At 45.7% G+C, this 258,426-nt stretch overlaps 3 protein-coding genes across 12 annotated transcripts in view; all 3 read right to left on the minus strand.

Moving 5' to 3' along the window:
* TMEM245 (transmembrane protein 245) overlaps positions 1-55,701 on the minus strand; it is a gene marked incomplete at its 3' end in the record, with an annotated part of 97,494 nt that extends 41,793 nt beyond the window's left edge. For 2 of the 3 annotated variants that reach the window (XM_082696872.1, XM_082696873.1), the window contains exons 1-9: positions 55,078-55,701; positions 43,280-43,397; positions 41,611-41,712; positions 27,632-27,748; positions 25,956-26,174; positions 22,714-22,883; positions 14,133-14,237; positions 7,430-7,512; positions 4,393-4,483 (exon numbers count right to left, since the gene is read on the minus strand). In XM_082696872.1, the coding sequence (XP_082552998.1) occupies positions 4,393-4,483; positions 7,430-7,512; positions 14,133-14,237; positions 22,714-22,883; positions 25,956-26,174; positions 27,632-27,748; positions 41,611-41,712; positions 43,280-43,397; positions 55,078-55,665 (1,593 nt within the window). In that variant the 5' untranslated portion in view covers positions 55,666-55,701. Of the gene's footprint in view, positions 1-4,392; positions 4,484-7,429; positions 7,513-14,132; positions 14,238-19,185; positions 19,210-22,713; positions 22,884-25,955; positions 26,175-27,631; positions 27,749-41,610; positions 41,713-43,279; positions 43,398-55,077 lie in introns of all 3 variants that reach the window. The other variant, XM_082696871.1, reaches the window with a different exon arrangement.
* A 10,168-nt stretch (positions 55,702-65,869) lies between these two features.
* Positions 65,870-89,723, minus strand: FRRS1L (ferric chelate reductase 1 like). Of its 2 annotated transcripts, XM_082697281.1 has the most exons (5): positions 89,226-89,560; positions 77,847-77,931; positions 75,221-75,359; positions 71,743-71,989; positions 65,870-68,369 (listed from the first exon to the last, which is right to left on the minus strand). In XM_082697281.1, the coding sequence occupies exons 1-5, from the start codon at positions 89,461-89,463 to the stop codon at positions 68,197-68,199; spliced, it is 882 nt and encodes a 293-aa protein (XP_082553407.1). In that variant the 5' UTR covers positions 89,464-89,560; the 3' UTR covers positions 65,870-68,196. The 2 variants fall into 2 exon arrangements, with proteins under 2 accessions (XP_082553407.1, XP_082553406.1); XM_082697280.1 differs by lacking the exon at positions 77,847-77,931 and having other exon boundaries at positions 89,226-89,723.
* A 4,092-nt stretch (positions 89,724-93,815) lies between these two features.
* On the minus strand, positions 93,816-220,117 carry EPB41L4B (erythrocyte membrane protein band 4.1 like 4B; the record flags this gene model as incomplete). Of its 7 annotated transcripts, none has more annotated exons than XM_082696866.1 (26): positions 93,816-96,489; positions 97,740-97,885; positions 101,136-101,204; positions 103,614-103,730; positions 109,957-110,034; positions 112,013-112,199; positions 117,867-117,965; positions 120,674-120,741; positions 121,580-121,693; positions 126,757-126,875; positions 129,203-129,414; positions 151,308-151,372; positions 154,918-154,951; positions 158,417-158,447; positions 160,541-160,650; positions 162,518-162,687; positions 162,786-162,855; positions 163,150-163,238; positions 163,405-163,492; positions 164,526-164,646; positions 169,664-169,716; positions 171,553-171,597; positions 173,541-173,619; positions 174,469-174,511; positions 184,401-184,505; positions 219,812-220,117. In XM_082696866.1, 26 exons carry the CDS (start codon positions 220,115-220,117, stop codon positions 96,420-96,422), a joined length of 2,688 nt encoding a protein of 895 aa, XP_082552992.1. In that variant the 3' UTR covers positions 93,816-96,419. The 7 variants fall into 7 exon arrangements, with proteins under 7 accessions (XP_082552992.1, XP_082552991.1, XP_082552990.1 ...); XM_082696865.1 differs by having other exon boundaries at positions 112,013-112,190; positions 121,568-121,693; XM_082696864.1 differs by having other exon boundaries at positions 121,568-121,693.
* Positions 220,118-258,426: the final 38,309 nt, after the last annotated feature.

Here is a 258,426-nt window from a genome sequence, read left to right on the forward strand (position 1 = left end):
CCAGAAATCTATCTTTGGTCCTCTTCTGTCTGTCTCCTTTGGCCATGTTATAGTATCAACTGTGTCCCTCCTAAATTCTTACATTGAGATCCTGACCCCCCAGTGCCTCAGAATGTAACTGTACTTGGAGACAAGGTCTTTAAAGAAGTAACTAAGTTAAAAGGAGGCCATCAGGGTGGGCCATAATCCAGTATGACTGGTGTCCTTATAAAAAGAGATTAGGAGACAGACACACACAGACAGAAGACCATGTGAAAAAGACACAGTCATTAGCTGAGGAGAGATGCCTCAAAAGAAATCAATCCCACAACACCTTGCTTGATCTTGGACTTCCAGCCTGTAGAAGCATAAGACAGTAAATGTCTGTTGTCTGAGCACCCAGCCTCTGGTACTTTGTTATGGCAGCCCTACCAAACGAACACAGCTCATCTCTCCTGCTGGGCAGAGTGACAGATACTATCTGACAACATTCGAACTTCCACCTACAGCCCAGACCATCTCCCCAGAGCCCCATCTATGTACATTCAGTGGCCTTTTCTGATGCTTTGACTTAGATATCTGCTAGGGTTCTCTAACTTAACACACCCCAAACAGAACTACAGCTCCATTTCTCTGTAATCCCGCCTCTCCCCGGTCCCACCCCCACCACCTCGGGAAGTGGCACAGTGGCACAGTGGTTACCCTTCCAGGTGGGCTAACCAAAAACTTCCTTCCTTTTCACTCCGTATCCAATCCATGAATAATTTCTGTCAGATCCACCTCAAAAGTATATACCAAATGTGACCACTTCTCTCATTTCCCACCTCTACCATCCTAGTCCAAGTCATCAACATCTCCCCTGGACTACTGGAATAATATTCTTTTAGCCAGACCCCTGCCTTCTCCATTCCTGCCCATCACTCCCAATAAAGAGGCCAGAATGAGCTTTCAATATCCTAAATCAGGTCATGTCCCTTTCTGCTTTAAATCCATATATATCTTTGTAGCTAAAATAAAATCCCAACTTCTTATCATCACCCTATGGCCCATCCTGTCACTACAACCCCCATTCCAGCCATGTTGGCCTTCTTTCTTTCCTTCAACCAAGACTGATGCTACCTCAGAGCCTTGGAATTTTCTATGCCCTCAACTTGAAACATTCCTTTCCCAGTCTTGGTGAAAGCATTACCTTCTCAGAGACATTCTCTGGCATTCTAGCTAAGGCATTGCTCTGAGTCACTTTACATTACCTGGTCACAACACTTCTAGAACAAATATGGTTACTTCTTGACATGTTTCATGTCTGTCTCCTCCTCCTCTCAGAATAAGTTCCAGGAGGGTGGCAACTCTTTCTGGTCTACTGCTTTTCCCCAGAATTTAGAACAGTGCCTGGCACATTTGTGGATTGGCTGTCACTTCCTTCATTCTAGGCATGGGAGAAGGGGCAGTGAAAACCCATTCAGGACTAATTTTCCTACTGTCTCAGGGCAGCACCTCTAGGTATAAATTTTGGAAAGAACATTATTAAGCAGAAAGGTTAGCTCAAACAAGGATGTCCAATGAAGAAAGTAAACTAGATTTGAGTAAGAGCAAAGTAGCAAATCTGGGTACTATAAGGCATGGAGGATATAAGAGATAAGGCTGAAAAGGCAGACTGGGGCAGGTAGACAGAAACCTTCTCTGTTCATACCTACACATACCCTAAAAAACTCTACCTTTTCTGAGTATGACCTCTTATTCTAGCTTTATCCCTTTTTATACTTTAGCTCTTGGGACCCAATTCTCTCATGATTGTTAGTTGGTTGAGATCTGAGCTTATTAGAAAATCAAGCCCTACAGAGGTACCTGGGTGGCTCAGTAGGTTAAGCATCCAATTCTTGATCTTGGCTCCAGTAATGATCTCAGGGTTGTGGGCTCAAGCCCCACACTGGGCTCCCCACTCCAGCAAGAAGCCTGGGTGGGATTCTCTCTCTCCCCCTCGCCTTTTCCCTCTGTCACTCTCCCTCCCTTTTCCCTTCCCCCTCCCCACTCTGAGCTTGCTCTCTCTAAAATTCTAAAATAAATAAAGGAATCTTAGTATTTCTACATTTCAACTTCTACAATTTCAATGGTTTTTAGGGTTTTTTCTTTTTTAAGATTTTATTTATTTATTTGACAGAGAGGGAGAAGGAGAGGGTGCGAGCACAAGCAGGAGGAGCAGCATGTAGAGGGAGAAGCAGGCTCCCAGCTGAGCAGGGAGCCCATTGTGGGACTTGATCCTACGACCCTGGGATCATGACCTGAGCCGAAGGCAGACCCTTAACCAACTGAGCCACCCAGGAGCCTCAATGGTTCTTTTTAAAAAACAACTTTATTGAGGTCATTCACACACCTTATAATTCACCCACTTCTGTGTACAATTCAATTGTTTCTTGTAGTATATTCAGAGCTATGTGACCATCACCAATACCTATTTTGGAACATTTTCATTACCCCAAAAAGAACCTCCATACTCCTTAGCAATCACTCCCTAAATTCACTAAATCTCCCCTACCCTTGGAAAACATTACTCTATTCTCTTTTTCTGTAGATATACCTCTTCTGGACATTTCATATAAATGGAATCATACGTATCTACTTTGACTGCTTCTTTTGCTCAGCATAACGTTTTCAAGGTTCATCCACATGGTAGAATGTATCAGTGCTTCCTTCCCTTTTATGGCCAAATAATACTACACCATTTAGATATACCTCATTTTGCTTATCCATTCATCAGTCAATGGATAGTCAATGATTGGTTTTAGATACTATCCCCCTGCCTTCCAAATCAGGATGATGAATATGTCACAACCTTTGTTAGCAAGACCCATCTCTCTTCAACTGTCTTTCCTTTCGAGGCTTGGGTAAAAGGTTTCAAACATAACTTCTAAGTTAATCTGAAAGTTATTTCTATAAAATCTTAGGCACATTTCTCCAGCTCTTCCCAAATAGGTTAAGAATTCCAGAACTCAAATAGAAAAACCAAAAAAACTAAATGTTCTGCTTTCAACAGAGTAAGTCAGCCAATACGGTTCTAGAAGTCTAAAATGCTTTTGCAATGGCTGGCTGGATCTTCTATGATAGTTAGGAGAGCTATACCCATAAACTTATCTTTTAAAGACTTCCATGTGGCATTCGATTAGGTCACCTGCCATGGACTCAAGAAAATCAGTTACACAGATCTTTCTTTTAACTTTTTACTCAACCACAATTCCATTCTTAGGTTAGATTACTATACACATGTATACACTGTAATTTTTAAGATAACTTTCTTTTTGAGACTTTTGTTATTAAATTTTATTTGTCACAGAGAGGGAGATCACAAGTAGGCAGAGAGAGGGAGGGAAGCAGCCTCCTCTCTGAGCAGAGAGCCCAATGCGGGTCTTGATCCCAGGACCCTGAGATGATGACCTGAGCCGAAGGCAGAAGCTTAACCCACTGAGCCACCCAGGCACCCCTGTTATTGAATTTTAAACAAGGAATCATATACCAATACTTTTTTCCTGAACATACATCTCACTGCAACAAATGTTGTTAATCCGTAGATGTTCCTAACTACTTCAATATACTAAAATTCCAAATTACCTTCTTTCCCATAGGTAATATTGTGGGGGGAGGGTAATCCCACATTTGTATCACAGAAACGGACCCTTACCTGCAGTAATTGTGCCTTATCCTCTATCCTTCATTTCCTTCCACAAAGCTTCAGACAAGCTAATCTCCTCAAGCACACTTCCACCTCCATATCTTGGTTCACATGAACACTCCTATTGAAAACCTATCATTCAGTCCTTTATGGTTTATCTCAAGTGCCACAGCAAAGCACCTAGCCCAGTTTCAGTCGTGCTCTTCCAGCGGCTACAGCAGAAACAACCAAGGGATTTACAAGCAGTCTTCAGTTTGAAACCAAGCTCTGCCATTCACTACATGACCACTGGAAATTTACTTAGCCTTGCTAAGCCTGTTTCTTCCTCTGCAAAATGGGCCAAACAATTTAGACTACTGCAAATTTCTTAGAAAGATTAAATGAAACAAACTGGAAACTGCCAACGACAGTCACCAGCAGCTAGTAATATTTAATATTTGCTAACAACCATTTCTTTCTCCACAAAGTCTTATTTGACCACCCAATCTTAATGATCATTCTGTCTTAGAGCACAAATAATGAGTATCTACCTTGAGCAAGAAGCAAAGGACCAACCTCTCTGTTCAGGCTACTAGCACCGTTAAATACAATCTTCCAGAAAGTTTACTTTCATTGTATGTTTCTTGTTGACCTGTAGATTTAAGCATATTTCAAAAACAGAAATTGTTCTAAAGAGAATCTCCATTTACACTTCATCAAAGGGAGGCCCCTACCAATGAAGACCTTGCAGAGAGAGGCTCTTCTCTTACCTTGTGTGTTATCCATTCTCTTCCATACTGGTACACGTTGTTAGCTGCAGAATTGAGGGCTCTTTGGACTACTTGTGCCTCAGGAAGCCAACTAATTTAAAATAAAAGAAAGAAAAAATTAAAACTAATACATTTTTAGTGGACTATGTCAATAGTCCATGTATTTAAACAATCAGTAACTGACAAATTACTAATCAGTCATCACACAAGGATACAAATGAATCCCATGCAGGAATCCTTGACTAACACTTAATTCTACCAATTGAGAGACTGTTCAAGCTCTCCTTAGCTTTTAGACCCACTTTCCCCACAACCTCCCTTTCATTCTGCTCTGCCTGGTTTCTCTGCCCATACACATCCTGGATCATCTGCCTTATTCAGCACCAGCCTTATTCCAGCATCAGAACTGCTCGGAAACGTGTTAGACATGCAAACTCTTGGGCCCAGGTCCAGACCTACTGAAAAAGAAACAGGGCTGGGGCCCAGCAACCAGGACCCTAATGAGCTCTGAAAGTGATTCTCATACACGTTGATCTAAGAACTGAGTAAAAAACTGAGAAAGAAAAAACTTCTCTTCATGCCATGAGAGACGGCCTTCCCACTATCCTGTTAAGCAGGCTGTATCATCTGCCTTAATCAATAACACGTTTCATATGCCTAGTGCTTTCCGAAGGAGAAATATCTTCATGTATTCTTTATTAAGATCTTATTTATTTATTTGAGATAAAGAGAGAAAGCACTCACACAAGAAGGGGGAAGGGCAGAGGGAGAGGGAGAAGCAGACTCCACGCTGAGTAGGGAGTCCTGACACAGGACTTGATCCCAGGATCCCGAGATCATGACCTGAGCCAAAGGCAGACCCTTAGCCAACTGAGCCATCCAAGCACCCCTCATACATTCTTTAAATTGTACCTCAGAGGGTTGTACACTACAGATGTTGACATTCACAAACTGAATAGTCCTGATTTCAACTATCCACGAGTGATGCCCAAAGGCCAAGGCAAGCAGTAACTAAAAACCTTCCTGAGGCCTAACTATGACACACACTACAAAGCTGGCTTATGGGAAAGAGTCAAGTCAAATACACAACGTTCTCGACTTACAGCGGTTTTATATCCTTGTAGTACTTTATATAGTAAATTGGAAGTGATAGCTAGCTTGCGTGTGTATTTGTGTAAGAGAGAGAGAAAGATGGTCCTAAAGAGAAAGCCAACTGTCACTAACAAAATGTAATGATACCTAGGAAAGTACTTGTTTTCAACCAAAGAAAAAGACATTTTTTTAAGAATTTTAAAGTACATCTGTTTAATTATAACCATTAATGCAATATCTACCTCAATAATTTCATTTCAATAATAAAAAATGATGGTATAATGATGGTTTAAAGCTGGTTCAATCGTAGTTTTAGAGGCTTACTTATCAAGAGTGAAAATAGAAGACTATTTAAAAATAGCTAAAAAGGTAACGTGTCATGGTGCTTAATGTTTCTGTAACTGTTGGTAAGGCTTACATCTAAGTTTGATGCCGAATTCTTAATGGCACTGAAATAGCTCTGATTTCAAGCTTAACAACTTGGTATATACTGGTTCTAGGAGTCTGGAAGAGACTGATTATGGGTACCACTCCTTGTCTTCAGTTGTGACTGCGCAATATCAGCAAGTGTGCTTTGTATCTTTTCCAGAAGCATGTCCCCTCGATAAACAACATCCTCCAGACATTCTGGATACATTAGAAAGTGCAACTTCAAATTGGTAAGGTTTCAATCTTTAATATTAACCAGTTCTTCCTATACTCCAAATAAAGTATTTCTGAAACATTTGGCAAATTCTCAAATATTTCTCAGCAAGTTAAGACAAAACTTTAGAGATGATTACAAATGTAATAATCTAAGTATGAAGATATGAACAGGAAATTGAGATCTTTAAATAGAGGTGGGATTTGGGAAAAAATTAAGTAGCTTTTAAATTATTCTAGTTCATCAGTGCTTTGAAGGAACTGCTGAATATTTTCAATTATCTGGTATGACATTTTATGGGGAAAATTATAACCTCGAGTGTTAAAGTATGAGAATTCACATTAGTATTTGAATAGATCTTTAATGACTAACAAGTGCCTACTAGGCCTGATAAATTACAGAGACGCCTGGGTAGCTCAGCCAGTGAAGTGTCTGTCTTCAGCTCAGGTCATGATCCTGGGGTCCTGGGATGGAGTCCTGTATTGGTTCCTTGCTCAGTGGGAAGCCTGCTTCTCCCTCTGCCTGCCATTACCCCTGCTTGTGCTCTCCCTCTCTCTAACCAATAAATAAGTAAAATCTTTAAAAAACAACAACAACAACAAAAATATAACAAAACAAAACAAAAAAAACTTTACAGAAACAGGTGGCTGGATTTCACCCTGAGCCATAGATTGCCAACCTTGCCTCCAAAATGATACAATGTGAGAGCCCTCGGATGACTCAGGCCGTTAAGCATTTGACTCAGTTTCAGCTCAGGTCATGATTTCACAGTAGTGAAATCAAGCCCCGCATTGGGCTCCACACTCAGCTGCTAATCTGCTTGGGATTCTCTCCCTCCCTATCTCCCTCTACCCCTCTTCTAGCGCAGCTCTTTCTCTAAAATAAAAAAAAAAAAAAGATACAAGGTGGAAGCACTGCTAACTCTGCCACTGGGGGATTATCTCAATTTGCTTAACTTTTGATCCTGATTTCCTATGTATGAAATGGGGACAGTCTCTCCAATTACCTCAGTCACTGTGAGGAACACAGGACACACGGTAGGTAAAAGTGCTTTGCAAATCATAAACATATTATAAACTGTAAATCTCATTTCAAATATAAAGGCATTGACCATAAACTGTTCCCAAAATCTTATGTACATCTCTCTCCCACCATCCCCCAAAACATGACATTCTTATGCAAAAATGTCAACATTCATCAAATCTCTCTTCCCAATTAGCTGCATCAATGAAGATCATTTTGTGAAAACAGATACTAAACCTAGGGCATCCATTTCTATTTTTGCCAAAATAACATTCTTACTTTGCCCACTCAGGGTGATTTGCTAGAGTCTCATTAATTAAATTGCTTGTGACTTCAATCATGTGTACACTCTCTTGATGCACCTGTGTTACGGATAGGAGAGAAAAGAATCTCAATAAAAAATAAGCCCAATTTAACATTTATTTTTCTACACTGTTATTGGAACAATGATTTTGAGTCAAATAATTATACACTTAGTTCCAATTAATTTAGAAACTTGTACGGAACAGCTGTTATACATAATGTCCTATGACCCTCATTATGGAAAATAAAAAGTACACACTAGCTCTCTGATTTCAAGCTTAACAACTTCAGGAAAAATTGCATAAAAAGATACATTCAAATATTTATACCCATACACAAGACAAATAGGTAAATATATTCAGTTCACACACATTATGTGTCTACAGTATACATAAGCTTTATCAACACTGCATGAGCTTATACAATTATGACGCAGTGTGAGACATCAAACAAAGAATTTAGTAAAGTTTTAGAGTAAAACAAAACAAAAAACCAGCTGAAACTGCATCTCAGAATTTACCTTGCTAAATAACAAACAAAATAAGGAGGACAGAGGTACCTGGGTGGCTCAGTCAGTTAAGTGACAGACTCTTGATTTTGGCTCAGGTCATGATCTTAGGGTTGGGAGGTCAAGCCCTGTGTCGGGATCCCCACTCAGCATGGAGTCTGCTTGAGATTCTTTCTCACCCTCTGCCCTTCCCACTCTCCCCCTTTCTAAATTAAAAACAGAGACAGAGAGAAGGATAAAAAGAAACAAGCTAGTGCCAGAAAACATGCTCTATATTTTACTATTTTTTAAAAGAATTATTGGAGGGGCACCTGGATGGCTCAGTGGGTTAAAACCTCTGCTTTTGGCTTGGGTCATGACCTCAGGGTCCTGGGAACAAGCCCCGCATCAGACTCTCTCCTCGGCAGGAAGCCTGCTTCCTCCTCTCTCTGCCTGCCTCTCTGCCTACTCTGTCTGTCAAATAAATAAATAAAATCTTTAAAAAAAAAAAAAAAAGTTTATTGGAGAAAGAGAGAATGAGCAGGGGAAGGGACAGACGGAGCAGGCAACTTCCCACAGAGCAGGGAGCCGATTTGGGCCTTACTTCCCGAGATCATGACCTGGGCTGAAGGCAGCCACTTAATGGACTGAGCCACCCAGGTGGCCCTATATTTACTATTTTTAAATGAGGCATATTGAGCATATGGTTTGTCTAGCTATTCCATGTTTACTCGAAAGAACATGATTCTGCTGTTGTCACTTCACATTGGCTGATATTTCCAGATTTTTATACTTACTAATTTGCATCTACTTATTCTCTCAATTACTGCAAGAGGAGTATTACTGAATCCCTAACTAAAATCGCTGATTTGTCTATTTCTCCTTTTAATTCTGAATATTTTGCTTCATGGATTTTAGAGCTCTATTGTTAAGAACATACACACTTAAAATCGGTATATCCAGGGCGCCTGGGTGGCTCAGTGGGTTAAAGCCTCTGCCTTCGGCTCAGGTCATGATTCCAGGGTTCTGGGATCGAGCCCCGCGTCGGGCTCTCTGCTCAGCAGGGAGCCTGCTTCCTCCTCTCTCTCTCTCTCGCTGCCTGCCTCTCTGCCTACTTGTGATCTCTGTCTGTCAAATAAATAAATAAAATCTTTAAAAAAAAAAATCGGTATATCCTACTGCAGTATTACCCCATCATTACGGAAAGACCTCATTTCTTATTGGTCTTTAGTAATATTTAAGTACATTATCTGATATTAATATAATTTATAACTCTTATGTTTGCAGTTTGTGTGGTATATCTTTTTTTTCATCCTTTCATTATCGGTCTTTTTATGGCTTGAATTTCAAGGGTAAACCCCTTATAGATACCATAGAACTTGCTACTTTATATCCAGACTGAAAATCTCTGCCATTTGATTATTTAATTACCTCATATTTAATATATCCACTGACATGACTGGATTTAGGTCTGCCATTTTCCTATCCGCTTTCTGTTTCATCCCTATTCTTATTCTTTCACTGCCTTCTGTGTAAAGCAATTCTATTTTTAGTATAGCATTTTAGTTTCTCTAAAATTTAATGGTTGCTATTCATCTCAAGCCAACCACATCTTTATCATAAACCACCTCAAGTTATACTGACTTACTTCCAATTAAATATAAGAACTTCATACCAGTATAATTCTGTTTCCAAGTCGTCTTTTTGTGCTATGGTTACACATATAGTTCATGTATGTGTATTATGAACTCTGCAATACAGTGTTTTTTACTTTTTTACTCTTCTTTAAATAGTCCTGTTGTTTAAATAAACTGACAAGGGGGGAGGAATGTAATTTTTATATATATCCACATGTTTACCAAGTGCTTTTCATTCTTTCCTTTGGATATAAGTTATTTCTGGAGTCATTTCTGTTCAGTCTGAAGGAATTCCTTTAGCATTCCTTATACTCTGGGTCTGCTATTAACTAATTCTCAGTTTTGGTTATCTAGAAATACTTTTATTTTGCTTTTACTTTCAAAAAATAGTTTCAGAGGAACGCCTGGGTGGCTCAGTCAGTTAAGTGTCTGCCTTCCGCTCAGGTCATGAACCCAGTGTCTTGGGATCAAGTCCCACCTCAGGCTCCCTGTTCTCTCACTCTCATGTGTGCATGCTCTAATAAATAAATAAAATCTTTTAAAAAAAATAGTTTCAGTAAATATAAAATTCTTGGCTGACTAGTTGTTTTCTTCCCAAGGCTAAATATGTCATTCCAATGTCATGTGGTGTTCACTGTTTATTATGAGCAGTCAGTTATTACTTGTTTTATTATTCTCCTGCGTATGATGTGTAATTTTTCTCTTGCTTCCTTCAAGATTTTTTTTAATCTTTTTGGCCTCCAGTAGTTGGACTATGATGGGTGTCTAGGTTTTGTTTTATATGTATTTATTCCACTCAGCATTTGTTGAGCTTCTTGGCTATTTTATTGCTCTTCACGAAACTTGACAAGTTTTTGACCATTATTTCTTCAAATATTTTTTTCCACTCTTCTCTTTCTCCTTTCACTTTCTGGGAGGCCAATTACATATCTGTTAGAATCTTTGCTATCATCTTACAAATCTTTGAGTCTTTCCTCATCCACTATCTTAAAAATATTTTGTTCGTAAGATTGGAAACCTTCTATTGATCTTTCTTCAAATTCATTCTTTTCCCCTCCCCGGATACCAAATCTGCTGTTGAGCCTATCTAGTAAATTTTTCCTGTTATTGCTCTTTTCAGCTCTAGGATTTCTGTTTTATAGTCTCCATTTCTCTGTTGAGCATCTGCATTTATTTATACATTATTAGCATACTTTCCTTTAGTTTTTGAACATATTTATAATAGCTGCTAAATCCAACATCTGCACTACTTAAGTATCCCTTTCTTTGACTGCTTTTTCTCCCCTCCAAGTCACACTTACCTGTTTCTTTTATGTCTAGTAATTTCTGGTTAAAAAAATTTTTTTTAAAAATGTGTTGTAGCAACTCTGGATTTTGTTTTGTTCTTCTGAGAACTGTTGCTTGTTTCAGTAAGCGATTAACTTTCTGTAGTGAAGCTGCAAATCTGCCTTCCCTGTCACTCATGTTTCTGCTCAGTGTTTTTTATTTTATTATTATTTTTTAAAGCCTAAAGCCTTCCCCTGAGCCTGCATAGTTTAGCAGTCAGCAAATGATTTTGGCAAAAATCATGCTCACAATAGGAATCTTCATGATCTGTAGCCTAAGATGTGTGAGTTGAGAAATGCAATCAAAGGCACAACCAATCTGCAAATTCTCCAAGCTTTCAAAGTGCACAGAGCTCCATGGAGTCTCCCAGATACCAGTTTAGGATGTATGGTTTATTAATCTTCTTATAATTAAGCCCTTCATGGTTCTCTTGCTTCCAGAATCTCTCCCTTTAATTTATAGCTGCTCTCTTGCCAGCCCCAAACCAAGTCTCCTACCTCCCACAGGAAAAGCTGCAGGTTTCTGTTGCCCAAGCTAGGCAGAATGAGTAAAACTCCAAACACGAAAGCCACAAACTACCTGTTTTACCAGCTTCAGTAACAGGTTTTCCTGAGGAAATACTCCTCAGACTGTTGCCTAACCAGCTTCATTAACAGTTTTTCCTGTTGATGGTTTTCCAACAGTTTCCTGCTGATGGTTTTCCAATGCCCTCATACAGTGCTTTTAATCATTTTTTAAGATTGTATTTATTTGAGAGAAAGACAGAAAGCGCATGAGCAGGGGGAGGGGCAGGGAGAAAGGAAGAAGCAGACTCCCTGCTCAGCAGGGAGCCCAACACAGGGCTCAATCCCAGAACTCTAGGATCATGAACTGAGTTGTCAGACATTTAATTGACTGAGCCACCCAGGCTTCCCAGTATTTTTAATAATTTTATGCTGTTTTGCTCTTGCTTTCTGTGGGAAGGAATTATCTGACATCCTTGCCCTGTTATTACCCAAAGATGAAGCCTAAAAGGAATTCTGACAGACTGGATGTGGATAACAAAAAGGAAAGAACGTAGTCAAGGATGACTCAGAAGCTTTTCACCTAAGCAAGTAGAATGGAGTGGTCATTTACGCCAAAATACTTACTTTCAGGAGGAGAACACACAAGCAAGGGAAGAGCTGAAATTCAGTTTTTGATATGTTATATTTGAGATGGCTATTAGACATTCAAGTGGAGATACTTTCATGGTGTTAGAGAATCCCATTATTGGCTGGGAGAATAAACTAGATAACCAATAAGTTTCCTTCAAAAGCTCAGTTTGTGTAAGTCCTAGACCACAAAAAAGTAGTTCAGTAATACATGTTATCCAAGTTCAGGAAAGCAAAAGCTCATTGAAGCATGGGTTGAGGAAAAAAAAAAAAAAAAGGATATGAAAAATGAATAGAATTGACATAAGCAGGGGAGACTGGGTGGCTCAGTCAGTTAAGTGTCTGCTTTGGGCTCAGGTTATGATCCTGGGGTCCTGGGATCGAGCCGCATGTTGGGCTCCCTACTCTTCAGGGAGTCTGCTTCTTCCTCCCCCTGTTCTTGTGTTCTTGCTTGCTCTTTCTTTCTCTCCTTCTCAAATAAATAAATAAAATCTTAAAAAAAAAAAAAAAGAATTGACAAGAGCAGTCAAGAAGACCCTCTGCCAAGAAGCACAGAAAGGAAAGTGAAATGGAAGAGCAGGAGAGAAGAAAAAGAAAAATGGAAGCTCATAGTGTTATAAGGTTTCTCTAAGAACTACAATAGAAGGTAAGAATGTATAATGGCAGGTTTAGGCAAAATGTAGCAAAAACAAAACAAGGTCTCTAAACAAGTCTATACAGTTTATATAAGTGACTATACATGATCAGTATCCCGAGAACAGATAAGAATTACATAGAAACTGAAACAGAGATATGGAGAGAGCAAGTTATTACGAGCTGAGACTGAGGACATAGTGAGCCTAAAAATAACTAAGAACAGGACTTCCAAGTGGAGATTCATATAGCAAGAAACAATGCAATCCCTCAGTAAATTCTGCATATCAGATTATCTACTGATAACATATCTCTACAGCACTATATGAAAATTTTTCATATCCATGATTTCACATAAACTTCACATTTCCTGGAAAGTAACATATCAAAACCTAGGATGACAAATTCAGGGGACTTCAGATAAAGATTAAGATAAATAAGAATTTATTTTAAAAGTCAAGAAGATACATCACTATAGAGAAAATTCTAGCTGCACTTTAGAGAATTTTTTTTTTTAAACAAAGAAGGGTGTTAAAACCTGAATGTTTGTATCCTCTCAAAATTCTTATGTTCAAATCCAAATCTCCAACATGATGGTTAAGAGACAGGGCCTTAGGAAGTAATTAGTTCACTAGGATGGAAGCCCTCATTACGGTATCAGTGTTGTTATAAGAAGAGACACAAGAGAGGTGACCTTTCTCTCCCCCATGTGAGGGTACAAGAAGAAAACGGTCACTTCTAAACCAGACAGAGTACCTTTTACCAAGAACTTGACTGTGATGGCACCTTGATCTGAGACTCCCCAACTTCAGAACTGTGACAAATAAATGTTTGTTGTTTAAGCTTCCCAGTGTATAGTATTCTATTACAGCAGTCCAAACTAAGAAGAGAAAAAACTGGAAGTGTATGCTAGAAGGACCTAGAAATTGAGATATAAAGGTTCTATGGTATATTAGAGAAAGGCCAATGGGACAAGAAGGGAAGGAGCTAATCAAGAAATTCTGAGCTAGTAAACAAGGAACTAACTAGATTAGGACTCATGAGACCAGATCACAGTTCTCCCATTTAAAAGAAGCCATTTATTCTTCACTATCTGTGATCATTTCTTCTGTGATCACTTTTGAGGAGTTTGCTAAAAACAAAATAAAAATGCACATAAAAAAAAAAAGTAGACAAATTCATGGAAAACTAATAATGCAAAAATCTAAATAATTTGTTATATATATTTATAAGCAAAGAAAGCTTTCCAGCTTCTGCCAGCTTCTTGTACATACTACAGTTTTTTAAGTAGGCTCCACTCCCAGTATGGAGCCCAGTTTTGGGCTTGAACTCATAACCCTGAGATCAAGACCTGAGGTTATACCAAGAGTCAGATTTCTAACCAACTAAGCCACCCATGCACCCCTGCATATTAAAATTCCAACAAGAGTTTATTAATAGCAATAGTAACTGTCATACTCTACCTTTGCAGTCAGGAGTAGAGCTAATAGAAGAGTTCCTATCACTAACAAAAAAATGATGAAAATGCTTATTATTTTGTCTAACATCTTCTCCAACCAGATGATCATCTGCATAGAAAGGAAAAAGAGAATTACTCATCTTCTGAGCATAACTTAATAAAAATGCATATATATCCAAATATTATTAAGACAAAATAGAATATTCAGCATTGCAAATCAAACTACGGCATAATGATTAAAGCAGCGAAAGCTGTAAGCAAGTTCAGAAAATTAACTAATAGCATTAATTACTATTGTTATATAAAAAGTTTATTATTGTCCTATCTAAGAAAGGCAGTCAATTTGAACATATTTATGTTTGAATTCTCACACAATGGTATATTTACATTTCAAGTTGTAATTTATAATCTGGTAAATATTCAAAACGAAATAAAATATTTAAACGAAGTAATGATAGTATATTAGCTGACCTCTATCTCCTGGAATTTTACTATCAATTAGCAAATACATAGCTTTAGAAAAAGTATGCCTTACAAAATAGGTATTCCCTAAATTATACAAATAAAATAGGAGCAAATTAAAATAGGAATTACATTCAAAATATTTTTTCCCTTTGATGCCACTAAGGTTACAAAAACAGTAATAATAAGAATCTAAGGTTAAGGTAACGATAATATCAATTTCAGAATACAACCCTGCGGGGGCAGGGGGGAGATCAGCAGGTAGATGCACAATTAGAAGGGATACAAAATGGGCTTTAATTATACAGGGAATGTTTTATCAAGCTGGAGGCCAAACTCACTGATGTTCTTTAAATCTTTTTATATATGAAATATTTCATAACAAAATACTTTTTAAAATCTGACATTCTACTTGAAATATCCATTCTTTTTAAAACATAAGCTCTAGGACAAATTGACTGTAAATAAAGAATAATCATTACTATAATGGTTATTCCTTAATCAATAAATTCCTTAATCAATTCCTTAATCAATAAAATTACAGCTCTCCCTAAATGCTATATTTTGAGTATAACTTCTCTCATCTTTCACAATCACACATAACCTTACATTTTTAAAAAATTTTGTTTTCAGAATATATAATAATTATGACAGATTTCTACAATTCCTCCCACGCAAAGCTACCATGTAACATTTCAAAAATAAAATCAATTAGACTGATGACTACTGAAACACCACATTGCACTCCTCAACCCCTGCATAAGCTACAGCATTGCTGAATAAGTTAGTCTTAATTTAAATCTGAATTATACCTCCAGTGAGTTAAACACACAAGAGCAAAGAATGGTGGTTAAAAACAAAACAGGACTTCTAAAATATTTTCCATTCCATGCTGTAAGCTTGCACTCCCTTATCTTTCATGAAAGATACTATCACTAAGAGATCAATGCTGCAGTGAACTCAAAGATAAAAAGTTCATCTTTTATCTGGACAATTATAGCTTCAAACAGAAGAGTTAATTTTCAGTGCATGCCACTAAAGCATCAAAGACAATACAGAGATTTTAAAAAGTAGTATCAAGTTTCTAAGATATGGAAGGTCAGATGTCATATTTTGAATGTACGTTCTAAAATCAATTGAAACTTTCCAGTTGCACAATCAGAAACCAACTCTTAAATAGTTCTTAAGACAGTTTCCTGAGGAAAGAGCTACTATTCTTCTTCTTTGTAGTTCCCAAGCCTGACAGTGCGTGGCACATGGTAAAAGCTCAAATATATATTTGAACAGGCAAACATAAATAACTTCAGAATTAAGACCAGATTTGTATTCACAAATTATAATTGCTAAAAATAACTTGGGAGCCCCAATTTTCTAAAAAATGTCTATTCTGAAATATGTTTTTAAAATGTAAATAATGATTTAGAAAATGTATCTAAATTTAAGTGGGGGTATTTCTAACATATAAAACATGGAATTCACAAACACATTATGTATATCAATATTACAAAATCAAACTTTATGTTTCTAAACCAGGGTAGAATTTTCCTATCAGAAGCCATATACCTAAGGGTTAGAAAAAATCCACACTAAGAGATAAGGAGATAAGATAAAAACCTGTATTCAGGGCTAACAGTAAGGGTTAGAGGTTTCATTCAAAATTTAAAACAAATAGAACTATTTAAGATGCTCAATATATAAACTAAAAAGATGGGGAGGGGGATCCAGTGCCATTATCTCTGGTTAAGTTACAGTGAAAAAACAGGACAAAAACGGAGACAGATAAAGAGAGAAGAGTGGGAAAGAGAGATGGAGGAGGAGTTACCAAAGAATAAAGGGAGGTTTTCTTGTTGCTGTTGTTGTTTTAAAGGTCAAAACAAGAGAAAAAAGTGTGTGGCTGGGGAAACTGGTACACAGAACAAAGGACAAATCAATAAAGAGGAAATAACAAAAGTGGACAGAAAACTTAGATGGAGGAAAAGACCCCCCAGAAAAAGGTGAATGGAAGAAGACTCTCGAGGAAACAGAAACTCAGACATAGAAAGAGAAACACAGGGGCACCTGGGTGGCTCAGTCAGTGAAGCATCTGCCTTTAGCTCGGGTCATGATCCTGGGGTGTTAGGATTGAGCTCCACATCAGGCTCCTTGCTCAGCAGGAGAGAGTCCGCTTCTCCCTCTGCCCCTGCTCATGCTCTCTCTGTCGCTCACTCTCTCTCTAATGAATGAAATCTTTAAGAAAAAAAAAGGAAAGAGAGAGAGACACGTGGACAGAAGAAGCAATAGAGATGCAGAAGGGAATGGAGGAGAGAATTCCTAAAGATATGCCAAAGGCACTGTCCCAGGATACAGAGCTGTGTTCAAAGCTGTGTTCAGCTTTGGGCAGCAGACTCCACACCACCTACCATCACTGCCATCAGCTGTCATTACCACCTGCCCAGAGAAGTCACACTGTCCCTGGGGATCTCCCCAGCCTTCCTTGCTCTGAGAAATTATTTTAGTTATTAAACTCTATTTTCTTAAAGGGGAAGGGGAGTAATTTTAAAATGACATTCTGAATGTTTCCAGCGTGAAGGAAGGGCATGCATTTTTTCAAAATTTAGAGAGGTCAGTAAATGTATGGTTATACTGCAAGACGTTGAAACTTCTAAATTGGCTTTGTGTATAGGAAGCTACTAAGAAAGTTATCATTCCACTACTAGTTTTCTATTCATTATTCTGGGTCTGTAGGCTTTCTTTTGTTTTATTTTTTTAAGGCAAATTCTAGTTGAGTCTTAGTGCAAATAAACAACACTTAAAAATAAAACAAGCCTTGAGAAATAGGTTGTCTCAATTAACCACAAATATGTTTTCTCTCACCCTCCCTTCCCTTGAATTAGTTTCCTAGTTCACTCCACTTGAAGCTGAAACACCAAATACCCAATGCTGCAAATTTTCTAACCTTGGATGTAATGTAATAAAATAGACCTCAACTTATTTATGTGCTTTCCTGGAATGGACAGTCCCAGAACTTACAGCAGTCACTCCCGCTCTCCACCGATGCTTTACCTATACTATACGGAATCATCAAAGAAAGGAAACCTTCACTTGATCTCTTAGGAATCTTTTAAACCTGAGTCACAACTGGTTAGCTAAGAAATAGCTCTTAAATTAGGTGTTCTAACTCAGGCAGTCACCGAAGGTTAAATCAAATTGCACCTAATGACTTTAGCTCTCCTTTCTCTCATCCCTTGAGGACAATTTCATGTCAACATACACAAGTTGGAGAAGTGTATAAAACCACCTACTTTGATCAAAATAAGAAAATGTGACTTTTGTTTGCAGCACTATTATTTGCCAAGGATTGAACTCATTTACTCATGTTAGTTTTGCAGGGAATGGAGGTATAGACAACAGCATGTACGTTGGTAGGAGCAACGTGTATTTTACACGCTGTTTATTTTCAATCCAAAGTTCAGAGTTTAAGGCAAGTCAAGTCACCCCTTTCTACTTCTTCAAAAGAAAGAAAAAAACCTTAAACTCTATACTAAAAGTCACCTTGGTCTATTTCTATGAAGTACCACATTCATCTTAAGGTCTTCTATGATATCTCCACTGAAAATTTAAGGTTTTGTTGTATCTAAACATGATACACATAAATGTCATCTCTTGCTATCTGTCTCAAGGATTTGATGAATCTACGTCTACAGTTACTATATATAGGCTACATGTCACAAGTACAATACCCCTAATTTATCTGGATTAGCCTTTATTGAAATTATTAAAAATGTACCTATTTCATGCAAATCATGCGAAGCATTCACTATACATACAACGTCATACCTTGGGAAATACATGAAATTAAAGGTCACAGGACATGACCACAATCTTTTTTAAGTTAAAAATGAAATTCTAGAAGAGTAGCTATTAAAAAAAAAAAAAAAAGACACTATATAAAATTACCAGCCAAGTGAATCAAGTATTTCACAGATCTTTTTCAAAAATTCCTGTGTCATTTATAAAATAAGTAGCAATAAAAAGTTATATTTCTGGGGTGCCTGGGTGGTTCAGTTGGTTAAGCATCTGCCTTTGGCTCAGGTCTTGTTCTCTGGGTCCTGGGATCCAGCCCTGCATCTGGTTTCCTGCTCAAAAGGGAGACTGCTTCTCCCTCTCTCTCTCTCTCTCTCTGCCCTTTCCCCCCACTCATTCTCTCTCTCTTTCTCTCAAATGAATAAATAAATAAAATCTATTACAAAAAAGTTCTTGTTCCTTTTCGATAAGTATGTGCTCTCACACATCAAAGAAGACTAGAGTAGGGCCACATTACAGAGCTGAAAAAAAATGGCAATCACTCACTGTAGACAAAAGGACTGTAAGACAGAACTTCTGACACACACCTGGGCAAGGACATAGTAACCATTTATCCTAAATAAATAGATTTGGGTGTTTAGAAAATTGTACTGTGATAGTACCAATGATTCACGACCTTCCATAGCTTATTAATTTGAACTTTAAAAGCCAAAACTAATTTTGACATATGGACAGAAACAGAAAGAAAATGGAGAGACAGGGGGAAGTTACAGAATTCAGTAATAAAACCCAACATCCATGTGTTCATTTACCTTCTTATTTAGCCAGTGCCAGAGCTTGAGGGTAGGGGGTAAGGTAAGAAAGAGAAGATAAGAACAGTGGAATATCATTAGAGAATGCAATAATAGTATGGAAAGAAAAGAAAGTCACTGAGAGTATGAGGAGGAGATAATCCCAGACCAAAAAAACAAAACAAAACAAAAACTGGGAAAATAACTGTAATGCATTAACAAAGTTTTAAAATCAACTGTATATAGTATTCATTTAAGATATACAATGACTGAAATAACCACAAACTTTTTTGGCAATTCCACAATTAAAAATACATGCTTGTCTGCTTAAGTAGTCACACCAAATTCCAAAGATCAGAATAATAATTAAAATTCTTTCTCATTTCAGGTACCAAAAGGATTTTGTGTCCCTTTATAAATTAATTCATGTTCAAATACTATGTGTTCATTGAACTTTGTGGCTGTAGCTTTATAGTACAGGTCATTTCACATTTTTTAAACAGTAAAACACTTCCATGCTCATCTGGAACAGTGAACACTTGGCCAAAGAGCAGACGGAACCAAAATTCTGTTAATATTTGGTGTATCTCCTTCCATCTCAATTTTTGAAGCACTTATCTTTCTACTTTATGTAACATCCTTTCTTTCATACAAACGTTACCTCATCAAAACACCTCACAATATTTAACACTATATAACTAACACTAGTTAGTGGACACATGATGTAAAAATCGCTAAACACAGGATTGAAGGCATTATTAGTGATATAAAAAATATAAAAACTAAAAAGCTTAATTTTATCTTTGCAGAGTTTTTACTAAAAGTATACCCAGTGCACATTTAAAACTATACTTCAATCAATCTCCTGTAGAGGTATAGTTTCAAAAACACTAGTCTCATCAATTGAAATTTAAAAGAAACATGAAAAATAGATTTACTCCCCAAAGCAGCAACCCATATGTATTATTATACTAGATAAAACATAATTATGGCATCGATTATTACTAGACAAATATTCAGTTTGCAGTAGTCACTTATTCTGATATGTTTTATTATTATAGCCAAAAATGATAGTTTTATTTATTTTACTGTCCCTCTTAAGAACAAGTTGGCATACAAATTTGAATAAAAAATGACAATTTTACAAGGCTACTCCATCACAAACACTTTTGATACCTGCAGAACTTCAACTGACACAATTCTAGAGTTGTCCTAAGTGAAGGGTTCCAAATACAAATATGTGGGACTCTGAAAACAAGAGTTAGTGTCCATCCCTTCTGATAGTGGTAAGGCTGTCAGAAGTTAACTGAAATAAGAGTCATCCTCTTTAAACAATCTGCAGGATTAATCTGCTCTAGTAAAACAAAACTTCACCCCAATACCAGGAAGATGTGATAAATATGTTAAAATCTGTAGGAAATCTTAGACTTTTTCATATTTAAAAAATTGAAAAAAGAATACAAATAGGCAAATCACAAAATAAAAATATAAATACCCAATAAGCAAACTCATTTTTTTTATTTCAAGCTAAAACACCACTCATACTTCTTTTTATGAAACTGAAAAATACTTTTTTGTTATAATATCTAGTATTGGCAAGAGCTCAGAAAATGGGCACTGCCCTATGTTAAACTGATGGAAACTAAAACTGGCAAACTTTCTGGAGACAGAAAGGCAATACGTAAGAAAACATATCCCCGTGGGGAGCCTGGGTGGCTCAGTCAGTTAAACTTTCGACTCTTGGGGCACCTGGGTGGCTCAGTGGCTCAGTCATTAAGCGTCTGCCTTTGGCTCAGGTCATGATCTCAGAGTCCTGGGATAGAGCTCCACAATAGGCTCCCTGCTCAGAGGGGAATCTGCTTCTCCTTCTGTCCCTGGCCCTCCCCCCTCTCCTCTGCTCATGCTCGCACACACACACACTCTCTCTCTCTCTCCCTCTCTCAAAATCAAACAAACTTCTGACTCCCGGTTTTGGCTCCGGTTAAGATCTTGTGGTTATGGAATCAAAACCCACATTGGGCTCTGTGCTCAGTGTGGAGTTTGCTTCAAATTCTCTCTCCCTCTCCATTTCCCTCTCCCTAACTCTCTCTCTCAAATAAATAAAATCCTAAAAAAAAAAAAATGTATCCCCCTGCATCTCTGCTCCCCAAGGAGATATTACCATGGCTTTAAAAGATTTCTTTCCTGGGGCACCTGGGTGGCTCAGTGGGTTAAGCTGCTGCCTTCAGCTCAAGTCATGATCCCTGATCGAGCCCCACACTGGGCTTTCTGCTCAGCAGGGAGCCTGCTTTCCTTCCTCTCTCTGCCTGCCTCTCTGCCTGCTTGTGATCTTTGTCTGTCAAATAAATAAATAAAATCTTTTTAAAAATAAATAAATAAATAAAAATAAAAGATTTCTTTCCTTCCATCTTACGTGAACTCCAGTTGTTCGTCCCACTCCCATCTATGCTGGTTTCACCTGACAGTATTTCTCAACCTGAAGTCATGGATGGACCTGCTCAGGGAAACAGTCCGTAGGCTCCGTGAGGAAGTCCGGCTCACACAGCACAGCACCCACAAAGACCTTGATTCAGTCTCGCCTGTCTCTCCTGCCTCGAGTCTGCATATATCCCACTGTGACTGCTTCCTTGGTGCTCCCTAAGAAGTCACGCTGTGGCAGTCGTTCCCTTTGCACTGCTCCATCCGCCTATTCCTCCTGCCCTGTCACCTAAGAAACTCCTACTTGTGCCTTGAAATTTCCTCTGGCATCACCTCTTCTGCAAAACCTCCCCTCTCCCACTGCCTTGCCAACAGCCAGTCCCCTCTTGCTCAGTATTGCCACTGTATTCTGTACATCCTGTCCTCCACAAATTAAAACCACTGCTAACACACAGAGCCACTATGAATCGGGCTCTGATCTAGGAACTGTATGTCTATTAACTCATTTAACCCCCACAGCCGTTCTCCGAGGTGCATGCTATTATGTTTATTGTATTGATAAGGAAAACAAGGCATAGAAAAGTTAAGAAATTCATCCAAGATCACAGAGCTAGTAGGTAGCAGAAGTGGGATCTGAAACCAGTTTGAAATTGGGGTTCATGTTCTTAACCACTGTGTCTAAATTTTAATGGACTGCTGTCTCTCCATTAAACAGAGCTCCTGCATCTACTTTTCTGTGAGTCAGTGGATTTTCCTGAGGACTTAGCCCATTATCTGACATGTGAGAATTACTCCAAAAATACTGCACTGAGGTGGCATTACCTGACAATGTAATTTTAGGCAAGTCACTTAGCCCCTTTAGATTTCAATGAGGGAGCTGAGCACATGTTCCATAACATCCTTATCTACCATTTTTAAGAGGGAAAACTACTTATACAATACTGATTTAAACTAAGTCTATCCTATCCTTACAGAAGCCATAGTTCTAAACTTTAAATATCATCACAGATACAGACATTAAATGTGTTATTGACAATCATAGTATGAACACCAAATACCATGACATGGAATGAATATATACATATATATATAAACTCCATTAAAACAGACCAAGTGCTTATAATATAATACCTTGCTATCAACTTTTAACAAGAATTTTCCAAGCCCAACAACTGGCCACGGGGCGAGAGCCTCTTGCCGCTCCCTGAGGAAGCGCTCCACAGCCTGCCACCACACCAGGCAGCGTTTCTCCAGGAAGTCCACAACTCCAAAGTGAATAACGAGCTTTTTGAGGATCCAGACTAGAAGGAAGGAAGACATAGAAAACCAAAACATAGATTACAAAGTCAGAACTTGAAAGGGCCCTTTAATTTCATGTGACCTTTCTAAAACAGCAAAGCTAATATTTTAAAAAAATCAATTAAGGGGCCACCTGGGTGGCTCAGTCAGTTAAGCATCTCCCTTCAGTTCAGGTCATGATCTTGGGGTCCTGGGATCGAGCCCCCACATTGGGTTCCCTGCTCAGCAGGGAGTCTGCTTCTCCCTCTCACTCTCCCTCTTGTGCTCTCTCTCTCAAATCAATAAATAAAAGATTTTTTAAAAATCCATTTAAAAAAAAAGGCAAGGGGAAAGATGAAAAGTTCATGGCATTCCAGACTGTCAGAATTAGGACAAATAACTTTCCACACAACCCCACCTGCCCATATATTGCCTCTGCTGTCAAGTCCAGAATCCCCGCAGGAGCCAGGGATTATTTCACAGCATGTATAAACGTAAGACACTCTGATCATAAAGATATCAGGGACTACAATCCTGGCCCCTCACACCTTACCCTTCCGGGCTGAAGAATCTTAACCCCTGACATGTCCCAATTTCCCTGGCTATTATAGATGCTATTGCCAAATGTTATTCTTCTCCTTGGATGTTTAACAACGTTAGTGCCCAGAAAAATATCAGGAATTCCATCTGTATCGTGATTTTATACCTCTGGTATTCCTATTTCTCTACTTGATGCTGCTCTGTACGTATGAATCTGCTAGCAGGCTTCAGTAGAGAAGCAGAGTAGAGACAAGCAGGGTTGTTACAAATAGTCCCTGAGGCTACGCAGGGTATAGCTTCCGCAGAGACCACTCATGGAGAACATGATGTACCCTCCGCACTGGGTAGCAAGGTCGTCCTGCAAGCAGGGGGTGAGCTTCCTATTAAAAGCCAACTATGAAGGTAGTGGGGCCAGATGGAAGTGCTACTTAACTGTGGGGCTGCCTTGAAGTCTGGACTCTGGATAACTGATCCCAACTACTATAATTTACCAAATTCCAGGAATTTCTGTGTCCTTAGCCCTAGCCATGCAATCTAAGGGTTCACAGTTTACTCTTTTGAACCATGAGTTCAGTATTACATACCAGTTCAACAATTCCATCATTAACTTTTCTAAATCTCTGGGGAGGTCCCAGGAAAGCTCTTATGGTCTCTAGAACAACCCCAGGGAAATTACAGGCTGTAGAAAATGTTCTCGGGGCCACCTGTTCAAAGCCCACTCTCCCAAAGCCATGTCAAATTGTTATGATGGCCTGAAAGTTAAGAAATGACTAGGATGAATGTTAACTCCTGCTAACAATTTTTTTTTAATTTAAAGATTTTTATTTATTTATTCAACAGACAGAGATCACAAGTAGGCAGAGAGGGCCGAAGGCAGAGGCTTAACCCACTGAGCCACCCAGGTGTCCCAACTTCTGCTAACAAATTTTAAGGGGATTCCAATAGTACCCGACACAATTTGGCAGCATAAAATAAATCATTTGGCAAAATCAAAAACATATGGAACAATCCAGAAAGAGCAATTTAAACTATTTCACTAAGCAGTTCTATGAATTCCTTAACAGAAAGCATGGATCTGGTATATACTCTGGTATACACTTCATTACAATTGTATCTTGCTCCAACTGCCAAAGAGAAGTTCTGTTTGAGGATGCAAGATGCAGATACAAACTTCGAACTCATATTCTATGCTCCCTAACGACAGGCACTATACAGTGTTCTGGGCCTAACAAATCTATTTAAAAAAAAATTTTTTTTTACAAAGGTTAACTATTTCATTAACTGTCCAAGTTAATACAAATAATAAGTTTTAAAATTAAGGATCTAGAAGGTAAATGGTCCAATGAATTAAGATTTTTAAACAGGCTTCCAAAAAGGAACTTATGTTTATTTTTTTATATTTATTTATTTGTCAGAGATAGCGTGCAAGCAGGGGGAGTGCAAGCAGAGGAAGAGGTTGAAATAGACTCCTTGTTGAGCAGAGTCCAACATGGGACTCGATCCCAGAACCCTGGGATCATGACCTGAGTCAAAGGCAGACATTTAACAAACTGAGCCACCCAGGCACCCCAAAAGAAATTATGTTTAAATCAATAGTGAAAAGCTTTGATAAACAGTGAAAAGCTTTAAATCAACAGCTAAAAGCTTTGACTGGGGCACCTGGGTGGCTCAGTGAGTTAAGCCTCTGCCTTTGGCTTGGGTCATGATCTCAGGGTTCTGGGATCGAGCCCTGAATCGGGCTCTCTGCTCAGCAGGGAGCCTGCTTCCCTTCCTCTCTCTCTCTCTGCCTACTTGTGATCTCTGTCTGTCAAATAAATAAATAAATAATTTTTTTTTTTTTTAAAGGACTAATCAAATTTAGGAGGTATCTGGATGGCAGGTCTGGAGCATCAACTGGGGACTTAATAAACTTGGCAAAGAGGGGGAACCCGGGTGGCTCAAGTCCTGACCTCAAGGTCCTGGAATGAAGCCCCACATCAGGGTCCCTGCTCAGCAGGGTGTCTGCTTCTCCCTGTCCCTCCCCTCTGCTCCTGCTCGCACACATGTGTGCTCTCTCTCAAATAAATAAAATCTTTTTTAAAAAGTACATAAATAGGGGCGCCTGGGTGGCTCAGTGGGTTAGGCCGCTGCCTTCGGCTCAGGTCATGATCTCGGGGTCCTGGGATCGAGTCCCGCATCGGGCTCTCTGCTCAGCAGGGAGCCTGCTTCCCTCTCTCTCTCTCTCTGCCTGCCTCTCCCATCTACTTGTGATTTCTCTCTGTCAAATAAATAAATAAAATCTTAAAAAAAAAAAAAAGTACATAAATAAATAAATTTCGCAAAGGTTCTGACTGCAGTAAGAGGTTAAGCCCAAACAATCAGGAAAGTATGACATAAAAAACTCTTCTAAATTCACCTGAATTACTTACTTTTCCAGTCTTAGAAGACAGCTTTAAATATACAATTTAAATATACATTGTTTTATCTTAAAAGAGAGTAATATTACCTCAAATATTAAAATCCAAAGTCGAAAGAAAAAAAAGTCTTCCAAGACCAGACCGTAAGGGGCCAATTACCTGCAATCGGCACCGGCAGCAGCTGTACGATCCACAGGTTCAGCCAGAGCTGGACTCCAATAATGGCCCACAAGAGGGACACGAAGTAGATGTCGCTGGTTTTCTTCTTCCTGACAAATGTTCCCATTTCAGGCCTCTGTCTGCCCAGAGTGGGTGAAGGGGTGGAAGGTGCAGGAGAGGAGGATAATGCTGGAGGGGGCTCTCCTCCGTCCATGGTTTCTGAAAGGGGGTTGGGGGAGCACCACCATATTAGCCCACAAGAGTCAGGAGTTCTACGGAGCAATTCGCTAGGCTGCTCTACTGTGAGCCTTCAAAATGGACTCTGATGGTATGATCACAAAAAGAGACAAAGGTCTGATGTATGTTTGCAGAGGCACTGAAAAATGTATGGAGAATTATATAACTGTATTTAAATCTGCAGAAATAAAGTTTGTTGGTGGGTAGGGTTGGGTATGGTGATTTTTTTTACTTTTTACCATATGCATTTCACACTGTTCAAAGTTTTATGACAAATAAACAAAAAACTATGACAAAATAGCTGAGAATTATAATTTGCCCATGAAAACTCCTCAAACTGTATAAAGCAACCAATATTAAGTTACAGAATTCCTAGACCTAAAAATGTCTCCTCTTTTAATATGATTTTATATGTATACATATATATATATGATAAAGCCAAGACAAAACACGGCTTTTCAATGTCATTGCACCTAAAATGGAGCCAACTGCTCTTAAAAAAAAAAAAAAGAATCTAATTTGAAAACTTCATGCTGGTAGGAGTGGCAGATTCCTAGAAGAATAATCATCCCCTCTTCGTTCTGAAAACATGATTCAATGTGAAATAAAAACGTGTTTTCCTACCACCCTAAATGACTTTTTCTTAGCTGATCCCTCCTTTCAAGTCTTTTCTCAAGTAAGTTCTTTAGGAAGAGCTCACCAAAAATATTCCTTAACTGCAAATCCCCTGGAACTAAGAGACCGCTTGGCACAGAGATGGCCATTCCGTTCTTGAACTCTGTGTGAGTACAGTGTGACTTTAAAGCTGATGTAACTCTGCCAGCTGGATCTTGCAGAAGCACGGTATCCAGAACAACCAAACAGGCCCATTTTAGGGCAAACAGTTAATATATTAACAGCATGAGGCATGCAAAGCAAACTTTGAGAAGAAAACCAAGAAATGCCAGAGAAATGGAGGACTGTAAGAGAGAAAAGGAAGACCAAAAGAAAAAGTTGGGTCAACAACAAAAGCAATGTAAAGAGTTAGAGCAAAACAGAGCAGTGGAGAAGAACTGACAGCTATAGAAGTAGAAAACAAGGAAAGGATGAAGTGGAAAAAAATATGGAAAAGGTATATGGGGCACCAAGAAAAAGAAAATAAAATGAAAGGAAAGTGAGAATAACAGAAGAAAAATGAGAAAAGCATTTTTTTTAAAGAAAGGGAAAAGATAAAGATTCAAGGTAAGAAACATAAAAAGGTAAATAATTAAAAGTATGAAAAAAGTGATTATGGGAGAACAAAGATGAGAGGAGGAAAAGTGTAAAAATAGAAATCAGAGGAAACTGAAGGACCAGTAAATCACATTCTGTGATGCTCATATCCTTTAAGCTTATCCTTTATAAAACGTATTTCATTTTCCCAAATGATTCTGAAAATATTCCTTCAAAGGGTCAGTCACCTGCAGGCTGGGCGGAGGGCGGGTCGTCAGGGCTGGATTCGTACCCTGTAATGGAGATGGCCAAGGTCGCTAGAGTAGAAGCTGCCATGGAAATAACCTGCCCTGGTAACTCTGCTCCTGGAAAACAAGCAAGTATTCTTACAACTTTTTAAAGCAAAGTGGGAAACAACTTTTGCAAACTGAAACACAGTACCAAGATTTCAAAAGCAATGAAACAGAACAGTTATTAACTGATCCAGGGACAGGGGTTCCTCACCGAGGGAGAATGCTTAACAATCAACAGGGAAGTCTACTAAAAATCTGGTCCCCGGACACTGCATGTCAGTCTCCCTTGGGAACTCACACTGGTGCACACAGCTGAGGGTGGACACCTAAATGTGGAGTCCTCCTTTTTTACTTTTTAACTTCACGAGTTAATGTGAACGCATGTCTCTGTTAAAACACATTGCCACACCAAGTCTGGGAGCTTCCCGAATGCAGACTGTCTTACTCTCTTTTGCGTTACTAGCTCTCAGTACCGTATGGAACAGCTAACGCTCGGTGCCCTCAATAAGAACATTCCATGAATAAATAGGCAAACATATGGGTACTATGCAAAACCATAAAGCTCGATAAAGTAATTATTCAGCACAGGCAAAATCCACCACTGAGAGTCTAAAATATATTACTCTGTTTCATGTTATATGTCCCCATGTTAAGTTCCTAAAAGGTAGTACACCAAGCTTAATCATTTGCACTAAACTCAAAAAAAAACATTTACTGGGGCGCCTGGGTGGCTTAGCCATTAAAAGCCTGTCTTCAGCTCAGGTCATGATCCCGCGGTCCTGGAATCAAGGCCCGCATCAGGTCCCCTGCTCAGTGGGGAGCCTGCTTCTCCCTCTCCCTCCAGTGCTCCCCCTGCTTGTGCTCTCTTGCTTTCTCTATCAAATAAATAAATAAAATCCTTAAAAAAAACATTTAGTGGCCAGTGAGGTCTGTCTGTAATGGTCTAATCTGCTATGGCAGACAACACAGACTAGCACACACAATACCAGGTTCTAGCACGCTTTCCTCCTCCAAGAGACTGGAAAACTAGACTATATTCCTTAAACTCAGTTGCAGCTGAGGTCGCATGTATAAGGCAGTTTCTACACACCAGTCCAAGACATAGAAGACCATAGTGGGACTCACAGTAATTTGGATACTCGGGTGTCAAACAGTCATGGAGATATATGGTATTTCTGCAGGAAGTTACTTAGCAGAAGTTCTAAAAGTTCTGCTGGCTGATCTCTAACTTTGTGGCAGCTGTGGCTTCTCTGCTCAAATAGTCCTTTGGTGTCATGGAGTACTTTTCCCAGTTGCACTGCTTCTGCCTGTGTCAGACCTAAGCTTAATTGTCTGGACTTCCCAAAAAGTCTATATGCTAACCAATATCTCTTTCTACACAGACTAGCTAGTGTGGATTCTACTGTCCACAACTAAGAACATTAACACTCATAGAGATGGGACCTCACTTTTGGTAGACCAATATACAATGCAACAACATAGAATGCTGCCAATGAAAATAGCCCTGACCACTCAGAAAGCCAATGAATTTCAGCTCCAATGAATTCCACCTACTCAGCAAATCCAAGGCTGGCCATCTCCCAGAGACAAGCAGGCCGGGTCCTGAAATGGCTCACCAGTAGACTGAAACATCAGGATCAAGGGCATTTATCTTGCTCAACCATATCCTATTCTTCTTCTACTAAATGCCTAACAGAGGTTTACTTTTAGGCAATCCAAGAGAACGTCAAACTCATGATCTGGGAAGAGAAGAGTTGGGACCTATTCTTCTAGCCTAAGTATGAAAGGTGTTTCTTTCACGCCACTAAGGAAACAGGATGAGAGGAAAAGACATTGCCTCTCATGTCTCACATGTTATTATTCACTGTACTAAATGCTATGGATAAAGACATAGACCCTGCCCCCATGGAGTCTAGTGGAAGAGATGGATACAAATTAAAGAACCACATGGGAAAAAAATTCTTACCATACTTAGGGAATAATTTGTTAATTCACCTTTAAAAGGGGGGGGGGGCACCTGGCTGGCTCACTTGATAGTACATGTGTGCTACTCTTGGTCTCAGGGTTTTAAGTTTGAGCCCCACACTGGGTGCACAGATTACTTAAAAATAAAAAACTTAAAAAAAAAAAAAAAAAAAAGAACCACACAAATGTGAATGTATACAAACTATGGTGACTGCTGTAAAGGAAACATACTAGCTATTTCATGAACTCCTAACACAAAAAAAATCTGACTTAGTCTGAAGAATCAGGAACAGCTTCTCTTTAAGAAATGAAAAAGAAGGGCGCCTCGGTGGCTCAGTGGGTTAAGCCGCTGCCTTCAGCTCAGATCATGATCTCAGGGTCCTGGGATCGAGTGCCGCATGGGGGCTCTCTGCTCAGCAGGGAGCCTGCTTCCCTCTCTCTCTCTCTGCCTGCCTCTCCATCTACTGTCAAATAAATAAATAAAATCTTTAAAAAAAAAAAAAAGAAATGAAAAAAAAGCTGAGAATCAGACAACAAAAAGAAATAAAAGGCAACCAAATTGGCAAAGAAGTCAACTCTTCACAGATGACATGATTCTCTATGTAGAAAACCCAAAAGACTCCACCAAAAAACTGCTAGAACTGATACAGGAATTTAGCAAAGTCGCAGGATATAAAATCAATGCACAGAAGTTAGTCGCATTTCTATACACTAACAATGAGGCAGAAGAAAGAGAATTCAAGGAACTGATCCCATTTACAATCGCACCAAAAACCATTAGATACTTGGGAATACACCTAACTAAAGATGAAAAGGATCTGTACTCTGTATAGAATACTCATGAAAGAAACTGAGGAAGATACAAGAATGGAAAAATATTCCATGCCCATGGATTGGAAGAACAAATACTGTTAAAATGTCTATGCTACCCAGAGCAATCTACACATTCAATGCAATCCCTATCAAAATACCATAAACTTTTTCACAGAGCTAGAATGAATAATCCTAAAATTTGTATGGAACCGGAAAAGACCCTGGATAGCCAAAGGAATGTTGAAAAAGAAAACCAAGGGGTGCCTGGGTGGCTCAGTGGGTTAACGCCTCTGCCTTTGGCTCAGGTCATGATCCCAAGGTCCTGGGATCGAGCCCCACATCAGGCTCTCTGCTTGCCAGGGAGCCTGTTTCCTCCTCTCTCTCTCTGCCTGCCTCTCTGCCTACTTGTGATCTCTGTCTGTCAGATAAATAAATAAAAATCTTAAAAAAAAAAAAAAAAAAAACCAAAGCTGGTGGCATCACAATTCCAGACTTCAAGCTATATTACAAAGCTATAATCATCAAGAAGGTATTGTACTGGCAAAAAACAGACACAGAGATCAACAGAACAGAATATAGAACCCAGAAATGGACCCTCAACTCTGTGGTCAACTGATCTTTGACAAAGCAAGAAAGAATATTCAATGGAAAAAAGTCTCTTCAACAAATGGTGTGGGACGGGACGCCTGGGTGGCTCAGTTGGTTGGACGACTGCCTTCGGCTCAGGTCATGATCCTGGAGTCCCGGGATCGAGTCCCGCATCGGACTCCCAGCTCCATGGGGAGTCTGCTTCTCTCTCTGACCTTCTCCTCATTCATGCTCTCTCTCACTGTCTCTCTCTCAAGTAAATAAATAAAATCTTAAAAAAAAAAAAAAATGGTGTGGGAGAACTGGACAGCCACATGCAGAAAAATGTAAATGGACCATTCTCTTGTACCATATGCAAAAATATACTCAAAATGGATGAAAGACCTCAATGTGAGATAGGAATCCATCAAAATCCTAGAGGAGAACATGAGCAGCACCCTCTTTAACATCTGCTATAGCAACTTCTTACTAGATTCATCTCCAGAAGCAAGGGGAACAAAAGCAAAAATGAACTATTGGGACTTGACATCAAGACAAAAAGCTTTTGCACAGCAAAGGAAAGAGTCCACAAGACTTAAAGGCAACCTATGGAATGGGAGAAGATGTTTGCAAATGTCTTATCAGATAAAGAGCTAGTATCCAAAATCTATGAAGAACTTATACCCCAAAGAAAATAATCCAGTCAAGAAATGGGCAGAAGACATGGACATTTCTCCAAAGAAGACATAAAAATAGCCAACAGACACATGAAAAAATGCTCCATATCACTCGGCATCAGAAAAATACAAATCAAAACCACAAACCACCTGTCAGAATGGCTAAAATTAACAACTCAGGAAAGGACAGATATTGGAGAGGATGCAGAGAAAGGGGAACCCTCCTACACTTTTGGTGGGAATGCAAACTGATGCAGTCACCCTGGAAGGCATTATAGAGGTTCCTCAAAAGTTAAAAATCAAACTACCCCACGAAGCCGCAACGGCACTATTAGGTATTTACCCAAAGGATACAAACATAGTGATCCAAAGGGGCACATGCACCCCAATGTTTACAGCAGCAATGTCCACAATAGCCAAACTATGGAAAGAACCTAGATGTCCATCGACAGATGAATGGATAAAGAGGTGGTACACACACACACACACTCAGCCATCAAAAAGAATGAAATCTTACCATCTGCAATGACGTGGATAGAACTAGAGGGTATTATGCTAAGCAAAATGAGTCAGAAAAAGACAAATATATGATTTCACTTATATATGGAATTTAAGAAACAAAACAGATGAACATAGGGGGAAGGGAAGGAAAAATAAGATGAAAACAGCAAGGGAGACAAACCATAAGAGACTCTTCACTATAGGAAACACACTGAGGCTTGCTGGAGGGAGATGGGTGGGTGGGGAGGAATACGGGTGATGGGCATTAAGGAGAGCACTCAATGGAATGAGCATTGGATGTTAGAAACAACTGATGAATCACTAAAACCTATCACTGAAACTATAATACCCTATGTTAATTAAATTGAATTTAAATTAAAATAACATAAAATGCCAAAAAGAGAAAAGAAAATGAAGCTGCTATACCAAGGAAGAGAAGGCATTCATCAAAAGAATGTAAAGAGTAACATTTGGGACAGCAGGAAGTGAGTAGGAAGGCTGTTAAGTGAAGACACTAGCATGATAAAGATAGTGTAAGAAGGTCAGTGTGTCTGGAACACAGCTAGCAGGAATCTGGTATCGAATAAACCAGGCTGGACATCGAGAGCCAGATGATGCAAGTCACGGAAGACCATGGTAAGTACTTCAGGCTTTATTCTAAAAGGAACAGGGAAGGAGTGAAGAATTTTAAACAGGATAGTATTTCTACTGAAACGTCACTAAGATCATTGTAGCTTTACTTGCAATTGTAAGAAATGACACAGAGAGATCCTATCTACGCTTTTCGCAGTTTCCCCCAGTGTTCCCCTGCAACACTGAGGCACAGTTCTGTGCTCGGGATTATCAGCATGGACACAAGATAAGCATGGCAAGGATCTCTCATGTTGCCCTTCAGAAGCACACCCAGCCTCCCAGTTTGCAAATAAATGAACAGTTTTGAGATACAGAAAGATCGTGCTTGCTGCCTGGTCAAGAGCAGATTGGAGGGGACCAAGAATGGGTACAGGGAGAGAAGTGACGGCAGAACTGCAGGCAAGACAAGAGGACAGCATGGGCTGCAGCAGCTGGCAGGGGAGATGTCAGCAAAGTGGCTGCATTTATGCGGCACCTGGGTGGCTCAGTGGATTAAGGCTTCTGCCTTCAGCTTGGGTCCTGGTCCCAGGGTCCTGGGATCGAGCCCCGCATGGGGCTCTCTGCTCAGTGGGGAACCTGCTTTCCCCTTTGTCTCTCTCTGCCTGCCTCTCTGCCTACTTATGATCTCCGTCTGTCAAATAAATAAATAAAAATCTTAAAAGAAAAAAAAAAAGTGGCTGCATTTAAGAGGCAGGGAGTAGTCAAAGTGGACCAGACCCGATGATGAACCCATAAATGAAATGAAAGATGAAGGATCAAAGGTGAGCCCCCAAGTTTCCAGATTAAGGTTGTAAAGAGAACCACGAGGGAATACCATGACAACAACGACAGAGGGGAAACAGAGGAAGATTTGGACAGATTAACGTGCTTCTTTAGACTTCCAGACAGAATTTTCAAAAACAAACTGATTACACCAGAGACAAGACAGGACTTGGCTTTCTGCGCACCCAAGAGAGGTTTCTCAGGCTCCACTAGAGAGCAGAGGATGGAAATGCCTGATGACTGATGGCCTGGGACAGCAGAGCAGAAGCAGAAAAAGACTTCCGGTCAGAATTCAAACGAAGCGTTCTCCCTGATGTAAGATTAAAGACTAGTCGAGTGTCCTAAATTACTAAGCCCACCTCTTCACAAGCAATTTAATCAAGTAGTGACTCATCTTTGAGAGATTCTGAAAAATGAGTCCCTTGTAGTAAGTCGTTCTGCAGTAACAATGTTACAGCTCCTCAACAATGGATTTTCGGTTTGGCTGCAGTTTGACGTATTTCTCAACTCCCACTAAGTCCTCATTCACCAAACAGGTGACTATGCTGCACGCTGACATAAGAGCCTGAGACCCAAGTCCCAAACTCGGTTTGATATTTAGATTATTAGTTATGAGTCAGTAAGTGAGGAGCTAATGTAAAAACAGGCATAGCATATTTGAGGAGCACAGAAGATGGAAACCTAATCCATGCTTGGGAGGTCAGGGAGGGGCCTCCAAGGGCCTGACATGAATGGTAAAAGATACCACCCTTATAACCCATTTCAATATGTTATCCAGATTTTAAAAAGACACAGGAAGTCAATCTTGGAGGGGATGAGAGAGGCTGGTGTCTCAGAGGTAGGTGGAGAAAAGATTTTTTAAAAGACTAATAAAAAAGCAGATGTAGCAGAATGTCCTTTTCAAAGGACTCTAAGAAGCCCAAGAAGGCCAGGACAAAGGCTGCAATGAGAAGAGGGAAGCGATGCAAGGACGCAGAGGGAGATCGGAGCATCTCACATTTACTAGGCCCCCAGGCAGTACCACCTGTGCAACCTAGTGGCTGCAGAGCACAGGTGAGGAAACCAGACTGTCCAGTTCAAATCCCTGGTCTATTCCTTACTAGCTTGATGACCATGGGTAAGTCACTCAAAATCCTCATGTATGAAATGGGGCTTATATAAATTCCTATTTCATGTGACAGTTAAGTGAAACAATACATATGAAGTAATCAGAACAATGCCTGGTGTGAAGGGCTTGCTCAAAAAAATGTTAGCTATTGCAAAACTACTGGTTTTGGTAGTATTGTAAGGGCCTACTTAGCCAGAGGGAGCCATTTTGTGTTTATGCAGTGAACTTAGATTGACCCTGATCCTCCCAGAGGAACTTAATTGCAAAGCCCAGATACTAGGGTGGGTCAGGCCAGCTAGAGACATCCAATCAGTGGGGCGCACATATATCTAATAGGGTAAATTGAAATTCAATTGGCCACCCGTGTGTGACCTAGCATGACTGTGCAGTTTTCTCTGTGTGTTGCAATCTCATTGACCACCTGTGTAGAGCCAGGCTCAACCACCTCTATAAAAGTTAGTCTGTGCGGCTGGGAGGGGTCGCCTCTTTGTAAGAGAAGGCCCTGACTGGTCAGTTTGATTCTCGATGCTTGGCGCGAAATAAAGCTTTGCTTAACCTTTACTTTGTATCAGTCTCGTTCCTTTGATCATAGACCCAACAGTATAAACTATGAGAAAAGCCACTAGTACTCCTACAGTATTTGTCATGCCTATCATCCCCTTTCTATTTCGTTTTTCAGCCATTTTCCTAGATCTTAGGCCCTTAGCATACATTTCAAGATCTCCCCACAGAGTTATGTGAAATATCTTGCATCCAGTAGGCACTGACAGACTTGAGGAAAAGTTAAGACCAATTAATTAAACCTTCACAATTATCACTTAAAGACTCTCCAATTTGCTGACGTCACTAAAATAATGCAGTCAATACTCAATGAATCATAGCTATATCAATGAAAACTATGCAATATCATCCTCGCTGATGCACAAGTAATTACATAAATTTTTAGAGTGCCTGAAACTTCGCGAAGGAATGAAGAGTAGCACACGGGGGAAATGCAGAGTGTCTGAAGATTATGGATGTAAGATTGGACAACTGTTCTTATTCATCAAACTGGCACTTCAATCATTTCTGCCTTAGTGATATCCTCCCGCACTTCAAAAACCCCAAAGGTTCTGGCAGAAGCGATGAATAAACACACAAGAATGCCAGGACAGAGAACCTAGGCAAAGTCATGGTACTAGAAAAGAAGCCCCAGCTAAAAACAGACACACAGACAAGGGCACATAATCTTGGGACCTAAGAACCATAAACAAAAAAAGGAAGAGCATCCAAGGGTTCAAGTATCCGTCTACCCAGGGCAGGGCCAGGATCAGGCAGAGGCCCAAATAACAGCGATCTACACAAGGCCAAACAAGCAGGCCACTAACATTAGCAGCCTAGCACTAGGGGACAGAAACACATGGTCTGGACGTAAGACACTGATCACATGTTCACACAGTATCTGTTAATACGGCCAGCGCAACAACGGGCACAATAATGTTTCTAATACCCGGAGGATGATATATTTCGAGAACAGTCTAAATGAGGAGATACTCGATCTCCTTAGTGATAGTGGCAGATAGTGATAGTGGCAGATACCAGAAATACATCCAAGGATACTTACTGGAAGGGGCTCTACCACATACCAAGTAAAATCTCCCCAGCATGCAAAGCTCCCTTTGAAGAAGGCTTCTGTTTCCATCACTAATGTGGAAAATATGCCTCTTCAAGGACTTCTAGTATCACTTCACTCTACTACGGTCAGTAGCGAGGGCTTGGATATGGATCAGTAGCAGTTTCTCTAGGCCTATTTAACTGACTGTGTCAGACGGGGCAGTAACAGATGAGCAATAAGAAACTCAGTTTGTTCCTTTTCTTTTTCCAATTTGGGTTCAACTGGACCAAACCTGTTCACTCATGTTACATGTTATCCCAAATGATTAAGGCAACTACTAAGCCTTCCCTGCCAAGGAATTTCTGATCATTTATAAACAATCCCCAGCATCTGGAGGAACGGACCCAGTCGTACTTGCCCATACTTGTCAGACTGGGTGACCAGGTAGTACAAGTACATAGGGTGCTTGTTTGCATAGCTTTTGAAAAAGCACTTCTAAGTGTAAATTAACTCAGAGTAAATGGCTTTCTGAGTCTCCATTTCTTCATCTGTAAAATAAGTACCAATCCCATGGGATTATTAAAAAAATTATGTAAGATAACATGTGTAAAGAGCCCAGCGGGGCTTCACTTATGGTGCAATTATTAACAATGCGAGTGTTCTTTCCTCACAAGCCAAAGGCATACCCTGAAGTTGGACTCCAGGTTTCTACCAATTGAGAAATGATCCAGGAGGCAGAGAAGCTAGTTCCTGAACTTGTGGTAGGCTAACAGGGCCCTCAGGTAAGACTGAGGAGCTCATGACTATAACTGAGTACAAGAGAGATCAGCAGTCACTCCCTTTTCAGAATGACTGACACTTGTTCAAAGAGCCTGGTGAAAGGGAAGAACACCAGGCTTAGGGTCAAGGACCCTCAGTTTTAAATATTAGTTCTAGGAGAGCCGAGGTGGCTCAGTCGTTAAGTGTCTGCCTTCGGCTCAGGTCATGATCTCAGGGTCCTGGGATAGAGTCCCGTGTTGGGCTCTCTGCTCAGCAGGGAGCCTGCTTCCCTCTCTCTCTCTCTCTGCCTGCCTCTCTGCCTACTTGTGATCTCTGTCAAATAAATAAATAAAATCTTTAAAAAAAGAATAATTGGGGCAGCTGGACAACTCAGTCATTAAGCATCTGCCTTTGGCTCAGGTCATGATCTCAGGGTCCTGGGATCGAGACCTGGATTGGTCTCCCTGCTCGGCGGGGAGCCTGCTTCTCCTTCTCCCAATCCCCCTGCTTGTGTTCCCTCCCTTGCTGTCTCTCTCTCTCTATCAAATCAATCAATCAATCAATCTAAAAAAAAAAAAAAAAGAATAATCTATTCTGGGGGCACCTGGGTGGCTCAGTCAGTTCAGCGCCCAAGTCTTGGTTTCGGCTCAGGGGATTTGATCTCGTGGTTTTGGGATCTGGCCCCAGGTCGGGCTCCAAAGCTCAGTGAGGAGTCTGCTTGAGAGTCTCTCTCCCTCTCCCTCTATCTACCCCTCCCTGCACTCACTCTATCTCTCACGCTAATAAATAAATCTTGAAAAAAAATTCTGAAATAGACTGGAATCAGAGTAAACAAAACAAAACCAACATTTTCAAATCTGTTCTCAACATGTGTTCTGTGTCTCTGTGATTTCCTTCCCTGTAATAGTCTAGAATACAAATACCAGAAATCTGGCTGGCGTGCCAGCACAGCACTATGCTGGGTTTATCACTGAAAATAATAATCAAACATGAAAAATAATAATGGTAAGAATCAAACATGGCCTTTTTTCTCCCACAGCTCAAAAACTTGGTCTTAGAATCCCGCTGCACAGCTCCCTAAGCTGCCATCACCAGCTGACTAGAATTTTTTTTTAAAGACTTATTTGAGAGAGAGAGAGAAAGAGAAAACAAGCAAGGCAGGGAGGGGCAAAGGGAAAGGGTGAGAAAAACTATCAGACTCTGCGCTCAGCAAAAAGCCAACACAGAATTCAATCTCACAACCATGAGATCATGACCTGAGCCAAACCAAGAGTCAGAGGCTTAACCGACTGTGCCATCCAGGAGCCCCATAGCAGACTATAATTTACACCCAAGAAATCCATTTTAACCTACACCATTCATATTCTTGTAGCAACATATTCACTAAGTTCTGGACAAAAGTAGTCAAGATGAGAACACTGTCCTTTAGAAATTAAACACTGAACTACCATAAGATCCAGCAATTCCACTTCAGTGTATTTATACAAAGAAAACAAAAACAGTAACTGGAAAAGATTTCTTAGCCCCATGTACATTATAGCATTATTTAACAATCGCCAAGATATGGAGACAACCTAAGTGTCCATCAATGGATGAATGGATAAAGAAAATGTGGTATGTGTACACAATGGAATAAGAAGAAGAAGAAGAAATCTTGCCATTTGTAACAGGATGGATGGACCTTCAGGGCATTATGCTAAGTGAAATAACTCAGAGAAAAACAAATACCATATGCTCTCACTTGTATGTGGAAACTTACACACACACACACACACACAAATCCACACCAAGCTCACAGATACGGAGAACAGATGGGTGACTGCCAGTGCTGGTGGTAAGAGACAGAAAAAAATGGGTGAAGGGGATTAAAAGGTACAAACTCATTATAAAATAAGTCATAGAGATGTCACGTACAGCATGGTGTCTAGAGCAAGCAAATAATACTGTATTGCATATTTGACAGTTGCCAAGAGAGTAGATCTTAAAAGTTCTCATCGCAAGAAAAAAAATACTTTTTTATAACTACATAAGGTGAGGGATGTTAACTAGGTTTCTTACAATCACTTTTCAATGTGCTATTCAAACATCAAACCCTTGTTGACACCTGAAACCGATTTAGTAATATATGTCAAATATATCTCCGAAGTAAGGAAGGAAGGGACTTTCCAGATAAAGAAAATAAGAAAACCATCCTGGGATGAAGGGTGAGGGATACGCTGAGGTATCTGAATCATCACTATTAGCAGAAAAGGGATGGCGGGGAGAGGAGATAAAGGTACCAAGAGGAACCAGTGGTGACCACTAAGCTTTCGACAACAGCTGTGAAAACAGGAAGTTCACATCTACTGGTCTGATACAGAACCACAGAGTCTAACAGATTGTGACCCAGAAGATAGGCCAAGCGAAGAAAACCGAGAGAGAGAGCAAAATAAAATCTTCCCAATTTTCCATTGTCAGAGAGATAAGGTTTCCAAACAAAATAAAAACCAAAGAGCAACTTAATTAAAAAACAAAAACAAAAACTATGAGGTAGCTGTACCAAACACCTTGCGACTAACACACAATGAAGAGGCTAAGAGTACTGCTGTAGAAGAATGCTGGTCACAGAAAGATGGTCGTGACACAGAGTTTAATGAAACGTCGTTCACAGTGGGATGCCTGGGTGGCTCAGTTGGTTAAGTGGCTGTCCTCGGCTCAGGTCATGATCCCAGCGTCCTGGGATCGAGTCCCACATCGGGCTCCTTGCTCAGCAGGGAATCTGCTTCTCTCTCTGTCTCTGCCTGCCATTCTGTCTGTGTGTGCTTGCTCTTCGCTCTCTCTCTCTCTGACAAATAAATAAGTTATAAATAAATAAATAATAAAATGTCGATCACAAAGGAGAACCTTCACCATAAGCCAGTTTTCCTGGGTTTTAAAGTCTGAAGGCATAGGAGTTAAGGCATTAGTTAACATTGAGGAGGAGAGTGAGATTTTGAATGATTTTTATTTTTTTTGTTTGTTTCTCCAAGTTAATGACAACAAAATACCAGGGAAATTAATTTTTTTGAAAAATGTGCTGCAAGTAGTAATTTGCTTTTACTTTATGTATAACCCTCAGAAAGAAGGAACATATGTCGGTTGCTGTGGAAACCATGTGCTGGTCAGATCGACCCTCCAGTCACAACTACTTCCACAGGGATGGATAAGGAGAGGTCCAGTCTGATGATCTGAGGACCATTAATATCTGGCCACCCCATACCCCACCTTACAACTCATTAGAAACCTGTATTTTTAATAAACTGTTTCTGGATATAAATCACTTGCAACCAGGATATTTAAAAATACTCCTTAAGAGAAAATAGTGTATTCAGCTTTTACTGAAAGTTCCAGCCAGAGCAGCCAGGCCAAAAAAGAAAACATCTGAATAAGAAAGAAGTAAAACTATCTTTTTTCACAGATGACATGATCTTATATATGCATGATCCTACAGAAGCCATAAAAAAATATTAAAGCTTATGAATAAATTCAGCAAAGCTGCAGGACCCAAGATCTACCTTGAATTTGGCAATGGTGTTTTTAGATAGGACACCAAAAGCACAAGCAACAAAAAAACTGGAAAACTCATAAAGATGTGGAAATTAAACAATGCAATTCTTATTAACCAATGTGTCAAAGAAGAAATCAAAAAGGAAATCAAAGAGTATCTTGACCCCAAGAAAATGGAAACACAACAAATGAAATTTATGGGATGGAAAAGCAGTTCTAAGAGGACAATTTAGAGTGGTAAGTGCCTACATTAAGAAAAAAGATCTTGGGTACCTGGGTGGCTCAGAAGGTTAAGCACCTGCCTTTGGCTCAGGTCATGGTCCTAGGGTTGTGGGATCAAGTCCTGAATCAGCGGGGAGACTGCTTCTCCCTCTCTTCCTGCCCCTCCCCCTGCTCGTGTTCTCTCTGTCTCTGTCTGTCTCTCTCTCTCAAATAAATAAAATCTTTAAAAACAAAGAAAGAGAAAAGATTTCAAATAGATAACCTAACTTCATGGCGAGCTGCTTAATGGATACAGGTTTTCCTATTAAAATGTCCTAAAACTAGACAGAAGTAGTGGTTGCACAACAATGTAAATGTACTAAATCCACATTTAGAAAGCTAATCGTTAATTTTATATGAATTAACCTTTTTTTTTTTTTAAGATTTTATGCATTTGACAGAGAAAGAGAAATCACAAGTAGGTTGAGAGGCAGGTGGGGCAGGGGGAGCAGGCTCCCTGCTGAGCAGAGAGCCCTATGTGGGGCTCGATCCCAGGACCCTGAGATCATGACCTGAGCTGAAGGCAGAGGCTTAACCCACTGAACCACCCAGGCGCCCCTGAATTATACCTTTCAAAAATGAAAGAAAGGGGGGAGGAGTCAGATACAGTCTTAAAACCTAAAATATTTTATATGTTTATTTTCTCTTCAGAAAATACCACAAATTTTAAAACAGATTTAAAGCACTTTCATCACTGCATGTTTTTTCAATAAAGCTACTTTTTCAAATACTTCTTAAAGTAATATTAATAGAATGCCCCATTTCTTACCAGAAGACTCTTTTCCATTCTGTCTCTCATAGAGGGTGCCCACAGACATCAGGAAAACAATAACCAGGAACACTGGAATTCTCCATGAGCCAGCCAGGGATGCTGAAAATTTATTAAGAGTTAACATTTTTAGTTAAATAAAAATCTAGCACTTGTCTTTAGAAGACTCAATCTATTCTAAGCAATAGTATCTGAAGGTAGAAGTTAGACTAGGAAAAAAAAAAATAAAGACCAGTAGCCTGACAGAACAATTTGGCATAGATGTCATTAACAAAATTATTTCACAGGGAATAAAAATTTTTTAAAGGTCATAAGACAGATGAAACCTCCGTTCAGGACTCCTCTCAGTTAAATCCAGCCCTGCTCTGAGGCCCCTGGTCTAAAGGATTGGGTATGTGCCAGCCTACCCTGAATGGGCTTCTATTGCCTGAGGAATCAGGTCTGTTCTAAGGCACACCAGTGTTGAGGACAAACCTGAACTCAAGCTTTTTGTTTAACCCCAAAATGACCTGCATCAGGCACAGAACCTAAAGTCATGGGGCCTGACTTCATTTCCTAAAAATACCACTGGGGGTGAACTCCCATCTCTCAAGAAAGGATGAAATGGCCCAGAAGACCACTACAAAAAGCTTCAGTGTATCCTCAATGTAGAGGGCAAAAATGCTAACCTTTTTGGCCCCTACGTATAGGCATTTGTGTTTCCCTGAGTTGATCTAGAACCTCCTGGACTGCTGGTCTCCCTCCGTTGCCTTTCCCAAATTCAAAATGAATCACGTCGGACTCATCAGGGGATCTTGCTAAAATACAACATCCTCCTTTAGGGTTCCAAATCAGCAAAGCTTGTCAGAAAGTAATGTTTTGTTCCACATCAGACTCTAAGCAAAGAACTACCTTCAATCAACCCCGATTTTTAACCAGCAGCTCTAAAAACTACTTTAGATAGGCTAATTACTGCTCTAGATAACTGAATTTTGTTTTTATTTATGAGAACCTAATGCTTCCATAAGCTTAAGACCTGGAGACAAAAGAGTCCCTGAAAAAACTCTACAATATCCTAGCAGGTACCCTGCTAACAATAAAGAGTCCCAAGTAACAGGGAACTCATCATTTTGAGCAGCTAACACTGATCATCGTGACGCTGAACAGATTTGTCTCCCTGAAGCTACTCATTGCTCTGACACCTCCCCCTCATGGTTACAGAGCTCTGTTTAAACCGCTCTTTCACAGGACAGTCCTTCAAATACCTGCAACAGGCTTCCATATTTTATCTCCTCCTTCCCTCCACCCATAGAGCCCAGTCCCCTTCTCTCATCCTGAGTAAATACCTCTGGTTCCCATAACTGCTGCTCACACACTTGACTGCTTAGCCATATCCTCCTTAAGTTTGACTCTCAGAAGTGGCCATCATGGTGCAAGGGTGCCCTATTTTTTAAGATACATTTATTTTTAAAGGACCTTTTGAAAATGAAGATTCTATATAATTAAAAGACAGACATGTTAAAGCATAACATTTGTATTAAAGATGAAAGATGGATTAAAGCACATTTTCTAAAGATCATTTTAAAGAATGTTAAATGCAACAAGTAACACTACACAAAAAATTCACGTCAGTTCACAGGATCAGCCTCTGCTGATCTTACGCTAGACTTTCTTAGAAAAAGGGACCCACCTAAATGAAAAAGCAATATAATCCAGACAGGAATTGAAACTGCTCTCAAGTAGCGTTCAGTGCTTGCATTCCACTTGAATGAAACAGTCAACACATAGCCAACTACCAACGTCCAGATCTTAAATGAAATATAGACACAGTTGTAAATATATATACATGAAAATAAACATATAATCATACAAAAATCTGCAAACATCTATACATCTATGAGAGCTGTGGATACAGCACAGATAAGATGAAGGTGGTCGTGCTAAATACATATATAGACTTTCTTCTTTGTGTAGATAAATCAAGATTTGAAATAAACAAGCATTTGAAATCCAGCATATGTAGCAATGTTGTTGTTGTTATTGTTGTTATTATTTGACAGAGAGAGACACAGAGAGAGGGGGAACACAAGCAGGGGGAGAGGGAGAAAAAGGCTTCCGGCCAAGCAGGGAGCCTGATGTGGGCCTCGATCCCAGGACTCTGGGATCACGACCTGAGCCGAAGGCAGATGCTTAATGACTGAGCTACCTAGGTATCCATGTAGCAATATTATTTAAAGAGTCTCACAGTGCCTGGTTGGCTCAGTCAGTGGAGCGTGTGACTCTTGATCCCAGGGTTGTGAGTTTGAGCCCCACATTGGGTGCACAGATGACTTAAAAATAAAAATCTTAAAAAGAGGGGCGCCTGGGTGGCTCAGTGGGTTAAAGCCTCTGCCTTCGGTTCAGGTCATGATCCCAGGGTCCTGGGATCAAGCCCCACATCCGGCTCTCTGCTCAGCAGGAAGCCTGCTTCCCTTCCTCTCTCTCTGCCTGCCTCTCTGCCTACTTGTGATCTCTGTCAAATAAATAAACAAAACTCTTAAAAAAAATAAAAAGACAGTCTTAACAACAAAAAAATACGATATAGTTTTAAGATATGTTGAAGTTCAAAAGCTATTGTATACATAAAGATGCTTAAGATAAAAATATTCGTTTTTAAGCTATGGACTTAAAGGAGAGCTTAACATGATGGAATTCCTCAAGTTTCTCTATACATTAACATTTAAAAAGAACAACAAAAAAGAAACCTTCCCTAGGGCGCCCGGATGGCGCAATCTGTCAAAGACTCTTGGTTTTGGCTCAGGTCATGATCTCAGGGTCCGGGGATGGCGCTCCATGCTCAGCATTCAGTCTGCTTGACATTCTCTCTCTCCTACTCCCCCTCCCACTCATGCTCACTCTGTTTTTCTCTCAAATAAATAAATTAATCTTAAAAAAAGGGAGAAAGAAAGAAAGTTTCCCAAAAGAATCAGGTTAAAAGATTCCATCACATCCTATGAACTATGCTTATTAACTGTGAAAATAATTTTCTTAAAAAGCTAGGAAGAGGGACGCCTGGGTGGCTCAGTTGGTTAAGCAGCTGCCTTCGGCTCAGGTCATGATCCCAGCGTCCTGGGATTGAGTCCCACATCGGGCTCCTTGCTCGGCAGGAAGCCTGCTTCTCCCTCTGCCTCTGCCTGCCTCTTTGTCTGCCTGTGCTCACTAACTCTCTCTCCCTCTGTCTCTGGCAAATAAATAAAATCTTTAAAAAAAAAAAAAAAAGCTAGGAAGAAGGGAGCCTGGGTGGCTCAGTGGGTTAAGCCGCTGCCTTCGGCTCAGGTCATGATCTCAGGGTGCTGAGATCAAGTCCCGCATCGGGTTCTCTGCTCAGCGGGGAGCCTGCTTCCCTCTCTCTCTCTCTGTCTGCCTCTCTGCCTACTTGTGATCTCTACCTGTCAAATAAATAAATAAATAAAATCTTTAAAAAAAAAAAAAGGCTAGGAAGAAGACAGCCATGTGAAGTGTGACCCCTGAAATAATCTAGGTAACAGATGGTTAACCGTAGTTGAACTGCATGCACAGTTCAAGAGGTGTAGATAAAAGAAAAAAATTACCAGAGGAAGAAACTGCAAGAGCTGAGGACAAAGGAACCACCAGGGTCCCCTCCTCAGTTTTCCCTCCACTAAACCAAGGGATCTAGCTCTAAAGAAATACCTACAAGAGCCTACACAGAAACTCTCTACTAACATTTACGAAAGATGGAAGGAATACATAACCCACAACGATGTGAGCACCAAGAACCTACTAAAAGAACCTGAGGGTACCTGGGTGGTGCAGTTCATTAAACATTTAATTCTTGGTTTCCGATCAGGACCTAATCTCAGGGCCTGAAGATCAAGCCCCACGTCTGGCACCACACTCAGTGTGGAATCTACTTGAGATTCTCTCTCCCTCTCCCTCTGCCCCTCCCACTCATGCACACACTTTCTCTCAAAATAATTAAGTCTTTAAAAAAAAATAAGATAAAATAACCTGAATCTTGGCGGGGGGAGGCAAATTAAAAACAAACAAACAAAAAACACCCCACAACTTTAAATCAGAGAATGAAGAAAAAGAACTAATTACTACAAAAGAGGGGGAAAACCAAAACTATCTCCTACTTTATTTGGGTCATATCAATCAATAAAATAGTCTTTTGGTCTTAAAACGTTCACAGCTTCTGACCTGAGACTTCAGCTTTGGAACTTTACTAAATAAGAATAAATTCTGCAAAAGCCTTTATAACATAAAGAAGTCCATCACAGTGTCGTTTAGAATAGTGAAAAGTGGATAATCTAGTAAGTTCCACAGCTGGGAAGTGAGTAAGGAGGATTTACTCAATGAAATGTATGCAACCATTAAAACTGGGTTTTGTAAACAAAACTATATAGTTAGAAACACTCCTAAGATATTCTTAAAGAAAAAGCAAAATACAAAAATCGCATACATATGACGTGATTGTATCTACTGTGTGGTGGGAAGTAAAGGAAATGTACTAAGAAGTTAGTAGTTATATTTTCTTTTCTTTTTTTTTAAATATTTTATTTATTTATTTGACAGACAGAGATCACAAGTAGGCAGAGAGGCAGGCAGAAAGAGAGGGAAGCAGGCACCCCACTGAGCAGAGAGCCAGACACAGGGCTCAATCCCAGGACCCTGGGATCATGACCTGAGCCGAAGGCACAGGCTTTAACCCACTGAGCCACCCAGGCACCCCAGTAGTTATATTTTCATGGTGGTTTTACTTTTTTGTGTATTTTCCTAAGAGCCTTTAATGAGCACTAATTATCTTATCATGGAAAGGATATTAAAATATTCTTCAAGCAACTCCAGTAGATGAAGTATCAAGAGATCTTAAGCCCCAGTTAATATGAGCACCTGGGAAATGAGACCACAGCTGCTTCAAAATAGTTCAAGCCTGCAGAACCACACAAATTTAATCTGGTAATTCAGAGAATCTGAGGTAGGGCTGTAGAGCTCAGACCAAAATCTGAGTATAATAATAATACATTTATATAATACTTACTACGGACCAGACTCTGTCCTAATGCTTTATATATATATATGAACTCATTAAATCCTCATAACCCCTCAAAATCAGTATTATTACCATCCTCATTTTACAGATGAAAGAAACTGAGACTTTGGGGGCATGACATCCTCAAGGTAACACAGCTAAAAAGTGACAGAGCCAGGATTAGAACCCAGGAATCTGGATCCAGAGTCTGCTTTCTTAACAGTGAGGAGAAAGAAGGATATGTGCTAAAAAATTAAAGATGAACAGCTGCTCCAGTATTCACAAGCAAAAATAAAAAATAAAAAAGTCTGTTTTGGTGACTACAAATTGCTGAAATAAAAAATGATCCTCAGTAAATTTTTTCGTTTTCAATGTTATATCACACACTGATTATCAGCCCACCCCATGAAACATTTAGTCAGTAATTCAGGTTAGAGACTAGAAGGCTTATTAAGTGAACTGCCAGGTTACACAAAACTGGGAACACTCAATAAAAACTGAGGTGACTGCAATGATTCAAAATGATATTCTGAAGCTAGAAAAGGGCTAATTAAAATAAGATTAAATTTAATAGAAAGATCCAAAAGTTTGCTCTTAGGTTCAAAACTCAACTACACAAGTATTGAACAGAAAAAGGACAGCTAAGCTACTTTCCAGTTCAGTGAGTCAGCAGTATAAATGGTGCGAGTGCCTCTTAATAACTCTCATATCAGGAGAAATGACTGTTTCAATGACTTTTGCACTACTGAACCACAGCAATAAAATTCAGAATGGGAAAGGAAAGAGAAATCACAACATAGTAGATACATATATACATGGGGGAGAAAAAATTGCTTAGCTTAGAAAAGAGAAGGAAATACCAAGATTTGATAACTATCTTCAAATAGCTAGGAGACTGTCTTCTGGGAGACACATTCGCCTTAATCGCCCATGGTCCTGAGCAGGAGAAATATGTGGGAATTAGGAAGCAGCGCATTTCAGCTCAATATGAGGATAAATTTTTCTAACAAACTATAGCTGTCTAAAAATGGAGTATTTTATTTAAGCAAAAGCTGTCAGGGATGACAAAGCAGGAGAGTCTGCTCTCCGTGAGACGCTGACCTAAAGGATCACAAAAGGCATATCTTTTCAAACTTTAAGCCTATGATGTTTTAAAACTGATCTCCAATAAGTTTCTGATTCTTACCTTGACTCATAAGGAATCAGTATCACCTACAGGGAGAGAAAAGACTTCATATTTCAGATTTTTTAAGGAAAAAGCATGGTCTAAAGAGAAGCACATATTTTCCCCTAGTAAACCTAAAATTCATGGATAACCTCATTTCAGTTTAAAATAACCACTTCCTAAGGGCGCCTGGGTGGCTCAGTCGGTTACATGCCCGACTCTTGATTTCGACTCAGTTGTGACCTCAGGGTCATCGGGCTCTGCAGTAGGTGTAGAGACTGCTTAAGATTTCCTCCCTCTGCCCCTCCCCCACTGCTGCTCACATTCTTTCAAAAAAATAAATAAAAATAAAAAATAAAATAACAACTTATTAAATACACTCCCCAATTCCACTTCCAAACTTGGTTTACAGAAGCACTACAGACTGTGCACAGAGATATGAAAATGTTCACTATGGCAGCATAAAATATTAAAAAATTAATAACAACCTAAATGTCATTTTATAAGGGACTCTTTAAATAATGGTACCTCAAAAAACTGGAATAATTATTCAGACTTTCAGAGGCGTGATGAATATCTACACTCAATGACACAGCATAAATGCATGCATGTGTAAATTTACAATAGTGAAAATACACTTGCCAAAATATTTAAAAATATTATCTCTGGATGGTTGGATTTCTGGAGATAATTTGCTTATTTCTGTTTTTCCTCAAGTACGGAATTTTCTAAGATTATTATATATTTTTTTTTTAAGATTTTATTTATTTATTTGACAGAGAGAGAGATCACAAATAGGCAGAGAGACAGAGAGAGAGAGAGAGGAGGAGAAGCAGGCTCCCTGCTGAGCAGAGAGCCCTATGCGGGACTCGATCCCAGGCCCCTGGGATCATGACCTGAGCCGAAGGTAGAGGCTTAACCCACTGAGCCACCCAGGCGCCCCAAGATTATTATCTTTATAAATAGCAAATTTTTTTAACTTAAAAAAAACTCTCTTGGCCTATGGATTTTTTCTTTCAATATTCTAAAGTGTCTCCTCAAAAAAGATGCACAGAATATTATTAATTCAAAAAGCATGACCATTTGTAAGCACCAGAGATTTTTCACTAAGCCATATTAAACATTATCAATGTTTAAAAAATTTTTATCAGATTATCCTAATACAAATTCTGAGCTATAATAATCTGATAGGGACACTTCCTAAAACACCTGGAAAAAATTTTTTTATACTATAGTACTATTAAAAAGAAAGAATTTTATCTAGAAGTACTAACAAGGAAAGAGGTTCTCTAATACAATGATAAAGAGCAAGATGCAAACATATAAATATGTTACCAATTTCTGTTTGGTAAAACAAAACCCTACACTTTGTATGTTCACATAAGCATACAAATAAATTTAGAAGGCTATTCATCAAACAGTAACAGTAACATCTACACAGTGGGAATGGTGGCAGAGAAAAGAAATTATTCACTTTACCATATAGACTTCTATGCTGCTTAAATTGATTCTTATGTAACAAACATGTTTTACTTGAACCAATTTTTGAAACTGCTAAATATTCTTTAAAACAACTTTACCAAAAATAAAAATTTGTACTTTCAAATTTCATACATAATTTCTAGGATGGATTCCTACAAGTGTGTCTTTAAGAGTTTTTTTAGCCTCTGAGCAAACCTGTTCAAGTATAAATTTATGTTTAGCCTCTGAGCAAACCTGTTCAAGTAGAAATTTTCCTCCAGCCATAAATCAATGAACCACAAATTATAAATAAGAGGTCATACTTCCTCAAATTTATGTTCTTTAAAACAATGTATCCTTCTCAAATACACATTCAATACTCATTTTAAAGCACCCATGTGCGCTAGATACCATATAAGATGCCCCCTAAAAACTGGAGGCATTTATTTAGCACTACAAGCAAGCTAATAAACAATCCAATTTCCTTTCATCTGGCTAATTAACCACATACGCTTTTCTGATTAATTAAAATATTAAATGCATTAGTAGACTTTGCCTTTGAGATTGCTGTATTTATCATCATGTGGGAATTAACCAGAAAAGCAACTCGGCTTGTTGCTGTTGCAGGTTTTTGTGAAACAGCTTCCCAAGTCTTACCAAGAGAAGAAAAGCACAGAGAACGATCCAAACTGCACAAACGTACAAGTCTCAAACCCTGGTAGCTTCAGGTACTTCGGCCTCCTTTAAATCAGCTTTATTCTAATTTGAAAACTGTACTCTTTTATGGTGTGGCAACTTCGAGTCAAGAACCTTTTCTAATCAGGGGCGCCTGGGTGGCTCAGTTGGTTGAGCTTCTGCCTGCAGCTCCGGTCATGATCCCAGGGTCCTGGGATCGAGCCCTGCATCAGGCTCCCTGCTCAGCGGGAAGCCTGCTTCTCCCTCTCCCACTCCCCCTGCTTGTGTTCCTCTCTCGCTATGTCTATCTCTGTCAAATAAATAAATAAAATCTTTAAAAAAAAAAAAAAAGAGGAAGAACCTTATAATCAAAGTCTTTGAAAGAGAACCTAAGCACTGGAAACTTTCCTCCTCACGGATACCAGGCGAGCGAAAACACACCTAGAAGAGGTTCAGAAGTGGGATGGAGGGGGCCTGGCTGGCTGACAGATGTGCACTTGCTAAGAGCCTTTTGAGCAACAATGACAAACACTTCGGAACCACACAAGGAACCTTAGAAATCACCCGAGCCAAACCCACACTTCACCAACTAGAGTTTAGTAGCTCAGAGAAGAGCCCTGGTCAATCCAAGGTCACAAAACAAGTTACTGACAGAGCTCGGTTTAGAATTTATAGTCTCAGGGCGCCTGGCTGGCTTAGTCAGAAGGGCAAGCGACTCTTTGATCTCAGTTCAAGCCCTATGTTGAGCAGAGAGATTACTTACAAAATAAATTAAATAAATAGAATTTACAGTCTTCTCGCCTTTCTTCATACTTCTATATAAAGTAACATGGAAACAGTGGCATCGGGAACCATGGAGAAATCAAATCCATCACTACTGCAAAAACTGTACATGGTCTCCAAATATTCTAACATGTATGCACTAAGGAGAGGAACATCAAAACACTCCCAGCAAAGGGGTGGGGGAGGGGTGGGTATTAGCTTTTTTTCAGTTTTATCTTGACAACTCCACATCATGGGAAGGTGCCAAGGGCCCCAAGGACTGTGTCACATGTCAGCATGGTGCAACAGGTGATTTTTTTTTTAAGTGTTTAGAAACCACTTACTAAGTCCATGCAAAATTCTAACATCTGAAACCCTTTAAAAGAGCTACTCATACCATAAATGACTAGTCTGTACTCGTAAGCAGGACAGAGTGTTAGGAGATTGAAGAAACCACAAGAGTGAGGTGAAAAGGAACTGAATTAGAAGAATAAGCAAAAAAGGAAAATACAGCTACTGAAGCCACTACAAAGGAAAACTATTTCCAAACCTCTTGGAAATAGCTGAACAGATACAAGGATAAAAGAATAGATGACCAAGGTCACTAGATGACTAGAATCCAAGGGCCTTTGGGGAAACATCCGTGGTTAGTCCGGTCCTGATATTCTTTTATGTTTCTTTCCCCAAATAATTAAAATCAATTTTTATTTTAGAAAGTTAAATTAAAACATTTAAACACAATGTAGCAGGGGAAACCTTTTAAAAATTCTTACCAAAGGTTACTCAGAGAATTCCGATCACAAAAGGACTTACTAATAGGTCTGCTGAAGAGCTTTTACTGACAGAATAAACAGATCAATCTCTAAGTCAATTGCTGAACCAACAGAATTCCTCCCTCCTCCATAGGACAATTGTGAGAATAAAGCAACACCCATGAAAGCACCTAATCCGGCACCTGGCATATGACAGATTCTCAAAAGTTGGACCTTAAACGTATGAACTGTGGCTCTACAAAACGTAGATTTGCTTATATGTGACTTTTCTCCCTGCCCTTCTCATCTACGTCCCTCTTCGGCAGCAGGCTCAAATTTACAAGTTGTCTAGAAAACATGGACTCTTTTTCAATGCCAGCCTGCTCTGCTTGGGCTCAGAGAACCACAGCCACGGTGAACTATGAGATAGAAAAGTTACAGAGTGGGCCCCTTGCCCAGTCACCCGACATTCCTCCACTTTGTGTCAAGCTTTAATCAGCCTTTTTGGCTAAGAGCTGAGGACTTCCTGTCTCTGTTTCCCAAGTACACCTCACCCCATCCAACCACTCATGCCTAAGTGCTGGTTCAAGAAACCACAACTGCGGGGCACCTGCGTGGCTCAGTGGGTTAAAGCCTCTGCCTTTGGCTCAGGTCATGATCCCAAGGTCCTGGGATTGAGCCCCGCATCGGGCTCTCTGCTCAGCAAGGAGCCTGCTTCCTCCTCTCTCTCTGCTCTCTGCCTGCCTCTCAGCCTACTTGTAATCTCTGCCTGTCAAATAAATAAATAAAATCTTAAAAAAAAAAAAAAAGAAAGAAAGAAACCACAACTGCAAGCCTCATTTCTCTCAAACTCAGATCAACCTAAGGGACCTTCTCATTCAATTTAACCCCCTCTACCACTCCCACTCACTTCTAGTTAACCCATACAGTTTCTGTTATAATGGTTCTGTTTTCCCCACCCCACTTCTCCCATGCCCCATCACTGCAGTCAAACTGCTGTTTCAAGCCTTTTAAAAATCTTAATTAACTTGACTACCCTAACCCCCATTCCCTGCCACAAAATCAATATTGGCCCTTACTTCTCTTCCACTCATCCTCAACACAGATTAGAGTAGTTAAGTAAAATACAAAAATGAGGGTTTCTCCTCTGTAAAGAGATACACAAAATGACATACACGCAGCTACAGGCACTTCCCCACTGGTACTTAACTTCCTCATCTCTTTTCACTGAGGGTAACTAGAAGAAATGCCCCCACTTTCCACTGATCCTGAAGTATGAAATTACACTATTCACACATTAGACCTTTTATTTTCCAATTTGCTACAGTTTGGTGGATACCCTGTTTGGCCTTGCCTAAAATAATTTGCACTAAATTGCAGTATCAACAGTAAAAATGTCAGCAGAAACCTTACATGTGTCTGCCTCTGACAAGACTGAATTTCTTGGATAGAAATCAAGTCACTGTATTTATATTTCTTTCTTTTTTTTTTAAAGATCGTACTTATTTGACAGAGAGAGATCAGAAGTAGGCAGAGAAGCAGGCAGAGAGACAGAGAGGCAAGCAGAGAGACAGAGAGAGGGGGAAGCAGGCTCCCTGTTGAGCAGAGAGCCCGATGCAGGGCTCAATCCCAGGACCTTGAGATCATGACCCGAGCCAAAGGCAGAGGCTTAACCCACTGAGCCACCCAGGTGCCCCTGTATTTATATTTCTTAACAGCATTCAGTATTCTGCTTTATATGAGCCATTCAATCAACTGAACCGTGCAACAAGGTAAAGGAGAAATAGCACTGAAGGTATAACAGGGCAAAGGAGACATGGCGTACTCCACAAAAGCAAAGCATGACTTTCTTCACACTGTGTGACCTCGGGAACAACCACATTCTCTGTGCCTTAGAAGCCTCTCCTGAAAAGTGGCAGGCATCTGGCAGTAAAAAGTGTATAAACTCCGGGATCTCTCCCATCTGACAATCCAGCAAGCCCTGTGAGTTCAAGTTCATTCCACATCCCTCCTTCCTACTACAATTGAAATAGCCCAGGCCACTTAGAGGCCAAATCTTGTCTATCTGATGACAGGCTGCATCCCAAAAGTATGGACGAGGGGTTCCCCACTACCTTGCTGGCCCATGACGTGTGTGTGTGTGTGTGTGTGTGTGTCTTCTCCAGGAGAACATGTTCACATACAATTATATGCACCTTGAAGACAAGGCCTGCATCTTATTCCTTTAAAACCTCTACACAGGAGCGCCTGAATGGCTTAGTCCTTAAGTGTCTGCCTTTGGCTCAGGTCATAGTCCCAGGGTCCTGGGATCGAGCCCTGCATCAGGCTCCCTGCTCAACGGGAAGCCTGCTTCTCCCTCTCCCACTTGCTCTGCTTATGTTCCCTCTCTCACTGTGTCTGTCTGTCAAATAAATAAAATCTTTAAAAAAAAAAAAAAAACCTACACAAAGCCTAGTATCCATCAACATGTTCAATCACCTTTTGATGGAAACTGAGAGGTGGCCCTGATAGAGCAAGGGAATACAGGAGTTCTGGGATCAAGCATCATTCTACAAATAACCTTGGTAAGTCAAAACCCTGTTAGACACAAGGGGAATTATTTTGCAACTCGATGTCAAGGCACACTGAACACTGACAAAAGCGAATAAAATTATTCTTAAAGGGTATTGTTTATTGACAAATTAGCCTTATTGACAAAATAGCCAAATTAGTTTGACAAATGTGCATTAAACAGCCACCTGTTTTTAACAGCCCTCAGTTAAACAGCTGGGTATTAATTGGTCTACAATCTAGTCTGAGTTAGGAAGTATGCCCCTAGATTATCTTCAAAATCCCTTCCAATTCTAAAGCTCCCTAATTTTCTAAGAAAATAAGCTCAGAGTGATCCAAGAATCACAAATGTGCCACTCCTTCACCCAGCCTGCGTAAGTAATCCAGACGGGAGGCGAGGTACTGTGGTACAGCTTTCCCTCCGCAGGTGGTTCCCAAGAAGTAGACTGTGGCGTGAAGCAGGCCTGGGGCCTCTCATCTGAACTCAGAAACTGCACAGGCCTTTGAAGAATGCTTTGTTTTAGGACTTGAGCGACTGGAGTCCAGCGCTCCCTTCCTTGTCCCTAACTAGCCCTGGCCTGCCTGGGGGGAAAAAAAAAAAAAAAAAAAAAAAAGGTCACCTGTCCCATCTGCAGAATGTCAAGCTGGACTAGGATCCGTTAGGTCCCTTCCCGATGCCATCCAGAAAAGTCCCCTGTGAGAACTGAAGATGGCCGGGGCCACCACCACCCTGCCCCTTCTCTGGCCAGAGGTAAATTCAAGTCCACCTGCCCATGCTCAAAACTCAAACCTGCAGAGCCGCACTGCGATTCCCCCCACCTGGGGACACGTCCCCAGGAGTCCCCAGGAGAGGGTCTATTAAGATGGGGCCGGGGGACAGGGAGGCTGCTGCGAGCCACACCCGCTCTCTCTTTGGAAGGAAGCGGGCCGAGGTCTTCAGCAGCACGGGAAGGAGGGCGGAGGCTCTGCAGGGTCCCCGCGCTGGTGAGGAGGTGCTGCAGGACGGCACCGCCGGGACTCAGGGGTGTGTAGTGCGGGCCGCCGCGCGCCCGCCGGGCCCACGGACGGAGGCCGGGCCGCCGCTCACTCACCCACAGGCTGCTGAAGTAGTCCAGCCCGCGGCAGATGAGCGCGCCGACGTGCGCCAGCAGCACCTGCACGCCCAGGTAGCTGCCGAGGCTGTAGAGGCCGTAGAGCAGCGGGCCGCCCGCGCCCAGCAGCAGCAGCAGGCGGCGGCGGCGCAGCGCCTGCTCGCCCAGGGCCTCGACGCCGTAGTCGGCGAAGCAGAGCGGCAGCAGCAGCGCGGCCAGCACGATGGGCGTGTGCGCGCGGTGCAGGCGCTGCAGCCAGTGGCGGCCCAGGCGCGTCAGCGAGCTCTTGAAGGGGTGCAAGAAGGTGCCGCACAGCACGGCCCACAGCAGCGGCCGCAGGAAGGCCTCCAGGATGAAGTAGACGAGCACGGCGGCGCCGCAACACAGGCACACGAACAGCACGGCCCCCGTGTTGTAGAAGGCCTGCTTGATGGGCTTGTCGAAGCGCAGCGCCAGCGCCGGCGTCCTCGGCGTCTCCCCGCAGCAGCCGCCGCCGCCTCCCGGGCTCACCGCGCGCGGGACCCGCAGCACCCGACCCGGGGAGCCCCGGGGACTGGGCGCTTCGGCAGGGCCGCTGCCGTCAGCCATGGTGGCTCCGCTGCCGCCGCCAAGAGGCGGTACTGGGAAGCCGAGCGGGAGGCACCGGGGAGAGGCAAGGCGCGCCGCGCGCAGCATTATGGACGTTGTAGTTTCTAGCTGGGCACTCAGCGCCTACAAGACCCTTAAAGAACTACAACTTCCAGAAAGTCTGGAAAGAGTTCTTTCGCCCCCGGGTGCCTTCGCCTATTGGTCCCTGCAGATGCAGGTAACAGGTTTCTAGGCTCAACATCTTCCAGGAATGTGGTGCAAAAATGTCGCTTCACCCATTGGTTAAAGTCAACTTTTCAGGAGGCGGAATTTCCAAAGAGGCACTATATTCGCAGATCGAAATTCTAGGCTGTACTTTAGAATCCCCGGGGTGGCGACTCTAAACTCCTAAAAGAGCTCGAGATCAGATTCTCAAACTGCTGTTTCTTTTTGAGACCAGTCAGAGGTCAGATCAGTTAAGCCCCCAATCCTGATTTCCCATCAGTCACGTTAATACGATAATAATAGAAGCTCTTGTCTCAGGAGAGAAAAAGAGAAATCTCTAGGGCAATGCAAGGTTCTTTTTTATGTTCGAAAGATCCTGGGATCCAGCCCTACTACTCACACCCCAAACAACATTTTTATTAAAAGAGAAAGAAAGAAAGAGCGGGAGGGAGGGAGGGAGAAGGGAAGGGAGGAAAGAAGGAAAGAAGGAAGGAGAGAGAGAAACAAGAAAAGAAAATGAAAGGAAAAGAAAGGAGTGGAGTACGTCTGAGATTCTCTCCCTCTCTGTCTGCCCCTCCCCCGGCTCCTGCAGTGCTCTCTCAACCTCTTTCACTCTCTCTCTCTCTCTCTCAAACAAATAAATCTTTAAAAAGAGAAGAAAAAAGCAAGCAGGCAAGCTTTACTGAGTACTCAATATGTGACTGATTTGAAACCCTGCAGTTTACACATTTTCTGTTTTCAGTAAGTTTTCCTATAAATTTAAACATAATTTGTTTCTTTTCAAGTAGACAGACAATACCATTATTCACCGTTTTCAGATGAAGAAACTGTTGCTTACTAAGACTTGGAGACAAGGGGAGTCAGGAGATAAAGTAAAAGAAAAAACAATTCCTTTCTATCTCATTTTTTTTAGGTTTCAGGTCCCAGCTCTTGTTCTTCTAGTGATCTTTGCACTTTGACTCTGTAAATATATTGCTTCAGTTGTCTTACATTTTTGCTTTGCTTCTTTACTTTGTCCAGGGCTGCTGAGATTATATTACAATCGTGGTCATGTTTGTTTTTAGTGCCCATTTTACATTGGCCCCAAGCTCCTATTTATATCACAACAAGGTCTCAGCCTCTTCCCCAAAAAGTCCTCAGTAATGAGTAGAGAATCCCAAAGATGGTGCCTGACATATATCCAGCGACAGGAGTCAACCACCAACCACCCTGTGTCCTCCCTGCTGCCCAAACAGCTCACTGCTTCCTGTATCTGTCATAGGATTGCCAGTGTGTGTGTCACTATTCCCAGATCCTGGATACTCCCAAACTTCTAATCCTCAGCGTGCCAAAGAGTTGGGCTCCACTCAGAGAGGAGGAAGAATTCCTCCTCCCTGACTTGCCTACCCTGTGTCCCTTTGTGACCCAAGCCCTTCACCAGGCCACTTGTGTTCAATTTATTATGACTCTCCTCATGAGAGTTCCTTCCGTGTCTGGTCTTCTGTCCGCTAGTCACAGGGTCTCAGAACCTATCAAGACCCAGTATCCCAGGTCTTCCTCCAACCAAAGACTTAACTCTCTCCCTCTAGTTACAAATAAAGAAAAACAAAATGAAACCAAAAGAAAAAGTCCCAACAGCTCCATTTTACATAACAAAAGGCTTTACAAACAGAAACTGACTTAGGTATGCATTGGGCACTGGGGGTGAGGGGGAAGTTAGGGGTGGTTGGCACAGCAGTAAGGTTGCCTAAACTCTGTTAGGGTCCCAGCTCAGCAAACCAAAAACTCCCTGTCATGGTGTTCTGCTTCCAAGCCTCAGCAAAAGGCAAAATTGCTGAACATTTCAAAACTGTTCTAATGGCCAAAGCAATCGAATTGACAGGTCTCCAATAGAATTTCTAGTCAAGAATGGAATTCTAACAGAAATGATGACAGATGCACTGGAAACAAACTAGACTAATGTTGATATGGCCTATCTTAAGGTTCCCACAGAATTTTGTTCCCCACGCTATGATTGTACTTACCACACTGTGGTCAAGGTCAGTGGTTTACATGGGTTTGCTTCATCTCTGTTTCCCCAGCACCAGACATAGCATATGAGTTTTGTAGTATAGAGTAGAAGCTCAGTGTTTGCTGAGCAAGTGGATGAATGAGTGGTAGCCTTTCAAAAAGCCTGTTTGTGCTTCCTGCACGAAATGTTACTGAAACACTGAATGCCTGGTAGAGGCATTCTTGAGGTTGAGAGCAGAGCAAATTAAAATACTAGCTGTAGGTCCCACAAACTACATTTGAGAAGAGTAAACACAGTCCATTCAATTCTCTAGCTGACAGGACATGGGCCTCTAGGCTTCTCCTCCAAAACATGAGACTACTTGAGCTTTCTTTGTTTACCTCACATAGCAGCTCACTCCAGCCACCTCAGGCAAGAAGGGCCTCCATGGACAGCCAGGACACAGTACAGGTGAAATGGGCTCAGGAGGGGACCAAGCTGACCCTGGGACCACAGTGCCATTGGCCTTCCTGGTGTGTGAACCCATCAATTCTCTAATCATTGAAGCTAATTTCACTCGGGTTTTACATTTCTGGCAACAGAAAGCTTTCTGGCAGATAAAATGATAACACCTACATCATTGGTTGCTGTGAGGATTTTCTAAGAGTATCTAAAGCAGCAGCATGTGCCTGGGATATGGCGAGAACCTGATAGGGGCTCTCGGGGTGACACAGTGGCTGTCCTGAAGCCACAGAGGCAGTTCTAAACAACAGTTAACGTTCACAGACCACCTCCCCCACCCACCCCGGCCCACTTCCTGAAGGTATGAAGATAAAGGCCCAGGGATAAAGCAAATACAGGCAGAAGAGGATTCTCCCAGGCATTGTATCTTGGAGTTCTCCAAGTGTCTTTACACACAGTTATTGAGCTGTGCTAAGCCCCTGCTTTGTACAAAATCTGGTGCTGACAATAGAGTGTATATGAACCAACAAAGGAAAGAAAAGAGAAAAACCAAAAAGCAGGCTTTTAACCATAGGGAACAGATGGTTACCAAGTGGGGGAATGAGGAAAGTGGTAAAGGAGATTAAGAGGAGACTCCTTGATGAGCACTGAGTAATGTACAGAATTGTTGACTCACTATATTGTACACCTGAAAGTAATTTTTTTTTAAAGATTTTATTTATTTGTCAGAGAGAGCGAGCGAGAGCGAGCACAGGCAGACAGAGTGGAAGGCAGAGTCAGAGGGAGAAGCAGGCTCCCTGCGGAGCAAGGAGCCCGATGTGGGACTCTGGGATCATGACCTGAGCCGAAGGCAGCTGCTTAACCAACTGAGCCATCCAGGCGTCCCACACCTGAAAGTAATTTAACACTGTATGGTAACTATGGTGGTATTAAAATTTAAAAAAATAATAAAACAAAACAAAAACCATGGAGTGTGTATGTCAGGTATAAAGTGATACATATGTACAGTGAAGGAGGAGAGATCATGGGAAAAGTAATCAAACAGGTATTGCAATTCCAAAGAGGAGTTACCTTTTCGCTAAGTTCAAGGCAGACATTGCTAATCAACCACTGATCTCTTTCTCCCTCTGCCTAGACATAGCATCAAAATCCTCAGCAGAACTTTCTAGGGAACCACTATCAACTGAACAAAGTAGGCACACAAGATGAAACTTATTTGCCTTTCCTACTATAACTAATCATGGGGTGTCTGATACTAGATAAAAATGGCAGACTAAAAAGGTAGGTGCCTGGTGTAGAAGAAGAATTTAGGAAGTTAATTAGTGTGTGTGTCAGAAAATAGAGATTTAAAAAAAAAAATCTCAATGGCTAAAGGACAAATATTGCAAATAAGTCTGCTACCACCAGGCCTTGCCTGACTCCCTAACTTATCCCCTTCCCTCTTCTTTTCCCATGCTGGGACACAGGACATCACTGACAGTGTGGGTCCTGCCAATTCACTGAGTGGAGTGTAGCCTTTCCTGCCTCTAGGTTCCTTACCTTCTGGTCTGTGACATCCAGCTTCCGCGAACCTACATGCCATGTCAACAGACAATTTTACTAGTTAATGAAATGATTAGTGAAGAGATTATCAAATTTGGTTCAGTCGACTTAACTGAGACCCATGTACCCAGGAGAGAGCCAGTGAATAAGCAGCAGCTTGGGTAGTCCTTTTGGGAAAACAAACACACACACACACTTTTTTTTTTTTTTTTTTAAAGTCTGCAACCAGTGGGTCACCTGGGTGGCTCAAGTTGGCTAAGCATCTGCATTCAGCTCAGGTCATGATCTCGAGGTCCTAGGATTGAGCTGAGCCCTGCATCAGGCTCTCTGCTCAGTGGGGAGTCTGTTTCTCCCTCTCCCTCTGCTCTTCCCCCACCCCTGCTTGTGCTTACTCTCTCGAATAAAAATATCTATTTATTTATTTATTTGACAGACAGAGATCACAAGTAGGCAGAGAGGCAGGCAGAGAGGGGGAAGCAGGCTCCCCGCAGAACAGAGAGCCCGATGCGGGGCTCTATTCTAGGACCCTGGGATCATGACCTGAGCCGAAGACAGAGGCTTTAACCCACTGAGCCACCCGGGTGCCCCAAAAAATAAATAAAATCTTAAAAAAAAAAAAAAAAAAAAAGTCTGGGACACCTGGGTGGCTCAGTCAGTTTGGTGTTTGCCTTCTGCTCAGGTTGTGATCTCAGGGTTCTGGGATCGAGTCCCACACCAGGCTCCCTGGCCGGTGGAGAGTCTGCTCATGCTCTCTCTCTCAAATAAATAAATAAAATCTTAAAAAAAAAAAAGTCTGTAACCAAGATAGCTCCAGTCAGGAAAATGGGTGAATTTTGTGATTAACAAATCTGTGCTGAAAGCCAGAGTGCCTATCCAGAAAGTAGGTGGTCTTCAGTGTCCTTTGTTGATAGCTGTTGATAGCTATCTTCCCAGGAGATATTTACATTTTATCTGGAATGGCTGAGTTTGAGAATTACAGATCAGAATTTAGAATTCTTTCCTTGGCTCTACTCCCAACAATATACTCGAAAAAAGACTGAGGCCACCCAATGTATAAACACCCACACTTCTGGGTAAGTCAGAGTAAACCACGCTTCTGAAAACCAGAAGATGCTGAATGCATTTCACATTGGCCGGACTAATCCTTCTTTATTTAGAAATAAACTATTTGTGTTTGAGAATCAAGTCTTGCTGGGTTTGAATCCCAAGTATCACCTGTTTGTATGTTCTTGGTCACACGGTGAGGTCACTGGCACCTCTGTGTGGTCTCTGCTACCATCTCTGCCCTCCTGCTCCATTCAGTTCTCTCTCTTGCAGGCAGTGTGACCTTTATCAAATACAATGGAATCCCTTCAAAACCTCTTTACCCCATGGAGGAGTCCAAGCTCTTTACTCTGGCTTCCTGTGTGATGGGCCCACACTCACCCCCAGCTCTCCGCATCCCTGCCTTGTCCTTTATCCTCCGATACTGTGGTGGAAAGAAAACTGGTCCTGTCCCAACCTATCAGGTGTGTTACCTTAGGCAGTAAAAGGCACTTGGCACTTGAAAGATTTTGAGATAAGATATTATTCTGGGTTAAATGGGTGGGGCCTAAATGTAATCTTAAATATTTTCATCAGAGGGAGGGGAGAGATTAGGCTACAGAAAAGCAGCAGCAATCTGACCAAGGATGCAGAGAAATTGGAGTGGTGGGGCCAGAGGCCAAGGAATGCCCAGAAGTACCAGGCAAGAAAGGGTCCTCTCGCCTGGAATTCCCAGAAGAAATCAGCCCCGCCATCATCTTGATTTTAGCGCCCTAAAATTCAGTTCGAACTTCTGGCCTCCATAATAGAAACAGAACCCAGTTCTGTCGTTTTAAGCCACTACATGTATGATAATTTGTTATATTTGTTATATTTGGTAATAAAACCTTGTCAAATGGCGGTGGTCCCGGACACATCCTACTGGCTTTTCTTCTGGGGCTGCTCTCCTCTTTCGTGTAGATGCATCTCCTTGCCTTTTGCCTGCTTTACTCCTACCCCTTCTTTAAGATTCAGCTTCAGGACCACTGTCTGCTCTCCTGGCTGCCCCAGGTGGGTGGGAAGGTCCCTCCTCCAGGCTGGCACCACCGCTGGGGTAATTCCTTACCACCGCAGTCACCAAAACGTCTAATCATGGTGTTTATGTGTCTGCTTCCACAGCAGGCTGTGAGCCCCTGAAGGGCAGAAGTCAAAAGCTGTTCTCCCTTGAGTCCCCTTTGTGTAGGGTCTAGCACAGGAACTGGCTCATAAGAATCTGCAGGAAACGCTGAATGAAAAGAACAGTCCCTTGCATTTGGGACTGAGCCCTAAGAAAATTCCAACTCAACCATCAGCCGGATTCAGGTCTGACAGCTGAGCTATCCACTGAGAATCCTGCAAAATAAATGCCACAGGGAACACTTAAGAATACCAAGAAATAACCAAATATTTGTTTTCTTGTGGGCAGGGGTGGGGTGAGGATTAGGGCCTATAATGTAGAATGTGGTAATGCCTGATTCTTTCCTGACATTCCTTGAGCTTCTCAATCTGGGCCCCGGTGGCACTGACAGCTCACCTGCCCTATTCAGCAAGTCTCATACTTCCCTCATGATTCGTGAGGCTGTACTACTAAACTCTAACTATTCTTAATATATAATAATTTAGCTCCCGGTAAGGCTCATAACTGAAATTATGCTACTATCTCATTAATACAGTATACTTTAAATGGGATTACAGACCTTTAAATGGGATTACAGACCTTTACTATTTGATAAAGGTATTAAGCTGAAGCTATAGGTACAATTTCATTTTACAAACTGTTTCTCTACAAGGACTTTTATCTGACTACTGCAACATGACTTTTCTCTTTATCAGACAAGACAGGCTATCATCTTCTCCAAGCTCTATAAATTCAGGGAGACTTTGCTAATGAAAGCATGTAAAACAACAACAACAACAACAAACAAAAATGGACCAGAGCAAAGCAGTAAGGAATTATAAACTAACTTTAATTGTACCAACAGGAAGAAGAATTTCAAACCATGTTGAGAATTTATACTTTAAAGTTTATATCTAGTTAACATATTCTAATTGTAACATAATTCTCTAAACATAAAAGGATTTGTGATGGCAAATGGACAGAACAATCATTTAGGTAGCATCTAGGAATATTGCTACAATTATTTTACATAAATAGAAATCCATATCTTTATTAGTAAGGTATCATATCTTAGAGTAAAAATTCACAGAGGACAGGCTTATAAATATACATAAGTCTCAAAATCAATTGCAGTTGAACATTAGGTACACAATTATTATAAAACAAATATAACCCATCAGTGTCTATGTAAAGGCATCGTTTTTACAAAATAGTATTTTGTAGACAGTCTCAAAAAAGTATATTAATACTCCTGGAGCCAGATTGTTCCAGCATATCAACGTGTCTGTGGGAATAAGGCATGTGGAGAAGCTGCATTTGCTCATCCAGGTGGCCGGGACATTGCACGTGATGAAGTGGAACCAGACTCTTGTGACCCGGGTGGACGCCGCAGCCACCGCTGAGAGTCCACCCTAGAGCATCACTTACCCTCCAGAAGGATGGAACTCAACAGCTATTTGCCTAATAGCAAGCATCAGTCCGTTTTAAGAGAAAAATCTCAAAGAGCTTGATGATTCACTTCAATGTTCAGTCTGCAGACATACTTAAAATCTCACTAGCATAGCCACTATTTTTGCGAAAATAGAAGGTTGTTTTACAATCAGGTTGTTGATTAAATATGAAAACAGGGAAGTCCAACTTGAAATAACTAAATATCCGGATAAGGAATCTAAATACAAAATATGTATAGCTTCTATCAACATGCCATTTAGTTAGTTAACGTCAGCCTTAGTTTCTTAACTAAAAATATAGCCAAGTCAAACTCAACAATGATACTTTGTACATTCTTAACAACTCATTATCTGGTTGAGTGGAGGAGGGAAGGCTTCATAAAGGAATCCTTTCTACAAACGAAATTCCTATAAACTCAAAGATAGTTTTGCCTGTAATAGGCACAAAGATGTATCTCTTGCGGTTTAGAGGATTCAAGAGATCAGGAACAGGAACAATCCTGACAAAGACCTTCACGTGGGCATGGCATGTGTCTACAGGCATTTATGTACAAACACACGCAGACCTCGTCATGTATGTACAAACATATATATACACACACACACACACTGAGAATAATCAACTGTCCACTAAACATAACCAGTTGTTTAGAGAACAAAGATATACACTACAATTATATACAACCAACTATACACATCTCAGCATCTAGCCTAGGGAAGGGATTCTCAAACATTTTTCCACTAGGATACACAAGCAAGGTGCCATAATCACGTGTGTAAAACTCTCCCTTGGGCATAACAGATTTAGATAATGCTTAAAAAGGAATCTACAGGGAAGTGAATTACTAGGAAACACTGAAATCCCCACCATGAAGAGAAGTTCAGCAGTGAAAGTCCTTCATGATTGCCACAGCTTAAAGAAATTAAAAGTGCTGCTTACCCAGTTTTGGATTTACTGCAGCAGAACCGAGCAGCTGAAACAGAGACCGCAGAGCCTAAAACTCTCTCCCATCTGGCCCTTTACCGAAAAGGTTTGCAGACCTCAGCCTAGGCCTGAGAATGACACACAACCTCTGTGGTAACATCTTGGAAGCACAAAATCCAGAATATAGACAGGAAACTTAATTACAGCAGTTGTAGTAAGAACCATCTGGGATGAAAAATCCATCCCTGAGCTGTCAAATCTTTCTGGTGTCCTTAATGACAAAAGCCAGCTTAAGATCATTAAATACGGCTCCTGCATTTTGTCTGAAATCATGGTTATAAATTCAGCTTTGTGACCACAGCGGAGCAATGAGAGGACATTGGGTTCCAAATGAGAAGACCTGGGGCTTTCGGCAAATCACTTCTAAAAAGTAACTAAGACAAATACATTCTTCCATTATTATCCAATCTGTGTATTTAAAAAAAAAAAAACTATTGAAAGTACTAAAATGGCTGATAAAGAGTCTAGATGTTTTTTATAAGAAAGAAAAATGTACCTCTTTCCCTAAACAGAACTCTAAAAGTCCTCTTATTTTATTGTAAATCAGTAAAGGGGAGAAAAGCATCTAATTTGAGTGTGCTTAGTGGGTTCCATTTAATAAACAACTTAATGAGTGTGCGTAAGGACATGAATGTGCAGGAATTCCTCTCACCTATGTGGGCGTCAGCTGCTCCTTTGTAAAAGAAGTGCGTAGATTCAACGGCCAGCATTGGTCATCTGTGCCAAATGACTAGCCTCAGTTTCTTCATCTGTAAAATTGGTTTAATAACAGAATCTACTTCCTGTGGGGATTATGAGGATTAAATGGATAAATCCACATAAAGGGCTTAGAACAGCACTCAATACATTTAGCTGTTATTATGGTTCTACTTGGGCATTTTATTAAAAGTGTATATATATATATATATATATATATATATATACACATATGTACGTATGTATGTGTGTGTGTGTGTGTGTGTGTGTGTGTGTGTATGGGGTTAGGCATCTCCCCTGTTACAGTACTATGTTGGAAAATGGGAATACAGAGATAGAACAGAAATTTATTCTCCTATTAGGTAAGAATAAATGAAGTTGAAATCTGCAGAATTCTAATTTCAGTGTGCCTGCAAACTAATGATCTTCCGAAATGACAGTCAAATGCTGTTGTGCAGACCTGGCTTGTCAATTCTTATTTGCGAACAATAATTATTGTTCAAAATACCAATTAAGGTTCACTGCAGGGCACAACGGCACCAACTTTCTATCTGTGTTTTGAAAGTTCAGGGTTTGCTCAAGAAATGGCTTATGGTTGGATCACAGGAGGAAGAAAATAAAAATGTTGGCCCTTCTGGCTTCGTGGATGAAATACAAGCTTCTAAACCATCTCCCCATCTGCAATGAGGATTCTTTCTCCGACATCACTTGGTAGACTGTATGTCACAAAATCTGAACCAAAGTGACTTGCCATGGAAGTACAGTTTTATTTGCTTTTTCTGTCCAACAAGTGTTTGCCGAGTGCCAACAGCGTAGCGGTGTCTGTTACAACTCACGGTTGTCGTGGTCCCTGCATCGGGGAACTGGCAAGGCAGGGCAAGCAAGCGACTGCAGTAAAGTGTGATGGACAGCAGGATGGGGAAGCCCAGTGTGATGTGGGAGCACGTGGTGGGGAATTACACCTGTCGAGTCCAGGGGACTGGAGGAAGAAATACTAAAGCTGTGACCTGAAAGATAGGCAGGAATTCAGCAAGCACAGGAAGTAGGAGACTTCTGGGCACAGGCGACACCATGAGAGGGGAGCTGAGGAGCAGCTGTGTTGCATGGACAAAGCAAGTGAGGAGTGGTGGCAAGAGATGACTTTGGGGGTAATCAAAATGGACTGCGTGTTACCCTAATGGCAATGAGAAGTCAGAGAAAGTTCCAAGCATGCATATGCAAGACTGGTTATCAAAGTGGAAGCAATTCATGAAATATTAGCTTGACCTGAAATGCAAAAGAGGGAAAGTCAGTTAGGGTAGTCCTTCCCTGCCTGCTCCAGAGGCTGGCCCATCTTTCTTTCGTCTTAACCTGTGTGTAGCTAAAATACTATATACATCAGAAAGTGAAGTAGAAAAATATTTGCCTTCTTATTTACAAAGTGGGTGCCTGCACATGCTCCATCCTCACTACTGAACAAGCACAATAGCTTAGAAGGTGTGCAATGGCCACTCTCAGTGTGGACCCGAGGGCTCCATTCCAAGGCGATGGCAGTGAGGTGGAGCCACAGACTTGAACTAGATGACCTGAGTTTGAATCCTACCCAGCTCTTCTGCTCACCGAATGTCATTTAACCTCTCCCCATCTGCAATGAGGATTCTTTCTCCGACATCACTTGGTAGACTGTATGTCACAAAATCTCAATATTTTCCTTATTTTTATACAGTTCCACAATTTGAAAGGTACCCCTCTCTCCAAGCGGACTTTCACCCTGATGGTGAATTCCAAGGACTGCATTAGAAATCAGTCTCCAGTCTTGTTTAATCACAAAATCCACAAATCCAGCTGTAAAGCAACAAGCAGGGGGACAAGCCAGAGGACTGCAAAACTCGACAGTAGAAATCCATCAGCAACTCAACGATACCATAGACTCTTCTCCTCTGAACAGACATTTGCAACAAAGGAACATTTGAGTTCCTTTGAAAAAAGGGAATGTATTAAGTCAAGGCATTAGGATAACTTCTGCTGACTGCTGGTCCAGTCTACACGTCTGCACACGCTGAACAGAAACTCTAGGTGAATTCACTCTAGGAGTCATCTCCCATTTTCTGATTTAAAAAAGAAATGTCATCTTTAAAAAGTTTCTATTCCAAATCTCCACAATCTCCAAAAATGTTAATTTATTTTCAAAATGCCTTAAACTTTTATTAGGATGATTTGTCTATTATAATACATATTTAACCATACTCAGTAGATGTTGACTCTGACAACAGAATTAGCTGTAACCATACATGAACTGTTTAATTTATAAAATACAGTGATAGAAGAGTCTAAATTCTAACCACTAAGAATGCCCTTATTTTTTTTTTAATCATTAATAGAGTTTTACATCTTCAGGAACACTCACAGTTCTGTTTCTAACCTTTCCAAACAGCAATAAAAAAATATTTTCTCATAACTACTCACTGACGGAGAAGACATTTCCAGTAAGTACAGACCATTTTCTTATCATTGCAAATTTTTCCATTCTCCCCATCAGCTGTGTAAATATCCAAACGTATTATGGAAATTTGAAACTTCTCCCGACTAAGGGCCACCCAGTAAAGTTCTCTTTAGTAATGCTCCAAGTAAACTCTCCTGAGCTGTAGTTGGAAGAATAAAGGTCATTTACAATCCATGTGCTGAGCTCTTTCTCTACCTTATTATGTGTTATCTGACCAAGTAGCCAAGGCCACATGGCACACAGGTCACCAAAAAAGGCAGCTTCCTCAACTTCAAAGCCGATTCAGTAAGATGGCCCTAACAATTTTCATCAAGCCAACTCAGAGATGTTATGAAGCTCAAATAAAAAAACACATGTGAAAGTGCTTAGAAAAAATTGTAAGTACTTTCCAAAAGTATGGGATCAATATTAAACAATCCTCTTTGATTAGAAAAGCAGCTTGCTCTTTCTTCCAAAAAACTGAAATCATAGGAGTCTTTTTTTTTAAATAAGAAAAGCTAAAATGATACTGCATATTCTTTAAAAATATATTTATACTAAAGACTTTCTAATCTATTTAATATGTTGGCTTTGCAGCTGTAGTTAAGGGGTTCCCATCAATAAGTAGAAGGTCAGGGCAACAATGAGAAGCAAACAAAACGGAGAGGAGAAGGTTTGATAGGCAGCTGATGGCATAAAAATGTCTTCATACTTGTAAATACTGACAACACGTTCTGAAGTCGGTGGTGAGTCTATGTCGTGTCGGGTGATAGAGCCTTTAAGGAAGAAAGAGGAAGGGGTCAGTAAAAAAAGAAAAGAAAGAAATAAAGAAAGAAAAGAAAGATTTAAAATGACATATGCAAACAACAGAAAGACCAGACAAGTCTTTAGCATTGAATCCATAAGCCAGGATTATAAAGATCTGGAATCAGGTATTAGAGCTATCAAAGAATTCTTTGCAACTGTACCTAAATAGGAATAGAAGGAACATCGAAATTACCTAAATTTGCCCCCTAAAGACTGGTTCTCATGGATGCAGACACCCCCTACCAGAAGAACATTACTGATCTCTCCACTTCACCCCACATTGTTGGTTCTTCATATCATATGAACGCCCACTTTCAAGGTCTCTAATGAGTTTCATCTCACTAATTCCAAACGGAAAACTATGTTGATTTCAGAAAGCAAGATCTACAATTTCTCCCCCTCAAATGTACCTTTCCTCTATGGGTCATCAACCACTCCTGATCACGCTCTCCTTCTAGATGGAGGTCTCTGTCCCTGTCTGTGGGTAATGAAGTGGTGGTCGGCCCAGGCTGAACCAGAGAGTGTGCAGGTGTGCGGTGCACACATCTGTATGGCTGAGAGGCAGAGGGAGGTAGCAGGAGAATTAAGACACCAAACAAGTGTTTGGACAATAGACTTTTTTTTTTAACCTGATGAGACATGTAAAGAGGGAAAGGCTGTGTACATGGGATGCTTAAAAAGCTGAAGTTGATTCAAAGTGCCTGATCTCCTGAATAAGCCACATGGAAATTGGGTTAGGGGGACTATAGGAGTGTGAGTTCAGTGCAAAGGTCTCCTTGGAAAGAGGGCTCAGAGTGAGTGTTCTTTAAAGTCCTATCTGCTAAGGAAGCCCTGCCAAACTGGACATGTTAATTCCCTGCTCCAACCTCTGTGCTGGCTCCTGTTAGCACAAGTCAAACTCAGGTTGGTAGAGATTTTTCTTTCAACAGACACAGACACATGCCCCTCTCTTATCTAACCTAACCTCCCTCACTGGTCATGTACATGGACTCCTAGTCTTATCCATAGAGCTCCACTTCCCTTAAGGGAAACCTAATCCCACATCCCCTTTAAGCTTAAACTATAGTCCCTTTAAGAAACTTTAAGAGAACAGATAGGGGGCGCCTGGGTGGCTCAGCGGGTTAAAGCCTCGGCCTTTGGCTCAGGTCATGATCCAGGGTCCCAGAATCAAGCCCCACATCAAGCTCTCTGCTCAGCAGGGAGCCTGCTTCCCTTCCTCTCTCTGTCTCTGCCTGCCTCTCTGCCTACTTTTGATCTCTATCTGTCAAATAAATAAATAAAATCTTAAAAAAAAAAAAAAAGATTCAACAGAACACCCTGCACTTAAAAAAAAAAAAAAAAAAGAGATCCGTTAGGATTGATCAATAGAGAGGGATTGAATCAGTAACGGGTGCACGAGCCTGTATATGGGGTAGGAATAGGCTGCTCTGTTTGGGGACAATGAGAACACCTAGAGTCCTGGAGGGCTGATTAGGCAAAGTGGGACAGACTTGAGGAGGGCCTGGAATGTTAGGCTTGTTATTCCATTTATGTCAGACGATGACTTTCCCAAGTACGGCATTCCCCAATTTGTAAAGGAACTTCAAATACTCGTTTTCATTTCATGCTTACAACGATCCTTTGAAGTTGGTATTCTCATCATCTCCATTTTAAACACCAAGAAATTGGGAATTAAGAATTTAGATGAGAGCTGGGTATAGCAACCAATGGGGAAAACACACACTCAATTCTAAAAGTTTTAGGCTCCAAATCCCATGATTTTAAATGGGTTCATTTCTCCAGCCTGAGATATAATTTATTTCTGTGAGTACTGAAAAGTACTCAGAGATTTAACTGCAGATCCATTGTTGGGATCCTGGGAAATAAGCAAAATGGAAAGATGTTAGAAATCTGGAGGCCAACAAATGTTTTCCAATTAGAAATGGGCAAAAAAAAAAAAAAAAAAAATGGGGGCGCCTGGGTGGCTCAGTCCATTCAGCATCTGCCATCAGCTCAGGTCATGATCTCGGGGTCCTGGGATGGAGTCCCAGATAGGGCTCCCTGCTCAGCAGAGAGTCTGCTTCTCTCTCTCCCTCTGAGCCTTCCCCTTGCTTGGGTTCTCACCCGCTCATGCACGCTCTCTCTCTCTCTCTCTCCAAATGAAAGAAAAAAGAAAAAGAAATAGGCAAAGAAGGTATAAAATCTCCAGACCAATCAATGGAAACTCCTACAAGGACCATGAACAACTCACTTCCATTCTTAGGCCGTTAGGCTTGATCAGCCAAGAGGAATGCTGTGTAACTTGATTTTGGCAACCTCCCAAAGGTCTCATGATATCCTTGGGTCTTTGTGGGGGATCTGCTGAAGAGCCTTGCCACTCAAAGTGAGGTCCCAATGACGCAGCATTCACTGGGAAGCTGGTTAGAAATGCAGAGTCTCAGGTTCCGCCCCAGACCTACTGATACTGCATTTGAATATTGCCAGGTAATTCCTGTACATGTTAAAATTTGAGGAGATGGGCTAAATTATACGATAATTTGGTAGATTTGTGACTACCAGAATAGTCATAGAGTGAACACTAATGGGATGGTTGGTGTCAGTCTCTACAGAAGTCTCCAGATGTCCTTTCCTGTTCAATATTTTTTATATTTATTTTTCTTTTTTTTTTAAGATTTTATTTATTTATTTGAGAGAGAGAGAGAGAGAGAGAGAAAGCACAAGCAGGGGGAGCAGCAGGCAGAGGGAGAGGGAGAAGCAGGCTTCAGCTGAGCAAGGAGCCCAGTGCGGAGCTCAATCCCAGGAACCTGGGAACATGACCAGAACCGAAGGCAGATGTTTCACCAACTGAGCCACCCAAGCGCCCCTTATTTATTTATTTTCAATATTTTTTATTCTTAGCGTATAAGCACTAAAAATACTCACTGACTTTGGAGTCAGTGAGACCTAGGACTGAATTTTAGTTCTTCCGTTAATTGGTTGTATAGCCTTGAGCAAGTTCCTGAAACTCTCTAAAATGAGGAAGGTAATACCTATACCGCTTAAGGATGTGGTGAGGAGTAAATGAGAATGTTGTGAGAATTTAATACAACGCGCACCCCCACATTAACAGACCCGTGATCCATTCCATTAAGCACAGCGCTCGTCATAGACTGTCTTGTACTGTGCCAGCTGTGTACACGTAATTACTTGTCCATTTGTATGTCCATGTGTGTAACAAGTCCATTACAACTTCCTAAAAGCAGGATCCATTCTCCTTTTTCTTTTACTCTCTCCAAAGGGCTTCTCGCTCTCTTGTCCAATAAATAATGAATGCCAGCAAGGCAGTGTCTGGAGTTTAATCCAGATGCCAAAATGTAAGCTTACCCTGAATGGCTGGACCCCAGGCAAACAGATAATACCAACTCAAATGCAGATCGACAATTGTCTCGTCTCTGGGAACGTTCACGGGGCGTTTAAATCTGCAGGTGACCCGATTGTTCTCAAAGACTCCTTCTTCATCTCTGGCAGGATTTCTCTGGATCTCCTTGGCCCACTGGCCAACATTATAGAAATGCTGTATGCGGACCCTGCCATTGTCATCGTGGACACAGGCCATGACGTCATCACCACCCTGCATGGAAACGATGAAGGAAGGAGTCAAAGGTGCGTCTTTTACAAACTTCTCTGCTAGAAAGAAATTTCACTCAGATATCTCTGCCTCATTATCTCTGTAATTTGAAATCTCACCTCCCCAAATTATTTTTATTAAAAAAGCTTTAACCAGGGTGCCTGGGTGGCACAGTGGGTTAAGCCGCTGCCTTTGGCTCAGGGTCCTGGGATCAAGTCCTGCATCGGGCTCTCTGATCAGTGGGGAGCCTGCTTCCTCCTCTCTCTCTGCCTGCCTCTCCACCTACTTGTGATCTCTCTCTGTCAAATAAATAAATATAGCGATTTAGTCCTCCTGCTGAAGATGCACACCGAACCTAATCATGAAGAAACAAACCCAAACTGAGTCATTCTACAAAAAATCATTACAAAAGTATTCCAAGACATGTGATCTTCAAAGGAGCCAATGTCATGAAAGACCACACACACACATGCACACACATGCACACACATGCACACACACACACACACACACACGGTAAAGAAACAATTTCAATAAAAAAGACAAAGCATTCATGACAACTAGTAATATTCCTAGACAGAATCCCAAATCATAAAATAAGAATGTCTATAAAAGGTAGTTTTATATGGGCAACACCGGAAAATGGGCACGATGTTTGATCATCCTATCATGTTAATGTTAAACTTCCTGACTTTAACGAATAGATTGACTCTCCAAAGCTTCCAGGAAATAATAAAAATAATAGCAAGTAGCAGGAGCAGCAGCAGGGAAGAGAAATAAAGCACATGTGGCAAAACGTCATCATTTGTGGAAAAAAAAAAGTTCTGGACGTGGACAGCGGTGATGGTTGCACGTGTGAACATAGTTAATGCCACTGAGGTGTACATTTTTAAATGGTTAAAATGGTAGATTTTATGTTTATGTACATTTACTCCGTAGGGGGTCCTGATAATGAGAAAAGCTAGGCATGTGTGAGGGCAGGGGTATATGGGGTATATGGGGAATGAGGGGCAGAAAATTTTCTGTGCCTTTCTTCAATTTTGCTGTGAACCTAAAACTGCTCTAAAAATAGTCTCATTAAAAAAAAAAAAAAAACCTATAATGTACCATTTCAAAAAAAGTTTAAGGTTATTAAAAAGAGGTTCCATTTTGCTTTTCCCTTACATCAGGTTTTGAAAAAAAATTTCATCTGTGCTTGGAATAAAAGGAGAAGAAAAGAGAGACTTACCTGTTAAAGGCCTTCAGATAGCAAAATGTCAAACATAGGGGCACCTGGGTGGCACAGTCGGTTAAGCCACCAACTCTTGGTTTTGGCTCAGGTCATGACCTCAGGGGCCTGGGATCAAGCCCTGAGTCAGGGTCTGTGCTCAGCAGGGAGTCTGCCTGAGGATTCTCACTCTCCCTCACCCCTCCCCACTCATGCTCTCTCAAATAAATATATCTTTTTCAAAAAATGTCAAACATAAAATTCGAATGCCCCTTACTCAACCTCCTTCCTAGGAGTAACCTGTTTTTTTTTTTTTTTAAGATTTTATTTATTTATTTTACAGACAGAGATCACAAGTACGCAGAGAGGCAGGCAGAGAGAAAAGGAAGCAGGCTCCCCGCTGAGCAGAGAGCCCGATGCAGGGCTCGATCCCAGGACCCTGAGATCATGACCCGAGCAGAAGGCAGAGGCTTAACCCACTGAACCACCCAGGGGCCCCTGAGCACCTTAATCTTAACAGCTACACCATGAACACAAATGCATCTAGGACAGGAAATAGTCATTTGCATTGCAAGCCAGCTTCTGGGATGGCACACACCTGCTGTTTCTCTCACTGACCCTAAAGTAGGAGATGAGACATGCAGATTCATATCCATGCAGTCTTACCAGGTAGGCCCACTGTCTTACTGCCAGGACTGGCTTTGGTAGAAGCTCATTGTTCTGGTGACCTTTCCAAGAGCAAATCCCCCAGAGCTCTAACTGCTTAGCCTGATCCCCCAGTCTCTACTTAATACCCACTTACAACCTCTCCCAGATCCACCAGTGAAGACTGTCAGCACTACCTTCAAAGCATATCCCAAATCTGAGCACTTCTCGCCATGCCCACTGCTGTAAGCTGATCTGAGCCGGCCTCCTCTCCTTATGAGAACCTCAGGGCAGGCCAGAGGAAGAGAGGGAGGCTCCTCATGGTGGAGCAGCAGCCTGTGCAAGTGTACAGGGGCCCGCATCAGGCTCTCTGCTCAGCGGGGAGCCTGCTTCCTCCCACCCCCTTCTCTCTCTGCCTGCCACTCTGCCTACTTGTGATCTCTGTCTGTCAAATAAATAAATAAAATCTTTAAAAAAGGAAAAAAGTGCAGGGGCCCAAGAAAGTCTGGCTGTCTGGGAAGCACCCTGGCACAGTGAGATGGCAAATGATGGTATCACACAGGGAAGAGGGAAGAAGACAGCTGAGACACAGAGAGAAGCAGAGGTAAGAGATGAACAGCTGCCTGGGGTCCACATGCTCCGCCTGGTCCTGCTCTGGGTTCCTGGTCTCTCTGAGGTCCAGAGGTGTACTGTGGAAGACTGAATTGTTGCGTTCGAGTCTTCATTCCCCAGTAGCACTATTACATACCTGCCCCTTCACAGGGCCTCTTGGGCAGGACAGTGAACTTCCCAATCCTTTCATTCTGGGCTTGGCTGTATTACTCACTTTGGGCAATGAAATGTTAGCAGATGTGACATGAGCAGGGGTTTGAAATAGGCTTGGAGGTCTCTTGCCCTTCTGTCTCTGCCATGAGAATGACATGCCTTGGTAGTTCCAGAATGATGACAGAAAACCCAAATCCAACTCAGGTGCTGGGGTCAAGCCCAGCTGAACCCTAACCAAGGGACACACACGTAAACAAGAAATAAATGCTTCTAAACCACGTGGTTTGGAGGCTCTTCTTGCAGCATTACTGCCCAAATAACTAACAAATGCAGGTACCACACGATAACTCATATTTCTGTAACCAGCCCTTCCTTTTCTTTTTAAGCTAGCTTGAATTTTTTTTCACTTGCAATCAGAGAGCCATAACCAATATAATTGGTATACTGCTTTTATCAATTTATTTCCCTTGCTTTGAAAAAGAAAATCAAATGTTGGAGATGCACATATTTCACCATGGCACGGTGGCTGAGAGAAACCATGCCTGTTCTCCAAAATCTAAAGTAGCACAGAGAACTAAGGGGGAAAAAATCATCTTTAATCTTGATTTGCGTCTTACCATTTTCTTGTCTGAAGAGAATCCAACTGCCACCCAACCATCTGTGTCAGCACTCAGCTCAAATTCCACATCGGCCCCTATCATCCGGTAGCTGAGGAAGTAGTCACAGGTCTCTGCGTTACAGCCCGGCTTGCCGTATCTATAGGATAGAACAAAACAGAGCACTGCTGCTTCATCTTCTTACTTGCAAAACATTAAGGCAACAATGTATCAGGCAGAGTGAAGCAAGATTACCAAATGAATGAGATCCTTTCTACTAGGAATCTGAAAACCAGTTTCACTTGGGAGAGATCTTAGAAAATATCTGCTCCTTTTTACCTACATAGAAGCTGAGGACCAGAGATGGGAAGGGGCTGGCTTGCATAGTGAGTCAGTAGCTGCAAGAGAACTTGAACCTGGGCATCCACTCCCAGCCAGAGTTCTCAACATTATATTAGAGTTTCTCAGATATTCGTTAGGACTGAGTTCTTTCTGAATCCCTTTCAGGGGAAGAAATTCTCAGAGTTAATAAACTGTCTTTGTGAATTAAATATATACCAGTTCTTTTTCACTTACAAGTTTTCATAAACTAAATTGACAAAAACTTACAGATTAAATATAAATCAAACTACAGACCCAGGAACGTGTAAATTCTGAGCATTCAGGTAATGGATGGTGTAGTCTTACTGAAGGTAGATTTTGCTTACCTGCACAGGCCATATCTCACTATACCGCGCAGGGTCTCTTGGTTAAACACGTTCTTTACTACTATACATGATTCTACTTTCCTCCGCTTTTATCTGTTTGAATGGCTGCAAAACACTCATACATAGGGGCACCTGGGTGGCTCAGTGGTTTAGGCCTCTGCCTTCGGCTTGGGTCATGATCCCAGGGTCCTGGGATTGAGCCCCACATCGGGCTCTCTGCTCAGCGGGGAGCCTGCTTCCTCCTCTCTCTCTCTGCCTGCCTCTCTGCCTATTTGTGACCTCTGTCTTTCAAATAAATAAATAAAATCTTTAAAAAAAAAAAAAACACTCATACATACCTCAAATGAATACCTCATTTGGTATTCCCTGAGCATGAATGCCTCATTTATTTATAAAATCTGCCTTGGCTCTATTGGGCTATCATACAATTACAACTCAGGACACCAGAGTACTGAGCAGTATAAACTGGTTATCCACATAATCCGATTATGCATACACTCATCATTTTAAGGGGCATGATTGCAATGGAAACACAAATTTAAATTTTCATCCAGGGGACTTGTGGATCCTTTAAGAATCAGAAAGCCCTAGTGAGAGGGACATTGCTTCATGCCATTTTCAGAAGAACAGAAAACTGTAGCAATGGGTGGGACAAGGGAAACTCAGGCGGAAGGTACCTGAAGGAACAGGGCACAAGGCTGCCAAGTACTGACTGAGAAGGGAGGCAAGGAACATGCCAGCAGGCTGGCAGGGACCCTGAATGTCTGGGAAGAGATGTGAGCTGAGGACATTGTAGAAGAGGGTGAAAATGTTGAATGGTTGTAAAGAAAGTTAGAGGATTGAATGGGCCAGAAAACGAACCACCCCAAAGACAGCAGGTACCAAAATTCCTTCCCTTCTAGAAAACATCCCCCAGTCACCAGAGTTAACATTGCTGGCCCATTTCCTCAATAATAGTATTATACGGATTCTTAAAAATTCCTTAGAGGGGTGTCTGGGTGGCTCAGTCAGTTAAGCATATGATTTTGGCTCAGGTTATGATCTCAGAGTCCTGGGATCGAGCCCCACGGCAGACTCCTTGACCAGCGGTGAATCTGCTTCTCCCTCTTCCTCTGCCCCTCCACCTGCTTGTGCCCTCTCTCTCTCTGTCTCTCAAAAATAAATAAATAAAATCTTTAAAGAAAATTCCTTAGAAATACCCTTGTAATCCAAAGAGAAATCAAAACCCCTTTATTTAATTTTTTTCTCCTTAGACCTTGAGCACTGAGCAAAAGAAAAAAAATTCAGAACTTTCAGTGCAATGGGCATCACAACCTTTACTCAAGGACAATTTAGTTTAGGAAATAACAGTTTCAAAGAGGAGGTGGCTTTTCCAACAAAGTGGGGCTGTCTGGACGGGAGGCTCACCATCTATATCAGTGTTTGCTAGTTCTGGGCCATCATGTCTTGATAGAGCATGACTAGTAATCACGTGGGGACTCCCTAAACCTGACAAACCAAACTCACTACAATCATCAGTGTTCATGACGAGAGAGTATCATCCAGATACCCCTAAGTCATGGCTATTTGAAAAGAAATTTGGTCTCAGACGTGTCTATCATGGTCTGTCCCACTCACAGCCCTGCTACTAAGACACAGCCCACATCACGTGATTCTTTTTCATACAGCCAACTGGTCAGGAGTAGACACCTGGGCCAACAGCAGTATGGTCATATATGAAAAACCAGAGAAGGACATTCCAGTGCCAAAGAGCCTTTGAGAGCTTGTGGCCTCCAAGATTGGAGACTGTGGTGGCCATTGGAAGCAGGCCACACCCCTGCAGACACTCTGAGGGGGCTGTAGGCCCTTGATTAGAGCAAGTTGTACACATTGGAAATACTACCTCGAGAAGTAAATCAGTGCCTTAGCCTTAAAGTTATCCAACTTGCAGATCTACCAACCTAAAGCATCCCTTAGTTTTTCCACAGTCATCCACTTTGATTTTGGCAAATGGATCCACAGGAGGAGCAGTAGGGAAAGGGTAACCTAGACAGTGAGAATAAACAATGGTTAGAAAATCCAGTGACAGCTTTTCCAAGGAGAAATTTTTCTTTTTATTATGTTGACTATTTTCTATCACGTGTGTCTAGAAACGTTTAGGTCCTCAGAAAAGGGCTTCATGCAAGCCTAATCACCCTCTTGAGGAGGGGAGGGTGTAGGGCACATGTCTTTGAGCCAGTCTTACATGTGAACTGAGAATTATGTGGCCTTTCCCTCATTATACAGGCAGGGAACATGAGGCAGAGAGGTGGCCTAATTTCATAAAACCATGGGCTCGCCACCATCCCTGGGAGTGTGAACATCACAGTGTTCATACAATAGCCATGCTCTAAAAGGAAAAAAAGTCAACAATGAAATATTTGTATATTTGATAGTAGAGGTTTTCCATTTATACCTATACAGGATAATAGGATTTCCCCCTTTCTCTGAACTCCCATCTCTCACGAAGTTTATAGGACATTTTCCTGGCTCACTAAATTCTTCAAACACATTGTTTCTAACAACTGAGTCTCTTTCTCGTAAGATTGCTTAACGTCCTAATGCATTCAATCACACACTGAAGGGTAGGCCTGCACTATGCTTTCGGTCTGTGACAGCAAGATTTCTTCTCCTCAGCTGTTAACTCCATGCATATGGGAACCACATGGGGTCACCTTGGGCTCTCTGTCCAGCATAGTGCTTGGCACTGGATTACATGATTGTCAAATGAATAAATAAAATCACCCACAGCTACTAGGCAATGTAAATAAATATAAGGGATCCTGCCCAGGAGCTGTGAGCAGAAAGAGCTGTACTGGGGTCCTGAGGAGAGGCCCATTATATCCTTTCAAGTTGGGAGAGAGTTAGGGAAAGTACAAGCCTCCCAGGTATTTTGGAAACAAGGTTTCCAGGGCCTTGAGGACCTTTCCAGCTATGTTAGGAAAAGGTCATTTATTACTGTTCAGTAAAAACTCAGTCATAAGACCCTTCAGATGTATTATCAGTGGGTCATATGCTTAGGGGATGATTGCCAATATATACATTTGTGGGCAGAGATAAAGGAAGTTTCCAAAGGAATTTTTATATGTCAAAGTAGACTACAGGATCCTAGGGGTCGGGCTAAGAGTACCTTTGCCCTTAGTAAGGTACTAAAGAAACTTAAGTAAAGAAACAAGTAACTGGGGCACCTGGGTAGCTCAGCGGGTTAAGCTACTGCCTTTGGCTCAGGTCATGATCTCAGGGTCCTGGGATCGAGTCCCACATTGGGCTCTCTGCTCGGCAGGGAGCCTGCTTCCTCCTCTTTCTCTGCCTGCCTCTCTGCCTGCCTCTCTGCCTACTTGTGATCTCTCTCTGTCAAATAAATAAAATCTTAAAAAAAAAAAAGAAAAGAAAAGAAACAAGTAACTTAAGGAAACCTAAGTAACTTAAGGAAACTTTAATTTTTCTTTTGCCTTTGCTTCCCATATCACACAAGATTGTACTTTTAAAAAAAGCCGCTAAGCCACTTTCCTGGCACACATCTGTACACTTTGGACAGTTCATTTCTACTACCCTAGATCTTGATCACACGCTAAAATACAGCACTAGTAGCTTTTTGCCATCTTTAAGTAGGGAGCCCGACATGGCAGTGGATCCCAGGACGCTGGGATCATGACCTGAGCTGAAGGCAAATGCTTAACCCACTGAGCCACCCAGGGCACCATAAATAAATTTTTTAAAAATTCTGTAGGTAACTGAAACAGACAGTCTCTTACAATGCTGCTTCTCAGTTTCCCCATCTTCTTCTGATATCTTTACCACTTCCTAGCACCTAGAACAAATACACTGGCATACAGCAGATTTCCATCTCAATAAATGCCAGTTATTATTACTATTGGGTTACTATTACTATTAACTTTTGTAAACTGGACTGAGAACTAATAACTGTTGGGTAAGATAATCTCTAGAAGAACGGGTTTCTAAGCTCTAAATACAAGCAAGCTTTGGAACAAAACTCATTTATTAACGAACCAAACTACCTTTTAGTGTTAGCAAATGGCTTCTTAGGGGTTTTCTAGTGCTAATTTCCTATTCTCTTTTACAATTCTAAAACTTGGAGTGAGAACTTGTTTTGCCAAATGCTTTTGGGGCGTATCTTTTTCTCTGGTTTTGTAAGATGTTGTATAATCAAGAATTTGACTGGTTTTTGTCCATGGTCCCTGGGTGAGAGGCTTGGAACTTACCAGCGCGACTGTCTTTGTTACTCATGAGCCCCTTGGGCTCACACTGGATTTTATGCTAAGAGATGAGAGGGCTCGGGAAGGGGATGGTCACCAGAAAAACCAACCATGACTAGAGGTTTGGGACTGTCAGCCAGCCCCTGGGGACTATATTTAATTATGTAGTCAGTGATTAAATCAGTAATGCCTATATAATGAGACCCCAAAAACAACTCCGGACACAAGCTCAATCCCGCTTCCTGGTTGGTGAACAAACTAATACTAGGGAGGGTGACAAGGTCTGATTCCATGAGGAGAGGATATAGGAACACTCATTTGGGGGATCCCCAGACTTCCCTCATGTGTGTCTTCACCAGCTGTTCCTTATAGGAAGTACAGGGCCTTCCTGAACTCTGTGAAATAATCAAGTGAATATTACAGAACCTGAGGGGGGCTGCGGGTAGCCCCAGGATTCACAGCCAGTTCATCTACAGTGAGAGCGGTCGTGTTATGGACCACCCCCCTTTGGTGTGTGGGGTCCGCGCTAGCTCTGGGTCATTAGCACCAGAAATTAATTTCACTCTACTAATTGGGGTTGTCAGAATAATATTAAATGCAGCAACATTACCATTTCCCCCCTGAATTTAAATGATCTATTTGGCACAAATTTAGTTTGGCCCATGTGCCAGTATTTAAGCTGTCGTCCGTGAGCTACAACCCAGCCTTCTATAGCCAACTCTATGATGGGCTGAGCACTCCGCAAACCACATTTCTCCTTTGCTAGGCTCTGCCAAAAGGAAACATTGGACGAAGGTTAGAAGGCAGGAAGAAGGGAAGACCATTCCTTCCTGATGGGGTTTTAGAATACAGGTGAGGTTCTGTGGGGTGGAGTCCAGATCCAGTGACCAAGGAAGAATTCCTGAGACATCTTAGGTGCAAAATAGTGGTTTATTAAAGTGCGGGGACAGGACCTCTGGGCAGGAAGAGCTGCTGCCCCGGGGTCGTGAAGGGCGGCTGATTATACACTATGGGATTGGGGGTAGTAAGGCAAAAGGGGTTTCAAAAGGATTTTCGTATGTTAAAGACAACTCACAGGATACCAGGAGCCTTGCCGTTTTTCACGTTAAGGTTGTTTTTCCCTCTATGAAGGTTGTTTCTCCCAACTATGTTCATAGTTGGGAAGTTCCTGGAGGAACATTACACTCTCCCCACTTGAAGTATCTGTCAAGATTATAAACATTTAACTGTGTCTACATTTCCTTCTGGAAGCGAGGTTATTCAGAGAAATCCTTTGTTCTTCTAGATTGCTAAGACATTTGTAAACTGAGGGAGACTCGTGTCTTACAGGATTGTGATCTCTACAGAGGAACTATGCTTTCCCTATAGGGCAGCCAGGAGTGCCTGAGGAATGCCCATGTATGCCATGGGGTGTAGGGGGGTGGTCAGCTTCTGCTTTGTCCTCAGCTTGCCTTTTGTTCCCTCATCATTTCCAACTGGATTGCTGCCCACCACTCCACTCCTCAGTGATCCTGCTTCATCCTTGCTGTGGCAAGTTGGTTCCAGCTTCCAGCTTGCTTTCTAGACTCTCCTAACCAGCCTGTTATGCCCTCAAAGGAACCGGCAGCAGCTGGGCAGAGAGCACCATTCTCAAAGGATGGGCTGCAGTTTTGGGGGCTTTGAGGGGGTCTCTTGGCTGAGCTTCTAGATTCTCACTGCCTCAAGCCCTTCTCTGTGCCCTGACACATCCCACCACCCAGTCCCAGAGGCAGTAGCTGCTTCCAACCATTCCTATCTCTGTGCCCCGTTTTGCTTCTCCAGTCCCCCAGCATCTACTTAGCTCCTGGGGCTGGTCATCCTCTTTAGGAACAACAACAAAACAACTTAGAACTGGTTTCTGTCTTTCTGATCGGATCTTGATGGATAGAGACTGAATGGATTAATCCTTAAATACCAACACAATGGATTTGCAGGCTGTACCTTATCATCCATTCTCTTGGTAATGAGCGAGAGAGTGTCGTTTAACAGGGTTTTTGACAGGCTTTGTACAACTGGACTGGCACATTATCTTGATGGCACAATTTTGATTTTTAAGTCTGTAGGTGCACCAAATGAAACCGATGACATTTGTTGGCTTGGCCTGGGACAGTCCTAACAGTCTATGCAAAGCCCATCTTCTATTTTCCCCTAATCCGTTCCTAAGCCCACTTTCCTCCTGGTCTAGAGTATTTCCTATGTAACCTTCTGCAAAGCCTGCACGTTTTAACAGAATGAGCACTCTGACGCATACATCTTAGAAAAGCAGTATTTTACTGTGCTATACTGAAAGGGGGGTTGGGAGGTAAACGTCTCATCTGTTCCTGCTCCTTAGAGATCAGGGAACTCTGCCTGCCAAGGGTAAGGTGGTCCCGCCTTACTGCAAAAACCCTTTCATGTTCCCAAAAACAACATCCTGAAAGTCTTGCATGATTCCCTTATAAAATAATCACCAAAGTGCCTTTAGCAGAACCTGGATCTACCGTGGAGGCTCCACGCCCAATTTTTTACCGAGCTACCAACACCACCGTGCCACACTGCCCACAGAAGGCGAGGCCCTGGCCATTCCAGGCCATGTAGGAGATGTCCAGAAGCACCCAAGCAGAGCAGACTAGCAAGGGCCCACCCTGACTCACCAGTCGCCATCCCTATGTTGATTTTTATAAGTGTGTGCTCTTGAAAAGTGGGAGCCTTATGCTTTCAATCTGCATAAGCGATACTGTGTGGTACAGCTTCTCCTACTTATTACTTTCCTTTGGAAATCTATCCCTATATATAAACGTGAGACCTGTTATTATTGCTGACTGAAGAGCATTCTCGGATGTGCATATAACCAGATTTTTTTGAAATAACCTCTCAGGGTGCCTGGGTGGCTCAGCGGGTTAAAGCCTCTGCCTTCGGCTCAGGTCATAATCCCAGGGTCCTGGGATCGAGCCCCGCATAGGGCTCTCTGCTCAGCAAGGAGCCTGCCACTCTGCCTACTTGTGATCTCTGCCTGTCAAATAAATAAATAAAATATTTAAAAAAGAAAAAAAAGAAAAGGAAATAACCTCTCAATTGCCTTAATGTTTGAAGTACCTTCAATGTTTGATTCATCAAAAAATTTTTTTTAATAATGATGAGAAGAACTGCCTTACATAGGCTTCTTATGGACATATTATGCAAGAGGTTTTTGTTTTGTTTCAGTAAACCCCAGAGAGCTAGAGCTAGGTCACACCATTCATTCCAGGAGGCTCGGTGAGGTCAGAGGGGAAGGGTCTATCATCCCACCCCCAGAGCCCGAGGTTCCTATTTTCCCTCCAGTCTTGCCTGTACTTGATAGTATCCCACGTTCTCAGTATTTTAATTTGTATTTCCCCAAATACTAGTGCAGCTAAACATCTCGTATCTGTATTAGGCACTTGGGTTTCCTTTTCTATGGTGTGTATACACACAATCGTTGAACTTTTTTTTTAAACTTGGTTTTTGGTCTTTCTCACGGGAGTTTATGCACATTTCTGATACTAATTCACTGTTGGTTCACTGTTGGTTTCACACGCTACATTTCTCCCCCCTTCTGGTCTGCTCCTCATCTTGCCTTTTTTCTCGGATATCCTTCCTTGGAACAAAATCTTTAAATGTGATGATGTTGGGGAGATAATTTTTCTTCCTTTGTTTTGTGTTTTTAGAGTCTGGTCCCAGAGATAAATCTGCATTCCAAGGACCTGAAGCTCTTTCCCTTCACGTTTATTTATTAACGTTTCACATCTAGACTGGACCCATTTGGAATTTATTTTTTTTAATACAATGTGAAGAAAACAGCTCTATTTTTCTCACTACATTGACTCAATTTTTATCACTGCCATTTACTCAAATAACTTATCTTTTCCCTAGCAATTTATGAGAACAACTCAATAATTTACTGGTTCTCAGAGGAACACAGGTCTATTTCTGGACTCTCTGCTTTGTTCTCTGGTTTATTTAGTGGTTCCTGAGCCAGGATCAGTGTATGAATTGCCAGGCTTTGTAACATATCTCAGCAATTCACAGAACTTGGTTCTTCCATGCAAAGGATGGATACTAATTTGTCAAGTTCTCTCCCCAAATACTGCTGGGCTCCTGTATGGAACTGTGGTAAATGAACAGATGAATGGGGAGGGGGGAGAGCTGACATCTTTGTAATGCCGTCACCCCTTCCAAGATCGTGATATATTTCCCATTTATTCATAGTTTTCATATCACTTAATAGTTAAAAAATGGTTTCTCCACACAGGACCAGGGCATTCTTTAGTAGGCAAAATTTGGACAGTATACAGATTTTTGTTGCTATTTTAGATATCCTGTTTTGACATCTTCTAGCTTATTTTTCACTAAAAAAGAAGAGAGCTTTTGGTTTACTTATGTCGATCTTGTCTATGGTAACTATAAGGCATTCACCTGATTATGGATCTATTGATTCTTTCCAATTTGCTATGTAAATATTCCTCTCAAGAGGGCTAGAAAAACATAATTCATACAAAGACGTATACACAGATGTTGATGGCAGCATTATTCATAATAGCCAAAAATGGGAAATAACCCAAATATCCATCAATTGCTGACTATCTGTGGTTTCCTTTCTTGTCTAATTCCCAGACACTCTCTGTTCCTTTTCTGAAATCCCTTGAGCCTGCTTTGCCATCCTCTGCTGGGTGGTTAATGGCTTCTGGTTTGCTATTTATTGCTTCTAATTGACTGCTTGGCTCACAGCCCTCAGGTATTAATTTAGTCTTGATTCCTTGAAGTTTTAACCAGCAGCTGTCTGTTCAAATCTGAGAACAACTGCACCAGCCTCTTTCTCTTTCTAAACTACCTGAATCGTTGCTTCTGCTTATCAGGGTCATAGAATGAAGTACACAGGTCTAGGAGATTTAGAGAATGTAAAATATAGAAAGCTCCACACAAGCTTTTGCCTTGGCACTCCACCAGGTAGAAAACAGCAGTTCCCCACTAACTGCCTACGCCATTGATTCCAAGCCCCTTTCCTCAAGTCTGCCCACCAATATAGCCCATTCAGCCCATGCCACTGTATTTCGGAGTACAGATCAACAGGGACCCTCTATTCCAAAGAGCTGGACACCCTGTACCATCTTATCCATAAAGGGAATGAACAAATCTACGTAGTTCCCTGCTACTTTCTAGCTGTGTGGCTTTCGCTATGATATTTACATTTTTCCGTGGGTCAGTTTTCTGCACTGACTTAGTGGCAGGGGATGGGGAGAAAGAGACAATCAGGAAGGTTCTCTGAAAGAGGTGTTAGGAATGTACGGATGAGTTGTATAGGCTTAAAGAGTGGGAATCCCTAAGAATTCTGAAATCTAGCATAGTTAAGTGGTGCCTGGGTGAGTCAGTCAGTCAAGTGTTCATCTCTTGATTTTGGCTCAGGTCATGATCTCAGGGTCATGAGATGGAGCCCTGCAATGGGCTCCTTGCTGGGCGTGGAAACTGCTTACTGAATCTCTCTCTCTCCCTCTGCCCCTCCCCCCCACCCTGCACATTCTCTCCAAATAGCATAATTAAACCAAAACATAAAATAAATTTTTAAAAATGAACGTGTTTAGGGGGTACTTAAAGATACCAAATTAGCCAGGTTTCAGCTCTGGTTTTAGAGGTCTTGGGCTATCAGGACACTGGAGAAATGGTTTCTAGACAGGGTGGGTGATGGTCAGTGGGCTTTCTGGTGAATTTTCCAGTGGGCTTTTCAGTGAATTCTCCATCTCCATTAGTCTAATTCCCTTTTTTGGATTTACATACTACCAGGCCATCTTTTCATTGGAAATTCAGTTAGTTGGCTACTTTGAATCTGAAAAGAGGGTCCCCTGCATAGAAGAAACATTTATTCTAATCACTAGGAAAAGACAACCTCATTTGTACTGGTAGAAAGAGTAATTCTTTCTACCTGGGTGGCTCAGTCAGTCAAGGGTCTGCCTTCAGCTCAGGTCATCATCCCAGGGTCCTAGGATGGAGCCCTACATTGGGCTCCCTGCTCAGCAAGGAGGCTGTTTCTCTCTCTGCCTGCCATACCCCCTGCTTGTACTCCCTTTCTCCATCAAATAAATAAAAATACAGTCTTTTTTTTTTTTTTAAGATTTTATTTATTTATTTGAAAGACGGAGATCACAAGTAGGCAGAGAGGCAGGCAGAGAGAGAGAGAGAGGGAAGCAGGCTTCCTGCGGAGCAGGGAGCCCGATGCGGGGCTCGATCCCAGGACCCTGAGATCATGACCCGAGCCAAAGGCAGCAGCCCAAACCACTGAGCCACCCAGGCGCCCCAATAAAAATACAGTCTTAAAAAGAAGAAGAAAGAGTAGTTTAAAGGCACTATTTCTACCTCTTCGCTTGCCACTTCCTTCAAAATTAATCTGGGTCCCTCCTTCTCCATTGAATTTATCTCAAGAAAATTCACCTCTCATCTCCTGAATCCATCAACTATTTCAAGCCGTCACACTATTGGGCCTCACCAAGGCTTTGGACACTACACCCTGACGTCCCCTTTCCCTTCACTTTCTGGGTTAGAACATCCACCTGGGACATTTGCCTGGTCTGCTTCTCTAGCTCTGCCAGTACCCTTTAAGGCATTGTCATTGACTATTTCTAAGGATCTGGAGAAAATCTCTATTGAAGATCCATAGGGCTAAAACCCAGGCCCAGGGTTATCTAGTGGAGGTGCTGCCCCTGAGAAGCTCAAACCTCCCCACTAGCACCCACCAGCTGGATGTAGGATCTGCACTTGAAGATAGTGAAAGTGCTGGAGAGAAGAGATTTGCGAAGGGGAGGAGTAAGAGAGGACTGTAAAAGGAAGTTGGTCCAAAGAGAACATTCCAGATAAACAAGCTGAGGCTTCCTCCACTGAGCAGGCTGGAACTATCATGGATTTCTGGGGGTCAGAGTTGAGCCTCAGGCTGCCTGTGCAGGACCGGTAAGAAGGGTAAGCAGACAAACCAGGGATTTGTACACACCTTGCCTGCCCTTTTGCCCTGTGGGGTCACCTCACCTAAATGTCCTCCCTCTTCTGGCTCATCAAAGGCTTTCATACTTCCTAGCTCAACTCTATAAAGCCTTCCCTATGGCTGCAGCCACCAGACGTCCATGTTCAGAAAACCATCTGGACTCTACCACTAACTTCATTCTCTCTGTATATACCAAGGGACATAGAGCATCTGACCTTGATCTCCTCTGTTAGGGACATGTGCCCAATGAGAATATGAGCTCTCAGGTGCCGTGTGGGAGTCACCTGGCAGCATGCCGGGCTGACTACGAACAGAATAAATATGTATTAGATACGTTCAGAAACAGATGGGCTTTGAAATGTTTGATCATTTCCAGAGTGATACCGCGGCTTCTGCTTGTCCCTCTCCTCCCCCTCCCCCGTCCCTCCTCCTACCCAACCACATGGCTGCCTGGCTAGAAGACTACATTCCCCAGCCTCTCTTGCAGCTAGGTCATGTCACTATGTTCTTGCCAAAGGAATACGAAGAGCAGTGACCTGTGCAACCAGCCTAAAAGGTGATGGTCTGTCTTAAATTTCCTCTTTCCTCTTTCCTCAAGCTTGAACAAGGACATTCAAGCAACCCATCTTCCACCACACCGATGAGGATGAAACTTTACTGGATGGTGGAACAAGATGGAATGACCTTGTGGAACAGAGCTGTCCCAACTGCCCAGACCGGTCAGATTCATGTGAGAAAAAAAATAAAGTACTTTATTTAAGCCACTATAGGTAGGGGTGTCTGTTTCAGCACTTGAACCTCTACCCAATTAATATATTCCCCCAAATCCAACCTTTCCATTTCAATACAATAATTCCAATTCTTTAAAAAACTGGACATATTGCCTCTCAGCTAAAAGGCTACCTTTCCCAGTCTCCTTTGCATTTACATGTGGCCACGTTGTGGCCAATGAAGTATAATTGTTCAGATTACTTCTGAGTAATCTCCTTATAAAATAGTTAGTGACCTACTTCCCACTGTCTGGACCGTGAGTGTAGTGGCTGGAGATCAAAAAGCCATTTTGGACTATGAGGTTTCAGGCTAAGATTTGTGAAGAAGCAGAAGGCCAGGATCCAAGGTCTCTGATGAGGATGGAACCTCCAATACCAGCCCAGACTGCCTACTTTTAGATTTCTTTACATGACAGAGAAACTTCTATCTTATTTAAGCTATTAATGTGTGCTTGTTGTATGTAGCTAAAACGAATCCTTCATAACAAATATACACAGCCTCCTATCAGTTGCAAGAATAGTTCAACCCCAATTTAATTCTTGCATATTCCTCTTAGCATAAAAATAGGAAAATCATTACTTTCCAAACTGGAGAAGAGACCAGTTTCTATTCCTTCTACACAGAATCAGCTTGGCTTTTGTGCTCACTAAAGCAACTCCACAGGGAGGTCTGGAGCTGAAAAACCCCTAGTCTCTGGCCCAGCAGCCCCCAACAATGGTGGCTCACAGCGGGGAACCCTAACACTTGTGCTAACAGAAAAGAACTGGGATGGAAGTCGGGACAGAAATAGGCCGGAGCTAGAATGGCACCGCAGTCAGCAGGAACAGAACGCTGAGAGGTTGGGGCGCTAGTCTCTGCAAATTTAGGTCAATACAGTCAGGGAGAAAATAAGACAACATCACTTTAAATTGTGATTTCTAATTCCCACCAGCTCCCCTGATCTCACACACCCCAGGCCAGATGGAGGCCTCCTCCCCTACCACCCGTTACCCCAACCCCGGACAGGGAGAGTGGAGGCCCGAGCCAAGAACTGGGGGAGCCCAGGCTCAGCCCCACCTGTCCTCAGCCTCTCAGGGCTCGGCTGACCACCTCCTTCTCCTGGCCTCAGTCTCCCTACCTGTAAAGCGGGCGGCGGGTGGAAGGCGCTGACAACTCTCCGGGTGCCTCCTGCAGGCCGGCGGGGGTCTGAGCAGGGCGCTCCCGATTCCAGTCCCGCAGTGCCAGGGCTACATCCATCGGTCTCCTTACCAAACCGCCCCTCCGGCCGCCTCGGTCCCCCACCCCCACCCCGCGTCTCCCTCCCGCAGCCCCTCACCCTCTCGCAGTCTCACCCTCCTCGGACAGGTAGCGCAGGTCGTAGAACTCCCCGGCGAAGGTGCCATAGGAGGAGTCGTGGCGCGGCACCGACTCGTCGGCGCCCGTGTCCCCCCGCCCGCGGCCCCGGGGTCCCCGGCCCCCGGGGCCCGCGCCGTCGTCTGCGGGGCTGGCGGCGCAAGTGGTGGGCCCCGCCAGCAGCAGCAAGAGCAGCGGCACCCAGGCCCCCGGGCGCTGCCGGGGCGGTCGTGCCATCGCTGCGCACCGATCCCGCAGCCAGGCCGCTCGGGGCCGTAGCGGGGGCGCCGCGGGCGCCGGACGAGCACTGCGCCGCTACGGCTACCGCCGCCGTCAGCACGCGCCCGCCCCCGCCCGCAGCCCGCGCGGCCGCGCAGCCGCCGGTCCCCGCTGCCGCGCGCCTCGCTCTGCGCATCCTCCAGCCGGCGCGATGCGTCCCCTTCCTCCTAGCATCCTCCCCTCCCGGCTCGGACTCTCTGCTAGCGGTTTCCCTTCCTCCGTCCTTAATTCCAGTCTCCCCATCCGCTCCCTCCCTCCCTCCACTAGTCCCTCCCCTACCACAAACAGACGTGGCCCTTCAAGACCCTTGCTTCCATGTGGTCCGCGGACCTGCTGCATGGCATCCCCAGGAAGCTCGCTGGCATCACCAATCCCAGGCCTCACTGCAGACCCACGAATCGGGATATGCATATCACCAACATCCCCAGGAGACCTCAGTGCACATCCAGTTTAAGAAATGCTCCCTGGAGGGCGTACCTTGGACACACCTTGCCAGAATTGCTGCCTCCCCCATTATTTTGTTCTAGCACTTTTTGTTTTATATAAAGCGCTCATTGTACCCATAACTTCTTGGGATGATCACAGAGGTGAATTGAAAGAGCAGGTTCCCACACTCTAGATAGGTAAACTGAGATGCTTAGAGCCAGAGCGGAAAATAGAACCCAACTCTTGGGCTGGATTCAGTCCTTCCCAGACTTGAACTGTGTAATCAGCAGACACTGCTGGTGACCTTGCATAACCTAACCCCTTCAAAACGAGGCAGCTGGTTTACCCCGTTTCCGTGCAGCAGGCAGCACAGACCTTGGCAGACCACACCATGCCTGATAACCCCCCGGAATTCTCCACTTTCTCAAATCCATTCCTGCAGCTTGCAATTCACCTGTTGCTTGTTTACTCAGCCATTTATCCGCACCACGCACTTAGGAGAGGCTGGGTCCTGGAGTTCTTTTGGTGGTTTTGGAGTGATAACTGCTAAACTGTTTTCTGTTAGAAAACAGGGACATAATTTCTTTCATGCATTGCAGACCCAGCATTTTAACGTTTTTCTATTTATTTTTATTTCACTGCATAAGAAAGGAAATACTTAGGGAGGCAAAAAAGCACAGAGGTTCCAAATGCAGGCCTAGAAGTCAGACTGGGTGGAGTGGTATATGAGTAACCTCTGTCAAGGCAAGGAAGGCTCTGTAAGATGCAGACATGAGGCTCGAAAGGGTTTGACACTACAGATGGCATGAATGAATATGCGAAAGATTACGAAATACAAATATTCAAAAAGAAACTCAGGACCACAACCTTTTTTGACCGTGGGAGATGGAAGATGGAATTGAAGTTGTAAAAAGTGCTATGTGACCCAGAGGTCAGGGGTTTGCCTTTGTGTATCAGCTGACGCCAATGGTGAATTGTCCAAATGAAGTTTAACCATATTTAGTTTGACGGGTAAATCAGGTGTAATTCGTGAAAAGCTTGGGCTTTACTAGGTTTCCTATTACGCCAGTAGTTATGAGAAGTGGATCTGATTTATTGTTTGAAAACAGGTAAGATGAACTATAATTGCTTAAGAAAATCAAAACGGAGACTTCTTCCCCCCAAAAAACAGAACTTTGCAATGCATTACATTTTAAAATATAAAAAAGTCAATCAAAATTCTGCTAACATGTAATTCTTTGGGAAAAAAAAAGAAAAACTCATTCTTAAAAATTGCAAAGATATGGTGAGCTATAAATGGACCAACATTTAGCAAAAATCAATGAATCAAAAAAAGCAAGCATTGGACTTCTGGTTTCAATACTGAGGGTTTGGTTTTAGCATACAAGCTGTTATCTTTCATTTTCTTTTTTATTCCCTTCATTTTAATTACTATAATTAATGGTGATGGTGCCAGATAGAAGGTGAATGAAAACCAGGTCATTCTTTCAGTAAATTGGTCTGATAAAACCATGTGGGCTTTTTTTTGGTAGGGGATGTTGGTGGTGGTGGTGTTGGAGGTGGGTTTACAACCACAGCCTACAAGGAGGCTTGCAGGTAATCTACGGATTTCCACTATTCAGAACCTGGGGTCCATGGACTCAAAGGGGACCAGAAATGGGCTTCAAGGGTGGTGTGAGGACTCTTGTGAAAGTGCTGGAACAAGTGATGAATGGATATTTTTTCTAGGGAGAATCCCCATAGCTGTCATCAATCATCATTCAATCTGTGTGCCTCCTGAGGGCCTGAAACTATTCTGGTTCTCAATTCCCTACTGACGTGGCTCTTCCTTTCATGAGGTTCTCTCCCATTCACTTAAATTACCCTTTGGGATTTTATTCTTTGTGTTTTCTTTTTAGATTTTATCTTTAAACAATCTCTACATCCAATATGGGGCTTGAACTCACAATCCCAAGATCTAGAGTCGAATGCTCCACCAACGGAGCCAGCCAGGCCCCCCCCCCTCTGTGTTTTCTTATAAGATTTGAGCCCTGGAGGGAGACATGTTCCCACTCTCAGCACATATTCCTCTCTGTTACATCCCGGGTTTTGCAGAGACCCTCTGCTCCCCAGTAATGTTAATTCACTGAGCAACCAATCAATACTGTGGTTTTCTGTATAGTGCACATTTTCTGGGGGAGCATTTTTCCTGAACATTCAGAGACTGCTGGCTGAACAAGAGCCATCTATTCAAACAAGAACTTGGAGATGCACTTGAGTTTAATTTCATTTTCATTTTTAAAAGAAAGACAACACCTTTATTTTCTCTTCTCATCAAAACCATTTCTCTAACTTGTTTTTCTGTTACAAAAACTCCCTCAAGGGCGCCTGGGTGGCTCAGTGGGTTAAAGCCTCTGCCTTCAGCTCAGATCATGATCTCAGGGTGCTGGGATCAAGCCCCACATCGGGCTCTCTGCTTGGCGCGGAGCCTGCTTCCTCCTCTCTCTCTGCCTGCCTGACTACTTGTGATCTTTGTCAAATAAATAAATAAAATCTTAAAAAAGAAAAAAAACCTCCCATAAATCAGTGCTACATTACAGTATCTGACCTGTAACAGGTATACCCATTCTTCTGTCTAGTATATGTGATTTTTTTTTTTAACTTTTGGTTGCCATATGACCTCACTACATTCCAACTCCATTATATACCCAAGAGAGTTGAAAACATGTTCATACAGAAACTTGTACATGAATGTTTATATTATTCATAATAGCCAAAAAGTGAAAGCAACCCAAATGTCAATCAACTGATGAACAGATAAAGAACATGTGGTAATAGCCATACAATGGTGTGTATTATTCACTCATTAAAGGAATGAAGTGTTGATACATGCTACAGCATGGACGAGGCTTGGAAACATTGTGGTAAGTGAAATAAGCCCGCCCCCAATGACCACATACTATATGATCCCATTTATATGAAATATCCAGAATAGGCAAATCCATAGACAGAAATCCAGAGACAGAAAGTAAATTAGTGGTTGCTAGGAGGTAGGGAGAGGGGAGAATTGGTAGTGGCTGTAGATAGGGAGTTTCTTTTTGTAACGATGGAGATGTTCTGGAATTAGAGAGTGGTGATGTTTGCATACCATTGGAAACATTTTAAAAAAAACTGCACACTATAACATGGTTGAAATGGTGAATTTCAAGTTTTTAAAAAACTGAGGTGGTGAAAGAAAGATAAAGATCTCAAAATATTCCTGCATTCTTCCGAGAATACAACATTTAGGGTACGTTCAGAGGGGGTCTTCTGAATGCTTTAGGATCTAGTTTCTAAACTCTTCAAACATAAGAATCTTCTCTGCAGGGCGCCTGGGTGGCTCAGTCAGTTAAATGTCTGCCTTCGGCTCAGGTCATGATCCCAGAGTCCCGAGATCGAGCCCCGCATCGGGCTCCATGCTCATCGGGAAGCCTGCTTCTCTCTCTCCCTCTCCCACTGCTTGTGTTCCTTCTTTCATTGTGTCTCTCTCTGTCAAATAAATAAAATCTTAAAGAAAAAAGAATCTTCTCTGCATGTGCGATCCACAAACTCTGTGAACTGCAGGACTCCCAGGCCCCCTGTGTACCCTCCCTCCATGCCCACCAGGAGTCTATGGTCCAGGATTCAGCTCTTGTTCTGGCAGGATTATGTCACTAAGGGGAGCCCCCTCGCCCACCCCAGTCATAAAGTATGTGTTGTGTGACCGTACGGTGCTGTTGTTTTGTGTTAAGTATGTAAAAAAGGTTAAGCGATTCTATCAGTTTATTTTTTGTCCCTACGAACCACGCAACATGATGTCATCGCCTCAGCTCACCATGCCGAGCACCCGTCGTACATTTAAGTAGGCAAATAACCAGGACAACTGCTGAAACAATGGAATCCTCTTGATTTTACTGGTTAGAGCTGAGCTGCCAAAGGTACTGGGTTTTCATACACAGTAACAGCCAACTTGTTGGGATCAGACTTCCAGTGACATTAACTTCTGAACATCGGTGAACCCAGGGGGATGTGGGGGAAAAAAGCAGGAGGCTCGGAGCCTCCTGGCAACAGCGTCCCAAGAGCCCATGCACCCCTCCTCGGAAGCAAAGCACATCCGACACGTGTCACACTTGGTTCCCCGGCTTCTCCAGGAAAACATCCGCCCTGGAGGTTTCTGTCCGAGAGAGGGAGGTGACGAGCAGAGGACTCAGAAAGCAGGTTAGGAGGAGGGTGCCGCATTGGCAAGGCGTTACAACCCCAGACACAGATAGCTCCCCCGTCTTGTACAGGAACACATTTTGGATCGTGTGCACGAGATAAAGAACAGATAAAGCTGTATTAAAAGTAGAGCCCGGGGTCATACAGTATGGGAGTAAAAAGTCCCAGACACCACAAATGTCCCAGATGGCTTCACCAATAGAGCAGAAAGCAGTAAAATTCATCAGTGAGAAGAGCACAATAGTCTGTGAAAGGCAAAGCCAAGCCCTATGTATTCTGATAGCTCCTGATGACATCACCGCACCACACCAAGGTACAAAAGGGACTGATGTTGATAATGATGACCGTGACTCATCAAGAAAAGGTTAAATACTCTCCAGGATACTCTTTACTAAGGCAGGGAAGTGCGTAACGCATTTTAGAAAGATTTCCCTCAAAAAATATTAAAATTTTAAAGATCCAGCACTTAAAGGGTTAATCCTCTGTTATCTGAATATTTGCGTACATACCTCATTTTACAACAATGCTAGTAAATGAGGCATTACATTTTTTTTTAATAATCATTAGTATCAAATTATTGGCACCATTCAGTTTTAAGGATAGGGACAGGAGAGCAAACTATACAATACAACATAAAAATACAGTTCTGGTACAAATATACGAGAGCAAATCCAATTAACAAGTGGTCATAAGAAGTGGATGGACATTCTACACACAAGGAAATACAGCTAGGAAATCATCACATGGAAAAGTGCTCAGCCTTGCTAGCAATTAACAAAATAAAACAACCTTTCAAGAACAACTATACACACCTATTAAACTAGCAAAAATAAATTAAAATGGCAAAACCCAATACTGGCAGAACTATCGGTAAGTAGAAATGCTTATACATTGCTGGTGGCATCATAAATCGTAGAGGGATTCAAGCATTCAGAGGGAACAGGGGAGTTGAACTAATGACCTGTAAGGTCCTTCCAACCCAGAGATTGGATCTTTCTAGAAAGCAATCTGGCAATATGAAATAAGAGCTATAAAATATTTCATGCTCTTTGACCTTGTAATCCCTCTTTGGACATATTCCCAAGGGAAGAATCCAAAAGAAGGAGCATTTTTTTTTTTTTTTTACAAAGACATTCATAGCAGCACTATTTATAAGAGTGAAAAATTGGATAGAACTCAAATATCTAGTAATAGGGAGGAGTGAGGTTAACCATGTTACATGGATATACAGACATTTAAATTGGTGAGAGCAGGATCTGTGTTGAAAAGGGAAGATATGTGTGAGGTGGAAAAGTCCAACCAAAGAGTATGTACACACTGTTCACAGCTATGAAAAAAATGTGTGCATGTTCACTGAGAGCTCGGGAGACAACTTAGAGGGCTAGTCTGTGGGGAGGGGATGCCTTTATTCCTGCAAAGTTGTTCAAGTGCATAATAAAAATTTAAAAACACATTTCTTGAAACTATATAAAAAGAGAACAAAGTGTCATCTGGTCAAGTTTCTATCAACAGGACAAGAATTAATCAACTTTAGAAATGAATTTCTTTTATGGAACGCCCAAATGAATCTTGATATTGAATCATCTTACCCTTGTTAGGATTTTTAGACAATTTTAAGCTATAATTTCCTACTTTGGGTTCAATGAAAAATTCTGTCTATCCCAAATAATATCATATCCAACAAATCCACAATTTAAATTGTATTTCAGATTTCACCGAAGTACTTCAATCCTGGTGATTGCAGCTTTCTTGTTTTAGTTCATCGGTTCGTGTCGGAATAAAAATGAACGTTAAGGACTTTATAAGATCTGTATAATTACCAGTGTAAATGAAAAAACCAGCAGTAAAGAATTATTCTCTCATTAAAAATGACTCTTTAACAAACAGTCAAAGCTTGGTGCAAGTTTCAATCATACAAAATCATGGTTGAGACTGATAGCAAAGGATTCCATGCCACATTGACTCCTGTGCTTATTAATATAGACACACAGGTAGTCCTCAGAGGGAATCCCATCTCCTCATCTTTCTTCTCCTAGGCTTCCCAAATCCTGTCCCAACTATATTGAGTAGCAGAAAAACTCTAATACTCAGGAGAAAGAAAATAACTTCTCCCATAAAAGTCAAGCCAGAAGTTGGCTTCAACCAACCACAGTCTGAGACCTGGGCGAACAGAGCACACATCTGTGTGCTGTGCTGAAGTGAGCACACAAAGCCCGAAGAAAGAAAACGGACAGAAGGCACCATGCCATCCTCCAGGCCACAAGGGGAGAATTTCACAGTTCGGTCATCAACAGTCTTTTCATCATTTTCTCTCTCTCCAGTTCCTGCCGGAGCGTCTCTGCACTGAAGAAGAGTAGGTGACAAAATAATGAGATTCCACTAAACAGTGACAAGAACAGTGTCATCTCTCCCCATCTTCTTTCTTGACCTTGGCTTTTGACTTTCCCTCTCAGGCTCCTTAAGGACCCCCGATATTCGCAAGCATATTAATGACCTGAAATTGTCTGACTTCCTACTGGGTTCCCCCACCAGATTGAGAGTTCCTCAGGGCACTGCTCCCCAGTGGACTGACCGTATATGTCATTCATCTCTGAACCCCAGAGCCAAGCCTAGGACCTGGTACACAGCAGCCTCAGTAAAGGTCTTCTGAATGAGCGGGAAGATGTCCAAGGGTTAGATGTCTTTCAATCATACTTCAAATCGGATTCAAATGCACTTTCTCCCAGAGTCCTCTCTCCCCCATATTTTAATAAGCAAATTGTATGAAATAAAATTGGCTGCTTTGAGGGGTTGCCTCTGATTTCCTGACCCTCAGGCCCCATTGCTTGACTACGGGATCCGTCTCCACTGTTTACATGCACACACACACATACACACATGCGGGCGCACACACACGCAAAGTATACATCTACAGGACAAACAAAGTTTTTAAATAATCTCATACAGGGTAGACTTCATTCTCTACGGTGACCAACAAGTACAATCTGGCCCCAAGCTCCAACTTCATGGGGCTCTTGTCCTGTCTCATCCTGCTCTGGCTACGCTGGCCAGAGCCTTAACCATTAACCATTCCGGGCACGCTCCGTCTCAAAGGTCTTAGCACTGGCCGTTCCCCTGATGAATATCCTCTTCCTGCAAACACCTGCAGCTTGCTCTCTCCTTGCCTGCAGGTCTCTGCTTACAAGCCACCTGAATGAGGTCATCCCAGCATGCCCAGTGCCCTTCTCAGTTTCATTTTCCTCGTTAGCTTGTTACCCCCTACCCTCCTTCTCTCTCTCTCTCCTCTCTCTCACACACACACATACACACACACACACACACACACACACATTCACATGCATTTATTTAATGTCTGTCTCCTCTCCCCCAACACTAAATTATAGACTGCATAAAGGTAGGATTTCTGTTTTATTTACTGTACATCCCGAGGGCCTAGAATATTCTCTAGCCTTTGTAGACACTTCTGTAAATATGTACAGAATAAATGAATGAAAGAATAAATAAACAGATGTCACAGACCCAGCGAAACTAGAGCTTGTGCGTGCTTTCCCTATCACCGGAGCTCCCTGCGGGTACCTGCTGACCTCACTCACCTGGCTGCCAGAGAAACGGGCTTCCGGGTGGTGTAGATGGTCTGCACTGTGGAGATGGTCTCTGTCAAAGGCCTCAGGGTCACTGCCGGAATCAGTGGGGAAGACTGGCCAGGACAGCACGGTAATTTACTGTCTCTAAAGTCCGCCTGGAGAGGAAACAGAAAAGAGGAAATCAATCTCAATTTGGGTTCCATTTTCACACTGTCAGTGACTCCCTACGCCTTACCATACAGTTCCTGGTTTGTTTTTTTTTAACATAGCTAAATTACCACTTATTAAATGATTTTATTTTGTGCCAGACACTGTGCTAAGCACTTTACATATATTACCTCTTGACAACCCTTAAGGCAGAGGTCATATTTCATCACATTTGACACCATCCATTGTAAGATCCACCACTTTTGCATGAGCCACAGAGAAAGAAAAATGTGGCCATTCAAACTTTGTCACACCTACTCATGTAATGAATGTTCTGATTTCAGAGATTTATTTGCTTTTTAAAATTTATTTGACAGAGAGAGCGCCCAAGTAGGCAGAGTGGTAGGCAGAGGGAGAGAGAGAAACAGGCTCCCCACGGAGCAGGAAGCCCAGTGCAGGGCTGGATCCCAGGATCCTGGGATCATGACCTGAGCCGAAGGCAGATGCTTAACCGGTTTCAGAGATTTAAAAAGTGGAAAAAAAAAATGGGTATCTTAGAGCTGATTTTATGAAAAAGAAAAGTAAGGCTCAGAGAGGTTAATTAATTTTGTCAAGGTCACACAGTAAGTATTAAGAAGCAGCACTGACTGTGAAGTGTATAAACCTGGCGATTCACAGACCTATACCCCTGGGGATAAAAATACATGTTTATAAAAAAATAAAAAATTAAAAAAAAAAAAAAAAAAGAAGCAGCACTGAGGACCGGGATTAGCTGACCCCATAACTGGTGTTTTTCACTACTATCTCAGTGCTTCCCAAAGTATGGTCCCCAGCCTGCCAGCATCGGTATTATCTCGAAACTTGGTAAAACTGCTGCCTTCGAGCCACTCTTGCCCACTTCTTAAAAGTCTCAGTGTGGTTTCTGACATTGGCTTCCTGCTCCATCTTGGCCCCCAGCTTTTCAGGAAGGGCTTCCCTGGGTGTCTCACAGCACTGCCAGGGCTGGGCAGGAGGCCAGAGTGCCCGCAGTGGGCCAGCTGAGGGAAGCGGAGCAGGCGCTTCCGGCGGGGGGAGCTGTGCCCAGGGAAACCACAGGGGCAGGATGAGCGCAGTGGAATAGCACTTAACAGCCCCGCCCAGCGCCTGTGTCTCTGCCGTCTGGTTGTCCCAAGACAGGTGTTGGAAGCTGCTCATGACCTTAGAAATATATTATTCGAGGAACCTGCTTTTTGCCTCTGCTTAGACTGCTAGACCCCTTCCTAGCTCTGCTCAACTGAAAACTACACCAGCCACTGCTCCCTCCTTCTCTGTCCAAGCCGTTAAAACCTCCTCAGGCAGTGACCACCACCCAGCTCAGAGACTGCACTGTTGGTTACCCAGAGGAGCCCCCTCCCCAGCCCACCTCACACATCCTCCAGACTGGCCAGGAAGCCTCCGGAAGGAACCCTGGGGATCACTCGGTTCTAGGAATTACAAACTCTGACCCCCAAGAGGAGGAGGGTGATCCCAGACTCCCCACTTCTGCTCCCTGCAGCTGCTTGGACAGGGAGTTCTGCGGAAGCTTTCATTGAAAGGAAAGTCTTGTCGCTGGAAAGAAGCCATCGGACTCCCTCATTTTGCAGATGAGGAAACTACAGCATTTAAAGGTTTAATATTCTGACATTCTGCAGAGCTTAAAGCAGCTGCCCCATACACAAAGGGAGGTGGGGACATGAAGTAGGTTGCCATGACTCCCTGCTGTCATTAATGACACCCCCCTGTCTCTCTGGCCCTTGAGAAACAGCCACTATCCTTGACCCTTCTGGGACATTCTGTGGTTGGCCAAGTTCTGCCAACTTCTTGTTCCCTTTTGATCCCTGCCTTCACCGGATACGAGGCAGTCCCTATTCCTATTTCCATTCAGATAAAAAAGGACTGGGGCCAGGAGCGGCGAAGCGACAGCTAAGATCACATCATCACCAAGATGGAGACCCGCCCCAAAAGGACTGCCGACAGGAACCTCAACAAAGACATGTACACACACGCTCACGACAGCGTGACTCACGACAGCCAGGACGTAGAGACAACGCCAATACCCACCAGTGAATGAACGGACCAACGGACTGCACTAGCAGCCCCCATAAAAAGAATGAAGCTCTGATCCCTCCTACCATGTACAAGAGCCTCAAACACATGATGTTCGGTGAGAGAAGCCAGGCACAAACGGACATAAAGTCTACGACCCCATTTATCCGAAATATCCACACTAGGGAAATCCACAGAGACAGAAGGCAGATTGGTGGGTGCCCGGGGCTGGAGGGGTGGGGAAGAGGAGTGATTACTGATGGGAACAAGGTTTCCTTTTGGGGTGATAAAAGTGTTTTGGAACCAGAGACCGTAGCTGGATAGCACCAAATGTACCAAAAGTCACTTTAGAATGATGCGTTTTATCTTACGTGATGCTCTCCTCCGTAAAATAAAGTCACAAAAAGGTAGAGACCTCCAAACCCCAAGTCCTTCCCAACCTCACAGAGTTCCTTCATAGGATTAAAAGAAGCTATCAGGGTGCCGGAGTGGCTCAGTCAGTTGAGTGTCTGACCTCTTGATGTCGACTTAGGTCATGATCTCGGGGTTCTGGGACGAGCCCTGTGTCAGGCTCCAGGCTCAGTGTGGAAGTGGGGAGTCTGCTTGAGATTCTCCCTCTCCCTCTGCCCCTCCCCCACCTCTCACTCTCTCAAAATAAATAAATCTTTTTTAAAAAGATCTTATTTATTTATTTGACAGAGACACAGTGAGAGAGGGAAAACCAGTAGGGGGAGTGGGAGAGGGAGAAGCAGGTTTCCCGCTGAGCAGGGAGCCTGATGTGGGGCTCCATCCCAGGACCCTGGGATCATGACCTGAGCTGAAGGCAGATGCTCAATGACTGAGCCACCCAGGCACCCAAACTTTTCTTTCTTTCCTTTTTTTTTTTTTTTAGATTTTGTTTATTTGATAGAACACAAGCAGGGAGAGTGGGAAAGGGAGAAACAGACACCCTGCTGAGCAGGGAGCCCGACACAGGGCTCCATCCCAGGATGCTGGGATCGTGACTTGTGCCACAGGCAGACACCCAACCAACTGAGCCACCCAGGCGCCCCCAAAATAAATGAATCTTTAAAAAAAAAAAAAGAAAAAGAAAGAAGCAGCAGCTGCTGACATTGTCGTCTGGCATGCCACAGAAAAGCATGTCACATGGGAGCAACATCTTAAAACACAGACCTGTTTTCTGAATCTACTTACAGTGAACTGTGGCCCTGAATTGAAAACATCGGGAAATGGGGTCACTGGATCAGCCGGGAATGTTTTTATCTTCAAAAAAGAGAAAGATAAGAGGGTTACTTTCAGATTAGAAAACAGAGGTTTGAAATCTTTGGCACTTTTAACACCGAACTGATGGGTTCAGGGGGAACACACGCAGAGCCCTCATTGTTTGCAGGAAAACGTATAGACAGTCCCTGCGGCCCCTTGGCCAGTGGTCGTGTCTGCGCCCAGGGACCCAGCAGTGAGGACAGGCTGCAGTCTCATGTTTGTAGGGCACGCCATGCTCACCCGGCCCGGAACTCCTTTTCCTGGAGGCTGTGTGGGCCTCCTAGGCATGCTGGACCCTATGCATGGCCTGATCCATACAAGGCCACGATCAGGGTGTGTAGTGAGACAGGCCAGAGCTGCCTCGGTGGCTGCTGTTGGCTTCCCCATGGCTGGGGGGGCATGCCCTAGAGGATGCTGACAGGTCACATCCTGGGACACGGTCTACGACGGTGGACGGAGTACCAGGAGGCGGCTTGCACTAATTAGGCCACAAACTGCTTCCTGTCTCTTCCCCTCAGTTGTTGGACTCCCTGTAAATCGTCGGCCACAGAGGAGAACCTTGGGCCAGACTCTGTAAGCATGTAAGCATCCCGCCACCATGGCCTTGGGGACACAGGGCACTGTGATCAGACGGGCCCAGTGCTAGGGCGGCTGCTGCCCAGGGCTGGTCTGAAGGAGTGTGAGCGAATGACCTGATCAGCTAGTGGTGGAGGGCCGAGAGGAAACTTTGCTTCTGTTTCTTTCTCTTTGGTCAATTTGTCTTTGTCCCCATAGAGGCCTTGGGGAATGTGGAGTGTGCTTTTGTCTTTATAGCAGCCTAGAGGACTGCCAGCAGGCCCAGGAGCGTAAGGACTCTGCTACTAGCTTTGCCTGCAGCCCCCAGGGCGCAGAAACGGCCCTCCCACCCGCTGGGGAATGCACTCTCGCCACCTGCCACCAGAGGGCGGCAGCCCGGACACTGAGGCCACCGCGGACCCTGGGTAGAGGCAGTCTCTCCCAGGGACTTGTCTATGGACCCTGGAGTAGTTATCTGATGCTCTGGACTCACTCTAAACGGGGGTGGGGGGTGGGGTGGGGGGGTGGTTGCGCTAAGGTAGGGGTGAGCGAGAGCATATCAGAACAGACCCAAGTCTGGCTTTTCGGAATGGGTGGAGTAGTTCTCAACCAATCTGAGAAGGACAGTGTCTCTACAATGTGCACGGAGATTCCCAGCCCACGCCTGCTCCCCTTCCCCAAACTCTCTTTAAACATCTCTGAATCCCCAGAATGGGCCCCTGAATGCCTTGTGGCAGCTCAGACTGCTGCTGGTGGCTGCCTGCCACACAGTGGGAGGACCCAGGGGAAGCCTGTGGTGCCTTCTCTTCGCGGGGCCTAACAGTTCAGCATGTGTGCTGAGACCAAGAGCAAAGTGAAAAGTCACAGTCAGATAAGACTCTCAGACCACCATGAAGTAAAAGGGAAAAGCGGTTTATTACTGCTATTAAAGAAAGGTGAACATTGGCAGCTTCCATGAATTATCCTGTATTTTCTCTAAATAAGACAAAAATCTATCCCCAAAATTACACTCTGCGTTGCTCGGCGGTGGCAAAGCATGGTCAGTCTTCTGCTGCTGCCCCTGGGTGTAACCGCTTTTGAAAGGGAGCAAAGCTGAAGTCACAATCTTGTACCCAGCAGGGTCTAGCCTAAGAAAATAAAATACCCGCCACAAAAGCTATGTGTCCCCTTGAATAGTGACACGCTGGAAACCAAGCACGCATCCTGCTGGAAGAATGTGTCCATCAATGGGAGACCACGCACTGGATGGAAGGCAAACAGTCATATACAATGTGGTGATGAGAACAAGATAGAAACAATCCAACATTCAGCGAAGAGAGGAAAAACGAGAGACGATACGGACACTGTGATTTCGCTCTGTAAAGTTATAAATGAATACAAATAAGTATTAGAAGGAAACATGTAAAAATGAAAAAAAAAACATCGTGCTAGGTTGGGATTATGGGTGATGCCTTTCAGGCTGTTATGTAACACTCATCCTGTTATCTGGAAACGTAGCAGGAAGAGACAAGGGGAAAAAGTTTTTATTTTCCATAGAAACGCAACTAAGCTTTTTTTTTTTTTCTTTCTGGGAAAAGCATCTATGCTCATCAAAGCTTTAGGAAAACAAAACAAAACAAAACAAAGCAAAACCTCTTCCTGGTTCTTGAGAGCTGGAGACACAGGGCAGGACAGCAGCCGGTGTGTCCTCATTTGGCCAAACTGTGTATCCATCCTGGGGTCAGAGCACCTGTCAGTCAGGCCCTTCCAGAAGGTCGAGCGCTCACGCACACCAGCGGGGTGGCCGCCTGGTGGCTCCTGCCCGCCTCGCCTCGCCTCTCCTGGCCAGGCCCCTCTCCCTGCCAGGGTACCTACCAGCCTCGTTTTGATTGGAGGGTGCATGCAAACTCCAGTGGTCTCTTCCTTCATGGGGGGAGAGAGTGGAGGAGAACAGCGAGAGTGGGCACAGTGGGGGGCGCTGGCGGGCTCTGCCTGCTCACGAGGAGAGGAGAGAAGGGGAGGAGGCAGAGGAGAGAGGGGGAGGAGGCAGAGGAGAGAAGGGAGGGGAGGAGAGAAAGATAGCACAGTGCAAGAAGGATCTGTCAACTCCAGACTGCGCTGGAGCCAGCCTCGCCCGCGCCTGCTTCCAGCCTCTGGCCAGCTGGCTTCGAGGCCCCCCTCCCCCCTCCTCTCCCACCTTCTCTCCTCCTCTCTGGCTCTCATCTGTCTTCTCCACTATCTGAGCAGAACAACCCATCGGAACCCCATTCCGGGGTTGGCAGGGCAGGGAGACTCCTGACCGACTGCGAGGGCCTGGCGGGGGCTTCCCGAAGCATCGGCCAGGCCCCGCCAGAAAGACAGCCGTGATGAGTGAGTGGCGCCGGCCGTGGGGGCCTTAGGAAGCCTTGAGCGTGCTGGCCTTGCACACCTGGTGGCCTCCTGCACTCTGCTAAATAAGGGACCGTCGGGGTGTACGGGCGAGCAGGTGTCCCACAGATCCAGGAAAGACGGATCTCAGCAGGCAGGAACACGGACTTGTGGATTTCATCTGCTGCGGCTTTTTGTTATCTGTGTTAGAGAACATACCGGCCCTGCCCCGCCCCGTCCCCCCATCCCCCTGGCCCAGGCCATGACAACACGGGTTGTCGCCGAGGGACCCTGTTGCTTTAGCTGGAAGATATCAAGCATTGTGAGAAAATGGCTTGGGGGTACTGGGTTCCCCACCCCAGTCTTACAGAGCGCCATGCACCAGAGGAGGGCCGGCAGCTCCGACTGGTGAGCAGGAAGAGGGAAGGTTCTGGGGCTAGGGGAGGGGCCGCTGACAGGGTTGGTGTGGGTTGCCAGGAGGGACCATTCACTTCCGAGAGTAAATACATGCCTCTTTTTCAGTTCAAGAGAGCTTCCTTAGGTAGTTGGTAACATCCTGCCAAAATGAAGGAAGCAGAGCCCCTGGGGAAGTTTCACGACAACATGATCCAGAACACTGCGGGCACTTTCCTGTCTCGCAACCGATCTGACGCCGATCTCCTTACAATTGCGCAGTCCTGGACCGGTCCCAAAGGGGTTTTACAACCGGAATCTCCAACAGTCTTGGTGACCGCCTTGCTTTACTACTCAGATTTGGAGATGCTGAGAAATGGCATCTGCAAAGCCTAAATCTGCAGCCATCCTTCAGAAACAGGGGAGTCCGCATCAACCACCCGCCGTCAAGTTTCAGCACACAGCTGAGGCTCCCTCCACTGCTCTCTCCTGTCCTCAGGCTGAACCCTGCCCTCTGGGAGGTGGCACTGGACACCTGACTGAAGCGGGCTCCAGCCTGTCCCCCCGGCCCTTGCTTCTCAACACTCCCCTGGCCAGAACCAATCGCACCCCAGGCCACGGGGCCTTAGCCTCTGCAGATAAGCAGGCACTCCCGTGGGCTTTTTGAAGAAAATAAAAGCTGGCATAGATGACCAGCAAACACGGACATACAGCCTAGATACCAGATTGTGTACCAGCCGCTAGTGTCTTAGCTGAAGGTTATGATGAATGACTTCAGGCTTTGTCTAGCATTGGACTTTTATGGTAAAGAAATGTCGATCCATCCCACAAGCATGTACGACTCTTCTAAATATGCATCTGTTAGTAAATGAACAGGAAATAAGAGAACACGTGTAATAGGATACTATTTTGAAATACCGTTTTATTTATTTTTTTTTCTCCCGGCATTTCCTCTCCTCCTTGGCTTTTTTCCACATTCAGGCAGCTAGGTTCTTCTAAGCTACTTGGCTTTTGAGGTTTAAAATCTGACTTCTTGGGGAACAGAAAGATTTTTGGCATAGACAAATGAAGATGGAAATGTGAAAGGCTTCTTCATCATCCAGACAAGAAAAGAGGTTGCCAGTGTGAGGGCTGGAGAGAAAAGTCAGAGGGAAAGTGAGGAGGGGTAGACATTAGGAAGTGCTGAGCAGAGAGGCGCCAGCGGATCGACATTCTCCTTCCAGCCGGTCAGGCTTCCACCCGCCCAAGAGGGGCATGAGGGAAGCAGGCAGTGCCCCAGATGTATCAGCAAAGAGATGACATCACAGACTAAAGAGACTGCCTTCCATCTTCCTGTGCCCTGGGGAAGACGGATGAATCCCCAGGAAAGTGGAAGAGGCACCCCGATTTCACTGGGGATCAAGCTTCAGCCCTCCTGAGAGAATGAGGTTCAAAAATAAAAACCAAGTTATTGAGCTAGACAGAAAACCAGTTCTTCTGACACTCGAGCCAGAGACTGTTTTTTTGTCCTACACAACCTTCGACTGGCCAGGCCAGTCTCCTTCCTGGCACATGAACTCTAGACTAACAGTCCTTGGCCCAGAACAGACATGGGGTCCTACATGCCTCTGCTCTGCTGCTGGCTGAGTGGTTCATGCAGTCTGGGGATTGGGGAAGGACACGCCCTAAAGACAAGGCATCAGGAACACAGAAGGCATTGGTGTTTGTGGTGCATGTCACCTGGGGAGGGAAGCTGGCAGGACAGACCTGGAGGACAGACTTGATTGATGTGTCAATGTCCCCTCCTTCCATTCTGTTAACACCAACACTCCATGCATGAGCGCAGACTCACCTTCCAAAAGAGAATACCAAAAGGCAGTGGACAAGAGCTTGTCCCTCCCTCGCTTGCCTTATCCCTTCCCCTTAGCCCCTCTTTCTGTCCCGCCTCTTCCATCCTGGCAAGAATCTCCAGTCTGGTGGGCAGGTCCTCGATGTGGCTCCTGGGACGGGCAAGCCACAAGTTGTGCAGGTTGTAGAGCCCCTACAGCTAGGCTGAGCTACATAGTAAAAGAGCTGGGGATGGGAGAAGAAAAGATATGGAAAAAGGAGGAAAAAGGGGTGTAAGAGTGACCCTGGAAAGAATGGTTTTTTTTGGAGAGTTTGAGGATGAAAATCCTTGGAGTCATGCAGGGTGCAAGAAAATTAAGAAGGAAGCAAAATAGGACCTGAGAAGTGTTACCAAGGAGGTGCTAATTTAATCTTGAATGCTTTTTGAGAGATGTCAGTTAAAGACGGAAATGTTATTATTCTCATTTGTTTGGACTGCCGCTTCTTCAAAAACCACCCTATGCAGAGAAGGGATCATCTGAGTGGGAGTCATAAGGGTTAAACTAGTGTTACTGCTTTGGCGGGACATTGTTGAATGAAGGTAGGAGAATCTGGTCCCAACCCTCTCTCTGCTGTCCTTCTAGCTCTGGCCCAAAGAACCAGTGGTCCTGTGGCTATAGGAGTCTCATTGAGCCCCAGACCCTAAATCTAGTCTCTCTTCCACTGTCCTCTGGGGCAGAGACACACCCCCCCTCCCCAACAAGAAGAGAGAGGACTGTTGCCTGTATTTCCAGGATGCTGGGCAGAGCAGATGGAGGAGATGGAGGGGAGAGGACCAAATAGGAGAAGCAGACTGCTGGAGCCCCCCTTCCTCTTGAGGACACTTCAGCTTCAGTGAAGACGGGATTCTGGAGTGAAGGAGGGTCAAAGCCAGTGATGTCAAGGAAAGCCCCAAATGGAGCAGGCTCTCATCAAAGTATGAGCCCTCCAGCATACCTTCTGTATGAACGTGTGCCGTGAACATGCACTCACACCTCAAATCCACACAAGCAAGACTAAGGATGATACATCCTGAAAACACGTGTTCGCTGCAGACTTGAGCTGTGAAGTAGACAGCTGTGTCCCGGTGCGGTATAAGGACCTCAGCTGGCCCGTGCCCGGGCAGTGCAACAGCCTGGGCCCTGTTTCAGAGCTCAGTGAGAGCAGCCCAGAGATGAAAGGGCGGTATCCTCAGAGAGGGAATGAGCTCCCTATGGCCAGAGGTGTACAAGCGGAGGCCAGACAGTCATTTGGTAGGCACTGGGGACCTCTGGGTCCCTGGCAGATGTGGCTTCCTTTCTAATCTCAGACACTTACTTTCAAAGAAAAGATAAAGATAGGACCATTAAATCTACCAGCTGGGCCAGCAACATGGTGGTTTTTAAGGGAATCCCATCATTCTTGTCAGAGCCATGAAATATTTTTTGGCAAACTAACCCAAGTTTTTCAGATCTGCCAGAATCTTTAATAAACACTCAGTATTTTGCTCATGCTGTACCCTCTGCATCAAATGCTTTAGTCCACTTCCTCCATCTGGCAAACTCTTACTCATACTTCAAAACCCTAGTGCTATGAAGCCTTCTCTTTCTCAGGGGCCCCAGACAGGTTTAGGCACTGGGTCCCACAACAGTAGCAGTTTCTATAGACTCTCAAATGGCATTAATTTCGGTATGCTTCAGCAGTCTGGAAGTTTCTCAAGAGCCTAACTCAGGAGAGATCTTCCCCCACTGTCTTCTATTCCTGCCCAGCAGGTTTTCTTCATGTGAGCCTTACAACTTAGCTTTCTCCCCCTTCTGCCTTCATGGGCCCTCAGGTTGGTTCTCAGGTCCCTTTGGGGTTTGCTGCCCTCCAGCTAGACTGATGTCCTCTGATTGGGGCCCTAGCTTCCAGCCCCCACATGTGGCCCTCTTAGGGAATAAGGCCCCAGCTGGGATACTTAGTTGGGATACCGATGTAGCAACAGGCCCAGGCTGCTTAACTTGCTATCCTGTCCTCCACACCCCTTGTTCTGCTTTCTCAGTCTGAGTGCTTTAAACACAGCCCTCCTTCTAGACCTTGCTTTTCTTCAAAGCGGCAAATTTCTGAAATCCAGATACCAGATTCAACCCAATTTGATGATGGAAAGGACACCAGAGAAGGAACTAGAACACATGGGCTTGGAACAGCTCTGTCCCTATGTGATTACCCCACTCTGGGACTCAGTTTCCTCATCTGTGCAAAAGGATGGCGAGGGGATAAAGAAAGGCCCTGCTTCTGGCTTGCCCTCTCTTGGCAGCCTGTCTAACAAGAAGGCCATCAAGAACTTGGCTGCATTTTCTCCAGCAGGGGAGGGAACAGCCCCGCAGGTTCCCGGAGCAGGCTGTCTCACCCACTGTCAGTTCTCAGCTGTTTATCCAAACGTGCTGACCTAAAGCTCTCAGACCGTACCACGTCTCCAGATGAGAAATACAAATCACAAATGATCGCCATGTACCAGCTGAAGCAGGGACAATGACCAGTCCTAAAGGCTAGATAGAGTTTTGTCTCATTCGTGTTCCCCTGCCCCCCCCCCCCCGAAAGCCTTCCAGAGACCCTTCTTATCCACTTCCTGCTCCTCCGGTGAGCTGGTCCTGAATGACTCCCACTTGAGGCTTCTCCCCAGCACCTTCTATGTGACTGTCCTGCCAAGCCTGTCCTTTATCAACCCGCCTCCCCTCCAGCCTCTAGCTGCCCTGCCCGCTCCCGGAGCCTCACTGGAGGCCAGGTGTGCACTAAGCTCTCAGGAGGGGGTTTTTGACCTGGTGCACATTTTGACTCACACTCTACACTCATGGGCCATGGTTTACGCTCAAGTACACTCGGGTATCTGGCTGAGCCCAGCCAAAGGCACATCCAAGTCTGCCTGCGTCATCTACTACTGTTCATAATATCTCACACACGTTTATGGTGCTTCTACATTCTTCAAGGGCTCTGTCTCATGGGATCATTAGAATACTCTGAGGCAGACATGGCAAATGATGCATCTTTGATCCCACGACAAGGTTCCTGAGAAGGGTGTGCAGAGAGTGGAGCCAGGTCTGGCTTGCACAATTCCCGGGGCAGTGCTCTCTCCCCTAAAAGGGTTTCCCACCTGCAGGAGTCCCGCAAGGACCACCACCATCCCTAAGGGGAGACCTAGAGGCAGGGGATGGAGAATGGCAGGGAGGCATGAGGGGCCTGGAAAGCTGGGCTGAGGCCTTGAGCCAGTGCTTCGGACCAGAGCACTTTGCTGGAAGCGGCAGCAGAAGATGCCCCATGGGTGGGTGGGTGGGGGCATGCGGGGAGCAGCCCAGGAAGCCGAGAAGCCAAGACCAAGGAGCCCTACACGCTTGGGAAGCAGCAGACAGGCGGGGTGGGACCCCTGCAACCGCCCTCAGGGGGGAAGGGGGCACTGCCTCCCTGGAGGGCTCTGGGAGGTAAAGGGACCCATGTGCCTGAACCCCCAAAGAAGGCTGATCCCTGAGCCTCCAGGCCGTGAGCAGGACAAGAGGAAGAGCCTTCCCAACAGCGATGCCCACCTCTGTCCATCCGTCCCACCGCCAAGATGTTTCTAGGGTCTGTGGCTTTTCTGGTTTTAGCAAAATGGGAAGTTTACCAGAGGAGTAGCTTCCGTGAAGTCCATCAGGAGATCGCCTGGCTCCAAGGTAAAGGCACCTCCTCGGTCAGAGGGACTCTAGGAAGGCAGACGGAAATACTCCTGGTTAGTGCCAGCTCCGGGCGGACCAGGGACTGTCACTGGAAGTCACAGACTTTCCTCCCTCCCCTCACCCTCCCTTCTATCATGGAACCCATGACCGTGCCAGTCCCCCACACGAGTCACTAGCCCCACAGTGGGCATATTCCAGAAGTCAAACCCCAAATGTCTTCTGAAACTTTAATGGGCAGAAAGAGTGTGTAGGTTAGAGAACTACCTTTTGAAAAGGTGCAAACAACTTCTTTTAAGTGCTTTGAGTGCTCTCTGGTCTTTTGGGGGGCAGGGGGAATTGCTTCAAAGAGTCCTTTGACTATACTGAGAGCAAAGCCCCCTTCGTGGATTAAGAGGGTCAAGGCCTCAAGGGGCTAAACTCAGGAGCGGAGGGGGCGCCTGGCTCTCTCAGCCGGTCGAGCATGCTTGAACTCTAGGTCAGGAGTTCAAGCCCTATGTGTGGCACAGAGTTTACTTTAAAAACGTTTTTTTTTTTTTTTTTTTTTTTGGTCATCTGCGTAATAATGAGGAAGCTCTTCATGGTGGGAGGGAGGTATCTCTGAAACCATGTTCAGCTTTGGGGAAAACATTTTTTTTCCCACTTGCTCTGGGTTCTCAGCAGCATGGAAGGCCTAGAGGTCCTTTATGGGGGGAAATAAAAATAAGCTCCATCATCAGCTTGTCACCAGCAGGGCCCCAAGGAGAGAGATGGCCAGGAGAGGGAGCCCTGTGGCCTCTGGTAGGATGCCACCCACATCCCCACTGAATTCTCCTCTGTTTCATACATTTTGGCGGGGGCGGAGGGGGGTGGTTTTAACCGTGGCAAAGAACAGGTGATAGGAACCTGTGTCCACACTTGTAACAAAGCAGTATGAGGGACTCTGCACAGGACAGGGGAACCTGGCTCAAGTCACCAGATGGTGATTGACAGGAAAGCAGGGAGCCTTAGTCTGGGCCAGTCACTGGCTGAGGGGTCTCTGGCTTGAGCAGGATCTCCTGTTGAGAACCACAAAGGGGTTCCCAAAGATCCTGGGAAGGCAGCTGGTATATGCCTGGCTACGGTCAAGCAGGATGTGGCCTGGCCCACCGTCACCTAGAGGCTCCCAAGAATCATGACCTTATTGCTCCACCGGACAGGGTGCTGGCCCATAGGCTGGGCAGGGAAGCGGACTTTATTCCCATTTGCAGGTGAAGGAAGCAGGCTTGGAGAAACAAAGCCTGTGGAGTAACTGCTTGCTTCAAGCGGCCGTAAGACATGTAGAAGGAGCAGCTGGGAACAGAGTCTGGGCTTGCCTTCGGGACCCCCACCCCCACACACACCCTTTCCTCAGTGGTGTCCACAGACCAGGGAGCCTTTGACTTGACATCTACTAGTAGAGCAATAGGTCTGACTGCATCTGGACCACTCGCTGTATAGAATGACCACAGCTTAGTGTCATTCAGAAAAAAACCAAGAGAAATGTCTTGAGTAAGGCCCTTATCCTAGCCCATTCACATAGCTAGCAACATCCGGAAATTGTAAACTGACAAAATAATATTTTCCACTTTCAAGCTATACATGTGGGCCATCCAACATAAGGAATGGGATGGGGACACGTCTACGTTTTTACTCTTCCAAGATTTCCATTACTGGGCGGGGGGGAGACAACGTGTCTTGTTTTCTGTATTTATGTGCACTATAGATTAAGTAGGGATGATATTCTAAAACCGAATTGCCCTCAAACATCTCTTCCATTTCTCTTAAAGTACACTGCACTGCACAAGATCTTTATTATACCATTTGCATCTCATAAACAGGTCATCTTTCAGGAAGAGTTACATAAAAACCCAGCCCCGGGGGCTGTTTCCCCTGCTTTACAAGTGCACAGATGATTGAGCCAACTTTAAATGCACGCGGGATGCCATGTGCTCAATTTATACTGAATTCCTAGCAAGCGCAGCTACTCCTCGGGGCCCTCGCCCATACCTTGGCCCCTGGGGACAGCTGGCCCTTGCTTTCTGAATTCTGAGGTGAGCTGAGTTTGTGGCCCTTGGGGGACACCAGTGGCACGGAGACTTGCGTGGTGGCCGCGGTGGTGTTTGTGGCTGTGGCGGTGGGCGCTCCTACTGCCTCGGCCAGGTCAGGAGGGAGGTCGTCTTCATCACTGTGGTTACTAAAAGCACATGAAGCTCTGCTCATTACAATAATAAACAGGCTGTGGGGAGTGGAGGGAGGGCCGGGAGGGGGATGGGGGAGCTCCCCAAACAGATGTCTGCCAGATGTCCAGCTTCCAGGATCCAAAACAGGGACATTTTTGCCAAAGCCAATTTGAGCTGGATGTTCTGTCATTTATTTGCCAAGGGATTAAAATTTTTTTTTCTTTATTATGGAAAGATATACATATATACATATACATGTATCGTTTTATCCATTGGTCAGTGTATAATTCAGTGACATTAAAGATGCATTCAGGACACCCAAAACATTTTCATCACCCCCGACAGCAGCTTTGTATCCACTGAACAGTGACTCCCAGTGCCCTCTCCCTGCAGCCCCTGGTAACAGCTGTGTTGCTTTCTGTCTGGATGAATCTGACTATTCTAAGTATCTCACAGAAGTGGAATCAAACTATATATGTCCTGTATCTGGTTTATCTCACTTACCATAATGTTTCCAAGGTCCGTCCCCGTGGTAGCATATGTCAAAATTTCATTTCTTTTTAATGCTGGATAATATTCCTTGCATTGATAGACCATATTTTCTTTATCTATGCACCCCCTGATGTACTAATGTGTTTGAGACCCTGCTTTCAACGCTTTTGGATTGGGATTCCACTGGAAGTGGGATTGCTGGGTCATATGGTAGTCCCGTGCTTAATTTTATGAGGAGCCACCAAACCAAGGGAGTAGGGCCTCTCTTACGAGGGTGAATACAAGCCATTTGAGAACCGAATGCCTTGGGTAAAAAGCACAATGGCACCTTCCATGGCCTAACAGCTACTGTCCCATTGGTGTGATAAACTAGTTAGAGGGGAGGAGCTGAGCACATGCGTTTGGGGGCCTCATAGCTCTGGTCTTAGAACCTCTCTGGCAGAACAGGATGATGCAGGCAGAAAATTACATGAGACAGGAAGTCGCCATGATGGAGGAGGAGTCCAGGCTGACATTCTGGGTTTGTTTCCAGGGCTTGCATGTATGGGAAAGGTTTGGCCTCCCACAAAGTATGTCAAGGCAGGAAGACCTTTTAATCTGGTCCCAAGTGGTCCAGGACAGAACAACGCCATCAATTACCCGCTCTGAGTATGAATACTATCTTCTCAAACTTGCAGAAATTAAGACAAGTCCCCGACCCCCTGACGCCAACCGGACTGCTGCCTGTGCAGCACGGGGCTAACTAACCCTGCAGGCCTGGGGGCTATAACTCGGCATGTGCCACAGGAACCGCGGGCCACTGACGAGCTTCTGGGAGAACCTCGGGGCCCTGGGGATAACCTGCCTAATAAGGGTGTCCCTGCATACCTGACCTTGGGCCATGCCACACAGTTGGTGCTAGCAATATGACTTACAGTGAAGACCTACTCTTGTATCCTAGAGCTTAGGGCCACACTATAACAGTTTGACCTTGGGCTCAGGGATGGTTATTGGAGACCCCCAGTAATAACCCTGGGTGCCAAGGCTCGGGTGAGTTCCCCTGCTTGGGAGTGAGACACTGCCCACGTGACTCCTCTAGGACAAGAGAAGCAGAAGCTCATGCCCAGTCTTCTTCAACTCCACTCTATGTGCCTTTTCCTTTGCTGATTTTAGTCTGGATCCTTCCACTGGAATATGCTATAACCATGAAGATGACAGCTTTTCTGAGTTTTGCAAGTTCTTCTAGTGGCTGATCAGACTTGAGGGTGATCTTAGGGACCCTGATACAGTTTTCCTAAGGGGGTTGCAAGTGGAACTCCCAGAAGTAATGTTACTTTCTTTTTTTTTTTTAATTTTTTTTTTTTTTAAAGATTTTATTTATTTATTTGTCAGGGATAGAGGGAGAGAGAGCGAGTGAGCATAGGCAGACAGAGAGGCAGGCAGAGGCAGAGGGAGAAGCAGGCTCCCTGCCAAGCAAGGAGCCCGATGTGGGACTCGATCCCAGGACACTGGGATCATGACCTGAGCCGAAGGCAGCTGCCCAACCAACTGAGCCACCCAGGCGTCCCAGTAATGTTACTTTCAACATAACTGTTAGAAGTAATGGCTGAGCGAGGGTGTAGATGAAAGGTCCACAGCCAGTGGGCACCAGGGTGGCCTGAGCAGGGTCCCTCCCAGGGCCGTGGCTTCGTGGGAAACGTGGCCATGGTACACAAAATGAGGTGAGGGTGGAACTCAGAGAGGAGGGTCCTGAGAGATTCTGGAAACTTCTGTATACGGAAAAGCCTCAAAAGGAAGATTTAGGACTTATTCTTAGTTAGGGGACAGGTGAGGCTGGAATGAGTAGGTGGGAAGACCAGTAAGACGCCACATAGGTGGATCCATGCTGAGGGAGTTAATCCACTCAGTAACACACGCATTAGCCCATTTAATCTGTACAACAGCCCTGCCTTACGCTCTCCACTCTTCAGAGAAGCAGAGGTTGGGTGGCGGGTTGTGACAGGACTTTCTCAAGGTCACATAGCTAGTTAAGTGGAAGAGTGGGGTTAAAATTCTTTTCTGCCTCATTAAAAAAGAAAATTATAACCTTAAAAGCACAGTTATTTAGTTTAACATTATAGGCCATTAAAAAAAACACACACACACATAGTTCATCTTTCACAGCAGGAAGTCAACTGACGCTGCCTAGAATTGAAAAAGACTCCAAATTCTTGATGGTTTTTATAACCTTTTGTCCTAACTTAGATCTTGTGGCAAAGAGATATTATGCTTAACTACATTACGTCTTTCAGTTCAACCTCCGTTTCTGAGGTAAATTCATGTTAAATTCATGAAACATCATTTAGCAAGTACAATTTTATGTGTAGCAGGATTCTTTTCTTTGAAATGATTTCTTTTCATTTTAACACTACATGAAAAATGTCTACAGCAAGAGTCGTTCGATGTGAACCTAGGTTATTTTTGATGGCACGATTCTAGGAAATTGGTTATCTTTTCTCTTCAGACTGAGGATATTTTTCTCTCCAGAATATTTTTAGGTTTTTATACAATGTTTAAATAAATAGTAAAGTTACATTTCTAGAAGAAAATACAGCAGCTCATCATTTTCTAAACACATTGGCTGGTATCAGTAGAGGACACTCTCTCCTGCCTGAACTCTACACGGCGTCTGCTTCTTTCTCTTCTCTGCATACAACAGCCATACATTTCTTCCCTACGTCATTACTTCCAGGACACAACATGGCGGATGTTTTTGTGCATATCCTTAAAAGCATCAGCTTGAAAACTCGTTCAGAGCATTTGAACATCATGATGCTCTTGGTGGGGAACCCTAAAATCCAATTCTACATCATGCTGACCTAGGAACCCGGAATACCCTAACAGCCAAAAGGGCTGTGTGTGTGTGTGTGTGTGTGTGTTTCAAAAACAGTAATGCAGAAATACTTTTTAAAAGGGAAATCTGAGGGACGCCTGGGTGGCTCAGTGGGTTAAACCGCTGCCTTCGGCTCAGGTCATGATCTCAGGGTCCTGGGATCAAGTCCCACATCGGGCTCTCTGCTCAGCAGGGAGCCTGCTTCCTCCTCTCTCTCTCTCTGCCTGCCTCTCTGCCTACTTGTGATCTCTCTCTGTCAAATAAATAAATAAAATCTTTAAAAAATAAAAAAAATAAAAAATAAAAGGGAAATCTGAGTTTTTTCCATCTGTATTCCTTGACATTGTGTTTATTAACTTACCAATATCTATGACTGGAAGTGAGTCGTGACTGGTGTCAACAATTGAGGAACTATTTTTATGAGACGAAAACGTAAAGCCAGGAAAAATCTCATCTCTTAATTTTGCTATGATTACTAATGGGGAAAATGCCTCTATTCTTTGATTTTTGAAGCAAAATACTTCGGGGCAGCTTAAGAAATACATAGGTGACGTTGGAGGTTTGAAAAGGGCTTGCTTGAAAGAGCCACTGCAGTGAGTTAAATTTTCTTTCCTTCCTGGCCACATATTAGTCATTGTTTCCAACATGATTACATATCCCGAATAGGTGATAATAACATTCGGAGTTTTAAAATGTAAAAAGAAAGTCTAATCCTGACAGCTTTATCCTCCGGGGAGCAGATTTTTTCATGGTTTAATTTGTCCCCCAGAAACCATTAGGACTATTAATTATTTGAATTACTCATTTTGGCTTTCCTAGGAAATACAGCTGCTCTAACCGTCCAGCCTTTCTATTAAGGCTAATGAAGTGGGAGGTGGTTGCCTTTTCCTTTTTCCCAGGTGCAGGCTCGAGATGGCTGTTTGAAAAGTGCATCCACAGTCACCCTCTCCAGCCCGCACTTTGCATTTAGGGTATCCTCTAAACTTGACCTTTTCTCAAAGGCCTTCAGGTCGTCAAGAAGAAAGGAAAGGGAGCTTCATCCACTGGCCAAGTCCCTTGCTATGGGCTGGGAAGGCATTTTGGCACATCGACCCTCACCAAATTCCTCAGGGCTAGGTATGATCTCACCCATTTCACAAACAAGGAAAGAGGAGCTGAAAAAGTAATTTTCCCAAGAGTTTAGAGCAGTCAACTATTAGCCAGGACTCTGACAGAAGCCTTTCTGACTTGAGAGCTGCATGTTTTCCTCAGCATCCAAAGATCCCCCTGCAGCCCTCTGGCCAATTACACACTCAGGCATGGTGCCACCGCCAAGGTCAAGAAATGGGAACTACCACTGTGATTAGCACTAAATGTGATTACTAAAATACTACTAGTCTTAAGATAGCAGTTACCAGTCTTTGGATTATAATTATTTGCAATCTGTCTCTCCCTCCAATAAACCGTGACTCCTCAGATGGGAACTGGCAAATTCATTTTGTTCTTCCTAGAATTGCCTAAAACAACTCTGTGTATATGGTAGGCAAGAACATTTTTATTAAGCTGAACCAAACTGGACAGGCCCTGGTGGGTCTGGGATATTCTGGGATAGGACTCCTCCCACAGCTCTCACCCAGCTCAGACCATGCTACCATTTCACAATTACGCCATGGAGGCAGCTTTTGCTATGGCTCCTGGGGATTCCCCATCCTGGTATCCATGCCCCTGTGTAATCCCTGACTGCTGAGTGTGGGCTGGCCCTCCTGACTTGTTTCTAAAGAACGGAATATGGCAAAAGTGATGGGGTGTTACTTGTGATTAGGTCACAAAAGGCTGTGATTTTTGCCTTGTGAGAGTTCTCCCTGGCTCTTCTTGTGTGCCTTCTCTGATGGAGAAAGCTAGAGAGGTCTGCGTGACTAGAAATGAGGGCAACCTCCAGACAACAGCCGGCAAGAATCAAATCCTGTTTCTGACCTGCAAGAATGAGCCTTCGGATGAGACCACAGCCCTCGCCCACACCTTGAATGCAAACTTGTCAGAGAGCCTGACACAGATGATCCAACTGAGCCTATGCCTGGACTTCTGACCCACACAAACCACGAGGAAATAAATGTGAACTGTTTAAAGCCATGAATTTTAGACTAACTTGTTACGCAGCAATCGATAATCAATACATATGCCAACTATGTAATGCTTTCAGGGAGAGAAGTCAAGTCCCATTATGACCTAAATTGGAAACAAACTGTATTTTGGGGGATGGCTCTTTGGAAATGGTGTGAGAGGCTAAAAGCATTTACAGCTGAACATTTAGCATCAACTTTGTGATTATCATTTTAAAAACTCGCAGTACAGAACTCACAAACTGTATTGTCTTGTTAACTTCCTCACTCGGGGAGGCTTGATTTCCGGCTTTTCTAATACTGGCTGGGTAGTTTCCACACGTATAGGAATAGGACTTCTAGAGACAGAGCAAAAAAAAACAGAATATCACCAACAGGAAAGTTTATGGTCTAGTTTTGGCGTAAGAATTGCTTTCTCAGTTAATTTAAACCCTTAATAACATTGATAGTAAACATATCCATTTTTCCTCCTGTCCACTCTACTTATTAAATATGATTTTTTAAATATATCATAGAAAGTCCAAAAAAGAAACCCAAAATCATAGGGAAGAAAATATAGCAAGTACGAACTGAATATAATTGGGGTACCACATAAAGCTTTCTGCCCAAAACACCTACCTCCAGGGTTTGGTTCATTACTAGGTTTTGCCAATAAAATGAGCAGAGAGAAACCCGTGGATAACCCATTTTTACTTCCAAGTAATCTGGTAGTTATGCTATTTTAAATATAGCACAGGATATATTTTTAACAGATAAACAGAGTATTTAATGTGAAAAATGCATAATCGGAAGGCCTTTAAGACTTGTTCTAAAATATTTTAATTTTGTGTATATGTGAAATGTTAAAAATTGTTTCACTTCTATATTTCCTCAAGAAAATATGCCAGATAACCAATGGGCCCTACTCAAAACAGAGATTTTAAGAAAAAGCTTTCACACATTTTTGTAGTGGTTATGACTAATTTCATTTTACAAAATTCAGAAATTACCTTCTGGGACATAAGGGCATCAAAAGAAGTTGGGGTCCTCAGCAAGGAACCTCTACCAAACCAATGAACCATTCCGAGCCCCCATTTTCTCCTCTATTTAGTGTCTAATACGGTGCCAGGCATGTGGCCAGTGCCTAATCAATGTTTGTTGAATAAACACGTGAATGAATGAGCAAATAAAGAAACTGGAGTCAGCACAGTCTAGATTCATGATTTACCCAAGCTGGGACCCTGGTGTCAACTGAACACAGTCCCTGGAAGGACTCATACTCAACCAGGAAGCACACAACTTCACTTTGGGCGGAATGGTTGGCATCTGGAAAGCTTCGTGGAGGAGTTTACACTTAACCAGATGGAGGGAAGACTTCCAAGGTGAAGACAGAGTAGAGAGCTACAGAAAGCAAGGCACTGGAACCGCCAACCAGTGAAGTCCCAGCAGACGAGGAGGAGATGTCCACTAGAGCAGAAAGCAGGGGCCAGGTCACGAGGGGCCTCAGACTCAGGAATTTACACTGAAGGCCAAGTTGTCATTAAAGGTTTGAGGCAAGGGAATGGCACAGTCAGATTTGCTTGTTGGAAAAACCCTTAGAGAAAGGAAGAAGTTACTAGTGAAGACAGGCTGGCCGGGAGCACTTCAAAGACTGTAGCAGAAGGTAACCAAGCAGACAGACGGTGCGGGCTTGCAGTAGACTAGGATTCAGGTCAGGAAGAAAGAGGATAGATGTGGGGGAAGATATAAATTAGCAGGGCATGGTGATCAGTTTTATGAGGGGACGAAGAGGAGAAAGTCGAGGACTCCCAGACATCAGATCTGGATGATGGGTAGGTAATAATGCCATTAACCAAGACAGAAAAACAGGTGAATGTTAGTGGGATAGGATGGGAAGAGATGAATTAAGGTTTTGCAGAGGCCAGGAGATAGCTGGGTCTGTGCTCTGCACTAAGACAACGTTATACCAAGAACATGGATTGGGATTCGAAGGTGACATCCAAAAATATGAGTTTTCTTTTTTAACATCAAGTATTCCCCAGAGCAATATTTCCTGGATCATCTGGAGTACTTGTTGAAATTCTGGTTCCTGTCCAGCCCTCCCCACCTCCAAGGATTGAGAGGTCTGGAGAAGGACCTGGGTGGCCTGTGTGCATGTTTTTTGTTTGTTTTGTTTTGTTTTAAAGATTGATTTATTTATTTGTGTGCATGGTAGGGAGGGGCAAGGGGAAAGGGAGAGAGAGAATCTTAAGCTAACTCCCCACTAAGCGCGGAACACGACAGGGCTCGATCTCACAACCCAAGCCAAAACCAGGAGTCTGATGCATAACCAACATAGCCACCCAGGCACCCCTAAAAGTCTGTGTTTTTAATGAGAGACTGATGCAATGACGCTTGGACCCATTTTAGGAAAGTCTACCCTGGGGATACCCACCAGTATTAGACCACCAAGGAGGCTATGGGACTGCCATGATTTATAGGTTGTTACTTACTTGGGCTGAGAGAGGAAGGGTGTCTGCTCTCTGGGAGATGAGAGGAGGAGGGTTTCCCTCTGGGTTTAAAGTGGTAATGGCCTGGAAGCTTTAAAGAGCATGCATGGGTCTAGCCCTATAAGGAACTCCGTATAAAGAGTACATCAACGGCCAAAGGAAGAGTGATAAACTGAGCTGGGGCAGAGAGCCAGAGCCCAGTCCTACGGGGTCTCCCAGGCTCTGCTGAGAAGTCTGGGCTCCACCGGGAGAGCAAAGGCGTCCTTACAGGACATCAAGCAGGGGAACAACAAGGTCTTATCTATACACTTGTGAAGCACCTCAGAGCGATTTCTTTGTTAGCGCAGCAGTTAGAAATAATAAAACCGAGACTAAGCAGCATTTCTGAGATTTAAACGGAGTTGTTTTCAGCCAGTCTCTTTCTATCTCTTCGTACTGACATTCTTTCCAATTTTCTTTTCTCCGCTCTGATTTTATTAACAAATGAGTGATGTTAATCATCACTGGTGAGTGATGTTTCGAGGATAACGCTGATGATACAGAGCATTGTTTCCCCATTCAAACAAGAAGCAACAGACCTTACATTAGCATCCTGAAGACTGGATTTCTTATTGATATTTACAAACGTTGATTCCTCTTTTCCAACCTGTTGAAGAAAACAGGCCGGTTAGTCAAACCTGAATTATCTCGGTGAGCAAAAAATATTTTCAAGTCTCCAGCATTCAAAGGATTACAGAAATGCGAAGGTAGCTCAGAGAGGTGGTTCACGAAGTACTCAGTCAATAACAAATTTTCTCCGGTGTTTATAGAAGAAAAAAAATGTTTTCATGAGTCATTCCCCATCAGGGGGATTTAACACTTAATCATTCAAATGTAATCAATGCCTGCATTCATACTTTTATTGAGCACCTGCTGTGTGCCAGCTCATACTTGAAGGAGAAAGGGAGAGTGTGGGAAAAGTCAAACCCACAGTTTAATCCCCCAGCTGCCATTGCTGATCAGGAATCATAATAAGCTCTCGGCTCACCTATCACTTATGGCTTACAATGGAATTTAGAATCTGTCTTTTCATATCAGTGTAACAAGCCGAGGAGGAATTACATCATATGATTTTGCTAGAAGCCTTGTCCTCCTCCCTCTGGTGAATCCCACAAAGAACGGCGGGGGAGGGAGACACACACACTCAGCCAGGGAGGCCAGCCGAATGGACACCAGAGGTCAGGGCAGCAGCCTGTGGCTTTCAACCCCTCGACAACCTACAGAGCTGGCGCTTGCACTTCCCCAGGGAATAACCGGACACCAGTTCGTAACTCTTGGGGTTAAAAATCCCTGTTCACGTGACAGGTGTGGTTCCTGTCTCCTGGCTGGACCCTGCCGGACACGGTATCTCAGGCCTAGAGTGTCTCTTCTCCTGTATGGAGGGAAGGAAATCCTGTGACGCGTCATCAAAGGAATGTCCCAGCTGCACCGACCTGGGCACTCACTCGGGATGCGTTCTCCAGCTGGGCTTTCAAAATGTTACACTTCACGTGGTCGGCGACGGGGGAAGGCAGAAGCGGGGTCTGAAGGGTCTTCTCGGATACTTTTTTCTCTTCAGCCTGTGACAAACCCAAAACACATGCAACTGACTGTCAACAAAGAGGAAAGGAAACAGCGACGTGAACCTTCCCCATCAATCGGAACACAGTCGAAAACACACACGCCAGTGCAACCCCCAGCTCCTTGTCCGCGGGCTCCTGCTTTTAGTGTTTGCAAAGGATTCACAAGCACAGCCTCGCCTCCTCAGCCTCCTCGCGTGAAGCAGGGAGAGGAAGTACTCTCCCTGTACAGGGGTGAGGGGTCGTACGAGAAGATGGGCTGAAGGGTCAGAAAGAAGCGGCTCTTCCAGCTAGGGGCACGTCTGGGACCGAAGCTTCGAGTTTCCCATCCCCTAGTGCAGTGCTGTTTCCCCCCATAACGGCCTCCTCTTATACAGATTCAATCCTGTGACTTGCTGGGGAAAGAGTGAAAAATGGGCTTTGGGATTTTTTACAACAAACCTTGCTGGAATTTCTGACTCTCCAGAAACTTGTATCTATTTCACCTCATTGCGGAGGGTCTCAGATGTCAGTATTTGGTACCCTTTCTTCACTGTTTTGTCATCTTCTAGGTACTCACTAAACATGTACCTAAAATTTATTTTTAAAGATTTTATTTTTAAGTAATCTCTACACCAGCGTGGGGCTCGAACCCAAAACCCTGAGATCAAGAATCCCACGCTCCAAGAACTGAGCCAGCCAGGCACCCTAACAGATACCTATCATTTCTGTGATCCAGTTAGAGTGGATAGCCCGGGGACGGCCTATTTTCAGTTGTGTCCTACACAACAGTATCTTTGAAATCATAGGCTTCGTGGCTATTTTTTGTAATAGACATTACGATAATTACATAACTATGAAGAAATACTCATTGATCTGTACAACCAGAAATCATCTCTGATGATACACACACCACTCTTCGAATAAAGTCCTAATGTGAGCCCTGCCTAGGGTAGTCACTGCATATCCCAGTGTAAACGTGGTGCTGGGCCCACAGCAGGTGCTCCATAAACACATACTAAAGAAGATGGTAATGATAAATGGCTATTATTAAAAGAGATGTGTTTAATAAGAAAGGTATAAGACCCTACGATTGCTAAAAGTCAATTTAGTGATCGCAGGCCTTGAGGCGGCGTGTCAGGCACAACGCACGGGGCGAAAACAAAATGTTCTCAAGTCCCCAAATGAACCCCATTTGTTAATTCAAAAGTCCAATTGAGCACCTTGGTACGTGTAGCAGGAGTGTTATGAAAGTGCTAGAGGAAGCAGAGGGTAATTGGCGGGTTGACATCATTTAATAAAGGAAAGAGAGCACAGAATGCAGTTTCCCAGCGGGACTTCCAAATGCATCAAGGAGCCCTTGGTGGAATGAGTAGAAGGAGGTAATTTCATGGAACAGCAAGATAAGCAGGGGCAGAAGACCTGGGTTTTAATCTCCGCTCTTTCCCTGGCCAGCACCATAGAACAGAAATGATGACGATGGTGACGATGGAAAGAGAGACAGTCCCAGTCGCTCACATTTACTGAGAGCTTGTTGTGGGCCAGCTGCTGACAAAGCACTTATCACTGGCTCCTCTCGTGGAGCCGGCCCCTCTGAAGGGAAAGACTACCACCATCCCCATTTTATAGGTGAGAAAAACAAAGCAGAGATATGGCAAGTCTCTCTCTCTCTCTATATATAATATAGTATAACATAATATAAAATAAAATAAATTTATTATAATATAAATAAACATTATAATATATTGAATATGTAATATATAATGACTGGAATCATTACCAGTCAGCATGGAGTGCTGGCATGGAAGGCATGGAATGCCCCCCCCCAAAACAGGTAAGTAACTCATTTATTTTGAAAGATGAGCTTGATAGTAGGGCTCTCGGATAATTTATCTTGGGTTTGTAAAGCCTGCCACGCGAAGATAATTGTTTTACACCAGCATGGGTGTTTTCACTGGTGTGTGGAGAGTTAATTTTGTAATTAGATTTCATTTTCTGCAATGATATGCTGGAATGTAAGAATTAAATTTGTTCCAAAGCCCACTTGAGGTTTTTGACAATTGCTTAAGGGGATATAGTTATACTGACAGTAATGACCGAAGATTAAAAAAAAAAAAAAAGAAAAAAATGCTGCTAAAATAAGAAAAGAATGAGAATTCAGCATTAATTTTTTCCCCCTTCAAATTTGGTTCCTTTATCTGCCTCTTTTGGATATAAAATCAAAGCTGGCTTGTTCTTATTCTACCAGATGAAGCAGGAGCTGCCAGCCAGCTCTCTGAATGGACTCAGGTGAAGACCAATATAAATTTTGGAAAATCCAACTATCGTTCTATGAATAGGTTTGCATCAAAGGCATCTCTAGGAGATAAACGTCCAGATTACACCAAGTCCACCATTCCAGCCTGAAGGATGGTTACAAGAACACCGTGTTTCTCTCTTTTGCATGACCACACTTCGTGTTTTGCATCCAGTTTGAATGGTGAAAAGATGCCTGATCATTCAATATTGAAATACAGATTTTACAACATACAAATGACAGTCATGCCTTGAGAGGATTACAGTTGGAAACAGTCCATCTGTTTGGGGGAAGTCATTTGGGGATAAAGAATGGATTAGATGCATTTTTTAATTGTTTATAACATTGTTTACACATTTGAAATCTAGTGAGACTTAAATCCCTGTGATCATTTCAGGTGCAACTTTGGACCTGAGCCATGAAACTGTCTTCTCACCACCAAATCGAGAATAGGAAGTTATCCAAATCTTCGAAGACTCAGAGGATTCTCGAACCTTGAGACTGGAAAAATCCCTGAAAGCAGGGAAGCCACTGGTTGCCAAGTGTAGGGTCACGACACGTTGTGGGGTCCATGGCACGGAATGTGTGATTAAGGATAAAGAAGTAACACACTTTGCTTCTATGTTTGGACAAACCCAAGGTTATCTGATATCACTTTAGCCCACTTGCTCCCTGATGCATTTCTTCAAGGGGAAGGGAAAAAAAGGGGCTCCAGGGAAATGCTCAGTAACACACCGTTGTCTCAGATATACCTTAACCTGGAGCAAGCCAGTCCTGCTGTCGGTCCACCAACAACTACGGGTTTCACAGAGCTTGTGAGCCTTCCGAGGCTTGCTATCTACTGTAGCTCCTTGCAAAATACGTTTGGATTCTGCCAAACTCTAGGTAAGCTTCTTTAAACCATATATTGTGTGGATTGCAGAAAATAAGTTGGAAAACGAAGAGACTAAGAGAAAGAAGACCGCGCAGGGGGCACGTGATATACTGGGTATATATAGGCCTGCCTGCTAAGCCCTTGTTGATTGAGTCGATGTCGGTGCTCTCCTGCAGGAGGGATTCTCTCCAGCTGGCCATCAGGGAGGGTGGTATGGGAGAAAAAGCAGGCGAGCGGGCCCTTGATGTTGTCAAAGGGACTTGAGGCTGAGGGGTATAAGGGGTATGCAAGGTATGCAAGGAAATGAGAAATCCTGGAAGTCTAGTGTAGGCTGGAGGGCTGGCTCTATTATAGTGGAGGAATAATAGCCCAGTGCGGGTAAGGAGGACGAGCTTCCTAGGCCAGATCTTCCAAATTCTTCCTATTGCCTTCTATAAAGGGGGCGAGGCTAAGCATCGGAATGGAAGAAATGATTCATGAGGGAAAAAGACTACTGCTTTGGGGATTTTAAAAATTAAAATAGGTATAAAATGCTGGTTCCCAACTAGGGGGTGACTGTGCCCCTTAGGGGATACTTGTAGCCATGTCTAGAGATGAAGTTGGTTGTTGCACCTGGATGGGGGTGCTCCTGGGACTAGCGGGTGAAAACCAGGGATGTTGTCACGCATCCAACAACACACACAACCGACAGCTCTTCCACGACACTCACAGCCCAGAATGTCTGTCATGCTGAAGTCGAGAAACTCTGGTGTGCAAAACAGAGCGGCACGCTGGAGCGCAGAGGGCACTGGGCCCAAAGTCAGGGGCCCTGGGACTCAGCCCCTGCTGTGCAACCGCGAGAAAGTCATTTCCCTTCCTCTGGGCTCAGATGGTAAGAAAGTCTGAGCTAAATGGTAGTTTGAATCCAGCCGGGACATTCTATAGTTCTAAGATAAAATTTGGCTTCCATAAGGCTGCTCATTTGGGTAGAAGAACGGATCTAACTAACCAAAGGAGAGTTTTGCTGTGGCCCTTTCCTTCTCTCTCTCCTGCTTTCAGTCCCTCCCTTTTTTCCATCAGAAAACAAGTACTGAACTTCTACTATGTGCTAGGACCTGTCAGATGCTCTGGACTGAATTGTGTTCCCGGCCACCACCCTGGAATTCATAGGTTGGAGCCCTACTCCACAGGATGGCATTTGGAGACGGGGTCCTTGGGAAGTGAAGAGATTTAGACGAGGTCATGGGATGAGGCCCTCATGATCAAATTAGTGGCTTCAAAGAAAGAGAGGGGCTCAGTTGGTAGAGTATTCGAGTCTTGATCTCAGGGTTGCAAGTTTGAGCCCTACATCCGGTATAGAGATTACTTACAAATAAAATCTTAAAAAGAAGAAGAAGAAAAGGAGGAGGAGAAAGAGAGAGACTGAGCTCTCTCGGCAGGTGCAGATACAACGAGAAGGCAATCATCTGCAAGTCAGGAAGAGAGCCCTTACCAGGGAACCAAACTGGCTGACACTTTGATCTTGGCCTTCCCAGCTTCCAGAACAGGGACAAATAAATATCTATTGTTTAAGCCACTCTGTCTACAGTATTTTGTTACAGCAGCCGGAATAGACCCATGTGGATGGGTAAACATGGCAAGAGGCAAATTTGGACACCTCCTCACTGAGCTTTAGATCTAGAAGGAGGGAGAGATTCCTAACAGAGCCTGCCTGTTCGCCTCGGCACCGAGAGAAACTCCCGTGCTGTCATTCAGCCGAAAAGAACGTAAGTACATTTCTGCTCTGAAGAGACTTCAGCAGAAATGCCAGGAACAAATGAATAGAAATCCCTCCAAGACCAAGGCATATAATCTAGGAGGCAGGCCAGGGGAATAACCAGAGGTTTGCCGCCAGCCGGCGGTCCGGGCCCATCACCCAGCCCTGGTCCTCGGCACCTTGTTTATGTTGATGTGCAGAGCAGGCCAGGGTCCGGGGGCCTTCACGGTCTCCAGTTCCAGCTTCTTTAGATGGGCGGCAGCTTCGCTGAACAGGGCAGGCGGTCCTGGACTCAGTTCTACAAGTGGTGGGGGTGGGGCAGGGGGAGGAAGAATAAGGAAAGGTGGAATGGACAGAGAGAGAGAGCTGTGATAAAAGATGCTTACCAGAGCCTGATCTGCAGCACCCTTCTGTTTGCCTCCACTGCCCAACCCCCCCACCTCGCCTTAAATCCCTGGACTATGCTCCAGCTGGTGGGCTGTGAGAATACTTAAGATCAAGGCTTCTAACTTCCCTAGGTAGGAGCTGGAAGGCCCTGGGCAAGTCACTCTATCTCTCTGAGCTTCTGAGCCATTTTAAAATGAAAATAAAACTACTTACCCTGCAGGGTTGCTGTAGAGATTAGGGGAGGTCATTTACATACAAATGCATTATTAACGGCAAAACACTATGCAAATTAGAAAGTTGACTACTTGGGCTCACAGGCACACGAAGGTGCCCTTGAAAACCAAATGCATTGATTTTAATTTCTGTACTATTTTGGATTAGTTGGCCATCACCCCTTCCACTGGCTCGTATTTATCCATTAATACAGTGAAATATTCATTAATTATTAAGTATTCATTACATATGAAAGCTTAAACCAAGTTATCGTTTGCAATTGAGATCGAGCAGCTGGAATAAAAACATAAATGAGGCACAATTCTAGGCTAGTGGAGGAGACAGAGACACGTGTAGATACAAACGACAGAAACTTGTGCAGATGGTAAAAGTTAATTGCTAAAGAGGCAAAAGGGAAGGCACTCCAAAGCCAGGAATCAGAAAGGTGTGTTAGAAAAAAGTTCCGCCAACAACATCTGAGCAGGCTCCTGAAGAAATGAGTTCTGCATTCCAGGCAGAGGGAACAGCCGGTGCGAAGGATAGCACTAGGAACGCAGCTCAGCCATTGGTGAAAGAAGTTTCATGTGGGGCGCCTGGGTGGCTCAGTGGGTTAAGCCGCTGCCTTTGGCTCAGGTCATGATCTCAGGGTCCTGGGATCGAGTCCCGCATCGGGCTTTCTGCTCAGCAGGGAGCCTGCTTCCTCCTCTCTCTCTGCCTGCCTCTCTGCCTGCTTGCAATCTCTCTGTCAAGTAAATAAATAAAATCTTTAAAAAAAAAAAAAAAAAAAGAAGAAGAAGTTTCATGTGGCCAGAGTGTAGTGAGGAATCGGGGGAGACTGAAGATCTCGGCAGTGGCCAGGCTGGGAAGGTCTGCGTGTGGCCATGCTCAGAAGTGTGGGCTTTATCTCAGGTCAGTGAAACACCACTGAAAGTCTCAAGGCATTTGTTCAGAGCTGTGAGGAGACGTCTCACTTCAGCAGCTCTAAGATGAAGACTGTATGAGAGCAGGTATCCCTTAGGGGGCTGTTAGAGTTATCTGGATACAAAAGGATGAGATGCGGTTCTACAAGGGCAGTGTGGATAGTGACAAGGGGATAGAGTTCTGATTCATCAATGCCCCGTAAATGATGAATTTCCATTGCCGACTCAGCCAACCCAGAATTGTTCCCTGTGGTCTACGGCGAAAGGCTCGTCAGCTCATCCTTTCACTGCTACACAGACTCATGAAATGTCAGGGCTGGAAGATTCCTTGGCCATGCACTAGACACCCTCTACCCCTTTTCATAGACGAGAAAGCTGAAGGTCCAAGAGGGGAACACGGGTCAAGAGCAAAGACCAGAATCAAAGTGTCTTGACTCCTTCCTCCAGCTCAGGGCTTTCCCACCTCGTCTGTGAGAGAACCGGCTCCCCCCTCTGGTCTGTCACAGATTAATATTTGGTAAAGCGTAATAAAAGGGAGTTTCTTTAAAAAAAAAAAAAAAAACAAATAATAGACCTACAAAATCCAAACCTATTTCTTACTGGTTTTAATGGATGTAAAATCACTCTGGTCTATTGCTAAAAATGTTTCTAAGTGCCTGTTCTCCCTTTCCATCCCTTCTTATGCCAGAATCTGAAACAGGGGACACTGGTCCTCCCTAACATCACTTTGCTCTCAGACGAGGGATGCCAGAAATGGGACAGAATAGGTTTTCCTGTAATTCGGAAACGCAGAGATTCTAGCCTCCTGGCTCCCTTCCTCTTTCTATTACTTGAGCCAGTATTAGTAGGAACTGCTGGGAATGAGGCAGAGAGAGAACAGCTACGTTGACATCCAGCCGGAGTTTCCTGATAAACTGTAATCTCTCAGTGGCTCCTGATGAAATGAACGAGGCGCTTGTCCTCTCCTGCCCCGACCTGGCAACCCCGCACTGCCTTTCCTGCCTTTCCGTGCTACCCAGAAAGGGTCTGTTTTGAGGATCTGGGGAAGCCATCCGTACCCTGCAGCATGCCTCCCTCTCACCCTGCCCTTTGCAACCCTACTTACTTGTTAGGGATTTACTGCTGGAGTTTGGAGACCTGGAAGGCCCCTCCTTGTTCTCCAGAGTCAGCGAGAGGCCATAGTTCGGGTGGTGCTGGTGCTGGTGCTGGTGGTGATGGTGATGGTGCCTGGCTGAGGCTCGGCTGGGTCCCCCGTTCTCCTCGACGCCGAAAGGCAGCCGGTCCGAGCTGCTGAGCCCTGGGGAAGGGAGCGGGTAGCTGTGGAGGGTGTCAAAGTCAGGATTTAGAAAAGTCAAGGGTCTTGATATTCCTGTGTGTACTTTTAAAAGATGTTCTGACCATTAAAAACCAAGAGACATCGGTTCAACAAGCATCTGCGGGGTCACTGCAAAACAGGACACAGAGGCTTCACGGCGTTCAGAGAAAAAGCGGAGAGGGGAAATCTGTATTTATCAGAGACCCGAAGCCGGAAGGAATCCTTACACTGAAGTTAAACAACTTTCGTTCAAGAAAAGACATCCCTTAAATGGGAGGAGGAAATCAAAAGCGATACTAGCAAATAACTTGCTCGCCATGCCACGACAAGATTGTGACCAGAGGGATGCTTGGAGTCCCTTTCTCTTCTTCTCAATCACCGCACCACACAGGAGACACTTGCTAAGGTGACTGCTGTGACACCTGTAATTTCAATTGTTCTCTCTGTCTTTATTAAAACTGCCCTTCTGGAAGCCCATGCCATCTCCTGTTTAGAATCCGAACTGCAGTTCTTGCCTATACTGTCTCCTCCAGCCCACCGTCCCCAGAGCAGCAGCGGGGGGGGGGGGGGGGGGGGGAGCTCCTGTCCCCCCTGGCCGCCTCCGGCAGACTCCGCTTCCCTGGGGTCGGTCTTGCATCATGTACGTGTGTGTAAGGATGTGGAATAAGGCGTGACTTTGGCTTCAGGGGGGCCACAGCCCAGCCTCACCTCTCCCAACAGGAAATATAACCCAGGGTATCCCGCTCCCTCAGGCAGCCAGTAATGGGGCAACAAAAAGTGTTGCTGAAGTTGAAGGTGAAACGCCCGGGTTCCAGCCTTAGTTCTTCCCCAGCCCGTGCGGGAAGCTTGGACCGTTGCTCTGGGCTTTGGTTTCCTCCTCTGCAACACCAGCGGGGTCAGGTGATCCTGGGCGCATTTCTAGGTCTGAAAATCGCCCTTTCTCCCAGCTACTTATCTAGCACTTGCTTTCTCCCAGGTTGTGTGCTAGCTATTTTACATAAAACATTCCATTTTGTAGATACATAGAACTTTGCTTCTTTGCTCGGTCCACAGTAGGTACTCCATACATATTTGATGATAGGAAGGAAGCGGGGGCGGGAGAGAAGTCAGAAGGACTGACGAAGCTGTGGATCTGGGATTTGAGAACAGCTACGTGGACTCCAAAGCCCGCTGGCATTATTTTCCCGTCTCTCATAGATGCTGAAAACAACATCTGTCCTAAGGAGGCACAGAGACTCGGGGCTCAGAAGAGAGAAAATTCCCTTTAGCTTAGGAGGACTGGAGGGGCTGCCCAATTGGGGGCTCACCTTGAATTACCTTGAATGCGAGAATGAACACCCAAGGGGAAAGATGCCTTATAGCAGAGATCTGGTGTATGTTTAGGGCTGGAGGTGGAGTTGGAAAGCTTTGAGTAAGACCTTCTGACGAACGGCAAATAGTCACCATCTCCTATGCCAGCTCCAAGTGATTCTCACCCTTCGCTTGGAAAGCAAGATTGAGAAGAATTCTGAGGTTGTGCCCAGCTCAGGAGGAAAGAGTGTTGTGATTGATTAGTGATGTCTGCCATGGACTTGGACTAGAGCACTGGTGTCATGTACTCGTCTTTCCAAGTTTAAAAGTGTGTGATTTTTTATTTCAAGGAAACCCAGACTGAGAAGTTAAACAGGGAAATAAATATATATGCAGGGAGTGATAAATTGCATTTAATAACATGTCGAATAAAATATGCATGTGTGATTTTCCTTTCACAGCTACTTATGGGGAAGACGGAGCAAGACAAACGGGAAGAGAAACAGACGAGGGTCAGAGAAGCTGCTCGAATCTTGTCGGGTGAGGGTCTCTAGAAGAGCAAAGGTTTCTAGGCAGGAGTGGGAGGGCCTGGGGACTCTCTCAGCTCATGCACATGAAGGGATCACCATCCCAGAGATCGTAATTCATGTAGTTTTATAGGGTTGTGGGTCTGTTAAGGAAACCACCGCTCATGGCCCCACGGACCCTTCCCCGCAGTAGTCTAGGAGGGGCTGTTCGTATCGACTATGATGTAAATGGCATCCATGAGAATTGTGAATCTGCCCTCTTCCCAGGCACCTCAGAGAAGGTCAAGTCGACCAGAGGGTCCAGCAGCACCCAGCAGCCCCAAAGCCTTGGGACCATTAGTTAAAGTCCAGGAAATGAGACCAGCTCTGTGTTCATGGTCAACAGAGACGGACGTTCATGAGCTTCTGGCGTTCTGGAAACAAGGTCACAAGTCCTGGTTTGCAGAGGGTGATGGAGAAGGGCTATGTAGGCTTCTGCCTCTGCTTCCACAGGCTGGCAGCTGAGAAGGACTCTGGTGTAGAAGGAGAGGGCTGCCAGTGTGCCCAGCACTGTGCTAAGCATTTCAGGTTCAACTTTTGCAGTTATCCTGCAAGAAAGCTGCCGATGCCTTGTGTTACACTGGGGCTTAGAGGAGGGGAGAAAGCGCCCTGTTAGTAAACATCAGTGAAAAATCGAACCCGATCTAATTTCTTCTCTTCGTTTTTTTCAGGGGAAGCCCCCACTCCCATTCTACTTCCGACTCTAGAGAAGTGAGTGCTCTATTAGCAAGGGCTATGTCATACAGGACTTTTTTGTCTATATTAGGGGTGGGCATAGCTCTGCAGACCTGGGGAGGGTGGGGGACTCTTACGGCCCTGCCTAATCCCACCAGAGCCTCTCTCCTCTGTGACCCTAGGTCCCCAGCCTGCTCAATCAAACTGTATTGCATACTGAATAATGGGATATTTAAAATATTATAATAATATCAATAACATCTGTTATTATGGTATTATAGTAATTAGGATTATAGTTATGTATTTCTTTTTTTTTTTAAGATTTTATTTATTTGACAGAGATACAGTGAGAGAGGGAACACCAGCAGGGGGCGTGGGAGAGGGAGAAGCGGGCCTCCTGGTGAGCAGGGAGCCCGATGAGGGTCCCCATCTCAGAACCCTGGGATCACGACCTGAGCCAAAGGCAGATGTGCAACAACTGGGCCACCCAGGCACCCCAGTAATTAGTATCATATTAATAATGTTACTATGTCATTCTTCATTAAATATTATAACTGGTATAAAATGGAATAATTATTCTGAATAATCCTGCCAGAACTGTGACCAGGGCAGGGCAGGAACTGGGGAGGGTCTTGAGCTGGAACAGAGAACTCAACAGGGCTTTCTCTCAAGAATGAGGCCAGGAATGGTGAGGGTGCTCTCAGAAGCCAACTGTCCTGTACAGTCTACAGCTCAGCCAAGTTCTGGGTGACATGGGCTTCTGGGGACAGTTCTGGGGAGCTAATCCTAGATAAGAAATCACAGAAAATGGAGACCCTCTATTTGGTGGTTTTATACTCCCAGACAAATATTAAAATCACCAGGGGAACTCCCACATACCACTGGTGGGAATGCAGAATGGTACAGCTGCTTTGGGAAAACACCTGGCAGTTCCTCAAAAAAGTTAAACACAGAGTTACCGCACAACCCAGCAATTCCACTCCTGGGGATATATATGCCCAAGAAAAATGAAAATATGTCCACACAAAAACCTGTCCATGAATATTTGTAGCGGCATTAATCGTAATGGCCAAAAATGTAGAAACAACCCAAATGTCCATCAACTGATGAATGGATAAATAAAAGTGGTGTAGCCATAGAGTGAAATAATATTCAGCCATGAATTGGAACGAAATATTAATCCATGCTAGGACATAAAAGAACCTTGAAAAACGTCACAGTGAATGAAAAAGCCAGACACAAAACGCCTCGTGCTGCATGATTCCGTCTATGTGAAATGTTCAGAATAGGCAAGACCATAGAGACAGAAAGTAGATTCGTGGTTTCCTAGGACTGGGGAGGATCGGGGGAGACAGCAAGACAAAAGACCCTGCTAATGATGCAGGGTCTCTTCAGGGGCGTTGGAACGGTTCTAAAGTTAGATGGTAGCAATGGCTGTACAACTTTGTGAAAATGCTAAAAATCATGGAACTGTACAGTTTAAATTGGTGAATTGTACGATACTAACTTGTATCTTTATAAAATTGTTTTTTAAAAAAATCACCAGGGAAGATTTTGAAAAATATCCATGCCTAGCCCCTACCCCAGGCCACTGACATCATCATCGAGCTCGAAGTCCAGTGGGCAGCCAGCACTGAGCCCCACTGCCCTAGTCCGACCTCTTCACTTTGCACGTGGGGAAGTGGGGCTCGCTGGGGGAATGAGGTGACCGGGTCACACCGTGGGTAACTGGCTGAGCCTGGGACACAATCCAGGACTACTGCCTCTCTGCTTGCTGCCCATCTGCTACATCTTCCCATCTGTCTTGGCTTCTATTTCAGGCAGCAAATGCACTCATCGGGAAAATCCCAAGACCTCCTCAGAACCGCACTGCCTGAGACATCCTTGTGTACACATCTTGCCTTCCCAGCGACACAGTGAGCTCTGTAGGAACAGAGACGGTCATGTCACATGTGTTCATACCCTCCCCTGTGCTAAGGACACAGCAGGTATTCAACTAATACTGGTCAGATTGAAAAGAAAATTAGATATCAATGCACTCAATAAATATTTAAGTGCCAACTCCTGTGCCCGGCCTGGTGGTAGGCAGCGGAGTGCAAAGACAAGTGAGAGGTTGTCCTTGCCCTCAAGGAGCCCACTGCTGAGTAAAAAGTCCAAGGCCGTGTGACAGGTGCTTTCATGAGGCTTAAGCAAGGAGGGGCAGAGCCTGGGGAAGAGCCAACAGGGAAGAAGAGCTTATGTGCATATTGTAAGGGGAAGTTCTCATTTTTCTTTTCTGAAAAGGGGAGGCAGTTGTCCCAACATCACCAAGGGAGTAAGGCATCCTTGTCCCACTAACTTGAAATGCCACCTTCTGCATGTGCCAGTCACTTTCCCGAAAGCTCTCAGATCCCTGCTCTGCTCTGCCCTGACCTGCTGTGTTTCCAAGGAAAGACATTTCTCAGGCTCCCAGCCCTCTGGCTTTTATGTAGGCTTGGCCGGTGGGAGGCACTGGCAGAGCCTGGAAGGTGGGAAAAGGAGAGAAGTCAAGGGGTTTCTTCCCCATCTCTTTCTGCCTCAGGTGATGTTTCCAGCAGAAGCTGTGAGTTCTCTGCGGCCCCAGTCCCTGGGTGTTGAACTGTCGCCTCCCTCAGTCTCTCCAGCTCTAGTTCTCGTGTTGCTAATCTCTGGTTTGTCTCCCTGTCCAGCGTAGCTTCCTAGTTCTTCATCTCTTGTGTAACCAATTCCCCACATGAAATTCCCTCTGTAAGATATGCCTCGTGCGGTCGCCATGTTCCTGACTGTCCGGGATTGATGTACAACATCCATCATGGGTGCTGCTAGGTAGTTTCCCCGTAAACACCTTTGCCATGTGCATCTCCACTGCAAGAAGTCGAGCCCTGTTATCACCACGTATCTAATCGACTGTAAGAGAATTCTGCTGTAAAATATAAGACAACTGGCTTACAGTTCGGTTTCATTTCTCCATTGGCAAAGTTCCCATTTTTCTATCATATTAATCTCAGCTGGCGCTCATCATGGTCTGTACGGTGATGAGTAGATGGTGTGGATGATAACTACGTATATCAGCTATATCAGCTTGATAGAAAACGCGGTGATAAAACTTACTGGGAGTGTGAAAGAAGACCCTGTAAGAGCCAGACGGCACACTCTACTAGGCCAGAAAACAATGCACCAGTTGCAATTGTCATTAAGAAAGCTCAGTTACAAACACACTATAGCCTTAGCATTCCTTCCACTCTTCCCATGGAACTTGGGAACATCTAGCGACAGTCAAGGGACAACGTGCCAAGAACAAACAACAGTGTAGAAAGCTTTTAGGAAACAATACAAAGCTCAGCTGCAAATTCGGGTCCTAGCACTTGGAAACGGATACCTCTGTTAGCCAAGGAAGAAATCGTGGGGACAAAAGTAAAAGAGCAATGCTAAGATCGATCAGTGCCCCCCAGAATACATGTATGTAATACTATGAACAGTAGACCTTGAAAAAGAGCACATAGGTAAAACGTACAAAATAAAATCAGTTATTTGTGCAGTGTTGCTATGACTCTAGGCTATACATTTTTGATGAATTCAAATATTTTTTTATTTTGCAATAAAGTGTTTAGAATTTTGTCATTCCACTTTTTTGTTATTCAATTTTTCATGTTCCACAATGTCTTTTTAAGTGAATGTCCCTCTTTTATTTATCAGGATTTTCTTTTAGGGCAAAATTACTTTACAGCCAAGTCGTTATGCAAAGAAAATGTTTGCAGCGAAAATGCTTGTCAGCGATGCTTATGGTGAAAATACGGGACGTGTATTTATGTGTGTTTCTGGATTTTTCCTATTTTTATTGACCTTCTTCTCTGTTACTCAACCAGCACCAGATTGTCTTAATTTGTGTATGTGTGTGTGTGTGTATTTTTTTTTTTTAAATATCTGACAGGACAAATCCTGTTCCCTTTCCCACACCATTGTTTTTTTATTTTTTCCTTGACTATTGTTTTGTTATGTACTTACTCTTTCAGATTATTTTACAACTCCAGTTACTACCAAAAAAAAAAAAATCCCATTGGAATTCTGATTTGGAGCATTAAATATTATGGATTTGAGAGAGTGTATTCTTAAGGAATAGGGAATAGGGTACTTTTCATCCTTTATTCAGATCTTTTAAATGTCCATCAGTTAGAATTTTTTACTTTTCCACAAAGGTAAGCAACATATATTATTAATTTAATTCCTAGGTGAATTCCAATTTTGTCACAATTGAAAATAGGATTTCATTTATTATTATATCTCTTTTAATTTTATGCTACTAGATACACAAAATTATGGACTTTACGATATTTCTGACTCTGGTCACTTTGCTTACCTCTCTGATGAACTGTAATTCATTTGTATTTTTCATACTCATATAAATTTTGTTTCTTCTTTTCTGGTATTTATTGCTTATTCTGTTTTCTTGGCTTATTGCTTTGGTAAGGCTTGCAAAATGGTGTTGAATATTAACAGTTATTCTTATTCCTGAAGTGTGTACATTTCCCAGTGTTTCAACATTAAAGTCTGGTGTCTGACAAATTCTACTTAACCAGGGTAGACACGGTCCTTTTACTCAGTCTACTAAGTCTTGGAACATTAGCACCCCTTATTCTGAGTGAATCCATGCTATTTCTAAGTGAACATTACTTCCTAAATTAAGCGCTTAAAAAAGATTCTTTTTTGATACCACGATCAAGCTTATCAGTCCGGTTTTTAAAAACACAATTTTCAAGAACCTGTATGACATCTCCCTGTCCATTCTGGCATTTCCCCAAGACTCCGTAGTTCTTCAAAGCATAGTGATGCTGACTCAGCAATGACATAACAAATTCTCTCCTTATTCCCTGTGGCCATTTTTCTACGCTTGAAGGCTTGAACTAATTTCCTGACTGTTCTCTCATCTCGGACTTCAGTTTCCTTCTCTTCGTTCTTTTCACCCTCAGCAGTTAGCATTTTGCCTGGTTTCCTTATCAAAAAGGAGAAAAGCAAAACAGAAGTTGAGGAGTGTTTCTTCTGTCCTGTTAATCTCATATACCATCTTCAGGAATGACTATTGGAGATTACTTAAAAATAAAATCTTAAAAAAAAAGAATGGCTGTCCTTAAACTGTTCATCTTTGTTCCAACTAAACCATCCATCTATGAAACTTTAAAAGTCCTTTTAGAAAAAGGTCTATACCCCTTCATTCTTTTATATGTTCCACCTTCCTTCTATTTAAAATACTGTTATAGGGGTGACTGTATGGCTCGTGGGTTAAAGCCTCTACCTTCTGCTTGGGTCATGATCCCAGGATCCTAGGATCGAGTCCTGCATCAGGCTCTCTGCTTGGTGGGGAGCCTGCTTCCCTGTCTCTCTCTGTCTACTTGTTATCTCTATCAAATAAATAAAATCTTGAAAAAAATAAGATAAAATACTGTTTTAAATTGTGGCTCCCTAAAAACCTTTCTCTTTCAGATGATCGATGATATATATTCACAGTCAATATGAAAAATATTCCCCTTTTAGACCCATCTTCTCTTTGGCATGAAGGATTAAACCGTGAGCTCCTCTCATTTTGTATTAACAATTGCAAGACAGGGACACCTGGCTCAGGGGGTTAAGCCTCTGCCTTCGGCTCAGGTCATGATCCCAGGGTCCTGGGATCCAGCCCCGCATCGGGCTCTCTGCTTAGCTGGGAGCCTGCTCCCCTGTCCTCTCTCTCTGCCTGCCTCTATGCCTGCTTGTGATCTCTGTCTGTCAAATAAATAAATAAAATCTTAAAAAAAAAAAACCAAAAACAATTTCAAGACATGAGTCATTTTTTTCCCTAGGATCTCACCACTCACACATTTCAACCTAGTCTTCCTTGCTGACCAGAATTAATAACAGTAATATGGGCAGTGTTTCTTCTACCTTCCAAACAACTAAGTAATCAGGCAGGAAGGCCAAGAAATCAACAGATGTTCTGCTTTTAATGAAATGCCAATATCTGGATGGCCAAGAAATCCCCCATCCACACTGTGCTAGCTGAAAGTCTCTCCTAGGAAAACAGAGCAAGTATTCTCTATCTGAAGTTCTCCAGCACCACGTCTCGATCGCTCACCGCACGTATGCACGCTGCCTGGACTCAAAGTTACTCTGCTATCTGTTCATGACACCTGGCTTAACTACACAGCAGGGCTCCTGAGGCAGGACCAGCTTCTAGGTAGCCCACACAGCACACAAACTCTCTAAACACTCTAGACGAGCCTGGTCGGGGCCAACTGGCTCCTGTTTTGCTTTTAGCCTGGGTGGGGACAAGTCCATGTTCCTAATCAAAGCGAAAGCATCAGGGAGATATCGACGAATATCCCGGCAGAGCTTCCCAGCAAATGGACTTTGGATGGGTTACGGCTCAAATGGTTTTATCTGCTTACCCCAGTGCTATACAAATATGTCATTTTCTACTTGTGCCAAGGACAAGAAGAAGTTTCCACTAGTCCATATCCTGTCCATCAGCCTGAACTGTGGCTCTCCAATTAGGGCTCTTAGCAGAATCTCCTCAATTACCATGTTTTTACAGCAGATGGTGTCAGCCAGAATCAGACTTCCTGGCTGAACACTGGTGCATTAATCACGCTCTCTAAATACTCACAGAGGAAAAAACTCAAAAGCTAACATTTTTGGTTGCCCAGCCCTGTGCTGTCTATTAACATATTCAATCTTCTAACAAACGTTTGAAGAAGGGACAGTTATTATTATCCGTATTTTGCAGGTAAGGAAATGGTAACAGAGAGGATACTTAACTTTCTCAAAGTCACACAGCTAGTAAATGGCAGAGCTAGGATTTGAACTCAGGCAACCTGACTCGAGAGCCCAGTGCTCTCTTTAGCGCTGAGAGACTGCCTTGCCAGTGGATAAAAGGAGCATAACAATGACATTAAAAGAACACTGGCAGGCACTTAGCTTTGATTTTGTTAGGGCTTAGCTATGTGACCTCAGGTAACCTATTTCACTTATCTGGGCCCCAGACACTGCATTTTTGGCCAAACAGTCATTATGTATTTATATGCCAGGAACTACGGCTCAATGAAATAATTTGATTTGTGCCATGTCCGACCGAGAGATGAGAGAAGGTGCATTTACTCATCATGGTTTCCAGGATACTTGTCACTTACATCAATTTTAATTTAGTAGAGACTGAACAGAGTGGGTCATTAGACAAACATATTGCTACAAGTTCTTATTACATTCAGCGCAAGCAAGAGCACTATTTGGCCGTAAGAAGAGAGTACATTTGAAAGACTGCATCTTTTTCATAATGGGTTTGAGAAGAAAATTGTTATCAACATCTCAGAAATGGGACACATTAGGAATGTTAGGTCTGTTTAAATAGGGATCATTTCTTATAGTAACTTAGTGGTTTTATTTATTTATTTTTAAGTGACTAGAGAGAAAAGATGAATCGACCTCATTTTCCTCTTGTCCAAAAAGGTCAAATTATACATATACATACATATATATATGGCATGGTTTAGATGCCTTTATACAGACTAATGGACAGATGGGAATTTTCTCAATTTGTATTTCTTTCAAGCCATCTTCTAAGCAATCAACCTGGAACTAATTCTAGTGTTAGCTCAGGTGCTGTCTGAGTCTGTAAGATTGGTAGCTGTTGTTTTGACTAGTTTATTAACTGCCTACAGCCAAAGGCAGCGTCGTCTTCAACATCAATTCCCGGTGCCTATGATGGTACTTGGCACAGCGTAGAAACACAGTAAATATTTGCTGAATAAATGTTGTAGTGCATTAAAGTTTAATTCTCCTTAGGTAATTTATCAAGTGTCTATTCATAAAAGCTTCACGTTGGTCAGGAGCTCCTCGGTGTCCCTAACACTAAACAGCCTCTGTAAAACTGTAGAACATTCCACATCTTAAGGAGCGATGAGAGGCTCTTCATGTCTCCTGGCGGCTGCATCTGTCCTGTGTGAGAGAGAGTAGTGGGGTATGTGTCCCCATCTTTGAATCTGGAACTTTCCTTCGGTGAAAGTGGTATCAAATGGTTTTACCAAAATGCTGTAGTGGGTAGGCAGACCTTGATAGATTTTTTGCTAAAAATCCATTTTAACCTAACGTGATTCCTACTAAGTTTATAATGTCTTTCTGATTATTTGAGGCATGGAGAAGCTGTGAGAAGGGCTTTAGAAAAACTTTGTGGAGAAATCTAGGATTTTAACAATTCCGGATCAATTTCAGGATCTGAGCCCAAGGAATAAATATTTCATGAGTGCATTTTTGCACAGAGGCTCATGACTAAGAGTTTATTCAATCTCTTTCCTGCCTTAAAAAAAAAATACTGACACAAATATAGTTGTTTTCTCTTAAAGCATTCACTTGTAATAAATCTAACAGTGCCTTCCCTTCTCGGTTTCCTAGGGACTATTTTTGGGGGGGGGCTCTCATTTTTGCATTCTGGGGTCCACTTTTTGCTTTCAATGAAGATTTTCTTTGATCAGGTGGGTAGTGACATTAACAGACTTAACAGACTTACCCCTCACCACTTCTTTAAGTGCATCCCCAAACAGTATCATCTGGGAGGCCTCATGGAGCAGCAAGACAAAAAAAAAAAAAAAAAAAAAAAAAAAAATCATTGCCACAAACACGCAGCTACGAGCTGTGCAGGATAACGTCTAAGGAGCCCGTCTTTGCACCATGAAAGAGCCATGGCCGGCTTGGGCATGAGCTGAGTGTTATTTTTTCCACTTGGCAGACAGCATCCAACTCATCAGAATGAATGAAATTAAACTATTATTCATTCCAGAATGAAGTTCACGCTAGATGAAGAAAATGCACGCTCTGTTAAGGGCAGGTTTTTAGACGTTCTAATTGCACAAGACAGCAGCGGGAGCGGGAGCGGAACACTGGGTATGTGTTCCTGAGGTGATACAGAGGAGGATTCATCTATTTCGGTTTTTGTGTTTTAAAATCTCCCCAAGTGATCCCTTCTCCGTTCCACAATTCTTGTAGGTTTTCAGAAGCTTCTCCTGTAAACATCCTTGGTTAGTCTCTGAAGCTATACACTGGACCTAATATTAAGGGCCCGTTTAATTGCCTTGTATATAGATACAGCCTCCATTATTCAGCTGCGGGATGAAGCTGGCTTAGCCGTTAGCATAGCAACAGCTCTTGCTTTTCAGGTTTCTGCTGCAGAAAGTGGCTGTTGAAGCCATTCACAATTCAGGAGGGGATGATTAGGTAGGTTCTGTGGTCTTCTTACAACACGAGCCTACAGGGATGTTCCTCTAATTATTCTCACCCTGCTTAGCGGACTGCCCGCACTACAGCAGTTGGGGTGTTTTAAATTCTGCAGCCTTTCCAGCAATAAAACCACTGGCAAGTCTTGGGATACAGTGGGATTTTAGACCTGCTCAATTAGGACTTTAATTGTGACTGCAAGTAATCCCTTGCTTCCGCGGCCAATGCATCAGGGAAATTCACAAAGTCTGAGTGAGTATTTAAGAAGTTGGAGTGGAGGGGCGCCCGGGTGGCTCAGTGGGTTAAAGCCTCTGCCTTTGGCTCAGGTCATGATCCCAGGGTCCTGGGATAGAGCCCCGCATCAGGCTCTCTGCTCAGCAGGGAGCCTGTTTCTTCCCCTCCCCTCTCTGCCTGCCTGTCTGCCTACTTGTGATCTCTGTCAAATAAATAAAAATAAAAATATTAAAAAAAAAAAAAAGAAGTTGGAGTGGAAAGTTCTCCACAAACTCCTCAACAAGAACGGAAAGATGGGTGTTAGAAATCAAGTCCTTTACCCTGGCTATTTTCATGCTGTCCGGATTCTTTCTTCTGATCTCCAGGGCACGGTATCATGCTGATTGTTATCTGAGTTTCTGGAAATCTGCTTTCAAAAAATGTCTGGTAAATATCAACTCTTTCCATCCTTCCCTTGCTCTGCTATTAAAAAGGCTATGATGACACGATTAATTTTACTTCATCAGTCTGGTCTTTAATAAAGAGCATGGCGTACGAGCAGGGCTTCCAGATGGTTCAGGGGAAACATTTAACAAATGGCATTCAACAAGATGAAAAGGTAGGCAACCTTGCTTCTAGAGAAATACAATTAAAATGGACATACTGATTTTTACCCATCAACGGTTTAAAAGAACTAGTTAAGGCTATGCGCTTGCTCCCTGTGGAATGGGAGGCCTGTCAAATTGCTGGTGGGCCGGGAGGCCTGGGGGAGATACATGTAATCAAGTAGAATATCTTTAGAGTGAAACTTCCTTAGGCAATGTCCAGATTAAATATGCACGTACCTCTTTAGCCAGCGCCCCTGTTCCCAGGGAGCTTCTCTACAGATGGACTTACTCAGGTGCATAAACAGGAACGTACAATGACAGCAGAAAAACTGTAATTTTAGAGATTTGGGGCAGCCTAAAGGACCGTCATGTATGACTGGTTAAATACGCATACTTGTTTATACGTGGAATAGCTCCTGGATTGGCACAACGAAACACTAACAATGTTTGAGAACTGCGGACCTAGGGAATAAGGTGGAGAGGAAAAGTAACTTTTAGGAATTTTCTTCTGAAAAAAAATTTTTTTTTTAAAGATTTATTTATTTGTCAGAGAGAGAGCGAGCGAGAGCGAGCACAGGCAGACAGAGTGGAAGGCAGAGTCAGAGGGAGAAGCAGGCTCCCCGCCGAGCAAGGAGCCCGATGTGGGACTTGATCCCAGGACGCTGGGATCATGACCTGAGCCGAAGGCAGCTGCTCAACCAACTGAGCCACCCAGGCGTCCCTCTTCTGAATTTTTAACCACCATATTACCTACTAAAATAAGTGAAAAAGCACAGCAGTTCCCTTTATTACTGACTTTCTACTTAGCCTCCTAATTGTTAAACGTCTCCTCTGATTTGTGGAAGATGAAGTCCTAAGCTAGACAAGTTGGGAAGAGAGCGGATGCTGTTTCAATTCTCCCAACTTCTCCATCTCCACTGTACCCGCAGAATGAATTCTCAGTGGTCTCACCAGTTCCTTCTTCCGCCAGTTTTGCCGTCAGCAGATGGGAAAGCACTGTCCACATGCCGCCTGGATAGTTACTTCCTAGTATTCTCAGACAGAAATATCATCTTTCTTTCTTTTTATTCCGTCTCAAAAGATCCCCACGGTGTTTCTGCTCTTGGCTTGTTCGAGTTTCAGAGATGTGTCTTATGTATTGTGCTAACCCTCCTCTAACTGATCTTCCTCCTGGAGCCAAGCACCTCTTTCCATTGCTAAACTTAGACCATACATCCCAAGCCAGCAGCCTTTAACACAGATCATTCCTTGGGGGAGACTGAATTTCTTTGACCCGTCTCTCACCACATGGACTGCTAAGGCCTTAAATCTCAAAACCACCAAAAACTGCTGCCAGCCACCACCAAACATGGTGCAAAACACCTTCCATGGATAATATCCCAATTCTGTTTGGGGACACCAAAAAGGAGGCACAGAGAAGAAACCTGACAAAGGTCCCATGGCTGGGAAGTGGCAAAGCTGGGATTCAGAGCTTGGAGGACACCAGAGCATTCACACATCACCTCACGGGAAAACTGCAGGGCTCCTGCCCCCAACGAAATCACCACTCCACACCGGGCCTGCAGTCTGTCTCTCATCAGTGGGCAGCATCCTGCCATTTTGCTTCTGCTTCTTCCCCATGATGGGTTCGAATCTCAGCATGGGTCCCTACGCTGGTGTGTCCAGGCCACCTTCTTCACCAGTGGATCTAGTTCTCTAGACCCTTGCTTCCAGTGGGAGAGCAGAACAATGACAGATTCAGTTTGACAGACTTGGGAGAAGGAACTCAGGGCGAAATTAAAGCCATATAAAGAAACCCTAGAATTTTCACGTTCTTCTACCTCACTGTGAACCTAAGCAAGTGCAAAACTATGCTGAGTAGCCATCTCTAGCTCCTTCTTATGATGTATCTGTTTACTTTTTGATAGCATGGCTACTTAAAAAAAAAAGGAACTGGCATCTAAATGAGTTCAAATTGAACCATAAGATGAAAGCAAACCAGATAGGAAGCTGTGCTTTTCTAAGGGGAGGTCCTACACTTCTCCATCACGGACTCACATGGAGACTTCAGATGAAGTTTCCTTAGGTCTCACTATCCACCACTTAAATAGAGCCTAGCACTTTCTATTTTTAGTAAGCTGTCCAAGCAATTCTTTGGCTCCCTAATTCTGGGGAAGTTGGCCAATTTGCAGAATTATTTAAGATTTCTTTTGCAGAGGCTCAGCTGAATGTCAATTTCACATTAGTTTCACCTTTTAGATACTCCTGGGGCCTCTTAAAAATGTGCTACTTTTCATGTGCAAAGGGACGGCTAGGGACGGCTTAACAGCAGTTTGTGTTTCCCTCTCTTTGCCCCATTATGCCTTGCCTGGCATTTGCTGGTTGCCTCCTGGAGGGAAACAGCAGAGGCAAATCATCCTTAAGCCTATTTAAGGTATTTACCTGGTCCTTTTGGAAGATTCAGTCTAGTCAGGGAATTGACTTAGAGCTGAGTTTGGGAAATATTGATCCAAAGGATCAATATGGCTGCTCAGGGAGTTTTTTGATGAGCTCAGATCTTAAAGGACTAGTTAAAAGCTGGAAAGTCAAGGGCAACAAAAAGGATCTATTATTAGTTGTGTTCAGACCAGGACCCAGGAGGCTAGAGTCACTGACCTGGAAGGATGGTGCCATATTAACAGGCAAGGAGAAAAAAAAAAAAAAAAAGCAGTACTCTCATACTGTCCTTATTCCTTCATCTCTGCTGTTAAGGAGAACCCTTTTCAGTGGAAATGGTAGACCAAGAAATGAAACAGGCAAGTGGGTTTTGAAGGCCGAGATAATCACCGGGCACGATTTCAAGTCTTTCAGTCCACATGAATTACATCAATCTGACCATCCTGTCAGCTCACTGTTCAATATTCTGAGTGAGTCACGGAAAAATAAAAGAGATGATCCAAGACTGGTAAATACCTGAATTTCAAAAATGCAAAAAGTTAATTCCGTTAATTATGGAGTCTCAAGCTTGACGGTGCAGGCAGTTAATAACTCCAGAAGAAATGACTGGTTCAGGAGCTCTGGGGACAGACGCAGTGGATTGCCTCCAGCAGAGTGGTTCACTAAGAAGAAAATAATGTTCAATCTCTGCTCCTTTGGAAAGGGGTTATTGAGCAAATGCAGGTTCTAGATTGCAGGAGGAGTCATGGTAAGGTGTTAGGGGTTACGAGACCCCTGGGAAGGGAACAGGGTCACTAGACCACTGGTGTGTAGAGACATGGATGTTGATGGTGGGGAGTGGCTTGCTAGTTAGTAACCAGATCTCAGGGTAGTGAACTCCTCAACATAATCTAGTACTAGTCTCATGGATACAGAGAAATCAACAGGGTCCCAGATGGTGAGATGGTCATTGGTGAGAAGCGTCAAACCCAGGGGCCGAGAACACGGGCTGGGAGTCAGACCTGCACGTGTGACAATGGGCAAGCTTCTCGCTCAACCCGAAGCCCGAGCTTCCAAATGTGAGCAAAGAGGACACTGTGCATCACACAGAGTGGCCCGGAAGATCAAGTGAAGTGACCCGCATAGTGCTGGGCGCATACATGTAGCTGACAGTCCCTGCATGTTCCTGAGGATCCCTGTCAACCTACCAGGGTTTCCAGTGCATCTCCGGCATCATCTGCCCCGTAGCAACCACACGTGTCATGATGCCAGTGCTTCGGAAGAGAACACCGCAGACACACTGGGTCATATTCCAATGACGAAGCTGAAGCCAGAGCACAGCTGATGGCCAGCATCCTACCCAAATGCGACGCCCTGGGCTAGGTACAGCTGTTCAGATACCTTTGGACCAGCTCAGAGATGATATGCTGACTGTTATCTAGCTAGACAGTTTTTTTTCTTTTAAGATTTTATTTATTCGTTGGACACAGAGAGAGAGCACAAGCAGGGGGAGCTGCAGAGGGAGACGGAGAAGCAGATTCCCCACTGTGCAGGGAGCCTGATGCAGGGCTCGATCCCAGGACCCTGAGAGCATGACCCAAGCCAAAGGCTGATGCTTAACCAACTGAGACACCCAAGTGCCCCTGGTTAGACATTTCTGTTAGAATGAATGTGGAATAATTCATTTGCTGAACAGACATTCATTGAGCACCTGCCATCTATCAGGCACCGGGGAACAGGCAAACATGGGACAAAAGCTCACACTTAAAGAATGTACAGTCTCCAGGATGATGAACAAAAGAGGCCTTTTTAATGTAAAGTAGTGAATGCAACAATGATATAGCAGGGCTGAGGGGCAGGCATAGAGCAGAACACAGAAACTAATCCACTCTGCAGAGGTGGGGTGGTAGGAGTCCTGGGGAGAAGACGTGTCTGAGCAGAGGCATCTAAGGGGTGAGCAGGAGTTGGGCAAGGGAGATGGGAGTGAGAGTGTTCTCAGCAGAAGGGACAGTATTTGCAAAGCACAGATGGGAGCAACAGCAGGATATGGTGCATGCCAGGGACGACCAGAAGCTTGGTGGTGTAGAAATTTAAACAGGAGGGTAAGAAATGGGGCAAAATGAGCTAGAGCAATAGAATGGAAGCAGATAGCAAAGGAATTCCATACAGAAGGCCTCGAGCCTCACCCTACGGTGCTGGAGAACTCTGGCAGATGTCCATCATTGGAATGACTGTGAGGACAAGAAGCTTGGCAGGATCCTGGGGTCAAGGAGCCCAGGAAGAGCAGCTCTGATGCACAGAGAAGATGCTGCTGCAAGGTCAGAGTGGGACATATCAGAAGCTGAGCTGCCCTGGGGACTGCCTGGATATGGGTGGCAGAGGGGCAAGAAAAGAGCCATGGATGGAGGACGTATACGTTCTTCTTGCGGGTAGAGGAGAATCAGTATCTTCTTCTTTCTCCAGTAAAAGATGAGGAATTTGACTCTGACATGAGTTTGACGTGTATACGGGTTGAAATGTCAGTGTTAAAAAAACTCATAGATAGGAGTCATCTGGGTTAGCAATAATGACTCCGGAGTCCACAGCCATACAATGGTGCCAGCAAGAGACGCAGGATCGACTGCGATGGCGAGAAAGGCAGTGGGCAGAGGAAGGACCCCTGGAAAACACCAACACTTAACAGGAAGACAGAACAATGAGGCCGTTACAAAGACCGAGGAAAAAGCCAAAGAGCTAGAAAACCAGAGAGCGCAGCAACCAAGGACGTAGAGTCTCAAGAAGCCACGAGTGACTGATCACTACTGCCAAATGTAGCAGGGAAAGGCCCGCTAAGCTGAGGGATGAAAAGTGTACATGCCATTTAGCTAGGAGGTCATCAGTAAGCATCCCGGTTCAACTTCTTGGTTGTAGATAACTGAATCCACTCAAGTTGTTTTAAGCAGAAAGGCATTTATTAGAGGGTCTCCGTGTATACACAATTTCCAGGGGGCCATAGACACACGTTTGGGTGTCTTTCCACCAGGAGTAGCAGCGGCAGCCAGGACAAACACGCACCGTCATCACAGGACGGTAATGGGGGAAACCCACTCCGCCACCACTTTGCTCGGCTCAGCGCCTGTGACCGGCGTCTAGAACCTTCACCACAGATGCACCACATGAAGAAATGCTTCAACCACTGTGCCTACCAGAGCCACCCCTTCCGAGAGCAGCTTCACTCTGAGATGAACTCGCTCCACGTCACCTAACTGAACGCTCACATTCAAGCTTCCAAAAGCTCCCTGTCCCGTCATCTACAACGTCCGCAAAGGATACTTCCGTGCAACATAAAATGAAGATGGAGTCCAAAAAAGCAAGAATAATCTTTATTCCTTGGAAACACATTTGTAAAAACGTATCAGTAAGATTAAAGGATTCGGAACACATTTATTTGTAGGCAGCACAAACACTGAGGATCAAAACATCTGCTAAGACAGAACAGACCTGTGAACAGGTATCTTTGGGAGAGTTTGTAGGTAACTGGCTGTACTGTGCAGGGCACGTAGCTGAGTCCCTCCCTCTGTACACATTTTTTGTGGTAACCGAGAATAGACCCAGATTTTAGCAATAAGGTATCTCAGAGATGTCAATACATTTTTTAAAAAGGCTTAAAATAGGCCAAATTACAATTACACATAAGGAAATGTCGTTTAAGAATTGTTTTCACAAATATGCTGGTGGGAAAGATCTCAGGTCTATTCAGAGAAAAAAAAAAAATGTTTGACTTTGTGGCTTAAAAAGAGGGGCAATAAATATTTTGGTACAAGTTCTTCCCGCAAAGAAAACACATTGATCAGCTGGATCTACAAAGTGACAGCGCAACATCCCCATCCTTTGAGAGGATGTTTTGGCACAACGCCATTAAAATCCTATACACTCAAATTTGAGCCATAAATAGATCTTAGATTGCATGTTGCTTTTTAAAAGACTGAAGTCCAGGGTAAAAACCGAGCCTCAAGTTCTATAAATTCTGACAGTGTGTATTCATAATTACGTCTTCTGAAATCACACAAGCTGGCAGCACCAATCAATAATTTAAAAAATTATTCTCGTACTAGGGCAGCAAGTTCTATCAAAACGGACGCTATGCAATTTGTGATTCGTAAAACTGATAGGATTCAAAGTGGCGAACCTGCTTTAAATAGGAAATTCAGAGCCTCCCCATATGTACGTCCCACCTAACCAGTAACACGCTTCATTCATCTTCTGAAAGGGTAAAGCCTCTGTTAGAGAAGGGAATTCTGCAGTTTTCCTCTGAGAAATTCCGTTGGAATGTCAGATCCTCAGACCGAAAATACTAACTTTGCATAGATCACAGAATTGTAGAGGAGCTTGGTGATCATTGAGTCCAACCCACTCTTTCCGGAGGGGGCAAAAGAGGCCAACAGAAGAGCAGGGCTTGTCTGCCCTCTCACAGTGGCCGGGGCTGGGCCCCAGCGGCCTCTTGGTCACCTCAGGACTGTGTGGTGCTCTCCACAGAGCTATCTTCCCATATTCTTCTGGTGTTATTCGGTCCCGTTCATTAAATAACAAAGAAATATCAAGTACAGAGCAATACGATACACACAGACCTTTAATCCAATTTTAAAATCAGAATATTAAAGTGATTCCTGAGCCTTTAACTACCTTCATTTTATTGAGAATGCAGTCAACAGCTGGGACTAGTGTTAGGACAGTTAGGACTAGTGATTGTGCTGTTTGCAAATATTTACACGGACGCCGGGAATATCTCTCAGAACATTTCCACAAGGACACTTGTGCAAACACATCTATGTGATGCCAAGACACTTTTCATGGGGTGTAAGGACACTATGATGGTGAAGGGAGGGGAGATGCTTCAGTCTCTCAAAGTGCAGTCATGACTTTATCTCGATACACCATACTTTGCATTCCTCCTAAGTTCTTCTGGTTCTGGTCGTGGACATAATCGAAATGGCTGCCACCTCCACTGGCCGATGTTTCCCAGTGCGGCGGCCTGTTTTGTTGGCAGGGTGAATGATTTGAGGGAGGGATGGAAGAAAATGCAGAAATGTGAGTGAAATAACACAAGCATGAGGGAGGTGGGCAGGAGAAACCATGAGCCGTGTTAATGGGGATGGCTTACGAATGGACACAAATGGATTTTCTAAGGTATTTTTAAAATTCAGAAAACACAGGATGTTACCTATCAACATCCAAGTCAAGAGAAGCCCATTCCACGGCCATACCATCATTTCTCAAAAGGCACCCTGGTGAGCAAGTCAGTCTGGGGAAAGTTAGGTGACAAGGTGTCCTTGACATCTCAGGGCTGTGAGCACATTGCTAAGGGGAGCTGTGAATACCTTCGGCAGCGTTTGTCAAGAGTGCTGGGCCCAGGAACTCTCTTTTCCTGGGGTAAGTATGTCAGGCTTCTCGAACTCCAGAGAGCCTGATAAGACACGGAGTGCTGGGCCCTACCCCCAGACGCTGATCCAGCAGGGCTGGGGTGGGGCAAAGAGTGAGCATCAGCAAGCTCGCAGGAGAGGCCAGTGCCGCCCGGAGAGGACCCGGTCATGGCCTCCCACAGAATCCCCGCTGCCAACTGCTGGGCAAGGTCATGCCTCAGAAGGAAACGAATGTGGTAAAATAAGTACTAAAAAGTCTAAAATTCTCTAAAAATAAGGTTAATAAAAATAGCATTTCTAGAAATCTCTTCTGTTTTCCTATGTCTGGAAAAGAAACTGCCTTTAGCAATACAGAAACATTTAGAGTTATTACTCTACCGGGCTGACTAGCTTTAAAATTTACCCGAGTATCGAGTGTTGTCGATAAAATTGCACTGTGGTCCTCCTCCAAGATCTCCCAACCAAAGTGGCAAGAACCATCAAGAACTAATGGCTCTCCTTTGCCGCGCTCCACATGGATTTATTTTCATCCCTCCATTCTCTTCATACCTTCTCAAGCAGCGAGGCTAGCAACCTCACCGAGCAGTAACTTTATGCAAACTGAATTCACCAACGGAAAGAGCTTCACACATAAACACCAATTAAGACTGATCTAAAATTCAAATCTGAAAAGGAACGTTTGCCTTTACAAAGCTGGCATCAAAACACTCTCCAGCCTAATGAAAAACCCAGCAAGGCAGGTGCCAGTTTCCTTGGAAAGGATTGTGATGTAGGTTAGGGCAGAGGTAAGCAAACAGCCGGCAGGCTAGATCCCACTGGCCGCCTGTTTTCGTAAATAAGTTTTATCGGAATGCAGCCATGCCCATTCACTTTTGGGTTGTCTCTGGCTGCTTTCGAGCTACAAGGCAGAGGTGAGTGGTTGTGACAGAGACAACAAAGCTGAAAATACTGGTTATCTGGCTCAGAACAAAGTTTGCGGACCCTTGGGTTTAGAAAAAAGATCTGTCACGAAACAAAAACAAAAACAAAACAAAAACACTCAAACAACCCCTCCACCTACCCCACCCCTGAAAAATATTCTCTTCAAAAAACCCTCAACAAAAATCCCCAAGCTTGACTCACATTTTTAGTAATGGAATTCTTGGGACAGCAAAATGTTACTTAGAAATCTTAAATAACATTTCTTACACAAAACCAAACCAAAAATATCTGAGGTTAGAATGCCTTAAAAAAAACAAAAACAAAAACAAAAACAAAAACAAACAAACAAAAAAACGAAAAACAAAAAACCACCAAAAAAACAAAACCCGATTCGTTTTTATTTCAAAAAGCGTAACTGGTAAATCCACACTCATTACTGGCTTCCTTTGCTTGGCAAATTATTAATCTCTGTCTTGACACAGCAACTCTTAACAGCTGTTTCTGATGCAGACTTTCGATTCATAAGTAGGGAGGATGCGAGTTTTTTGAGACAAAGGGAGAACTTTCGAGAAAGCACAGCTCTGTGAGCACTTACCTTACATTTGGAGAGTGAGGGTGCCACCGAGGCTGGCTGGGGTGGATAGTGGGATGGTACTGAGGCTAGAAATGAAATACCAAACTCGATTATTTGATGACCTTTTGATTTCAATGGCCTTCATTTACTTTCTCTTTTACTGGCATCCAGCTGAGGGGGCCCAGGGCTGTGAATGGAAAGGCTCAGGAAACCCTGGCTAGGAGGTGGCTTCCCAGGATGATCACATTTCCCCCGAAACAAAGGATGGGGGGCTGGGGAAGGCATCTGCCCGGAAAGGTCCCTTAGAGCGTCCAGGACAGGCACTATCCATGTCCCTCAAGGGAACAGATGGAAGACACCCAAGATGTGGGGAGAATGGTAAGTGCAGAGACAATTTCTGTCATTGCCGAGAATGACAACAACCATGCGTAACAGTGACATCTGCAAACGCAAGAGAACTGGACGGGGACACCAAGGCAACAGGACTACGGCCGGTCACTTTCTGCCTTGTGTAAGCAGCAAGAATAACTTTTTATTTATTTATTTTTAAAAGACTTTTATCTATTTACCTGACAGAGAGAGATCACAAGAAGGCAGAGAGGCAGGCAGAGAGGGGGGGGGGGGGAAGCAGGCTCCCCGGCGAGCAGAGAGCCCGATGCAGGGCTCGATCCCAGGACCCCGGGACCATGACCCGAGCCAAAGGCAGAGGCTTAACCCACCGAGCCACCCAGGCGCCCAAGAATAACTTTTTAAAATACAATCCAAAACCCAGTACCAACCCTCACCCCTCACCCGGTCGCCACAGCAAACTCCAAACCACCCAAAGCACTTATTATCCTGAAAAAATGGAAGGGAGGGAGGGAAGGAATTCGTTCACTGTAAGATGGGAAAATAGATCCAGACTGGTGACTCACAAAGGGACAGAGGTGAAGACAAGGCGGCCTGGCTGGGCAGCGGGGCGGTCTGTCCACCTCCGGCCTGTAGAAGGCGGCGGCCCCACGCACGGCCGGAAGCCACGGGGACTTCTCAAGGCTAGACTTTCCGTGGGGCACATGAGACCCTCCTGACTTTTAAGTTACTGTTGTCTTGCCACCATTATTCTTCAAATTATTTCTTCCCTTCTTCTCCTTCCCGTGCTGTTTTGGTTAGTAAGCACAAATCTGTTCTGTACTGTGGAAAGTTCTCAGTAATTCTGTTCATTTTGTTTTCAGAAACCAAACCACCCAAAGCACTTATTATCCCTGCCTAATTCTGCCTTCTAGTGGCCTTTCTCCTTCAAAGGCACTGGTCAATGAGTGAAGGGGGCAGACAGCCCCCACAAGACATGCTAGAGGAAAAAGGACGTGGGGAAAAGATCTCAGGAGCCGAATCTGAAAGCAGCCCTCTCTTGGGAAACAAAGACTTAAGGAGTTCAGATGGTCTGCCCAAAGCTGGAAGGCTTTGAGTGTTTTGATCACACAGCCAGGCTCCAAAGGAGGTTCCACCAGTTGGATCTTCAACAGAAGGGATAATCTCGAAAAGAAACGGACCTCGCATTCTAGTGCTTGTCTTCAAACACAGTCAAATCAGACTCATCAGAGCCAGGTGGGTACTTCAGCCATAAAGACGTGGAAGGATATTCCAAAACCTTCCTTTGTCTCCTTTGGTAATTTATTCACACTCTAAAGCTGTCAAGGAGCATTTTTTAATGTTAACCCAGATGGCTCCCACCAGGGCAGTTCTGTCCCCCTGGGGACAATTGGAAATATATATGTGCACTTCTGCTTGTCACGATGATGACAGGATTACCTTCAGCTAACCGGGAGAAAGAGGGAAGCTAAACACCCTGTAAGTCTCAGGACAGTCCCACAATGAAGAACGGTCCCTCCTGAAACGCCAACAGTGTCTTTATCAAAACCACAGCAATCCAATTTTCATGGCAGCTGGCTGAGCTCACAGGAAGAGGGACGCTGCAAGCCCACTGTCCTGAAAACCCTTCTCAGCACTCAGACGCTGACCCACCAGCCCGCTTCTCAGGACGTTCTCTTCCTGGTCATTTCACTCCCAAATCCTGACAGAGCAATACAGAACCTCTGAGACTGGCAAGGGGGTAGAAGACCAGGGGTTGCCACAGATGTTATGAGAACGTCTAGGTAACAGTTTTTGTGCCTGGAATTCAATGAACAACTGTTTCCAAGTTTACTCTGGGCAGGCAAGGCTTTGCTTTGTTTTCATTTTTTTTTTGGTGCCTTCAAGCCGGGATCACCCATCCACAGCTCTTCCCTTCCCCCACAGCCAGCCCCTTGCACCTGAAAATCCCTCCGGACCAAAAAGCCAACCTGTGACTGAGAAGACTCAAGGGCCTAAAGAAGGCAATGAGATCGGGAAGTCTGGCTGTTCCCCTACCAGGTTCAAACCACTTTCTACATGCTATTCCCCAAAGTCAGAAGTCATGTCCAAGTTCTGCAGGTCGGGAAGACGATTTCACAGAAGATCACAGCAGAAGATGATATCACAAAATTCTTCTGAAATGTACTTTGGAGACCTTGTCCAGATCACATACATTGGGATCCCACCCCCTTTTAAGGAATTAATATCTACAGTAACAAAAGATCAAGAAAGATGCTAACTAGATAATGTTCCCAGGTGAGCCCCTGATGGGAGTAGCTTCTCACTCATGACATTCAAAACCAGACTGGTGTCAGAAGAGTAAGTGCCCTTGGACAGAAACCACCCAACACAAGAAAAATGGCCCCAAACGAGGAGGTCATAGGACACAGATGCTGCCCCTAGCACGAACCTAGTGAGGGAGGAGTGGGGAGGAAGCAAATGTAGAAGAGCAGGTTGGAGCCAGGTTTAGAAAGCCATGTATAGCCAGCAAGAGCCACCCCCAGGCACGGGTGGGTGGGCAGGCAGGGGTGTGGGGGCCCTGCTTGGCTACCCGGTAGAAGAGCAGAACCACTAGCCAGGGAAACCTCTCTGTACTCTTTCTGCAGGCTCAACAGGCCTGCCACACTGTTCTACAAAGAAGGTTCTAGAAACCAATGCTCAATACTGTTCAAAAAACAGGTAGGGAGGGAAGTGCGAGGCAGTTTTTTTTTTAATGGGGGAGGGGTTGTTCAATAGTCAAATGATTTACGGAAACAATAGCTTAAAAAAAAAGTCTTTTTTTGCAGGATTTCTCTGTACCTTTGACACTCAAATGGGCCCTGTAAGATCCAAGAAGGGGAATGAAGGACATACCATCTCCCAACATGTGACTAAGACATCCTTTCCCGGATGCACATCTCAAGAGACTCATGTTCCTGAGGCCGAGAACACACTGACAAAACACGGCCTCGCTTGAGTGCCCCTAAGAGGTTGTATCTGACCACCCAGAAACTTGAACATATGTCCCTGCTGTTCGCTAGCTGAAAATGTTAAGAAAAAAGAGGGCCAGCTGAAATGACCAAGAGGGACCAGGGTTCATGGAAGAAAGGTCTCTTCTTACTGTTTTCTTGAAAAACAAAAACAACCCCCCTCCCACCCGCCAACCAAAAAAATGTTTTCTTATTGTTTCTTCAAAATTTGGCTATAAGCATAATGACTGCTTGAATGCAGAAGATTTTGAAACTTCAAGTATTAATGAAAATCTTCAAAAGCAGTGTCTTACCTGGTAATTATGGACTTCGGGATTTGTTTTAGAGCTAAAGAAAAGAAGGGAAAACTGTAATGTAACAGATTGTAAAGCGGCATTATCTGTGATTTATTTAACGGTCATTCACAAATCCAACACTGTTAGGAACTTTCCTGAATACCATTTCTTCTTCGGTTTATAATAGCTGTTTAAATGAGGCAACCAAACAGCAATTTCTTCTTGTCACTTTTTTTTTAATGATTTCATTTATTCATCCAACAGAGAGAGATCACAAGTAGGTGGAGAGGCAGGCAGAGAGAGAGAGAGAGGAGAAAGCAGGCTCCCTGCTGAGCAGAGAGCCCAATGTGGGGCTCAATCCCAGGACCCTGAGATCATGACCTGAGCCGAAGGCAGAGGCTCAACCCACTGGGCCACCCAGGCGCCCCCTTTTTGTCACTTTTGAGCTCACAGAAACACAAAGGCAATATTCCAGAAAGCTGCTCGTGATGTCCTGTTTCGGTGAAATCACCAAATTTTAGCTCCCAGCCCAGGTCTGCACTGGCATTGCTGGTTGGCCATCGGGAGCGTTCTCCAACCGCAGGGAGAGCTCCGCCACCCATAAGCACCGACCACAGTGGGTCCCACTATCAACGGGGCTGTGATAGGGCCACCGCTCTGGAACACTCGTTCCATAAAAGGCTCTGCACTGGGACCTTCCCATCTGTTACTATTTAACCCACACGACAAGGCTATGAGGTCAACAACCGGTACCACCTCTTCTTACAGATAAAGGGAAGGTTGCCTAACAGAGGAGTGAGGAAACCTGCTCAGGGCCAGCCAGCTAGTCCGTGGCAGGGCCAGGGCTGGAAGGGACAGCTGCTCCAGCCCAAAGCCCATGTGCTTTCCACAAAGCCAAGTGGGCTCCCTGAGGGTCTGAGAAAAGGTTCTGGGCTCCTGATGCATGAGTCTAGTTTGATGGACTCTGACATATAACTATTTTGGTTAAAAAAACACCCCAAAACTAAAAAACCACGTATATCTGTATCTCTCTCTGTATGTCATATACTGGCGGAGAAGGCTGGCTTCACATAAAACACAGCCAACATGTTTTGTCTGCAAGGCTGGCTGCTGCCCGGAAAACCACGAGCGGCACCATCGCTGGGCCACAGTGCCAGGGGGTGTACCTGAAATCAAGTGTTTATTGCTTCTCCGACAATGAGAGAAACAGTTCATTGTTATGAGTCTAGCTTGGGGTCTAAATGGCTCTGTGTTCCAGTTTTGCGAGAGGACGGGTGCATAGAGCCAGGCTACGGGCCAGGTTCACCTCCAGCCAGATCTCACCAGGAAAGGTAAGTGTTCGGCAAGGTGCTATTTTTCTGGTATCACCTCTGCAGCCCGGAGCACAATTTCATCCCTGGCTCCCACAGCAATCCTACTCACCCCGGGATCCCACAGGCTCTGAGGAGCAATTGAACAGCTGCAAACAGTGGTCATTAGCTCATTTGTTCCGAAAGGGTATATTTACTGTGTGTGTGTTTTTTTTTTTCCAGTGGACATTTTTTTTAGTTTGTTTTGGTTCCCAATATATACATAATTTCCACTAGATGCTAAAAGGAAAAATATAATTTTATTAGGGAAAAACAAAACAATCACTTCCCTAGGAAGCAAAGAAAAGACATGTCATAACTTGGAAGCCCTTGAGAATTCAAAGACACGCTGACAGGTGCAGAAAGGTATAGCGACTCTGGGCAGGCTGTCTGCCTCGGGGATTCTAGTGACGGGGGTACTGGCGGGCCTGCAAGGAAGCCATGAAGAGACCCTGCAACCTCCTCCTTCCCTCAGGGGGTTGGGCAGGGTGTGATGCCCAGCGGTTCAACAGGAACCTGGAGATCCTTCTCTAGGTGCTGAGACATGAACCCAGACACAAGAGTCAGCTGCTTGTCCCCCACCTGCGGGCAGAGCTTCAAATCAGAGACAGAAGGCCAAGTTCCCAGCTGTGTGATACGGGGCTGGTCGTGTTCTCTAGCACCCTGGGGCCCTGCCAGATGTCTTGGGGCTGCTTGGTGGGGAGGGGGCAGATGAACAGGCGGACACCGGCCTCCTCCTCCCTGCCTGGCTTCACCCAGAGCAGCTCTACTTTTGTTTGCACTTGACGCTGGGCTCCCAGGTCAGCATTCTTTCAGGGGGCGGACAGCAGAGGCTAAGAAAGTACAGACCAACACTGATCTAGCTCAACCACCTTGTTTTCCATGGAAAAAAAAAAAAAAAAAGGTGGCCCAGGAGGAAGGCCTAAGGTCCCAGAGCTGGATGAAAGCAAGGCTGCGGGACGAGGCGGGAGACCTCCTGGTCCCATGGCCTGCATCCTCATCACCCACCAGGGCCTGGGTTCCCACTTCCCTCCCCAACCAGGCCATGCCAGGCCCAGCCCCCTCTCCGGAACACCTGCCATAGTCAAGCTGTGCTCATCTCCAAAATCTCCCCAGCAGCCTGAGCCCTGTGCCTGGCAACACCCAGGAGCTAACGAAACTGGGCTCCCAGTGGCTGGAGCTTGGACACCAGGCCCAAATAATTACAGCCTGTGACTCTCAGTCAGAGCCCACATGTGCAAACAGCTGTTTCTGAGATCGAACAAGAGGTCCATGCAAGGTGGGATGGGGCTTCTCACCTGGGCCACACACCAGAATCACCTAGGAGCTTAAAAAACCAGATGCCTCGGTCCCTCTCTCCCTGATGGATGCCATTAGCCTGGGGAGTGGCCCGGCAGAGGGGAGCTTTCAAGGCTCACCAGGAGATCCCATGTACAGCAAGGATCAAGAGCCTCCATGCTGGGGAAGGGGTCGGCAAATCCCACCCCAAGGGCCAAGCCTGGCCCACCTGCATTTATGAGGAAAGTTTTATTGGAACACAGCTGTGCTCTTTCATTTACACGCCATCTACGGCGGCTTGTGTGTGCCAGCGACAGAGCTGAGCCATCGTGAAAGAGACAGCATGGCCTCCAAGGTCCGCGGTGTTTACTCTCTGGCCCTTTACAGGAAAAGCTGCTCACACCTGGGCTGGGGTTTCCGCCTTGTATTCTTCTGTCCCCATGACATTCGATAAAGGTGTTTAGTAAAGGGCTTCTGTGTTGTACGTCTGTAAAGCCTGTGTGTCACTGAGCAGATCCCACCTGCACTCTCGTGAAGCTTTTGCTTAAGAGCGCGGCCTTTCTTCCCGTCCCTGCCTGCAGTGCCCTCCGCACAGTGCGCTGCACACCTTCCTCTCACCTTTATCGCCCACCGCTGTCATAAGCCAAGCCCAGAGCTATGCAAACAAAGCAGCTGTGTTTAAAAAAACAAAACAAAACAAAACCCTGTCTTGGAACATTCTATTGTGTACTTATTGAAAACCAGGAGGATAATATAGCCGGGCAGAAAAAAATAGGGGAAAGATCATCAGGTGACTCACTCTGGGGTTTAACTGTGCTAAGGAAAACGTCAACATTGCAAATAAAGACAGTGATTAGAAGAGCTGGACCCCAGAGTCTGGGGGAACTTACCAGAACTGAGCTGCTATCACCGGGTTGGTTGCTTTAAAGGAAAAACAAAAAGGTGTGTCATCTCAGAGAGCGGGATCACCGTTTACCACGCAAGGACAAGGACGAGGGTGGACAGTTCTGGGATTTCAGAGGGGTCCTGATCCCAGGAGGCAAAATCTTCACCTTAGCGACTTCTCCTTTCTGGAGGAAAAGTCTCCTTTCCCCTGGGCCAAGCCCTCCAATTCACCCAGGGTTTGCTGAGCAAGTTCCCAGGGCCCGGTGCTCTCAGATGCAGAGATCAGAGACCGTTCTCACTGTCAAGGAGCTCACAGTCTTGACACAGAGACAGAAGTGCACAGAGTCAAAGACAGCAAAAGGGGATGAGGAAGGTTGGACTACGAGCCTGACTGCACTGGGAAGCTCAGGACAGACTGGCTGGAGCAGGCATGCGCATCTGCGGAAGGGACCAAGGACAGAGTTAGCGCCTTTATCTGGACTCCACTTGCTTTTGAAAGGATGCAGCGTGGAAAATCATTGAAAGCTTCACAGAGATGCCAGAACTCCGGCTGGAGAGAACACCAGTAAAACAAGAGGGAAAAGAGGGCAGAGACTGGGAAGGAAAGTAGAGGAGAATCAGAGAACCTGTGGTCTGGAAGAACCCCAAAGCCACCCACGGGGTCAAAGGTCAAGTCAAAGGCAACTTCGTCCCTCTGCAGTGGCTATGCCAGGGGTTTTTCCCTTTCTGTCTGCACATGCCTCCAGAGCCTGGGAGCTCAGCATGGTCTTGAGATGGCTCTATCTTTGGATAACACCATAAGGAAGTTCATTCTTTTTTTGGAGTAGTTTTGGACAACGTTGACCCAGTGGACTGAAGCAGGCATAAGCCTTGACAGGGAGGCAACACACCCCTTCGCCTCTCTTCAACGCATCACTTGTCACTCCCAATTCCTGCAGTCAGTCACCTTCAACCATTGTCACCCTTCTCCGGGGACACCCCCCTATCCTCTCACTCTCTGGTCCTTCTTGAAGGTGAGGTCCCATTTCCTGGGCTCTGGACATTCTGTCTTTACTAAAGCAGCCAAGAATGACTTTAGAGAGCTTCTGGCTACCATGGTATTGCACCATTGGTTCAAAAAGGCAGGAAACAGTGGGGAACACAAGGTTAGATTCTAGAACAGGGGTAAGTATAGATGTGGGTCCCACAAAGGCTCGCTAAGTCCTGAGTTATATGAGAAAAACCTCGGAATGGCCACTAGGAGTAAGTGATATATATATGCAGGAGAGGGCCTGGGGGGTTGGAGTACAGAGGCCATGCCATGGAAGAGCCCACAATTCAATGCTAAACTAAGTGTCCTGAAGGGAGGAATAATTAAGCACAGAAGGAGAGCTAGGAGGTGGGATGTGGAGGCCCGATTTAAACAAGCTGCTTGCTCACTCACTGACTGGTCCCGTATTGGTCTCCCATCCAAGTACTAACCAGGCCCGACCCTGCTTAGCTTCCGAGATCAGACGAGATTGGGCGCGTTCAGGGTGGTATGGCCGTAGACTGGTCCCGTATCGGGCATCCATCCTCAGACAGTCGTGAGGCCACAGTAGTAATGGACAGATAAGGCTCAGGGAGTTCTGGCGAGAGGGGGAGGGGCAGGCTAAATTCAAGGGCAGGGTGTGTTCGGATGCACTATGAGACCTGAGTCGGAGATTTAAAGTTCTGGATCTGCTCTTACATGTGGACAGAATTCTGGTTAGCGTGAGACTAACGTCCCCATTTGAAATTGTGAGATGGAGGAGAGAAGGGACTGTTTTCCCTCCAAGACCAAGGATCATCTTTCATGGGCAAGAAATGTGGTCACCTATGATATTCCTAAGGTCCCGGGCTCAGCAGAAGCAAAGAGGTACAAGGAAAGAAGTAAGAAAAAGAGGGACAAGAAAATGAACACATCTAATGGGAAAAACTAAAGACAGTGGACAGGAAAAGTGACCTGATGCCCCTCCAGAGAATCCTTCCCATTGGGATTTTGTCAAAAGCTTCAGAATGACAGAGCAGAACGGCAGACAGTTCCTTTAAGAATGGCTTTACCAAGCTCTTTGGGGCTTAACCCACTCAACTTTAAGGTAAAATTCCAGGCAGAATGAACAACACCCCACCTTTGAAGGTTGAATGTCTCCGGGATGGATAGCGTTTACTAGGCTTCCGCTCGAAGGTGCTGGTTCTTCGTAACCTAGAGCCATGTGTGGCTTGATACTCTGTCCGCCCGCTGGAAGGTAAATATTTCATTGCATATATCAGAATATCAGTACATTATGCATATTTGGAAGCACGCTTCTATTTTCAAGAGCTCCAATGTAAATTTCAACTTATCGTGAACTCCTTTGGTGAAGACACGTACTAAATTTAGCCTTGCATTTGGAAATAAAACCTCTGCCAAACGCAGGCTGTATTATAGGGGCAGATATTTCCACCGAAAGACAAAAGCCTGCAATTTAGGTACCAGCCCCTTGACTCCATAGACAGAGCAGGTCCAAGTACTCGGAACATCCGACTGAGAGAGAACAATGATCCACAAATAAAATAACCTTTCACAACACATTACGCAGACATTTACCTCCTCTAAAACGCCGTAATCAATGACCACTTAAGTCAACCTTGGCCCTCCTTACTCTGCCAAGGGAAACAGGACTTCTTTCACCAAGGCCTTCTGGGTTTCAACCACCGTGTGGCCTCTCTGCTGTTTCCAGGACGTGCGCTGTTTCTATCTGAGCGGCTGTATCCCAGTCACGCTCGGCTGAGGATTTCTCACACAGAAGGGGTCACTTGTCTCCTACTCAGAGTGCCTCCAAGGGCCATCCTTGTCTCCGACCTTCCCTTCCTTTCTCAGTTCTCTTCAAGGAGCAGAAGGAGCCTGGTCTGGCCAAATCCTGGGGGAGTTTCCTCCCAGGATGGAAAAACCCACCTTGGCAGCCATCCCAACAGCCACTTCCTTGCACAGTACATAAATCTGAGATGAGCACATTTTTTGGCATATTCAAGAGTTCAAGGACATGCCTTGTGTGGGTAGAGGTTATGAAACCAGGTGAAGTTTTAGAGTGTATAACAGTGGTTCTCAGATCTGTAAACGAGCCTTGAAAACCAACCTTGGGGAGGTCATTTAAAATGCACATTCCCAGGCCTTACTCATGAACGCGTATGTGCGTGCACCCCATCAATACTGATTATAAGGGTCTCGGATGAGTTCATAAATCCTCATTTTTAATAAGTCCCCAAGGAATGTTTATGTTATTTGAAAGACATGGTCTTACATTCATAAGTAAAAATATGGGGAAAATGAAATTCTTCATGTTTTTGGGGTCTTTTCAGATTCAGATATTTACTAAGCCCATCCTGGGTCACTTGCACACATGTGGACATCTGCTCTCATTCTAATCATCACTAAATTTCTTAATTTATTTAATTTAAATAATAATTTAATTCAAATATTTATTTAATATTAGTCTTGGGGTGCTGGAGTGGCTTGGTCAGTTGAGCATCCAACTCTTGATTTCGGCTCAGGCCATGATCCCATTGGTCATGAGATGGAGCTGCTCTTGGGGGTGCCCTCTCTCTATCCCTCCCCAATTAGCACCACAAGTGCTCTCCCACCCAAATTACTTTTAAAAAAAATTCATTTAATAATACTCTTAATGGCCACATGTGGCTAGTGTCTACTGCACATTTCCAGCTACATATCAGCAAATAACAATTTTGGTATTTGCCCCATTTTATCCATGAGGACATGGAGGCTTAAAGAACTTCACGGGGGCAACTGTCTGTGGCTCAGGTCATGATGCTGGGGTCCTGGGATGGATCAAGTCCTGCACTGGGCTACCTGCTCAGCCGGGAGTCAGCTTCGCCCTCTGCCCACCCCCCACCCCCAACCCCATGCTCTCTGTCTCATTCTCTCTCTTTCAAATAAATACATAAAATCTTAAAAAGAGTTCAGGGGCGGAAGGTCAGATCTCAAGAAAGAAGCAGGGATGTCCGACTCAAGCCTCCGGACACACACCCACACTTGGCTCCATTCAGGAGACACGCCCCAGGCCCCTCCTTCGGAAGGGTGTGTCCAGGTGGCGGAGGCCGGTGCCCACCTGAATCTGAAGCGGGACCCCAGCCGGATGAAGTCTGATCTGTTGGATTTGCTGTTCCCCGGCGTGCGCAGGCGGAAGAAGGAGTGATGCTCCACGGCACATTTCCAGAGGTGCTTGCAGGTCCGGGCGCTGTCCAGCCGGAACACGAACGTGTGCTCCTGCTCCCGGCCCTGCGAGGCGAAGCACACGGTGCCGCGATCGGTGCGCGCCCGTGACCTCAGCCGGGCAGGGTCTGCGGCGAGGGCGGAGGACCACGGGCAAGCCTTACCTGGTCATCGTCCTCCACCACCACCAGCGTCAATTTGCTCTTTTTAAAATCCATTTTGGTAATTTTAGGCCTGGTCAGAGAGAAAACATTTTAAAAGCACAATCGGCAGGAAGGCGATCTACACAAACAGCAGTTTCCTTTCTACGTTTTTTAAGCTTTGATTTGCTCAAGAAATCATTCATTCATTCAAGTGATTTATTTACCCAGAACTCTCACGGCCACTGCCAAACACCCGCGTAGGCGAGAGTACGGTGTGTTTTTAAAGCACGTCTGGGTGTTGCCAATATCCCTCAATGATCATCCACAGAGAATTCCACCACAAAATAGGAAAAGACATTTTTAAGATTAGACAAAACTAAATTACCAAAAGAATAAGCCTATTTTGTTAGCTCCTTCAAAGATTAATATGCCTGTCGGGGTCAGTCCAAGAGAATATTCACAGCCATCTCTTCCCTACAAATAAACGAAGTGACAATCGGTACAGGGTTCTAACAGGTCGTCACAGAGCAGAATGCAAAACAGTTTCCTCGCCACATTACTTTGCCGGCACACTGTTCACACGTGGCCCAGTCGCAGCGCACCCCAAGAGACCCCCAGACTTAACCCACACAGTTCTTACCCTGACAACGTGCATGTCTACCCCATACATTTCCAGCCACTTCGCTTTATTCAGATAGGACAGCTCCGCCTGGGCAGGGCTCTTTCCCCTTAGAAAAACCAATGGAAACACATGTAAACTGTGGCTCGTAACCCCCCCGACGGGATTCTGAGGGGCACAGCCACACTGGGATGCTTGGCAGCAATTAGAAGAACAAGGGACACCAATCCGGGTGAACAGGAAAAGGCCTCCATGGACAGACTGCTCTCTGACTAGAAAGAGGACAGATAGCAGCGCTTATAATGTGAGCACAGCAGGCGACGATTTTTGTGCATGGACGTGGCTGTGTCCACGCCAGGTAAAAAGGCCAGAGAGCTGCACCACTGGCTACAGAGAGGACGGGGGGGGGGGGGGGGGGCGCGGGGCGGGGGGGGGGGGACGCGCACATGTGGGGCGTGACACCGCGATGCCACAGCCACACCTTCCTCTGCCGTTCTGACCTGGTATGAGAGTGGGCTAGCATCACCTTCCAGTTTCAAAAAAAAGGTCATGAGGCCCCTTTGAAGGACGGAAGGATAGGAGGAAACTAGGCTCCGTTTCTAAGTCCACGACTGACTCAGAGGAGGCGGAGTCTGGGAAGGTGGGCTGGGAGGGCAGAAAGGCATGAAACTGTCTGCTAGGGAGACCCCAGGGAGAAGGAGGGAAGAGAAGGCTGGATCTAGCTGTGGCATCGCATGTCCTGAAATATAACGCTCTACAACACGTGGTCTCAAATACAGGCCACAGACAGAGACCCAGGTGTGGAGGAAAACTCGGAGACAGAGCCTCCTTGCTCCCTCTAGGAGGCCAGGTGAGCAGCGGGGTCCCCCCACTGGAACAAGCCAGTCGGGACCAGGCTCTGTAATTCAGAGAGCAGCGGGAGTGTGGTTCTGTCCTGCCTGTGTATCTCACTATCTCAGGAAAGACAGGTGTCGTGGTGGGGGAGGGGGCTTTGGAAACATGGGACTGAGAGCCATGGATGAGAAGTGGAAAGCTGGAGCTACAGTTTTATAGTCTTCAACCAGAGCAACTGTGCTGCCACATCCGAGTCCGACACACACTTATAGATCACGAAAGAAACGCACGAGAATGCGAGATGGTACCTGCACTCTTTCCATCTCTGGAAGATATCAAATTCCATCGCTTCTGTCTGATTTGGAATGAACCGAAACTCAGACACAAGCTCTGGTGTGTGTTCTGGAAGCTCGCACTCCCCCAGCTCCGCTGCGAGGTTCATAAAAGGGGAAAAAAAACAAAACAAAACAGGAGACAGTGAATGCTTTTGGTGATTGCTGCAACCAGGTCCAGAGGCAGTTTGCACAACTGTAATAAAGCATAAGTACCCCCATGTGGAGGACCCCCCTCCTTTCAGGAGGGCTGAACTCCCACCTGGTGCTCAAACGTACATCCAGAATCCCCAAGAATCATCCTCGTGCCTCCCCCACTGGTCAAAACACCATTATTTCAGTTATGACTGTGTGTGTGTCTCTCTCTCTCTCGCCTGCTTCTCCTACCCAAGGAGGCCCAGATTATGTTTCCCCCGTGAGGTGGTAGAGCCCAAATCTGCAATAAAAGGCAACTGCAGGGAACGAGGACCTGCTCGGAAACATCCATTTCGGCAGGCTCTCGCGAAGGGTGGGTCCGAGCAGCACTCCCGAGCCTGCAGTGCTGGAGAGGACCAATCAAGCATTCAGTACATGTAGAATCTGGGGGAAAATAAGCCGGGAGAGAGAGGGGAGGAGGGCGGAGGGGAGGAGGAAGGGAGGGGGTGACAAGGCTGCAGGAGCAACTGCGGCAAGTCAGCCAGAACCAGCGCAGACGGGGAACAGCCACGTGAGCAGTCCCAACAGAGAGCCCGGGGCACCCTGCACACTAGTTGCTCTCGCCAAGTACCCCACAGGATGGAGGGCCTGAGGACACAGGGGGCCCCAGGCCTCCAAGACAGGAATGAGAAAATCCATTCTCCCCAGCCCGGACCCCACCCCTGCAGCTCAGGGGGTGGACCCCAGGATGGAAAGGAATCTTCCAGGTTTCTCTAACATCCCGCTACTATGCACAGGGTCCGCATCACCCGGGAGTTTGCTTCTAATGCCCAGTCTCAGGCTCCAGTCCAGAACTACTGATGTGAAAGCTGCCTTTTCACCAGAAGCCCAGGTGATGGGCTCACAGCTTACTTTGGAAAGCACGGATCTGCACCCCTGGCCTTTGAACTTGCATGTGCGTCAGGATCACGCAGAGGGCTCGCTAAAACACACATTGTTTTTTAAAAGATTTTTATTTATTTATTTGACAGACAGAGATCCCAAGCAGGCAGAGAGGCAGGCAGAGAGAGAGAGGGAGAAGCAGGCTCCCTGTTGAGCAGAGAGCCCGAAGCGGGGCTCGATCTCAGGACCCTGGGATCATGACCTGAACCACAGGCAGAGGCTCTAACCCACTGAGCCACCCAGGTACCCCTAAAACACACATTGTTGAAACCCATCTGCCAAGATTCTGATACCATAGGGCTGGATGAAGCCTGAGAATGTGCATTTCTAGCAAGTTCCCAGGTTATGCCGATGCAGCTGACCAGGGCACACACCTTGAGAAGCCCAGCTCAACACAACAGATCCCGCCAACTGAGGAGTCAGCACACAGTCAGACCGTCTGAACCCCTCCAGTCACAGCCCTCACTAAGTCCCCAGCAGCCTTTCCAACCCGAGAGCCCACTTTTCCGGAGGGACCCAATGGGCTTGCAGAAGGGCTGAGCCTTTTCTGTCCACACAGACGCAGGACTGCCACGCTCAGAGGGGACGTGGGAGGGCTGGATGGAACGCTGCCTGACACGGGGAGGGGACCTGGTGAACGTCTCCTCACCCTCATTTGCGGCTCTGGGCGGAGAGCCCCCTAAAATCACCAGGGTGGGCTGGGGCAGGGTGTGCAGCTACTCGGTACCTCAAGCAAAGTCACAAATGAGGATTCTGCTCTGGAAATAACGCACCCAGCGAAGGGGAGGGCTGGGCTCCCCAGGCCAACACTGACCTCTGACCAAGCGCTCACCCTGAAACTAGGGGGCTGGTGAGGCTAGCAGGGCAGTGCGGGCAGAGCTCCCCTTCCTATGAACCACGCTTTCCCTGCACCCACGGGCCGAAGGGGGGCAACAGAACCCTGGGTTGAGTGACATCTCAGCGACACCACTGACATCATCAAGCACAGCAGGAAGAAGCCATACAAGGCCCCCAGACAAGGGGGCCCGGGTCCCTCCTCACTGTTGCTGAGCGAGAACAAGCAGGAGCGACGCCTAGTACACGTACGCTGAGACAGCACGCCCGCCTTCTGAGAATCTGCCGGCCAAATGACACTCACTGTCTGTGAGCTCTGCAGCCAGGGTCCTGGTGGGGTGGGGGTGAGTGGGGTAGGGTGGAAACAGCTCAGACACAGAAGGGCCCGAATCCGTCCTTTACCGTCCACTATCTCTGTGCCACCCGGGCAAGCCACTTAACTGCTCGCCATTTCTGATGCCCTGCCTGTAAAATTGGGAACTGCTGCAAGGACAAAAGAAGATCAGTGGACACACAGCCAACGACGGCCCAATGTCCCCACTCTTTCTTTCTGCCTGAATTAACTTTCTTTCTTTTTTTTTTTTTTTTAAGCTTTTATTTATTTATTTGTCAGAGAGAGAGAAAGGGAGAACACAAGCAGGGAGAGTGGCTGAGAGAGAGAGAGAGAAAGAGAGAGAGAGAAGCAGGCTCCCCGCTGAGCAAGGAGCCCGATGCGGGACTTGATCCCAGGACCCTGAGATCATGACCTGAGCTGAAGGCAGATGCTTAACTGACTGAGCCATTCAGATGTCCCAGTAACTTTCAAATCTACCGTCAACTTGGTCCCCAAAAGAGCGTAGCCTTCACTCAGGGCCACTGCGTCTGCCCCTCCAGAACACCATCCATTCAAGGACAACCACAGCAAGACATGTCTGCAAGGCTCAAGCAAGGGAGGAAAACACACCCTCCATTTTATGCAAAGCCAGACAAGCTCCAGTAACCTTGATGACCTGAGGCAGACTGGCTCCACAGGGTCGAACTGGAAAGCAGGCTGTGGCACCTCCCAACGGGATGTGGGCAAAAGAGGCCTCAGAGGGACAACGTAACAAGACCTCCCCAACTTGTGTATCTAAGCCTTCAGCCTTCTTCATTCATATGGGAAACAATGACTGTATCTTAAATGACACTCGGTTGTGGTTCCAACTCAAATGGGTCATCTCCCCGAGAAAGGCTCACAGACAGTGACCTCATTCACGCCTGCCCCAGCTCTAAAGTGCAGCAAGTGGTCCCACCAGAGCTGGACTTTGGGAGTGTGATGATGACTTCATCCCATGGCAGGAAGTGAGGGAGAGTGGAGGGGAGGGGAAGATGAGAATGTATGTGCCTGGCACGCTCATGGTTCTGGACCCATGAATGATGGCCCCGGGTTGGACAGGGATGTGACTTCGTCCCGTTAACCACACTCTGACATCTACTGCTGAGCCACCAACTCTGACGGCAGAAACTCCTGAAGATTCAGAAACTCTAGCGTGGATACTACTTGGCCAACTGGTGATATTATACCTGGCCAGAATGGAGAGCAGATTGCCATGTCCCCCAAGCACTCACCATAAGGACTGCTATATCAGGAAACGTGGACATGAAGCACGCAGCATTGTATTTAGCACAGACATTCACAGAGGACAATATTGTCATCTCTACCATCCGTGCTTTCAGACCTCAGGGGCAAGCTCCCCCTTCAGCCACAGTCTTTGAAGGGCCTCTCCCACTCCATTTGATTCCTTCTATATTTATTGAGCACCTGCTATATGCGAGCCCCCATTAGAAAACAAGAATTAAAGTGACTAAGGAATAGTATTATCAGGTAAGGAGAGTATCCTGCAGTCATTAAACACCATCTTTACGGCAAAAAATGTACACTAAAAATACCAAGTAGAAAGTCATACAAAAAATTATATATGACTTATCAGAATTACTGCACCTGGCTTATAGACACTCTTGATTATCTGTGGATGGCAGGATGATAGGTTCCTTCCTTCCTTCTATATGTCTATTGTGCTGCTGTCCTGATATTCTATCATAGATGTGTACTGATTTTATAATTTGAAGACGTAGATCAATTCTAAAAATTGGCAAATACAAAAGCTGGAAGCCAAATCTTATGATGGTATTCAAAATTAATTAGTAATACGCATAAATACATCATAATTAATTATCCCATAGAAGCCAATAAACGCACTGGTAAATGAATCCACAACATATGTCTATCTGATATACTGATAAAACTCCTTATGTGCAGTTACATGTTCGTATCCTCTTAATTAATGTTGGAGACCTTAGCAAGGGTTTCTTATGCATTTTAAACTAAAATCCATCAGTGCCTAATATGGAACAGCCAACGTTGACAACCATGCAGGCAAACCTACCATCTAATGGCCCACCTCTAAGCAAATGACACCTTGTCAATGCTTCTGGCCTGACCTCTCTGCTGCAGCCAGATATGAACACTCAAGAAGCTACTGGGGGTCCCCCTGGCACCTCTCAGCCAAGAGGCCCTTCACAGGAGCCAACTGTTCTAACCATTCACTCTTCCCCATCACCTGCCACAGATTTCATGACCAGGTCCTTCTCCTGCACCAATAATGTTTTTTGGGTGTGTGTGTGTGTGCATGCGTGCATGTGTCCCCTACCCTGGTCAGTTTCCTTTTATTACAGCAACACCTTCTAACGGCAGCCGCAGCCCTGGCCTTGCTCCAGTCCTTCCTCCCCATCACAGACGGTGTGCTCTTTTAAACGCACACCTGACCAGGCCTGCCTCCCTCTTAAGAGCCTTCAGGGCCCTGCTGCTGACAGCATGAAAGTCATGCTGTCTAAACAGGGTTCAAGTCTGTCCACTTCTCCGGGTTCTTAAACTTCGACCCTCTGACACCACGCGACCGCTGATGCCTCTCTGCACTTCCCTACTCTGTGTCTTGATTCCTTTGTGCACCCTCATCCACTCATCCCCAGGAAGGGCCTTCACCTCCTAAGCCCCCTGCAGCAACTATGCTACCTCTCTGTGGTTCTGCCATGTCCTCACGGGACCGCAAGCTACTTGGAGATGGAGGCCATACTGTATCCAATTATACCCCAAAGCAGAGAACTGAGCCTGGTACACGGGATCATCAATCGCTGAAACAAGAGCGTAACATTAAAATGCTAATTACCACCAAAGAAGAATGTACCTTGTAGACAGAGAGCAGCTAATTCCACAGCCGTTTCATAGGGGCATTTCAATCTTGGGGGGAAAAAGAGAGAGAGAGAGAGGAAATTAATTCTGTATATGAACTTTAATACTCGTAAACCATACAAAATATCATTAAAGTCATTTTTCAAAAGGTAGTGATATTTAGATAATGATTTTTCCCAGCGGCTTCTATTTTTGCTGCCCACATTAAACAATGCAAACAAGCTGACTTCCGCTATTTCCAAAGTTGGTCTCACCATCTAGCAAAAGCACCCAACCCTGGTATAGTCTCTATCCACCCTGCGGGCAATTTTACTGGATTTGGCAAGGATGGGGGACGTATGGGAAATGAAATGAACAGCCTTCCCTTGCCTTGTGATTCTGAAACTTACTTGATCTAGTACATGCGCCTTTTCAAGCTGTCTTACGTCTTTCTTGAAACCAGGTCATAATGTTAAAAATAAGCAGACAGACACACTATCTAACACTGCCAGGACAGCTGGGCACACTCAAGCGTTCTCCTAAGTAGAAGGGAGGCAGACCCACGGAGGGGAATTACTACACCTCCAATCACTGATCTCATTCACACTTCAAATTACAAACTGAGTCAGAAAAATAATAATGACATCCATTGGTACAGCACTTCATAGTTCTCAAAGCCTTTCACATGTATGGCCAAATGCGGTCAATGCACAGAGTTTATAAGCCCCAAAGACGGGTGCTCCCAGGGCTCCCCCACCCCCCACTTTAGAGATGCGGAACTGAGTGTTCACGTGTCTTGCTCAAGGCCACCCAGCTGGAAGGAGGCAGTGCTGGGGACCAAGGCACCACTGTGTAAATCAGGTAAATCAGGCCAAAGTACACGGAAACTACAAAGTACCATAAAAATGCAAGATGTCGCCATTAATATTTTTCCAAGTGGAAGACAATTACTAAAGATAAGAGGCCTTTCTTAGGAGGAGCACAGTATGCAGAGAGGGAGAGAGATAGAAATACACACACACTCGTAATACACACACCAAAGATTTGTAGTGCATGACTGAAAAAGGCAAATGTATACACTGTACAATCTACTTGTTCCATGGTATATATCGCCATCAAGGTTTCTATAGTGTATGTTCGATGCAGAGCCTGCAAATTCGGACATCACTTTTCCAATTTCCTTCTGAGTGTATTCAAAATCAAGACAGGCTCTCTTTTGAGCATCAGGGATCCCTTTTTGAGATTCAGTACGGCCTTCATTTTCCGTGGAATAGAATATGGTCAGTATGTATGTAGAGAAGTGACACAACTGTAAGGGCTAGGACATTGGAATTTCCCATCCTTAAAATGAATGCTGCAGGCGAGACCAACCACATGGGTACCAAACCCCCTTGCGCTCACCAATCATTGTCGCCAGAGGCCTGGTATTGAAAAACCATTTTTAAGAGGGGAACAGGAAATGAGGCGAGATGTCGAGACCTCCCATCAGAGTCAGAACATAACCCGCTTCGTTGCTTAAATGCAGATGGTGATGAATGAGACTTCTGACTGCCCAAACGCTTGTAAGTGTATACATACTAATAACGTATCTTGCTTGCAAATACGACAAAAGCCATTATGAATGGGGCAGGGATGTGATCAGGGAGAGAATTATTCCCAAATGCACATCACTTAAGATAGTAAATGCTCTTGGAAATGCTTCAAGCCATAGAGTAATCATTTAAAACAAGATGACAATGACAGTGATACAAGTATTAGACTCACTTTACAATGCCTGGTGTACTTTTTTTGAATTTTGAAAAGGGAACAAGGGTAGAAGAGTTAAAACAACAACAACATCAACAGTGATTTAGAAATATACTACGATCTATCCTGCATGAAGAGTGAGAACAAAAACATACTTACTTTCCTGAAAGAATGTCATGCCTGAGTTGTAAAACAAACAGGTACCTGATAAACATACACAAAAGTCAACAGAGGGTCCCTCTTTCCCAGCCGTTTCCAATCCCCAACTGCCCATCACAGATACCACCCCCGGCACAGCCCACAATTCCGCATTGTAAAAAGGAGTCCAAATCAAATGAGAACTTTTGGTGGAAGCATCTCCTCTTGAGTCTCCAGGTAAGGCCTCCCAGAACCTAGCTAGGCAGGTGAGCGCATGTATAGGATTTGCAAGATACTCAGAGGATGGAACATGGAACACAGCACAGTCCAGTGACGGCCTGGGCAGCCCTGGCGGTGCTTGAGAAGAGGAGAGCTCACACACAGGCATGCGGCGCGTCCAATCAGACAGACAGGGCCGAGTTCCCGGCCGTGGCCCTCAGCCAGTCCCACCAGCACATTCTGGAAAGGGTGCAGCTGCTTGTATCAGAAAGTTTACAGCTGCCAGTAGTTAGCAACTGCTTGAGGCTTTTCTCCTGATGCAGGTTAACTGCAGACTCTGTCTTTCAAAAATAATCTCGTGTACACACACACCCACACACCCACACACACACCCCAATCCCGGATCTGGGCTGCAGGGGGTTATGGGGTAATGAGAAATGGGGAGAGGAAAGCAGCAAATAACACAAGTGAAGTTCACCTAAGTAAAAAAAAAAAAAAAAATTAAGTGTCTTGGCTTAACTAAGTGGTTTTTTTTTTTTAAACCAGCAGGATGTGGGCATCAGAACCACTTATAGTGCTTTGTAAAAGCCAAAGCTACCCACGCTCCGCCCCATACCTATGGAATCAGTCTTACATGCAAGAGTGGTCCCCAGGAATCTGATTTGTTCAAAAGCATCCTAGGTGTTTCTGATTCACACAACCCTGGTTAAGAATTACCGGCTTTGATGATGGCTAGAAGCAGCATGTTTCGTAAAGGACTCTGAAGAGGAACTCGAGAATAATTTGTTTGAACTTGGAAAACAATGCAGACGGTCACTCTCTGTTGGAATGGATCTAGGATTCTGTGGGTGACCCAGAAATCAAAGGATGGGGGAGCTGAAGGTTCTAGTACATTCCAGAATGTTCCTGCTTCTGACAGCTGCTTTGCCACCACTGAGCTGAGTACTTACATCAAAGAGAACACAGGGCTGACATGGCCAGAACTTCCAATTTCTACAGGAAAACCTAGCTACGGAAGGCCAGTAGGCCTCTCCAGGGTGGAGAATGAGGACAAGCAGTCTTTATAAGTATTCCTTGGGGGGGGTCATCTTCAGGCTAATGGCCACCACCATGAGCTGACATGTCACCGCTACGTCAATCACACAAATGACAAAGAGGGACATCTAAAGAAGCGGAAGGCTGGGTAGAGAGTCTCGCTGCCAGAAGGGTAAGTGGAGGGAAATTCTGTACTTAAAATGTTTTTAAAGTCTCTTTTGCTTCAACACTGTTTCTGAAGTCTAAGAGACAGGCATAGGCGGGCACAGCTCAAAAGAAATCCAGCGGGGCTGAAAGATAACATGAAGGGGTTCCAACAACTTTGATATTGGAGCAATCGAGGGAACACTGTGCAGCCCCTTAAAAAAATAAGATGGCAATCTGGGACTAAGAAATGCTCGTCCAACACCTGGTTTTCCCTTGGTAAGGCTACCAAAAGGGAAGCCTTTTTGTACCTAGACGAAAATAAAGTGCCCTTGAACGACTCACCAGTTTACGCACAGCCCAACAAAACAGAAACATGGTAAGAAAATAAAATCTTTAAATTCTGATTTGTTAAGAAAATGTTCAAATTAAGCAAAGGGCAGATTTTCCACAGATGACAGAGACAAGCACAGGGAGAGTACAAACAACTCTTGCTCAGAACTGAAAGCCCGCAGACAGAAGAGGAGGCAGATCCACAACACAGGGAGCCCGTAAGTTGCAAGGCAAGCGCTACGGGAAAGAGGGAAACCTTGTCCTACATGTTGTCCTACCTTGTAAACTCTTCACGAAGGTTGTTTGGTTCCGAAGAGTAATATTTAACTCGAAAGTGCAAAGCATAAGAAGGTCCAACTGAACACACGGAGATGGAAGGTTGAAGATGTTGTCCCCCAGTTTTGAAGATCAGAGAATGGACAAAAGGAAAAACACGTTAAATCTAGTCATACACTCACACTTACACCGGGAAGGACGCAATAGGGCACAGAATGCTAGTGAGTTCTTTTCAATCCTCTAGTCTGGAAAACTAAAATGTGCTTTCGCGTTGACAAGGACGGCGCAGCTAGGAACTCCTTCTGGAATAAAACCCTAACCGTCTAGATGAATTACTAAGTGCTGACATTTTACTTTCACCCAATCGCCAAGATATTCCAAACGGATACTAGCTTCTTACAAAGTACGAAGTGGGCTAAAGGAAAGGGACACATACACATCAAGGGTTCTGTAACCTAAAAATACAGTGAGGACACCGGAAAGTACTACAGGTTTTTTAAAATGACCCACGCATACACAACCCTGAAGACAAGGACTTGCCACACCTGTTAAATCGGAGAGCTGGACCGGACTGTCGGAATGCCAGCCTTCCCATCCTCTGAGTCCACTTTTATCACTCGTTAGCAAATGAATGTAATAGGCATAAAGTCATGCTTCTGAAGAGCATATTAATCAGTTCTCATTGGCAAGGGTGCCTGATTTCAAAGGAGAGTGTAGTCTGTTTTTTAATATCTACCAAAAACCCTTATCCAAATTTTAAACTCTAACATTTGGCCAGCCTTAAGAAATGAGAAATCGTCCACTTAAAACAGAATCTATTTTAAAACGCTCCCAAGTCCTGAGGAAAACACAATACCTCAAAACATTGGCAAAGGAGTTTTACTCTCCGATCAAAGAAATAAGTGAGTATGCTAAATTCTGCTTACTTACTTTTCATCTGCTTTTTTATGGGTTTGGAATGATCCAGCCAGTGCTGAAAGAGAGAAAAGGTTTCTTTAGGAACAGTTCATCAGCTGAACAACACAGCCCGCATTTACCCTCCTCTACCAACTTCAGTCATTCTACCCATGAAACCAGGGATCAGACCAGATCAGGGTTCTCAGCCTGGGGATCAGCAAGCTGTGTGGGATGGTATTAAAAGAAAAAAAAAAAAAAATCCATGCTTAGGTACAATACATTTTTTCAAGCGAGCGCTAACTTTTCAAAGAGGCGCCTAAAAGAACTTTAAACCTTTTAACTAATTGATCCGTGGAGGCCCTTTCTGGTCAGTGGAGTGTCGACTGGCTTTTCCTTCTAAATTTCTCAAGATATACTCCATTTTCTCCCAAGTCACCATCAGCCTAGGAAAGACAGCCACACTGCCGGGAGCCTCTGACCACACATGGGTCTTGAAGCTCTGTCAGTGTAAATGTTAAAATTAGAAAACCCAAATTCATGACCCCTTTATTCTTTTGCCTGGAAAAGGACCCCCAAGGAAGCTGGGAAGACAGGCAGAGATTTATTTGCTGGAGATAATTTTGCTCTGGTCAACGAGGGCATTTCAACTTCCCGTCATTTTCATCAGAAAGAATACTTGCGTCCCAGCCACCCCTGCAAGTCATAAAACCATTTCCCTCGTATGCAAATTCCTCTATCATGTCTAAGTGGTTGATACTACACTGTCCTGAGGAGCCTCAGCAGCTTAACTCCCAGGGAAAACAGTACTTAGGACCCTTACTCTGGAAGCCCGTCCAAGCGATCCCAAGCCCTGGAGGGCAGGGACGGTGCGCTTTTAATCCTTCTTCTCCTGTCTCCTGCCAGGCACACGCCCCTATTAGATTCTTGAGAAATAAATACAAGATTAAATTTTTTTTTTTTTTTTTTTTTTGGTAAAGGAGGCAAAGAGGAACTGGCCACGCACTGAAACGTGCCCGTGAGGGTAATCTGGAATGACCCAGCCAGAGGCGGGGGGTCTCTCCCCGGCTGCTGGGAACCAGAGGCAGGTTAGGGGCTGTAGACCGGTGTCAGGAGCAATCTCAGCTCCGCACATTCTAACCACGAGGAAGGATGGGACTGAGGGAGTGCGGCGTACTCTACCCCTCACCATGGAGCCCATTAAGACTGTGTGGGAGGAGGGGAACAAGGAAACACTAGAGCAAATAACAGATGACTTAGAACACAATCAGCTGTGAGCAGTGCGAGGGGAGGACGTGGGCTTCTGCCATCTCCACCCTCCGGCTCAGCAACCACGTGATGTGGGAAGATCCGCGCGGCAGGACGCGGCAAGCGCAGGCTGCTTGCTCTCCTGTTAATAGCCATGAGTTGGAAATGACCTAAATGTCTATCGACAAAGGATCCAAAAAAAATGGCTCGTCCTTGTGGTGAAACACTATTCAAGTCTTTCAAACGGATGTGGGCCTCTTTATCCACGTGGCAAGAGACCCACAGCTCAACACCTGATGAAAAGGAAAAAAAAAAAAACCCAGGATCCCGTTGATATAAAATTATTATTTTCTATCAAGATATGTCCAGAAGGATTTATAGACGTGGATGTGGGGCTGTGGGTGCGGTTTACTTTTTTTCTTTTCTGCACAATTTTTTACTTTTAATGAGAATACGATCTTCAAGGCGTGAGCCAGACTGTCACTCTCATTGTTCATTCCATGGTTTGCTTAGCAGGCAGGTTTTGAAGATCAGTTTGCCCCGTCAGAATGCTGTGTCACTGCTGCCCTCAACCAAGCAGAAAACCTCGGACCTTAGCCTCTGGGAGGAGGACAAATCCAGACCTGATAAACGTCTATTTACTTTCCTGCCAAAGTGTCACACCAATGGCGATGACTAAACTCCTTCCCCTCACTTTGAAATGAATGTACTATTACCATGCAAAGGAAGTTCTCCCCACAACCAGCCTTCTAATCTTAGACCCAGAGGCTCAGAGCTTCAAGGGGTTTGTCCCATTTCTTCCCTTTGAGTCCCCTTCTATCTGGAATAGAACCCGTTTAGCCCCCTGTTCCCTCCCTCTGCGGTCAAACTATGATATCGATCCAAGTCGGACCTGTGTTGTTCCCGTGGCGATGGATTTCAACCCTGGTTGTGCATTGCAGTCCCAACTACCCAAGTCCCACCCAAGATCCATTAAACAGAGTCTCAGAGCATTACTATTTTTTAAAGGCTCCCATGTGCCCATTAAATATTTAGTGCTGAAGTCTTCCCACATCCTCCTCTGACCCAGGAACATAGCCTACCAATCTTGGGGATCTTGACACATCCACAACCTCTTCTGAAAATCGTGGTCTATGCTTTGTGAAATCTCAAGCAATTTCGGGGTTTGTTGGCCAGATGTCTGTGGTTGGTGTTAACTGACAGTTCACGGCTAATGCTCCTCCTGGACAGCAGCCTACTTCTTCCTCTGGCCACGGTGGGTAAGGAGCTCCCTGATCCATGTGGGGCGGCTGGCCTCCATCCTTCCTGCCCAGCCACGGGGCCTTGCCCGAAGCAGGACATACCAGAATGGAGACCTGTGAGAAGTCTTTGGCCCACTAAATTGGGAAAGTCATCAGAAACAGTTTCATTTTAAAAGCTCCTTGGCCCTATCGGGAGGATTCAGATCAGGTTTGCTTGCCTGCATCAGAAGCGATAAGAAATCCAGCCATAATCCTAGAACAAGAGATGATAAAACCTATCTTGTATCCAACCAGTTCAAAATGACCTGACTTTCTACTTAGCTACAAGGAGGTGACCAGACTCTGATTACTTGTGTTCTATCCCAGAAGACCACCTCATGATGAACACCCGGGCACTACGGCCCATCGTGGCCTTTGGTAAATCATATCCTTGCACTGTCCTTGCACAGAGCCCTGCATTGAGCCGCAGTAGGACCAGTCTCAGATGTTCAGCTAAAGATAGCCACACTGCCTGTCGGCAAAGGCCAAGGCGAATGGCTCCAGCCCTCTTAAGAGACCATGAAACCAGTCACTGGGGATAGAAGAGGGCATTTCTAAGTTCATAGGGCATGACATTTAACTCAAACCCTCTAACAGGTGTTAGAAAGGTGGTTTCTGATCTGAACATCTCATCCAAGTCAATCTGGCAAAACCCTTTCCATAAATCAAGATGGCAAAGCCCATCTGTCCTGACAGTACATCAATTCTAGAACCATGACGTGGAGAAGGCTGGTTGTAGAACTGAGCTGTCCGAAATATGCACAGAGGCCCTTGAACTGTGATGGCCAGGAGAAGCTCAGGGGGCCGAAAAGGTCTAAAACCCGCCTGAACACCCCCTGAGCCCTCGCTATCACGTGTGAGTGCCGCGGCTCATCGCTGGCTGCCCAGGACCTGTAGAGTTTCTTCGCTTACAGAGGGTGTCTAGTTCGCGTTTAAATCGGAGCTGGAAGGAATGTGGAGAGATAATCACATCCAAGGGATGAAAAGAGAAAGAAGGGAAAGGACACTTTTGGCCCTTACTGTGTGTGATGGGATTTATAATAAGAAATATATATTTGGTCTTGGTTTCTGGCACAGAGCTCTTAAAACCCTTGGAATTTTCTACACTGTAAGAGCAATAAAGGTGTCCTGACAGTCGTAACAAAGCCCTTTCAACCCCACCTGAGTTTATGTCAATTGAGGCGACTTTCAGAAAGCACCTGAGGATAGAGGCTCGTAGCCAGGGGAACTAACCTGTGACTAAGCTTACTTCTGACCCCTGGGGACCGGGAGGAGGAAGAGTGGGGGCCCGGAGATTGAATCACTCACCAATGCCAATGAGTTTATCAATCCCGCCCTTGTAGCAAAGCCTCCGCAAAAACTTAAAAGGCGATGTGGTGAGCTTCCGGTCTGGTGAACACACAGAGATCTGGAGAGAGTGCCTTCCCCACCCACGGAGGGATCGCTCCTTCTCATCCACAGGAAGCCCCATAACCTCACATCTACCAGCTATGCGAGATTTCCTTAGGGACTCATCTAAATCAACTTTAGAGACCCCTCTATCAATAGCTTTCCAGCTAGCATCAATATTTGCACGTGGGCAGGAAAACCCTCGCTCTGCCAGCCTTCAGACTCAGGCTGCCGGGAGGCCGGTGGCATTTCTTGAGCTGTTTCCCACTCCTCTGGACTAAAATAGAAGGAGGCAGAAGATAAGAGTTCGAGTCCCAGCTCTGCCGCCCACTCAGTGTGTGGCCATGGGCAGGCCCCGTGGGACCGTTTCCTCACCTGGGCACTGAGCTGTGCTCGAACACGAGGTCTGAAGAATTGGCTCAGTGGCCATGGAAACTGTGACGAGCCACCGAAGCGGAAGGCTTGCCTGTCCCTCACAGCAATAGCATCCCGACAACACCTCCTTCCAGGCGCACCTGAGACAGCTGGAAGGCTCAGCAGTGTCCGCATAAGGGGCACGTGTGACGGCCCTCCAAGCGATCGTCAGAGCAAAGCTGCAAACATCCCTTCAACGCTGACCCTCTCGGCAGCCACCAAATCTGTGTCAACCTCACCTCGCAGCCCTGGGCCTCTTATTACCCATCCGCCCAATTCTAGGCTGCAAAAACCAGAGGAAAAACATCCCACGAGTCTAGAGACAAAGGTCCAAATCACCTGTTCTGGGTCCCTTGCTGCAAAGCATGCCACCAATAAAATGTCCCTTTTTCGCGTTGGGAGGGGCTTACAATGGCCACACTGGGCATCTAGAGTGCTCTACCTGCATGACCCGAAGGAGGCTCCTGCTTGGTGGGGCTATTATTACCAGTGCCACATATCCCTGTACCCCTCTTCCCTCTGATGTCTCGCTCAGCTCATCACGGATATTCAGGCGGTCTTCCTCCGGGCTCCCAGAGTGAAAACACACACCCCTGTATTCCACTGGTGGGTAGTGCATCTCCCCCACCAGAAGGCGGCAGGCCCGAACAGGGTCCTGATTACTTCTGTGCCACAAAGACAGACAGCGAAGAAGCTCCAAGGCAAAGTCTGCTGAATGGCCACTGCCTAACCGTGTCCTTCGTGCGGGCGCACGCACATGGATGTGTGTGGCTGAGATGCTACCATGTATAATGGAACCAGTAGAGCCCACTGGAAAGGGCTGGCCTTTGGAATGAAACCAGGTTTTGCATCCTGCCTCTGTCCCTCATTTTGACCTTTACAAGGTTCCTAGTGAGCCTCAGCTTCATCGTCTATAAAATGGGTCTGCTCTATAGCTAGTTTTCCAGATGATGAAGTTTAAAGAATTATTTGCAATGCCTTTAGGTTGATGCCTGGCTCAGAGCTCACCAGAGTGGGAACTCAGGAAACAGCAGCTATCTGATCAGTCTGTAAGAAAGCTGGGTGGGTGGAGGCCAGAGCCTCCTCCCGCAGAAGAAAGCTCTCCTCTATAAAAATAGAGCCCTTACCCCTGCTTTGAGCTGTGCAAAGGTGAGATCTACAGAATGGGCTGCTGCCTGCCTTGATACGGAAAAGGAAAACAGGAGGCCCCAGCCTCAACTGCTAAAAATAGGCAATGCCAACAGACTTTGACCTTGCTTCAGGGCTGGGCAGCACACTCTGGTAACCAGGCTTGGCTCTTTGCAGGGAGCTGGGGACAGACGCTGGGTATGCAGTGAGCTGTGCCAAATCCCGCCACTGCCAGCCCTCTGGGATCTGCATGCAGGGGTGGGGTGGGGATGCCATTTCTCATGGGAGCCCCTCAAGGCCATAAGCTAAATGGCCAAGCAGACTGTTCCCTGCCTGGCCCCCATCTATTACACCGGCCATCAATTGCTTCATTTGTCCCAGGCGCCCGCAAAATAAATGACTTGGGAACAGTCCCAGAGGTATCACCTAAATCGCTAATGTTTCTCCCATAGGCAAGGTGGCCTTGCAGGTTCTAGCTAGCCTAAGTGCGTCACCTCTGGTGGTGACTTCCGGTCCTCCTTCAGCTTGCCTCGTTAGAACGGAGACCCACAGCTATGTTAGACTTCAAAAGCCTTCCTCCTAACTCATGAGCCCCTCAACGTCCCTGCCCCTACGACACACTCATTACTGCCTCTACTTGACGGTTAGGAAAACAGGCTCGCAAGTCTAGTGTACTGAGAAGAGCACTTAGCCATGAGGTCGTAAAACCTGGGTTTGAGTCTGAGCTGTGCTACTCAACCGAGGGCCCTGCCGGAGCCTGAGGCTTTCATTTCACCATCAAGAAGACAGAAACAATCGACAAATGGCTGCGAAGGTCCCTTCTGGGGCTGAAGACTGAGGCTGTGGGTGGTATGCCTGGTCAACAAGAGTCACTAGGGAGAAACAGTCTTAAGTGTCAGGACTGAAGCAGAAAGGTTTGTTTATATACACAGATAACGAGCCCCAGGCCAGAGGAGCCAACTGCTACAGAAGGCAAAACAGCTCAAAGGTTTCCAGAGAGCAGGAGAAGCCCGGGACGTCCGGACATGCTGCGCGAAGGAAGAGCTGTCGTTTGAGACGGTCTTGAAGGACAGCCAGAAGGTTACACGGGGTGAGAAAGGGCACGCGAGGAGGGGAACCCACGAGCACAGGGTCACAGACAAGTGCAGGCCTCACCAGAACCCAGCCTGTCAGGAGCCCAGCCTGGAAGTCAGACTAATGAGAAGGGATCTACTGCACATCCTTGGACCCTCAAAGTCAGGGAGATGAGGACCCTGCACTTGCTTTGTGGGGGAAGAAAAGCACGTCGCGCTCAGAGCTGGAAGCTGGAGAGACATGAGAGCCTGTGGAGTCTGAGCGTCTGCAGGTATCTGGCCTTGGAAGGACGCCTGGATCCTGCCGAGCCTGAGCCAGGGCGCTGGCCGACGGGAACGCCTGGCAGCCCAGTGAGCAGAGGCACAGGGCTCGATCTTTCGTAACAGAGTCCCATCCTTGGCTTTCTGGGAATCCGAGTGGCTGAAGAGGGGCCACCTAGAGAGGAGGACACGGCACCAGGACAGCAGGAACATGGCTCTAATGGCAGAAACGAGGACACGAGAAGCCATGTTGGGCAGACACACCTGCCACCCCTTTAGAACACGAGAACTGGAGGAGCTCTCAGGAACAGGTCTGGGAACCCCATTTACAGATGAAAAAAAACTGAGGACAAGGGAGAAAATGTGGCTCATCGAAAGCCCCCAGTTGAGTCACAGCAGAGCCAGGAACAAGGTCTAGGTCAGACTCACAGTCCCATCTTCTGAAGCCCAAAATACCACATGCATGAAGACACACAGAAGGCAGAACACAGAAGCGTTTCCGGGAAGTGGAGAGCTGACGGGTGTCAGACGATGGGAGAGCTGGAGGCACCGGAGACAGAGAGAAGCACTCGAAGTGTGGCACTCGGGAAGCAACTGGAAATGGAACTGCGATGCCGGTCTAGGGGGTAACTACTAGAGGAACACGCACGTTTCCGTAAAACCAAACAGTAAAAAGGAGAGGCAGAGAGAAAGAGAAACTTTGAGGTGCAGGGTAAGAAAACGCAGAGGGTTTTACCTAAATGACTTCAGTCTTCTCAGCAAGAAGCGAGCCCAAGTGCACGAACAGAGTCGCTGCAGGAAGAACTGGACTGCAGGGCTGTGCTCAGGATTCCGAAGGGGAACCAGGGAAACCGAGTCCAAGAGGGGCTAACAAGGCTCCAGGAGTAGCTCAGAGGCTTTGACTTTGCTGCATCTGTGATCTGTGACCTGTGCTGGTGCCAGAAGGCACAGCCCGTGACTCTCCAGCAACGCCTGCCAGCCTGGGAGAGGTAGCAGAGGAGACAGATGGGCCTGTGTGTGGAGAGGAGGCTAACGGGACAGTGACGGGGGCAGGAGCATCAAAAGGCAAGTGAGGACATAGGAGGCGAGACGGCTGAGGCTCCACCAGGGCAAGAGAGGGGAGAACGAGGCAGGAGGTGATCGTTAAGGTCCAAGGCCAGGTGCAGAGGAACTGGAAAGATGGAACCAAGGAAGTTATCATGGAATGGGATAGAATGCCAGCTCTTGGAGCGATCGGGTGGTGATGGACCCAAGTGAATGTGGGCGAGGTTTGCCCAAGTGAAGTTTCAGTGCGAGGAAACACTGCCCAGGGTATTTAGAAGGATGGGCAACTTGAATTCCCAGGTTGCCCAGTGAAAAAGAAAGGCTGAGACCACCTGGGAGGTCAGAAGGCAGGGCACGCATGGCCCAACCTGGAAGATAGCAGAACTGGGCAGGGAGCAGAAAGAGGAAGGCTGGTGTGCCCCTGAGCAGGGTCCCACTGGGCGGGGATGAATCTCCAGTTGGGACATGGAGGAGAAGGAATCCGGACCACTAACTCAAGGTGGCAGCTGGAATGCTTGAGGCAACAGTCACGGAGGTAAGGGGATGGGCTGTCAGCAGACAAGAAGTCCTGAGAGGCGTCTGGTGGGAAGAGAGCGGGCGTCTGCCCAGAAGGTATGCAGCCCGGAGGATGAACAAAGTCTGGCCTCCGTGGCATCGTCTTGGGACTCCGCATCACACAGACATTCTCAGGTGGACCCAACTTCTAGGCAGCGATTTTGAGACTCTCAGCCTTAACTGTCCCATATGACCCACCAGGGAGTATCTGAGGAAGTGTCTTTAGGGAGAAAGGCTTAGCCACAGATGCTCAGACATCTCCTATCAGGGAACCCACCCTTTCCCACAGTCTAAAACAGCACCACCCCTTACTCAGTCTCTCTCTCCCCTTACTCTGCTTTATTTTTCTGAACACTTACCACCATCTGTCATATACATGCTCACTGCTTTATCTATGGTACTTAAAATAGGGCTCACTGCATAACTGATACTCAGTAAATTTTCTTATTAACGTATAATGCATTATTTGCTTCAGGGGGACAGGTCTGTGATTCATCAGTCTCACACAATTCACAGCACTCACCATAGCACATACCCTCCCCAATGTCCATCACCCAGCCACCCCATCCCTCCCCCCGCTCCCCTCCAGCAACCCCCAGTTTGTTTCCTGAGATTAAGAATCTCTTGTGGTTTGTCTCCCTTCCGATCCCACCTTGTTTCATTTTTTCCCTCCCTACCCCCCGACAACCTCCTGCCCTGCCTCTCAAATACTCCTCATAATATATTTTTTTTTTTACTCAATTAACATACAGGGTAGTAATACTTTCGGGCAGACAGTATAACGATTCAACAATTCTATACGTTTCTCAGTGCTAACCAAGATACATACAGTCTTAATCCCTTTTATTTTACCCATCCCCCCACCCACCTCAAAAAACATGCTTTGATTGTGAAATAAATTGCCTTTGAAACCCAATGTTAGATTTCATGGGGGCAGGAGACTCTGAAGTCATTCATGCTTTTGAAAAGAGCAGAACTGAGCCCCATCAGGTTCACTCCCTCTGGCACCCCCGCCGTGGACGGTTCTGTCTCAGGCAAAGCAAGGGAAGTCCTTCTGACCTAACACAACCTCCTGGAGCCTGCAAGCTCGTTCTCAGGCAGTGCCAAGGCCTGCCCCGAGCGGGCGCCTGCACCCACTACGCCCCGCTGGGATCACATTCAGTGTGTCCACGGCACCCGCGCCCGGCACCCGGCAAGAGGCCACAGATGACGCTGCCATCTCTGTGCTGGTTAAAAATAAAACATCACTAATAGAATTCCTAGGTATGTCATCCACTTTCTACCAACTCCAGAGATTTGCCCAAGTCGCATCCCTATGCTTGGAAATGTTTCCCGAATGCATTCCCTGCACAACAGGAATGCTTCTTTCTCTCTTCCTCTCCTGGTTATTGGCCATCCCAAGGCGGGGCACGTGGAGGAGTGGCATGGGGGGCCATCACCGCCACCCCAATGCTCGCTACGGCAGCAAGGTCATGGTTTAACTCCTATGTTTCCCTCTACCAGTCTCCAGCAACTTTGGATCTGCAATTAGCATGGAAAGTCAACCTGTTCCGAAATGGATCAGAAGAGTACTTACAGTAACCTGGGAAGAGTCGAGGAACTGGAGGCCGAAGTAATCTGTTTCCACGAGGTCCAAGTGGTACACGATCTGATCGAACAGATCCTGGCCTTTGGCATGTTTCTGGAAGACAATCGGGTAGATGAAAATTGGGGATGTGACTGCTGGATAAGAACAAAACGTTTTAAAAAGAAACAAACCCCCAAACCACTTTTGTCTCGACACTGCATACATGTATACGTCCCAGTATACATACTTTTTTAAAAATTTAATTATTTTGGGGGGCACCCGGGTGGCTCAGTCAGTTAAGCATCCACCTTCAGCTCAGGTCACAATCCCAGAGTCCTGGGTTCGAGGTCCTGAATCGGGCTCCCTGCTCAGCGGGAGAGTCTGTTTCTCCCTCTGCTTCTGCTTGCTCTCTCTCTCACTGTCTCTCTCTCTGTCTCACTTTCTCGCTGACTCTAATAAATAAAATCTTTTAAGGAAATTTAATTATTTTTATTATAATAAAGACTCATCATTAAATCTAATCACTCATTATGAAAACGAAACAAAACACCAAAAAACAACTTCACAGGATGAATAGCGAACCAACATCTTATTATAAAAACTTGTAAACAGAGGGAAGAGATGAGGCCCTGATCTGGCCGTTAGCTGCAGCACTGGGTCATCAAAGAGCAATTGATGGGACATTCAAACATCAAATCCAAACGGATCAAAGACCTAAACGCAAGAGCTAAAACTATAAAATTCTCAAAACAGAGGCACACATCTTCATGACCTTGGATTAAGCAATGACTTCTTAGATACAACATCAAAAGCACAAGCAACAAAAAATCCCAACAAAAACAGAGGTGCCTGGCTGGCCAAGTCACCAGAGCATGCGACTCTTGATCTCGGGGTCATGAATCCGAGCCCCATGCTGGGTGTGGGACAGAGACACACAACTCTATGAATAGATATAAGCCACCGAATTATACACCTCAGATAGGTGAGTTATGGTATGCCCACCTCAATAAAGGTATTAAAAATAGCAGAGAGGCAGAATTTCTCTTACAGGAGTACGCCAACAACGAAATGAAGAAGGAATAACAACTGCACTATCACAGTTTTGTGACTTCTAACGAATGGTAGGTGCTAAGCCTCAGCGGCTACTGACATCACAACAGAAGACAACTAGTCATCGCGTACCCCTGATGAAGAACACCCTCCCCCAAAATGGTTGCTCCTCACCTTTGTCTCTCTGCAGGCAAACAACAACAACAACAAACCAAGCCTGGGCTGATTCAACCACTAGATCCAACAGCCAACTGCAGGAAATGCAGAGGAATGTTCTGAACTCCATGGGGCTGCAACCAGCAAGATCCAACCTGTGGGAAATTCTAGAAATTCCTCGGGACAAACCACGCAGCTTCTTCAACCAACAGAAGAGATGGAGGGGCACCGTGAGGTTAAAAAAGATTTAAAAGACACCTTTAAAAAAATGCAAAACGAAACTGCAATGTGTAGGGACACACACTTGGGTGGTAAGACTTGAAGACAGAATCAAGAAGTGGTTACAATGGAGTCAGGGGAGTTGTTGCTTTCAGGGGCCCAGAGGGGATGTGCTGGGGAAAGAGCCCACGGCAGACTTCCCGCTGGCTGACAGGGTCCCAGCTCCTGACGTGGGTATTGGTACAAGGGTGTCTGCCTTCCCGTAGCTTGTGAAACTATACCTTTGTTTTATTTGTACATCTGCATTTCTGCATTTCTGTTATATAAAACAGCACTCAAAAAAAGCAAAAAAAAAAACCCCCAAAACAAAAAAACAACCCAACTCAAAATTATAGCACTGGATTACAACCTTCGGACTCCTTCCTTCCTGGAAACACTCCTTATGGGCAACAATTCAACAGGAGCAGAAGGATCCACGCCCAGGGATGTTCTCTGTACCATTATCTACTGGAGCAGGAAGGGTGGGGGTGGGGCAGGAAGAAGAAACAACCGGAACTCCAACCACAGGGACACAGAGCTGGGCCCTTCAACACTTGGGAATACTCCTGGGCTGTCAGGATAATTCTAAAGATGAGACAGGAATCAGGAAAATTCTTATGTTGATATTAAGTAAACAGGCCACAAAGGAACAAGAAGTTCTGTGTGATTCCAACTACGTAAAAATCTGCCTATGCTATAGGGACAGCTTGATAAAAATGGCCTGCAAAACCTCAAAGAGCTATGTTGGGATGAAGAAACTACGGATGATTTTCTTCCCAAATGTTCTTTAACACTGATCTTTTGGTAGTTCTTAGACAACAAATAACATTAAAAAACAAAAAACAAAAAACAAAAAACCACCACTCTGGCACTCTTCCTCCAGATGTATTCTCCCCTTATTATCCGGTACTACTGGTCTACCCAACAACACCTATTACCATGGCACCAGTGCCTCATTAGTGGGTTTCCTAGTGGGACAGAACTAGTCAGCACCAGCTTTAGCAGCAGGATGTGGCAGACAGAACTGGGCTGGCAGGAAGCAAGAGATCTATGCTCTAGTCCCAGATGCATTAACTGTGACCTTAAGCGATTCACAATTTCCCCAAATCCATATGTCCATCCTGGACGTCTCCCTCAGCGACAAATCAGGCACAGCGCCCTGAATGGACAGGGTTGCTCGAACTCAGCTGACCCCAAATCCCGCCCACCCCCACCTAGGTCTCCCTATTTTGGTTCCGGGCTTACCATCCAGGTACATCATTCTAACGTGCACAGAGGAGGAACTGAAAGCACACAGATCCACACATGGAAAACAAGGGCAGCTGGCCCAAGCTTCTCTCTAGGTCATTCCAAATCTTAGGTTTCTGATATCTTTCTAAAATGGCTCTGATCTAGAAGGAGCTCAAGGGGGAGGTCGAGGAAAGGACCCTTCCAGAGTCCACTGGTCCCGCTGCCATACCAGCCCGGCTGCAGTCCCGGCAGATCCTGGCTCAGCTGGACCCGGAGGTGCCAGACACAGCAGGGCCTGGTGGACGGGAAGCACCATGTTTACTGACTCACCTCTAAACACCTTCCCCCACTCACCTCCCCCTGCCCCTTAGGCTCTTCGGTCTCCTCCTCTGGAAGAGAGAATTCCCAGTGGCCCTTTCCAGCTCTAAAAAGAATCTGGTGAGATTATGAAGGCTGGGAGAGAGGGGGCCTCAAAACAGAGGTCCCAGGGAGTGAAAGGTCAGACAAAGCCAGGAGGGTCCAGGGCACACCCCCTGAACGCACCGCCACCTCTCGCTCCTCCCAGCCCACAGAGTGTCTACTCAAAAACTGAGAAGGCTCCAGGTAACTCCCCTGTCCTGCCAGCCCGGACACGCCCCCTGGGGCAGCCCCCAGAAGCCCACAGACTGTCATCTCAGGCTTCGCCCAAACAGCCCCTCTTCACTACCCACCCCTCCCCCTACCCAGCGTGGTAAGTGCCCCTCCTGTGTTCCCATAAGCAAGCGCGTGTCCCTATTACACAGGCACTTATCACCCTACACCGCAGTCGCCTTTGTTCCTGTCTTACTCCGACCTGAGGCTGAGGGCAGGGACCAACTGTGTTCATCTCCCCTTCCCTCCAATCCCAAAGCACGTCCCCGGCCGGCACACGGCAGGTGCCCCATAGACATGTTTGCTGCCTGGCTGGCGCGCCGGCTCTGCTGGTTGGGGGGCGGGGGGCATGGGGTCTGGCACTGAGAGCACATCTTCTGGATGGACCACGCTAAAGTGCGGATAGCAGACGGATACTTCACCAGCGGCAGGCCTAAATGAGGATGCCCTCGTTAAAATCTTTTCACATTAAGTCTTCCAGGAACAAGTGCCTAGGGAACCGTGCTGCACTTCCAAGGCCATTTACCTAAATACGATTTTGTGGCTGCTACGTGAAGTGCTGTCTAGTGGTTACAGTGAGAGACCCATTAACGTGACAAGACTGGAGGCCGCTCCTTGTTGCCTCCCTGCCTTGACGTCTCCTCAGCTGTGATGAATCCACTCATTCATTCAACAGATATTGTCCTCATGGAGTACCAGCCACTATTCCGGGGCTTGGGGTACACTGGGGTCACCGAGTCTGGAAGACCCAAGAGCTACGGGAAGCCGTCAATGAATAAGTCATCCTTGGGGAGCAACAGCACCCAAAATGGCATGACCCCTGAGCCACAGTAGCAGGACCTCTCATCCCCCGGCCTTCTGAAGCTGACTGTACTGAGCGTAAAACCCTAACTCAATCCGGATCACTCTTCTGGAATTCAGCGACGCTTCTACCTCAAGACGCATACGGCAGGCTGTCTCCGAACACGGCAGGGCAGAAGCTCTGCCCTTGGGTTCTGGCTTCCCTCCTCCCGCCTCAACACATCACTTCGCACAAGGACCCGCAACAGTGGTTCTGAGTCAGTATGTCTCTCTGAGCAACAACTTCGGATCAGAAAGAAGCTTTAAAAAAAAAAAAAAAATCACCAAGTTCATTAACACCCTGTGCAAATCAAGAGTACAAAGGTACCAGCTGAAGGCCGGGCAGGGCAGCCAGCCAGCAGGGAACGGTACGGACACCCTGCTCTCTCTATCAGCTGGTCAGGGCTTCCAGGGCCGTGTATTTATGGGTTCCCGGCCATCCTCCTGGTAAGGAGAACTCCTGGACAGCTGATGTCTTAACTGTCTCCCCCAGTAAAGGAACCATCCTGACCCTCTTAGATAAGAGGCAACTAGCAGTGTCTCACCGCAGACTGACCTGCGCAGTGTAACAGGCCAACTGTGGTCCTGAACAAGGACAGAAGCCAATGCATCTGAACCCCACGCCGGGCACCCCCAGGTCAGAAAGGAGGAGAGACGCTGTGGGCCGGGTAACTGGATATGCTCTGGCTGGGAACTAACATGGATAAGCAGGATATCCGGGCAGTGCAAGAGTTAGGAGCCGTGTCCTTGCAGGCACACGAGGCTCTCTGTCCATCCGCTCCACCTCCGCCAGACGGCACGGCCCTCTGCACCCACCCTCAGAAAGGCTCTCTCTCCCCTTCCCCCATCACGGCTCAGTGACATCTACTTGTACCCGCACCACAGCGAGCGCCCCTGCTAAAACCCATCTTCCCCGTGTTCACCAGAATGGAGTTCACACAACACAACCCTCACCTCAGTCCCTCTTCTGCACAAAATCCGTGTATCCGAGGATGGATGGCAGGCTCCCCCGCCCAACACTTGTCTTATCTCCCCAGGCCCCACATGTACCCTGGGCTCCAGTCAAATATACTCTCCGACGACAACACCCACCCAACATACGCAGCAGGTCCCCCCGAACGGCGTTGCCTGTGTCATCCCTTTGCCCAGGTGCCCACCTCCTACGTCCGTCCCTAGTCCCAACCCCGCTGGCAGCAAGCCAAGCCCCACAGCCACGATGAAGCGACAGTGGTCATTATGAAATGTCTCCCTGGCTCACCCCCGCTTCTCGACCATCTGATATTCTGAAGCTCAGCAAACACACGCTGATGAGGACAGATGAAGGGGACCCTCAGTCCTCACAACAGTCTCCAAACCCCTGGCTTTTTGGAAGCCCGATCTTCCCAGCCCATCGCCACTGGGAGTTCTCTACAACGAACTGGGATCGGGGTCTGCAGAACCCTGGACCTACCATCTTGCCTTCCAGACGCCCTGTCTGCTCCAAGGCACTGGTGTTCTGGAAGCCATACCACCCTGGGCTATGCCTTATACATACACAAATCAATCTCAAGTTTGGGATTTTTACATATGGGCTAAAAAATAACCCAAATAATTGTGGTGATCATTTCTAAACCTAAATGCAAGCTTTTACATTCATTCAGACACATGTCATCTTATTTAAATTGACCCATGACATATCCTGTTAAGGACATTATGAGTCCTGGGCTATTACCCCACGTATCAGATACTGATCTCTGTTTTACGACATGCGGGAACTGTAATGCAGGCAGGGGTGGGGAGTGAGGGCGGAGGGGTGGAGGTGGCAAGTGGGGATGCCTTCTTGAGCTGTACAGTACCAAAGGTGCCATCTGATGGTGGCCTCAACCCAGTTATTAACATACACAGTGTGACCCTGGTGGGGTCATGCCCTGAGACTCTTAGAAGCCAAACATGTTGGGTTAGAATCCAGTTGTACTACTTTTCTAGTAATTTGACCGTCATCTTAGGTAACCGCATGAGTCTCAGCTTCATCTGAAAAATGGGGTGCTCCCACCTATAAACCTTGCTGAGTCATTATATTAATAAGCAAAAGCAAGAGGGGCACCTGGCTGGCTCGGTTGGTAGAGTGTGCAACTCTTGATCTCAGGGTTGTGGGTTCAAGCCCCACATCGGGTGTGGAACTTACTGAAAAATAAATAAAGTAAAACGAAATAAAAAATAAGAAAACAAGAAAGCATATGAACACGTCCAGTAAACTGCTGTGCCCTATCCACACAAGGGAATTATTATTACCTTCCTTCAAACTTCGTTTCTCTCACTTGTCCACAGGAATGACATGATGTGCTTTTCGCCAAATACTTAACAAAAATCAAAGTTCAGGGAGTCCACGACAGCAGTTTAGTAATTCCCTTTGAAGAAAAGCAGAGACTAGTCCCAGTTTTGGGGATTTCTATAAACCCATGTTGGTCCCTGGAAATCAATCCCTTCCTTTCCAGGTTTGTAAAGGCCCTGAGTTTACGCAGCTCTCCGAAGTCCGCCTGGTCTCCGGTCGCTTGTAGCCAGCAGTTCCCAGAAGGCGCCTGCCTCAGGGCCTGTTGCAACTGTTTCTCCGAAGTGCTAATCTCATAATTAGTTACCAGCTCTAGGCCCCCCATCCAGACAACTTTATAATTTGATAATTTTCTATATTCTTAGTAGAACTAGCTATTTTACACAGACACACGGACGGACACACACACACACACACACACACACCCCAAGTATCTCTGTCCCCATTGCCATCAATATACTAAGTCATTAAGAACAAATAGAAACTGTTTACTCCAGGATATGTGAAATTACCAACTATCTGAATTTACCAAATAAATACCTGAAATTACAAAAAAAATTTATTACCTTGAATTTCCTTGTGAGAAATACCATCTCAGCCCTCAGCAAAACTTGGGGACTCGTAACATACCCACCATCTGTAGGATTTAAAGCCAGACTGTCCAGCTTATAAATTCCAACCCCTAATTGAAGACGGCTTCAGGTTTACCAGCGTTCCAAGACCCCATTTTTGCAGAGAGGAAAACTGAGCCTTAGAGAGGTTACATGACCAAGTTCATATTGCCTATAAGTGGTAGAACTAAAATCAGGATCCAGCCTTTCTGGTTTTTTTTAGGATAGAGTTCTTTCTACCTCACTCCATTGCTTCTCTATTCAACTCATGTGCTTCTGTGGCTCTGAGCACACAGAACATGTCCTGCAAACAGGAAATATTTCTTAAGGGGCACCTGGGTGGGTCCGTGGGTTACACGGCTGCCTTCAGCTCAGGTCATGTGTCAGGGTCCTGGGATCGAGCCCCATGTCAGACTCCGTACTCAGGAGTAGGGAGGTTCTCCCTTTCCCTCTGCTTCTCTCACTCACTCTCTTCTTTCAAATGAATAAAATCTTAAAAAAAAAAAATTTTTTTTTTTTCTTAAGCCCAATTCAACACACAAATACCGAGAGCCTACTTCAAGCATGGTCTGGGCTAAAAGGCCACGCAGTCCAACACAAACAGATCTCGTGGTGGGGAGGTAATTACTAATTTGTTTGGAGGGCAGGCAAGTTGTGGCAGAAGGGACAGCAGATGATTTGCTCACAAACTAACACAGAAGCCAAGACACTGTGCTGAGGGGACATCAACAGTCTGAGCAGCTCCTGGAAATTCAATTCTGGTAAAACAGAGCACAATGATATTAATTTCCTGACATGCCTGGCTAACAATCTCCTAGAAATCAGAGGAAGCAACAAAAACAACTGCGCTTAATTTCTAATCAACAGGGAAGTAAGAACGATCTCGGAAGAAAGTGACTGCTATTTTGGTGCATGACTCAGTGAACAGAGACCCTACCGACCACCTGCACTGAGAACCAGGGTCCTTTCCAGGATGGGAAAGGGGCTCTTAAATATGCTGCACGAGGACGGCGTGGGCAGATTTTAGGTCTCACCATTCCACTGCAGAATACCGCCATATTGGCTTCAAGTAATGGAGAGATCAATTTACAACACAGACTGTGTGGTGCATTATTGATTAACTATTGCTCAGCCACTGTTCCTGGTGGATAAATCCCGTCTTTGGGCCAAGCAACAGACATTCAACGCACTCATTTGTTCCCTTAATGCCACAGCCCTCAGAGGGCTGCTGCTGGAATGAAATGATCCCCCTGGCCATGATCCTATGAACCTTCTTTCAATCAGTGTGGAATAGCCAACATCTAGTGACCTCTGTCTCCCTATAGCTCCTTCCAAACATGCACAAGAGATTCAACAGTTAGTTTAAGGGATAGTTTTCCTTTTATTCCTTACAATGCTGAATGAAGTCCAAGACACCTAAAACTACTTGATGCTGGCTGTCTGAAAACTGGTTTCGACCCACACTTCCAATGTTACGCCCAGGTGGCTCAGCTGGTTGGGCGTCCAACTCTTGGTTTCGGCCCAGATCCTGATCACGTGGGTCTGAGCCTTGTGTTGGGCTCTGCACTCAGTAAGAAGTCTGCTTAAAGATTCTCTCCCTCTGGGGCGCCTGGGTGGTTCAGTGGGGAAAGCCTCTGCCTTCGACTCAGATCATGATCCCAGGGTCCTGGGATTAAGCCCCACACTGGGCTCTCTGCTCAGCAGGGAGCTTGCTTCCCCCTCTCTGTCTCTGCTCTCTACCTATTTGTGGTTTCTGTCTGTCAAATAAGTAAATAAAATCTTAAAAAAAAAAAAAAAGATTCTCTCCTTCTGCCCCTCCCTCTCACTCTCTTTCTCTCTCACACTCTCTCTTTCAAGTAAATAAAGTAAATCTTCAAATGTTATGCTTGAAACTATAGTAAGAAACATCAGAGAAAGCATGTGTTGAATACTCTTCAGTTTGGGGTGACATATCTAACAGGCCAATTGCAATATGCTATTCCTACCAACAGGGACATTAACAGAGCATCAGAGAGCCTCCCTAACACAAAGATTCACTGGACAAATTGCTCTTAAAAGTTCTAGGTTGGGGAGGCCTCTCCTTATCACCTTCCTTATTAGGCCAGGTGAGTCATGTAATCTGTCACTGTGCTCTCTGCCCAAATGAGTCCACTGAAATCTCTAGTGAATGGAAACAGCGGACAGGAGACTGCTTTGAATGACCTGAATGGGCAGGGGCTTTCCACCCCAGGGGCCTTTTTCTTTCATCAGAAGACAATCAAGTACACGGGGGACTCAAAATTTCACAGGTGGCAAGTACCTAAGGTGTTAAGTTTGTGTGTGTGTGTGTGTGTGTGTGTGTGTGTGCATGTGCATGCCCATGTGTTATAAAATTTTTGTTTATTTATTTAAAAGAGAGACGCACAGAGCTGGCGGGAGAGGCAGAGAGAGAGGGAGAGGGAGAATCTCAAGTAGACTCTGAGCTGACCATGGAGCTCCATTTCATGACTCTGAGCCAAAACCAAGAGTCGGATCCTCAACTGACGGAGCCACCCAGGCGCCCCAGTGTGTTTTATTTTTTAACTGTGGTGCTTACAAACATGGCAACAAGATCTTTTCTCTCTCTCTCTCTTTTTTAAGATCTTTGTTCTTTTCCCTTGCATCTGGAAGAATCTGGCATTGCCTCAGCCAAATAGAATACGGTGTGAGTAATGTTTTGTCATTTCCAAGGTGAGGTGCCCATTCTCTTGGGATGCTTCTCTACGGGTAAAGCCAGCCATCATGTAAAAAGCCCAACTGCCCTAAGACTGCCAGGCTGAAGAGGCCACAGGCAGGTATTCCCATTAACTGTCCCAGCGGGGTCCAACCACTGCAGACCTCCCTGCCAAAGCACCAAGGGAGCACAGTCATCTCTGGCCCTCCACACCAGCCCATCTTCCAAAGGAATACTCCTGGTGACCCTGGTCAATGCCAGGAGCAGCAGAACAATCTCCCAGCTGAGCCCCACTCACATCCTTGACCGAGAGGATCCTGGTTGTAGTTTTAAGTCACTGAGCCTAAGTGGAGGAGTTTGTTATCCAACAACAGATAACCAGAATGAAAACCATACACATACACAGATACAGCAGGTGTTCGTGGCATATGTATGTGTACATAAATCTTTGTGTAACTTTAAAAAACGTTTCTTTGGAAATCCCTACACTGTAATGCTAGCTTAGGGTATCACCTGCTTGGAGATAAGGAAGTAGAATAAACATACTCATTCTAGGAGGGGGGGAAAGGAATAAACAAACCAAAAAACTATTCTTGAAAGGCCACTAATTCTCCTAAGGAGAAATATTAAAATCAAGAGTTGGAATATTACTCTACGTTCACCGACTACTTATTAAGAACTCAATAAATTGCACCAGAAAGGGGTATCTGGGTGGCTCAGTTGGTTAAGTGATTGCCTGCAGTTCAGGTCACGATCCCAGGGTCCTGGGATCGAGCCCCGCATCAGGTTCCCTGCTCAGTGGGGAGCCTGCTTCTCCCTCTCCCTCTGCTGCTCTGCCTGCTTGTGCTCCCTCGCTCTCTCTGTCAAATAAATAAATAAATAAATAAAATCTTTAAACAAAAACAAAAATAAAATAAAACAAAATGAATAAAATACTCCAGGTAAACAGTTACTAAACGGGTACTGTGCACCTGAGAGTTGCATCTATACTATTCTCCGTACTTCGTGTGCTCGAACACTTCAAGCTCACAAACGGCAAAGGAGTTAGGGTTTGGAGTTTGTCAACACAGTCTGTCCTGAGCCCTGCCTTTGGGAATCCAAGCCAGTGGTTGGGAACAGTCTATGTCCTTTACGGGATGCAAAACGGGGAAAAAGATCCAAGCAGTGAACAACTGATTTTCTTCCACGACCCTAGAGCAAAATCCAAGAAATCCAAGACTTCTGTCGGGATGCAGCTCAGACCTACCTGTGGCTCTTAAGTCCCATTTCATCCCTGCCCCTGGTCCTTGGTGGAGCCCATAAAGGGGGTGTGCTACTGTACTCCGTGCCCAACTTCACCGACACCAATAACATTCTTTTACAGTGAGAAAATACGTGCAGCAACAAAAGCTAAATCTTTTAAGCGTGGGACAACAAAGTTAAACATTCTACCCTATCTCATTTCATGACATCAGTGATTTTTATTCCTTAGAATGTTTCTGAGGGATACAGGATTGATTTTTATCCTTGAACTTAAAAAAAAAAAAACAAAAACCCGCCATCAACTGTGACCAAGCAGATTAAAAACATTTGATACGGAACAGAACACGCTCCCTGGTGGGCATCCTTAGATAGCCACAGTGAGCAGGCCTTGGTAAGGAGCCCTACTCAACAGCCAAGTTCCCAAGGGGGAACACAGGAATGTTCTAGGAATCAGCGCGTTCAAGTCCCTCATTTTACAGGTGGGTGAAATGAGGCAGGTCACGCTGCCAGGCAGCCAGCGCAACATCAGGCGGAGAACGTGAACCTTCTGACCCGGGGACCGACAGAACTGTCAACGGTCTTTCCTTGGTCCATCTTGAGACAACCGTATTATGGATGTTATCGCAACAGGAAAAAGAACAGGCGAGCCTTGCGTCTCTGAAAGGTTAAGAACCAAATATGCAACACTGAAAAACCAGAAGCCTCAGTGTTAAAAACTCCTTAACTATAAAAAGTGCCTGGTTTAGGGAAATATTTTTGGCTTTTTTAAATGGTGGTTCAGGAAAAAAAAAAAAAAAAACCCATAGGAAAAAGGAAAAAGAAAATGAAACGAATTTGTGCCTGACTAAACAGTAACACGCAATTAAAATGATGGATGTCTTTGTGCCAGAGGTTGAGTTTGAAACAAGCTGCTGGAAGAAGGGCAGCCCTGAAAATGAATTGCCAAATTACTTTCTGCAGCCAGATTGCAGATTCCCCCGCCATGCAATTCGGAAAGCAAATAACCCCACATAAATAAATATGCCATGAATTCCCAGGGAAACCAGCCAAGAAACATGAAGAGAACTAACTTTGGGTGGAGGACTGCTCCTATCCAACCAGCGGTTTAGGAGCGCGACTCGATTTCCAAAAGAAGGCCACCTCACCCACAAAGCTTCCCTGAACGCCCCAGTCCTGTCACCACTGCTTCCCTTCTCTCTGCGGAACCCTCCAGGGGCTTCCAGATGTCACAGCCCACCCCGTGATGCAGTGGCTGAAGGCACCAGCTCTAGGGTCCGCATGCAGGGCGGCGGGGGGAGGAGGAGGGAAGAGGGAACCGCTCAGTCCCAGCTCTATTTCTCCACTCGGGCGGAGTTTAGGGCCAGGGAATTTCTTACCTGGTAAAAATGTTTAAGTTCCAAATGAAATGAAATGAAATGAAATGAAGAATTTAACAGGCCTTAGCCCCAGAGTGAGCCCGTCAGACAGCCCCCTTGATGGAGGTGGTCTCTTTCTCCCTAGCATGCCCGTTCACAGGACGCGAGCTCTATGGAGATCAAGTAAAAGGGGGGTGGGTCATGGGCTGAACGGTGTCCCTCCAAATTTCATACATTGAAGCCCTAGCCCCCCAGTGCCTCAGAATGGGGCTGTATTTGAAGACAAAGTCTTTTAAAGAGGTTCAAATGAGTTCATTAGGGTAGGCCCTACTCTGATCTGACTGGTATTCTCTTAGAGAAAGATGAGGTCACATGCAAGGACAATGGGAATGGCCATGCGAGGGGGGAGGCGGCAAGGAGCCAGCCAGCCACCAGCCCAGAAGAGACAGAGGCCTCCAGGGAGGCCAACTCTGCCAGCACCTTGATCTCGAACTTGCAGAACCAGAGAAAAGAAACATCTGTGCTTTAAGCCACTCCGTCTAAGGCATTTTGTTACCACAGCCTGAGCTGACAGGGGGAGGCCCACGGTTTCAGGTTGGAATCAGGTGTGAACCTGGGCTCCACCATTCGCAAGCAGCATAAGCCCAGCTAAGCCCCCTAGCCTTTTGGGGTCTTTTTCCTACTTGTACGATGGAGACGACACAAGCACCCGGGGATATGTGGAGAAGATGGAAACATGCAGTGGGCCCGGGCAGAGCCAGAGCTGTGCTCAGGACCGCAGACTCTCAGCCCCAGGAACCTCCCCCCACACAGCCTTCTGGGGACCCAGAGCCTTCGCTGGGGGGCCCCTGCTTGAGTCACAGCAGCCATGGAGCCCAACTTCCTCGGGTGCCACCCAGACCTGGTATTCTAAAATCACGGGCGGTAAACCCAACTAGGAAATTTGCCTACAGTTGAAAACTTTTAGTGATCACACCAACTGCTAAGGCACAGAATTTTTAGGCTTTTTACTTGGCTCTGTGTACGTGAACAAGTTTCAAAAAAAAGTTCATGAGTGGAAAAGCGCATAAGACTTTTAACCCTGTCTATGGTGAGCTTGGCAGTTAGAGACACAGAACTGTAACTGAGGCACAGCAACCACCCATGTGAGGCAAGGGCACACAAATCACATTTTTTTCTAGCTGGCCTTCGATTTTTCCTCTCTCTCCCTCTCTTTTTGGTGACTCAGTATTCTTACCAAAAAAAAAAAAAAAAAAAAAAAAAAAAAAAAATCCTGCAAGAAGAAAGCAGAGAATGACACATTCAAATGGAGGAAAGGAGGTGTGATGCTTACAGCCTGTAGGTTTGGATTTGTAAGGATGGCATTAACAAGATTATTTCCCTGAGGTATGTGGTTTGTGGTTAGTGTGAACTATTATAAGAATCTTGACTGTGGTGGTTCACCACCCAGAAAGTTAGCCTTTCATATCCATTAACTAAGAAAAAAATTTTCCAATCATCTATGGGCTTTTTTTAAAAAGATTTTATTTATTTATTTGACAGACAGAGCTCACAAGAAGGCAGAGAGAGAGGAAGGCAGAGAGAGAGGAGGAAGCAGGCTCCCCGAGAAGTGGAGAGCCCGATGCGGGGCTCGATCCCAGGACCCCGGGATCATGACCTGAGCTGAAGGCAGAGACTTTAACCCACTGAGCCACCCAGGCGCCCCTGGTTTGTTTTTTTTTTTAAGAGAGAGCAGGAGCACACACACTCGAGCAGGGGGAGGGGCAGAGGCAGAGGGAAGGGGAGAGAGAGAAGCTCAAGCAGATTCCCCACTGAGCGCGGACCTGAAGTGGGCTCGATCTCAGGACCCTGAGATAATGACCTGAGCTGAAATCAGGAGTCAGATGCTTAACCAACGGCACTATCCAGGTGCCCCACCAATCATATATGTATTTTTAAAAGCAACAACAGAATGCCAAGCAAGGTACAAACACTAACTAGTATTATTGTGCAACGTTACTTTAAAATAGAATACACAGGGTGCCTGGTTGGCTCAGTGGGTTAAGCCTCTGCCTTCGGCTCAGGTCATGATCTCAGGGTCCTGGGATTGAGTTCTGCATCAGGCTCTCTGCTCAGCAGGGAGTCTGCTTCCTTCTCTCTCTTCCTGCCTCTCTGCCTACTTGTGATCTCTCTCTCTGTCAAAATAAATAAAATCCTTTAAAAATTTAAAATAAAATAGAATACACAAATAGGAAATGATTGACAGACCTCGATACCTGGGTACAAACGAGTACCTTCTTTAACTGCTGTGCATTGGTCATAAGCCTATCCCAACTGTCCCCAGTTCAAGCAGAACTAATTCACCTGCAATGTCTTAACACACAAGATCCCAGCACCTCAGGACTTCAAATCTATGCCCAAAGGTATTCCTATAAGACTGACACTGAAGCAGGCATTGACACGCCCCTCCCCCACCACCACAACACTCATACCTTCTAGGAGACCAACAGAATGTGAATGGAGGAGGAAATTCTGTGTGGGTTTACTAAGGTACCACCCCCACACCAGCCGCCTTGACAGATTCCTGCTGGAGGTGCGCAGAACCAGGAATGGGAGTGGTGCACCCACGGGGCCAGGCCGGCCCACGACTGAAGCAGGCCATGATGAATGGTGGGGGGGCTGGGAGCACAGGCAGTCACAACACAGATCTGGCCAACTGCCACTCTGGGAATCCAGATCTTCATCTTTTTTTTTTTTTTTTAATCTACAAATTTGAATTTTATCATGTGAGAAGTGGTGATTTTGTAAAGCCTTGCCTTAACCTCTAGGTTTGTTTTTTTTTTTAAAGATTTGATTTATTTATTTGACAGAAAGAGAGAGAGAGGAGAGATCACAAGTAGGCAGAGAGGCAGGCAGAGAGAAAGGGGGGGAAGCAGGCTCCCTGCTGAGCAGAAAGCCGGGTGAGAGGCTGGATCTCAGGACCCTGGGATCATGACCTGAGCCAAAGACAGAAGCTTAACCCACGGAGCCACCCAGACGCCCTCCTCTAGTTTACTTTTTAATGAAAGGGTGACATACACAAGCAAAGTAGGAAATTACTGGACTCCCAGAAGCCACCGCATGCCTCTTTCCCATTTTTACCCCTTTCTTCTATCCTACAGGTACCACAGAGTTGTTCTGCCTGCTTCGAAGTTCATATAAACGGAATCACACAGCACGTACTAGCTTACAGCTGCCTAGGAATGTGGGGACACTGTCCTCCAATTCACAGACCTTGTATCTCTGAACAAAGGCACGCAGGTGGCACTTTACCACCCTAAGCTAAAGAGAAATGAAACTCAAGTCAATTAACAGCAGAGAATGACTTGGAATCACGGTGGCCCCAAGGAGCCAGAGAGTCCAAGATAAGAGGAAACCGTCCTGGGTGGAGTGGGATGGTCAAAGTCCCACAAAAGGGGAGGGTCAGTTCCCGGATCAAAGGAATAACAAAAGGACAGGGACAAAAAAAAATAGGGGTGGTGGCAGGTGCCAGTGGGAGAAAGCCAGAGTTCAAGATTCATGGCCACCAGCAAGACAGAAAGCAAGGAAACTGGAGAGAGCAGCATAGCCAGGCCTGGCTGGGACCAACCCCAGTGCCCAGAGAGCACGCATGTCCCGCAGGAGACCAGACTTCTCTAGAAGGAGGATTCACTGGATTCCTGAAAGGAGGAATCAATAAAGAAAACCTGGTCCCCTCTTTCTTTAGAAAACCTGTTAATATGGACAATTTCAAACAAACGCAAAACAGGACAGCATATTAAACACCTGCCACTCAGCTTTAACAATTACCAACATTCTGCATCCTCTTTATATATTACTCCACTAATTTTTTTTAATCTTTTAAATTTTTAATCTTTTTCGGCTGGTGGTAATAAATTTCCTTAACATATCTGCACAGTTTCACTTTGACGGGTGGAAACATCTGTGTAACCCCCCCACCCTGGTACCATTCAGCCCGTTCCTGTTGCCCCATAAAGTTCCCGGGCAAACCCAGCGGCCCCCAGAAGCAACGGCTCTTCTGATTTAGTTTCTCCACAGACTAGCTTTGCCAGCTCTAGAACAGCATATATGTGGAATCATATGAGGGGAGGGGGAGTACTCTTTTGTGGAAGGTTTATTTCACTTAGCATAATGCATGGGAATACAAAAAGAGGAGGCTTAAAATTCAGTTTGGGCCAAACCATATAGACACGTCTTCATCGCCTTCTCACGCCATCTTATGTGGATAGCTAGAAGATAAACAACTGAGACTAAAAATAACCCACACTGGGATTCAGAGCCATGATTTTTCAATGGAATACTCAAGTCCTGCTTTTTCCCTGGGTCCAATGTGCCAGATATGAGTTTCTGCACATTTTAGCGCCAATTATCTCAGAACTCTGACCGATGAGGGCTGACTTGCAACATGTTCTACACAAAGCAAGGTGTATCGCTATTTTTTGCCAGTTTCCTGCCCTGGTTCTTCAGCAAGAAAAATGGGAGGAAAGCATGGAAAAGCTGTAGAATTCTCAGTGAATGCAAAAGACCCATCTTCTCACTAAACAGGCAGCTGCTTAAGAAAAAAGATGCATCTTTGACTCTGTCTTGTATCCACCTAGCCCCCTGGCCTGGCTGTGGCACTCAATAAATGCCCATCTCTTCATCATTTGCTCTTCCTTGAAAATATGCACCCTGCCCAGATGTGGACAGCAAAAGAGCAGAATGGCCAAGAATTTAGGGTGCCTTCCTTTTGTCATTTGTAAAATAGTGACAGGAACATCAGCCCCTATGCTCAGGGACTGTCTGAGCTGAAAAACCCACGTAAAATCAGCGCCTGGCAGAGAACAAGCATCCAGAGATCTACAGACATCAGCACCTGCCCCTCTGTCCCAGCCTCCTAGCTGGCCCTGTCAGACATGGACTGCATTCCAAGCCCCAACCAGACTCTTCCCCAGGAGTCTGACCTGCTGGCCCCTCACACTTGCCTCAACTAAAACACAGCCAGTAGTGAATCTGGGCTTTGTGGCACCTTAAAACTTACACCATCTGGAGGACCTTTTAAAGAAAGAAAACAAACAAAAATCTTACTTTTGCAAACTGTATGAAAGCAAAGACCAAGCCGACATGGTACTAGGGTCCCTCTCTACTGCTTTTCTCCCCTCAGGATTCTCTACCTCCCTAAACTGCCAAGCACAAAACATGGGGGTCCCATCTCAGCTTCTCCCTCAATCCCACTCCTAAATCCAGCCACCAAATCCACTGCATTCCAGGTCCTCCAACTCCACCGCACCTGCCTCTCCTGCCCATGTCCAGCATTACCCTGATTCAGACCCACAACGCCGGTGACAGCCTCTAAGTCTGTCCGCCCACCTCCAACCACCCTGCAGAGACAAAGTCCACGTGTCCAGGGGTGCTAGTCTCTCTTCCCGTCTCCTCTGCTTCTCCTCTTCAGACACATCCCCCTCCCGCCCTCCTGCGTGGGGTCGTCTGTCCACCTGGACTGCCAATCTTCTGTCACTCAATGTCACAATCAGTGCAATGGTCACCTCCCCTGAAGCTTCACATCCCCAGGGGAAATCCATCTCTACTTCCAAGGAACCCCTCCCTACACGATTTCACCTGTCCAGCTGTGATGGTGCCCGGTCATTCTGCTTGGTAGTATGGTTATCTGAGAAGCACAATGAGGTGGCAGGGAGTTCCAAAGAGTCAAAAGAACAAATGTACCTTTCTGGGTTGGTCTACCCCCTCGGCCAAATGGGACTGAGAACACCTGCTCTGCTGGCCTACAAGTTTTTTTGTTTTTTTTAAAGATTTTATTTATTTGATAGAGAGGGATCACAAGTAGGCAGAGAGGCAGGCAGAGACAGAGCGGAAGAAGGCTCCCTGCTGAGCAGAGAGCCTGATGCGGGGCTCGATCCTAGGACCCTGAGATCATGACCTGAGCGGAAGGCAGAGGCTTAACCCACTGAGCCACCCAGGCACCCCTGGCCTACAAGTTTTAAATGAGATGAAGACCGGGAACACACATGAAGATCCAACATGCTCAGCTGGGCTCAGAACCTGTGGCCAACCTCAGCCCTATCATGAGCCGAAAGTCCCCTGTAACATGCCTTCTCATAGCACAGCCATTGTGGATCCTTCTACACAAGGGCTCAGGGGCTCTCTTGGCTGCAAAGATAAGATTTCTCCCGCCCGTGACAAGGACCATCTCTCTCCAAGCCTTTCTTCACATATAAGCCGTAGTACAGGGTAAAGACTGAGAACATGTTTTACCAGAATTCTTTTTTAAGTATACACAGTATGATCACATTTTTGTTGAAAAAAACTTTTTTTTTTTTTTTTTTTTTTTTGCCAACGCTTAGAGAAAAAGGGACAGGGTTATACACAAAATGTCAAAGCAGTACTCTTGGTAGAGGTATTTTATGATTTGTACTCTGTACTTTCTTTAATCGGTAATCCCTAAACTAATTCTAATTCTAAACTAATTTTAAATTAAACAAGTATTGCTTTTATTTTTAAAAAGTGCAGAACTGGGGTGCCTGGGTGGCTCAGTTGGTTAAACCTCTGCCTTCAGCTCAGGTCATGATCCCAGGGTCCTGGGACTGAGCTCCGCATTGGGCTCCCTGCTCAGCAGGGAGTCTGCATCTCCCTCTCACCTTCCCCCCACTCATTCTCTCTTTCTCTCAAATAAATAAAACCTTAAAAAAAAAAAGAATAAAAAAGTAAAAAGTGAAGAACTGGTATAACAAGGTAGCATTACTTTTTAATAAAAACATTTCCTCATTATTTTTTCCCTTATCTTCTTCCTATTCAAGCAACTAGGCTGTTCTGATCTCACTGCCTTCAGGAAAGGTATAGTCTAAAACTGAAAATGAGGATTTAAAAAAGACGATGAAGAGCCTGGATCCTGGAGCCGGACTTCTTGGGTGTACCACATTCTAGTGGCAAGAACCTGGAGTTGGTATTTGTCTGTATTGCACCTGGTTCCTTGTCTATATAATAGGGCAATAGTCACCCTGTAAATTTTTTGTGAGAATTAACTGAGTAAGTTTACAGGAAGCATTCAGAACCATGTCTAGCATACAGTAGACACTACAGGGAGTTTTATAAAAATCTTTTAGGTGGGATCCTTTTCACTTTTTAGCTCTTGAGACTCATCCTGCAACATTTCAGTGATCCTGGAATACCAGTTGGATTCCGATGCTAGATACACAATCCTCAGACTCGACCTCTGACATCTAAAAAAAATCTCTAACAAAACTGATCCACTCCAATTAAACCAATAACTTTTAACTGTAGAATCCAACTTGGCAGTTCTGTTCTGCAGTCTCCTGAGAGGTACCTCTCCTGGTTTCTGCTCCTGGAGCTGCATCATGTATGTTATCCTGATGCCATAGATTAATCCTCTCCTGATGTTGCAATTTTGCCCTTCAATTTCTACTTCACACATAGAGTTTACACTTCTAATTTCTCAAGGTCAAGGTCAACAGCAGGCAGAGCAGAGACCAGTAGGACAATGAGGAAGCCAAGAGCACTTATGTGCTGTGTGTGCTCTCGCATGTTGCTTAACCCCTCTGAGCCTCAATCTCTTCATCTGCATAATGAGGATTGCTCATAGGAAGCACCTAGCTAATACAGTTGTGAGGAGCCAATGAGTTAAGCCATGTAAAGTGCTTCCATTAATGTTAATGGTCAATGTTCTCTGGAAACATTATGCCAAGGGAAAGACACCAGACACAAGAGGCCAAATATTCTGTACGATTCTGTTTATATGAAATATCCACAGCTGGCAAATCCACAGAGACAGAAAACAGATCAGTGGTTGCCAGGGGCAGGAAGAATGACGAATGACTGCTTAGCGGGTACAGGGTTTCCTTGTGAGATCACGACAATGTTCTGGAGCTAGGCAGTGATGATGGGAACCTGACGCCTTGAGTGTACTAAATGTCACTAATGATCGAATTTTTAATGTATACTCTACCAAAAGAAAATCATTTGCCAAAAAAAAAAAAAAAAAGTCAATAATGTTTCCTATTATTCTAATTACTACATGGACAACTACTCCAGTAGGAAACCTACTGGTTCCCCTGCAAGGCAGAAGTGGCCCTCGAGCTCTCTCAGGCAGGAGAGGGAAGACTCTGTAGGAGGGAAGAAGGTGTTCGGCACAAGCCTCACAAACCTGAGAGCCTCTGAGATGCACCCTGAGAGATGGCCGGACTCTTCTGGGGCTAGAACTGATCAGCGAGAAGGGGAAGAGCCCATCAGAGGCGCACAGGTGAGAAGTCAAGCATGGGGAACGGAGGTGGGGGGGACCCAGAGGACCGGCGGGGTGCAGCCCAGGGGCAGACCTGCGGTAAAGTGGACGTGGGGCCTGAGAAGGATTTCAGGTCTGGTTCGGATGTTTACTAGCTGTGAGATTGGGCAAAAATGCTCCTGCTGAGCTTTCTGTAAAGGGAGAATGCGCGTCATTGTCTCAGAAAGGTGCTATTGGGATTAAATATGGCACCAAAGGTAAAACACTACATGAACGTAAGGGGTGTGATGCCGTGGAATGCTGGTTCTCAAACTTGGCCGTACCGCGGAATCCCCAGGAGTCTTAAAAAACCCTGAAATGGGGGCGCCTGGGTGGCTCAGTGGGTTAAGCCGCTGCCTTCAGCTCAGGTCATGATCTCGGGGTCCTGGGATCGAGTCCCACATCAGGCTCTCTGCTCAGCAGGGAGCCTGCTTCCTCCTCTCTCTCTGCCTGCCTCTCTGCCTACTTGTGATCTCTCTCTGTCAAATAAATAAATAAAATATTTGCAAAAACAAAACAAAACAAAAAAAAAAACCCTGAAACGACCGGGTCTCTGGTGGCGGTAGGCCGGCTGTAGACCGGTACCCCGGGAAAGCCAGGGGGCAAAGCAATGATGTGCTGAAGGCTGGAACACAAGGCAAAACGGCCCCCCAGGGTACAGATGATGAAGGAGCCTGAAACCCCAAGCTGGGGCTATGAGGAGGGGGGAGGGGCCGTCCTGAATCCTTGAGGTGGGCTACCATGGCAAGGCTGAAGGTGTTCGTCCTCCTTTTTATGAGGGACAGCAGGTGTGCAGGGCGCCCCGCAGAGCTTCTACGGAGGGTCCACAGTTTTAACCACTTCATCCTCCCCGCGCTGGGCCTTGAACACACTAGATGATCCCGAATTTTTGTTGCTGTTTTTCACAAAGAAATGAGAGAACACAGGTCTTGTCAGTCAAGGCACTGCCGCTCTCTGGACAAGTCACATGCGTGGAAGAGCTCTTCCCCTGAAGTGAGTTGATAAGATACATGGCGGGTTCCAATCAGGTACACACAATCCTCTTTCTTTTAGAAGACAGCATGTAATTTTTTCATTTTTTTCTTTAGGGGTCTCAGAGGAACGATCCACCTCAGCTTCTAGGGCAAAGCAACAGACTTTTGGACTTCCAAGCAAAATAAATCCTACAGAGAACCCTGATGATGTATCCTGAACAAATACTTTCGACCTTGGCCTCCCTGCTCTCCCATTACAATATCCTGGCATCCGGACCTCCCTGTCTCAGCTTTCACCCTGGAGAACCCCGTGGGACCTGCCGCCGCCAGCTTGCAGGAATGAATGGGGGCCAGTTCCAAGCCAGTCTGAGCCCCTCCCTGGACTCTGACCGGCCACCCTCGCGGCCATCCTCACAGCTCGCTGTCACTCAGTACACACGGCAACCGACTGAGTAGGCGGCTTGGACCTCGGGGCCTTGGGTCCGGCAAGCAGGAGCAATAAAAGGACTACGGCCAGTGAAATGCTGTGTATCAGGCTGCCAGCGTGCTCTGCAGGTTAATAACTAACCCTCATAAGCCTTTTACAGTTTCCTGGGTCTTTCCTGGATGAAGCCCACGTCCATTTCATGGCCAGGCCAGAGGGCAGGCAGTGTTTCTGCAGGGCCCGGGGAGAACAGGGGCTGGCGTGCAGGAGAAGTAGAGGAGTCTCAGAGAAGCCGAAAGGCCTGCTGACTGTCAGTCGGCCACGGAGAGGGGAAGCAGCCGGGAGGGCTGCGTGCAGGCAACCGCTCTTATTACACACTAATTACTGCTCATTTGCCACAGGTGAGCAGCAGCGGGCTACAAGGAGCAGCAGTGAATGTTCCAACGCACACAGGGAAGACCTGCCATCCCAGAACGCAGCTCTGGGCCATGTGGCTTCCAAGGGCTCCATTAGGGGCATAACCCAGTGGTTCCCGCTGCCCCACCATCTGCCCTGTCTCCCTTCTTGGAAGAGTTCGTTGATTCTGCTCCCTAAGATGTCTGCTGCTACCTCCGGCCAGGAGATGGGAAGGGCTCACTGGTGGCCTCCCAGAAAATGGAAGGGTTCCCAAATAGGAGTGACCTAGAGAAAGGAAGAATCCAAGGTCAAGGGAGACATTCAAAACCAGTGTCAAGAGAAGTACCGGGTGGCTCAGTCAGTTAAGCATCCAATGCAATTCTGGCTTAGGACGTGATCTCAGGGTCATGAAATTGAGCCCTATATCGGGGCTGCATGCCCTACTTAGGATTCTCTCTCCCTCTTTTGCCTCTCCCTCCCCCCGCACTCTCAAAAAAAAAAAAAAAAAAAGTAAAGGAGCTAATGACGAAAGAGGGTGTTAAACACAGAAAAAAAAAGAAAAAGACGTTCTGGAAACTTTCCAGAGATGAGGAATCTGGACCTTTTCGAAGAAGAAACATAGAAACATCTTATGAAAAATAGAGGATGCGTGGGGTCACTGGCAGGGCTTGAGCAAGGAGTAGGAATCTTGAATAGATAATTTCAAGCCTCCGTGCTTTTGCATATGCTGATCTGGCCACCAGGAAGGCTGTTCTCCCATTTGTCTTCAGAGCCCAACTCTCTCTCTGGGATTTTCTGGTTGCCCATTTGTCCCACTCAGTCCCCTTACCTTAGACCTTTTTTTGAGCTTAAAGTTCTCTATGGCACTCTTTACACCAGGTGTAATAACTTGTCTCCACCCAAGCTTCTTCAGGACAAAGAGCCTTCTTACTGTTCTGTATGCCCAGAGTCAGATGCGTCAAATAATGCCAGTTCCCTGTACCAAGAGCACTTGAGAGTAACCAGATATTGAGGATGCCATCGACAAAATCCAGAAAGTGAGAAACTACTATAGGACAAACTGGCAAATAAATGACCCCCAAAAAGGCGGGGGGAGGTGAAAACTCTAGATTGAGACCTTTAAATTGTTGGGTAGGGAAAATGGAGAGATGTCAGTCAAAAAAACACAAACTTTCAGTTAGAAGACGAACAAGTTCTGGGAATCTCACATACAGCAATGGTGACTATAGTTAATTATAATGTACAATATGCTCGAAATTTGCTAAAAGTGGATCTCAGAAACTCACTAAGATACACATGACTATAACTGGTGAAACAACAGTCACGTCCATTAGCTCGATGCACAGTAACAGCTTTTACTATTTATACCTCTATCAAATCACCAAGCTTTACACTCCAAACGTATACGATTTTTATTTGCCAATTATACCTCAACAAGCTAGGGAAAAAATATTTTGAAAACAATTTTTAAAAAGCTCTAGATAAAATATCAACCAAACGCAATGAAAGGACCTTGCTGACAGCCAAACAGGACAATCTGAACACTGACTAAATATCTTCCGATAACCATTTTCTAGGTGTTTTGCTGGTATAGTGAATCTATTTATAAACATAACCCTCATCTTTTAGAGTTGTACACTGAAATGCAAGTTTGAAATAACATGTTTGGAGTTTGCCTTAAAATCATTGGGAAAGGGGGCGCCTGGGTAGCTCAGTCGAGTACGTGTCTGCCTTTGGCTCTGGTCATGATCCCAGGGTCCTGGGATCAAGTCCCATGTTGGGCTCCCTGCTGAGCAGGGAGCCTGCTTCTCCCTCTCCCTCTGTTGCTCCCCCTGCTGTGCTATCTCTCTGTTAAATAAAATCTTTAAAAAAAAAATCACTGGGAAGGGACGAGGTGAGGATACCGATGGCCATTAGTGTGGCCATCTTGATAGATGAAGCCTGATGATGGGTACTTGGGGTTCATTATGTGGTTCATACATGGGGTTCTCTCTACTTCTGCATATGCTTAGAAATTTCGATAATAAAAACTGAAAAAAATAGGCAGCACTGAAGTGCAATCTAGATACCTACAATTCCTCACCAAAACCCACCAGCGGCAACTGACTCTAAAATTCACGCATAGCAAAACTGAAGTCGAAACATTAATTCCCCACTGAGGAAGGAAAGACCTGTGTGGGAACTCAGAGAGAAGTGTTCTCGCTTCCATGAAGGTTACCTCAGAAGAAGGCAACACATGGGAGACAATCTCATAAAGACTAGGAGGGAAAAAGCTGAATACAACAGGAGAAACAGGACGACTAAAAAAAACAGGCAAAAATCACAGAACAGAGTCTTCGAAGAGGAAATATGGTTTTGGTTCACAAACACAAGCAGACACACTCAACCTCATTACTGACTGAACAGTGAAGACCACGGTGACTTTCCTCGAACTCCCACTAGACTAATAAAATAAAACAAAAAAAGCTGCACAGTGCCAAGTGTGGAAGAATGGATTCACAGACGCTTTTATATGCTGCTGGGACTCTGGGAAAACGATTTCGCGTGATCTTACAAGGCCCTGTGCACCGCCCTCCCAGCCAGTCCACTCCCGACTGGATACCCAGGAGAGACGTTTGCTTGCATATTCGCACCAGGAGACTCATTCCAGGAGGTTCAAAGCAGCATTTTTTCCCAACAGCCCCAAACTGGAAACATCCCAAATGTCCACCAGCAAAGGACAGATTTCAGGAGATTCATGCAATGGAATTCTAGAGGAATAACAACTAGGGTGAGCGCATCAATATGGACAAATCTCACGAACATGGTATTGAAAAAAAATCGATTTTTATAAAGTTTACAAGGACACAAAACAATATATCATGTGGATAAACATACAGATGCAGTAAACCTATAACATAGAAAAGGAAAGGACGAGAGACATTGTATCAGGGGAGTGGAAGGGCGGGATGTGTGGTCAGGAGGAGCATCGGGGCTTTAACCCCATTAGTGATGTCTTTGTATTATTTGGTTTGTTTGTTTTTAAAGATTTTATTTACTTATTTGAGAGAGAGCAAGAGAGAGCACGAGCAGGGAGAGGCACAGAGGGAGAGGGAGAAGCATACTCACCACTAAGCAAGGGGGGAGTTGGCGGGTGAGGCTCAATCCCAGGACCCTGGGATCATGACCCGAGCCAGAGGCAGATACTTAATCCTGATGTCTTTGTTTTTAAGTTCGGTGGTGGGTACACAGGCGTTCATGGTATTATTTTTCTTTAAACTATTCGTGGTGCACTCTCTTGTATTTATATTTGCAGCTCCAAAAATTGGAAGACCGACAACCTGCCCACATGAAGTAATTCAGACAAGCGTGGGGGGAGACAAAGAGCAGATAGCCCGGGACGATGACCAGCACAGAGCAGAAGAGTCTCAGGGGAGAGAACGCCAGAATAGAACCATGAGCGGAGGGCTGGGGACATTTGAGTCTCTGATAGCAGTACCACTAGTGAACAGGCAGGACTGAGCTAGGAAGGCCTAGACCTGCACAGAAGTCCATAACCTGGATGATGGGTAAACGAGATGCAGGGCCCGCCTACTCAGCCTGAAAAAGGAAAGGCACTCTGACACATGCTACGGCACGGATGACCCTTGTCATCCCAGATGCTATGCTGGGAGAACAGTCAGGCGCAAAGGGATAAATCCTGCATAACTCCATTTATAGAAGATAACTGGAGTAGTCAGATTCGTAGAGACAGGAAGTAGAGGGGTGGCTGCAGGGGCTGCAGGGAGGGGACGGACCATTATCCTTTAACGGGCACAGAGTTCCAGCGTGGAAAGATGACTGGAGAAGAACGGTGGTGACAGCCACACAACTATGTCAATGCGCTCTGTGCCACCGAACTGGATGTTTAAAAATGGTTAAAACGGTAAATTTTATGTTACTTACACTTTATCACAATTTAAAAAAAAAAAAAAAAAAACGTAATTCAAAGTGGTTGTTGCTGACCAAGCACGGAGGTGGGCGAAAGGAAAAGCACTATCACGCCGACCTCAACCTGACTGAGCTGAGGTCAGGTACGACAGGGACGACAACAAATGGAAAAGAAACAGGCATGGAGGAGACACGACAGGGCTGAGGGAGGCCGGCGCCGCAGGCCCCCATGGAACCAGGCGGTCCACATCCCCCGAGCTGGGCTGGCAGCAGGGACAGTCCTGCATTCGAGACCGAGCTTCGTGCTGGAAAACAAGGAAGCTCCAGATAATCTCACAGGGAGCAGAGCACCTTGGGGACTGTGCCTTCTAGTCCTTAGCTTCCACAAGGAAACGTTGGGCACTCGGCCAGCTATGACTTTAGGGGAAAGACCCGGAGAAATAACAGACAGGACCTGGGGCCAAAGATGCTGAAAGGCGAAGACAGCAGGTTTTCCTGCATGAAATTCTGACCTGTCAAATCACAAAGGCGCTCCCAGGAACACACGTTTCAAGCAGGGAGGCCGAGTGTGTCCAGCATGGCTGGCGGAAGAGCACTAGAAAACGAGTCAGAAATCCTAGATGCAATTGAGACTCTACCACACTCATTACCTGAGTGGCCCAAGGCCACATGCTAGCCGAGACCACGTGTAAACAGGATAATAACACCTTCCCGCACAGCAGCAATTAGGCGAGTGACACAGATTCTGCAAGCCTAAGGGGTAGGGTTGACTATCAGAGAAGATACCAGGTGCTTTGCATATCAGCCGTCAACCCCAAGACAGGGAGAGACAAGGATTAATCACGTCACATCACACACACACACAGACTGCAGGGAGAATGCAGTCTGGAGTCGTCACAGAAGAGGGCACCAAATGATGAGGGGTTTGTCACGAAGGCTGGGATGCGAGAAAAAAAAAAATCGACACCGGGTTTGTGCGCACGTATATGAAAGCACAGGGACGGAAGCTGGGCAGGATCGGAATATGCAGAATGCTTTTCTGTGTGAGAAGTTCAGTGTTGTTCTATGAAGCACTTTTTCAAGATGTAGGCTACTTCTGACCTCAGTGTTGAAAATTTACGGCCATCAAACCAGACTGTCCTCTGGGCAGAAGTGTATTCAATGAGCGTGCCTGAAAGCTGCAACTCCGGGGGCGGGGGGGGGGGGGGGGCGGGCAGGGGGGCACCTGGCTGGCTTAGGTGGAGAGTGTATGACTCTTGGTCTTGGGGTCGTGAGTTCAAGCTTCACACCTGGGGTAGAGGTTACTTAAATAAATAAATATTTTTCAAAAAATTAAAAAAGCATTTAATCTGATTTCTGGAAACCCCAATTGGCCTGTAAAGAAGGCTCAGAGGTCCCCATCCACCTCAGGAGCCCTGGGACAGTCTCAGAACCCACCCCCAGCAAGGCCTGCTCCTGCTGTCAGAGAGACTTTCCAGACCTTGAATCTCTCCTGACAGTCTGAGCTTCCAGCTGGAGTCTACCTTCATTAGCTATGTGACGTGGCCAAGTGTTAGAACCTGTCTCCTGAGCCCTGATTCCCCCCTCTACAAATCAGGGATAACAGCCATTACACCATCCAAGTTTTTGTGAGAATTTAACAAGCCAATCCCTTAAACACTTAGCACAGACCAGGCACACAGCAAATGCTCAGTAAGCCTCAGCTCTGATTAGCTAAAGACACACATCTGTGCTTTCAAGGTTCCTCACTCGCTCCTTTAAGATTTAGGGACTCAGCCAGAGCTCTACAATCCTCCTCTACTCCAAGGAGCCCAGAGCCCAGGAAATGGAGTTTTCTGGCTCCAACCTCCATGCATTTACACCTGTTTCCTCTGCCTTCACACCTTCTGACCAAATCTGCATGAACTCCCTCCTGTGCATCCTCTGGGACAACCTGATGTCACTTTGGGCATCAAACCATCGCCAGCCCCACTCCACAGATCGGCTGCTCACCCTCCGCCCTCCTTCAGGTGGAGCTACCGGTTACGTATTCACCCGGTTTCCCCTTTGAGATCAGAATGATCTCATCCCTCGTGGATCCCTCCCAAGGCTCCGTGCAGTGTAAGTGCTCAAGGAGCCCTTGCTGACTGTTTACTACGGGTACACAGAAACATTCTGGGAAACGATGAAAAATAAACCAGAAATAAAAATCGAGCAGGACTAGTGAGATCAACCCTACTCTAGAGAGAAGCCAGAGGCTGCAGAAGGCGACTGGGGGCATCAGGGCAGAGGGGGCACACCTGGGACGCTGCAGGCTTCCCGCCCATCTCTGCCAGATCGGCTCCTGCTGGTAGCTGAGCACCGGCATCCCTAGCCGGTGAGAGGACAGTGACCACCCAAAGCAGGTGTTCAGAACACAAGCCCCCAGATGTGAGAGAATTCTGCGGCTCCATCAGCAGGGCCTCAAACCTGGCAGAAAGCAGAGCTGATAGTGGAGCGAGGCTCTCCAAGGATGGGGAGGCTGCTTCTCACTCAGGCAGGGGCAGTAGAGAGGTGGAGAGCTCAGAGGGCAACCAGCCCTGGGGGCTCCCACCCCGGCTGAGGGTCCCTGGGAACATAAAGGGGGGCCAAGAGCCTCTACCCTCAAGGGACACAAACTCAGGGCCTGTGATCCCTATTCAATAGTGCCGAAGAGGTGGACTTTCAATCAACCCATGCAAATTCATCATTTTGAGTACATATTTATACCTAAATATAAAAAGAAAAAAAAACTACACATGGATATACACCACAGTTTTAACTGGTTATCTCTGATGAAATTTTAGATGTTTCCACTTCTCTGCGTTCTCTGCATTTATTTTCTAGTCTTTCTGCTTTAAGCATGTTCTAATGTGAAATGAAAGTAGGGGGCGAAGACACACACCAATATGAAAAAAAAGGAAAATTTTAAAAATCCAACAAGATGAATCTGCCTGCCCCCAGCTGCACAGGCCAGAGAAGGACACCCGAGTGCCCACAGAATCAGGTGCCCGCTGAAGGGAGCGCTCCAGGCAGAGTGAAGGAGGCCGGGCACAGGGACCCAGGCAGTGAACAAGGAGGAACACCTGTTTTGAGGACAAATTGTGGGTGGAGGATTTCTGTGATTACTGAGTGGATTTTTTTTAAGTCCCTAGGCAAGAATTTAAGGGAAAGTACCCCCCCAACCCCCACTGAGACACATATACACACACACACACACACACATACACACGCTGACCTTTTGCTATTTCAAAATTAAACAGACCTGTGCCTTCATCCCTGAGGTGCACTAGGGACAGAATTCAGTGAGATTATGCACGTGAAAGTGCTTAGCAAGTTAATATTTGTTCGGTCCTGGACCAGCGTAGGGTCACATTACTGGCACGGGAAACGCTGACAGACGCCCCCCCCTCCTCCATATTAACACTGACAGTCCAGCAAGTGTGAAACCACAGTGTGACAGAGGTCACGTCTGTATCCCACTTGGGAAGGATGTTCCCCTCTCCTCTTCTCTGACTGCCCCCGCTCCCACCAGCCCTCCTTTAACAAAGTTATTTTTGCAAATACATAAACTGAGACCCAGGTAGGGGTCTGAGGTACCCCATGGCCTCATTCACAGACTGACACTGGGGGTCAGCACTTGAGAACCACCTTGAGCCAACACCTTCCCGCAGGGGCAGGAAAAAGTAAGCCACCCAGAGGCCGAGGATGAGGCAAAGTGTCACAGAAGTCAGAACTCTGGGAGAGGGTGGAAATGAGGAGCTGCCTTCCTCCATTTTCTGGGGTGTCCTCAAGGGTCCCCCATTTCGCCTACACCTGAGGGTGAAGACCTCCCCGCCTCCACACCAGACCCCATGAGGCCTCTGCCCTCCCCTCCACCCACACTCCACGGACTCCCCCTGCCCACCACTCTGCCCGGTCCTGCAGGCCAGGCCCTTGTCAGCCCTCACCTGGGCCACTGCAACAGCACAACTGCCCCAGCCTCACTCCACCGGGACAAAAATGGGCTCCCTAAAGCTCAGGGCTGACACGGCCAACCCCCCGGCTCAGAGATGACCATGGCGCTAGCGTGCCTACAGTAGTTTTTTGGTTTTGTTTTGTTTTTTTGAAGATTTTATTTATTTATTTGACAGAGAGAGACACAGTGAGAGAGGGAACATCAGAAGGGGGAGCAGGAGAGGGAGAAGCAGGCTCCCTGCTCAGCAGAGAGCCTGATGTGGGGCTCGACCCCTTAACGACTGAGCCACCCAGGTGCCCCCCACAGTAGTTCTTAACGCACAGCACGGCTGCCCTCTGCTCCCCATTCTACCGCCGGTGCTTTTCACAGGGTGTGAAGGGACCCTGGCCACCAGAATCGCCTGGGATAGTTGGGAGAAGTCCAGCTTCCTGAACCACTCAGTCAGAAATGCTGGGGGTGAACCCTGGGAATTTTAACTGGAGAGAAAAAGAAAGTACACTGCAGTTAGGGAGCCATTTTTGCTGGGGTTTCCCATTGTTGGGGAAAATGGGTCCTCCTCCCAATAGCCAGAAACATATCCCACCCCCTTTCCACGGTCCTGGGTCAGGACTAGGGGGGCAGTCCTTCTACCACTGATCCTACACTCACCTCCAAAGCTAGGCACTCGGGGTTCGCATAGTAACCCATTCCGACTCTTCATTGAGTGACTGAAGGGAAGTCGAAGTCAGTCTCCATGCACAGGCCTCGGTTTCCCATACACACAAAGGATGGGGTGTGTGTTTTCTAGGGTCCCTTTCAACTCCGAAATAAGGCATACGATCTTTATGTTCTATCACGTGGACTCCGCTGAATCAGAGATTCTAGCTCTAAAACTGTAATAATTTTGCATCTAAGGTGGGGGGTGGGGGTGAGGATATCCTTTCTGCATCTGAAGTGAAACGGGTCTGCTAAGCCTCTGCCTTCCGCTAAGGTCTTGATGTCAGGTCCTGGGACTGGCCCCACACCTGACTCCCTGCTCAGCCAAGAGTCTGCATCTCCCTCCGCCCGCCTCCCCCCCCCCACCCCTGTGCTCTCTCTCTCCTCCTCTAACATAAATAAAGTCTTAGAAAAAAAAAATAGAGTGAAACTTTCATAAAAGCATCTCTCACATCCCATACAACTTCTGATTTCCACAAAGAGATATTTAGCCTTCCTGCCGCAGCTTTTTGGGGTTTTTCAGGTCCATCACTAGACATGCTTCCAAACCCTTTCCATAGGCCAGAGAGGAGGGCTGGGAGGTGTGTGAGGTCAAAAGCGACCAGGGGCCTGCTGTGTGCTGAAGCTTTGTTCGCTGTTCACATAATCCTGCCGACATCCTCATTTGAAAGACCAGGAAATCGATGCTCAGAGGGCCTGAGCAGCCCAAGGTTGCACAGCTGGCCCGGCAAGACTTCAGCTGGGCTCTTCCAAAGTTCTCCCTGCTTGCACCCACCACAGCGAGTGGATGCTGAGTTCCAGATTCGGTGAAAGCGACCACGCCAATCGCACCACTCCAGACCCAAGAGCCGTGCCCTCTAAGGCATGGCGGGAGTGCTAACCAGCCAGTCGCACACACATCCTCACAGCTTTCCACCCAGAGCTGCTGGAAGACTGTGCACGCAGGGGAGGGGGGAGACGGGGCTGAGCAACAGCCGCACGAGCAAAAGCAGCAAAAGCGATGCCAGGGATTTAGTCAACAGAGAGCTAATATGAGTCAACAGCGGGTGCCTCTGCCAAGCACACTAATGGGATCTTCAGCTGCATTAATAGAAGGCAAGTGTCTGGGGCAGGCCGAGGGAGTCCTGCCCCGCGCGGACCAGACCACACCTGAGGGCCGAGCAGGGCCAGGCAGCTCTTAGGAGAAGGAGGCAGCGCCTTCCCAAGCAGGGCCAGGTTTTCTGACAACGAAGAGTGGCTCAGGGTGCCTCTCTGGGCTGCAGGGCGAGCCAGGGACTCCCCTGGAAGTGAGGTTTGCACAGCAAGCCCATTTCAGGCTGCACGGTATAGAGGGATTTTTTTTAAAAAGACCCTTTTGTTCACACTTTATCAAAGGTTGAGTAACCACAGTGAAGGTTAAAAACAGGCAGGCATGCTAGGGGCTGCAGCCCAGACAAGGGGGTTTGGAGGCCCTGTTGGGGGACTGCTGAAGAGGATCACAGGTGCTTCTTCCTTTATTATAAATATAAAACCACAGGCCACGGATTAGCCCAGGAGTGGACTTGACATAACGAGTATTCTAAAAATGCACAAGGGACGCAGATTTGAGGTCCTACCACCGCAAGAGTCAAAGTCTCTAGGAAGCCCCCGTAACCCGCCCATCCCCCAGCACCCTATCTGGGTGAGCAGGTCCCCACCCCAGTCACATCACAGAGCAACACTTAGAATAAAACGTCGTGTTTCCACCTGTGTTTCCCGGGAGCCTCTGGGCCCCCCCTGGTTCGCCTTTGCACACAGCACCGTGCATGGCCCAGCGTGGTCACACCAAAGGTGCTTCTGGGGTCAAATCAACTGCAGAACCTGTGTCCAGATCAGGACGAATCAAACAGCTGATGACAATGCATCACCCCTGATCCAGTACAGAGCAAAGGAATCCTTGGAGCTAGCACCACCACAGGGTCTCAATGACAAAGGAGCCATAGTCAGCCTGGCAAGTGCACGGGGTGCCCATGGAAGTGACAGGGGGACAGAAAATCCAGCTTAGGGTATGGCAGCCAACGGTGAATCCTATCCGTGTGACAGGGAGCAGGGCAACACCAGGGCCCAGGAATCGGTGAAAACCAGGAAAGCAGAAGAGGGGGACCATGGCAAGTGGGGCTATATGCCCAACAGGACAGCACAAAACGTGAGCCCGGAGAAATGCGCCTTAGGAAGGAGCACGCGGGCGACGGATCCATCGGATCCATCCACAAATTCACTGGGAGCCTGGCGCTAACCTCGTACTGGGGGAATTAATTACAACAGCTAAAACTCTGATCTGGGAAGACTAGTGCAGGAGATTGTGTGATGCAGTTCTAATATCTAATAAATCTTTAAATCGATGAGCCGTGCCCACTGGTGGTTTTTCTTGATCATTCCTCCCTGAGGGCTCACATGACAAAAGCCTGCATTTTGTCTTTGGACAGGTGGCTATACATAGGCGTGCGTCTGTATAAATAATATTTGGGGTTCGCTCTGTCACGTCTTAAAAGCATCAAAAAATCTGCCACCATTAAGAAAACCCAGGGAAACCTTTTGTCAAGCAACCTCTCGTAAGGCGGAGAAACCTTTCCGGATGTAAAATATCCCCCCTCCCCCACACTCAGTGTGGGCCCCATCCCAACCTGTTCGCTGGGGTACCTGTCTGGGTTGACCCACCACGTATGCATTTGGTTCAGTCTGCCTTTTTCATCTGAGAAACCCCAATTAAGCCTGTCGCACAAACCTGACAGAAGCAATACATTTTATAAACGAATCATCCCTGGAGAATAGACAAGAAAATCCTCTAGGAGCTCCGTCAAAGTTCTCAGGGAAAGCATTCCTCTCCCCGATCCGAGATGCAAAATACGCCACATCCTCTCCCCACACCAGCTGCCGGGCTCTCCAATCCTCCAGGCTCCCGGGGCCTCCCCTCCAGCTGAAGAGGAGCTGGAGAGCTGGAGAGCCTCAGTGTGGGGAGGAGTAACATTTTAATGCTATTTTAAAGACAACAGCTCTAAGCACAGGAACATTGGCTCCTTTTCCCTGAATAAAAAGGCCCCACAAGGGTATTATCATAACAAAACGATATTCTATGGAGTGCACTAGGAGGCACAAAAATAAAATTGCCATAAATTGAAACTGTCTCAAAATTACACCTAAGGCTGCATTAAAGTCCAGGCCAAGCAGCATCGGATTTTCCCATCTAAAAGCCACACAGGTTCCTAGTTCCCTCCTACTTTCCTTGGGAAGCCTAAAGAATTTCCCACACCCGGGAAGGCCTACATGCTTCCTTTGGAAGTCTGGGTATGTTCTTTTTTCCGCGTGAACCCCTCGGAATGATCGGTGACATTCATCTAAAAGCTCCACCGGCGCTGTGTCCTCAGTCACACCCAAAGATTCCCAAAGGCACCGTCTGCCGCAGCGCCGGGTGCCCAGTAGGCGCCCATTAATGTGCGGATTTGATTTGATCACATCTGGCCCCTTCGGGCTAGAAAGCTGGACGCCCTGGCGGGGACAACAGCGCCAGCCTAGCTCACTGCTGGAGGGGGGCGGGGTGCAACCACCTGTGGGCGGGTGGCCCCGCACCGCGCCACCGCCCGGGGGGGGGGGTGTTCCTCGGCCGCCCCACGCACTTTGCCCGGGGTGCTGGTGGGGGGCAGTCCCGCACACCAGGCCCAGTGGACGTCCTAGAGCCAACTCCCAGCGCCCCAGCAAAGGGCTCCGCCGGTGCAAAGTTGGCCGGATCCAAGAGTCGACTATAGAGTTAGCTCCCAAGTCCCCCAAATCCCTGAGAAGCGGAAGGCTGTTAAGGGCTCTGCGATTAGGATGGGGCAGGGGTGGGGGACATCGAGGGGGTCGGGAGAGAAATGGCCCCCTAGATTCCCTCCCAAACTTGGGGCACCTGCTGGACAGCAGGGGAAGGGGCTTCTCCTCCCTGCCGTCTCGACAAGGCCTGGTGGCGACTTTGTGGGGGCAAGCAGGCCACCGCGGGGCAGTCTCGCATTGCTTTGAGATTTTTCTAACCAATAACCCAGCACCAAGAAGGCCCCCCTGGAACCTGGGGGACGGAAGGGGAACACTGGTCACCCGCGCCAGGGGGCGGGGACTCGGGAAGAGGGGACCGGGTGAGCGGGGGAGGGAGTGAGGCCCTAGGGACGAGGTGGGAGCCGGAGAAGGCGCGACCCGGCAGCGCAATGTCCCAAGACGGGGACACGGGGCCACCGAAAGGGCTCCAGAAGAGACCGGGACGGAGTGGCTCGAGAGGGAAGCAGGGAGAGGGAGTGCTCGCAGGAGAAGGGGGAAGGGATCCCCGGAGAGGTGCAAGAGGGGCACCCAGAGAGGAACACTGGGGGAGGGGAGCTGTCCGAAGGGGTGCCAGTGCCCCGGACCCGGTCCGTCACTTACCGGCAGGTCCACGCTCACTTCGGTCCCGTCGAGCAGGAAGACGCGGCAGTACAGGGTGGCCTTGGCAGCGCCGGCGGCGGAGATGTGCACGGCCGCGCCGCCGGTGAGCAGGGGCCCGCCGCCGGCCGGGAACACGCTGCCCCCCGGCGCGGCGGGCAGCGTCGAGGAGGCGGCGGCAGCGGCCGGGCCCCCCCGCGGCCCCCCGTCGCGCTCGTCCCCCAGCCCCGCGGCCCCGCGCCCCGCCGCGCCCCGCGCGTAGCGCTGCATGGAGCGGCGGCCAAAGGTCCGGCGCAGGAACCGCAGCATCCTGGCTGGGGGCGCCCCCTGCCTCCGCCCCCTGCGCCGCCGCCGCTGCGCCGCCGCCTGGGAGCGCCCCGCGACGCCGTCAGTGCCCGCGGCCGCCTGCGCCGCCTCCCAACGCCTGCGGCCCGGGGCTCGCTCCCGCCGAGGCCGAGGCCGCGCTCCGGCTGCCTGCGGGGCGCGCCGGCCCGGCCAGCGCCGGCCGCGAGTGGCCGCGGGCGGGAGGGCGCGCTCGGGGCGGCCCCGGGGCCGTCCCGCCGCCGCCGCCGCCGCCGCCGCCGCGCGCTCTCCCGGGCCGGCGGCCCGAGCTTGCTGCTGAGGGGTCGCTCCCGACGGCCGGCCGCGGGCGGCCCCGGAGCTGCGGGGGGCGCGGGGCGCGGGCTGCGGGCTGCTCCCGCGCCGCGCGCCGGCCGAGGGCCAGCCGAGCAGGGCGCCTGCGTGCTCCCGGCGCGCTCGCTCCCACTCGCCGCGCCGCGCCCGGGGCCGGAGGAGGCCCCGCCGAGCGCTGGCTCCTGAGGCGCCTTTTCCTGCGCCCGCAGCCCCCGCCTCCCACCTGGGAGGCTGCACCTCCAGCCGCCGCCGCCGCCGCCGCCGGGACTGCAGCACGCCCTCCTCCCTCGGGGCTGCGCCGGGTAATTGCAAACCGGGGCTGTGCTGCCCCCTGCCGGCCCGAGCGCCCCCTGCTGCTGTAGGTGTGCTCACGTGTGTACACGTAGGTGAGCACACACGTGTTTCCGGCGCCCTGAGCCCCGCAGCCCCGCAGCCGCCCGAGGGTCCCCCCTTGCCTAGTGAGGAAACCGGGGCTGCCTGCCCTGCGGGAAGCCTTGTCCCGGAGGCCCGAGAGGGAGGGAGAGATTAGCGTTCAGGGAAGGCCCAACTGAGCCCTCAGTTTCCCCTTTTGGAAAAGGCGAGGGGAACACTAGGTGATCTACAGTGTCCCTGATAAATTAAGTTCTGTCCATTTAAGATCTCAGAGCTGGAAGGGCTCTTTAGGCCCTTCCAGTCCAATGGACTCCTTCCAAATAAGGAGACTGAGGCTGGGCATGGAGTGGGGAGTACTTTTCCAACCGAGTCCACAAGAAAAGTAAATACCTTCTCTCAAGAAGCTTGTGTCCAGTATTGATGCAGAGGTCTGCACAAATAACTAGCCATAACTGGAAAGGCCGATTTAGGTCAGAGGCAGAGAGAAGTGTTTATAAACAATGCCCCTCAGGTATAGGAGTTCAAGCTCTGCTTGGGGGAGAAGTGGATCGTCCTGTGTTGCTGGAAAGAATGTTGGGGAAGACCAGGTTGAAAGGAGGGCAGGCCTCTCCAGAACAATAACACTGCCTTTAAAAATATATATATATATATATATATATATATATATATATATATATATTTATTTTTGTGTGCCTGACACTGTGCTAAGTAAGCCCTTTGCATTCATCATCCCACTTAATCCTGGGAATAACTTGGTTCTACAGCCGGTCTTAGCCCCATTGTACAGAGGAGGGAATTGAAGCTTAGGGTGCTTAAGAGACTTGCTCCAGATTTCACGGTTTACAGGGGCTCATTTGCAGAACTTCAGAGCTCCTAACCACTGCCAGGCTGAGGCATGCGGCAGAACTGGCAAACAGTGAAGGTTCCTGAGAGGTCTGGAAGGAGGCAGTGGCCACAGCAAAAGGGACAGAAAAAGAGGGAGGGTTGAATTCAGGCAGCATTCTGAAAATGGACATTGATTGAGGATCAGATGATGTCTTAGGTCATTTCATGGGTGATATTTCATTAATCCTGGCTCCAGCCCTTCCGGGCAGTTCTGTTTATCCCTGTGTCTTGGGTGGAGTTTGGGGCTTAGAGGAGTAAGATCCTTGCCTGAGGTCTCAGAGCTCCCGGCCAGCAACTGCCAGTGCCTTGACTTGTTCAGTAGTGTTCTCTGTACGTTCTCTAGGGCTCTACCACGTGACACTGTCCTGTGAGGGGGCATCTGCAAACAGCCTTAAGGTACATACCCTGCTCCCCTTCCCCCAAGAATCCACTTAATAGAATACCATCAGCAAGCTGGTGTTCAGAAGTAGCCCCGTGTGCTTACTGGTTTCTAAGGACAGCTTATTTCCCGCTGGGTAGCCCAGAAGTACTATAGTAGACTGAGTAATGGCTCCCCAAAGATGTCCACATCCTGATCCACTTTACAGATATAATTAAATTAAGGAGTTTGAGGTGGGGAAATGATCTTGGATGAACCAGGTAGGCCCAATCTAATCGCAAGGGTCCTTACAAAAGGGAGGCAGGAGGATCAGCCTTACAGTGATAGGACTTTGGCAGCAGAAGTCAAAGTGATGGGTCCAGGGGCCTGGGAATGGAAGCAGCTGCTGGAAGCTGGAAAAGGAAGGACCAGATGATCTAGATATTCCAAAAGAAATGCAGTCTTTGATTTTAGCTTGTAAAAATCCATCTCAAACTCTGGCTTCCTGAATTTTACAAGAGTACATCTGTACTATTTCAAGGCACTAGGTTCACGGTAATTTATTTCAGCAGCAATAGGCAACAAATACAAGGGCAATATCACGTCCTAGCAAATCCAGTGCATTTACAGTGTTCAAAGCCACGCCTCCACAGGGAGCGTCCTTCAAGTTGTGATTATTAGTTCTCCTCATCTCCCACCAGACACCAACTTCTGGAAGGACACGGCTTTTTCTTACTCATTGTCTCCCCACCTAGCACCTAAATTGCTGTCTGGTAAGTAGTGGCTGCTCAAACAAACAAACAAACAAAACCATTTGTTGAATGAATTCGGGATCTCATTTCATCGTTCTGTCACCCTATGGTGGCGTAGGAATTGCTCTTGCCTTTTAGAGACGGGGAGAATGAACCCCAGAGTACAGCCTGAACTCACATTCCCGCCTCCCGACTGCAGATCCCACGTGCCACCTGCTACCGACAGCACTGTGTCATTGAGAATTCTGTGGGGCTGCCACGTGGCTTTAGGGTTACCCCCATCTCCTTTGTATCAGCGCCGTCACCCACTGGATCTCATTCAGTCCTTGTCAGTAGAGTGATTCAAGCACTCTTTTCTCTACCACACTGAGCAGAAACAGAGGCTCAGGCCTTCCTTTGATTAAATTCCATGTCACTCAAGTTTCAACCTGAGAATGTCAGCATTTGATGAGGCAGTTTGCATTTTGTCTGCTCACGGTGCTACGGATCTCAAAACAGCGATAGCTCTTGCTTCATCTTTGCCTTTTGGACCTAGAAGTCTCTGTCCCTGTTAGCTGAGGTCTATAACCAGCCCTTCCAAAATGTTCATTGCCATTTCTCAGCCCTCCTCTGTGTTCAGCACGAACAGGCTGAAAATGCACACGTATCCTGTTTGCCAACCTATCAGTCTTGGAGGAGCCCTTCTGTCCTCAGACCATTATGCAGAAGCCCCCATGTTTTCCCTTGCATTTCTGTCTAGAACCATACCGGGCTGAAGTTCCCCAGAAACGGTGGACACTCAATGCCAGGTCCTTTCCTTGGTTATCACTAGTAGCTTGACTTCCTCAGTTTCCTGGGCAGTATTGGGAGTCTGGTCTCTAGAGTCACCTCCTTGCCTTGTCCTCATTAAAAGTCAGCTCCCACTTCTTCACCCACCTCCTCAGGTCCACGAGAACTCCCCACAGTCCTTGCCATCTCTACTCCACACACCCCGAGTCATCCGCAAACCTTGGAGAGTTCCTCATGCACTCCCTCCCTCCAGAGTAGTTTTACATGTTAATTAAACAGCCCTTAGCCCTGTCTCTAAGGAACTCCTTTCACAAATGTGCCATTTATCCCTATCCTTTGTTTCCTGGCTCCTTTCCTAGACTCAATAAAATTGTGCCCTCATTCCATCAGACTCTTTTCTTCATAGAACAAGATTACACTCCAGTATATGTTCCCATTGACTCCCCTGTAAAGTTTTCCCTCCATAGGCATTCACTGAGACCTTCCTACGTACCACAAAGCCTTCCCTACCCTTTCTAGTGTTTGATAAATGCTTCATCTTTCTGGTATTGTTGCATACTAATGATGGCTGGCATTAATTACAGACTGTGTAGTGGGCAGCTGCTGTGGTTTCTGCCAGCCTACACCTGACTGGTTTGGGTTACTTTGCAAATTACTCTACCTGCACTCAGAGTCCTAATGGTCTAGGTGAAGCTGACCCCATCCCCTGCCTCAGGTTCGGCACCTGATCAGGCTTGGCTAATCAGAGCACTGCATTTCTCAGACGCCTGTTACTGGCTCAGAAATGGGAAGTGACCTAAGTCAGGCCAATGGAGGTCAGTCCGGGACCTCTTGTTGAGATTGTTGGGAACCAGCAGTTTTATGCCTAGACAAGCTTGCTGCTTGCCGTGGGCCCACCTTGACACCACATGGGGAAACCCTGAGGATGATAGCCATGCAAAAAAAAAAAAAGCAGAGCCAAGAGATGGAGAGACATCAATTTCTAGTGTCTATTTGATTTTTGACAACCTGGATCCAGCCATGCCTGAAGCTACCCCTGGAATTTATAATTTAAGTAGTGACTCAGATTAGAATGATTTTCCAGATCCCAGATCTTTCCTTTTCTTTATTTGCTCTCTTTCCAATGTATAAGCATTGTTCTGTTGGTTTTGTCTTGTTTTGTTTTTATTCATTTGAGAGAGATACAGAGACAGAGAAGGCACAAGCAGGGAGAGAGGCAGAGGGAGAGGGAGAAGCAGAAACCCCGCTGAGCTGGGAGTCTGACATGGAGCTCCATCCCAGGACCTGGAGATCATGACTTGAACCAAAGGCAGACGCTTAACCATCTGAGCCACCCAGGCCCCCCATAAGCATTGTTTTGAATAGACATTCACTTTGTTCATACTTTAAAGGACTCATCTTCAAGCAAATAATTAGCAAGGCAATGCTTATCACTGAATTGTTAAGAAATTCATGGCAAGGTGCGCCTGGGTGGCTCAGTGGGTTAAGCCTCTGCCTTTGGCTTGGGTCATGATCTCAGGGTCGCGGGATTGAGCCCAGCATCGGGCTCTCTGCTTGGCGGGAAGCCTGCTTCCACCCCCGCTCTGCCTACTTGTGATCTCTCTCTCTGTCAAATACATAAATAAAAACCTTTTTTTTTTTTTTTAAATAAATGGTGAGTTAACAAATCATCTAAATTTTTAGATATAGGAATGGCAATGACCAAAGGACTTCGGTGACTCCAACTGAGTCTCTAACTCATATTTTTAGCCAACCCTTTCCCTGCTCCGGATCATATTCCCAACTTCCTCCTCAACATTGAATCCCTAGATCTCCATTCCAAATATCTACTATCCAGCCCTCTGTCTAGACTCAAAAGATAACATCTGGAGAGAAATCAGAGTGTCCCCCACTTGCTTGATACCAACCCTAGCGTGGGTTTCCTGTTCCTAGAGGCTATACATCCCGCTTTTGGGAAACCCTGTGGCTCTGATGTGACAGTCCTAATATTCCGACCACAGATGCGTATAGCAGGAAGCGGACATTTTTATAGAGTTTGTCCACTCTGCTGCTTTTTGGTCCCCCCCCCCCATATTACCCCTCTTCCTGGACATTCCTAAAAAGTTTGCCTTTCCCTCACTCAGGAGCAGACATCACCCCTACCCCATCACCAGCAGCTGGGTTCCTCTGCCTAGACCCTGCTCCACTCCTGCTGGGAGAGTGTACTTTGAAATAATGACCCCTTTGGCTAGGTCCCAGACTGCTGGCATTAACCTTTCCATGCCCAGCCAAGGCACAAGATGATAGCTCTGATCCTCTTTGCCATCAGGTTAAAATGAAAGAAAGAGAAAGAAAACCCATCTTTTGTCAAGTCAGTTCAAACCAAGCTAAGTTGTTTGTGGAAAGCCCTTGGCGGCTGGGTTGCTGGTAGAGGCAGCTAGCTGTTTTTGAAATCCTGCTACAGCTTGGAACACAATGTGGAAGCAGTATTCCAGTAAGCGAGGCTTCTGTGACTCACCTGGGTTAACATCGTCCAACCAAGGAACCACAGACACAAAAGGAACCCTTCCCACCCCCTCCTTCGCCGTGGTCAACTTCAAGCCCTCGTTCAAGGCAAGGAAAGAGAGAATATGCAGAAAGAGGAGCGAGTGGGTAGAGTAAGGTGTCTAGCAGTGAAGGTTTAAGAGGAATGAGGTCTGTGAGGGCCCTCTGAAATGGGCTAGCTGGGGACAAGCTGTGACCTTGGTGACCTTGTAACCAGCTCTGTGGTGGAAGCCGTGAATGGACTGTATGGTTTAAGAGAAAATGACAGTAGGGACACGGAGATGGTAGATCCAGACCACTCGTTTTTGAAAGCTTAGCATCCAAAGAGGCAGCGAGTATCAAAGAAAGAACAGGGCACTTCTGCTGGAGTCTTGTCCGAGACTCACTTTTTGCATCTGTAAAATGGGCAAGTAGGACCAATACTACAGCCTGAAAGAGGGTCTTGGGGGAAGGAATAAATGGCATTTTGTGAAGCTGAACGGAGGGAGGCGCTGAGCGGAGCTGCGAAGTGAAGGCCCCCTGCTCTTCATTCCCAAGGGAATCACTAAAAGGATACTATTTCTCTGTGCTGTGCAGAGGTTTTATGGTTTATTAAGGGCTGTCACAGACATGACCGCATTTAATGACTCTAAGACATTCCTGGCTGTGAGGTGTTCTTATGCCGGGTTGACAGCTGAGGAAACAGGGGCGCAGAGAAGAGGTGGGACCTGCCCGAGGCCACCGAGCTGGTGAGCCGGGGGCCCGCCAGGACTGGAAGCCCAGGATCCCACAGCTTTCTGGCTGGGCTTCCTGCCCTCCCTCCCGGGGCCCTCTCCAAAAGGCAACCCACCCCTGCCCGCAGCCATGCCAGCTCCCGCCCTCACTGACTCACTGGGAGGGGGCCCTGCGCTTCTGTGCTCCCCAGAGCCAGCTTCTGACCTCCGAGACGCCACCCTCTTTTTCATGCCTTCATCCCCCCCCCCCCCCCGCTCCCTTTTGATGAAGCTATGAGAACTAAAGGCAGGGATTTTGATGACATTAAGATGGAAGCCACCTCGGGCCTGCCCTGCCCTGCCACTCCCCCGCGCCGGGGAGATTCCCAGGGGAAACAGGCAGCAAGGGCATTGGTGGTGGAGACAAGCCGGGCTTTGTTTGGGTTTTGCTGGGTTTGCCCAGCACCCAGGAGCCCTCTGATAAAGCTGAGATGGAGCCCAGGGCCTAGCCTGAAGGACTAAGACATACACACATACACACACACACACATACGCACACAGTCTCTCTCTTTCTCTCTCTCTCCCTCTAACCGCCCCCCCCCCCATGTTCGTGGGATGTTTTCTCCCAGCCAGTAACCAACTCCAGATGCACAGGCAGCACAGTAAGTGTGGGCGGAAGGAAGAGAGGAGACATTCCTGCGTCCTTTTTTTTATGCCCCGTGACCCCACACACAAGTCAGCTTGACCTAACCGTCGCCCTGGAGCTTGACCAGTCAGATTAGGATTCCCTCTTCTTCAGGCGGGGAGCAAAGCGGGGGCCAAGGAGACCTTCCTGGTGTGCGGAACAGAGCTGGGCCTTTCTCAGCCAATGAGAGCCGTCCAAGCTAGAAAGGTCCAGCCCTCCTCCTCCCTCATCCCGTGACCTTCATACCCTGCCAGCCCACTTTCCACAGCTACTACCTGATCTCCTGGACCACTACATCTCTCCCCTGCGATCTCTCCCTCTCCAACCCACCCTTTACCCAGCGCTCGAGCCATGGACCATGGACGATTCTGGAAAGCAAATGGGCCACGCCCTTCCCCTATTTATAATCTCTCAGCAAGGCTGATGACAAGGGACGCTGGTAAAAATGACAGTCCCAGGAGTGTGGAAGGGGGCCTGGGGCCATCTATGTTTGATATCTGGACAAACTCCGCATACTTATTTTTAGCTGGACTCTATTTATTTGCTGGGGAGATGGAACAGGTTTTACACCAGACTCTCCCTCACATTTGCAGGCCTGTCTTTCAGTAGCTCCCCATTACCTACCGGTGGGGGGGGGGGGGAGGCCTTCTTAGTCTGGCCCTGCCAGCTGCCACAGCCCACCAGTCACTTCACTCCCCTCCCCCATTCTGAATTCTAAATGATTATCTTTCTTCAGGTACCCAAAGCACCTTTTAACCCTTTATATGCAAATCCATCCCTCTCCGGATACATTCTCCCACCTTCGCACCTGCAAACTCTTATTCACCCTTCAGAACCCAGATGGGCCCCTGAGGTAAGGTCTCTCTGACCCTCTCTAGATAGGCCTGGTTGTCTCCCTCTCTGTCATCTTAGGGCACCATCTACATGTATATCTTCCTCTGCCACACAAATGGGGCCGCTTCTCTGTGCTGAGAGACCAGTTACAGATGATGGCGGCGTGGGTGAGCGTGCAGAAAGAAAGAATTGAGAGATGAAAAAGGCATTTACCCAGTATAATAGGGCAAGGGATGGAGGCTACTGGGGCAAGGGAGGCAGGTGCCAGGCGGCTCCTAGGTTTGGGGCTGCCGCGTCCTCTTCCCTCCCAGATTAAGATCTCCTTGAAGGGGAAGCATGTCTTGTTTACCTGTTCATCCTCTGCCCCCGTGAGCACCCCGCTGTGGGAATTCCAACAGAACAGGGTAGGCTTGAGCCTGCTGGGAAACCAGGATCCATGAGACCAGCCAGGATCCAGGCATGAGGAAGAGGCGGGGTACCTGGTGAGTGGTCCTGGACATGTGTTCAAGAACATTCACAGCAAGTTACTTCGGTGGTTGGATCCCTGCCCCAAATCTGCTTTCCAGCTGCTCTAGGGGGACCAGTGCCAACTACCATGGTTGGGGTTCGAGAAACGAACGTTGAGACCCAATCTTACCCCTGCCCACCGTCCTGACTTGAGTTAAGTGACTTCTTCTCCCCAGGCCTTTTTGTCCTGATGGTGTGCTCACTCCTGCTCTTTCTCTATTTCTCTGCATCTCTCTCTCTCTCTCTCTCTCTGTGTCTTTCTCTCTGTCTCTCTCCCTGTCTGTCTGTCTCTCTCTCTCTCACACACACACACACACAGGCTGGCACACAATGACCAGGGTCCCCAAGCCGCACAATCCAGGAGTATGGGTCAGAGGTTCTTTCAAATCCTTGCTGTGTGACCTTGGGCACAGAGTCGGAGCCCTCACTCCATGGTCTCTCCTCTGTTTACAGGGCATAATAGTAGTATTGGCCTCACAGGTCTGGGGTGAGGAATAAAGGACAGGAAGGGTGCCAACTATGCCTGGTTAAGGACCCAGTACATGTGACTTGTTCTTGTTAGCATTTCTGTTCCTGTAATTATTGATAATTTTATATCCATTAAAAAAAAAATAGAAACCTTCTGGGCCAGAGCCCGGCTGTCCAGGCAGGCGGCCCAGGGGAGGATGGGGCCCTCCCAGCCTTGGACATTGGAGTGGGAGTGAAGTCTGTGGCCTGGGGGTTGGCAAGCTGTGCAAGGACTGGAGAGACGAGAGAGGCGCGAGGAAGAGAGAGAATCTGAGGAGAAATGGAGCCAGAAAGAGAGAGAGAGAGGGAGAGGGAGAAAGCTGCCGCGGTGACCAGGGAAGCAGCTCCCGGGGAACAGAAACCCTGCAAACCGGTCTGGGCAGTCCGTGAGCCAGGCTCTGTCTGCTGGTGTGGCTGCATCCAGAGGGAGCAGCCTGTGGTAGGGCTGCCCTCGGGCCATGCCTGAGGCCTACTCGCCACCCCCTGGGAGGCAGGTCAGGGGCTCTCCCAGCCTGGCTGATGACAGCCTTTCTGGGTCCGGGAGAGAAAGACTGCTTTAAAGAAAACTGGGGCACACACTGTACTACAGAACAGCCATACCGCTTGAAATCTGACAGCTGGATTTCAGACTGCGCCAGCCAGGGCGCCAAGACCATTCAAGTAGGGAAGCCAGTGATTTCAGTAAATCGGGCCGCGACGAAAACGGGATATCTACGTGCAAAAGAACGAAAGTGGACCCTTATGTTACACCATATGCAAAAATTAACTCAAAGTGGACCAAAGACCTAAACCTAAAAACCCAAACAATGAATGTCTGACAAAGGTAGTTTTCAGGGCGCCTGGGTGGCTCAGTCGGTTCAGTGTGTGACTCTTGATTTTGGCTCAGGTCATGACCTCAGGGTCATGAGATTGAGCCCCGAGAGGGGGTTCTCCTCTTAGCGGGGAGTCGGCTTGAGGATTCTCTCCATCTCCTTCTGCCCCATCACCGTTCGTGAAGAGGCAGAAGAAGATGGAGAGAATCCTACACACACACACACACACACACACACACACACTCTCTCTCTCTCTCTCTCTCTCTCTCTCTCTCAAAATAAACAAATCTTTAAAAAGAAACATATTGTCTGTGTTCCATCACTGTGTCTTGGTGGCTGAAGTGGAGTGACTAAGAGATGCCATGTTTTTGCCCCACTGTGTCAGCCTGCTGACTTTCATGTGGGTATAACCTCTAGGCCAGGGCAGGGCTTCTCAAAATACCTCCTCCAGGACACCATTCCTTCAGCATACTTCAGCACACTAGGATCATTATGGCAGGCAAAATAGGTGTGGAAAAGGTGCCTCATACATTCTTCTCTTGGAATTTCACCAAACATTTGTTAAAGGAGTGATAAAAGCCCTGAGAAGTCCTGCAGTTAAGAAACTGGTTTAGGATGCCTGGGTGGCTCAGTGGGTTGAGCCGCTGCGTTCGGCTCAGGTCATGATCTCAGGGTCCTGGGATCGAGTCCTGTGTCAGGCTCCCTGCTGAGCAGAGAGCCTGCTTCCCTCTCTCTCTCCCTCTCTGCCTGCCTCTCTGCCTACTTGTGATCTCTGTCTGTCAAATAAATAAATAAAATCTTTAAAAAAAAAAAAACTGGTTTAATTTTCTTTAATCCAGTTGTCTTATCTTTATAAAGACATGGTTCCTCAATGAGTATGTGTGCCAGTTGTCGAGCGCAAAACACCACTGGAAAGCGCAATAGGGATTTCACTACAATGGAAAAAGATTGCTTTTCTGATGGAGGCTGGGGTGGGGGTGGGGAGGTGGACTTTAGGATGCTGCCACTGGAAATATTCAAAGCTGTGTTGTACTTTGGAAAATAGAAAAGGGAGCAAAGGAGAAAAAGGACAAAAATAGTAGGAGCAGGGGGTGTCTAAATGACGTTACTTTTGAAAACTCAGAAGAGAAAACACAGTAAATATACCAATGGGAAACATTATCTTAATGATTATCTTAATTGTAATCAAAGATAATGCAAATTAAAGCAGACTTCAGGCACTTTCAGACATTTCCTAAAGAAATACAGGGGATTAGGAGGAAAATGCAAAATAATAGTCCCAGTGCTGGCAAGGTTGTGGTGAAACTGACATGCTCAGTTAATCAATGACACCGCGAAGTTACACAACCGGTTGGGGAGGCAATCTGTAGCGAGAACCACAAAGATCTGTATCTCTTTGACTATTAACCCCACTACTAGCAATCTATCCTAAGGAAATATTAAACTGAAAGCTTTCCACTGAATTGCTCCCAACAATAGCAAAATACTGGCTGTGTCTTATGTTAAAGTTTCAAATGGGAAGTGTGAGGTTGGGTAGAAGCGTCCTATCGGAGGAGACTGAGTACCTATGGAATTAAAGCAAACTGGGTATCAGTGCATTCGAGTCTCCTGAGGAATTTTTAAAAACACAGATTCTGAACACTTTATGCGAAATCAGTCTCTGGCCGAGAGCTTGCTCCCTGAGCCACTACATTTGGCTTCTCCCCTCTCAACCCCCACCTGCCATTTCTGTTTCCAGTTTAGAGTGCAGAGAGAGGGAATCTACATGGAGGACATCTTTCTGTACCAGGTCACTGGCCGGCCAATGCAGTTGGCTCCTCTGGGGTCAATGCCCAGCCCTGATCCAACCAGCTGTAGGTGGTTGACCAGACTAGTACAAAACACAGTCCCCTATATCTACCTGCCTCTCTTTTCTCAGCAGGGTTTATGCATGGGACAATTTGCCTGGATTGCAAAGGCTATCGTGAAAACATCTGTGGCTCTTAGAGGTGGGGGAGGGGTGCAAGGAGCTGATTACATAACTCCAAATTTCCAGTTGATAAGAAATCTTCAGATTGGGTCACAATAGAAAATCTCAGCAAGCGAGCCTGCCTTTCTGGACCAAGTGCTTTGACAGCAAGAAATAAACATTCTATAACCATTTAGTAAACAACCACTGAGACAATTAGCAAACATAACCTCCAGTAGCATGGACTTTTGCCTCCTACAAATTTCGGAAAGGTTGCTTTCACTCATGTCAGGGTTTCAAAGTAGCACTTTCCCAAATTATTTTAGCAAATTAGCAGTTTGGAATATCACGCTCAGCTTCAGCAATCCTTGCCAACTGCATCCCGCTCCGAGAAAGCCATGCTCAGTCTTTTCCAAGCAGATAGTGTAATGTTGCCTCTTGCTGAAGTTTGGCCAGTGGGATAGGGTTAACTGAGGAGAGGCCTTGGCAATGGAGCTGCCAGAGAGTGATGATCAAGGAGACGCTGGCGGGCAGAGAAGCAAAGAAAAAGAGAAGTCCAAGAGGACTGAAGCTGCCCTCCCTCCCTTGGCTTCTTGAGGTCAGAGAACTTCATGCTGTTCTGTCTAATATGACAGCCACCAGGCACTTGTGGCTCTTTACATTCAGTGAAACAAAAGGAAAAATTCAGTTCCTTAAGGGTCCTGGTCCCATTCGAGGGCTCAAGTGCTTCCTCAGTCCTGTGGCTGCCATGTTAGTGCAGACATAGACCGTTTCCATTACTGCAGAAAGTTCTATTGGGTATGGGTGTAGAGTGAGCTGTGTTCTCTTCCCGCTACCCCACTGCCAAATGTTGGTCGCTCTGTGCCCACTCTGTGGGTACAGATGTCACAAAGCCGGTTTGGAAATCTCTTAATGGTGTAACATTTGTGTCTGGAGAGCCAATGAGCTAAAACCACGTGATCAAGTCCCCCGCCCCCCAACCGCCCCAGGAGGGATGCTCAGCCCGGTGAAGTCAGGGGTCCCAGGCTTCTTGGATGGAGAGCTCCGGAGGTTTTCTCTCACTTTGTAGCGAAGGAAGGTCACTGGGTCCCTCCTTATCCTTCTTTCCTAGCAACACAGTCTAGCTGTCATTTCAATGAGGTAGTGATTCGTTTTTGTGTCCCTATGAGGGAAAGGAGCCTTAAATGGGGAGATCAGTCCAGGATTCAAATGTTATGAAGGTATGGAGAAGACTTAGAACGTTGTCACTTAAAAATAAACCAAATCAGGGGTGCCTGGGTGGCTCAGTGTGTTAAAGCCTCTGTCTTCGGCTCAGGTCATGATCTCCGCGTCCTGGGATCAAGCCCCGCATCAGGTTCTCTGCTCAGCAGGGAGCCTGCTTCTCTCTCTCTCTCTCTCTCTCTGCCTGCCTCTCTGCCTACTTGTGATCTCTGTCTGTCAAATAAATAAATAAAATCTTTATTTAAAAAAAAAAGTGCACTTAAAAAAATAATAATAAAAAAAATAAACCAAACCAAACTTTCCGTTGCCACCAGTAAGTACCAGGCTGTCCTGGGAGGTCTTATGGGGGGATCATGTTAACGAGTGGCCTCATCCATCAGGGGAAGCCTCAGGAGAGAGTTCCACTCAGCGGAGCTAAGCCCCCACTCTCAAGTTCACTGCTGGGAAGATTACAGGCCTGTGCCATAGACATGCCTGAGGCCTCCCTTCTAGCCAGGTTTCCTCTTATTCTGCTCCCACTTCTGCAGACACAGCCCAGCAGTTCCCCTGCAGAGGCGCCAGGCCTGGGACATTGGCTTGCTAGATGCTGCAGTCAACCCCTGCCTCTCCCTCACCCCCCAACCACCGCCTTTTAAAAATTTTGTTTATTTATCTGAAAGAGAGAAAGCATAAGCAGTGGAAGGGAGGGCCAGAGAGAGAGGCAGAGGGAGGATCCTCAAGTAGTCTCTCTGCTGAGCCAGGAGCCCCATGGAGGGCTGGATCCCAGGACCCCAAGTTTACAACCTGAGCCAAAGCCAGACGCTTAACTGACTGAGCCGTCCAGGTGCCCCACTGCAGGCCCCTTCTGCTTAACAGCCCCAAGCTGTTAGGAGGGACCGCTCCCTCTTTTCTGCATTCCCAGCCTGCACGAACCTCAGAACGGGCTGAGCGGAGGCCGTCTGATTTGTCTGGAGCAATCCAGCCAGCCCCATTGCAAAACACACTGATGATATCCACCCAGGTTTCTCATCTGAAAGGTTTGAATTTTTTCCAAGAGAAGACTTAATAGATTAATTAGACCTTTGCCCCTCAGGGATTTGGCAAACAAACAATGATGCGTTTATACCAATAATAGATATAAAGAACTGGTGTTTTATCATCAAAATTAGCCAACCTGGGTTTAATAGGAGGGGGCAACAGGGAGTTAAAGTATGCATGGGGTTCGCGGGGTGGGGTTGGGGGGTACAACGATAGGCATGTAGGTGAATTTACTGCATTCTAACCCCCAAGCCCTTCAGGTAAACTGTGGCAGAGTATCATCTAAAGGCTTTGTATACTGTGCCTCGAAGTGAGCCCATATTTCTTAATCTCAGGGAAGCATACTCCTTCCCTGGATGGCCAAACAGATCTTGTTTCTGAGAGTTGCAGCCCTCTCTAGCATTTGAATACATTAATCATTTTTATAAAATTCATTTGTTTTTGACATCTTAAGTCTCCAGTAATTTTTTTTAAATTTTTTAAAATTCTATTTATTCATTTATTTGAGAGAGAGAGAGCTCAAGCAAGCAGAGAGAGAGGAGGAAGCAGGTTCCCCGCCGAGCAGAGAGCCTGATGCAAGGCTCGATCCCAGGACCCTGAGATCACGACATGAGTCCAAGGCAGAAGCTCTAACCCACTGAGCCACCCAGGCGCCCCTCCAGTAATTTTTTAAAAGATTTTATTTATTTATTTGAGAGGCAGAGTGAGCAGTGGGGCAGGGGAGGGAGGGGAGTAGCAGACTCTGTGCTGAGCATGAGTCTGTTGTGGGACTGGGTCTTAGGACCCTGAAATCATGACGTGAGCCCAAGTCGAGACCAATACTCAACTGACTGAGCCACCCGGGCATGTTTTTTTAATAATAATTTTCAGGTAGGTGTTTCCTGGAACTAAGTGGAACATCAAAATTATCAGATGAACTTTCCTGCAATTGAAAAATAACTTGTTGGGGCACCTGGGTGGCTCAGTGGGTTAAAGCCTCTGCCTTCAGCCCAGGTCAGGATCTCAGGGTCCTGGAATCGAGCCCCACATCGGGCTCTCTGCTCAGCGGGGATCCTGCTTCCTCCTCTCTCTCTGCCTGCCTCTCTGCCTACTTGTATTCTCTGTCTCTCAAATAAATAAATAAAATCTTTAAAAAGAAAAAAAAAGAAAAAAGAAAAATAACTTGTTAAATGTTTTTGTCTGGTTATTTAAATAATAGAAAGAAGGAAAGAAAGAAAGGTGAGAAAGGGGGGAAGAAGGGAGGGAGGAAGGAAACAGAAGAAAAGAAAAGAAAGCATTTAAGAAAGGAAGGGAGGGAGGGAAAGAAAATTCAAGCAGCAAGAGGTCCAGCCTATATATGGGTTCAACATTCCTTACCATGTGGTAACCAATATGAAAAAATCTCCTAAAGTTTATAGGAAATGAGAGTTTTCTTTTCTTTTTTTTTGTAAAGATTTTTATTTATTATTTGACAGAGACAGAGATCACAAGCAGGCAGAGAGGCAGGCAGAGAGAGAGGAGGAAGCAGGCTCCCTGCCGAGCAGAGAGCTCGATGATGGCAGGGCTTGATCCTAGGACCCTGAGGTCATGACCCGAGCCCAAGGGAAGGCAGAGGCTTTAACCCACGGAGCCACCCAGGCGCCCCGGAAATGAGAGTTTTCTAATGAGAAGAAAATCGTATTATAGTCTTTGGCGCATTTTCCTCGGGGATCCACGAAGCAGCAGCAGAAGGCTTCAAGGCCGTTCCAGTATGGCCCGATTACCTGTACAGCCTCCTCTGCATCCATCCCCCCCCCAAACCCCCACCACTCCTTCAGGGTCTCCTGCACTGCCTCCAGCTCTTTGCCCACACTGTTCCCTGTGTGTGTGGCGTCCTCCTGCACCCAGCCCTGTTTTCTGACAGCTTTGCATACTCTCTCTTACTGTTTAACATGCAGGCAGTAAGTGGGCACTGTCAAAGTACAAACCAGATACACTAGCAAAATAGGAGACACACAGCAGAGTGAACCTGTTCTGCGGGTTCCAATTTCTCCAGGAAGCCCAGCTTCCCTGAGTCCTCAACTGCTGGATCCTGGATCAACCAGCTCCCCTCCCCCACCCCCCCTTCCTTGCTCCCTCCCCCCACACACAAGGGGGGGGAGGGGGCGGCAGGGTGGAGTGGGGTGGGGGGGAAGCCCTGCTGGGTTTGTGGGCACCATTCCTGAGCTTAGGCCAAAGCACTTCTGCAGACAGCTCTCAGAGTCTCTGAAGTGGCTGCTTTACCCTCCCTGCGGATTCGCACCCCAGACACCTCCTTCCACAGGTCTTGCCTGATCCCTAGAAACACACAGCAGAAGTTCTGGGTTCCTGGAGCCCTGCCTGCCCCAAGGCTACCTCACCCCAGAGCCCCTTCAGAAGGAGGCCACAGACTTCCTGGTTGGCCTAAGGGCCATTTTTCGGGGGCCACAGTTAACTGTGGGATCTGGGCTTAACTCTCAAGCTTGGATCCGCCTCTCAGTGGAAAGACCTGAGGGCATCTTAGCCCCAGTCAGTAAACACAGCACCAGGTGCCTTCCAGAACCAGAAGGGAGGAAGGTGGTGGCTTACCTAGAGAAGGATCCTCTTCTGAAACTTCATTTTTTTGAGTGACATCAATGAGCCTGAAGGAAAAGGGTATAATCCCTACTGAGCACTCCCTCTGGACTCATACGATTTTTTTTTTCCTTGTCTCCTCACAACCACCTAAATGATAGTGGTGTTTTCCCCAGACCTGCCGGTCACAAGGGCAGGGCCAGGCGAGGAGTACAAATGGAGATCCACAGACCACACACCATACGCACCAATGTTTTAAAGTTAAAAATCAAGCGAAGAAGTTGTCCAAGGAAGTGCTAATTTCCTAAATTGACAAATATTTTCATAATGACCTGCGAGTCTAGGTTCCCCTTTAGAATTCCCAGGTTCCTTGGTGTGGCGAGGTAGGGAGAACTGCCCCTTCTCTTCTGAACCCTGACTCTGTCCTAAGCCACCAGGAGGACACCCCTGTGTGGAAACGAGATGTCTCTGTTCTGCCCACCTTCACCCCCAACTCCTGCTCCCCAGCAGCTGCCCTTGACTGCCCCCGGGCCTCAGACAGGCAGCATCGTACAGCCTCTTGAGTATGGATCTGGGGAGCAGCCTCTACAAACCCTAAAAGTGGGGGTCCCCTCAGTCTATAGGGTCCTGTTCTGGTGTTCCTTTGCCGGGGCATTTCAGGGACCTGGCCCCTGCAATACGGCCCAGATGGGGAGCGTGGATTCTGAGTGGCAGGTCCTTTTGACCCATTAACCTCTCACCCAGCAGGGAGGAGTATAGGCAAAGGAACACCAGAACAGGACCCTATAGACCGAGGGGACCAGAGCAGAGGGCCCCCTTGCCTGAACCCAAAGATTCTTCTGACTTTATTATCTCCTGCCCAAATGAACGGGTCAACCATGACGGGCTAAGAGGGGCCAATTCTTGAGAGGATGAACCCAGGTAGAAGAGGCAGAGTCCTTAATCCAAGGGGAACAGAAGATCTCGTCCTCATTCGTGGGTCCTGCTGGGTTGACAAAGCTGCACTCCACACTCTTAGATCACCCGCCGAGTCCCTAGATGAGAAACAGAACCTGGAAGGCTTTACATGTTTCCTGACGGTGGCACAGCTAGTCAGTGATGGAACTCGAACCTGCGCTGGGCTGACCCAGGATCTCTGCTCTGGCTGGGCCCTACCCTGCAAAGGGGAGCGTGTCTGCGGTTGAAGAGAGGAGAGGAGTCAAGAAACAGAGGGCTGCATTCTGAGGCTTTGGGAGGTGAAGAACCTGGGCTTTCCTGCCGGCAAGGCCAACCAAAGTCCAGGCCAAGGAGCTCCCGAATGTTGGTGCTGCCAGCCAGGGGAGCCCCCGATCTCAGCTTTCTGGCGATACCACTGCCCCTCAAATCCAGACTCATCCCCCTGGGCACGTAGCTGATGTTCCCCCGGCTTCTCAACCTGCTATCTTTAGGCTTTTGCTTTGATGAACTTTGACTTTTTCTCACCTTCCTCCAAGCCATCTGCCTGTTCAGTGAAAAAAAGGTGGCCTCGGGTGCGTCGGCTCACAAAGCTTTCTCCAGACACGGGGGAGTTCCTCCAGCACAGTGACACAGGGTATTTTTCCCTCGTGAAGTTTAACTATTGACATTATAACTTGTTTATAGATCTCTAATTGGCTTTGTCAATGAAGTCCAGAGTGCATTGTAAAGCAAGATTTAAAGAAATGAAATACCGAAGTACAGACTAGCAATCTAGTCATTAAGTTTATATAGCGCTCGATCCATGAAAGCCTCGACCTTCTTTCATTGTTCTTTTAAGGCCAGTGGTTCTCGATCTGGGCTACACGCTGAAATCACCTTGGGAGCTCCAAGAACCACTGAGGAATGCGTCCCACCTCTTGACATTACTATGTGATTGTTCTGGGAGTGGGAATTAAATTTTTTTAAATTTTATTTGTTTATTTGACACACAGAGAGATCACAAGTAGGCAGAGAGGCAGGCAGAGAGAGGGGGAAGCAGGATCCCCACTAAGCAGAGCGCATGATTCAGGGCTCCATCCCAGGACCCTGAGATCATGATCTGAGCTGAAGGCAGAGACTTAACCCACTGAGTCAGCCACCCAGGTGCCCCTAATTTTTTTTTATTTTAAACATTTTCCAGGTGATTTTATGTAGTTAAGGTTGAGAACCACAGATTTATTTTATATTTTTTTTTAGAGGAAAGCTCTTGCCTGAACCCTACCTGAGTTGCCTTTAGCATTTGAAAGTGTGTCCTTGAGCCTGGCTAGATCCCCCTTTCCCATAGCTTCCTATTTCTGCCATCTGTAAACATCTACTGCCTTCCTCGGTTCCTGGGAGTACTCTAGCACACAGTCAAAACTTCCTACACGTATAGTTTTAAGGAAAGAAGGTCTCCGTGTATTTCTTGCACAAATGAGCAAGTCAAGTCTGGTGACCCAGGAGGGGCCAATCCCCAGGAAGATGGAACCGGGGGGATGGAGAGGCAAAGTCCATGGTCCCAGGGCAACAGACCGTGCCATCCTAATCCTCGGGGGATCTTCCTAGCTGCATTTGCCCTGCCTGTTGGGCTCTCCCTGGGTCAGACTCTTCTGCTAGAAGAACCATCTAGAAAAGGTGGGAGGGGCCGCAGAAGAGGATCTAACGCCCGGGGAGCTCAGGGCCCTGCCTCCACCACCTCCAAGTCCATTCAGGCGTCCCAGTCACATGACTTGCCACCCACTTGTTGGCTGATGACCCTGAGCCTTGGTTCAGGACAGTTACCCCCCACCGACTCTGCCACAGGCTCTCTGCACTTGTAGGGACACTACAAGTACAGAGAGCTAGTACAACTCGTTCCACAACGTCTGGCCCCCGGGGCTCTGGGACTGTGGCTCCCTGTGGCTGGGGTGGGGCCCGCTTTCAGAGCCCTCTTTGCAGATGGAGTGTGGCCTTTGCAGTCACTCACTGGTCATCGACAGATCTAAAGATTCATGACCACACTTGTCGTCCGTCAAAATAGCCAACTGAGCTCTGCTCCTGACCCAAGATGGTCGGTCAGGCCTGGGAAGAAAATGCTCACATTGTTTCCTCATGAGATCAGGCATAGCTTTGCCAGTGGTGAGGGAAAGCCCTCAGATGCCTTTAATATTTCTGCCAGTCTTGGCAGGTTATTTTCATTCTTCGTCCGGGCACAGAAAACTATTGTTTTTGAGAACTCTCCAGCTCCCTCTAGTGTGGACGATATATCGGGCATTACTTGAGGGTAAAAACTTTGAAGGACCTACGGAAGTATTTAGAAATTTCAATGAAGATTCGTGAATTGGGAAGGCCATCGCAGTGACATTTGTGACGGCAAAAAATAGAAATCACCTAAATCGGGACACAGGAAAAATAATCACGTTACATTATGGTATAGAACTTTGAAGCAGGACATGTAAGAAAGACTTCAATGACACGGGGAAATGTTCATGATGCAAGGGTGTTAACGAGGTTACATGTGCACTGAAATTTCAAGAGTGTAAAAGACATGTAAGATGGGGGGCGATGGCCAGGTGGAGTGCTTTTAGAAAAGTGACATTTTTTTTTTTAGAAAAGGAGACTTTTAGAAAAGTGAAAAATAATTCTGTATGTGTTCTATTGACAGGTACGTGCCATTATACATTTGTCTAAACCCACAGAATGTATTCCACCAAGAGTGAACCCTCATGTAGACTCTGAACTTAGGTGGTTCTGGGGTATCACTGTGGGTTCCTCCCATGGTAACAAATGTTCCCCTCTGGAGGAGGATGCTGATGGGGGAGGCTATGCATCTGGGGAAATGGGTATATGGGAAACCTTTGTACCTTCCTATCAATTTTGTTGTGAACCTAACACTGCTCTAAAAAAACCAGAAAGTGTTGGGGTGCCTCGCTGGCTCACTTGAGCTCCTGAGCTCAGGGTTGTGAGTTTCAGCTCCATGTTGGGTGTAGAGGTGATTTAAAAATAAAATCTTTAAGAAAAAAAAGTCTTTCAAAGAAGTTCTAGTGGTGGTTACACAACATTATGAATGTATTCAGTGCCACTGTCTTGTATACTTAAACATGATTAAAATGGTAAGTTTTATGTTGTTTATGCTTTATTGCAATAATAATAATAGTAATAATAATAATAAAACCCATGTAATGTGTGCTCAGAAAAATCTTGGAAAGAAATGTGAAATGCTCCAAAATGTTAGCTATCTTTAGGAGTAGGATTATAGATGACTTTTATTTTCTTCTTCAGTCTCTATCTGAAAGGCCCACACTAAGCATGTGAAAATGTAATCGGGATAAAGAATCTGTATTCTGGAAAATTTACTCCATCAGTCCGGGTCTCAATAAGAAACAGACGACACCCTCAAATCAGAATAGTTTGGAGAAGGGTCACCAATAAAGGGAGTAACTACAAAGGTACGGGGTGTAAGGGAACCCCAAGGGGTGTGGTAGGACCTGACGCATGGAAACAGTAGAGCTGGTACAGTCCCTATGCTGAAGAGAGTGGGCAAGGAAGGGGTTAACAGAGAACAGTGACCTTCAGTTGGGGCAGCAGCCCACTAGAGTCCTTCACTTTCCTCCTTTAGATCCTGCCAGAAATCCCTGCTAGACAGAACCTCCTGGAGGCCAGAGCTCTACACTGCAGTGCGTACTGGTTGGCGTTAGGAAGCTCAGAGCAGAACGGTGGAGAATGATCTGGTGGGGCATGGAGAAGATAGCCAGTAGTCGAGCTTTTAATAGGAATCCTGAATTTTTGGAAAGGACAGATGCTCCTCTGTCCCCTAGGAAGCTTCTGACTTGTGTTGTTTTCAGAGTTTCATGACCAGAGCAACAGAAGCAGTCAATGTTTAAAGAAGTCTTTCTCCTTTGCTGTGCATAAATTCTTGGGCCCTTTCCCAGAAATGACTTTCCAGAATAATTGTCCTAGAAAGCTGCACATAGACTGCCTGTCTCTGAGTTGCCACACATTGGAGTCAATTCACAGTTCCCATCATCGACCAGCAATGATGACAGCTAGCCACAAAAAGCCCTAGGCTTGGAGTTAGAAGATTCTAGGCTCAATTTCCAGCTCTAGAAGTTTCTCTTTGGTTACTAGTGTTTACTTGAGGTGTTAAAACATCAGGTGGAATGATTCATTCACTCGTAATTCATCTAACAAATATTTAACACACTTGTCCCAGGCTCTGTAAAGGGCTGATACTACAGTCATAGAGTGAACACTTGCTACTGACCTCAAATGGGTCATATTCTAATGAAAGAGACCGGTAACATAGAGCTATAATTAAAAGGATGCAGTAGTGTAATTAACAGTAGCTGCTACATCACACTTACTTGTCAAGTATAGTGGCCGGTCATGAAAAAAGCTATGTTTCTTTTGGCTCTTGCAAAGTCCAGGGAAGGTCAGGAACCCCTCTTCCTTTTTATAGTCATACCATATATGACACATTGTTGTCAGAGTCGGATAAGGAGAGATCAAGAGGTCCATTGGCTCTTAAGTGCCTTGGCCCAGAAGTACATACATCACTTCCGTTCACAGTTCACTGGCTAGACCCATGTCCCGTGACCACGCCCAAGTGAACCCCTGTGGAAGCTGGGAAATGCCTGGCAGCTCATAGACCCTCCGTGAGTACCCTCTCTGCCCTCGTAGGCAATGCTACAATCCCAGTGAGCGAGGAATCATGGATCAATTACGACCCTTTGATTCAAGTAACAGAAACTGGGTTGAATTAGCAGAAACAAAAAAAAGGAAATTCATTATAAGAACTTTAGGGATTTTGGGGGTGTCTTCAAGACTCAAATGGCAGAAATGCAACTAAATATCAGGCATTGTTTAGAATCAGGAAATGCAGAGCCATTCAAAGATTTCTCTTGATTTGGTACCATTTTGTGAAGAGTGAAGAAGTTGGCTTTTCGCTTCAGGGACAATCCACTAGGCGTGCTTTGCAGGAAGTTCAGGCATTTTTGATGATGGATATTTAATTCACATTAGGGAGAGAGAGAGAGAAAGAGAGAGAGAGAGAGAAAGGCATTCCAAAGGAGATGATGTCTTCCCAGTTTTTTTTTTTTTTGTCTTTTTCATATGTATTTTTATTGCGGCAAAATTGCCCTGAATTTTGAAGGCTAAGAAGGCGTTTGTTGGGTGAAGACAAAGAGCGAAGTCTTTCCAGGCAGCAGATGCAAAGAAACAGATACATAAAAGAGCTTGTTAGAATATGTTGGAAAATGAAAGTGTTCTTTATGGCTAGAGCTTAGGGCGTAGTGGCAGACACTATAACTGGAGTACCTAACATATGGTCACTCTTCTTTTTCCTTGCTAATAGATCCTTGCTTTTAGATCCTGGAGGCATCTGTAGTACCATTTCCAAGGTGATCATGACAAGGACATCTAGACCACTTATGACAAATTTATCCCTTGCTTTTTAGATTCCCTTGGAGCTAGTGATGGCCATGTGACTTTTTTTTCCTGGCCAGTGAGAATAAGCAGACATCAGCTACAGGGTGCTTTTAGAAAAATCTCTTGCTGTTATGATAAAAGAAGAGAGACAGAGCAGGTATGGATCCTTGTCCTTTTCCCCCCTTTTCCTACTTGATGTGATGCAGTGTTGACGGAACAGGGACAGCCATCTTGAGCCACGAGGCAAAAAAACGTGAGGATGAAGACGTCATGCCAATAACAGAGAAAAGAGAAGGAGTCAGTGTCTCTGATAGCATCATTGAGCATCCAGACCGTAGCCATCAATTTCTCACCTCTAGATTTCTGGTTCTGTGAGAAAAATAAGCCCTCCACTTGTTTAAGCTCTATGTATCAGGTACTTGCAACCGTATCACATCTCTAAACCTCTGATTCCAGTCACATATATGTTTTGCAAATATTTTCTCTCAGTCTGTGGTCTGTCTCTGGTTTTCTTAACAATATCTCCCAAAGAACAAAAGTTTAAATTTTGATGAAATCCATTTTATCAATTTTTTTTAAAGTTTGAGTTTTGTGTGTTCTTTTCCTAATCCAAGTTGACCAGCGTTTTTCTCCCTTTCTTTTCCCTAGAAGACTTTTAGTTTTAGCTTTTACACTTTGATCTATGGATGCTTTTGAGTTAACTTTTTTATGTGGTTTGATATACGGGTCAAAGTTAATTTTTTTTCCATATAGATATCCAGTTGTTCCAGTAGCACTTGTTGAAAAGTTTATTCTTTCCTAACTTAAAATACCTTGGTTTCTTTGTGAAATCAATTTACCATGTTAGAATGGGGCTATTTCTAAAATCTTTATTTTTTCCATTGATTTTTGTGTCTACCTTTATGCTAGGTTCTCAGTGACTCGATTATAGTACGTTAGAGTGTATTAAAAAAGGAGTTGATTTTTAAATTTTATTTTCTAATTGTAATTAGAAATGCAGAAATGCATTTAATTTTATAGAAATTCATTTAATTTTGTAGAAATGCAATTAATTTTTGTATGTAGAAATGCAATTAATTTTCATATGTTGGCCTTGACTCCTTCGATCTTGATGGGTTCACTTATTATTCTATAGCCTTTTTCTTCTTGTGTATATTCCTTAGCTGTTCTGTGTACACAATCGTGGTGTCCACAGTGTTTCCTGTATATAACCTGTTGTCACCCTTGCCACAGTCAGTATTTATTCCTTATTTTTGGCTTTTAACTGTTGACTGTGACATGGGTCAGCATAGACTTCTCTGTGTTTATCCTGCCTGATGTCCATTGAGCATCTTGAATCTTGAAGTTTATGTTTTTAATCAAATTTGGAGACATTTCAGCCGTTATTTCTTCAAATGTTTTTTCTTTTCCATTCTCCTTCTCTCCTGTCCTTCTGGAACTCCAATTATATATGTCAGATCACGCAATAGTATCTAGCAGGCCCTGAGTCTCTTCTTGAAAACAAAAAAAAAGCTTTTTCTCTCTGTTCTTCATATTAAATAAGTTTTATTGCTCTATGTCCAAGTTCACTTACTCTTCCCTCTGTTAATTTCATTTGGCTCTTAAATCCATCCATTTTATTTTTAAAAATTAAAATATTGTGTTTTTGATTTCTAGAATTTCCATTTAAAAAATTATTTTGATTTTTCTTGCCCCGTTGAGATTTTCTACCTTTTCATTCATCAGAAGTATATTTTGCTTTATTCCATTGCAAGTAGTTACAACAGTTATTGAAAAATCCTTGTCTTCTAGTTCTAACATCTGGATTATCTTGGAACTGTCTTCAGTTGCTTTTCTTTTGTCTTGAGAATGTGTTCCATTTTCCTGGTTCATTATACACTGGGTTATTTTACATTGTAAATTGGACATTATGAAAATGGGAAGTCACGTTGTACAATTTCCCTGCTTTGCATGTGTATTCTGCCCCAGAATCGGCCTGGTTTCTTTCCCCCTTCTAGTGATTTCAGGGAGCTGTTTGTTGAATCATGACCAGATTTTAGAGCTGTTGTCTGTTGGATTATTCATCTAGAAGGATCCGTATTTGATCAGAACTGAAAACCGTGTGGGTTTTTAATTCGCTTCTGCCTGACAGCATCTCACCTCAAGGACAAGCTCTGTACCTTTCATTGTTCTGTCCCTTGGCTTCTCCAATGCTCCTGGGAAGGATGGTTTACACGTGTGCAGCCCAGAAGGGTGGGGGTGCCTATGCCTTCCGGGGCAGCCATCATATAATGGGGGATGGCAGTCAATGGATTAATATGTCTCCTTGTTTATTTTAGAGCATATAATTCCAAGAAACATCCTATGTGTCCTCCGGGGGGCCATGGCAAGATGGAGCCCCAATGGCCCCGGGGTCACTCACATAACACACTCTTCAATGGTCTTTTCCTATTTCCCTCTTTTACTTTCTCTTGTACCTCACACTTCTGGGGCAACTCCCAAATAAACTATCTGCATTCAAGGTCTGGTTTCCGTCTCGCTTTCTGGAGGGATTTCAGGCTACTGCTCCATTGTCAATCCCATGACTCCTCCTTTAGCTGGGAGCAATAGTGTCTGATATAGATTCATGTTGGGAGAAGGTCAAGTACAAGAGCGAGGCTTGGATCCTGGTTATAAAGGCCTTCGATGCCATCTAAGAAGTTTGGGTTCTGTTTGGTATAGAAGAAAGAACCAAAAGATACCTGATATGAAATGGACATGATCCAACTGTTCGTGGTCTTTCATTGTCCCAAGATCTGAAGATTCTCCCATCTGCTACCTCTGAATTTCATTTCTCTCATTAGTAAATTGGGAAGAGTAGCACTTCCCTATTTTGCACAGTTGTTACAAAGACCAAATTAGATAATGCACATTCTGCAAGGAGCTAAATAAAAGTAGGGTGTTACTACAGTTACTTTGATCAGATGTTGTATGTTAGTGTGAGAACGAAACATTCTAATATTTAAAAAAACATATTTGCCTAATACAGTTTCCAACTGCGGCAAAAGTATGTTTTCATCATGCAGTTTGGTGGACTGTGGAATCCAAATGCAACTTTGGGTTGTATCTACAAGACGACAGAATAATAAACAAACTCTAATATATCTGTAAGGAATTACAAATTCCTTAACCTAAACCAATAAGGGCTTGAACAGATAGAGGCGGGTCTTCTAAGACAGTCCTGGAGACTGTCCGATGTCTCCAACTTTTGCCTTTCAGTTCTGCCAACCTGAGAGTATGGCTTCTATTTTCCAAGTTCCAAGATGGTTACTGCAGCCTCTGACTCTGTGTCAAATTTCAGGTGGGAGGAAGGTAATAGGAATGGACCAGGGTGAGTCTTTAAGGAGAGTCAATATCTCTGCTCCGAAAACTTTCTCAAAGTCTCAGCTAAGGATTTCTTTTTTTCTTTCTTTCTTTTTTTTTCAGCTAAGGATTTCTATTTGTGTCTCACTGGCCACCCTTTTAACATGAGGAATGCTTGGGAAATGCAGCCTTTTAGCTGATAACAAGTCATCCCCAAATAAAACGAGGGTTCCATCAGTAAGAACAATGAAGAGAATGGGTACTTAACTGGCAGTTAGCTGTCTTAGCTATGAGTGGTGTCTCAGAGCCCTGGGTCAAATCCTGTATTCAAATTCTACTTTTGGGGCGCCTGGGTGGCTCAGTGGGTTAAAGCCTCTGTCTTCAGCTCAGGTCATGATCTCAAGGTCCTGAGATCGAGCCCTGCATCGGGCTCTCTGCTCAGCAGGGAGCTTGCTTCCTCTTCTCTCTCTCTCTCTGTCTGCCTCTCTGTCTACTTATGATCTGTGATCTCTGTCTAAAACAAAATCTTAAAAAAAAAAATTCTACTTTTACCCTTATTTGCGGGCTGACTGGGCAAGTTATTTTCTGAGATTCAATTTTTGCTTCTGTAAAATGGTGCTAACAACTTCTGCTTTCAGAAGATTTTCCCTTTGAGGATTCTGAGAGGTAATCTATGTAATGTACCTAGCACGATGCCTGGCACAGGAGAGATGCTCAATGTATGTGTTGACTCTGATTCGATTAATACCCTGTGCCAGGTGCTAGACTGGAAGTGAAGAACACAAGAGCACGTAATCTCTGCCTTCGGGGAGCTCTAAGTGTGTGTGTGTGTGTGTGTGTGTGTGGGCGCGCGCTTGTGCGCGTGCGCGTGTAAAGACATGTCACGCAGGTACTACACTATTCTATGTAGATCCCGTCTTCAGTGTCCTTGCTCCTGTGCCCCAGAGGCTGGGATGGGGGGCTGCTGAGGGCTCCCAGCCATGCACTTCAGGGGAATTGCCTTCTGCTGTTGGGAACTGCCTGCCTCCAGGTTACACACCTTCCTCGGCGTGGTCCATGGCCAAGGACTGGCTAACGCATGCATCAAAAGCTCCGAGCCTTTGCCTTAATTCTGGGACAACTCTGAAGGGCCACCGTGGCTCCAGAATTCCCCAAAAGATCAACGGAGACTCAGTTGCAAGTGTGTTTCTTCTTCCCTCCCCTTCTCACGGGGCGGATCTCTCAAAAGCATTCCCCCATACCGCTTCCTCACGTGACTCCCCTCAGAGCCCATTTCCAGGAAACCCGATCTGTGATACATGACAAGTTACCCGCAAGAGATTTCTCGGGTGTCTTCGGTTATGCGGGCGGGGACTCGAGCTGGAGACGCATCAGGCCAGCTGTTCTGTCTCTTTCATCACCTCTCTGCATCTCCTCTCTGCAGCGACCTCCCGACAAGCCAGGCTTTCCGTGACCGCTGTGGGTCCCGATGCCATCTCAAAACTTCTTTTCAACTTCATCCCCCACTGCTAACTCCCTCATTCGCTGGGCATTTCTGTACGAGTCCCGGCAAGAAAGCATCTGATTGGCTCAGCCCATCTTTTCAAGTCAAGCCACCTCACAGGCTGCCGGCAAACCTCTAGATTGGCTGATTTGGGGTCACTTCTGACCCAGTTAGCTGTGGTTGAGGGGAGGAGAGGGAACAGCAGGGCTCGCCTGTGGCCCCAGGGTGTCCCCTGCAGCAGGGCGAGTCGGGGAAGGTGGGTGTTGTGGAAAAGGGGTCCGGTATGTTATCAGGGGTGCTCTCAGAGCAAATGAGGCCCCTGAACACCCAGGAGAAGGTCATCAGAACACGGTGTCAGGCAAAGCCAGAAGGCGTGGCTGCTGCCCCATGTTCTTGGCTGAGAAAACCAGCCTGATCTGGAATGAAGGGTTCGGAGCGGCAGAGGGAAGGGTGGGTATGTGTGGAATGAAGCCACGTGGGTTGGCACCACCCGTTTCAAGGGAAGTTGAAAGGCAGAGATCCGCCCACGGGGAAGAAAGCAGCTGGAGGGACCTGGGGCCAACTGCGGGAGAGAGATGGGAGCCAGCAAGCAGTCAGATGTCACTGGGACAGATTTAGTTACCTGTTGTTCTCAACAGGACACGTTGTGCTCCCCAGGGAGACCGCAGCTTGCCGGTGGAGCAGGTGATCCCAGACCATGTGCCGGCCACTTTGAGTGTTTTCTTCCCCCTCTCATGCTCCAGACAGCAGGCTCCGACTCTTAAAGGTCCCCACAGCCAAGTTCTGCCCCGCAGCTCGCTCTGTCTGAGGGAGGCACGGTACACCCTCCCATCTGAGGACGCCCACAGCCCCGTGTTTATGCGGCTTGGACCCTCTTGCAGACTGTGAGATAGGGCAAGAGGCATTCACCGCTCTTTGTGGCAGAATCCGATGAGGTAGCTGCTAGCCTCCTGTGAATATTTACATTTAATTACACGTGAAGAAAAAGGACTGCCCCCCCACCCCCAAGCTCTCAATTTCAAGTGTTCAGGGGCCGCATAGGTCTGGTGGCTGCCATATTGGATAGTAGAGATACAGAACATTGCCATCATCCTAGAAAGTTCTATTGGGCAGTTCTGCCTTAGAATGTGACCTTCCAGTGTACATCTGTCTGGTTCTTTGTGGCAGTCCCAGACCTCACAAGTAGAGCCAAGGATGTGGCACATAATCCATAAAGCGCTGTGGAATCAACCAACTGATGGGCAATCTCCATTTACAAGGGGGAAAGAAGATGCGGAGAGATGCTGCTGCTTCCATGGGTGGTCTAGCAAACACGTGACAGAACAAGGAATCCCACCCAGTCCCTCCACCTCCCAGCACAATCTGTCCCGAAGCTGCTTTATTTGCCCCCAGTGTCTGTCAGGAGAAAGTGGTCCTCTGTTGCCACCTCAGCAACCTCCCGCTAGCTGATTGGCAAATCTCTTTTTAAAGTGGCTTACGGGGGTGCCTGGGAGGCTCTGTTGGTTAAGCCTCTGCCTTTGGCTCAGGTCATGATCCCAGGGGTCTGGGATCGAGTCCTGAGTTGGATTCCCTGCTCTGTGGGAAGCCTGCTTCTCCCTCTCCCTCTTTCTCTGACACTTACCCTGCTCGTGCTCTCTCTCACTCACTCTCTCAAATAAATAAAAAATAAATAAAATAAACATGGCTTATGATGTTTTTCCCCCAAGGTAAAGGGAATAAAAAATGTGGAAAATACCAACAAGTAGAAAGAAAAGTTACTCATTCCTGTAACGCTAAAACTGGCTCAGTTAACATTTTGGTACGTTTCCTCCAAATCTCTGCTCAGTACTGTTAAAAAAACAAAATTCAACTGAATTCAACTGAGTAAATTTGCACATCTTGGGCGCCTGGGTGGCGCAGTTCGTTAAGCGTCCAATTCTGATTGCCTCTCTGAGGAAAGCTCCAAGTCCCAAAGGCTGCCTGTCGATGAGGAGGCTGGACTGGAACAGCTCCAGGTCTGGCTCTGGCTCTTGGGAACAGGGAAGGTTCCCCTCACTTGCAGGGTATGAGGATTCCAAGTGGACAGAGGAATGGACAAACGTGTCTAGAACTGGAGGGGGACGGAAGGTCCAGGAAACCACGAGAAGGGAAACTTCTACAGTCTGAGTATGGGGTGCTCCCAGAAAGCCAATAAAGAAGGGCTTGCGACACATTTATAAACCCAAGTGAGGAAACCTGTCGCATGCAGTCAGCAGTTGCAACAAATGGGAGACTTTGCAACCCAAGAGCTAAAGATGATAAAACGATGCAAAAAAAACCCCTCTTGAACAAGGAGGTTTACAATTTTTTGAAGTGATGAAGGAACAGATACGAGGAGCCTTAAAACCAGAGCAGAACAGTATGGAAAAATAATAGGCAGGTTCAGAAAGTGTCTGCATAGAAAATTTCAAGATTTATTTATTTTGAGAGAGAGCGAGCGAGCAGTGGGAGGGCCAGAAGGAGAGAGAGAATCCCCAAGCAGACTCCCCACTGAGCACAGACCCCCCGACCCGGGGCTCTATCCCAGGACCCTGAGATCATCACCCAGGCCAAAATCCAGAGCTGGCTGCTCAAATGACTAAGCTACCCAGGAGCCCCTCTATGTAGAAACTCTAGGAAAGATACAATTATTGAAACACAGGGAGCCCACGAGTTCAGAGATGTGAGGAAAGAATGGGAAAGAAACGATGTTTCTGTTCAGAACAATTGTTAACCTTTCCTGTGAACCAGGCACTGTTTCAGGGATTTCAAATGTTTTAATTCATTTAATCTGCTCAGTTTTATGACGTAGGTGATGGCATTTCACACTGGGGAGGCAGGGAAGATTCCAGTGGCCCTGGGAACCAGCCATCCCCAGGACAATCAAGGAATCATAATAGATGTTATGTATTATACATATACAATAAAGGACTTTACATGGATTATCTCATTTAATCCTCAGTTAATAATTGCATTAATCCTTCTAACAATCCCTCAAGGCAGGTGTTACTGTCACCTCTATTTCAAGACTTAGGATATTGAGCTTTCAGCCGTTAAGAAATCCCCCTCATGTTTACAGTCTCACCAAGCACTGTAGTTGGGATTTAAAATGAGGCAAGTTGAGAGGTGCCTGGGTGGCTCTGTCCCTTGAGCATCTGCCTTCAGCTCAGGTCATGATCCCAGGATCCTGGGATCCAGCCCCGCGTCAGGCTCCTTGCTCTGCGGGGAGTCTGCCTCTCCCTCTGTCTCCCCCTGCCACTTTCCCTGCTTGTGCTCTGTCAAAAAAAAAAAAAAAAAAAAAAAAAAAAACTTATATTAAAAAAATAAAATAAAATGAGGCAAGTTGAATTCACGGTCCAAGCTCTGAACAGCAATGCTAGGGAACCAGTGGCTGTTCATTCTTATTTTAATTTTGGGCATTACTTATTACTAAAGTGGCCATACAGCTGCTGATTTAATGTTAATCATAGTGGACTTAAAAAAATATAAAAATTAAAAAAAAAAAGGTACCAAAGCATCTAGAGTAAAACATCTGCATTTTTAAAAAACTGTGTTCCAAGGTTCTTGTGTGAACTTTCAGAGTTATTTTACGCTTATAGACACAAGTGTCTATTGTCTATAGCTACAACTATATGTAGTCTATTCACATAGATGGATGTTCTATTCAATTTTTTTTTTTTTACATAATTGGAAGTTTTCTCTACACCTTGTTCTTATCTTGCTGTTTTCATTTAACACTATCTGGAAGAGCATTCTACATTCGCATAATAGTAATAAAAGGATAGTATAGAACATTTACTATGCTAGTTTGTAAAAGTCTAGAGTAATAACAATAACGGGCTTCCTCATTGCTGTTTGTGACGGCTGAATATTCCATTGTAAGTCTGTATTACAATTTAACTAGACCTCTATGCTGGGCATTCGAGTTCTTTTCAGGCTTCTGCCATAACGATGCTGTAGTGAATAATCAGGTACGTGGGCTACTTCACACAGGTGAGGAATACATTCCTGAAGGTGAAACTGCTGGGTCAAGGTCACATGCCTTTGTGATGTTAAGTTGTACTATTAAGCAATCTGAGACTAGGTAAAAGTGATTTTTTAAAAATTATTTTTTTCCCTGATTATAAAAAGATACGTGAGAGTTTTGGAAAAAATCTAAAAGCAACCTTAATTCATAAACCTCAAGATAGTCACTGGTAACCTAGTGGTAGAATCTTTTGAGCCTCTTGTTCTGTATGCGCGTACACACCTGAACACCACGCTCTTTAGTCTGTATTGAGCTTTTTATATTGGACATTACATCATCATTTTTAATTTTGCTTAGCTGCTCCTTACAAATGGTATTTTCCATGATCGCACATTCTCTTGTACGACCATGCCATAATTGATTTAACCTATATCCTTAATATTGGACAATTCCATTGTTTCCAATGTTTCCGTGCTTTAGAAATCTCTGCAAAGAACAATGATGTATAAAAATTGCCTCCATTTCTGTTTGATTTTATAGCTGCTTTTTATTCTAATCAACTGAATCAATGACTAGAAGTTAGATTAAAGAATATCAGCATTTTTCAAGTTCTTAAGACCAAAGGTTAAAATGGTAGCCCTCCTGGTAGGCTGTACCAGTTGATGTTCCAACACCGTCAACTCACCTCCCCCTTATCAACATGGAGACTTACGTTACAGGAAAGTCAGCAAAATCTGTTGTGTTGTCCTTATGATCCTATCGGTAATGCTTATTTATCATAAACAATTGGAGAAGAACAAAACTTAACAAAAAAGCCTCCCCTCCCCCAATCCCACAACTTTGGTCTAATCACTCTCAAAATGTTGACTTCCTTTGTAGGCTTTTCTCCATTCGAATATTTTCCATAAAACTGTCATTAAATATGCTTAAAAACATGACTTTTATTTTTGCCAAGTGTAAAGCTAAAAATGGTATCTCTTCTTTGAAAATTTTGTCATATTTGCTACAAATATTTTTCTCAGTTTATTGATTGCCTTTTTCTGGTGCGTATGGTGTCCTGAATTTTTATGTGGTCAGACGTAGCGAGCTTTTTCTTTCGTCTCTCCCCCAGCTCCTTTAATAACTTCTTGTCCTGGGGGCGGGGAAGTGTGATGGGGTGTTAAAGGACATAATCGAGGCAGAGTATTCGGGAGAACAGGGCCTGGCTGAGATCAGCAACATAAAGGGAAGAGCACTGGCTGGTGTTCATTCTGCGGACATTTATTTAGTGACACCTGCTTCTCTCTGTGCTGTGATCGCTTTAGCAGGGAGATGAAGTGAGCATAACCACGGGACTCAACACACAAGAGAGGCGGTGTCTTCCCAGCCATCAGAGGGCCACACAAAAGGAACCCCGCACTCATCAGCTGCCCCTCCCCACCCCTCTTCCTCCTAGCCCCTGTCTGGGATCAACTTCCCATCTACTTTCTGTCTCTATGAATCTGTCTTCTTGGGGCACTCCTGTAAGCGGAGTCATTCGACACCTGACCTTTTGTGTCTGGCTTCGCTCATTTAGCGTGTTTTCAAAGTTCACCCATGTTGTAGCGTGTGTCAGCCCCGCGTTCCTACTCCTGGCCAGATAATGTTCCGCTGTGTGGACAGACCATGTCTTGTCTCTCCAGTCATCTGCTGACAGACATTTGGCTGTTTTCCACATCTTGTTCATTGTGAAGGAGGCTGCTATGAACAGCTTTTTGGGTTCTGGGTGGTAGGAAGGAAAGACAGGAGAGCTTGACCTGGGATGAGTGAGGCAGAAAGATGATGACCAAGGATCTGTGCGAGAGGGCTTGCCTGAGGCGGGTTTGCTGATGGAGGGAGACACACAGGAGGCTGCTGGGCACCGACTGCGGGGAAGGGAGCAGCTCCTGGGCCTGCTGGGCTCCCGCACGCCCGGATGGTGCGTACCAGACGCAAGAACAGAATGCCTCCACGCTCTGTGTGATCCAGGACCACGCTGATTTGAAACAAGAAATGAGAGGCCCCCGAAGGGCTCTGACTGGAACATGTAATCTTAGGATGTGTCTAGGCATTTCTCAGTTGTTTTTCTTTCAATTTGGTGAATTTCTATGGTTGGTTTATAAATAGCGCGTCTTCTGTTTGCACGTTTGACTCACTGGCCTCGATTCCGATCAGGCCTGCTCTCCTTTCACACCTCCGGCCGGTGCCAGGTAGGTCTCTCACTGCAACCGAAGCCGTGCGCCTGGTCTGGGTGACATGTGAGCACGCGGTTCCTCGCGGGAGCCCCAGAGGCCGAGGTCACAGTGACCTCACACTCGTCACACGCGCGCCTCTCCTAGGCATTGCCCCTCCACGCCATGCGGTTCTGTTGCACTTTTTCCTTGCATTTAAAATGAATATTTTAAAATATTTTACCTCATTTTTCTTCTCTCCTCTCTTCTTCCTTCGCTGTGGGACACCCTGTCTGTACTCTTCTGTTATTGCAGCCTGACGAGACTATGACAACTGCGTATTCACCCTCAGATGGACTATTTTAATAACTGCACTTAATTACAGAGAGCGTTGGAATGGATTAAAATGTAAGCAGAAAGAGCACAAAAGAAAAGGCAACTACAGTGGCCAACTGGGGTGTTTGGGACCCAGGAGTATCTACATCATTTTCAGGAATGAAATTTTGTGTTCAGACGTGGCTGTGTGAGACTCCTCAGACTGGCTCCGTCAGCCCCAAACCGCAATCTCATCCTCTTCCCCACACTGGTCTTCCCGGCTTGCGGCAGCCACACGCACCCCGTTGCCCAGCCTAGAAACTGGCCTGCCCTCAGCTCCTCTCTCTGCACACCTGTCAGTTCTGAGTCCCCTCTTCTTCCTCTCATGTTATGTTGGGACTGTGACCACTTACCTCGTCCTCCCTGCCACCAACTCTCCCCTGGACCTCTCCCACCGCAGGTCCCAACAGGTCTTCCCTGGTTCTTCCTTTGGTTTGGACGATGATGTTCCAAGTCCCGGGGGCAGCCTCAGCAGAAATCCTGGAGCCTTCCTTGACCACAAGAGGAACCCAGAGGTTTAGGGACTGACAAGTATTGGATACAACTGTGACCAAGGGGAGACTAACTTGTGTAATTTGGGGGTGGGGCTCTGGAGTTTCTAGAAAAGAAGTTGATTCTGTGTTATCAGTCTATTCTTATTCCAATTATGTTTGCATGGAAGGGATGGGTGCTGACCTTGTCTGCTGGTGAGTGCTGTACTTCCAGACCATGGATCAGTCTCACCTGAATGACTTCATTGCATCCTCCCTGTGTGCTAGGTCTGAGCAGAGTAGCTCCTCCTAAGTCAGCCTTTCAGTAGGTCTGAAGTCAAGGAATCTTCAAGGGAGCTGCTAAGGTGCCCAAATCATCATTTCCCCGTCTTCAATAAGAAAACTCCAGACTTTTGGCTGAGTAGTGTGCCATCCAGAATAAAGACTTCATTTCCTAAACTTACTTGCAGCTAGGTGTACCCATATTATTAAGTTCTGGCCAACTGATTGTAAGTCAGTGCAAAAAAGTCTATGCAACTTTTAGGAATCATCTTTTAAGGCAAAATACTTTTTTTTTTTTTTTTTTTTTGGCCACCATTTCCCTTTTTCTTTCCAGCAGGAGTGTGGATGTGATGACTGCCGCTGGAGCAGCCATCTTGGACTGTGAGGTAGAAGATGAAGATGTAGGCTGGGGCTAATGGAGCAATGAGATTGGAGGGGCACAGATCATGATAACCATTTAGCCCCTTTACCAGCTCTGGACTCCTGTGTTTATCTGAGAGAGAAATAAATTTCTATTTTGCTCTATCCAACTTTACTTTGGTTTTGGGATTCAGAATCTGATCCTCAAAAGTAGGATGTTGCAAATAATAACTAAAATATGGCATTGGCTTAGTGGTACTGGCAGGCCAACAGATGGCAAAAACAGACATTGCCTTTTATACAGTGACTAAGGTGTCACTTTGATGGAAGTGTCACCTGCAGTACTTTGGAGGAGGAACCTCATGCTGACCAAGGCCAGATAATAGAGAAAATGGTGGGAGGGCACAATAAGTATGACTGTTGTTCCTTGTTGCTTTTCACAAAGTCCCATAAAAGTGAGATTGGCTGGGGCTTGAGCCTGGTGGGCTGCAGCAGATGGAAGGGAGCCTGGCTTGGCTAAGGGAGGCAGCCTGTAACCTGTGCTCAAAATGCATGAAGGTCTTCAAGTACAGAAAATACCAACTGCTGCTGTTCTTCAAACTGCAGCTATTCAAGGCAGTGGTCTTGAAGTGACAGCCTTAGCAGGAGATAAGGCTGAGGGCAGCAAGGCATCTTCAGGACTCTCAGCCAGAAAATAACTAGGTAGCTCTAAAGGTCAGATGAAGGGTCTTGCCTTCCCACCCAAGGCTTCTCTTTCTGGTGGCAAGGTAGCTACCCTTAAGAGGCATGAGCAGAGCACAGAATGTCATTCTAGGCCAGACCTTCAGCTGTGGGTACTTGCTGGCATTCAGAAACCACAACTCTGGTTACCCCCCAAAGCTGCTCCAGAAGTAAACAGGTGACAAAAGCTGTTCTGTCCCCAAGAAGGCTGCTCACCACTGCATTCCCACCTTGGATGTGGCCATGGAGGACCATGGACAAGGAAGTCCCCCAGAGAGCAGGACTTGGCTGTTGGGCAGCGGAGGGACTTACTGGCCTTCTAGAAGCATCTTTGTTCTTCCTGTGCAGTGGGCTTGGATAACTGCTTGGAGCAGTGTTTTCTGTTCTTTCCTCTTCTGAGTTTTCAGTGGTTGTTTTCCTATTTCTACTTCCCTGCTGTTTATGAACTGTGTTGGGAGATGACTTGTCTTGAATTTAGAGGTCATTAGACAAGAAGTCACACAGAGCTGATGGAGAAGACCACAGATCATCCAAAGGTGATCTTAGCTTTAGCTTCAAGACATAAGTGGTTGGGGCTTGGGTTGTCTACCTTGGAGAGAGGAGGAATGGCAGAACCAAAGGATTGAACTATGGTAGAGATTATTAATTGTCCCTCAAACCCATTCTTTCCTTCTCAGAAACAGGACTCTTGAATTTGTAAGACACATAGTTTCTGGGAATAAAAACCTTTCCTAGACTGCCTTGCAGGAGTTATAATGCTGCCACTCAGTTCTAATTCATGGAGATGTCCAACATCGAGATGATATACCCTAAGGGGGGGGTTGCTTGCTCCTTCCCCCTTCCTCCATCAGGCTGGCTGGTGCCATCATCACGGACCTCAGCATTGAAGCAGCATCCTGGGGATGGCAGAGCACCAGGTCAAAAGGAACCTGGGGCCCTGCGGCTCTTGGAGCCACTCTGGCAGCCCTGTGTGATATATAAAGTACTGAAACTTCTTTACATTGGTTATTGTTGTCATGACAGCTGAACCTAATTCAGATCTAGAATTTGCCCTACCAGGTCAAGACAGAAATAGGTAGGGAGCACCGTCATGCTCCTAATGGAGGGAAGGCGGGCATGGGCAGAGAGCACTCGCCTCCGAGACAGTTAATATTTACTTAGAGAAAAAAAAAAAAAAGCAAACAGAGTGAGAAAACCCTTTCAGAAATCAAGACAATTATTAGATTAAAAATGTCAGCACACAACAAAAAGTTTTGCATAACTTGTGTGTTTTTATATCATCAAACTTTTTCAGTAGAGTCACAGACGGTTCAGAATGAAACACATCCCAAATTTGGGGGAAAAAATGTTGCTTATTAAGGTACTTTCCAAAACAACGTAATACCAATCTTTTCGTTGCTCCAAACAGAATGTGGGTTATAAAGATGGTGGACAGTCGGCCATCAGACTCCCACATGTGCGGTTCCTCAGAGTTAGGCTGAGGTCAGAGTCTCTGCAGTCTTTACAGGTTTTGTTCTCAGCGCAGAACGGCAAGAACCAGGGGGTGCCGATCCTTGTCTCGGCTTTCAACCCTGCTAAGGTTTGAGGGACAGTATCTTGGAGACAAGTCATGGAAATGTGCTACGTCTCTCTCCAGTTGCATTATATGGCTTTGATTGGCGGTTTATTTCAATTCTCTGGAACACTGACTCCCAGAATGGTAAACGTGAAAGAACCCAAGAACTCATCTAGTCCAGCCCAACCTTCTCCTTTTCACACAGAAGGAGATTGAAGTCTTAGGGTGATACATCTCACCCAAGTCTAGGTCTAGACCCTAGTGAGCTTTCCCTTGTCTGAGCGTCTATGAGCATTTCCTATTGATGCTGCCTCTTTGAAGCCTCTGAGGGATGAAGCGGCCTGTTGCTTTCACTAAAATGATAATTTCTGAGGAACAACAAAAACAAAAGTATCAGGTAGCAATAGAGGACCAAGAGCGCCTACACTAATCTAAAAGCATTTTTAATGTTTTAATGTTAACGGTCTGGAATTAAAATAAAAAGCTTAATTTAAAA

The sequence above is a fragment of the Mustela nivalis genome (genome assembly GCF_964662115.1).
Source record: "Mustela nivalis genome assembly, chromosome: 13".
NCBI lineage: Eukaryota > Metazoa > Chordata > Mammalia > Carnivora > Mustelidae > Mustela > Mustela nivalis.

Coding starts and splice junctions, on each gene's coding strand:
- FRRS1L (XM_082697280.1), bottom strand. CDS start 89,641: ATGCGCAGAGCGAGGCGCGCGGCAGCGGGGACCGGCGGCTGCGCGGCC. Junction 75,360..89,225: donor GCGCTACCTGTCCGAGGAGG/GTGAGACTGCGA, acceptor TCTATCCTATAG/ATACGGCAAGCCGGGCTGTA. Junction 71,990..75,220: donor TCTCTTCAGACAAGAAAATG/GTAAGACGCAAA, acceptor GTTTCCATGCAG/GGTGGTGATGACGTCATGGC.